This window comes from Canis aureus, chromosome 16 (assembly GCF_053574225.1).
Source record: "Canis aureus isolate CA01 chromosome 16, VMU_Caureus_v.1.0, whole genome shotgun sequence".
Classification (NCBI taxonomy): domain Eukaryota; kingdom Metazoa; phylum Chordata; class Mammalia; order Carnivora; family Canidae; genus Canis; species Canis aureus.
Window position 1 is genome coordinate 37620853 of NC_135626.1, and position 243793 is coordinate 37864645.

At 48.9% G+C, this 243793-nt stretch overlaps 10 protein-coding genes, 3 long non-coding RNA genes and 6 other non-coding genes across 41 annotated transcripts; 7 read left to right on the forward strand and 12 right to left on the reverse strand.

Moving 5' to 3' along the window:
- Window positions 1-2843: 2843 nt before the first annotated feature.
- EPOP (elongin BC and polycomb repressive complex 2 associated protein) lies at window positions 2844-28989 on the reverse strand. Of its 2 annotated transcripts, none has more exons than XM_077853011.1 (2): window positions 28946-28989; window positions 2844-6627 (listed from the first exon to the last, which is right to left on the reverse strand). In XM_077853011.1, the coding sequence occupies exon 2, from the start codon at window positions 5658-5660 to the stop codon at window positions 4521-4523; it is 1140 nt and encodes a 379-aa protein (XP_077709137.1). In that variant the 5' UTR covers window positions 5661-6627; window positions 28946-28989; the 3' UTR covers window positions 2844-4520. The 2 variants fall into 2 exon arrangements, with proteins under 2 accessions (XP_077709137.1, XP_077709136.1); XM_077853010.1 differs by lacking the exon at window positions 28946-28989 and adding an exon at window positions 8064-8185.
- On the forward strand, window positions 28228-54032 carry LOC144286494 (protein AF-17). 9 transcript variants are annotated; one of them, XM_077853001.1, is made up of 22 exons: window positions 28297-28634; window positions 29835-29914; window positions 30368-30422; window positions 30665-30774; window positions 31661-31764; window positions 31996-32089; window positions 34338-34496; window positions 35154-35252; window positions 37633-37858; window positions 38369-38983; window positions 39433-39620; window positions 39872-39980; window positions 41388-41454; window positions 41661-41806; window positions 42312-42509; window positions 42614-42702; window positions 43790-44139; window positions 44586-44676; window positions 45688-46038; window positions 51271-51327; window positions 51836-51955; window positions 53629-54032. In XM_077853001.1, the coding sequence occupies exons 1-22, from the start codon at window positions 28526-28528 to the stop codon at window positions 53806-53808; spliced, it is 3597 nt and encodes a 1198-aa protein (XP_077709127.1). In that variant the 5' UTR covers window positions 28297-28525; the 3' UTR covers window positions 53809-54032. The 9 variants fall into 9 exon arrangements, 8 of the variants coding, with proteins under 8 accessions (XP_077709132.1, XP_077709131.1, XP_077709130.1 ...); XM_077853002.1 differs by having other exon boundaries at window positions 28298-28634; window positions 34335-34496; window positions 37633-37771; XM_077852999.1 differs by having other exon boundaries at window positions 28299-28634; window positions 34335-34496.
- A 228-nt stretch (window positions 54033-54260) lies between these two features.
- Window positions 54261-66224, reverse strand: PCGF2 (polycomb group ring finger 2). 7 transcript variants are annotated; one of them, XM_077853019.1, is made up of 11 exons: window positions 60192-60318; window positions 59517-59668; window positions 58834-58930; window positions 58467-58522; window positions 58333-58383; window positions 58020-58128; window positions 57781-57835; window positions 57593-57691; window positions 56483-56563; window positions 55829-55937; window positions 54261-55678 (listed from the first exon to the last, which is right to left on the reverse strand). In XM_077853019.1, the coding sequence occupies exons 1-11, from the start codon at window positions 60245-60247 to the stop codon at window positions 55560-55562; spliced, it is 984 nt and encodes a 327-aa protein (XP_077709145.1). In that variant the 5' UTR covers window positions 60248-60318; the 3' UTR covers window positions 54261-55559. The 7 variants fall into 7 exon arrangements, with proteins under 7 accessions (XP_077709145.1, XP_077709143.1, XP_077709142.1 ...); XM_077853017.1 differs by lacking the exon at window positions 60192-60318 and adding an exon at window positions 66080-66224 and having other exon boundaries at window positions 54261-55937; XM_077853016.1 differs by lacking the exon at window positions 60192-60318 and adding an exon at window positions 65762-65854 and having other exon boundaries at window positions 54261-55937.
- LOC144286500 (uncharacterized) lies at window positions 56903-61202 on the forward strand. 2 transcript variants are annotated; one of them, XR_013354538.1, is made up of 3 exons: window positions 56909-58214; window positions 58765-60303; window positions 60805-61202. It is a non-coding gene; the product is annotated as an uncharacterized LOC144286500 (long non-coding RNA). The 2 variants fall into 2 exon arrangements; XR_013354537.1 differs by having other exon boundaries at window positions 56903-60303.
- A 3519-nt stretch (window positions 66225-69743) lies between the features above and the next one.
- TRNAN-GUU (transfer RNA asparagine (anticodon GUU)) lies at window positions 69744-69817 on the reverse strand. Its single transcript has one exon. It is a non-coding gene; the product is annotated as a tRNA-Asn (tRNA).
- Window positions 69818-70618: 801 nt separating this feature from the next.
- Window positions 70619-80647, forward strand: PSMB3 (proteasome 20S subunit beta 3). Its single transcript, XM_077853020.1, has 6 exons — window positions 70619-70778; window positions 71060-71244; window positions 74317-74424; window positions 77936-78113; window positions 79517-79611; window positions 80546-80647. The coding sequence occupies exons 1-6, from the start codon at window positions 70776-70778 to the stop codon at window positions 80592-80594; spliced, it is 618 nt and encodes a 205-aa protein (XP_077709146.1). The 5' UTR covers window positions 70619-70775; the 3' UTR covers window positions 80595-80647.
- A 1281-nt stretch (window positions 80648-81928) lies between these two features.
- PIP4K2B (phosphatidylinositol-5-phosphate 4-kinase type 2 beta) lies at window positions 81929-109765 on the reverse strand. 2 transcript variants are annotated; one of them, XM_077853008.1, is made up of 10 exons: window positions 109491-109765; window positions 99280-99377; window positions 95933-96029; window positions 93170-93322; window positions 92215-92361; window positions 91149-91187; window positions 90557-90670; window positions 87007-87265; window positions 86468-86571; window positions 81929-85949 (listed from the first exon to the last, which is right to left on the reverse strand). In XM_077853008.1, exons 1-10 carry the CDS (start codon window positions 109647-109649, stop codon window positions 85869-85871), a joined length of 1251 nt encoding a protein of 416 aa, XP_077709134.1. In that variant the 5' UTR covers window positions 109650-109765; the 3' UTR covers window positions 81929-85868. The 2 variants fall into 2 exon arrangements, with proteins under 2 accessions (XP_077709134.1, XP_077709135.1); XM_077853009.1 differs by lacking the exon at window positions 109491-109765 and adding an exon at window positions 107725-107744.
- A 120-nt stretch (window positions 109766-109885) lies between these two features.
- LOC144286502 (uncharacterized) lies at window positions 109886-111273 on the forward strand. The gene is made up of 2 exons (XR_013354539.1): window positions 109886-110633; window positions 111111-111273. It is a non-coding gene; the product is annotated as an uncharacterized LOC144286502 (long non-coding RNA).
- Window positions 110702-129447, reverse strand: CWC25 (CWC25 spliceosome associated protein). Of its 2 annotated transcripts, XM_077853023.1 has the most exons (11): window positions 129197-129447; window positions 127023-127108; window positions 126663-126835; window positions 121650-121886; window positions 119449-119518; window positions 118632-118759; window positions 117894-117957; window positions 117063-117259; window positions 116580-116678; window positions 113009-113170; window positions 110702-112282 (listed from the first exon to the last, which is right to left on the reverse strand). In XM_077853023.1, exons 3-11 carry the CDS (start codon window positions 126695-126697, stop codon window positions 112168-112170), a joined length of 1107 nt encoding a protein of 368 aa, XP_077709149.1. In that variant the 5' UTR covers window positions 126698-126835; window positions 127023-127108; window positions 129197-129447; the 3' UTR covers window positions 110702-112167. The 2 variants fall into 2 exon arrangements, with proteins under 2 accessions (XP_077709149.1, XP_077709147.1); XM_077853021.1 differs by lacking the exon at window positions 127023-127108 and having other exon boundaries at window positions 129197-129445.
- Window positions 129448-145301: 15854 nt separating this feature from the next.
- Window positions 145302-145373, reverse strand: TRNAC-GCA (transfer RNA cysteine (anticodon GCA)). Its single transcript has one exon. It is a non-coding gene; the product is annotated as a tRNA-Cys (tRNA).
- Window positions 145374-146083: 710 nt separating this feature from the next.
- On the reverse strand, window positions 146084-149443 carry SPMAP1 (sperm microtubule associated protein 1). Its single transcript, XM_077853027.1, has 3 exons — window positions 149132-149443; window positions 147237-147336; window positions 146084-146348 (listed from the first exon to the last, which is right to left on the reverse strand). Exons 1-3 carry the CDS (start codon window positions 149336-149338, stop codon window positions 146191-146193), a joined length of 465 nt encoding a protein of 154 aa, XP_077709153.1. The 5' UTR covers window positions 149339-149443; the 3' UTR covers window positions 146084-146190.
- A 3060-nt stretch (window positions 149444-152503) lies between these two features.
- On the reverse strand, window positions 152504-158635 carry RPL23 (ribosomal protein L23). The gene is made up of 5 exons (XM_077853028.1): window positions 158488-158635; window positions 157840-157923; window positions 157424-157552; window positions 152739-152852; window positions 152504-152634 (listed from the first exon to the last, which is right to left on the reverse strand). Exons 1-5 carry the CDS (start codon window positions 158498-158500, stop codon window positions 152552-152554), a joined length of 423 nt encoding a protein of 140 aa, XP_077709154.1. The 5' UTR covers window positions 158501-158635; the 3' UTR covers window positions 152504-152551.
- LOC144287322 (small nucleolar RNA SNORA21) lies at window positions 157674-157808 on the reverse strand. The gene has a single exon (XR_013355158.1). It is a non-coding gene; the product is annotated as a small nucleolar RNA SNORA21 (small nucleolar RNA).
- An 84-nt stretch (window positions 158636-158719) lies between the features above and the next one.
- Window positions 158720-210777, forward strand: LASP1 (LIM and SH3 protein 1). Of its 3 annotated transcripts, none has more exons than XM_077853025.1 (7): window positions 158720-158846; window positions 178430-178524; window positions 187726-187810; window positions 195361-195468; window positions 204017-204170; window positions 204565-204668; window positions 207835-210777. In XM_077853025.1, exons 1-7 carry the CDS (start codon window positions 158814-158816, stop codon window positions 208006-208008), a joined length of 753 nt encoding a protein of 250 aa, XP_077709151.1. In that variant the 5' UTR covers window positions 158720-158813; the 3' UTR covers window positions 208009-210777. The 3 variants fall into 3 exon arrangements, with proteins under 3 accessions (XP_077709151.1, XP_077709152.1, XP_077709150.1); XM_077853026.1 differs by having other exon boundaries at window positions 158840-158866; XM_077853024.1 differs by lacking the exon at window positions 158720-158846 and adding an exon at window positions 170828-171073.
- Window positions 164513-164584, reverse strand: TRNAC-GCA (transfer RNA cysteine (anticodon GCA)). The gene has a single exon. It is a non-coding gene; the product is annotated as a tRNA-Cys (tRNA).
- On the forward strand, window positions 168346-168417 carry TRNAC-GCA (transfer RNA cysteine (anticodon GCA)). The gene has a single exon. It is a non-coding gene; the product is annotated as a tRNA-Cys (tRNA).
- Window positions 170069-170140, reverse strand: TRNAC-GCA (transfer RNA cysteine (anticodon GCA)). The gene has a single exon. It is a non-coding gene; the product is annotated as a tRNA-Cys (tRNA).
- A 1354-nt stretch (window positions 210778-212131) lies between the features above and the next one.
- Window positions 212132-214891, forward strand: LOC144286506 (uncharacterized). The gene is made up of 2 exons (XR_013354540.1): window positions 212132-214038; window positions 214627-214891. It is a non-coding gene; the product is annotated as an uncharacterized LOC144286506 (long non-coding RNA).
- Window positions 214892-218701: 3810 nt separating this feature from the next.
- Window positions 218702-243282, reverse strand: FBXO47 (F-box protein 47). Of its 3 annotated transcripts, none has more exons than XM_077853031.1 (11): window positions 243205-243282; window positions 240152-240361; window positions 239585-239755; window positions 236894-236970; window positions 234740-234817; window positions 231438-231546; window positions 226128-226304; window positions 225040-225186; window positions 224225-224367; window positions 222804-222963; window positions 218702-222139 (listed from the first exon to the last, which is right to left on the reverse strand). In XM_077853031.1, exons 2-11 carry the CDS (start codon window positions 240333-240335, stop codon window positions 222027-222029), a joined length of 1359 nt encoding a protein of 452 aa, XP_077709157.1. In that variant the 5' UTR covers window positions 240336-240361; window positions 243205-243282; the 3' UTR covers window positions 218702-222026. The 3 variants fall into 3 exon arrangements, with proteins under 3 accessions (XP_077709157.1, XP_077709156.1, XP_077709158.1); XM_077853030.1 differs by lacking the exon at window positions 243205-243282 and adding an exon at window positions 242813-242997; XM_077853032.1 differs by lacking the exons at window positions 218702-222139; window positions 243205-243282 and adding exons at window positions 222217-222424; window positions 242813-242997.
- Between the last annotated feature and the right edge of the window lie 511 nt (window positions 243283-243793).

Genomic DNA, 243793 nt, shown 5'->3' on the forward strand with positions numbered 1-243793 from the left:
GTCAAAGGAGAGGACCCTGGTGAGAATTCAAGGAGCTGAGGCTTGAGGAGTAGAAAGGCAGAGCTGTCACCAGAATGTTGGCTGACTGGTGGGGGCGGGGGCTGATGTGGGCAGGGCGTAGAGACGCTGAGCTGAGTTTTCAATAGGAAAGTATGAGTTGCCAGCAACCACTTGGAGATACTGGGACCAAAGCTCAGAAGAGGGGCTAGGCTGGAGGGCAAGGAGGCAGGGACAGTCATTTCGATTCTTACCTACGCAAGTGCCAGATGACTTGAGAGGGAGGAAGAGATGAAGGGAATCACCTGGGGAGACATAGCAGCGAAGGGGAGACACCACCTGGACATCACGGAGCTCCTTGTATTTTAAAGCTTCCTGAAGTCAGAGGAAAAAGAGGGAGCAGAGAAGACAAAGCAGGGACTACTTTATTTTTATTTCTATTATTTTAAAGATTTTATTTATTCATTCATGAGAGACACAGAGAGCGGCAGAGGCACAGGCAGAGGGAGGAAAAGCAGGCTCAAGGCAGGGAGCCTGATGCAGGAATCGATCCTGGGACTCCACACCCTGGGCCAAAGGCAGGCACTAAACGGCTGAGCCACCCAGGGATCCCTTTATTTTTATTTCTTTTTAAGATTTTTATTTATTTATCTATGAGAGACACACACACAGAGAGAGGCAGAGACACAAGCAGAGAGTTCTCCATGCAGGGAACCTGACATGGGACTCAGTCCTCAGTCTCCAGGATCATGCCCTGGGCCGAAGGCAGTGCTAAACCACCAAGCCACCCAGGCTGCCCCAGAGCAGGGACTTCTTATGGGAGGAGAACTAACCGACCCTGGTGAATATCCAGCAGAAGTCATGGAGGAACACAAGGGTCAGGATGGCCCGGAGGCAACCCCTGGATGTGTGGTTGGGGGCTGTGGTGAGTGACTCTGGAAAAAGTCATGTCAGGGAGAAGTCAAGCTGCAAAGATTTAAGAGGCAAGAAGCAGAATATGTGGGGGCAGCTCCCAGGAGGAGGGAGGTATGGCAAGCAGAGCTAGACTAGAAAGAGGCGGGCAAGGCGCCTGGGGAACACAATTTAAGGAGTCCCTTCACTCTCAGGGTCCTGCAGGTGGTCTTGATGAGGAGGGGCAGACAACTGGCCCCAGAGCTGTTGGGGGGAGGGGCCACAGAAGAGAGACCATCTGAGACTGAAAGGAAAGAGAACACCCAGAAAGAGACCCAGGCAGAAGCCAAGGAAGACCCTCCACCTCCATATCCCACCAAACACATGGGGACCACTGGCAGAGCATCAGAGGATGCGAAGTTTGGGTGGAGAGAGGGAGAAGGAAGGACACACACCCAATGACAATCTAAGAACAGGGGCTGGGGACACTGAAGAGGCTCCAAAGGGAGGGCTCCAAAGGGAGGGCGCGGAAACAGGAAGGGAGGAAGGGAGACTCATGGGACCCTTCTGGGGAGACTGAGTTGCCCTCCTGGCTCAGTATTGTGGGGGGTGGAGTCCTAGCATCCTTGGGGTTAGCCTGGAAAAAGCAAGGAGTCCAAGTCTACTCTTTCTCCAAACTGCTCCAATTCAGGAAGACTTACGGCCCCACACCCAACCAACCCCACATACTGCAGCATGTGCTTCCTTCCCCCAGAAAATCTGGGCAAGTTTCCCCTTTCAGGAACTCCATTTCTGTAATGGGCTGAATGGCAATACCCCAAAAAGATCTCTGTATCCTAACTCCCCTCCCTCCGAAACCTATGAATGTGACCTTATTTGGAACAAGGGTCTTTCCAGATGTAACCAAATTACGACTGGCAAAATGAACTCATGCTGGATTATCTGGGTGGGCCCTAAATCCATAAGTGTCCTTATAAAAGACACAAGTAGAGGGAGGGAGGGAGGGAGGGAGGGAGGGCCACGTGTAGATGGAGGCAGATGGGAGTGATGTGGCCGCAACCCAAGGAACGCCTGGAGCCTCCAGGAGCTGGAAGAAGCAGGGAAGGGATTCTCCTCGATAGCCTTGGGAGAGAGCAGGGCCCTCCCAATAACTTAACTTTGGACCCCTGGCCTCCAGAAGCGTGAGAGGAAAGATTTCCCTTTGTTGGAAGGCACCAAGTTTGTGGTAAATTGTTACAGCAGCTGCAGGAAAACTAATACAGTTCCCCATTCTGCGGAATGACTAGAAAGCTTCTAGAGAGGCTTCTAGCCCTGAGTTTCTCCAAATTAAACCATTCAGCAAGGGAGGGGAGTTCCAGGTCTGGCCAAAAGGTGTGTTTTTTAATTCACCGCCTAGACTCCTTCCAGGCTAAGGTTTAATGTTGAATGCTTTCACCAAAGGAGGAAGGAGGGCAGACAAATTCACTGCATCACACCTCACTGTCAGGGAAGTAGAGTCCGCAAAGGGTATTCTAAGGACCCCCTTCCTCCTGCTCCCAGAGCGCGCACCATCCCGCCCAGGCTGGTGGAGAAAGGGCCAAAGCTGACCCCGGACCACATTAGTAAAAGCAGGGAGATTTTTAAAAACGGGAGCCTGCCTTTCAGAATTTCTCCTTATAGACAAGACCCCCTCTTCCCACCTCTCAGGTCGGCCTTCTTCCCCCGCCTTCCCCGATCTTGAGGGGCGTAAAATAAGCTGGATACCCCTGAACCCTGAAGCACAGGAGTGGGAGGCCCTCTCCCTGCCCTCCCCCTCCTCCCCACAACACAGCTGGAGGGGGGAGGGGAGGTCAGCCGGGTTCAGAAAGGCCAGATGTTGAGGAGAAAGAGAGCAAAGTCCAACCCACGCCCACCTACCCCACCCCCATCCTCACCCCCTTGGGGTGGGGGTGGGAAAAAAAATGAGAAGAGACAGCTTTTAAAACAAACAAAATTTTTGTGGCCCCAAACAGTTTTTCTCGGGAATCTGCTCTATGCAAACAATAACAACTTTTTACAAAGCATTTTCACAGAAAAGGAGACAAGTCCTTCCCCAGTATCGAACGTGGGAACTGTTCCTCCCTCACCCCGTTTTGGGGGGGGCAAGGGGGTGCTATTCACTAGTGTGGGCAGAAGGGTCACTGGGTCCCTCACTTGGCGGGCAGATCTGTCACCCCCAGGTTCCCCTCACACCTAAGGAGTCTCCCTAAGAGCTAACCTCCCCTGACCTCACCTGGGTGGAGGAGAGGGCCAGTTCAGCCCTCTCAAACTCTAGGGGGTCCTCCCAGCAGCAGCCGGGCGGGGTCCAGGCCTACCACTCCCCTCCCCCCCTGGAAAACAGCACCTCTGACCTCAAAACTAATCCCCTAGCCCTGCCCCCATCGGATCCATCAGGTCCCTGACAACTCCCGAAATGCCTGGAGTTAGGGAAGGAAGCTGCAGACAACTAGCCCAGCTCCCATTCAAACTCAAACTCCGCTCCTTCAGGCCCCGCGGGACCCTGGAGGTTAGGGCAAGAACTCCTCAATTTACCCCTTCTGTAAGGAGCAGCTGGCCTCACCTCTAGCCTTTGAGGGGGCTGAGTTTTGGGTGTCCAAAGACTGGACCCAGGCCTGCCCTCTACCTCCACCCTCTCTCAAGCATAAATCGGTGGAGAGGACCTCGAAAGGCAACTTGTTTGGTCTGATTTTATTGACTCTTCCACCTTCTATTACTTTCCCTGGGACCATCCCCGGCCCTTTCCCCAGGCAAGGTCTGCGCCTTTGGAGGGGAGGCGGTCCCCGGCCAGTCCCCTACAAACCAGAGAAGCAAACTGGGGGAGGGGGGCTGATGGATCCAGGAGGAGGACCTATTTTACCCATTGGACCTTTTAAACTGAAAGCAAACAGGAAAAATTAAAAGGGAGAAACTTCAAAAAGCGGACAAAAGGGGAAAGGCTGGTGGCTGAGACTGAAGACATCACCAATTAGGGGTCACCTGCCTTGGTCAGGGGGAGAGGGCTCGGGAAAAGAGGGAGGGAGTGATCTGCCCCTAGCTCAGGCTGTCCCCAGCTCCGGCTGTCCCCTCCCCCATGAAGGCTCTGGCGGGGCTCGGAGTGCAGGGGAAGGCCGGAGGGGAGTGAAGGGTTAAAGGCCTGGATGGTGGGGGTGGGGGATGCCCCCAGGGAGCTGCCAATCACCTCCCCACCCCCACGACGGCCCCCTCCACCCCAGGCTCGCCCACAGAAACAACCGGTTTGTCCATCACCAAGGTCTCTCTCCCTCTTTTTTTTCCTTGTCTTTGAGCGGTAGCCTCCTTTACTCCCCCTGGGGTGAAGGCCCTGCCCCCAGAGATCCGAGATGGAAGAGGGGAGGGATTGGAATCTATGTCATTAAGCCTTTTTCCGTTAAGCCTTCTCCTGACTGCAGCCCTTGGTTCGTCTCCAAAGGATGAGGGGGAGGGGGTGTCACCCCAAACACTTAGGTGCTTGAAGATCACTGTCACTTGAGGTCCCTCTGACCGCAGCCCATAAAACGTAAAGGAACAGGCAAAATGTGAGAAACGAGGCCCTATCCTGGGGCCCAAAGCTTGGCCGTGGCCCCAAATTTTCCCCGTTGGCAGAAGAGGTCTCAGGCTCAAAGTTCCTCCAGGTGGATCCCCCAGAATTTGAGGCCTGGGGGCTCAGGGACAGCAGGACCCCCTATCTGCCACCTCCACAGCGGGTGGGCAGGCGGGGGCTTAGCGTCTCCCTGCAGGCGAAGCGAGGATGCCGGCCCTAAGTCTCCGTCCTCCCCCACCACCAGGGCCGGGGGGCAGGGGAAGGAGTCGAGGAGGCTGAAGGTGCTCGAGGTGGGGAGCGTCGGTGCCGGGCGGCGGGGCTGTGCGCTGCGATGGGGGGGCGGCGGCCGTCGGCGTTTCTTGGCGGTTCCCCGGGCGGGCCCTTTCGCAGGCGGCCGCTCCGGGCCCCGGCGCAAACTCGGAGTGTCGAGGGCGAAGCCCTTCGCGTAACACCAAAGTTTCGACCGGCGGATCAGACGATCGAAATGTTCCTGGCGCAGATCGCCGGGCGCGGCCGGGGCTCCGCCGGCCGTCGGGGGGCTAGCGGCCGGTGCCTCCGGGGCGGCCTGCGGGGCGTTTCCATCGACTGCGGCCGTCTGGCCCGGCGCGGGCGGCTCCGGCGCGGCCCCGGGACCCGCGGGCTCGGGGGCGAGGCCCGCAGGTGGCGGCGGAGGCGGGGAACCGGGCTCCTGATGGGGGCTGGCGGCGGGGCCGGGCTGGGAGTCGAGACCCGAGGCTGGCCGAGGCGGAGCGGAGGCGGAGCTGGTCGGAGATTCCCGAGGGCGCCGGGGCGCCGGGCAGCGGCCGGGAGGTCCGCCGGAGCGAGAGCCCAAGTGCGGGAAACCGCCTCCGCCCTCTTCCTCCTCGCCGCGGCCCCGGCACACTGCGGCGTCGGCATCCTGACCGGCCGGGGAGTCCGGGTCGCTGGACCGCCCGGCGGGTCCCGCGAGGTGCTTCAGGCCATCCGGGGCCCAGCCGCCGGTGCACAGGGGGGCGCGAGGGCCCAGCAGCACCGGGCCCCGCGGCGCCAGCTCCCCAGGCCCCAGGTCCAGAGAGGACGCCCGAGGTTTGGCAAGGGCGCAGAAGGCAAGGGCACGCAGGCACAGCGGAGAGAACTCCTGGGTCCCCCGACGCGGCTTCCGGGGTGTCGGGGAGCAGGGCGACCCTCGCGGGGACGCCGGCACTGCGAGGCGGGGAGCGGGGCACAGAGTTTCCATGGAACCGCCCGGGGGGGTGCCCACTGCGGGGGCCCTGGTCCCAGCGGCGGTGTGCCCGGGCTGCCCGAAGAGCCCACGGGCGAGGGGAACATCGCCCCCCCTCGACGGGGAGGTCTCTGCTCACGGGCGCCCCCGGCCCGCAACCCCGGGCCGCGGAGCTCTGGCTCCCTCCTCGATCTCGTCACGCGGCCCTCCCGGCGGCCGGACTCCTGGGTCCCTGCGAGTCCCGGCGCGGTCGGCCGCCCTTCCTGCCGCCGCGTTCCCTGCGCAGCCCCGGCGGGAGCCCCTCTCGAGTAGACCAGGGCGCAGAGGCCGGGGAAACAAAGCGGCCGGCGGCCGCGGGAGGCGGGAAGGACCCCGGGCCCGGCACCCGGTGCCCGGGCCCAGGCGGCGGGGAGGGCGCCTTCCGCCCGCTCGGCTTCTTTCTTCCCCGCTGGCTCCCGGAGACCGCGTTATAGAGAACTGCCCCCTCGCTGCCCCAATACCAGCGCCGGGGCCGCGAGCCCGCCGCTGATTGGGCGCCGCTGCCTGTGACGTTGGCCTGGACCCCACCCCTCCGGCGGCACCGCCCCCGTCCCCATTCCGCACACAGACACACACACGTGGACCCGGCGCGGCGGCGGCTGGGAGGGAGGAGGAGAGGGAGCGTGTGCGGGTGGGATCGCGAGGGGCGAGACGCGCCGCCGCACGTGGCCCGGTGGCGTCCCGCCCTCTAGTCGTCGCGGAACGCGTCGCTTTTCGCTTAGCAGCCACGGTTTTCGCATCTGTAAAATGGGAATGTTCACATCTACCCTCTTGCGGGCTGCATGAATCAACATAGATGGATCGCGAACACTGAGTTGGGTGAAAAACTGAAGTGAGGCGATGGTTGTTTACAAGCTTTGCCAAGGCAGGGACTCCCGCGGGCAGAGAATGTCTCCTTCGTCTCTGTTCCGGAGCCCGAGAACAGCGCCTGGCACACACTGAGCTAAAAAAAAAAAAGAAAAAAGAAAGAAAAATGTTGAAAAAGGAGTTAGGCATTCAGTGTGTGCAAGATGAACAAAGGAAAAAAAATCAATTGGGGGGGGCGGTGAGTATGATTTCACCCAGGAAAGATGATAAATAGGCTTGTTTGCGTTTCTCTAATGCAGTTTCTAATGGCCCCTTGACCAAATTACCAGGGGCTGGTTTTCCGGCCCCTTCAAATACCAAGACGCTGCCCTCTGAAGCTGAGCTGCCAAAATGGGCCGAGGAGTCCAGAGTAGGGGACACCTAGACCCTCTTATCTCCAAGGAGAGTGAAGCAAAAAAAAAAAAAGTGAATTATCTCCCCTCCCAAATAAATCCTAATGATGAAGGACCACCTCTCCCCAACATGTACTATCCCCCTTAACTTTCTTTAGTTTCTGTATAGCTTACTATTATACGAAAGTCTGAACATATTTATTTTTATTGTCTGTTTCTCATTAGTCTGGAAATGAGCTGACAAGAACTTCATCTTAATCACTACTGCATCCCTACTGCCTTAAACAGTGCCCAGACTTAATAGGTGCTCAATAAATATTTGCAGTGAATGAACGAATCCCTGAAGTGTTTCTCTCTTGATAAAAATCAGGTTACTGGAATATGGCTGCTTCCCATCCCCAGAGATATAAAGAAATTGGTATGATAGCTTGGAGTAGGAATATGGAAGTTGGGGAGAGTGTCACAGAGGGAATATCTCCTTCTGGAGCCAGGGTAAGACTGGGTTTCTGTAAAGGGGCAAATGATGCAGCTTGCGTCCTGGGGCTCCTGGCAGTGACAACAGAAGAATCATTTTTCTGTCATCATCAAATAACATTTGGGAGGAAGGGGTTCCTTCTGCAGAGGCCACAGATAAAGGCCCTGAGGTGAAGCCAGGGTTTGAGGAACCGGAGGGTATGATGTTCTATTGCTCTAAAAACCCCCTAGAATCTTCGGTAGAAGCCTTCAGGGCAGTTGTCCTAGGGGATATCCTGGGATCTTGCCAGGTCTGCACTCCAGGATTCCTGAGTGCTCCAAAAGCCTTGGCTCCCCTCCCCACCTTCTGCAACCCCTCCCCCCATACACACACAGGAGGAAAATTCTGGAAGGATGATGATCTTCACAGCTGTCTCTTCTGGGGGACAATGCTGAAAACTCTTACCCTGAGACAGCAGTGACAGATTTCTTTTGCTTATGGGGCGGAAGGCATCTGCTTCAACCTCCCACTGTACTCCTTCAGCCTCCGCTGCTGAGATCCTGGGGAGGGAGTTTGGGCCCCACCTACAGGAACCTGGACTAGGAAACTCCTTTGATCCTCCCCTATAGTCTCACTCATATTTGCATTCCTGTGCCTAGTGTAGTGTTGACATAAGGAGAAAATGCTCAGGAAGTTCTTCAGTATGAATAAATGAATGAATCTTACCTAACCATGCAGATCAACGGCCTCCTCCTTCTCTCACTCCAAAAGCCTTCGGTCCTTCAGATCTGAGTTTAGGGGCTTTAGTTGGGATCATTACTGTTGGGAGTCCTTCCCTGGAGAAGGAATTCCTTCCACCTCCACTTCTCCTTCCTTGAATCAGGCACCCCCAGAATACAGCCCAGATGGGAATGCTGGGTTGTGGGCATGGAAGCACTTTACAAACAGCAGGGGTTGGTGTGAGTAACTCTAGCTGAAAGGACCTGAAGTCATCAAGCCTCCATTTTCAGAGGGCGTAGGCTGGGGGTGCCTGCTGTGCAACCCTGGGCAGGTCACTTACACACTCTGAGTCTCCGTGTCCCTCTCAGTAAAAAGGGGTAACAGTGCTCCTCACCAGTCAGGAGGGTGAGGTGAGCGGGCTGGCCGGGCTGTTGCAATTCCCATTGCCTACAGTAGAGGACACTCGACCCCATCCTTAGCTGGCAAGATGAGGAGGCAACACCCTTCTCAGGAGCCCTTCCCCACAGAGGAGAAAAAGAGGGACAAGGCTGGATGCTGGGTCCCATCTGACACCTCAGGAATAAGGGATAGGAAAGGGCCTGGAGAGAGTTGGAAGCCAGCCCTTCCCCCTCCGTGGCCCATCTGGGTCTCACCCGAAGGCCTGTGTTTAAGGATTTGGGAGCAGCTCAGTGGTCCTTTCCCTGGAAGGGCACAGCAGAGAAGGAGCCCCAGAGGTCCAGCCCAGTACAGTAACTTCTAGAGACTGCATTCCAGTCTCTGTCTAGGAACTTAATGTTATGTAATCCCCATAACAATTCTAGGAGATAGGCACTATTTTTTTTTAATTTTACATACCATATATAACCCATTTTAAGTATCCAAGTCAATGAATGTTATTAAACTTACAAGGTTACACAACTATCACCACAACCCAATTTTAGAACATTTCCTAAGAAATCCTTCATCTCCACTTACAGTAACTCCCCATTCCCACCCCCGGCCCCGGGTGACTAATCTACTTTCTGCCCATATAGATCTGTCTTTTCTGGACATTTCATAGAAATGGAATCACAACATATGTGGTCTTTGCGTCTGACTACTTCACAAAAGCATGTTTTGGAGGTTTACCCATACCGTAGCATGTACTAGCAGTCCGTTCTTTTTTATCACTGAGTAGTATTCCATAGTGTGGACACATCACATTTTGTGTAGCCAACCACATTTGGGTTGTTTCCACTTCTCAGTTATTACGAATAATACTGTTATGGACATTGGCATACAATTCTTCATGTGGACATATGTTTTCATGTTAAGAGAGGAATTGCCAGGTCATATGGTAAATTTATATTAACTTTTTAAGAAACTGCCAAACTGGGAAAAGTAGGGGTACCTGGATGGCTTAGTGGTTGAGTGTCTGCCTTTGGCTCAGGTCAGGACCCCAGGGTCCTGTGATCGAGTCCTGCATTAGCCTTCCCACAGGGAGCCTGCTTCTCCTTCAGCCTATGTCTCTGCCTCTCTCTGTGTATCTCTCATGAATAATTAATTAATTAATTAATTAATTAATTAAATAAAATCTTAAAAAAAAAAGTAAGGGCAGAGATTTTTAGGTGACTTTCACAAGTCACCTAAAATCACAGATTTTTAGGTCACTGCTAGCAGGTGTCAGAGCCACGACTCAAACCCAGGCAGCAGGGTCCCAAGACCATGCTCCCAATCTAAATCTACTCCATGGCAATGAATCTAAGAAAGAACCCATTCCTTGATGCACTGCAAGCTAGCCACCACCACTTTTGTACATCTCACTTCCAGAATTCTCTAAATTAGACTCTGTTCTCACCCAGCAGTGCTGCCTCCCCCTGTAACCACAAGCACACTTTGCTCTACCTTCTCTGGAAATTTGTAACCATGATTTTTTAAAAGATTTTTTTCTAAAGATTTTATTTATTTATTCATGAGAGACACAGAGAGAGAGGCAGAGACACAGGCAGAGAGAGAAACAGGCTCCATGCAGGGAGGCCGACATGGGACTCGATCCCGGGTCTCCAGAATCAGGCCCTGGGCTGAAGGCGGCGCTAAACAGCTGAGCCACCCAGGCTGCCCTGTAACCATGATTAATAGCTTAAGTTCTGGACTCAGATGGTCTGTTCATATTCCTGACTCATCATTTTACCAGCTGTGTAATTCAGGGGCAAGTTACTTAACCTCTGCTTTAGTTTCTTCATCTGTAAAATAGAAATAGCATCTTCCTTCAAGCAATTTAAAAAGTGCTTTATTATGGAAATTTTCAAACCCATACAAAATAAACAGAGGAGCATAATAAACTTCCATGTACCCAACATCCAGCTTCAACACTTATCAACTCAGCCAACCTTGTTTCATCCTTACCCCATCCACTTCCTACCCTACTCCCATTTTTAAAAATCAACTTTACTGGCGTATGATTTACATACAATAAACGTACATTTTAAGTGCCCAGTTCAAAGAGTTTTCTTTTTTCTTTTTTCAAAGAATTTTCATGAATGAATGTAAACACTACAATTAAGGTATAGAACATACCCCATATTGCCTTGAAGCAAATCTCAGATATCATACAATTTCATTCCTAAATATTTCAATTCACATTTCTACAACATAAGGACTCTTTGGAAGTAAACATAACCCCAATGCTATCAAATCTAAAAGGAACTAGAGGATAAAAAGAATTAATGCTCAACCTTTAATATCATCAAATAGCCAGCCAGTGTTCAAATTTCTAATTATTTTATAATATTTTTTTCTTTATAATTTGCCTTTTTTTTAAAGATTCTGTTTATTTATTCATGAGAGACACAGAGACACAGAGGCAGAGACACAGGCAGAGGGAGAAGCAGGCCCCATGCAAGGAGCCCGACGTGGGACTCAATCCCAGGTCTCCAGGATCAGGCCCTGGGCTGAAGGCGGCGCTAAACCTCTGAGCCATCGGGCTGCCCATAATTTGCCTTATTTGAATTAGAATCCAAAGAAGGATTTCAAGCGGCTGATGTTTCTCTTACTTCTAATTTAGAAATTCCTTCTTTAACTCTTTTTATTTTCTGCTTACAGTTTAGTCATTGAAGATATGAGGCTGTCATCTAGAATTCCCATGGTCTGGAATTTACTGATTGCATCCCCATTGCATCATTCAATCAAGCAACGTTTATTCAACAATATTTACTAAGCATCTACTATGTGCAGGATTGCCAAATGTAGCACAAAAAATAGAGAACACAGGCTAGAAAAATTATTTTTTAAAGACTTTATTTCTTTATTCATGAGAGACACAGAGACATAGGCGGAGGGAGAAGCAGGCTCCCTGTGGGGAACCTGATGTGGGACTAGATTGCAGGACCTCAGGATCATGACCTGAGCCAAAGGCAGATGCTCAACCACTGAACCACCCAGGTGCTCATAGAAAAATTATTTTCTCTCTGTAATTCAAATTTAACCAGACGTCCTGTGTGTCTATCATCTAGCAACCCTACCTGTGTGCCTATCTAGTGTTAGAGGCACAGCAGTGAGCAAGGCGGACAGCTCCTTGCCCTCAGAGAGTTTACATTCTAGTAAACTAGGGGAAGCCAGGGAATGTACAAACAGACAGTACTCCTCCTGGGGATTCTGTGAGGATTAAATAAGAAACCCTTAATTTTAATGCCTGGTCTATTAGAAGCCCTTGATAAATGCCAGTGTTCTTGGCAATAAACTAGCCTTTCTCCTTTCTGTTTCTTTCCTTTTCCCACCCCTGCTCCACATCAAACCTGAGAATTATCCCAGGCTTGCCCTCCTGCTGCTCTACTTCCTCCACATATCTTTTTTTTAAATTTTTTAATTACTCACACCCCAGAGAGAGAGGCAGAGACATAGGCAGAGGGAGAAGCAGGCTTCATGCACCGGGAGCCCGACGTGGGATTCGATCCTGGGTCTCCAGGAGCGCGCCCTGGGCCAAAAGCTGGTGCTAAACCGTTGGGCCACCCAGGGATCCCTTCCTCCATATATCTATAGGTACTTCATTCGTCTAGTCACTCCACAGTCACTGAGCACCCTCCACCCCTTGTAGCAAGCCCCAGGCCAGGCCGTGGGTACTCAGAGTTGATTGGGGACGCAGCTGGTTGGGGAGATGGACATTACAGGCTAATTTGAGAAGGAGCAACAGGAGGATGACCATGGTCCTTGGAACGGTCAAGTCAGAGTAACTATATGAAAGAGAAGTCTTTTCAGAGAAGGTGATCTCCCACGTAGGTTCTAAAGGATGAACAGGAATGCCAAAGGAAGCATGAGACAATAATTCCAACCCAGGAAACATTATGGGTAAGGAACAGAGGCAAGCAAGTGCCTGTCCCATGTGCTGCCAACTAGCAGCCATCAACATCTCTTTCTGTTAAGTAGAGGGGGCGCCCTGGCATCACTCCCGGCACATCCGCCTTCTGAGTCATCCCTTATCTTTCTCACACAGGCAACTCCATCAGCACGTCTCTCCCATTAAAGAGCCTGGTCTTCCCTTGACCCCATAGGCTCTAGCCCCCATCCCTCTGTCCTCCCCTTCACAGCCCAACTTCCCCCCAAGAGCTGTCTACACACTGTCTTCCGTTTCTCACTTCCCACTTGCTCCTCAACCCACTTCCATCTGCTTCCACCCCCACCCACCACCGAAATAGCTCTTGCTGAGGTCCCAGTGGCGTCCATCTCATCAAAACTGGCAAGCTCTTGCCAGTTCTCTCGTCTTGACCTCTCAACAACATCCACATGATTGGCCACTTCCTCTTTCTAGGAACCTTCTATAGTCCTTCACCTCCCGGGCACTGCTTTCCTGCTGTCCTGCCTCACTGGCTGCTCCTTCGAGGTATGGGCGCAGGCTCATTCTCCCCACCTCAGCTCAAACGTCAAGGCTCTGTCCAGAATTTCTCTCTTTTTTTCCTCTGGACCTTCTTCTGTGCCCACTCCACAATCAGCATCCATCCACCGGGGGGCTCAGCCAGACACCTCTCTTCTCAGCTCTGACCAAGACATTCCACTGCCCACCCAGCCTCTAGCTCAAGTGTCCCAAAAGCCCAGCAATATCAACCTGTCCCAGATCATCAGCAACCCGCCTCCACTGCTCCCCCACCCGGTTCCACTTCCAGGGAAACGTGTCCCAGTGTATGACTCTTCTATCTACCCACTTCCACAGCCAGAAACCCTGGGGTCATCCTGGCACCTCCAAGCCAATGCTTCACCAAGTCACATGGCCATGTCTGTTTCTGCCTACCTCTACTCCACCTACGCTGGCAGAACCCCCACATCTCACCATGCCCTCTACGTAGTCACCAGTTATCTTTCTAAGCCACAGATTGGATTGTGTTACCCCTTGCTCAAAACCTTTTAATAGCTTCCCACTGCTTTCCAGATGCAGAGTGAAATAATTGATTTGGCTCACAGGCAGGATTACCTGAGTCTGACAACCCTATCCACTGGTCCTCCTGGGAAGAGGGGATGAGTACCCTCACCTTCCACCTCCCACCTCCCTGTGCCATCGTCTATCCCTTCAGCCACCTAGACCTCCTCTAGTACCTAAAGCAACAAGCTCCCTCCACTCCTCCCCCCTTAGCACATACTGTTCCGTCCAACTGCAAACTTTCCCCCCCACCTGCCTTCACAGGTACCTGGCCAATATCTGCTCCCATTCAGAGCTTCACTAAATCATTTTTTCCTCAAAGAAAACCTTTCCCACTCCTCCAAACCCTGACCAGGTCAGCTTCCATCTTTATCCCCCCTCAAAACCTATGTATCTTCTTTCAAATCATTTTCACCCATTTGTCACTATTTATTCATTACTGTGATTAACATTATTCACCTCTCCCCTACCACGCTCTGTTTCACGTAGACAGGAAGCACATTAGACTTTGCCTTAGCTCAGTGTTTAACACATCCCTGGCTCTCAAATACATTTTAAAAATCTTTTTTATGCTTTTTAAAGATTTTATTTATTTACTTGACAGAGAGAGAGCGTGCAAGCAGGGGGAGTTGGCAGGCAGAGGGAGATGGAGAAGCAGGGTCTCCTCAGAGCAGGGAGCCCAGTGTGGGACTTAATCCCAGGACCCTGGGATCATGACCTGAGCCAAAGGCAGACACTTAACTGGCTGAGCCACTCAGGCACTCCTAAAAATCTTTTTAATTATGCACATCTGTAACCTAGAGAAAAGCAGAGAACAGTAAAATAAACTCTTATATACCCATTATCTAGATGGGCAATTATGTTAATAATTATTAACATTTTGCATATTTATCATGTTTGCTGAAATATTTTCAAGTGATTTAGAGTTTGCATGACTGTGCATCCCTAAATAGGAAGTTTTCTTAATATGATGTTATGATTTGGGAGCCAGTCAGTTGAGCGTCTGACTCTTGATGTCTACTTGGGTCATGATCTCGGGGTCTGAGATAGAGCCCTGCATCAGGCTCTGCTCTCAGCTTAGAATCTGCTTGAGACTTTCTCCCTCTCCCTCCCCCTTCTGCCCTTCCTTTTCTCCCTCTCCCTCTCTCTCCCCCTTCTGCACTTCCCCTGCTCTCTCTCTCAAATAAATTAAATATTTTTTAAAATACAATATTTTTACCACACCTTACAAAATTAACAATAATCCCTTAATATCATCCAATACCCAGACCATATTCAAATTTCTCAGACTATCCCCCCAAAATGTGTTTGCATTTTGCCTGTTCCAACTAGAATATAAATCAGGTCCACACATTGCAATTGGTTATGTCTCTTAAGTTTCATTTAAATCTAGAACAACTTCTTCCCCCATGCCATTGAGTTGTTGAATTGCTGAAGTATTTTAAGTAAATTACAGACATCATGTCCCACCTTCTAGATTTCTCTGATTGCTTCCTCGTGGTGTTGTTTATCCTGTATTTCCTACAAACTGGAAATTAGATCTATAGGCTTGATTAGATTCAGGTTGACTAGACTAGCAAAAATACCTCATGGGTAATGCTTCCTTCATATTGCGCTACATCTCCTCAATCCCTGAGTTCGAGCCTTTGTAATGGACCACTGACTGGTAGGTCCCATTGGTGAGAGCTGATTTCTTTATTGAGAAGGAGCATTTTCTTCCTTTAGGGCCAGCATTAGTAATCTGTGGGATGATATTTTGGAATGATCGTGGTTTTATATTTTTTATCCTTATTTTATTTATTTATCTATCTATCTATTTATTTATTTATTTTAAAGGTTTTTATTTATTTATTCATGAGAAACAGAGAGAGAGAGAGAGAGAGGCAGAGACACAGGCAGAGGGAGAAGCAGGCTTCATGCAGGGAGCCTGATGTGGGACTCAATCCCGGGTCTCCAGAATCAGGCCCCGGGCTGAAGGCGGTGCTAAACCGCTGAGCCACCCAGGCTGCCCCCCTTAAATTTTTTAAAAGTAAGCTCTATGCATAATGTGGAGGTCGAAGTCATGACCCCAAGATCAAGAGTCGCTTGCTCTACCAACCAGCCACTCATCCCATGCATGACTGTATTTTTAATAAATGAATGAAGTAGGTCAGTGTGGCTGAACAGTGATAAGGACGGAGGGCAGGAACTCAAAGGCCTGAATGCCTTGATAAGAAATTTGGATTTTGGGACTCCTGGGTGGCTCAGCAGTTTAGCACCTGCCTTCAGCCCAGAGCATGATCCTGGAATCCTGGGATCAAGTCCCACATCGGGCTCCTTGCATGGAGCCTGCTTCTACCTCTGCCTATGCCTCTCTCTCTCTCTCTCTCTCTCTCTGTGTCTCATGAATAAATAAATAAAATCTTTAAAAAATAAACTTGGATTTTAGAGGTGCTGGGTGGCTCAGTTGGTTAGGCATCCAACTCTTGATTTCGACTCAGGTTGTGATCTCAGCTTTGTGGAATTGAGCCCCCTGCTGGGCTCCAGGCTAGGAGCAGAGTCGGCCTGAAATTCTTTTTTTTTTTTTTTTTTTTTTTTTTTAAAGATTTTCTTTATTTATTCATGAGAGAGAGAGAGGCAGAGACACAGGCAAACAGAGAAGCAGGCTGCATGCAAGGAGCCTGATGTGGGACTTGAACCTGGAAATCCAGGATCACACCTTGAGCCAAGGCAGGCGCTCAACCGCTGAGCCACCCAGGTGTCCTTCTGCTTGTGATTCTTGAGGTAACTCTTGCTCTTGCTCTTCCTCTCCCCATAACCCCCATTCTTGCTCTCTGTAAATAAATAAATAAATAAATAAATAAATAAATAAATAAATAAATAAATAAAATCTTTCTTAAAAAAAGAAATTTGGGGGCAGCCCCGGTGGCGCATCGGTTTAGCGCCACCTGCAGCCTAGGGTGTGATCCTGGAGACCCTGGATCGAGTCCCACGTGGGGCCCTCTGCATGGTGCCTGCTTCTCTCTCTCTGCCTCTCTCTCTCTGTGTTTCTATGAGTAAATAAATATTTAAAAAAAAAAAAAGAAATTTGGATTTTATCCTGTAGGATTGGGAATTAAGGACCACTTTTAAGCAAAGGAAATCACATGATCAGACTTAGCAAGGGAAGGGGGTGGGGAAGCATGAAGGGACTAGGGAACAAGCATTTCCTGAATGCTCAGCCTGAACCCAACTCTGTGCTCTGTGTTTGGCATACTTGATCAAAATGAAACCTCCGCTGTGTTTAAAACAAAAATCCTATTTTGCAGATGAGGAAAGTGGAGGCATCACTTGCTGTCACTCACCCAAGAGATGATGAAGACCTGATGGAGTCAGTGACCACAAGCCTGGGCAGTTATTTGCGGGGAGAATTAGCAGTATTTGTAAGCAACTGGCCATGGGGAAGAGGGGAGGCTGACACTTCCTGTGCATCATGGATGGGATGCAGCAGGAGACAGAGCAGGTTGGAGGGGGAAGATAATGAGCTCAAGCTTCCAGCTGCCCAGATGTCTCCAAGCCACTCTCTTAGGAAATGTTGTTTATAACATGACAATGTCTATAATTTGGCTTCCGGCATGACTCGATAATTAGCTTAAGTTATCCTTCATTGGCATTTCATTCAAAGCAAGGACACTCTTCCATTCATTCTGATGAGACCTGTTTTCTGTGAGCCATACAAGGGTGAGTGTGAATCTAGAGCCATGCAGTCTCTCTTGGCTCAAGTGGGTCAGAAACTGAAGTTGGTGGATGTGCTGTCTGTTTTCTCAGCTAGTGTGTGTCTGTCTCCGGGGCTTAGGAGTGTGGGCGCCCCCTCAGATAGGGAGCTGCCTGAGAGTGGGGTTCTGGAACCTACACATTCAGTGCCCAGCAGAAGTGTACTCCAGAGATTGGTTCCAAGAGCCACGTGGAGGCACAGTGAGGAGGAAGATGGTTAAGAGAAGACAGCTGGGAGGCACCTGCTGAGATTGGCCATAGGGATGCTGAAGACTGAAAGAGGGCTGTGTTTAGGGAAACTTTGATTTAAGAGGTTTAGCAAGGCAGGTTTTAGGAGACTTGCTGGCTGATTCAGAGGAGGAGGGAGAGAAAGAGTTAAGAAGGACCCTCAGATTTCTTTCTCAGGAGAGAGAGGAGGCTATTAACTAAAGTAGGACAAGAGGAGGGATGAGGATGAGGAAATATCAATTCAGTCTTGAATTGACATTTCAAGGGACCAAATATAAGTGGGCGTGGTCTGAGGGGCCCCGGGGAAAGGTCTAGGACTGGAGAGTATCAGGACTAAGTTATGGGCACCCAGGGCAGGGTAGAAACTACAGGCATGGATACACTCTTCCAAGCAAAGTCATGTGGATCCAGAAGAGGACCCCTGTGGGATAGGCAGAGGCAAAGGATCCCAGCAAAGGGGCTGAGAAATATGAGAGGATGAGACGTGCAGGGTGGTCATGGGGATTCAATGCCATGGAGAAGTTAAGCTGGACCATGATCAAGAGCTGGCCTTAGTGATTCTGAAATGAACCAGCCAGGGGTCTGGGAAATTGATTCTGGCTTCTTAGGAAAAACAGAGAAATGGAAAGAATCTCCTGGAGTTGGAGCCCTGGGGGCCAAGAAGCAAAAAGCACAGCTGTCTCTCAGCAGGAATTGGATGCAGCACCCCCTGGGTACCACGGGCAAAGCCATCAAGAGGGAACCCCCACCAGCCTCTGTTCTGGTCACTTGCTGAAAATGAAGCCATCAGATTGGCGAAGCTTGGATGCCGGGCCTACATCTCAGTGTCCAGGGTGCGAAGACAGATGCTCAGAAATCCTTCCTTCAGTTCTTTCAGTAAATATTTATTGAGTACCAAGTATGTGTCAGGCACACTTCTAGGCCCTTGAAAACAGCAACCAAATCCAAAAAGATCCTTATCTTCATGGCACTTCCACTGGAGGGGAAACACTGACCACAAACAACAGACAGAAATATTAATAATGAGACGGTTAAGGACAAAGGAAAAGTATAAGGAAGGTTAGAAGTCGAGTAGAAAGGGCACAGGCTGCAGGTATAAGGCAGGAGCATGCCCACATGTACGGCTGGTGTGGCCACAGCACAGGAATGAGGAGAAGAGCAGAGATGGGGCCAGAGGGATTGGGAGGGTGGGTTCTACAGGACCTCACGGCCTGTAGGGAATTGGGCTTCCCTCTGAGTACATTGGGAATTCTCTGGATCCCAGGGCCAACGTAATCATCTTACAGCTTAATTGGACCACTCTGGCCACTGTGTAGGGAACAGATGTCAGGGCAAGGGTGGAGGCGGGGAGAGCAGTTAGGAGGCCACCACAGTAACCCAGGGGAGAGGACGATGGTGCAGATGGCGGGAAGTCATCAGATTATGTGTGCATCATGAAGGTGAGGCTGGCAGGATCTGCTGACAGAGCAGAGGTGGGAGCAAAATTCAGGTTTGGGGCCAGAACAGCTAGAGAGATCAAGCTGCCATCAGTGGAGATGGAGAAGGCCGTGGGAGAAGCAGTTTGCGCAGGTGAAGGTGAGGAAGTAATGGTAAATAGAGAGTTCTGTGGTACATCACCCAGTGGGACATTCCCCTGAAACAGGAACGGGGGCACTGAGCAGAAGACAACCTCCAGAAAATCCCCATGACAGGTGGTGACTGGTGACCACTGACAGAGCAATTTCAGCAGGGGTGAGTAGGGGCAGAGAGTCAACTGGAGCTGTGTAAAGCAGAGCAGGGGTGTGAGACAGAGAAACCAAGAGACAAGTGCAGAGAGGTGGCCTTTGGGATAGAGAAAGGCAGATACGGGAGAGGTAGATCAGGATAAAGAGACCCCACAAGAAGGAGGACAGATGTGACCCAGCAGAGGCTTCGCCCAGACATGCAGAGGTTCAAGCTCAAGGCGCTGAGGGTCAAGGAACAAAGAGAAGGATTCCAGAGACGTTTCAACAGAAGATGTGGCCGGGCCAATGTTGGAGAGCAGGAAGTGAGGTGTGACTCCAGGATTTTCAGTCCCAACTCTACCATCCATCCTGAAATGTCCACTTCTGATGGGCCTCCTCATCCTCACACCAGTAAGCCCTGGGGCCTCCCTGCCCCTGCTGTGACCAAGGTCAACTGCACCCAAAATGCTCAGCGCTCTGAGCACACGCTCATCACTGAACCCACATCCACACGGCTGCTTTCTCTGCTTCTGCCATGGGACACACTTGGGGAGCACAGCTTACTGGATGCCCCCCAGTCCCAAGGGGCTCTCTCTCCTGCTCTCCACCTGAGCCTCCATCCCAGTAATAGTTTTGCTTCCTGATTCAAAGAAAAGAAAATGCAGTGCAGAATAAGAGAAGCCAAACACAAAAGAGTACATCTCCTAAGATTCCATGCTTAGGAGGTTCTAGAACCAGCAAAATGAACCCACCATGATCCAGAGTGATAGTAATCACATCAGTATTTGCCTGGGGCTGAGGAATGCAATGGAATAGGAAGGAACCTTCTGGGGAGATGGAAATGTTCTATATCTTTATCAGGGTGGGGGCTACATGGCTGTAAATATTTGTCGAGTCATCACTTGTACAGTTAAGATGTGTGCATTTTATTACATGTGAATTATTCCATACAAAGTTGATTTAAGGAAATAGAGGATGATGGATGTTAACTAAGCTTATTGTGGTGATCATTTCACAATATATACTTATGTTGTACTCCTGAAAGTAATATGCAGTTAGCAATTATATCTCAATAAAACTGAGGAAATGTAGAGAAGTAAACAATTTTTAAAATATTTTATTTATTTATTCATGAGACACACACACACACAGAGGCGGAGACATAGGGAGAGGGAGAAGCAGGCTCCTATGGGGACCCTGATGTGGGATCCAATCCCCCGGGACCACGACCTGAGCCAAAGGTAGACGCTCAACTGCTGAGCCACCCAGGTGCCCCTACAAAATGTTTTTAAAGAGAAGATACGTGCTAACAAGCAGAAAAGTCGGACATTCACCAGTCCCATCCTTCACTTCCTCCCTGAAAGAGAGAGAGACAGAGCGCCCTCTGGTCCACCCAGCCTTGTGCAGGAGATTATCCCAGAAAACTGCCGGCCACACCTCCACGACCTGGCACTCTCTTCCCCTGCTGTCCTGTCTCCCACCAGTCCCTAGGAAGGTTGTCAAAACTCACACATCCTCCTCCTCCTTGTGCAATCTACTGCCACCCCGCTCCACCATGCTGGACCAGTTGTCCCGCTCTGAGACCCCTAACCTGCAGGCCACTCCCACCCTCCCTCCTCTCTCATTTCCATGACACTGTTTTCTCCTAAGTCCTTCTCCATCTCTGGACACTTCTCATGCTCTTTGCCTGGCTTCTCTCGCTCTACCCCTTCTTAAATGCCTCTGGCCTTGGCCTTCTGCTCTCTGCACCTGCACAGCCTCCCAGCGTGATCTCACCCGCACCAGGGCTTCAGTTACTGTCTAGTGCTGACAATGCTCAAAGATATCTCTGATATTTTTTCAGAGTATCAAGGATATGGCAGACGAGGTGGACAAAATATCACATATGCTTCAAAAGCATTATACAATTTTTAAAGTGACACATGTATCCAACCCTCTTCTGGGACAGTCCACTAAACCTCAAATTCAAGAAGCCCCAATCTGAATTCATCACTTCTCCCAATCCTGCTCCTTCTCTTCCTCCCTTTGTCAGGAGCCCTGCTATTTAAGACAGAAACCTGGCAGTCACGCTCCCACTCCACAGCTGCCAACTGTCCATCACCCCCTTCTCTCTAGTTCACCCTCTACACGCCCTGTCTCTTAGTCCCCATACTCCTGTATAGGTCCTCTTTCTTACTCCCAGAGATGGTCAAACATTCATCCATTCATTCACTCATTCATTCATTTGTTCATCTATTCATTCATTCATTCAGCAAATATTAGCTGAGCACCCATTACGTGCCAGATGCTGATCTAGGTACTGGGGATACAGGGGATACGTCAGCGAACACATCACACAAAAATCACTGCTCTATGGAAGTTACATCCTAGCACTTGCAATAATTTCAGAAGTCACTCTGTCTTCTACTTTCACCCTCAGACCTCCAACTCTGCTACACCCACTGGACTTTGCAACATGCACTTCTGCTTGGCACCTTCCACCACGGGATCTCTTGCTCCTGGGATCAAGTCTGGTCCACATGTGAAGTGCCCTGATCTCTCCCCTCCTGTCTGCTCTCATGTTTCCTTTCCTCCCACTACCAACCCACCTTCCACTCCTCCTTCACTGAACACTTGTCCCCCCAAACAGTGGTGCTCTCACGCTAGCAAGTACACTTGCTAGTATTCCGCCTTTAGCGCTTCCCTCACCTGGCTACCTAGCAAATTCCTGATCACCTTCAAGTCATAGCTCTGACCCTGTCTCTTCCAAAGAGCCTTGCCCAACTTCCTGAGGCAGCCACTGGAGCTCTTTCTCCAGGGCTCTCTGTGTAGAGTGGTCCAGCCCCCATTATAACACATCATACTGCACGGTGTGGCTTGCCTACCCACCAACCAGCCCCTCCTGTCCACCTTGAGCGCCTGCAGAGCTGCAACCTGCTTCGACCCTTTCTGCATCACCAAACTCTGGCCCATTATCTCACACATAGTCAACAAATGGTAGTGGATTAAATAAGCGACAGTGAATTAGTGTCACAGATAGGGAGAGATTTGGGGAGAAGGGGATATAGTAAGTTGTCAAGTGTTTCCAGAACAGCCCTCTTAATGATCATTTGGATCAACCCCACAGTTAAAAGCAGGGTTCAAATCCTGCTTCTGCACCCACTGGCTGTACTCTCTGTGCTCTGAGCTTGTTCCCTTCCCTGTAAAATAGGAACAAGAACAGAATCTATCTCAGTGGTGCTGCAAGGAGCACATGAGAAGTCTGGCACGGTGTCTGGCACATCAGCTCCATCAAAAGTGAGCTGTCACTGTCATCATCATAATCACCATAGGTGTCCATCCTTGTCTCCTTGCCCTCCCATCCCCCTAGTGCATTCTCCACTATCCCCTCCCAATCCATGCTTGAGCCACACCGCCAGTGCCTGGAATTTTCCAGGCTGAGATCACTGGGGACCTCCTCCTTGCAGAGCCCTTTCCTCTCTCAACCTCTCAATGGCATGTGACCCTGGCATCATTTCCTTCTTATTAAAAGTCCCTCTCCAACTTCCATGATGTGAACTCTCCAGCTTCTCTGGACAGGCTTCTGCCCTCTCACTCTGGGTCTCTCCAGCCCAGACTCTGCTGACCCAGACACAAAGTCGGCTGTCTAGTGAGCATCACCAACCCGTGTGCCGCAAGCCCCCAATGTCAGCGTGCCCAAAGCAGTTTCTTACCAGCTCCATCTCCCCTGCGCCCTCACTCCTGGGATCTATCAGTGAGTGGACAGATAAGCCCCATGCACCAAATCCCCAAGCTGCCCCTCTGGGAGTTATCTGCTTAGTCTTGCCCTGCCAAGCAGTCCCAATCCTGGTCTTAACATCCCACTTTTTGGACATCCTTATCCCTAGCCCTCCACTCATTCCTTCTGCTCTGCCGAAATCAAACCATCTTCTCTCAGCAGGGCCCTTATAATTCTCCTACCACTTGCTATTCAAGTGTGTTCTTTGGATCAACAACACAGCATCACCTGGGAGCTTGTTAAAAATGTTGGATCTCAGACCCCCACCTCAGACCTACTGACTCATAATCTGCATTTTAACAAGACCCCCCAGGGATTCCCATGCATTTTAAAGGTTGAGAATTGCTATCCTAACCAATCTCCCAACCTCTAGCCTCTCCCAACACTGACCAACCCCAAACTTGACAACCAACATTTGCACCTCTTAAAAGCCCTTAGTGACTCCCCACTGCCCTCAGGATTAAGTCCAAACCCCTTAGCAAAATATCCAAATTCCCCTTAATCTAGCGTTTGCCTTAAGGCTATTCCTCTAACCCTCCCTCCTGCTCTCCTGCCACATATACCACCTTGTCGCTGCCACAAGGCACAACTCTAGTACTTTGCTGGTTCCTACCTCTGTGCCTTTGAACGTGCTGTCCACCCTGCCTGGAATGCTCTTCTGTCTCTTATCTGCCTGTACCCACTTGGTCCCAGCTGAGACCTTCTCTGACTCCATAAACATAATTACTTCCCTCCTGCCCGTGTTAGCACTGTTCTGAGCACTAGCATGGCTCTTATATCCTTGAAGTTATTTCTCTATATGTCTGTCACTCCGACCATCCTGGATGCTGTGTCTCTCCTATGGCCAGCCCATCCAAGATGATTCAATGGAGTGTCTGCTAAAAGACTGAATAATACAACGTTTTCAACTTCTGTCGTGATGGCAACTGTAACAGGAGGAATGAAGATTAGACCTCAGGAGGAACTGGTGGAAAAGGGGAACACAGCAGGACAAATACACTATCCTTCTGTCATCTCTCAGCCTGGAAACTTCCCAGGAGCAAAGTCATCAACCACAAAATGTTAACTCCAAGGAGATTCTCAAGATCTGGTGACCCAACCAAATGCCAGAGAGGGCAAGTGCTTTGCCCAAGGTCACACAGCTGGCTAGGGGCAGGGCTGGGAGTAGATTCCAGATGGCTGCTTCACCCCATGAACCTCTTCCTTTCCTATCCATCTTAGCTCCCTAAAAGAAGTCCCTTGTGCCTAAAGTAATCAATGGGGACTGCCTGGGCTCACTCACAACTTTTAAAACCCCTGTTGGGATCTTGGCTGGCTGGAGTTGCCAAAGCCCTGACTATTGGAAGAGGACATCCGATTATCCCCATGTTCCAGATTGGCAAACTGAGGTAGCCAGGCTGTGTCACACTCCTAGCTAATGGCAGAGGCAGGATTTGACACTAAGTACTGTGCTGTTCTGTAGAAAGATCTGAAAGGCCAAAAGTCCCACCCGTGCAGAGTCACTATTTACAATAATCATGACGAGTGGCCCCCTAATGGCCGGGGAATCCCCTCAGTCCCATCAGTTCCTCTTTAAATCGAACTTCTTTCCCTCTTGCACAGGATGTCTGACTTAGGAAAGAACCTGTCCACCCGCCCTCGCACCCCAGCCCGGCCTACTGGAGAGACCACCGCAGGGACATAACCTTTGACGGGGAAATCACCCTTTCCTGTGCCTGGCACTTGACAGTGTCACTGTTCACACCACCCCTGGGGTTGGGACTACCGTCCGCATTCCGAGACGGGGCACTGGAGAGCGCAGCCAGCAAGAGGCTAGGCTGGGTCTTGAATCCAGGTCTTTCTGACCCTCGCGTTCCCTTTTCTCTTCGGGCACGCCAGGCTCTCCCACCCGGCAGGAAACCACCTGAAGCCTCTTACCGACTGGGTTACCTAGAGAAAGTGACTCAACCTCTCTGAACGCCCCCAAGGTCAGAAGCTTTGCTTTTGGGAGAGAAAGCGAGACGCAAAGGAAACGCAAAGCCGCGGGCGCCGGCGCAGTTCTTTCCCGGAGCCCGGGGCTTTCTAATCCGGAGGGCGCGCCCCCAGCCCCCGGGACCCGCGCAAGCAAGCGCCGGGCCGGCTAGCCGAAGCGAAACCTCAACACTCCTCAGCCTCCCCCGCTCGGTTCTGGGAACCAGCGAGCCAGGCTTCGTGGAAACGCGCGCGGCGGCAGCCGCCTCGGGCCCCGGGACCGCCCCGACCACAGCCCGCAGTCCCGGGCCGGGAGGTGCGGGGGCCGGCGCGGTCGGGCCCGAGCAGCAGCGCGACGCGCGCTTCCGCCCCGCTCGGCTCCGGCGGCGGCCGCGGCGGCCCCACAATCCCCTTCTGGCTCCGGGGACGGGCGGGGCGGGGCGGGGCGGGGCGGGCCGAGCGGGCGGAAATAATTTTCTGTTTGGTCCTCTCTGCCCCAGTCCCTTAGCCGCGGGACGCGCGAGTCGGGCAGGGATGCCGGAGGCGGGAAGCGGGAGCGGGAACGCGCTGCCCCGGAACGCTTAGAGGGGCGGGCGGAGAGGGGGAGAGCAGGGATTGAGCGCCTACTGTGTGCCTCAGTGCTTTCCCCAAGGATTTTCGTTAGATCTTCACTCTGGCACTTGCCAGAGGGAGTTAACGACCCATTTAAGAGGGACGAGCTGAGCCTGAGAGGTGAAGTCACTCGCCCAAAACTGCACAGCCGAGATCAGCGTGACACCCCAGATCGGTGCTCAGTTACGCCAGATAGAGCAAGGCGAACTTGAACCACTTGTTGGCTGACTCCTGCTCTTTCTCTCTTCGGTGTGGATTGAAGCACAGAGTAGGTTCTCAGGAAAACAGTGGAAGACCGGGAATAAGAGCTTTACAGCGCAGCCCTCGGAGCACCCGCCACGAATCCAGCCCAACCCGCGCGGCACCGGGTTTTCCCAGACCTCGGAAGGGAACATTCGCGATGAGTGGACATACCAGTTAAACACAGTCATTTGACCAACACGTGGTGGCGAAGCCCCAGCCCCAGCCCCAGCCCCAGCGGAGGACAGGCTGGGTTCAAGTCCCTGCTCTGCCGCTTTCAGGCTGTGTGACTTTGGGCAAGTCACTTCATCCGCTAGAACCTCAGCTAATCTATTTATAAAATGGGATATTAACCCCGGTCCCAAAGGGTTATGGGAAGGATTAAACGAAACAGTGTTCTTAATACACTTAGTAAACGTGCAAGTATCCTCGCGCGTTCACCTCTCAATCTTCGGGGGTGCACCCCCACGGGATGAGAACCAGAGACAAAGCCTCCGCCGCCCCAGACTCCACGTTGCCCAACCCTGGATGCAGGGACCAATGGGCCTTCGAGTGACCCTCGTCCGGCGAAACCTGAACTTCGGCCACTTCGGCCGCGGTCGGTCCCGAAAGCAAATATTCAAATATTCCGAAACCGGTGCATGGCTGGAGCTGACATTGTTGCGTTCAATTTTCTGGAAGTTTTATCCTTGTTAGGAAAAGTAATTCGTTAGAAACTCCTAAGTGAGACTTCTCGTCTGTTTCTTAACTTTTCGTATGAGCGAAGTTCACAAAGCAGACCAAGATACGGGCACTCGGCAGTCCTCGCAGGGATCCCGGTCCTCGGGCCAGCCCCGACAATCCCTTAGCTCTCGGCCCCCTCCCCCAGGCACGGAAGCAGCAGAGACGGGCCTCCTCCCCGCCGCGCCCGTTTAGACAGAGCTTCGCCGTCCTGGCAGCCCTCCGGGATTCTCTGGTCCCTGCAGGAGTGAGGGGAGGTGGAGGGCTGCTGCCCAGAGCTCAGCTTCCCCGACCTCCCCAAACGCCAGTGTCGCCGGGATTAGGGAGTAAATCCCTGACGCCAAACACCAGGTCAAGGACAAGTTCTCCCCCGGCCTACTCCCCCCCCACCCCCTTGGGCGGAGATTCACCCCCCCCCCTTCCCGGATGAAAGGTACTAAATAGACGCGAAGGGAGGGGTGGCGGCGGGTCCCGGCCCCTTGATGTTCCGGTTGAACAGGTGCTGGTGAAAAGGAGGCGGTGCCGGCGGAAGAGTCGGCCAGGGGGGCAGTGCGCCGAAGGGGGGGCAGCCCCCTCCACCCTCAAGTCCCCCTGCCTGTCTTCCCCTCTCCTCTCCCTCTGCCCCTCCCCCGCAGGAAGCGTTCCGGGCGCGAGTCTTTGAAGTGTCGGTGAAGCCCGTAGGGCTGCCTTCTCCCCGCCGCCACCCCACCTCCCGCTGAGGGAGTGTGACCTTTGGTCCCTGAGGGCGTCCGCCCCCTCCTTTAGGAAGTAGCGGGGGAGGGGGGTCAGCTTGCGTTCCCCTGGCCCACGCCGGTCTTGGGATAAAGCCATCGGGCTGACTCCCCTCACTTCTTCCAAGACCCAGTTTCAGGGGCTTAATCCTTTGCGGGTGCTGTGTGTAGGTTTACGTGAGGTGTTTGTGTGTGCGCCTAGAGGTCAAGTGTAACCTTGCTGTCTGCGGGCACTTCCGCAATCGTGGGTCTCTAACTGGCGTGGGTCTGTAAGCGTGCCTGCGGGGCCGAACCTGGGGTTTGCGGCTCTGGGAGAGTCAAGTGGTGTGGCTGGATGAGGCTAGGGGTGGGTTTGTGGGTCTGGGGTGCCTCGGTGTGCCTCCGAGGGGTCCGAGTTCCTGTACGCGCGCGTCTGAGTCTGTAAGCTGGATCGGAAGCTCCCTGAGGGCAGGAATCCATACCTGTTTTGTACACTGCTCTATCCCAGCGGCTGCACATAGTAACCATTCAATAAATATTTGTGAAATGAACAAACATCTGCATGTGAGTGTCTACCCTCCAGAGGGGCCTCCGAGGAAAGAGCCCACGAACGGCCACCCAAAGAGCCCCCCCTAGACGCGGAAAGGCGAGCGACCCACGTAGCTCCCGTTCGTTCCTGCGCCCCTTCCTCTGATCTCCACCTCTGAGTTTCCTTGGAGTTAAAGAGCAGAGACGAAGACCTGGGCTGAGGGGGATGGAGAATCGGGGAACTGGGGCCGAGATGGAAGGGCAAGGCGGAGGGAGAGCTCAGGAGCAACAACCAAGAGCCACCGAAAGAAAAAGAAAGAGAGAAAATACGCGCGGAGCGAGCGAGCGAAAAGCTCCCTACCAAGCCAGGCTTTGTTCCCTGAACCTAAGACTTTACCCGGCGGCGGGCGGCGGGCGGGCCGGGAGCGAGCGAGCGGAGGCGCGCGGCCATGGCTGCCGCGGCCGGGCAGGGGGGCCGGGGGGGCGGCGCGTGAGCGGGCGGCGCGGGGCGGGCGCGGGGCGGGCGGGCGCCCGCGATGTGCCACTCGGCGCCTCCCCCGCCGGGCCCGGGCTGTGCGGCGGCCGGGCGGCCCTGGTAGCTGGGCGCGCGGCGCGGAGGGGGCGAGCCCGGCGCGCGGGTCTCATTGTTGGGGGGGGGGGCCCGTCGGGGCATGAGGGCGAGAGCACGGCGGGGGGGGCGGCCAGACAGAGCGAGCGAGGAGGAGGAGGAGGAGGACGCCGAGGAGGAGGAAGGAGGAGGCAAAGAAAAGAAGCGGCGGCGGCGGAGGAGGAGGAGGAGGGAGCGAGGAGGCGCGCGGCCCCCCGCTCCCTCCCTCCCCCCCTGACCCCCGACCCCCGCCGGCCGGCCCCCCGCCCCAGCCCCGGAGGGAGCTCATGGGAGTATGAAGGAGATGGTAGGAGGCTGCTGCGTATGTTCGGACGAGAGGGGCTGGGCCGAGAACCCGCTGGTCTACTGTGATGGGCACGCGTGCAGCGTGGCTGTCCACCAAGGTACGGGGGTGGCCCGCGGGAGGCGGCGGGACCCCGGGGGCGGCGCGCGCGGGGAGCCCCGGGCCGCGCCCTCTGGAGACCTCCCGGGGCTCGGGCGCCCCTCCCCCACCCCACCTGAAGGGAAGGGAGGCGTCAGGGGGCTCCCCCCGCCCGGTCCTGGAGGACCGGGTCAGGCATTGTTTTCTTGCCTATTGTTCCAGTCCCGCGCCCCCCACCCCAAGTTGGGGGAGTTTGGGGACAGACTAGGGGGCAGTGAGTGCACTCTCCGCGCCCCACACCGCCTGTGTCGGGGCTGCTGGGGGAATGTTTACCTGCGAGGTGTCCCCTCCCGCCCGGTTATTTTGGTCCCGGCTCGGAGAGGGAGAGGTCAAGGGGGGGTCATCCCCCCCTCCCGCTTCCGGATACTGGGAGGAGCGGAATTGGGAAGGGAGGAGAGAAGGGTCCCAGGGGAGAGGGGACTCCTAAAATCCTCCGGGAAGAGCTTCGCATAGGAGAGAGGTTGTGCAGGGGGCCGGGAATCGAGAAGAGGGAGGTTTGGAGTTTCCCCCAACAGCACATGGTTCGGGAGTTAACTCCTTGAGGAGTCTTGCCGAGGGCGCAGGCTGGCATCTCCCGCCTGTCTGGCACAGCCAGCTGCCCCCCCTCTTCCTGGGACAACCCTTAATGCTGTTGCTGTCCGGGCTTCCCTGCGCTCTCATATCGGTTACCTGTACTGCACCTGCGTTCGGCCTTGACTTTTGACCTGTACCTATTATAGTTAGAGGCTTAAGATGAGGTCCCTGGACCCCCTCCTTCCCCACCTCTTCCCTTACTGGCCCTTTAAGAAATGCCCCCCCCCCCCATAACAACAAAACGTGTTTGACTATAGTAAATGTTCTCCCTCTCTCGTTTTCTCTATTCCTGAGGATGAGGACTGTTCCCAGGCCAGAGTTGGGAAACAGGTCCAGAAAGAGCATGGGGTGGGGGTGAGAGGTCTTCTAGAAGTTTAAGGTCAAGGACTCAGACTTCTTAGAATGCTTGGTTGTGTGGTTGAAGTCTGGCCATGTGCTGTTAGGCATTCTTTGTGGTCCTGCTGTCTCATGAGCCACTCCAGATAAGGGAGCAGCCCCTCTCCCTTAAAGTCCTCTGCCCCCCGGTTGCTCTGGGAAAAGCCACTGCTGACAGATTTACTTGGTGATTCTTTCTCCCCCCTCTTCCCAGCTTGCTATGGCATCGTCCAGGTGCCAACGGGACCCTGGTTCTGCCGGAAATGTGAATCTCAGGAGCGAGCAGCCAGGGTGGTGAGTTTGTTTGAGACTCCCTCCCTGCTCCTGTACACCTGAGCATCTCCTCCCAGTTCAACTAGAGGACTCAGAGGCTGAGGCTAGGGTGGGACTGTCACACAGGACTTCCTGTTTCCTGTCATCTATCACCAACCCATCTCTCCCTCAGCTTATCCTTCACTCTGCCTCACCTCTGGCACTGGGCCTTTTATTTTGTTTGTTAGTTATGTGAACTTTTTGTTATGGAAAGTTGCCAACACATACAGAAGCCGAAAGGGTACTATGATGAATCTCATGTCCCCATCACTCGTGTCCTACAGTTATCACTCATGGCCAATCCTGTTTCTTCCATACCCCCATCCATTCCCCAGACAGCTTATTTCATCAAGGGGCCCTTTGAATGTGTTCAGGAAGGGCCCAGCTCAGCAGATCCCCCACCCCAAATCCCTGTGCCCCCCCTTGCATTGGCAGAGGTGTGAGCTGTGCCCACACAAAGACGGGGCATTGAAGAGGACTGATAATGGAGGTGAGGGGGGCCCTGAGCCCCAGAGCTCATCTGTGGAGGTCAGCAAAGCTCCCTGAGCAGGGTCTGGGAAGGCAGGAGTGGATGACATTGGGATGGGCAGGGTGGGGATGGAGGCTGGGTTTCCCTTCCCTGGCTGGCACTGGATTCTGATGGGAAGGGTATGGTGGGGGTAGGGGGTTGTGCAGTGTGGGGTAGTGAGAGGCCAGGTCTCAGGCTCTGAGGCCAGCTTCCCACTGCCCCAGGCTGGGCCCATGTGGTGTGCGCCCTCTACATCCCAGAGGTACAGTTTGCCAATGTGCTCACCATGGAGCCCATCGTGCTGCAGTATGTGCCTCATGATCGCTTCAACAAGGTCAGTAGCCCTGCCCCATACCAGCCCTGCCCACACCACCCATCCCAGCCATCCATCCTTGGGTCCCTCCAGCTCTCTCTTCATCCAGTGTAATCTGATTCTATGCAGCCAAAGGGGAACTGAGGAGGTGGCTAGGCCCCTTCCATCAACAGACACGCACTTGTGCTCTGGAACTTATGGAAACTAGTACTGCCAAGGGGTAGACTTCAGCGGGGGGTTCGCTTATTCATCCGCTGAACACGTTTTCCTGAATGCCTACTATGGGCCAAACCTGGGCCAAGGCACCAGGCACACAGCGTTACATATCAAAACAGATGTGTTCTCCGTGTGGGAAGACTGTAGCTAGCAATAAGCAGGCAAATAAAATACATGCAGTTTGTGGTAAGTGGTATGAAAAGAAACAAGGTACTAAAATAAAGAACACCTCACGGGGGGCTTACGATAGATAAGTGGTCAAGGAAAGAGATATGTAGACTGAGGCCCACCTTGAGAGGATGGGGTTCCAGATCCAGGCAGAAGGAACTTAGATGAGCAAAGGCCCAGAGGTGGGGATAAGCTCACTGGAAGCAAAGCAACAGTCCCCGCCCTGACAGGGCTCACCATCCAGGGACTGCTATCCAATTCAGTAGCTACCAGCTACATGTGGCTATGTAAATTAATTTAAATAAAGTACAGCTTAAAGTTCAATTCCTCAGTCATGCTAGCCACATTTCAGGCATTCAGTAGCCTGTGTGGTTTATAGCTACTATATTGGACAATTTCCATCATCACAGAAACTTTGATTAGATGGCACTGATGTGGGATCATGGGGAGAGGAGAGAGTTGAGAAGGCCAAGGGATCCCTCAGGTAGAAGGGAGGAGAGGACAATTGTACTGTGTCCCACAGACGTGCTACATCTGTGAGGAGCAGGGCCGGGAGAGCAAGGCGGCCTCGGGAGCCTGCATGACCTGTAACCGCCACGGATGTCGGCAAGCTTTCCATGTCACCTGGTGAGACCCCCTGCCTGTCCCACACCCCCTTCAGGGTTCTTGAGAATCCCTGGCCAGCTGTACCGACCCCCTCCGAGGTTTGCCACAGACAGCTATCTCTTTGGTAGTGATGGCAGTGGTTTCCGTGGATGGTCTTGGCCTCACCCTAGCTATGGTCCAGGGCGGGTGGGAAGAAGGGGGCTGGTCTGGTTTGTGGCCATTGCCCTTCTCAGAATGACCTCCTTTGGTTAGTGCCCAAATGGCAGGCCTGCTGTGTGAGGAGGAAGTGCTAGAGGTGGACAACGTCAAGTACTGTGGCTACTGCAAATACCACTTCAGCAAAATGGTGAGTCTTGTCTGCCAGGGTGTGAGTGGGTCAGTCAGCCATGCCTTAGAGGGTATGGGCTGTTGACCAGGCTGGTGCCTGGTGCTGGGAGACAGAGATGGAAGGAGCCCAGTCCCTGCTCTGAGGAGCTTTGCCACTGGATAAGGAATAGGTTGAAGTACAGCCCAAGGGAGGTGAATGAGGGCCAAAGCCAGCAGTCCATCCCAGGAGACAGAGCTCAGACACCTGCCTGTCAGAGTGTGGGAGAGTTTTCAAGGAATAAGCAGCATTGAAGCTGAGTGGAAGTGGAAGCAATAAGAGCCAACATTTGTGGGGGTTTACTGTGCTCCAGCTTCTGAAACTCTTTACGTGTGTTATTTTATGTGGTCCTCCCCACAACCCTAAGAACTAGGTGTACTGTATTTTCCATTTTATACAAATAAACTAAGACCCACCGAGGTCGTGTAACTTATTCCACTACAGCTGGCATGTGGGGTTCAGAACACACAATTTGCTTTGAAAGCTCCTCGAGGACCTGCCAAGCAAAGACAGGTGCTGGGACTGTCTAGGTGAAGGGACTGGCATGGGCCAGGTCCTGAGATGAAAAAGAGAATGTAGGAACAGAACAGGGAGCTTGGTGAGAATGAGGCAGGAGATGAGCAGAGTGCTCAGGCAGGGCCAGAGCAGGGCCAGCTTCTGCCCTAGGCTTCTGGGGCCCAAGGAGAGGCTGGTGGAGGGGTTCTGTTCCCTGGTTGTGGAGAGACCTGCATGCTCCAGAAACTGTGAGGTGTCCTAGAGAGGGAGGCTGCAGCCTGCCTGGGAATGCAGCTTGGACCTCACCCCCAGGCCACAGGCTTGTGAGCAGGAGGGTAACATGATCAGATTTGTTTTTTAGGAAGATTACCCTGGCAGCCAATGTGAAGCTGGATCCAAAGGGCTGAGGCTAGCGGCTGGGAGACAGCTGCGAGGGGGGGGGCGGGAGCTGGAGGGATAAAGCTGGACTCTAGAACCATTTCTAGGTAGACAGGCCTACATGTGGGGGTGGCCGAGTGAGGGTGGGACAGAGGAGTCAGGCTGTCAGTGCTTGGGCACCTGGGAATGCTGTGAACGGGGTGTGGTGGGCTTCTTCTGTAGGATTGGCACATGTCCTACACTGCCCTGGATAGTTCCATATGTGCCTGTCACCTTGGTGTAATTATTAATAGTTCCCCCTTTTGTTTTCAAAAGTGTCCTGGTTTGAATCATAAATTATATAGTCACCTTGGTTTCAGGGTTTGTTGACAACTTAGGACAAGGTAGAGAGCTCAGTGCAGCAGATAGGAGGTGCCAAGTGGGGATGTTCAGATTAGGTGGCTATCAGCCCCACAGGCAGGGTAGTGGCAGTCCCAAGGATAGAAGGCAAGGCTGGAATCCTCAGGTGCCCACCAGGGTACACTGGGTCAGGGTGTGAGGGGGACTGTGAAGGGGGGAGTCTAGTGCTTGGCAAGGTAGGAGCAGTACCCACCACTGGGGAGGAAGTGGCTTGGAAAGGGCTAAGATTTGGCAATTAGTCCTTCGATTTGGCAATTGGGAGGTAGTGGGTGACCTGCTGGTGTGGGACATGTGAAACGGTCAGATAGGGGGAAGTTATCAGCAGTGAAGGGAAGGAGGGGGCAGGCCCTGGCTAGGAGGAGATGCAGAACGAGGATCATTTGGGTTTTTGCTGTTGTGCATGTTTACTTCCCCCTTTTTAAGGGCATCAACTCCATTGGGACAGAAGGATCTGCTGTGTTTGATGGAGGGGGAGGGCCAGGATCAAGAGACAGAAGGCTGATGGCTGGAATGAAGTTATCTGGAGGGGCGCATGGAGTGGAGTGCAGGGGAAGCAGGGATTGCCTGAGAGGGCCCCCACCTCGCCTGTACCCCAGCAAAAGAGGCAGAACTGGACTGCTTGGGCTGCCTGACATGGGCCAAGAGGTGCCATGGAAAGATGTAGGTGGATAAGAAGAGACTTGTCCTACCTCCAGTGGTACATTGCTGGGGCCAAGATGCCTCTAGCTCTGCTGGGCCTCAGTTACTGAATCTGTGCATTAGATAAGCCAGCTGGGAAAGCTCTAGGATTTAAGGCTAGAGAATGCCTTCTGCTGAGTGGAGCATCACTGAAGACACAAGGTCCTTTGAGTGACAAGCAGGGTGGGAGGGACTGGCCCCACCAGGATCATTTCAGGAATCTTTTCCTAACCTAGTGAAAGGAGGATTTGGCTGTTCCTCTCTCTTCTTTCCCCAGAAGACATCCCGGCATACCAGTGGGGGAGGCGGAGGAGCAGGGGGAGGAGGAAGCACAGGGGGCGGTGGCAGTGGTTTTATTGCTGGCAGGAGAAGCCGGTCAGCCTCTCCATCCACCCAGCAAGAGAAGCACCCTTCTCACCATGAAAGAGGCCAGAAGAAGGTAAATGTCTCCTCTCTTTCCTTGTCCCCCCCCCACGCACACGCACACGCACACACACACATAAGTCTTTCAAGAAGCCACCACAAGGTGCCCAGGAGGCCTTGGGGCCTGCCCCCTCTTCCTCAGAGTCCACTAAGGGCCAGCAGGGGCTGAGGAAGTGACACATGGGGGTTATGGAGGGTAACATGAGGGCCTGGCTTCTCTGGAGCTGTCTTTGTGGTTCCTTCGTGTCTTCCCTGTGACATGACCATGTTTCCAAAGCCCTCAACACTTGGCCATGCACGTTTGTAGACCCCTCCACAGTCTAGCCATGTGTCAGCCAGGTTGTCTCTGTCCCCTTGCACTGTACATCACAGCGTGCCTGGTTCCCATCTCAGTTGCACACACAGCTCCATGTCCCAGGTGGGTACCCTTGCAGGTGTGTGCTCATGTGTGTGGTACTGTGTCTCTGGTGTGAAAATGGGACAGGCTATCTTTAATAAGCAGGGAAGATGAGGGGGAGGGGCCGTTGGCTCCCAAAGCAACCTGCCTGAGCCATTCTTGTCCAGCCTGAGTCTCCCAGTCTGTCCAAGAGAGGGCTACTGCCTGCATGCACATGCCATGCAGTAGCCCAGACAGTCCCCCACAACCCATATCTGGTTACTTCTCCCTCCCCAGAGTCGAAAGGACAAAGAACGCCTTAAACAGAAGCACAAGAAGCGGCCTGAGTCACCCCCCAGCATCCTCACCCCGCCTGTGGTCCCCACTGCTGACAAGGTACTGCTGCCCACACCAGTGTGGGGGGAGGGAGTGGCTGAGGTAGGAAGGGAGAGGCTCAGAGTGAGCCAGGGACTCTGGGCACCCCCAGCAGCTTCAAGTTAATGCCAATATTCTCTACTCCACACTTCTCCACCTCCCCATTCTACCCTATGCTCCTCAGCCCCACCAGTCACTGACCTACCAGGCTGGTTGGGGTGCAGTAGGGGTGTTGCCCTGCCTGCTGGCTGCCAGATGTTTACATCTGCCTCTGTCCAGACAGAGAGCCTCAGTACTGGCTCTTGTCTGCGGGTACTGTACTCAGGCTGATTCTACAAATTCTGGGACCCACTTCCCCAGAGATAGAGAGGACCTCTTGGCTTTCACCCCTCCCCCAATCAGGGCACTGCCCAAAGCCCATTTCCCAGCCAAAATCCCATGGTGGCAGGGGGCAGACCCATGGACAGTACCCTGAAACCCCCCACTCATCCCACCCTTCCCAGGCTTGGTATGTCAGGCCTGTCTCCAGAAATGGGCAACATCTGGAGGAGCAACCAGCAGGCCCTACCCGAGGCTAGGGAATCGCTAATCCAAGCCAGAGCAGCCCCTTCCTTCCCCTCCTTCCAGCCCACACCCCCACACCCCACTATGGAAGGAGCACAGGGGCCTGGAGAAACCACTTCTTCCTGTCGCCATTACTACCCCGTTCACCTCCACCCGCCTTAGGAGGTTGGCAGAGCTCTGGGCATCTTAGTAGGAGGATCAGGCATCAGGTTTCCAGGGTGATGTTATGGTAACTGTCCCAGTAAACCTGTCCCCACCTGCTTCCCAGGGCTCACCTGGAAAAGCTTGTCATTCATGCCCTCTGACCTTTCCCTGGGGCCTGCAGGCAGGTGGAAACAGGGCCAGAGATAATGGGAATTCCCAGAGGCCAGGTGTCCTCTTGGACCTCTGGGAGCCTTCTGCCCATCCCCCCTCTGCCCACCCCAGCATTTCAGCTACCCCGCCCCCTTGCCCCTCTCCTCCCTTGCTCAGAACCACATCTGGCTCCCTTCAGAACTCCAGCTGTTGAAAAGAACAAAGAGGAAGACAGAGACAGGACTCCTCCCAGAGAAGGGCAGTGCAGGGTGGCTCTCCTCCCCCTGACCCATCCTTCCTCTAGCATTTGTTCTCTTACTGAATACCTGGTCTCCACCCGGAGGAAAAGCACCAACCCTGGCAGGAATACAAAGCCTTAACTCACTTACTCACTCACTCACCACATGCCAGGGTCCCTTCTAGAACAGGAGGGTAGAAGGGGTCTGTGGGGATTAGCTCTTTTAATCCTCAAAATAATCCAGTGAATTAGTTATTTTATTAACCCTAATAAGTGAGAAGCCGGGGCACAGAGAGGGTAAGTAATTTACCTTAAAAGCACACAGCCAGCAAGTGGTGGAGTCAAGATCTGAGTGCAGGCAGTCTGGCTTAAAGGCCCATGCTCTTGCCCACCACAGGACAATCTCTGCAGTATATTCATAGCAGCTACCAGCATCAGAGTTGTCAACATTACTGACCCCACACTATGTATGTATCTGGCTCTATGCTCCTCGTGACATTCCAAAGAGGCCTAGTTGGCCGTGGAAGGACACTGCAGCTCAGCAAGGTTGAGAAGCTGCACAACAGAACAAAGCAGATGGCAGAGCCCACCAGGCTCACAGCCTGCTCTGCCTGACTCCAGGGCCCGTGCTCCTCCAGCCACTACCCTGCTGCCCTCTAGGGGGTTGCCAGAGGCCTCAGACATGGGACTGGATATTGCAGTACTGTGTGGCAACTGTTGGCATGGCTGATGTGAGGACACAGTGTTCAGGAACTAGAGGACAGAGTGACCGGGCCCACCTCAGGGATCTAGGTGGCCTCGTGGACTTCCAAGCTGGATTTGGAAGGATGAGAGGTTTCCCAGGCAGAAGCTTGGCACTGCAATCTCAGGTTGTCTAGGAAGGGCACAGAGTGACCAGGGGAGGAGGTGTTAGTCAGGTGGCTGCCCCCACCCAGGGAGGGGTGGTGACTGGCAGGCTCAAGGGCAGGGCCAGGGCAGCGGTTTCTCTCCGTGGCACATGTCCCAGCCAGCACAAGTCCAGCCTTCTGCGACCCACTAAGCCTTTCTTAAATGGATGAGTGAACAGATGGGCACATCTGTATAGGCCCAGGGACTGTTTTCACTCTCTTCTGCCTCAGGTGGAGGACAGACAGATTCTCCTCTCCTGCCATCCACTTCCCTGATCTGCCCTCCCCACCTACAAGTCCTTCCCAAACCAAACTAGGGCTCTTCTGGTAGAGCCAGGGCCCTGTGTCCTCCTGCCCCTTGGCCGGGTCCGGCGAGCCCAGGCAGCTGGCCTTGAGCCTTCCCCTCTTCTCCTCTCAGGTCCCCTCCTCAGCTTCTTCCTCCTCCCACCATGAGGCCAGCACTCAGGAGACCTCTGAGAGCAGCAGGGACTCCAAGGGGAAAAAGTCTTCCAGCCATAGCCTGAGTCACAAGGGGAAGAAACTGAGCAGTGGGAAAGGTGTGAGCAGTTTCACCTCCGCCTCCTCCTCCTCCTCTTCCTCCTCCTCCTCTTCCTCCTCCTCTGGGGGGCCCTTCCAGCCTGCAGGTGAGTGTGGGCATCATGGAAGAAGCTGGGGGCGGGACAGCCTTCGGCTCAGAGCTTCTCTAGCAAGGGCCTCTGCACACTGGTTTGCATCTCATTTGCTTCTTAAATTGGTTAAAGATGGGGGCTCCTCACCAAGTTACTCCTCTAAAATCCCTCCCCTCAGCCCCCTCCCTCTCAGGCCCCATCCCTCTACTGCCATAGCTGTATTCATTATCCCCTGCACTTGGACCATGAGGTGCCATTTTTAAAGTACCAACACTAATGATCTCTCCAGTAATCTCTACAGTCCAGTGAGGTCAGTTGAGCAGGAGTTCTTCCCCTTTATTGCATGTGGGGAAGCTGGAGCGGGGTGGCAGAGGACACTCATCCCAAGACATAGAGACAGTGCCAAAGCTGGGATAGGAACTCAGGCTTCCCCAGCCCCCTGACCAGAGCTCTCTCCAGCTAGTGCCATTGGGAGTGGGAGGTAGGGTGGGGGGGCGGCTGTAATGCAGTTTTCCCTCTGTGCAGTCTCGTCCCTGCAGAGCTCCCCTGACTTCTCGGCATTCCCCAAGCTGGAGCAGCCAGAGGAGGACAAGTACTCCAAGCCTGCAGCCCCCACCCCTTCGGCCCCCCCCTCTCCCTCAGCCCCTGAGCCCCCAAAGGCAGACCTCTTTGAGCAGAAGGTGGTCTTCTCTGGCTTTGGGCCCATCATGCGCTTCTCCACCACCACCTCCAGCTCGGCCCGGGCCCGGGCCCCGTCCCCTGGAGACTATAAGTCTCCCCACGTTTCGGGGTCTGGGGCCTCAGCAGGCACCCACAAGCGGATGCCCACACTGAGTGCTGCCCCTGCGCCTGCTGAGGAGACCCCTGAGACAGGCCTGAAGGAGAAGAAGCACAAAGCTAGCAAGAGGAGCCGACATGGACCGGGTCGTCCTAAGGGCAGCCGGAACAAGGAGGGGGCTGGGGGCGTCACCATTCCCTCCTTGCCCAGTGCCCAGCTGGCTGGCTTTACTGCCACTGCTGCCTCACCCTTCTCCGGAGGTTCCCTGGTCAGCTCTGGCCTGGGTGGTCTGGCCTCCCGCACCTTTGGGCCTTCAGGGAGCCTTCCCAGCCTGAGCCTGGAGTCCCCCCTGCTGGGGGCAGGTTAGTGACCCTTGGGCATCCAGGGCCCAGCCAGTCTAGTGAGGGAACAGAGGCATAAGCATGCAGTCAGAGGGCAATGTGATAGAAACTGCTCCAAAGACAGAGATAAAGGATGGAAGAGCCAATCACCTGTAAGACACTCCCCTATAGCCATTTTCTGCAGAGTTGTAGTGGGAGAGATTGGAGTCAACTGCCAATGGGACTTAACCTATTCAAAAACCCTGGAATCCCGCTGGTCTTGGCAGGACAGTCTAATAAGCAGGCATGTCAAGCAGATGTCACATAGGCAAGAAGTGACATTTTTGCAGCAAGAGGGTCAGACTGATGTATGTGGCCAGATCCAAGGGAGTATCCTCCCTGGGGAGGGGCTGCCCCAGCCATCTGACTGAGGACGGGCCTGGGGGAGCAGTGACAGTAAGCTTCCCTCTGTGTCCTTCTTGTGCCTGTAGGCATCTACACCAGTAATAAGGACCCCATCTCCCATGGTGGCAGTGGCGGAATGCTGCGCGCTGTCTGCAGCACCCCTCTCTCCTCCAGCCTGCTGGGGCCCCCAGGGACCTCGGCCCTGCCCCGCCTCAGCCGCTCCCCATTCACCAGCACCCTCCCTTCCTCCTCTGCTTCTATCTCCACCACTCAGGTGAGGCCTTACCCCTGCACTCCTCCATCCCTGGGCAGGTGGGGGACAGGCTGCCCAGGATGCCAACTCTCCAGGGGAGAGATTGAGAGATGGGGCTTGATGGCCACCAGAATATCTCCCTCTCCTGGGTCCTCTCCTCCCCAGCACACCTGATCCCCCTCTCCCTCCCTATACACACACATACATACACACACAGTTGTGCCCTAGATCCAAGAATAACCATGGGCTGGGCTATACCTCCTTTCCCTCAGGTGTTTTCTCTGGCTGGCTCTACCTTTAGCCTCCCTTCTACCCACATCTTTGGAACCCCCATGGGTGCCGTTAACCCCCTCCTCACCCAAGCTGAGAGCAGCCACACAGGTATGTGTTTCTGACTCCATTCCCCTGTCTTCCCAAGAACCTGAGGGGCACTCATCACTTGCATGTCACCCCAGAAGGATAGGAGGGCTTTCTGGCTGCCCCCTCCCTCTGGCCATTGCCTGCCCTGAAAAAAAAATCACACACAACAAACCAGAGTATGCGTTCACGTTAAGAACAAAACCAAAACAAAACCGTGGACGGTGGGAGCAGGACCGGCCAGAATGTCTACTGCTCCATCCCACAGAAGAAAGAGGCTTAATGATTTGCTCAAAACAGTTGAAGTAGAGAAAGGCAGAGCCAGAGCTCAAATTCTGGTCCTGACACCAAGCCCAGTTTTCTGGTCACTGCAGCATAGTTCCCAGCTGGCCTCTTATTCCCCGGGATGGGGCCTCCAGAGAGTCCACTAGCTTGGCAGCTGCGCTCCGGTTATTTCGGAGTTAAGGGTTCGGAAGATCGCAAGCGCCCCTCCCCCTCCCTGGAGAGTCCACCGAGCCCCAGAGAGCTCATTGGTGCTGTGACACCACCTGCCTGGCTAGGGGGCGGGGCTCACCTCCCGCCCGCCCGTTCAGGTAAACCTTCTTAAAGGGGCCGAATCCGATCCCAGAATTAATGGCCTGATAGCGCAGGGTGACTACGTTTTCCAAGACCAAAATTGGCATTCTGTGGCCCAGCAAAAGGTTTTGCACTCTAACCTGTGAGTTTATGATGTGAAAAATTGCACAAGACTTATTAGAATAGTGGCAGTTATTAGGACTTGTTGCAGGACAGCTGACACTTCACATTTATTACCTTATTTTTAATCCTCCTAACAGTCATTTCAGAGAGAATAGGGTTTTTTTTTTTTTTTTTAAAGATTTTATTTATTCATGAGAGACACAGAGAAAGAGAGGCAGAGACACAGGCAGAGAGAGAAGCAGGCTCCATGCAGGGACCCGATGCAGGACTCGATCCCAGGACTCCAGGATCACGCCCTGCTGAGCCTAAGGCAGACATTCAACTGCTGAGCCACCCAGGCGTCCCACTGAGATTAGTTTCCATTTCAAGGTCATGTAGGAAGTGTCAGGTCCAAGTTCAACCCAGGACTGTCTAGGCCCTGAATTTCTAGAACCCCGAATCCACCAGGAAAGAACTTGGGAGGTGGTTCTGAAAGAAGCTAGGCAGCGGCCGCCTCTCGGCCTAAAGAAAGGAGAAGAGACCAGATCCATAACTGCCTCCCACGGGGCGAGGTTTCCAAGACCGGGCTCCCAGAGCCTTACCAGCTAGAACTGCCAGCCTGGGGTTGGGGGAGATCCTGGGGGCAAGGAGTCTGCGGTAAAGTCCCAGATCCCTCACCCACTTCCCAGGCGGGGACCGTGAGGCCGATGGCACCCCTCCCCCGCTGATCCCTGCTCCCCTTCTCCTTCCAAGAGCCAGACCTGGAGGACTGCAGCTTCCGGTGTCGGGGGACCTCCCCCCAGGAGAGTCTGTCTTCCATGTGAGGGAGGGGGCGGCGGCTTGGGGGAGGGGCTGGGAGCGGGGCTGGAGGGACACTAGGGGGAGGAGGGGACGGCTGCGGGGCGCCAGGAGAGGGTGGGATCCGAGAAGGGGCGACTGGGACCCCTGAGGGGGGAGGGGGGAGGTAGGGAGACAGGAGTGGGGCCGTGAGGTTAGCCTGAGCCCGGTTCTCTCTTCTGACCCCAGGTCCCCCATCAGCAGCCTTCCGGCACTCTTTGACCAGACAGCGTCTGCACCCTGCGGGGGCGGCCAGTTAGACCCAGCGGCCCCCGGAACGACGAACATGGAGCAGCTGTTGGAGAAGCAGGGCGACGGCGAGGCCGGTGTCAACAGTGAGGAGGGGTGGAGCCGGGCGGGGAGACCTGCCCTAGGACCCCCAGGCTCGGTCACCTTTCTCTGCGAGGTCCCCAAACTTTTTTAAGGTTCCGTCCCTGGGCCCCGCTCCAGCCTTAACTGTGGGCTACCCCGAGCCTTACCTTTAACCTTCGCTAGGCCCGACTCCTGGACCCGCCACCTGTGCTCCCCGCCTTCGGCCCCCGCGGCCTCCTGGCCCTTACCTTACTCTGCTCCAACTTCCTCCCACCTCGACGCTCTCGGTCACACCTCGACCCCGAGCCTCAGGCCCCGCCTCTAGTCCTCACACCTCTGGCTCCCCCGGGTCCCGCCTCCCCGGAGCTCACCTGAGTCTCTTGCTGCCTGGCGCCTTCTCTTCTAGGTCTCAGACTGATTTCCTCCGCCAGGCCCCGCCCTCCAGGCCCCGCCCCGGGCCTCTCGCCCCGCCTCCGCCCCGCCTCTCCCGGCCCGCGGGGCTCAGGCGCTCTCGCCCTCTCCTTGCAGTCGTGGAGATGCTGAAGGCGCTGCACGCGCTGCAGAAGGAAAACCAGCGGCTTCAGGAGCAGATCCTGAGCCTGACGGCCAAGAAGGAGCGGCTGCAGATTCTCAATGTGCAGCTGTCTGTGCCCTTTCCCGCCCTGCCTGCCGCCCTGCCTGCCGCCAACGGCCCAGTCCCTGGGCCCTATGGCCTGCCTCCCCAAGGTAAGGGGACTCCCACCCTGTCCGGGAGTGGGAGCCTCGGCCGGGCGGCGCGACAAGGGCCCCGACTGCAGCCCTTGACCTCCTTTCCTACTCCCCTCCCTCAGCCGGCAGCAGCGATTCCTTAAGCACCAGCAAGAGCCCCCCAGGGAAGAACAGCCTTGGCCTGGACAACTCTCTGTCCACGTCTTCCGAGGTGGGCGCCGCGGGGGGAGGCAAGGAGGGGGTGGGGGGAGCAAGAGGGGAAGCGCCAGGCCTCCACGCTGCAGCTACTGGAGGCCTGGCAGTGAAGTGACTGGCTGAGCAATTGGTTGACCGATCCATTCCTTCCTTCCTTAAATGATAATTATAGGTGCCTACTTAATGCTGGGCACTGGCTCAACAATCAGTGAGCAAAACGGCCTGGGCCCCGCCTCTGAAGATAGACTAGCGATCCAAGAAAATAATCATTACAAACCAGGAAAAGTGCAAAAATGGGAATAATTTGAGGGCTGTGAGGCAGAATGGGGGTGGGATTCTTCTGGAGCTAGGAGGTGGTTAGGGAAGGCTTCTTTGAGACTATTTGGAAAGGGTTCATTACAGCAACTGGCACAAATAATCCTCCTGTGCTTGGCGGTCAATGTGAGGAGGAACAATCTATTGTTAGGTTGTGGTTACTAGTGAAATCAAACAAATGGGGTGCTTGTGTACCTGAGCAACAATGATCATAGCAATAATGAATATTAATTGCACACTTGCCCTCTGAAATCATGTCCTATGCTGAGATTTTCAAAGCACTGTTTTTTAGACTTTATGGAATAGGTGTTACTATTGCCCCCACGTTATGAGTGAGTAAGACAGAGAAGCCAGTGAACTGTGGACACAGAATTTGAACCTGAGCCTTTCCCTCCAGCTGCCATTCTCCAGCCTGCAGTTACTTAGCCTGCCTAAGAATCAATGGCTTCACCCGTATATGGGAATAATTAGATAATTCAGGGCAAGCAGTGAACCCTGGGGCTGGGGTCTAGTTCACTAGATGTCCACCGCCAACCTCACTGTTCCTGATTAACAAGGATTGCAAGGGGCACTGGGCCCCCAGGATGTGATCTGTAAATATTTGTGAAGACTGTTGGGATCTTTAGCCTTTATCTCTGGGCCATGCCCCTTCCCCCTGGGTGGCTCTGCCTGGGTGAGGTGGGGGTGGCTGTGCTCTGTGAGAATGCTGGTGGGTGCTGGGCCGGGGGCCAGAAAGATCATGCTGGCCCCCTGCCCCTCTGACCCCTCCCTTCCCCCTCCCTCCCCAGGACCCACACTCAGGCTGCCCCAGCCGCAGCAGCTCGTCGCTGTCCTTCCACAGCACGCCCCCACCGCTGCCCCTGCTCCAGCAGAGCCCTGCTACTCTGCCCCTGGCCCTGCCTGGGGCCCCGGCCCCGCTCCCGCCCCAGCCACAGAACGGGCTGGGCCGGGCACCGGGGGCAGCGGGGCTGGGGGCCATGCCCATGGCTGAGGGGCTGTTGGGGGGGCTGGCGGGCAGCGGGGCCCTGCCCCTCAATGGGCTCCTGGGGGGGTTGAATGGGGCTGCCGCCCCCAACCCTGCGGGCTTGAGCCAGGCTGGCGGGGCCCCCACGCTGCAGCTGCCAGGTTGTCTTAACAGGTGAGGGAGAGCTCAGCCTGGGGAAGGGAATGGGGAGGCTGGTTTGGGGAGGGACTCCCCCCCCAAACACCCATAGTTCCCACCCCCAAAAGGAAGAACATTCTTCAGTCTTACAGGGTATAGAATCTAGTCACTTCTTGGCCCCAAGTATTCCCTAGATGGTAGATGTGAGTGTCCTCTGGATGGTAGCTCTCCAGGGACAAAATCATCAGTTTCCTTCTTGCATCCCCAATCTTGATTTCCCGTCCGGAAAAATTCTTCTGTCCAACTTGTCTCCCTCCCAGTGGTCTCTGAGCTCACACTGTTTCTCTGTAGTCCTTTAACACCGCACACCCCTGCCTTTCTCCACCTGGGTCTGAGGGAGTCTGGGAACTTGGAGGGCCTGGGTGGGAGAGGAGTGTCGCCCCGCCCCTTCCCATGGTCTGTGTTTTGTCCCCCTGCCTCAGCCTGACAGAGCAGCAGAGACATCTCCTGCAGCAGCAAGAGCAGCAGCTCCAGCAGCTCCAGCAGCTCCTGGCCTCCCCACAGCTGACCCCGGTAATGCCCTCCCTGCCCAGGCAGCTCCCGCGTTGCAGGGTGAAGGTGGGGGTTCACCGTGTCAGGGCTGGGCCAGGCTGGCACCGCAGGGATTGGGAGGGAAGGTGGAAGGAGGAGGGCAGCCCCAGGCTGGGCCCCTGTGGGGCATGTAGGGACAAAAGGGATAAGGGTCGCTTTCCGGCCCTGGGCATAGCAGAAGGGATGCTCTAGTGATCCCGCATCACATCCTAGGGGAAAGGTCTGTTGGGGGGTGAGTTCCCAGTGACCGGAGCATTTCCAGTCCCAGTCCCAAGGATCTTCAGTGGGAGCTGCAGGGTCTGTGGCTGAGCAGGTGGTCACCCTCTCAACCAGAGCAGCCCCTTTTACGTCTGTGTTGTATGTCGGGTTCTTCGAAGGTTTCCTTTGGAGAAAAGTTCTTTTTAAAAAGGAGGGAACTGAAAAACCAGAAAACAGAACCATTTTCCTATAAAGAAACATTAAAAACCCAAGAAACCAATTCAGCTGGTTACCTGTAGGGGCCAGAAGGGAACAGGGGTTGCAGCAAGATTCCTTAAAGGTAAACCTGGATATCGTTTTGGTTTTTAGAACACTGAAAACGCCTTGCCTACTCAAAGCAAAAATAAATCTTGAAAGAAACCAAACAAAAAGAGGAGGAGTTGAATACTATTGACCTAGTCTAGTTGTTTCTCAACTTGGGGTCATCCCACCCCTGGGGGCATTTGTGGTTGTCATAGCGACTGAGGAATCGCTTCAGCCAGGGGGTGGAGCCAGGGATGTCAAACATCCTCCAGCACTAGGCCTGTAATGCCTGTCTACCGACACTGATGGCAGCAACCACTTTCTTATCCAGATGGGGAGACTGAGGCCCCGAGCAGGGAGTTAGAGACAGGACCTTGACTGTCCCCAGGTCTCCTTCCTCAGGGCTCCAGTGAGATGGGACGGGGCCTGGGCCAAGTAGGGCAAGCTGGCTCCGGGGACCACTGGCCCATGAGCATTCTGGCCCCTTTGCAGGAACACCAGACTGTTGTCTACCAGATGATCCAGCAGATCCAGCAGAAGCGGGAGCTGCAGCGGCTACAGATGGCTGGGGGCTCCCAGCTGCCCATGGCCAGCCTGCTGGCGGGAAGCTCCACCCCGCTGCTGTCTGCGGGCACCCCTGGCCTGCTGCCTGCGGCCTCCGCCCCCCCACTGCTGCCTGCCGGGGCCCTGGTAGCTCCCTCGCTCGGCAACAACACGAGTCTCATGGCCGCGGCGGCAGCAGCCGCAGCAGTAGCAGCAGCAGGCGGACCTCCAGTCCTCACGGCCCAGACCAACCCCTTCCTCAGCCTGGCGGGGGCGGATGGCAGTGGCCCCAAAGGCGGGGTGAGTAGGGGGCACAGGGCTGTCCTGTCTGCCTTCTCCGGGAGGGGCAGAGGTGGAGCATCAGAAGGAGGAAGGAAGTGACCCCCTAGGTCAGCCAGGCACCCTGCTGCAGGCCCCAGGGCCTCTGTTGGATCTGCCAGGGAGAAACTGAGCACAGGCTAGTAGCAAAAGGACCAGTTGGAAAATGATGTTCCTCTGGAAGACCAATTAGAAAAGTCTGTTTGCTCTCTGAGTGGACCAATTAGAAAAAGATGATGCTCTGGGTGGGCCTTTCTCCAAAGGCTCCATCTCTCCCTCCTTCCTCTGAGGGCATATTGTCAGAGCCCAGGGTGCTGCCAGCCTTGGCAGGCACATGCCCGCTTAGATGGGTGCGCTTGTGCAGGGCAGCCTGCCCTCCCCTTCCCCCTATGAACCACAAACACAGGCCTTAGCCAAGAGCCCAGGGCAGGGGCTTCAGCTGGGCTCCCTCACCGGACCCTACAATAGCATCCTTCCCCTGGCAGCTGTTCTCAACTGGGTGTTAGAACCAGACACCTCCTAAACCCCCAGCCTCCCTTCCTCTCTTTCCAGACCGCTGACAAAGGAACCTCAGCCAACCAGGAAAAAGGCTAAATCCACCCAGCCCCTCCTGATCCCCAGATGAAGGGGGCAGATCTTGGCCTGAGGGTCCTAGCCTGGAGCAGGCACCTGCATCCAGACCCTGGAGAGCCCCAGCCCAGATCCTGTGCTGAGGCCTGGGGAGTGCAGGGTGCACCTGGTGCCGAGGACTGAGCCAGAGAAGGGTGCCCCTTCCACTGGGCCCCCCTCCCTCCGCACTGTCCCCTTTGTGAGGGGCTCAGAGGGAGGACAGGCTCCCAGCCCACCTAGGAGCCCCCACTCTCAGTAATGCTTTGAGGTCCTCCAAGAGCAAAGTGGGCTATGGCATAAGTGGGGGGTTGGTTGGACCCTCCACAGAAAATGGATCAGCACTTGAGTGGGGAGAAGTAGGGGGACAGGCTTGGGCCTGTTCGTGCGCGGAAATCTCTTAGGAAAGAAGGGGTGGCCCTGCTTTACCTGCAGTTTCTTCCTAGCTTGGGCAGATGGCAGAAGAGATCCCTGGGACTGTGTCTCCCTGGTACCCCTCCCCCGCCCCCCCAACAACGGTTACAAGCTGAGCTTGTAAAAGCCCACAGACTAGGGAGCTGAGGAAGGGGCAGCAGGGCCTCAGATTTAGCCTGAGCCTCCCCACCTGTCGAGAGCCCCCAGGTGACTGGCTGGGGGAGCGCAGGGGGAGGAGGCCCAGCCCCCTGGGGCCCTGCCCCTTGTTTGCACTATTGGATTTAGGAGTGCGGAGGGTGGGAAGATGGAGCTGCCTGACTCAGAGAGCGTGTGTGCTTGTGTGTCCGTGTGTGTGTGTGTGTGTGTGTGTGTGTGTGTGTCTGTCTGTCTGTCTGACTGACTCCCCCTGGGCCTGGGGCCGCCGAGGGCAGGGATAGGAGCAGTGCTCAGATGAGGCAGCACCAGAAGGGGGCTCCCAACTTTTGTTTGCACCCTCCCCACCTCACCAACTTTGGTCCCTTTCTGGGGCGTGAATGGTTAACAAAAACCAGAACAGTACTCCACTATTGGAGAGTAATGGGGGCTGGGGGCTTTGAATCAGGGTAATATCCTGCCTTCCCTCCCCCAGACCCCACTTGGCCTCACTGCCCCCTTCAGAGCTCTCATTCCCCCACTGATAGCTGGTCCTGCCTCACTGGCACAGGGGGAGTCCCAAGGATCTGGGGGATGGGGCAGGGGTGGGGGGTAAAGTGCCACGTCCTTCAGCAGAGAAAACCTCCTTCCCAGGATTAGCCAGCTTGCTTCCCTGGCACCCTATTCCCGCCCCGACCAACCATGGGAGCCAGGAGCCTTCACTTGAGCTGACCTGACAGCCATCCCTTCCCCCACCAGCTATTTCCCCAGGGTGGAGGGGGCAGTTCTCACCTAAAAGAGCCCCCACCTGCTCAGAGCCTTTGGTGGCAAAGGCCGAGGGGCCAGTAGGGCAGCCAGGAGAGTGGTGGGGGGAAGCCTGTGTCTCTGTTTCAGTTGCACTGGGGTTGGAGCCAGGAGAAGGCGTTTCCAGCTTTCCCTGATGCTCATGTCTCGTCAGTCTTTGCATGTGTGGATTTTTTGTGTGTGTTTCTGTTTGGGTTTTTGTTATTGTTGGTTTTTTTTTTTAAATAAAGAAAAGAAGATGTGTATATTTTTGGCAACGACAGAAACGTAGTGCAGATATATTTTTGCCTGTGCTGCTCAACTGGTTTTTTTCTGATACTGAAAATAATATTAATATTCCTGTTGATAAGACTTTGTAAGATGTTAGGGAGCTGATAAAGGAGGGGGTGGGTGGGAATCCTTCAGAGGCAATTTCTTAGGCACTTGCAAGGGCTTGGGGGTGGGGGGAAGGCAGTTGTGATGACCTCAGAAATACTCACTTTTTATTAAGGCTAAATATCAATTAGAAAGAAATGATAGGATTCAGCATTTTATTCATCTTCATCTATTAAGCTCTCTAATTCCCTGCCCCCAAACCACTGAAAATAACCTTCAGAGATTCTTAGAAGAGTTGCTCATTCACACTCACACCCACTAGGAGCTGAAGTCAACTTCTGTTCTGGATGCTGAGGGAAGCCAGTCCACTCCAAGGTTGCTGTGGCAGAGAGCGAGGGGTCCCTAGGATTTAGTGCACTGGAACCAAGACCTCCCCCTCCCTCCCAGCACCCGAGAGCCTGGGGTTCTCATCTCCAAGAGCCTATGTTTTTTTCAGCTTTCCCCAGGCTGGGGTGCAGCAGCAGGTAGGTTAGGTTAGATTAGAAGGGACCCAGGCTGGGTATGAATCGCTGCTGTCCCTCTATTTCTGCCAGGGGGCAGGGCGTGAGAGAAGTAGTGCATTTCCTTCTTCAGAGGGAGCTTTATAATAGGAAAGTTCTAGAGATCTGGATCCCAATGCAGGGGAATGGCTATTACTGACCTCACCCTCCTTTCCCATCCCCTGTTCCTTTTTTTTCAAGGACGAATTTGGATGGGGAATGGGAAAAAATACAGATTTGTAGGTCTCTCTGCCTAGCAGAGAGAAAGGATGTGGTTTGCAGGACGGAAATTGAGTCTGAAAATGCATGAGAGGAGCTTCGTGTGTAAGCACGCTCAGCGTGGAGGTGTGAGGGGTGTGCATGCAGAACCCCTGTCTGGCTTTGAGGTCACGACTGGTGCATGAATATCAGAGCTGGAAGGGACTTGTCTTTAGGGGTGGTTGGAAACCGGTTCCTTGCTTCACAGGTGATAGCTCCAAGCCTAGGAGGGGCAGGGGCTCGGGGCAGAGCCAGGACCAGCCCTCAGGACCCTGGCCTCCTGGTCCTGGGCTCTCTCGCCCCCCACTGCACCACCTCCATGTGGCTGTCTGTCTGTCCCTGTGGGGGGGGGGGGGGCTGGGCTTGGCCCTGGGGTGGGAGGGTGTCTATGTAGCACTGATAGTCTTAGCTCAGAGCTGATGGATCCTCTCCGTAGACAATGACACTTTAAAGATTGCTTTTTTTTTTTTTTTTTAAGTTTTTTCCTATTTGTGTGTGTCTTTCCCCTCAGGCTCCTGGGTCTCCCACTGCCTCCTGGTGCTCTAACCTTGAGGCTGAGAGCTCCCCACCCATGCCTATACTGAGTTCCAGGGAAGGGCCTGGACGAGTGAGGGGATACAGAGCCAGGGGTGAGCTCTGAGAAAGGGTAACCTCCAAATTTTCCTTTCATCCAAACTGGAAATGCAGACAACTTTTCAAAGGCACAGGCTCCCTTGGCCAACTTCCAGCATCTTCTTGGTGTGTGCAGTGGGCCAAAGTTAGGAGTAGGCAGCTTGCTCCCAATTGTCCTTTATCTCAATTTATTTTTCCCCAGGGAGAGGTGCCTAGAGGGATTAAGGTGACTTTGGTGGGGAATTTGGAGGAAGTGGGGCAAAATACCCTGGCTCCCTCCAGTCACATCAATCCAGATTCAAAGTGTTCTAGCTTCCAACCACTTTGACTTGATCTACTGAAAAGTTGGGGACTGAGGGGTGCCTTCATTGCCCTTTGTTCACTTCCTCCAGCCCAACTTGGGACTCAGGTGGCAGGACTGGAGACCCAAATCCTGACTCCCAGCCCTGTTCCCTCCTAGCCATCCCAGCCTGTCTCAATGTAGCAGACCCTTCCTAGGGGAGCAGGGAGGGGAAGCCAGAGTTTGCAAACCCAGGGGCTCCTTTTACATTCTTTCTAGAACCTCCTTTATATCCTCAGCCCAAAAGGCAATGCCCCCCTCCTTTCACTTCCAAGCCTGGAATTGTGCATAACCCGGATCTTGTATCTTTGTATAACGGATGTTATTTGTACGAAGGGCAGTTCGTAAACAGCACTTGTTCTTTTAATAAAAGAATGTTTTACAAAAAAAAAAAAATCCAAAGACCCCTGCTTTGTCTGGCTTTACTGAAGGGGAAGGGAGGGGAGTGCCAACTGTGGGAGCCTGGGGAGGGGCTGCGGCTGGTGGTCTGTCGTATTTCTAGAAGCACTCGTAATAGTTCACAGAGCGGTAAGCGCAAGCCCCCCAGGTTCCTGAGGAAGACTCCGATACCTGTGCCCGGCGGGAATCCGTTCGCAACGCGAGCCCCCGGGCGAGGACGTGGAGCCGCCGGCTCCCGGGAGGTCCCCGCCCACACGCGGCGGCGAGGCTACGGGAGCGCGGCCCGGACGGCCCCCGCGCAGCCCTCCCCCTCCCCGGGGCCGGCCACCGCGCAGGCCCGGCCCCCACCGCGCGGAGCCCCGGGGCGTCTTCCGGGCCGCGGCAGGCTGGGCCGGCCCGTTGGGCGGGAGCGGGCGGTGACCCGGGCGCGGGGCGGAGCCGGCGGGGCGCGGCGCGGCGGCGGGGACCGGCATGAGTGGCGTGGGGGCGGCCGTGCGGCCTGCGGCCTGGGTGAGCACCTCGGCCCCGCGCCCCAGCCCCGTCCGTCCCCCGCTGAGCGCCCCCGAGTCCCGCCTCGCCCGCTGCCGCGCAGCCCTCCCTCGCCGCGCCGGGCGGGATGCAGCCAGCACCTCCCAGCAACTCCACTTCCTGTCTGTGACCCTCTTTTTCTTACCCTCTGCTTTCTCCTACGCCCCGAATCCCTGGCGTCTCTTCCCTCCCAGATGACTTCCCTCTGGAATTCCAACGCTTTCCACTGATTTTTTTTTTCCCTCCGCTTCCAAACCGCCTGGCTAGTCACGCCTGCATACCTTTCAGAGGCTGAGCCAGAGGCGCGACCTCTCCTCCTGGCTGGTAAGTACCCCTTTCCCCTTCCCTTCCCCCAAGTCCCCCCGGCCCAGAGACCCCCAAAGGTAGAGACCAGAGAAGAAACGAGAAACGGTCAGCTCTGCTTCCCCACTCCAACCTCAGAATGCCCTGCCTCTATCCAGCTCCCTTCCCCGATGGCTCAGGGGAGGTAGAGTGACCAGGGGGCACAGGGCAGGGAGCCAGGCTTCCCGGCTGGGATTGGCAGTGCCTGACAAACACAGCCCCAGGCTGCCAGGATCCTGGACTCCCACCTGGGGAAAGCAGCTGGGCACCCCAGAAACTAGAATGCCTGCATGGGCTTGAAATCTCTTCCCTGTCTGGAGCTCAGGGTCCTGTCCTGGGGGAATGTCTTTGTGGAGTGGCATCAAATCAGCCTCCTGCAGAGGAAGCCTGCCATAAGCCAGAGCCACAGGGAACCTGGACAAGTCCATAGGCTGGAAGTTGCTTCCAGGACATGGGCTGACCCCAAACCCTTCGTCTTCCCTTGCCACAGAGCCGATGGTTCCCTAAAACCCCAGCCAAGTCTGTGGTGGCCCTGAAAGCGCCCATCAAGGTGGAGTTGGTAGCTGGGAAAACCTACAGATGGTGTGTGTGTGGGCGCAGCAAGAAGCAGGTGAGAGACCCCTACCCGCCTCTCATTACCATAGGGCACCTCTGGTTGCCGAGACCTTCCTCTTTTCCCACACATACCTGAAGTACAGGGGAGGTTGGGGGCGAAAGCCTGCCCTCAAGCCAATGCCACCCACATCCCTGAACTCCCTTTTTTCTGTATCCACCATTTGAGATGAGGCCAGAGAGACAGAGAGACTCAGCCCCACAGCCAGGTGGCTGGAGCCCAGGGTTCTGGCCTCTACCCGTGTGCCCCCCTTGGAGCCCCGGCCTGGACTCTGCTCTGAGCCCTGAGAAGCTGGGTTGTCTTTCTCCCTTCTTCTGTCCCTCCTTCTAGGAAGCATCTGAGCCAAAGGTTCCCAGGCCTTAGACCCCAGCATTGGAAGACTGCAGGCTCTCCGGTTCCAAGTGCCCCTCGCCTGCGTCTTCTCCTACAGACCCTCCCTTTCTCAGCTGACGTGGCTTCCCTGGTTGCCCCGCACTGCCTGCTCCCACCTCCCTCTCTCTCCCGCCCCAGGAGCCTTCTTTCCAGCAGGAACCTGACCCATACACTTGGCCTCCAGGGCCCCTTTCCTTCCTGAGCTGGGCTCTCAACTGTGTGCCTCTAAGTGGTGTGGGTGTGGTGTGGTGTCAGCGCCCTGGGTCCCAAGTCCTACTTTGCCACTGACTTGACTTTGGAGCATGTCCTCACAAGGGGAGAGCAGTGCTGGGGGAACGCCAGGCATGTGGCTGGCGCAGGCTGGCACTCTGCCTCCCTGCCTTTTGCCCTCTGGGACAGGTTGCTGTGTTTTATTTGTATACTTCCCTCAGGTCGCCTCCTCCCCTCCCCTCTCCTGACCTCAGGGTCCAGAGGCCTTGCTTGGCTCAGCTCTGCTGCTAACTAGCAAGTCAAGGCAGGCCTGTTTTCATTACCCTGTCTCTGCCTGAACAGCTTCTGGGAAGGATGGGAAATATATGCCTGCACCAGGCAACCGGTTCACCCTTCCTCCCTGTGACATCCACTCCCTATAACATGCCCACTTATTTCCTGGGGCCAAACCAAAGCGATAGCCCAGTCTCAGAGCACTGTGATGCGTGCAGGCTCTCTCCCACGCAGAGGTCTTACCCTGAGAATATGTGGAAGGAAGTAAATTTCATGAGCCACCGGAGACTCAGATACATAAAAAAAAAAAAAATCTATTCACGTAATTCATTGCTGATACTGAAAGTCCCATTTCACCTTGAAAATTCTGCCCTTGGGATCCCTGGGTGGCGCAGCGGTTTGGCGCCTGCCTTTGGCCCAGGGCATGATCCTGGAGACCCGGGATCGAATCCCACGTCGGGCTCCCGGTGCATGGAGCCTGCTTCTCCCTCTGCCTGTGTCTCTGCCTCTCTCTCTCTCTCTCTCTGCGTGACTATCATAAAAAAAAAAAAAGAAAATTCTGCCCTTGTATCCTGGTCTTCTGGGTCCCCGAGATGAATGCTGTAGACTCCTTACTGAACACTCTCTGCCAGCAAAGTGTGTAAGAACCACTATTTATTTCTTTTACTTGGGACAGCTCTCCTCTCTCTCACACTGCAGATGAGAGTAAACTAGGGGATCCAGGCAGTTTCCCTCAGGAGCCTGAGCCCTATTCTAGACCTGTCCTACCTCAGAAGGTGGGGTTGGGCCTCTAACTTCTCTCTTTCTCTCACCAGCCCTTCTGTGATGGCTCCCACTTCTTCCAACGCACTGGCCTCTCCCCACTCAAGTTCAAGGCCCAGGAGACCCGAGTAATGGCCCTCTGTACCTGCAAGGCCACCCAGAAGCCTCCGTACTGCGATGGTACCCACAGAAGTGAGCGGGTGCAGAAGGCAGAACTGGGCTCCCCGCTCTGAGAGGCTGGCTGCTGCCCAGCCCCAAGCCTCTGACAGGTACCCCATTTGTGGGGAAGGAGATGGGAGTGCTGAGCCCAAGAAGGGTCCACCCAGGGATCCCAGTACACACTGCTGGCTTCTGAAGGGCTTGCTCCCAATACCTGAGGAGTCTCGGGCAGCCAGGAACATGCCCCCAGTTTCACTGCCTGTCAGTGAAGATGGCATTAAACACTTTGCCCACCCCAGCGTGGTGCTCTTGTGGTCATTGGTGTGAGGCACATGGTGTCCCACCGCTCTGGATCTTAACCTGGGGTGGGGCACCTGACTGGCCACAGGGAAGGGGCAGTTCACATTCATTCCACATGGGGCCTCCCAAGGCTGACTGAGCCCAGAGACAAGAGACACAAGGAGGAGGCCAAAGGACCCGCCCACCCTTTCCCTGTCCCCTATCCCCCAAAGAACTACAGGTTCCGGAGAGTATGCAGCATTTATTACAAAGCCAGGAGATACAAATGTCCCAGGGCAGAAGGAGGGTACAGTCACCTCAGACACAAGACAAGGTGCAAACACAGACAAACCTGATGGGGGGGGCGGGGTCCTGACCCCAAACACCTAGGTTCCAAGGGAGTCTTGCCTCCTCACCTCCTCCCCAAGCTGATCCTATGTACATTGGAGGAAAAACAAGTGTGCAGGGATCTGCTGGGGTCTGCCCTTCAGGGGGCAGTCCACTGACCTCTCAGGATGGAGCCAAGGTCAGAGCTTACAGGTTTCCATCTTGTGCTTTTAGTCTGTCCTGACTTAGCCTCAGCTGGGGGCAGGGAGGGGACTGCAGGGCTGATGGCCTTTGGCACAATCTGGGGTCTGTGCTTGTCTGAGATGAACCCCCCTCCACCTCTCCACTGCACCCCAGGCCCCCAGGAGTGCTAGCCTTGCCAGTCAGGGCTCCCAGCTGGGGGCAGGGGCAGGACCCGGTGAAGCGGTTCACATTGCTAAAGCCACAGTGGAATTTCAAGGGCTGAGGCCTCCCGTGGCCTGAATCTTCTCCTCCACAAGATAAATGATGCAAAGGCCACACACATGGGGCCGGGGGGGGGGGGGGGGCCGGGCAGAACTATCTATTCTTTGCACAAAGTTTCCACTGCAAGAGGAGGAGGTAAGGGAGATGCCATCTCTACCACCCACTCGCTCCTCAGAACCAGGGGATAAACTGCATTTGTAAAAGGCACTGTCTTAGCGATTCTCTGGACATTCAACAATGGGGGGTGGGGGTAGGGGCACCAGTGGAGGCAGGACAGCAGCCAAGACGGGGGGAAGAGAGGGGAGGCCCCACACGCAGCCAGCTGGAGTTATGTCTAAAGCTCTGGGGACTGGGAGTGCTCCCTGAACACCCCATCTGCCTTGGGGAACAGGAGGAGGATGGAGCAGAGCTTTACTGAGCCTCAGGTGGCCCCTCTAGCCCACCTCCAGGCACCCCCAAAATGAGAGCAGGGCAAATGACACAAGACCCCCTAAAAATGAACATTCCACCCCCCACACATACACACACACATAAAGTTTGTTTCCTGTGGCATTTAAATTAATCTGGTTGGTCCATAGAAAATAAGTATGTATATTTGGTTTTTCCTATGTACATATATATATAGATTTATTTATAAAACCCGCCCCCCACCCCTAAGGCGGGAGGAGCTGGGGAAAGTCAGAGGTGGAAAGGGGGCCCAGAAAAAGTGGAGGATGGAGAGGCATGGCTGGAGAAGGACAGAGAGGGTCTCTCCTCAAGTTAAGGGGGGCACAGGAGCTCCGTTGACAGTCATCTTGCGCCCCCTGCTGGTGGAAGATGGTGTCTGCAGGCAGTTCGAGGTACCCCCGTTCGCAGCTGCGGTGGCCCCACCGGCTGTGGCAGGGGGAGTGGGGGAGGTAGGGTGGGTGGCCGGGGGCCCATGGGAGCTGGGGGAGCCATGGCAGGGGGTGGCTGGGCTGGGCAGGGAGGAGGAGGTGGCTGGCAGGGTGGCAGGGCTGGGAGCCTTGTCGCTGACGGACTCACACTCGGATGCCCCGCTGGTGTTGGTACCCTCTGAGGGGGTGGGTGCTGTAGGCAAGGTGAGCCGCTTGCAGGCTGGCTGGACCCGATACTTGAGGGGAAGAGGCCCATTCTGCAGGGAGAGGGGGCAGAGAGAGGCAGGGAAGGGGAGGGGGTCAGGGGAAAGAGGCTGGTCAGGCAGCGAGCTGACGTTCACCCCACAGTGCCCCAACGGAAGAAAGGGGTCCAGGCCTTGGAGATGAGGGGATAGGCAAAGCCAAGGGACCAAGCAAGGCCAGAGATACAGGAGCACACAAAGCCCCAGAGAGGCAAAAAGAACACGCAAGGCCACAGGCTGGAGAGGAGAGGGAGGTTGAAAAGCAGGGAGCAACATTTGCTCCTCTGTAGCCACCCGACCCTACTTTCTGACCCAAATTGGGGCATGTCATCTGCCAAAGGATCCTTTTATACTTCAGAGTGTGGCAGGTCATCATCAAAGGATGGCTTGGAGGCTGGTGTGGTGTGGCAGGCCACCCTGGACACACCCAGCTCTCGGGACAAGGCACAAACTGTGATTACTGGTCACTGTGTGGTCTCTGTGGCCACAGACCGATGCCAGACCCTGCAGGGTTCCCCTCCCGGCCCTGCCCTTGCCCTGCGCCATCCTGCCCAGCTCACCCGCCGCCAGGGATAGATGTAGGCGATATCCATGAGGGTGTAGTATTCCTTCAGTGGCTCATCCTCATACAGAACCTCCACCTAGAGGAGGACACGGAGGACACTTTGACCCTGGTCAGGTTCAAGGCTCCAGCCATTTGGCAATGAGGCTCTAAGCCAGGGGTAGTAGACGGGACACTGGGGAGGAGGGGTTAGCAGGTGTTCCCTTAGATACTCTGGGGTTTCATGGTGGGTTTGACTTCGCTACCAGACTTGACCCAACAGAATTCCCAACCACCAGATGGGAAAGGATCTGGAGAAAGTCTCCAGATTGTTAACAACCCCTGCCTGCTGCCATCCACACAGTTGTCTGGGTCCCCTTTTATCTCGGGCAGAGATAATGGGGGCAAAGAAAAACCCTGCTGAGAAAGATCTCACATAGAAAGGTGGCTCTCACCCAGGCTGCAGTGGAATGACCCAAGGAGCTTTAAAAGAAATACCAATGCTTGGATCTCACCAGAGATTCTGATTTAATTGGTATGACATAAGTTGAGTTTTAAATAAAGCTCCCCACTTGATTCTGACCTGCAGCAAAGTTTGGGATCCACTGTCCTAGAGCCTTGATACCCAAAGTGTGGTATTTAGACTAGTAGTACTGGCAGCACCTGGGAGCTTGCTAGAACTGCAGAATCTACTGAATCAGAATCTACTCTTAGAGATCTTAGAGATCACTGACACATTCACATTCGCATTATCAAGATCTTAGAGAATCACTGACACATTCGCATTTGAGAAGCACTGGCCAAGAGCGCCATTGGAAGTCTAGACCGGCCTTCCTTCAGCCAGCTGCCCCAGACAAGACCTTATATTTTTGCACCTGTACCTCTGCCACAGTTCTGAACGTGCAAGCATGCATGTGTGTGCACAGACATGCACACACACTACTCGTCATCTTGGTCCCAGCACCCTGGAACACTGGCTTCAACAGATAATGACTGCCCCACCCTAATCTTGGTTTCAATTACTCTTCTCTTCGAGCTCAATCACACAGCCAGTTCAGAACAGTGGCTGGGATGCACAGATTGTCAGACATGCACAGACACTCAAGTTTCTGAAGGCCCAGGGACTCACCTTGTACTTGCTGGGCACATCCATCTTGTTGCGAAGAAACTTGGCGAGATGCATGACAGTCATGGCTGCTGGGCATTGCAGGAATCGCACCCCTGTCTGCTGGGGAAGAGGCACCCAAGGGCTGGGGTCCGTTCCAGGCACTCTCTCCCAGCCCACGTCCCACTCCTAAGCAGGCCCCTAGCACTCACCTTCTCCTTGTCCCCATCCCCATTCTCCAGAGGACCCTTCTTTTCCTCCCGGTCCCTGGGGGAAGGACAAAGAATGAAGCTAGGGAGACCCTGGAACCGGCAGCATCCCCTAATCCCCTAATGCATACATCCAGAAGGCCCTCCCAAGGGTCCTTTCTCTTCCTAGGGGGAGGGGTCAGGGTGGGAGAAAGGGGCGACCCACCCTAGAACCCCAGAAGACCAGCGTGGGTCACACTTGCCTGACACCTTCGTAGAACTCGATGGAGAGGCTGACGATCTCGTTGTCGCTCAGAGCCCCCTTCTCCTGCTCCAGGACCTCGCCGCGGTCCTCATTGGAGCCATTGGGGACTGCAGAAGAAGAGAGCTCTGAGGGGGTGGCCTAAGACGGCGAAAGGAGCCCGTCCAAGGACCCCGGGACCTCAGCGTTCATCGGGGTGAGTCCAGCCATCCTCTAGGCTGGGACGGTGGTGTGGCAGTCTGTGCAAGAGGGACAGCCCACGTGCTGGCGGCAGCACCACACGCTCCCGCGAACGGACACGTGCACACACTCACCTTCAGTCAGGGGGTACGCTGCGTAGAAGTCCCGCCGCCGTTTCATCTCATCTGGAAGAGGGAGGCAGGGTGAGGATGGGAGCACCAGGCAGGGAAGTGGGGGGCAGCAGGGCAGACAAAGGGTGTGCAGATACCTTTAAAAAGCCCAGGGACCAGTTTATAGACGATGTCTTGGAGGGTCTTGTCAGATCTGGAAAAAACGTACGGAGTCCTGTGGGTGACCACTTCACCCTCCTCTCCCCAGCCAGGAATCCCTACTCCCACCTCCCTTCCTTGATCCAGGGCCCAGCTATCAGGGTCCCTGGAGGTGTGGTCTTTACCCCTCTGGCATTTCGCAGCCTAGACAAGCTGGATATAGAACAAGGGGAGGGGCAGGGCCCTGGGTTGATGCCCTGTGCTTCTCCCCTCTGCCACCTTGGCTGTCGGAAGCAGGGACGCCTGAGGACAGAGGGCAGCAGCCCCAGAGGATCGGCGTGGCAGGAGGGACAGCGCCAGGCCCACCTGATGCTCAGCAGCGGTCTGGTTTTATGGACCTGCACGTCACACATGGGGCAGTACTTGTTGGTCTCCAGGTAGCGCACGATGCAGGTTTTGCAGACTTAGGGGTGTGGAGAAAGAAAGCGGAGTCAGAGCCCCCTTTGTAATCCAGGACCAACGCTCACTGCTCACATTCAGGTATCCCCTCCTCTCCAGCTTGTCCCCACAGCTCAGCCCACTCAGAGGCTCAACGTGGTCCTATTTTGCATAGATGACAATCGCCCCTTGTCTATCCTCAGAGGACAGAGTGTGGGTGTGTTTGTGTCAGACCAGTGTTGTGTCCCAAGCGGGTGAGCCCCAAGTCTGACAGAGTACAGAACAAGAGCCAGCCTGTCGGGACACCTCCCAGGGTCCCTGACCCCTTGCCACCAAGCCCAGAGTGCACGCGAGGGGCACCTGCATCTTCCAAGACTGCCAGTGCAGGGGACCCATGAGGGTTCAGGTGAAAGCTTCTGAAACAAACCTCTGGGCTGAACCCTCGAGGCTCCCCACCCCAGTAGTCTTCCTGAGACCAGGGACCACCACCAGACATGTGGACACGTGCACTCTTCAGGGCAGGAGCTCATGCTCTGCCCTCCCAAGGCCATGCCCCTCCGACCCGGGCAGAGACCGCCCACCCTGAGAGGCAGCCCCTCCACCCAACTCACAGGAATGCAAGCACTCCACGATGGTAGTAGCATCAATGAAGTACCCCCCGCAGAGGGCACACATGAGGTGAGGATTCAGCTCCGTGATTTTGATCCGGGTGGTCCGGTGCATGATGCCGGGGTGGGGGACAGGGGGCCTGGGGAGCGTCACCCTGAGAAATGAGAGTGGAATCAGACATCCAGAGACCAGACAGCCCTTCCCACAGTCCCCTCCTCACCACCCGACATCTGGCCCCAAGCCCAAAACCCTTGCTTTCTGCCTCCCAGGCTAGACTGGCTACGCGACTGGGACTGGCTCCTCCTGGTCCCTGTGTGTTCCCTGGACTGGGGAGCTGTGGAGAGTCCTACGACCTTGGGCAATGAGGTCAGGCTCCATCTCAAAAGCAGGAGCAGTCTGAAGTGAGAACAACTCTCCAGAGGATATAGGGAGGCAGGAAAAATGGAAGAGAATAGTTTTTAAAAATGTCCCTGATGTTCCCCAACCCCATATTCTCTCATGTGAGTGCTAGGAACTGAGGAAACATAGATTCTCCCTCTACCTGGATATGAGCCACCCCCCAACTGCCGCCTGGGTCTCTCTGCTCCATCCTCCTCTCCTTCCATCCCAACACTTCTTCTTCCAGGAAGCCCTGAAAACACCATAGGCATGGACCACCCTAAGACTAGAAGGAGCACCTCATCGCTTGTCTTCCTAGCTCAGCATCCAGCCTGGCCCTGGGTCTGGTGCTCATATGCCCACAGTGGGGACCATGTAGCTCCAGCCTGACCCCGGCCCTGGGCCCTGAAGGTAATGGCAGAGAGCCTGGGCAAAAAAAAAACAAACACTACCACCCCTTCCAAAGGAATGCGGCCACCGTTCCCGGGTGGACAGCACACTGCACAAGTCCCCCTGGATCCCAGGACCTCCGTCTCATGCAAATCCACGAATTCCCCTATGTGGGCACATCTCCACAGACTGTCCAGTGACAGACCGCAGGCTCTCGGGGATGCCTGCCAAAGCGGGGCAAGAAAGTTCTCTGAGCAGCAGCCCCGAGCACACAGCCAGGCCTTGGCAGGGTCCAGACAGGTCAGTCAGAGCTGAACTCTGGATTGGCTGAGATGCTTAACTTCTTGATCTAGAAATCAAACCCGCACCTACAGAAGGCCCCTCCCTCCTTCCTCTTTTCCAGCTAAAAGTCCAAGGGGTGGGGCTCGGGAAGGTGGCCAAACCCCCAAAGACGCCTTCACAACACACACCCTCCTCTCCTTTCCAGAAAGATTTCTAAAGCCACCACATTGGGTTTTCTAGGACCAGAAATTCGCAGCCAGGATCAACAGTTTCTATAGAGACCCCAGGATGAGTTTGGCCAGGACCCAAACAGCCAACAGAGGCTGGCCAGAGACCGAAAGAGATGGAGAGACGCACAAAGGCCACATGTGGGTGAGACAGCAAGTCTGCAGGGCAGACGGAGGGGAAACGGGCAAGCCCAGGGAGCCAGTGGACACGCAGCAACCGGGCAGCAGCGATCTGGCTTCGGGAAGGAGGGGTGCCTGTCTCTCAGAGGGCAGCCCCAGGGCCAGGCCCTCTCTACAAGGGTTCCCCCTTAAAAATGATTCAGACTCGCTGGCTACTCCACTGTTTGGTTGTTTCCATAGTAACCCTGGCCCTGGCAAGATGCCCAAATATTATTACAACCATCCAGAGAGAGCAAACTCCCAGTGCCTGTCTCGCTGAGTGTGTGTGTAATATCCATCGGATGTGTACGTGATGTCTGGGCCTCCAAAGGCACTTTGTGTGACGGCCTTCCTACGTGTATCTGGGTCCAGATGAATCTACATGTGCACGCACAGAGAGAAACAACACATGGTGGCTGATGCTGGGTGTCCAAGTTGCCACGGATGCATCTTGCACCCCCGTCTCTCTCACACTCTCTCTCTCACACACACATACACACACATGTATATACACACAAACATGCAGGCGCCTCCCCCTGCCTTAGTCACCCCATTCACACATTGGCTGTGTTTTCAAAACAGACATTTTCTCTTAAGAATTCCCATCCAGTTCCTGTCCGGCAGACTGCAGCCTCAACACAAGGGAGTTCCTAGACAAGTGGCCATGACCTTTACCCTCTCACTTCCCTTAGCATAGGTGAGAATTCTGACCATGACTACCCGTCCCACACCAACTCCTTTCTAGACGCAGGGGTAGAGGGAGCCCTGTGGTGTTTACAGAATGAAATATTCCTCCTCCAGTGTAAGAACAGGCCCCCTCACTGTGCTCCCTGCTCCCCCCACCCTATCCCCAGGGGCCTCAGACTGCTACCTCTGGGGCTGGGGGCGGGGAGAAGCACTGATTGGCTCTGCACCTGATTGCCATGGTTACCTGCAGGGCCCTGCCAGCAGGTGCCAAGAACAACTGTAAACAGGAGCCCAGTTCCCCCCTGGCGCACCTCCCAACCCAAGGCCTCAGGGCCCCACACCTGACACCCAATTCCTCCCCCGTTGCAGCTAGTGGGTGTATTGTGGGAAGGAGAGGGAAGAGGGGTGATGGTGGCTGGACCTCCAGCTGTCATCACTCTAGGGAAGACATTGGGAAATGGGAAACAGCCTGAGGGAGAAAGAAACAAAATCCACAGAGGCCATGGGCCATTTGGAAGTGGCTTCTGTGGGGCTCTGGGGGCTTTAACAGGTCAATTCCAATGATAGCAACACAGGGACGTGAGCACTGCCCCCCACCTCAGCGGCAGCCAACTCCTTCAACACTTTTTATCCTCAAACCACTGTCTTTACAAGAACACGATCTCTGGGCAGCCCATGTTCCTGGCCCCTGGGGATCCAGGTCTCTGCTACAGTGGCAGCAAAGGACCTCGGGTGAGCACCCAGCACCCAAGCCCAGTTCCTCCTGGCCTTTCAAGCCACATTTGTCTTTCCCCTTCCTCAAAGTCCCTACTAATTACAGCCCCCCCACCCACCCCCCCTCTGTTCTAGCCAGTCTTTTGCTGGAAGCTCCCTGCCATTTAGGCCTCTCCCACTGCCAGGTTTTGTTGTTTGTTTTTTTCCATTTTCCTCTGCAGGATAGCCTGTCTCTGATAACCCAGAGGTCTCTGCTCCTTCAGATGCTCTGAGATAGCATTCTCTGCTCTGCCTTTCCTTCACATGAAATTAGCTCACTCCCCCACTAGAGCATCATCAGGTCTTGGGAAAAGTCACTCAAGGTCACATCCCAACACCTACAATAACAGAAGTAGTAGAAGGGATCTTATAAGCCTCTTCTCCAGGGGCACTTGGGTGGCTCAGTCGGTGGAACATCTTATTCTCAGGTCATGATCTTGGGGTGGTGAGATCAGAGTTCCACGTTGGGCTCCCTGCTCAGCTTGGAGTCAAATTGAGATGCATTCTTCCTTTCCCTCTACCCCTTCCCCTCACCCCTGCTCTCTCTCTTTCTAAAATAATAAATAAATCAGGGGATCCCTGGGTGGCTCAGCGGTTTAGCGCCTGCCTTTGGCCCAGGGCGCGATCCTGGAGTCCCGGGATCGAGTCCCGCGTCGGGCTCCCGGCATGGAGCCTGCTTCTCCCTCCTCCTGTGTCTCTGTCTCTGTCTCTGTCTCTCTCTCTCTCTCATGAATAAATAAATAAATAAATAAATAAATCATAAAAAAGAGGGGTGCCTAAGTGGACTTCATGAATTAAGCTTCTGACTTTGACTCAGATCATGACCTCAGGGGTCCTGGGATTCAGCCCTGCATAGGGCTTTCTGCTCAGCAGTGTCTGCTTGTCCCTCTCCCTTCTGCCCCTCCCCCTGCTCATGCTCTCTTTCAAATAAATAAAATCAGAAAGAAAGAAAAAGAAAGAAAGAAAGAAAGAAAGAAAGAAAGAAAGAAAGAAAGAAAGAAAGAAAAAAAGAATCTTGTCCAATCTTTTCATTTTCCAGGTGAAGAAAGGTGGCTAAGATCACCCACTAACACAGTGGCAGTCCTAGGACTAGAAACTGCCTGACTCCCATTCCAGTGCTCTTGACACACTGGCACACAGGCTGGGCTCCCCATTCATTTAAGAAATCAGTAAGCCTGGCCTGACTCCATCCAGGTAGGTAGGAGGTAGAAGGACTCCAGGTTCCCTAGAAGACCACTCAGTGAGCCTTCTGGGAGGGGTCAGAGTCTGGCACAAACATGACCTTCAGCATACATTCTCACTTTGAAGCAGGAAGAGGGGCAGGGAAGAATCACCTCATCCCACTTCCATGGAACAGGTAGGAAAACTGAGGCTCCATGGAAGTACAGTGAGCCAGAACCTACTGGATCCGCTTCTCTTCGAGGTGTCATGGGTCCAACTGAACAAGCTCTGCGTGTATTTGTGTGTGGAGGGGGAGTACTGGGGCCTGCCCTGGGACAACGTCAACCTCTCAGTGTTCCCTGATCCTTGGACCTGGAACCTGCTTCTCCTGCCAGCAGCATCGAGACATCCTCTCATCTCCTGAAACTGGGCTTATTGCCCCTCACAGCTTCCTAAGACCAAACAAAGACAAAACCCCAAAATATGCACACAGAGCTACACACTGCCGAATACACACATATGCACACAAAGCCAGACACACCCCCTCCATTTCTCTCACACAAGGCCAGACACTACACACACACACACACATCCCAGGCCAGACACACCCCATCACACACACAGCCAGACCAGAGCCCAGGCCCACACTTGCCAGATGCACAAGCTACCCCCACCCACCCCAGAAGCACACAGTCTGACATGCCTGCCTGAAACCAGAGCTGCAAATACCCACTAACCATTTATGCATCCCTGGTCCACCCAGGGTAAATTATAACATAAGTCTTCCAGCAACAAAGGCAGTGCAGCTCCCAACCTCCACTCTGGAGGCCAGAGGCTGCAGGAGGTAGGGTGGGCATCTGACCTGCACAAAGATGCAGCCTCTTCCTGTTCAGGCTCTCTCCATTCCCATGGCAACAGCTCCATCAACCAAGATCTCTCCAGCAAGGCCAGGGGCAGTAGAGAGCACCCCCCACCTTGCTGCCCACCCCCAAAGACTTCCACTTGAACCCCCCTCAGACTACACAGGGTCCGCATCCTGGGTCCAGGCCTCACCTGGGGTCTGTTTCTGGCCTCATTCCTCCAAAGACAGCTCTAAGACCTCAATCCCCAACTCCAAACCAGGGAACCCCAGGGAAAACCTCCTAGCCCAAAAGCTGCAACAGAGCTGGCTTTATGCTCCAAGCAGGAACACCTCGGAACAGAGTGAAGACGGGAGGAAGAGAAATTAGAGTTTCAGGAACATATACAAACTGCAAGAGGTCCAGGGAAGGAGGCATCAGAATAGCGGGAGACAACCCGGAGACAAACCCTCTGCCTCCCCGGGAGCGACGGGGAGCCCAGGAGAGACTGAGGCATAGATCTATGTATGGGGAGAGGGATTTCTCCAAGAGACAAAGACCGGGGAGACGCGCGGGGTAACACTTCCACAATATTTACAGGCAAATGCACCACCCCCAGGCCTCTTCCTTCCCCACCTCAAGCCATCCGGAGCAATTCTGGGCAGATGGGGGCAGTGGGGGAGGGGGAGAGGCAAGCCGGGGCCCACCGTGGAGGCAGGAGGGGCAGCGGCGTCCGCGGGCCAGAGGTCCCACCCCATCCGAGGCCGGGGCAGGGAGGGGGCGGCCCGGGGCTCCAGGGAGGAGGGGGCCCGCCGGGCAGACCCCTCCCGCCTCCGCCGGCGACGAGAAATATCGCGATAACTCTCCCCCCATCTCCATCCTGCTCACTCCTCCGGGGCTTCCCCCCGAGCCCGGGTCAGAGGATCGGGGACCCAGTTACCCGGCGGCCGCTCCTACCTTCCCTAGAGTCAAACTTTCGGCGGGGCCCAAGGAGGGGTGTTCCGGGGAAAGAGGCTCCGCCGGGGTGGCTCGGGGAGGGGGCGGGGCGCCCAGTCCCGGGCCAGGGGGGGAAAGGGACCCGCTGGGGGGGTGCCCGGAAGGCCGGAGACCCCGGGCGAGGAGGAGCGCCCTCCCCCGGCCCCGCGGCGATCGAAAAGCCCTGTCGCCCGGCCCCCGGCCTCAAGTCCTGGCGCGTCTACGACGCCCCGGTGCCCACGGAAGGAGCGGAGCGCGCCCCCTCCCCAAACCCGAGGGGGCGGTAGGGCAGGGCCAGGGGCCGCCCGGCTCGCGGGGCCGGCCGGGGGGGCAGAGACCCGGCGCGGCGCGGAGCCCGCAGCCCCCGCGGCGGCCTCGGACCCTCCCCCTCGCTACCTTGGGAGCAGGTCTGCGAGGGGGCTGCGGCACAAAGAGGTGGTGGTCGAGGGAGACGCCAAATCGCTACAAGGGGGAATCCGCTTCGGCCATCTTGGAAGGGAGGAAAGGGAAAAGGGGAGAGAAAAGGGAGAAAGAAAGGCGGACGGGGCGAGCCAGGATAGGGGCTGGCGGGGTGGGGCGGGGACGCGAGGAGCAGGCCCGGCTCAGAGTCTCCCCCTCCCACAGGGGTGTGTAAAGAGGGATGGACCGGCCCCCCGGCCCCGTTCCGGTGGCGGGGTGGGAGGAGGGAAGCACAGGGAGTCCGCCTCCACTTACCTGGGCTCGGGGTCCGGTGGGTCTCGGGGAAGGGGGGATGGGAGGGAGGGAGGGAAGGGAGGGGAGGGGGGCCGCAGCCGGGTCGCTCGCTCCGGCGGCGGGAGGGGAGAAACCTACGGTAAGAAAGGAGTTTGTGAAAGCGGCTTGGGGTGGGAGGGAGAGAGGGGAGGGGAGGGGACGAAGGGGGGAGGGGAGGGACTGGGGCTGGGGGGGTACAAAATGGCTTTTTTCCTCCAGACAAGAGTAGGTCCCGCCCACTACTCACCCACGTGACCTCATTCCTTTAGGGTGTTTGCGGAGAGGGGAAGAGGAGGAGGGGGAGAGGCTAACGCGGCTGCCCCCACACCGGGTGCGGGGCCCCCTAAACTGGGACGCGACCTCACTCTTCCCAAACTGCCCGTGAGCCTGGAAGGTGCATCCTCTTCTCTGTTAACCTTCTCTGTTAACCTCCGTTAACCCTTCCTGCCTCTCCCCAAAATGTGTGTGAGTGTGCCCCCCACCCCCTGACCCTGCGATCCCCGCCCCTAAGCTGGGGCGCCTGGAAAATGAAGACTAGGCTGAAATGAGGCTCGTTCTGCAGTCCTGCCCGCCTCGGCCCGGGCCGATGGGCGCTGGGCTGGCGCAGCGGACGCGACGCCTCCGGCCACCCGTCCAGGGTATATTCATTCACTCCTAGTGACACTCCCTTAAAATTAATAACTGCAACCGTGGGAGAGAGCGTGTCCTTGCCACCCCCCCCCTCCCCCGGCCCCTCTCGGCGGCCGGATCACCGGCTCTAAAAGGCAGTCCCCCCGGGACCCAGCTGGGGCGCCTCGGGGGAAAGGCCAGCGGGGGAAGGCTGGGGGTGGGGGTCGGTCTGCCGGAGTGGAGGCTGGTGTCCCCCGCGTGCTCGCGCGGATAAGAATGGAATACAACTTGGGCCGGGAGACAAGCTGAAGACGGGGACTCGGGCTCCGGGTCCGGGACACAATAACCCGGTCCGACTGGACTAGAACACCGGGCGCTGGGGCTCGAAAGTGGGCCCGCGCTTTTACTCCTGCCTTGCGCTGCTTCCCGCATTTTTCTCCGGGGCGCCGATCGCGCTCGCAGCTCTGCACGGCTGGTGCGCCTCCCTCGGCCGGGCGGCGGGAGGAGCCGGGCGAGCGCAAAGGCGGCTGGTGCCAGTCCGCCTCCGACCGCCGCTCCCAGCTCCTCCCAGCGCTCGGGCTCCCGTCGCCAGTGGCTCCCGCCGGGAGGGGAAAACGCCGAGGGAGGCTTGGAAAGGCGGGGAGGAGCGGCCGAGGCTGGCGCCGGGGAAGCCAATCGATACTACGTTACGGCGACGACCCGGGCCCTGCCTCGTTAGGACGGTCGATTCGCTTATTCGTTATTCAAGATTTATTAGAGATGGTCGCTGGGTCTGTCCCTCCAGAGAGCTCGATTATCCGGCCAGACGGGCCATTAAGCGCATTGGCGGTGGGTGGCTCGGGTTAGGAAATTAGGAGACGAATCCGCAAGCTTCGGAGTGCCCGCCGCCTGCTCTTCTCTCCGCGCTCGCAGCTCAGGCCCACCCGAGCTGGGCCCCCCGGACTGAAGGCTTTCACCCTTTGGCCAGCGACCGGGAGACCTGTGGACACTGGCCGCCCAGTGACCCCAGCTTCAGCCTTCAGCCCACACCGGCCGAATGGGGGCGGGGAGGAAGAGCCTGGGCGGGAGAGATTTCCTCCCAGAGAGGGGGGGTCTGAGAACCCGCGGGAGAAGGTCCGGGGGAGGACCCGGTCACCTATTCCCCTGTACTTGCACGCGGAGACTGGGATTTCCCCGCCCTTCTTGGAAAGGGGGCTCTTGGGGTGGACACACCCACTGTTCCTAGGGCAAGTGTGTCGCCAGCCTCCCGAACTCTGCCAGGGAAGACTTGTGCATCCTCTACTGTCCCCTAATTGCCCTGTGGGGCTGGAGCGCAGCAGGGACTCCTTGTCTGTCACTCCAGCTAGAAGATCTGGGGGCAAGGCAAACTGTAGGGGCTTCCTGAAGATCTCCATCACACACAATCCACTTGGGACCTAGGGGTTATGTATGTATGTATGTACGTGGGGGGTGGGGGAGGTGGTCTCAGTTACTAGGAAGAGGGCTGATAAGTCCCTGCTTCGTTCCTTTATCCAGGAGCATTGCAGCAAGGGGGCCCACCGAGCTGTTGGGGCATCCATTCACGTGTCCCTCAGTTATTAAGTGCCAGTCACTAGCAAATTATGAGACACAGAGATGAAGACCCCACTACCACTAAAACTTCATTTTAATCATTTCCATCCTGAGCCACCTGTCTCCACATCCCTGACCTTTCCTGAATTATCAGGAGAGCCTTCGGAGACCCAACCTTTCATCTGAAGTTCTTTGGTTTCCCCGGGGGAAAAAAAAAAAAAAAAGCACTTGTCATATACGAAGTCAAATACTTTGCCAGGCAGCAGAGACCTAAAGCTGATGAGCCACATTTTTGCCCACAAGGAGCTCACAGGCCAGTGGTACTACATAGCCTGTCCTGTTAGCTTCCATGACACTAGGTATCCCTCTGGTTTGTCCCCACCAGTCCTGTGAGCACCTGGTAAGGGGGAGGGGGGCAGCTGGGAAAGGTTTTCAGAAGAGGCGTCCTTTGAGTCCAAACTCGAAGAGAAGCCAGACATTGAAGGGAACTGCCTGAGAGTCCTTTGCTTAGCTCCTGGTCCTGGGATGTGCCTCTGGCTGCCATTAGATGTCAATGCTTCCCCTGCGTTCTGTGCTAGTCATCATCTCACAGGGTCCTCTAGCTGACAACTTCTCATCAGAAGAATCACTGTGTCTGTCACAGACTAGAAGCTTCCAGAGGGCAGGAATCCAGGATATGTAATCAATTTCTGGCATATGCCAAGAGCTACTGGGAAGATAAGATCCCTTTGAAGATGATGACAATGGTAGCACAGGGCAGCTCCTCTAGTAATTTTATGACTGTTTTTACCTGTCCTTCACTCTTCTCTCCCCAAGACAATGTCCTTTGTCAGTTTCTGTTTCTCCAACGGCTGCCCCACTTCTCTGTGTGTCTAGTTTTGTTGTCATTTTTCTTTTTCAAAAGCTTCTATTAACTGCCTCTGATTTCCCTCCATTTTCTTGGAGCCTTCCTTCCACTCACCGCGCCTATTTCTCTGTGGTGTCTCTGTGGTGTCCCTTTTCCGTCTGGGTATATCTCAGCTATGTCCTCGCTTTCTCACCTTTCGCTTCATCCCACAGTTTCTCCCTGCCTTTGTCTCCGGCGCTACTTTCCTCCCTTCCAAACGTAGTATTTCCAGACTGTCACATCGATTCAGGCAGACAATGGAAAAGTGTCCCACCTCCACTGCAAATTCATTCTTAATCCTATGAAAAATGCAACCTGAAACGTATTGCACAGTGAGACCAAAACCTCTGTCTTTGCCTTTCCTACAATCCAGCCTGGGGGTGGAGTGGGAGGTAGGCAGTGGTTGGAAAGTGCTGGAGAAAATTATCCCATCAAAAAAAAAAAAAAAAATCTCTGAACAACAAGGAATTTCCAATCACTGATGCTCTGATTTGTTACAGAGAAAGTCTCTATGCCATTTCAAAACGAAATTTGGCATTTTAGAGGTGGAGAGGATGCGCTTAGGTTTTCCTTTTAATAGGAAGGGAGAAAAAACAACTGCGTCCCTGGGTGGGCTCGAACCACCAACCTTTCGGTTAACAGCCGAACGCGCTAACCGATTGCGCCACAGAGACTGCGACAACTGCTGGCGTGGCTGCGAGCGGAGTCAATGGGAGCGGGCCTGCGACGGCGCGGGAATCCAACCGAAACCCTGCGCTCGGGCGAAAGAAGTCAGACCCCGGAGAGGAAGGGAAGGGTCCCGATCGAAGGAGCGGAGGAGGGGGGACCTTCACGTCTCTCCTCCGTTGGTTCTGGGAGGGGTAGTCGCCGGCTTCCTCTAGGGCGCTCTTAGAGGAAGACAAGACGACTCTGGTCTTTTTTTTTTTTTTTTTTTTTTTTTTTAGGGTGACCTGAGTCTTGGGGATACATGAAGTCGACCTGCTGAGAGTCCCAAAAAGCATAATAACCTTTGCAGCTGAACCCCTGTAGCCCCGCAGTACACCCGTGACGCCCTCCCCCTGCTCCACCCTAACCCTAACCCTGCTCGGGACATTCAATATTTACGGAATGGGCACCTCTTAAGCACCAGGCATCGTTCTAGGCCAGTGGACGTCCAGAGCCCAGCAAAGTACCTGGCACGTAAGAGATGTATTTCTGCAGTGAATAAATGAAACAAGCTAGCGTGAGTAATACGTCCACGCACACGCCGCGTTCATAGGCAACACCCTGGCTCCTCAGCTAGGACCGCGGACGCTTCAGGCTTCCCCAGCCCACGTGCTCACAGGTCCCCGCCCCGGGCCGCTGGCGTCCGGAGTCCCGGTCCGCCGCGATCCCAGCTTGCAACGCGGCTCCAGGCTCTTCCGCACTCACAGTGACTTTTCACTTTCCGCTTTCGCGTTCTCGGCGTTGGCTTCTCAACCAAACTCCGGCACCGATGACTGACGCAGAGCCTCAGCCAATGGGAAGTCAAAGTGTCCCGGAAGGGTCGGCCTTCCGGCTAATACGGGGAGGGCAGCAGGAGTGGCTGCGCGGTGAGGGCTGTAGCCGGTAGAGTGGGCTTGCGGCGATTGGGGGTCCCTCGGCACCGCAGCCATGGTGAGATGGGGAGCGAGCAGAGGGACGCGGGGTAGGGGTGAACGACGCGGGGGGCCTGGGGGGCGTGGGAGGCGGAGAGGGCTCGGTGGTCGTCGGGAGTTCGAAGGTAAGCGGACCACGGTGAGGACCAAGGGGCCGAAGGCGGCTCCCCGCAGTTGCACAGCGTTCGTGTCAGAGCTGGAGCTCGGGGTGTCCGGGCGCCTCTGGGCCAGGGGCCGCGCCGGGGGCTCTGGCCGCACTTGGCCCCTGGCGCTGAGCCCCCCTCGCTCTGTCTGCCGCAGTCTATTATGTCCTATAATGGAGGGGCCGTCATGGCCATGAAGGGGAAGAACTGCGTGGCCATCGCTGCCGACAGGCGCTTCGGGATCCAGGCCCAGATGGTGACCACGGACTTCCAGAAGATCTTTCCCATGGGTGATCGGCTGTACATAGGCCTGGCCGGGCTCGCCACGGATGTCCAGACTGTGTAAGTGTCGGGGTCCCCGCCCACGCGCGGGCCTCTTCCTGGACTAGCCTTGCCTAGCGTCCTGAGTGGCCCAGGTATCAGTCATGTACCAGACCGCACCAGTGGATCAGAGACTTCGCCGGACACCGTAAACCTTGCAGAATTGTGTCCTAACCAGCTTGCACCAGCATTTACTCAGTGCCAGACTCTGCGCAGAGCACCTTACATGCATGGACTCATTTAATCCTCTTAACTACATTACCCTGTTGCTGTCCCATTGGCAGATGAGGAAACTGAGAGTCTTAGAGCTTTTTGCCCAAGAGGAAAGCTAATGGATGTCATCCAGAATCCCAGTGCAGGGCTCTTTCAGTCCTGTGGGCAGTCCCTCAATAACTTTAGGTTTAGTTGGGAAACGCATACAGAAAGATAACTAACCCCAGCATACACCGGACGCATATTACCTGCTAGATGTGTCATCTAGTGAATAGAGGCTGTGTGATTTGAAAGGAGGGGGAATCTGGGAGATGAAATAGGTAGCTCTTGTGTTGGTCCAGGTATGAGGGTTATTGTCCTGACAGGGTGGTAGTGGTGGGAAAGGAAAGGACGGTGTTTCTGAGAGTTGTTGCTGACCAGCCCTAGTGGCTGCCTGAATATTGTGAGAGTACAGAGTCATTCATTGAGAGTGGAGCTTGTGTCTTTTTTTATCTATTACTAGCATCTAGATTAGTACATGGCATGTAAGTAATCCAGAAATGTTTTAGAGAACAAAATATAGAAATGATCTCTGAAAGTATAGTCTTTAATCCAGAAATGTTTTAAAGATGATTTGTGTTTTGAGCATGTTGACTGAAATATGGAAATTGGGAGGACTAGTTTTAGGGAAAGGTGATGACTGATTTTGACACTAATTTGAAAGGGACAAGCCAAGCCAAGTAGGAAACAACCTTCAAGCAGTTGGGATCTTGAAATTATGTATCTCAGGACTGGTGAGGCTCTGGTGATCATTTAACCCTGTGGGAACAGATTTTGGAGAGACAAATATGTAGAGGAGAAAAATTAGCTGCTGTTTGAGAGCTTAACTAACTGTATATTTGGCAATGGGCGAAGAAGAGAGGCCAAAGGGAAAGAATCAGGATAGGGTTTGAAGAGGGAAGATGTAGTTGCAGGTGGCAGGTCCTGCAGGAAGCTGGTGGCCTGAAGAACAGCAGTTCTTTTTTTTTTTTTTTCCATTTAAGATTTTTTTTTTAAAATATTTTATTTATTTATTCTTGATAGACATAGAGAGAGAGTGGCAGAGACATAGGCAGAGGGAGAAGCTGGCTCCATGCCTGGAGCCCGATGTGGGACTCAATCCTGGGACTCCAGGATCATGCCCTGGGTCAAAGGCAGGCGCTAAACTGCTGAGCCACCCAGGGATCCCTTCTTTTAAGATTTTATTTATTCGTGAGAGACAGAGAGACAGAGACACAGGTAGAGGGAGAAGCAGGCTCCATGCAGGGAGCCCACATGGGACTGGACCCTGGGACTCCGGGATCACACCCTGAGCTGAAGGCAGATGCTCAACCACTGAGCCACCCAGGCGTCTCAAGAACAACAATTCTTGTACTTAGTTCTTAGGAAACCAAGACAGTGGTTCACTAATGTGGGTGAAAGTTTGTCAGAGAATTCTTTCTCATTCCCCTTGAAGCTCCTCAGTCTCAAGAACACAGGACTTAGAAATTCTTCCTAGATTCCAGCCAGATCCTGGTGGAATCAAGGTGACAGCTTTGAGTTCCCATCCCTCTAAAGGCCCCCATCAGCCTTTCTCTCCCCAGTCACGGGCATTCCCCTCACACCATTTCCTTCCTTTTCTTCGGGAAGCTTTCTCACCAAGTTTGTGTGTTTGTGGGCAGTAACTTGTAATTTTGCTAGGCATCAGGTTCTTCACCTGTAAGGAAGCTCATGTTTTGTCTAAGGCTTTGTTCCATTTCCTTTGACTCACCATTTTGCTTCTGGCAGTTCTGGCATTGGTCAGCCCTCTGCAGGGGCCTATCCTGGGCTCTGAATTGTGGCACTGGAGAAGGTGTGGCTTTTTTGCCTTTTTTTTTTTTTTTTTTTTTTAAGATTTTATTTATTTATTCATGAGAGACAGAGAGAGTCAGAGAGAGACACAGGCAGAGGGAGAAGCGGCTCCATGCGGGGAGCCCGATGTAGGACCCGATCCCAGGACTCCAGGATCAGGCCCCAGGCTGAAGCCAGGCACTAAACCGCTGAGCCACCCAGGGATCCCCCACCTTTTTGCTTATGCACCTCCCAGGCCATTAGTACAGCAGCTGCTGCTTAATGCACAGAAGACTGTGGTCTTCCAAGCACCTGATCGTCCCCCCATACATTGCCTCACTGCCTAGTGATTTGTTGTGTTCCTGTCTTACAGATGGTAAAATTAAGTGGGAGGACGAAGGCTTAGGTCAACTCTTACAATCCATTGCTCTTTCCTTTCTTTCATTTTGGTTTTGGTTTTGTTTTGTTTTGTTTTGTTTTTGGTCCACTGCTCTTTTGACTGTCATTTCCCATCTGTGTGTCTGCAGGTAGACTCTTGCCAAGAGTGTAGAGGAGCTGTGTATTTTATGGTATATAAATTGTCCCTCAAGAAAGAGAGGCAAAGGGGATGCCTAGGTGGCTCAGTGGTTGGGCGTCTGCCTTTGGCTCAGGTCGTGATCCTGGGGTCCTGGGATCAAATTCCGCATGGGCTCCCCATGGGGAGCCTGCTTCTGTCTCTGCCTCTCTCTGTGTGTCTCATGAATAAATAAATAAAAATTTTAAAATTTTAAAAAAGAAAGGCAAAATCTGTTCCTTACTTCCCCTCACCTCAGCAAAAGGTATGGGAAGAGAGGTATTACAGAATGGTATGTTTACAGGTGGTAAATGTTGGATAATCTGAAACATGGACGTGAGGCTGGACTTCCGGTGAGAAAAATCACTGGGAGGGAAAGAGAAGAGTCTTGTCAGGGGGAGGCGATTGTGTGTCTCCCTACATACATCCTGACCTCCAGGGGGTGGACACCAGGGGACCATTCACTTGTGACTTACTACCTGACTTTTCTTTTGTCACAGTGCCCAGCGTCTCAAGTTCCGGCTAAACCTGTATGAGCTGAAGGAAGGCCGGCAGATCAAGCCCTACACACTCATGAGCATGGTGGCCAACCTCTTGTATGAGAAACGGTGAGCGGAGTGTAGCCTGGGACTTGGGGAATGCAGAAACCTTGGGCCGAGTAGGCACGTGGTATGGAGAGATGCCTGGGAAGGTTCCTCTGCCTCCCGTTTCTTGTTTGCAGGGTGATAACCTTACTTTTTGGGTCTGTTTTCCGTGGGCCTTTCTGATAACCAAATAGGACAGGAACAGTTACTTCAGAAGAAGACAAGGAATGCAAATAGCAGACAAACTTGTTTCCAGGCAACAGAATTAACCCTTCCAGAGAGTGCCCTGGAGTCTCCCAGCCAGGAGCCATCCTGACTCCAGAGCTAATTCTGTTGGCACTAGATTCTCGGGACCTAGGAATGGAGTTTTCTTTGAAGACTTCATGATGAGGAAAGTAAAGGCCTAGGCACAGAATCCAGTGCAGAAGCAGAAATTAAAGAAGAGCCCCACGGGGACTTTTCCACTCATCTCTGGGCTACACTGGGTGGCAGAAAGACAAGTGGGATTCTTTTGTTTTCTTTTTTCTTTTTAAACTTTTTATTTTAAGATAATTTCAAACTTTGTGGAAAAGTTACAGAAGTACTCTTTAGCTCTTACAACTAAGTCTTTGCCATTTCCATACGTGGAGCAATACTGTTGCCTTTTTAGTATACAATCTAAAAACCTATAAAACGATTGCGTATTTCTAGGTGTGGTAATATCTATCCTCAGATGTGTATTGTCTGCCATGTATGGTAACCATGTTTATCAAAATCCTGAATTGACAAAGGCCTAAATGATTTTTAAAACTGATTTATAGAGGGGGACAATGTCTTATACAGTCCTAAAGATAACTCACATTTAGGTATATTTGTAATGGCTCATATTGTTGTTTTTAAGTAAATTCTACATAAATCCATCATAGAGCTTGAGTTCACAACCAGGGTAGTGAATTCAGGCCCCACATTGGGTGCACAGATTACTTTAAATAAAAAAGTAAACTTAAGGGATCCCTGGGTGGCGCAGCGGTTTGGCGCCTGCCTTTGGCCCAGGGCACGATCCTGGAGACCCGGGATCGAGTCCCACGTCGGGCTCCCAGTGCATGGAGCCTGCTTCTCCCTCTGCCTGTGTCTCTGCCTCTCTCTCTCTCTCTCTCTGTGTGACTATCATAAATAAATAAAAATTTATTTGAAAAAAAAAGTAAACTTAAAAAAGAAACCCACAAATGGAGTCACATGCTCTACCAACTTAGCTACTTTGTTTATTGAAAATAAGAAAAACGCAGAACATTGAGGCTGACCTGGAAAATTCTAGGTTCTTAGCTAGCCAGGAGCTTTCTCTATAAGCCCAGCTGAAGTCAGTGACTTTCCAGCAGGATAGGCTAGTGCTGTGATTTGCAAATTTGAGCAATGTGCAAAGCCTTTTTCAAAGAAAAAACTTCCCGTGGTCCCAGAGAATCCATCCAAGTACCTCTCTTTGTGAGACATTGTCCGTAAAAGTTATTACATTCGGGTGGAACCTTGGTCAGTGTGACTTGATGTCTAAATGCTGACCCTGAACTGTGTTTTGTATTTAGTTTTAAGATTGTCACTTGAAGGGGCACCTGGGTGGCTCAGTGGTTGAGCGTCTGCCTTTGGCTCAGGTCAAGTCCTGCATCAGGCTCCCCTCTGCTTATGTCTCTGTGTGTCTCATGAATAAATGCAATCTTAAGAAAAAAAAAAAAAAAGTCGCCCAAATAATCTAGAATATTCTTATATGTATTTACAGTTTATTGTAAACTAAATACAGGATTTCAATTTTTTAAAAAGATTTTATTTATTTTAGATAGAGCATGAATAAGGGAGAAGGGCAGAGAGAAAGAAGCAGACTCCCCACTGACCAGGGAGCCCAATGTGGGACTCGATCGCAGGACCCTGGGATGACAACCTGAGCTGAAGGCAGACGCTCAACCACTGAGCCATCCAGGTGCCCCTGGATTTTAAATTTCTTAAATAAGTTGATACCCAGGCATCTGTTCAAGAAACAAGGGTTCAAAGCACACTATCTCAACCCCTTCATGTTACAATTAACTAGGTTTTTGTCTTTAGAATTTTCTTTTGTAGAGCTGTAATTGAAGGTCATACTCTTAGATATTACTGAGAACTGGTATAAGACATGGATAAGTAAAGACAAAACATCTTAGTTACTGTTTCTATTGAGACTAGTGGTCATTAGTTTCTGAGTATTTTTTTTTTTAATTTTTTTTAGTTTCTGAGTATTTTATAGAGAGATTCCAGAGATTAATTCTTCTCGAAGCTCAGGATCTAGAACAAGGTTTTGGGTTTTTGTTTTTGTTTTTGTTTTAGATTTTATTTATTCATGAGCAATACCCAGAGGCTGAGACACAGGCAGAGGGAGAAGCAGGCTCCCCATCAGGAGCTCAACGCGGGACTTGATGCAGGACTTGATCCTAGGATCAGGATCACACCCTGAGCCAAAGGCGGACACTCAACTACTGAGCCATCTAACCGTCCCCTAGAACAAGTAACTGATAATCTCCTATTTCCTTGTAGGCACAGGCAGACAAGGAAATAACCCAACTCGATGAGTGTCCTTTGCCTTGCCTGCCAGGAGACTCACAACAAAACTTTGGATTCGGTCTGTGTGTCTCTGTTTTCATGGTTTCATTTTATTTTTCAGTGTTTTTCTTATGAACTGCTTCAAAGCTGCTTGCTAAAGGAGTAGAGGTATAGATGTATGAATAGAGAATTGAATGGTGGTAGGACTTTGGTGAGGATAAGGAAGATGAGAAGAAATCGGAATTCCCCAAAAAAAGAATGTGGAAGAGAGGGTCAGACGTGAGGAGGATATGAAGGCAAGTGTCAGGGAAAAGAAGTCTTAGAGCATTTTCAGATGTCAGGAGGTGGGGAAGGGTGAACCAAAGCTGGCTGTATGGGGAGGCACCTGGCTAGCTCAGTTGGTAGAGCAGGTGACTTTTTTTTTTTAAGATTTTATTTATTTATTCGTGAGAGACACAGAGAGAGGGGGCAGTGACACAGGCAGAGGGAGAAGCAGGCTCCATGCAGGGAGCTGATGTGGGACTCGACCCCGGGACTCCAGGATCACGCCCTGAGCCGAAGGCAGACACTCAACTGCTGAGCCACCCAGGCATCCCACAGCAGGTGACTCTTAATCTTAGGGTCTTTGAGTTCAAGCCCCATGTTGGGTCTATAGAGTTAAAAACAAAACAAAACAGGGCAGCCTGGGTGGCTCAGCAGTTTAGCACCGCCTTCAGGTTGGGGCGTGATCCTGGAGTCCCACATCGACTCCGTGCATGGAGCCTGCTTCTCCCTCTGCCTGTGTCTCTGCCTTTCTCTGTCTCTCTGTCTCTCATAAATAAATAAATAAAATCTTTAAAAAATAAATAAATAAAAGCTGGCGTCGGGAAAGTGGATCTTCCCAGATAGGTCCTCTGTGTTCCTCCCCGGGTCTGAGCTGGGGCCTTGTCTGAGTAGGCCTGAGCAGGAAAGCAAAGGTTCTTGAGCTGTGGCTTCTCTCTGCTCCTGGCCCTCACAGGTTTGGCCCCTACTACACAGAGCCAGTCATCGCTGGGTTGGACCCAAAGACCTTTAAGCCCTTCATCTGCTCTCTAGACCTCATCGGCTGCCCCATGGTGACTGATGACTTTGTGGTCAGTGGCACCTGCTCCGAACAAATGTATGGGATGTGCGAGTCCCTCTGGGAGCCCAACATGGTAAGTTGGTGGCATGGAGTAGGGCTAGGCTCGGAGCTGTCCACCCCTTGGCCATCAGTGTTTGTGTGGCATGTAATAAGAGGAGACACGGGAGAGAGCAAGAGCTGCTGGGCCTTGTGAGGGTGTCCAGAAACCCCATCTGCCAGGGCTTGATGCAGGCCAGCTCCAGGGGAGAGCATCTTTTGTTAGGAGACCCCATTCAGATATTTGCTGCAACAAAAGATAGTTTCTGACCTTGGGTTTACGGAGTTCTCGCATCCATTCATCAAATAGATGTTTAACAGGTGTAGGGTTAGAGGAAGCTCAACAGAATGGGCTCCAGAGTCAGGTTGTCTGGGTTGGAAACCTGGACCCACCTGTCACTTAGTTCTGTTAGGGGGAGTGGTGTGAGGGGAGACATGAAGACTGGAATGGTGCCTGATAGTGAGGGCTGGCTCTCGTGCCAGCGCTGCCGGGCCCTGGGGACCAGGGAGTCTGTCTTCACGGGTTTACTGCAAGCTAATGAAGCAAGACAGACACCCGAATTGGTGTTAAAATGCAGTTTGCCAGGAATCGGGGAAGCGAAAAGGGCCTGGCTTGCAGAAGAAACAGCCTGTGGGAAGTTACTGGAGGGGCCAGGTGTGTTCAGTGATGGAGAACTTGCTGTGGCTGCTGCAGTGTGGGCCAAATGTGGGGTGAGATGATGGTGGAGAGCAAGAGTGGGCTGAGACTTCAGAAGGCCTTGAATGCCGTGCCAGAGAGCTTGAACTTCTTCCTAGCGCTTGATATCAAAGGCAATCAGGATCCAGAGCCTGCAGGTAGATGCCGTAGGCTTCGTAGGCTTCGTGGTCACCTGTAGGAGGCACTGAGTGAGACCTGAACAAAGGTTGTTGGGAGAGGGAGTCGGAGGTTGGGGGCAGCCAGAGTCCAGAGGATTTGGTCACCTCAAACAGTTGAGAGTGGTGAGATAATGCAGATATCGGAGTTTTCTAGCCAAGCTAACCAAGATGGAGGATGTGGAAGGAACAGGTTTGTGAGGGGTGTGGGTTCGTGGACAGGTTCTGACATTCCTGTGATACCCAGGAGGAGAGCCCATAGACAACTCGTAAAGCACATGGAAGTTGAACAGGGATTCTCCTTATTTTACAGAAGAGATTGAGCTTAGTGAAGGGACATGTGATTTGCCCCGGTCACTGCTGGTTAGTGGAGGAAGTTCAGGGCTTGAATTCTCCTTCACTTTCCCTTACATTCCCTGCTTTCTTTGGAGGAGCTCATGGGGCTTCCCACATCCAGGGAACCATCCCTCACTTCAGGCACAGGGATAGGCAGAGTGGGGGTACCTTGAGCCTATAAAAAGAGAATTAAGGGGTCAAACCCAGTTAGGGTCCAAGGCTCTGAGTCTGAGGCTTTTGCTCTGTTGGCAGGACCCAGAACACCTGTTTGAAACCATCTCACAAGCCATGCTGAATGCTGTGGATCGGGATGCGGTGTCAGGCATGGGAGTCATTGTCCACATCATGTGAGTATGAGTTGGGAGAAGTCTAGAAGCTTTGCAGACACCTTCTTCTCCTCTCCCCAACAAACACCCGATCTTCCCACCTCCCTGATCAGGTGTGAGGAAGGAAAGGCAGTTGTGGCAGGCTTGGGATAGAAATCTGTGCCTCTCCAAGGGTGGCAACAGGGAGCCTCTCCTGGGTCCCCTGGCCTCTGTCAGGTGAGGCTCCATGACCCTGAGTTCCTCCCCGCTTGCTCACAGTGGACATTTCTTTCCTAAGTGTCCCCAAGGTCTCAGGGACCTGTGTTGGGATGAGCCACAGCAGAACTCCTGCAGATTGATCAGAACTCTAAGGGACTCCCTCCTCGCCCAGCTCCTGCCTCCGGGTGACATTCTGAGGCACATCTGGATGATGTCCTGAGCTCTGGGAATGGATTTTCCAGCCCCAGCCAGCTTCTTCCCCGCCATTCCCTTTCCCCCTAAGTAATTCTGGAGCTGTCACCAGGATCCTGGTTGGATGAAATAGAGGTCCTCCCGATAGCTTTCCTTGGGTGCATCCCAAAGTAAGCATTTGGACCCTTTTGTTACAGGATAGCTTGCTTAATTATCATGAAAAGCAGACTGAGGCTGATAGAGAATTTACCACTCAGGTCCTTTATATTCTTGGGGACGAAACACCACACACCTCCTTGTTCTCTGGGCCTGGGGGAGCCCCTGCCCTTCTCTGAGGGCTGCACTGCCAGGCCCGGAATCACTTGGACTCCTGATGGTTCCAGCTGTGGACATCCTTCACTAGGCTCCCCATTTTTGCCTTTCTCCCCTTCCTCATCCCAGGCCAGGCAGACAAGCTAATGCTAATGTAACACGAGCAAGACACTTCCACCAAGAGTTGGCAGCACAGCTCTTTGTTTTGCAGTCTAGAATGGTACAGATGTTTTGTGACTTTCTCCCTCTGCAGTGAGAAGGACAAAATCACCACCAGGACACTGAAGGCCCGCATGGACTAACCCTCCGTTCCCAGAGACTACTTTTTTTTTTTTAATAAATCGTTTTTCTTTCATTTCTGTTTCTTTGTGTTTGGGTCTTTTACCAGGGATCTTTGTCTCCATCTGGGCAGTTAAAAGGAGCTACCCAGGGTATACCTTGGTTTTCTTCTTGACTGGTGGCTTTCCCTAGTGGTAAGCCAGTGGGGATGACACTTACAAGTCACTTCCTGAGTGCCTGCTGTGTGCTAGGCCCGCACAAAGTGCTTTACACATTCTAGAGTTTAATCACCGCGGTGACTTAAGGCAGTTAACTTGCTCAGGGCCACTTTAATAAGTGGTAGAGCAAAGATGGAAACTCCTATTCCATTTGACCTCAAAGCCTAGAATACTTTTTCACTCCGTTCTACTGGAAAACTCTTAAATCTTTCATTGTTTCAGGTAGAAATTGGGCCAGGTAGCCACAAGTAATAACTTGGGGATTAGCGTTTCTTAACCTTAGCTGCACATTAGTCACACAGCCACTCTGATTCCATCCCTCAAGATTGTGACTTAACTGGCTTTTAAAGGTCTGTCCTTCCTAAAAGCTTCTCAAATGATTCCTGCTTGCAACCTGTGGCAGTGGCTCCCAAACTTGTGCCTCCATCAGAATCACCTGGAGGGCCCGCTAAAACCATTTCTGATTTGGACCTATAGCGGGACCTGGACACTTTTGATTCCCAGCTGCTACTGCTATTGCTGGTGGAGGACCACACTGGGAGGACCCCTAGATTTTTAAGCTAAGAGTCTACATGGAGAACATGAGCTACACAGAAGTGACCTGTTCAAAGACAGCCATGTAGCTGGTCAAGGGAGAGCTGGGACAGGTGTATGTGTGTGGCTCCTAGCCAGTGTTGGTTTTACACAGCTGGAAGTGAGAGGTGAGCAATCTGTCCATTTCTCAATGTGCACAGTGAGGTCACAATACCTGACCAGCTTGGTGCCTGTGCCCTTAATCCCTGCTTATTAGCCAGGTCTGAAAGTAGGTGGCCACAGTCCCAGCCTATACCCTTTCTCCAGACTCAAGTCATACATGGATTTTGTCCAAGCAACTTTTGAAGCTGGGACCCAAACCTTTTAATTTTTTTTTTTTAATTTATTTATGATAGTCACAGAGAGAGAGAGAGGCAGAGACACAGGCAGAGGGAGAAGCAGGCTCCATGCACCGGGAGCCCGATGTGGGATTCGATCCCGGGTCTCCAGGATCGCGCCCTGGGCCAAAGGCAGGCGCCAAACCGCTGCGCCACCCAGGGATCCCCCAAACCTTTTAATTCTGAAAAAAAGGGTTGTTTCCAAAGGACTCACACGTGACAGGTGTGTACACAAAGCTTTTTGAGTTTTATTTGTTCCTTGGGTTGGAGATTCATCTTAACGTGCATGCATTTTAAAACAGTAATCAGGGTCTCGAACTGTTCGAGCAGACATGAGACAAGCACAAGGGGTTGAAAATTCCTATTTAAAAAAATGGAGGTCGCAGTGAGAAACTGAGAAGTCACGTACATCTGATGGGTGCTAGTGTATCCCGCCCCCCAAGAGGTGAATCTAAGCTTCATTCACATTTTTTGATGACAATGATCTGACCTGATGCTTGGATGTGCCGAGCAGTTCTGGCCTCCCCCTAAAGGCTGCTGGTTCACAACTCATGAAATAGCTCTGAGCAGGGGAAGGGGCTCCTCTGAAGTTTCCTCCTCAGCCTCCCAAGGATCTCAGGACAACCCAGTGGGGGCAGCTGAATCTCGTCTTTCCTTTGGAGGCACTCTTCATAGGTGGCACATCTCAGCGGAAAGGTGGGCCATGTCCCTGCCCCCTGCAGATGGCTGGTAGATTTGGGGGGCAAATAGGTTTTCCCTAGGATTCCTGTGCTCAGGCCGGACCCTCCCTCTATTTCTGCCAGAAAGAAGTGAGGTCCCTAGACTTGGGGGAACCACAGCTCTAAAGCCCGAGCTGTAAGGTTCCTCTTGGCCCCTAACACTTGAGTAGCTCAAATGCTAGGGAGTGCTGAAGTTTTTTTCTCTCCCAACAAGAATTGGTAAAAAGACAACTGGGGGAGTGGGACTGGCTGCTGAGCAAAGTCCCGGGTCTTTGGTCCACCTCCCCAGGGCAGATTCTTAGGGCAGAAGTCTGTTGTCCCCAGTCCTGAGCACTACGGGAGGGGGGGGGGGGGACACACCTGTCTGAGGCCTAAAGCACAGGCAGGAGAAACAGGAAGGAGGAGGGGAGGAAGAGCTGCCTGTGGTGGGAACTTAGAGGGAGCCACTGAGCACAGCCACAGACCAGTAACCCCTGAGCTAGAGAAGGAGAGATGGAGCACTGCTTCAGTCTGCTCCTGGAACTGCTGGCTTCTGCCCGGGACCCCCAAACTGCAGGGCACAGGGAAGGAGCTTGCACTGGGAGACAAAGACTCTGGTGCGTGAAAAGGAACGAGGGCCAGAGGCCTTCATCTAGTGATCTAGGCAGACTTTCCAGAAAAGCCTCGCTCTGGTTGGGAGGCCTGGGAGGCTGGTGTCTCAGCCACAAACTTTGAGGACGGGAGAAGCTGTGGCTGGCTAGGCGGTCAGGGCAGGGATGGGGGTGGATGGAGAGGAATCTTGCTCTTCTCTCCATTCAGGCTTCACCCCATCAGTCATGTCCTATTCCTACACCCCTGTTCTTGGGAGACCCCAAATTATTCTGGGGTGCTTGCTGGGAGACCGCTGGAGCTTTTCTGCAAGGCTCCAGAGAGGAGGGCTGAGGGTAGTGCCCTTGGACACCTTCTAGGGCCCCCACAGAGGGAACAGTGGGGCTCAGGAAAGGAGTAGGGGCACACAAAAGCTTGGGGGTCAGTTCCCTTTCTCCACATTCAGACCACAAACCAAATATACCTGCGTCATTCCAAAAAAGAGAAAGAAAACTGACAGAAACCAAGATAAATAGCTCTTGAACATTTGAATGGCAAAGGAATTAGAGAGCCAAACCCAAGGTTTTGAAGAAGCACAGAGAATGACCTTTAAAAAAAAAAATCTAAAATCCACCCAACCACAGCTCAAATGTTTCGGCCCAAACAATACTGTCAGAAAAACAAAGAGCATTTGAAACAGAATGCTACTCTCAAAATGTAAACAATAAAAAAAAAAAAAAAAAAAAAAACCCACAAAAACTCAATGTTAAAGAAGTTAGATACCTGGTAGCTCATCTTTAACTGATGGATTGTGTTACGTTACACTTTTCATACACATGATGGCAACATGATCAGTGGACCAAACGCAGGAAGCCGGTGGGAGCCCAAGGCTGTGGCAGCCATGGAAGGACAGCCTGCCAAGTTCTGAAGATGTTGGGCCTCTCGAGGGGCAGATCCAAATTTTCATTCTTGATTAGGAGGTGGGGAAATCAAGTCCAAACATTACTCCTACATAATCCCTTCCTACATCAGATTTGTTTTCTCCATGAGCCACTTGGTGTCACGTTCTTCCTCAAATCACCTGGTGGTCTTGCTGCTGATGTTCAGAGCTACCTACGGCCCCTTCTTGGGGCCAGGGTGGTGGTTTGACCTGCTTGCCTCTTCCAGAACAGTGCCAGTAAGCCCCTGTGGAGTCCAAAAATGTTGCCTCCATTCCTCCCTGACCTTAAAAGCTGTGGGGAGGGCACGGAAACAGTGCTGGTTCCTGCTCCGGAAGCTGAGCTTGGCCAGGTTTGGAGGGAGCCACAGGAAAGCAATCCATTCAGTCAGTGTTTCCACAGACTTTCTTCGCATCTGTGGGGTTATCTACAAGTTTTGCCATATCTCATCCCAAATCCCCAGTTCCTGGTGAGGGGGTGAGAAGATGCAGGAATGTACCTCCCCCAACACAGGGCTGTTTCTCTCCTAGCCAGACCAAGCTGCTCTGATGGCATCAAGAATGACACGTGGCTCAGTTCTAAGACCTGGGTAGCTCAGCAGGTGGGTGGAGACCCAGAAGGAAGCTGCAGGATGCCACTCCTGAGGAAGCCCGGGGATGGCAGATCTGCTAAAAGTTGACACCCAGGCATCAAGGAAAATAGTCCCAAAGCTGGCGCCAGGTCGATCCCCGTATCAGGCCTCCAAATGCGATTTCCTGGGTCTCATCAAGTAACTCTGAAGCAACGTCAGGCATGGGTGCCACCTTCCAAGGTGGGGGGTGGGCTCCCTGCTGGCCAAGACCATCCGAGGGACAGACCACAGGCACAGGGCATCAGATTATCTACATGGCAGCCCTGGCACTTGAGGTATCTCTGCAAGGAACACCCCAGGCACGTGGAGATGTGCCCCAGCTAAAAGCTCAACTACAAGGGAGGGCGCCTGGGCCAAGATTAGAAGGAAGTGAACAGATGGAGGGCACAAGACCTCATTTGATACTCATCAGCTTCTGGGGGTCCTGCTATAAGTAAAGAGGCTCCCTCGTTCCTCTTGACCCAATGAGAGGCAGGCATTATAGACAGGACATCGGAACGCCAGGAGCCAGGGGCCTGGGTGACGTTCGCGGGGTTCTGTGAGAACCAGCTGTCCGAGAGCCCAGCCGTTACCCCCACCCCTAACCATCCCATGAGGATGAACTCACGCCCCTGGGAGATCTCTCCTGATCCAAGGTGCCTGATGTTGATCTGGAACGTTCCTTCAGGAGGACAGCATTTACATGGAGGAATCCGGTAACATTTCACTTGGATCCGAGGCGAAAGGTGGAGGAAGTTGTGCACAAAACTCCATAAAATTAAAAAGTTAATCCAGACATGATCAAATGCAGCAGGGGTGAGGTGTCTGACCTCTTCTTCTCTGGCATCAGAGCACTTGGACCGTTGGCCAGGTCCATGGGGTGCCTCTTTAACTAAAGGGAACCCAGAGTAGAGCAGGGATGGGGAGAGTGATGGGGTGATGACATACGTCATTATAAATAGCAAACCTGGAGCAATGAGATTTCAGAAACAAAACCCACATAAACCCACAAAGTCATCTCTAGCCCCAAGGTACTGTAAAAGGTTACAAGGGAACAAAAAGGAAACCCCTTTTCAACCTGGGTCAAATGGGGGGAAAATCAAAGGTGAGCGGAAGGTGAGGCACACCCTGTGAGTCCGAGAGAGCTCACGCAGCATCTCTCCTGCCCCCCAGCTAGTCTTTCCCTCACAGGCGGCCAGCTCCTCACCAAAGCCCTCCCCTCCCCCGACTCTGACTCTGCTTCCCACCCTCCCCTCCAGCCCAAATCTACCCTCTCCCTTTTCCGACCCGACCCCACATCCGGCTCTCTGGCTCTGGCTGAAGGTAGAAAGTAACTACGTCAGGATGTTGGACATGAACTCGTTGAAGCGTTTGGAGTACTGCTCAGGGTTCACAGTCGAAATCTCGGCCCCTGCCTGTAACACACAGAGGCTGACTCAGGTGGAGCTCATGGCCCCAAATGGGAGGCTACTGGAAGGATCCAGTGGGAGGGGCGGCGGGGGGTGGGGGGCGGATTCAGCAGCCTCTGGCTCGGCCTGAGAGCCTAACGCTATGTCCAGACGGCAGTTCCCACTCAGAGTTACCCTGGCCTTGCTCCTCTGACTCACAACCCTAAGCCTGCACCCACTGAAGGAGGGGCAAGGTTGTGGGGAAGTGGTGGAGAGACTCGGGATCTTGGGGCCAGGTTCCTGTTTGGACAGAGGAGCTTCAAGTCCATGGGGAAGAGGTTCTTGGGGGAGCAGAGTGGGCACGTACAAAGCTATTAGTGCCCAGCCAGAAGGGAAAAGCCACAAAAGCTTTTTTGCCGGCCTGAGAACCAGGGAATATCAACTAGGCAAACCACCTGACAGGGAGAGCAGTAGGGCGCCTGGGTGGGTCTGGGGGGGCGGGGTGTCTCGGAGCAGGGGGCCTGGAGGCAGCAGGAAGGACTTACCCCATGTTTCACTGTCTTGGCAGCATGGGCAGCTTTCTTCTTCGCATCATATGGCGTGAGGATGTCGATGATGGCCATGAAATAGACTTCCTTCTTGGGGGCACCTAGAGCAGGGAAGGAAGGAGAGGTGGCAGGGAGAACAGCAGAAAGCAGGGGCTCCGGAACTCTGCAGACCGGAGAACCAGAGCCACCCCTAGTGCTCTGGACCTGAGGAAAGGAATCCTAATGGGGCCCTTTTCACAAGTCTTCAGTGCTCTTCTCTTCTTGTTGACAGTCTGTATAAGGTTTCAGAACCGTGAAGGAGGGCAGAAGCAAGCCTCAGACATCCAGGATAAGCAGAGGTGAAGGAAAGCCTGACAGAGAAGGACCCTGGAGGCCCCAGAAGCCACAGTTCCTGGAGGTGGTTTGGTAGGAGAGCCCGGAGGCAGGAAAAGGCCAAAGTCAGCAGTGAATGAAGTGGGGGGTCCAGATCCCAGCGGTATCTACACAATAGGCCATGGGAGCAGGGCTGGGCGGGGCAGGTGTGGCCTCCCACTTACTTTCATGGCTTTTCATGGCATAGACATCAACGGAGGGGTCGAACTCCCCAGGGCCAAAGAAGCGGGGGAAGCTGAGGAGGTTGCCCGGGCTGTCGGGAGGCGTGCCGTAGGAGCAGAGCAGGTTGCCACCCAGTCCGTCGTTCTCGCACTCCTCATCCTCAGCCCGCTCCTCCACCTCCATCTCCTCTTGCTCTGCCCGGTCCACATCGTGGATGCCCACCAGCAGGCTGTAGTCCATGATCTTCAGCTGGGCCAGGAACTAGCAAAGGTGGGGAAGGAGAGATGGAAGGAAGAGGTTACACAGGGCATCCGGGGAGCATCTGGCAAGGGGAGAAAAGGCACTCCCTTTGAGTCCATTCTCTACTTTGGAAACAGGTGAGAACAAGCCATCAGAATCTCTGCCTTCAGTGAGCTCTGAGTCCAGCAGGGAGGACAGCCATTCCCCGAGGGCAAGGAGCCTCAGGAACCAGGGCCAGTGGGGAGAGGGGCCTCCCTGGGGAGAGGAGTTGAGAAGGATGGCAGAAGCTGTGGGAGGAAAGGCAGAAGGAACACCGAGGAAGAGAAATGACCCATTGGGTCTGGGATCAAAAGAGGCTGACACCACAGGCCGGTTTCCTTCAGACCATGAACCTTCCCCGTCAGGAGCCCTATATCTAGTTGAGTAGTCTGGGGCCAGGAATTTTTTTAAATTATTAAATACTAAGAATAGAATAGAATAGAATAGAATAGAATAGAATAGAATAGAAATAGATAATGCCAGAGTTTGTAATATGAAATAGATGGACAGTATTTCAGTTGTGTGCGTGTATGTGTGTGTGCTGGGTTGTGAAGTAAATGTACCTCTGAGACTCACAAGTGCGGTTTGAAACACCATGTGACTCAGCTTCTTCACCAGTCAAGAGTGAGAACAGGGAGATAAAGAAAAGGGACATCCCATAAGAGCCAAGCGACAATTGAACCTCTTTCCAAAGGTCAGAAGAGGCTATGGCACAGGGGGAGATGGCAAGGGGGAGAAGGCACGGGCTGCAGAGTTCACATCTACAGGAGTGTTGTGAGCAAGACGGCATCTCAGGTCTCTTGATCTAGAATTCCATGTCTTGAAAAATGAAAGTGTGGGGCTGATACGGATGGAACCGGCCAGCTGGAAATCCAGCTCAGTGAATACTGAGGCCACAGTCATGGTCCAAATCCTGTTAGGTAGCTGGCCACCGCCAATAGGCATGAGCCAGGACCCTGCCAGTCACCAGGAAACTGTCTGACTGAGCGCTGTGACCAGAGCGGCCTTACACAGACTCTTGGGCTGCTAAAAACATAAGAAGCCCTGATGATAGATCAGGTGCATCTCCTCTATAGAGAAAGGCGGGGGCACCATGCCAAGCACCCCCAGACGAGAGCCCTTCTCAAGGTCCAAGGAGAGGGGGCCGAGGTCACCAAAGAGAGTACATGTCCCACACCCACTCCTATCGACCTGAGAACATTTGGAAAGCAACAGGCAAGTGAAAACAAACAAAATGTGTAAACTGCCTTAAATTCCTCTCAGAAAGAGAGGAGGGAGAAAGGGAAGAAAGGGAGGAGAAAGACTTTGGACAAACTTAGAGGCAGAATAAAGCCATAGACATAGCAGGCAGGGATGAAAAAAAAGCTTCCCAGGAACTAAAGCCATTTGCAAAACCCATGTGCATAGCAGCACACAGTGAATCAATCCAAGTGCAATGGTTAATGTTAGGTGCCCAGACATTTGGTCAGATATTATTCTGCATGCATCCTGAGGGTATTTGTACATGATATTAACATGTGAATTGGCAAATTGAGTAAAGCAGATTGGGCCTGATGTGGGCCTCATCTAATCAGTTGAAGGCTTGAGTGGAACAAAAAGGGTGACCCTTCTTTTAAAAAAAATATTTTATTTATTTATTCATTAGAAACAGAGAGAGAGAGAGAGAGAGAGAATGAGAGAGAGAGAGGCAGAGACACAGGCAGAGGGAGAAGCAGGCTCCATGCACGGAGCCCGATGTGGGACTTGATCCCGGGTCTCCAGGATCATGCCCTTGGCCCAAAGCAGGCGCTAAACTGCTGAGCCACCCAGGGATCCCCAAGGGTGACCTTTCTGTGAGTAAAAGGGAATTCCTCCTGCCTGAGTGCCTCTGAACAGGAACATCAATTTTTCCTGCTTTCAGACATGGTCTAAACCATTGGCCCTGCCCTGGTCTTGAGACCACACTGGCCTCCAGACTGAATCTATACCATCTGTTCTCCTGGGTCTCCAGTGTATCAACTATGGCTCTAGGAATTGCCAGCCTCCATAACTGTGAGATTCAATTCCTTATAATAAACACTTGCCTGTCTACTTAACTACCTATTGGTCTAACCATCCATGTCTCAGCACCATCTATTGGTTCTGTTTCTCTGGAAAATCTTAACTATTATACCAGCCCTTTGGCCCTTTGATGCATGAACAGGTAAACAAGGTGGAGTGTAAATGTACAATGGAATATTATTCAGCCTTACAAGGGAAGGCCATTCTGACATATGCTAAACATGCATGAACCTCAAAGACATTATGACAAGTGAAAAAAGCCTGACACAGAAGACAAATACTGTACGATTCCACTTATATAAAAAGTATTTAGAATAGTCAGATTCACAGGGACACAAAGTAGCATGGTGGCTGCCAGAGGCTAGGGAGAAGAGGAATGGGGAATTATTGTTGAATGGGGACAGAGCTTCAGTTTGAAAAGATGAAAAATTCTGGAGATGGATGGTGGTGATGGTTGTACAACAGTGTGGATGTACTTAATGCCACTGCACTGTTCACTTCCAAATGGTTAAGATAGTAAACTTTATGCATCTTTTACCCTAATAAAAAAAATAAGAAAACACTTCTAACAGTGTGTAGGATTTAGTTTCAACGAACAGGTTCCCAATTTATTAAAATAGGAGACGCTCAGTTATCAAGTGGTCCAGGTGACAAATTCACTATTTAGCACTTGTCCTCCCCAGAAGAACTTCTCCGCAGGAAGTCCTATTCTAAAAGAAGGCTGCTGGGTAAGTGAAGAATCCGAGCCACAGAATGGCCTGGTTGTGGATCTTAACAGCTGGCTTCCCGTTGCTCTGATGGCCGACCCCCCTTCCACTATGGGGATACCTCCAGAAAGGAAGGTTAGGGGCTTTAGAAAAAGGTGTTGAAACAGATTAGCGAAAAGATAAAGGAAAGCATTCCAACTTGTGCTACAAAGATTCTACTGGCATAAATGTGTTCCCCTGATGGGATACTCATCTGCACCTATACCATTCAAATCACCAGCCTTCCTTTCCAAGAATGTGAAATGTTGTGAATTAAAATTTTCTTTTAAGATTTTATTTTTAAGTAATCTCTACAACCAATGTGGGGCTTGAATTCACAACCCCAAGATCAAGAGTCACATGCTCCTCCAACTGAGCCTACCAGGTGCCCCATGAATTCAATTTTTCTTAAGGTTAAAGAGGCTCCTGCTCTGAGGACAAGAGGGGGGCCTCCTCAACCAAGGTGAAAATAAGGGTTACTAAGTACCTCTACGTCCCGTTTCAGTTTTTCCAGGAAGTTCTTTTTACTCTCCTCTCCCACATGCAGCTTCTGCCCTTCATTGAGGAAGTCATTGTCTTTGAATGTTGGCAAGTCCTTGGCCTGGGAGAGTAACAGCACTGTTAGGCTGGGTGACCTAATACACTCACCCCAAGAGGTGATGGTACAAAAAGGGGAAGGGTCCTTAGAGCACAGATGGTCAACCTGTCAAATCAATAGGTTCAGCACAGGAGGCTATAGTCTCAGGCCTCAAGTAGGCAGGGATGGCAAATATGTGGCATATGTCACACAATGAGCCTGGACCACCTCGGGGCTCAGGCAGCCACTCCGCGAGTCAAGCTGGACTATGAGACAGAAATCACCAGCTCTGTGGGACTGTGGACAACCCAGCAAGGTTGGAGAGCAAGGCCTAGGCCAGAGATGAGGACAGACGGGTGCCCAGTGACACAGCACTGACAGACTGCATGTCTGGGAACCAGGCCAGGGGCTGTGGTGGAGGAAGGGACAGGATGGCCGACAGAAGGTGTTTCTGATTCCAAGCGACCCATTCCACACTTGATCGGTACAGGTCCCAGCATACCTTCTCCTTGTCGCTCGCTTCTCTGGCAACAGTAGAGCCCTGAAAGGATAAGAGCCATCAGGAGAGGTCCAGCTGAGGCAAAGTCCGTTGAGCAGGGAAACATGCACCCGTCTTTGGGGAGAGGCAGCAGGTGAACGGAAGGAGGCTGGTTAGAATCCTAGAGGGGCCAGGAGGCAGCAATTTGTTCAACATCCTCTTTCACAGACCACTGTCAGAACTGAGTAGACATGAGGCCTGCGCTCAGCAAACAGGACTGTACTAAGACATAGTCCCTGCCCTCAGGGGACTTTCCTTCCAACAGAGAAGACAGGCATTAAGAAGTAGTTACACGATTCATTAATCCATCAATGACATGGGTGCTAGGTGGTACAAGGGAGGACCACACTCTGCAAGCAGGTCGCACAGGGTGGTCTAGGCTGGGGCGGGGCAACGGTCCAGGCTTGCTTCCTGCAGGAAGTGACATCTGAGCCGAGGAAGAAGTAATCAGGTTGAGAAAGGCAGAGATGAACAAAAGAGCAAGGAGGGCAGAGGCTGGGCGGCCATGAGAGGCACTGGGGAGGAGCAGACCACAGGCCCCGCAGGAATGGAAGAGACGCGCTGTGGCTGTGGCAGGGAGAGAGACAGAGGTGTGAGGTAACGAAGCACGAAGGCAGCTTTCAGAACAGCGGAGCACTACAGCTCACAGACACAAGCGTGTCCCTTTCTGTGTCTAGAGACGTGTTTGTGCTGCTAGTCCACAGTGCCCTCACAGATGCCAGGGTGAGGGTGTCAGCACGCCCATCCCCAGACTGACCCTCAGTGTGCACGTCCTACTGACGGGAGCTGAAGAACATCAACTGTGATGTAAATATGGTGCATTAAATAACCTCTTGTCATTGTCACTTGGACTTCAAACAGCTTCTGACCCAAAGGAATTAGACACATCAACTCCAGAGTTCCCATTCTGTACCAAAACCTATGCTCCGGAGGCTTTCCCGTTCTGTGCAAGGTGGAGCCTCGGCCCCTCCAAGCCTTGGGGGCGGGGGGTGGATGGCAGCCCCAGAGCTGGAAACGCCAAGCCCTTTACCTTGAGGTCATATTTGCGGTGTACAGTGAGCCGGTGGCTGAACACATTCCTGGTGACCACCATGTAGGTCTCGACACCGTCCACGGTCAAGCGGTACATGCCCAGAAACTGCGGCAGAAGGGTGTTGCCATGACACTCCACGATGAACTAGAGCAGAGGGAGGAAGGTCGGCGGCTGAGGGACAATGAAGACACCGGGATGGACAGGGCTCTCCCCAGGCCTCCAGACCAGTCGTCTTTCAGATGGGTCCCAGGAGGTCCCAGGGGGTTCCTTGGACTTAAACAGACCACGCCATTCCCACCCCCAGCAGGTTTGGCAGAGGCCTTCTGGCTTCATGTTACTGGGACTCTGCTGAGACTTCTGTCTGAAATAGGCTTCTGCCACCGGAGAGTCACTGAGGTAGGCTAGGCCAGGGGCATATGGGGGAGATGGAGGCGGAACTGTGGTCTGGGAAAGAGCAAGGGCCTCCTGCCAGGAGCTCTCAGCCATGCTGTGCCCCAGGGGTTCCAATGGAGCCCCAGAGATCAGCAGTCCCATTCAGTACATTCCAGGTACTCCGGGGAGAGGGCAGCTTTCCCCTAGTTCTCTCCAGGGCAGCTTCCTGACGAGTGGAGAGTCGAGATGGAAAGGAAGCTACCCTGCAAGCCCACAGGACCTCATTTAGAAGAAATGTGGCAGGTGCCAGAGTGGGAAACTTCCCGACTCTGACAAGAAACAGCTGTTCAATGGGGACTGAGTGGATAACATGCCTTCATTTCTCCTTTTTCCCTTTTTACAAGCAAGCATTTCAGTTCAGCACATGGCCCAAGGGAGAGCCAGGCAGGGCCAAGCGCTTGGGTCTCGGGAGGTGGGGACCACCATGAGGGGACTGACCTCTCCCCAGGAAGCTGCCCAGGGGCTCTCTCCTCCCCCTTGCCACCTGTCCTCTACCGCCCAGGCTCGGGACTCACCATACCTGGTGGTATTTCTTTAAGATGTTGTGCATCTCAGCCACATCCTCACTTGACACAGTCTTGATGACAAAGCGTCGGTCGTAGGTGGTGAGGAAACGTGTGCCACACCGGCCCTGGCTGTCACTGTTGATAGGGGCGCTGCGCGTTACTGAGTTCTGAGGGACCAAGACAAAAGCAGGCTGGTCTCGGGAGAAGAACAAGGACTCTGATCTTTACTTGGGCCAGACTGCTCTAAGGCCAACAATGCTGAGACAGGCAGGAACTTACCCACCCCTGGTCTCATGGGAAGTTTGCTTCTCTCCCAAAAGTCCTCCTGAAGAGTGGTAAAGTTGTTCCAGACCACCTGCTCCTAATCCCCGACTGGATGGGCAGAGGGCTGGCTGTGAAACATCTTTCATTCTGACCCCTGGAACTCCCCTGTCAACTAAATCTCTGCTTCAGGCTGGGCCCTAACCCTGACGCCCACAGGTAACCTGACCTTGGGTGAGCCACTTCACCTTTCCACTCCTGAATTTCCTGACCTGGAACACAAGGAGGCAGTCCAGGATGATTTTCCCAGTTTCCTGGGGTGACAAAGACAAAGCTTAGGAAATATTTAAGCAGGCCAGCATAGAGCAGCAATGGGCAGCCACCTCTCTTCCCTGTACATACATGCTGGAGAACCCTTCCCGAAGCAGGCAGGTGTTCCTGGCCTCTCTGCCCAGCACCTCTCCCTGAGCACCTCAAACTCCTGCTTGTCTGTGCAGAGCTATGAGGCAGTTCTGGGGAGCTTTTCTGGCTCTGACACTGCTCCTCCTTGAGGCCCCATTCCCATTAGGATCAGAGAGCAGTAGAAGCCTCTGAGAGGGTGGAGGGGGAGGTGTGAGTCAAGCAAAGGGATGTGTTCACAAAGCAGATGCCGGGAGAGGACCTTTGAAAGGCGAGGCAGAGAGAGAGGCCCCAGCTGTCCCTATTCCCAAGCAGACACATATAGGGATCTGCTCACAGAAATGCCTCCTCTCCAAGCCCTCTCATCAGCTCTCACCTAGGAGTCCACATTCTGCCTTCACCCAGTGCCTCCTCACAAGACCCTGGGGGCAAGAGGGAGTACCACTTCTTTTTTTTTTTTTTCCACTTCTTTTTTTAAAGATCATTTATTCATGAGAAACACACACAGAGAGAGTCAGAGACACAGGCAGAGGGAGAAGCAGGCTCCATACAGGGAGCCCAATGTGGGACTCGATCTGGGACTCCAGGATCATGCCCTGGGCCGAAGGCAGGCGCTCAACCGCTGAGCCACCCAGGCTGCCCAGAGTGCCACCTTCAAGGGAAGACTCAAGTCTGAGGTAGTGAGGCACTCTCTAAATTAAAAGGACACCCCCAAAATAGGGTGTCCCCAACCCAGAAATGTTGAGTAGGGTACTCAGCCAAGGGCCTCACTCTCCTACTTCTGGTAAGATGTGCAGGTGCCCAGCCTCATGGGGAAGCATGCTTCCATCCCTGCCTAGTTTCCAGGCTGCGTGCTTGGATACTCTACACGGTTAGAGTCCCCTCCCTGAGCACCACACACCCCATCTCCCTCAGTCGTGAGCACAGTCACTTGCCCACAAGGTTCGCAGAGAAAAAATGCAGACATGGAAAGGATGTGGTTAGAGCACCAAGGGGAAGGGAAGGAGCCGCAGCAGAAGGAAGATGTCTCGGCAACCTGGGGTTTCAACAGTGGCAAGAGTTTTCAGAAAACCTCCAGCTCCAATCAGGTCATGATTTAGCTCAGGGTTTGGTGCTGACAGAAGGGGCCGGAAGCTCTTCCCAGTACCTTAGACACAGCTGTTCTTGAGTTTTCCGTCCCTGGCATCTCCACCCCTGCCTCCCCATGCCCTCCTCTTGGGAAATGGCATCTCTGCAGGTGGTCCTCCGAGTGGAGGGGAGCAGGGAGGGGCCTCACTGAAGTGCATTCTGCTCCTCAGGAACTACTCCCCGAAAGGCTTGCTGGGATCCGGCCAGCCAGCCGTGAGGCATTACAGTATTTTAAAAGATTTGGACATCCATTTTAAATTTCACTAGGAAATGCACTCCTTTTCTTCTCTCCAGACAACCACAAATCAGCTGTATTTCTTATTGCTAGCAAAGTGAAGTGGAAAATTCTCCCACAGTCATTGGCAGATTGTCTGCCAGGGGCAGAAGGTTGGAGGCAGGTGTGAGGTGGAGCAGGAACAGAAACCACTGAGTAGGAGTCAGACTGTACCATCCCTGATACTGGGACCTGGCATTGTCAGGCCCAGGAGGAACAGTCGCCAGCCACGCCTGCCCCACTCCCACAGCAGGCCAGGATGCATGTAGGAGGCGGCCTGCGTACCTGGCAAGGTTACATCACCCTGGAAGTCTTCCTTTTCTACTCTGTCTTATCTGTTTTAAGAGGCCTCATCACCCGCTGGCAACAATTCTCTCTCTTAAGCCAAACTATGGAGGAGAAGGGTTCTTGGGCCTAGACTGGGAATGTCAGACTGAGATGAAGCTGCTTCTGCAGCCCCTGTCCCTCCTGCTGCTCTCTCCCCCACAAGAGGAGCATGAGCCTGCCAGGCAGCTTCAGAAGCACTTCTAGGGTTTTGACCCCTCCAGGAGCCTGCAAGCACCCAGATAGAGACCAACAGGCTGGAACAGGACAACACAGGAAGGCATAGCACAAGGACAGTAGACAAGTCTTTCCTCAAATTGTCCCGTGGCCTCCTGACCCCACTCCACTCTCTGACCCCTCTGACTTTGAAAAAAAAGCCCATAGCCAGTACCTGGTAATCCTGATCATCAATCCCAAACCTCTCTCGGAGATTCCGGAACACCATCGGGCAGTACTCCTTAAACTTAAAGCGGCTGGGGAGGTTCTCCCTAGGGCAAAGCAGAGAAATGTCTTTGTGAGCCTCTCTTGTCCATCTAATTCTTACATCAGAACTTCTCTGGGGAAAAAAAAAAAAAAAAGAACTTCTCTGGGTTTGGTCCACAGGTCACCGGGATCTGAACAATCTGCAGCACTCAGGATGTAGGTTTCTAGGCCCCAGAAATTCTGGAGATGAGTCTGGAAATCTGCACTTTTAACAGACAATCCTGGTGATTCTGAGCATGTAAAAGTTTTTAAACTTCACATCCATGTGTTCATTTTGTAAAAACTAGTTGAGCTGTATACTTAAAATTTGTGGACTTTTTCTGAGTGTATGGTCTCTTTTGACAAAATTTACATTAAAGGGGAAAAACCCTCACCTGCCGAGAAGTGTGACAGAGTGCAGGTCCACTGCTTAAGAGCTATACTTGCTACATGCGAGTGGCTGCATGTGAACAGCTGCTGTGAGGTGGATGGCAGTCTGGCCACTAAAAGGAGTGGCCTTTCTTGACCCAGGGACCCTTTCTTCTGAGGATGCTTCTATCAACACGTTCTAAAGATGGTAACATCCAGGAAGCCCTACACTGGGCTTCCCTTGGGATGGAAGATGAGGGTGCTTTGGGTTGAAGAGGTCCTCAGTCAATTGACTAGGATCCCATTTTTTCAGGAAGCCTCATCTGTGGACTGCTGGCACCATCTCCACCCTGCCCACCTGTTAGTCAATAATCCCAGGAGGGGAGAGAATCGCCTTGAAGGGATGCCTTCTCTGAATCCTCCACATTTACAATGTCCCCTTTCTTGGGAACTCCCTTTGAGAAATACGACTCCCTGACTATACTCCAGGATGACATACTTTGAGGAAATAAACAGCAGTGGCTTCTCATGAAGGCAGGGGCCTGCTCTGCCTCATGTGCCCTTCTTTTAGTAAACCGTACCGTAGTCCAATAATTAGCACATCAACAGTTGCTAAAAGGACAAAGGGATAAAGAAAGATAAATGAAGAGATTGGACGCTCTGCTTTAGGCCAAGATGTCAAGGTGGTAGAACTTCACCAGAGGCCACAGACCCTGAAATAGGCAACAGTGCAATGTCTTCTTCCAGAGCCCTGAGCCCTGGGACAGACCCACCTCCTTTCCTGACTCAGGGCCAAGGACTGCCTCTCCTTTCTTAGAAGGTATAATATTGTGATACAGTAAGAAATATATATTTAGCCTTCATTCCTGTTTTAGGCACAGAGCAACTAAGCCCTTGGAATTTCTGAAGTCATAAGAGCAATAAACATGTCTTTTTTTATTCATAACAAACCCCTTTCAACATTTCAACAAGCCCTGTTACATTCTAGTAATGCTTGTTTCTCAGACTTTCAACCACATCTGAGTTTATGTTAAAAAGGTGACTTTTGGAGGAGGGGGTGCTTGGGTGGCTCAGTCAGTTAAGCATCTGCCTCTTCATCTCAGCTCAGGTCTTCATCTCAGGTTGTGAGTTCAAGCCCTGCATTGGGCTCTACACTGGATGTGGAGCCAACTTCATTATTATTTTTTCTAAGATTTTATTTATTCATGAGAGACACAGAGAGAGAGAGAGAGGCAGAGACATAAGTAGAGAGAGAAGCAGGCTCCGTGTGGGACTGATGGAGGAACTCGATCCTGGTACTCCAGAATCACACCCTGGGCCGAAGGCAGGTGCTCAACCGCTGAGCCACCCGGGCATCCTATGGAGCCTATTTTAAAAAAAAGAGAGAGAGAAAAAAAAAAGTGATTTTTGGAGAGCCGCATGGTAACTTCTGGGAAGACCTGAGGGCTGGGTGCTGGTTGCCAGGGGAACCAGCCAGCAGGGAGGGGTAAAGGGCTGGGGGGTAGAGCCAATCGCCACACTTGCTAATGATTTTATCAATCACGCTTTGCAATGAAGGCAGGGCTCAGGAGCTCCAGGCTGGTCAACATGTCTAGGTATGGGGAGGGTGGTGTACCTAGAGAGGGTCCGGGAGGTCCATGCCCCTCCTCATACACGTTGCCCCATGCATCTCTTCCATCTGGTTGTTCCTAAGCTGTATCCTTTATAATAAACCCGTAATTGAGTAAATAAAATGTTTTACCACATTCTGTGAGCCGCTTTAGCAAACTCACTGAATCCAGGGGGTAAGAGTCATGGGAATGTGGGACCCACAGCAAGTTAGTCATTAACACAGGTGACAACCTAGACTTCTAACTGGGATCTGAAGGCAGGAGGGCAGTTTTGTGGGGCTGAACCTGAGGGACCTGATGCTAAGTTCAGGTAGATAGTATCAGAGCTGAACTGAATTGGCAGGACACCCTGCTGGTATCCTTCAGAATTGCTTGATTCCGAAAACCCAGTGAAGTAAAATGTGGTGGCAGTGTGAGAACAGAGCAGAAACAGGAGTCTTTCTTCTATACAGGTAGCCACTTAGCTCTGAAGACAGATGGCTTCTAGAATAAGATGTTGATATTACTATGGCAGACAGAGGACACTAAGGGATATTTTCAAACCAAGCTTCCCCTCTAGGCTAACAGTCTGGCAACAGTGGGGTGACAGAGCCCAGCTGGAGGGGTGCCAGGGACCGTGGGACAATAGAAAGTGGTGCCAGGATGCAAGCGCAGAAAGAAGGGTGTGGGCAGCAAGAGCTCCTCCAGATGACCCAAGATGGGCTGAAAAAGTACGGCCTCCCAAGGGCTTAGAGCAGGCCCCACCCTGCATTAGGTGAGATAGCTGCTCCAACCTGGAGATGCCCTTCAGACATCGTCCCAGAAGCCACAAGGAACAAAAGTGGGAGGAATTACTTTGGATGGCACCCCTGGGCACCATGCTCAGCCTGTGGCTCACACACCCATCGGGAGAGAGAAGAGCTTGGCTGTATCCTGGGCCAGGAAAATGTCTGGCAGCTTCTTGCCACAGACAAAGATCAAGATAGGGCCACTGTTGTCAGCCTCACAGTAGATACCACAGCTCGTGAGCAGCTCACTGCTACCTAATCTGGCCCCAGATGAATCACCCTGGCCCGGACCACATGCCCTGAGGGACCCTGGAGGTAGGCGGATACAGGAGATGACAGAATGACACAAACAGGAGAGGCACATAATGAATGCATTTTCCCAGCCAGTTTGTCAGCACTGAGATCCAGGTGTCGCTGTCACACCCTGCCAGGTGCTGGCTTGGCACTGCCATGTGCAAGTTTTCAGAAGTTCTCTGCCTTGAGGGAAAGGACTACCCACAAAACCTGAGCCCACTCAGGAGGCCACTTACTTATTGAAGAGATGATTGTCCACCTTGATCTTGCTGTATGCTTTGAAGTCATCCGGCATTAGCATGACAGGGACAGGGACATTGCTCAGCTCATTGATCTGCAAAGCAAGGGAAAAGCAACGTTCTCAGCCAGGAGGCCACCTGCCTCAGAGACACAATATGCCACAACGTGAATGCCACCATCTTACCAAAAACATGTCCATGGATTCCCTCCTTGCCTTTATTTCTGCTCTTCTTTTCAAATAAGTTCCTAACCCATCTCCACCTATTGAAATTCTCCCCACCTGCTAAGTTCCAGCTCAAAAGGCACCTATTCCATGAAGCTTTCCATGATTCTCCAGACCATAAATGTTCTTCTTCATTCTGGAATTCCTGTGCTTGTATCCATCCTTTGGCCATAACACAGTCTCCCTCATATCATGGTTAATGCTTATAAACCTCGCAAGCTTGCTAGACTATAAGTGAGGCAAGATTGTATTACTGATCTTTTTAAGCAAAGGTCATCTAACTGATCTCTGGAGGTTCCTTCAGGGTTGGCCCGGTGATTTGCTTATGGCAGGTACAATATAAATATTTGTTAAATGTAGCAATAAGTGGATCAATGAATAAACATTACACAACCTATGTGGGTACTGAGGCCTTTTAACATCTTTATACAAATTGTGGGTCACTCAAGATGTCAGGATGGGGTAGGAAAAAAAGCTGGATGAGTTTGTGTGGGTATGTAACTCATCTCCAAAGTAAAGGATCAAATTTAAAGTGAGAAGAAGAGGTAGACATCTGGCCACTGGCTCACTCTTACTCTCCTGATTAAAACAGGGCCAGTTCCTAAAGCCATGTCCTGCATTATGCTGAACTGAAGGAGATGGGGTAGGATGCCTTGCACCCACTGCAAGCAAACCTTCCCATTGGCTTTCATCCCTCTTAAGGGAGCTGGAGGCTGACAGGGAGCTGGCTTCCCATTGGCACAGAGCTCAGAGAGTATACCCTGCCCTTCCCTGTCCCCAGCTTAGCCAATTAGTGGTCTAATTAGCCACAGATGTCCTCTCCCCTCACAGCAGAGTATTTGACATTTGACCCTCAACCCAGTTGCCACTAATGCATTCAGGATTTACAGAGGAAACCTTAGGTCTGCCTTAATGGATGGGGGGGAGGGGATGCACAGCCTTAGGTCTGCCAGAAACTTTCCTTGCAAATCCTATTATCTCAATGAGGCCCATGTGGCAGTGAGGGGATAACCAAGAGTCATTAGGAGCACAAATAGGGGAAACAGCATTTAATTTGCTGCCCCTTTCATGCTCCAAACCTTTTTTATTTAGAAATGTCAGAGGACGGAAGATGTTCAAATTAATGCAGTATCTGGGCTGGGGAACCCTACTTTTCTAGCAGTGGTGAAAAACCTAATTTGCTCCTGGGGAAATGAAGGAAGGCACAGGCATGTGTATATATGGGGAGGTGGCAGAAACTGGCAGTGGGGCAGAGACTCAATAAACTCCTGGCCCAAAGTGATGAGCACAGACACAAGAGTATATCCTGTATGAGTCTATTTACATGAAATTCTAGAACAGGCATCTACAGTGAGAGAAATCCAGTAAGAGGCTGCCTCGGTTGGCTAGGGGCAGCTGACTATAAAGGGACATAAGAGATTTGATTCTGGGGTGACAGAAGTGTTCTACGTATTGTTTGGGGTGATAATTACATGACCATATATACATCTATCGAAATTCATCAAACCAGACACTGAAAATTCTCAGCACCCAGGTCTATGGTACCTACCACACTGGCTTACCAGCCACGTGAAAAAAAAAAAACCACACCAATTCCCATTCCAGGAGGTGCTCACGAGGGAACCTGACTGTGAAGTGTGTGCCTACAGAGGAAACCATTCCACTTCCTTGTTTTCCTGCCAACAGAAACAATTCATGGTAGCTGTCCCACTTCCTTTTTCCTGGCATGTATTGCTTGCTTGGCTTGGACAGTTGAAGAAGTTAAGAAGTTCATGGCTCTTGTGTAATCCCACCTTTTCTATTTTCTAGTTCATCTTCCACACTGGCTCAAAGAGCATGATTTTATACAGAATGTTCTAGAATGTACTACTCATTGATTCTGGGTTAGTCTAAAATCTAGATTTGGTGTGAAGGCCAGGGCTTGATGCGAGAACTAGAAAAGACTGAAGCCCTTTCCTGAGAGCCAGCCACGGTGGATTTTTCTAACGGCAGCTATTCAAGAATGCTCTATTCGTTAATTCTCTGTAACTTTTGATTCCACCTACTTCAGAAGGTCGTAAATTAGTCAGTTTTTAGTTCTCCCTTCATCTCAATTCTTGACTACACAACCCAATGGCAGGAGATTTCTGAGATAATTTTTGGTGAACAATCCATATATATGAACTAGGTAGGCCCACCCTTCATTTCCACTGGGCCCATGCAGATGATTCACTCTAGGGATTAGCTGTACTATTTTTTAGTTGTGCTAAATTCTACCACCCCAGAGAGTTCTAGCCAATTTCAATTGAACAAGCACTTAATAAGATACCTACTACATGCTTCACTTCATGTCAGGGAGGAGGGGGCACACTGCACACTGTGCACACAAAAAGGAGGCGGCTTATTCTCTTATCTGGGAGATGAGACAGACTCATGGCACAGAGAAACTAAAAATCAAGTAGTATACAATGAGTGCGAACACGGGGAAATGACAGCAAGAACAGCTGAGGGTGAGGTTAATATGGTCACAAAGACTCCTGGCCCTCACACATCAGGCTAGAAACTGAGCACCTAATGCCTCTCCTGGTTTTGCCAAGAGCACCTGACACTGGAAGACTACAAGATCATGTTATACCCCCACTGAAGATCTTCCATGGCTCCTCATCAATCCCAGGGTAAAGTTTCACCTTCTTAGCCTGGCACTTAAGGCCTTTCCTGACCTGGCTCAGACTCTGATCTGACAAACTCCTTTTCAGTTAACTTCTACAAATGTATTGAGGGCCTTACTATATATGCCAGGACTGTGCCAGAGCTGGGGATACAACAATGAGAAGGTGGGCTTTGTCCAGCTGGGAAAACAGACAACAAAGAATACAATGTGATGAGTGCTGCAGAGTTATGAATAAAGGGAGGGGGGAAAAACAGGTGAAGAAATCGGTGCTGCCTGGGGATAGACTCCCAAGAGCTGTTTGCTAGAGGAAGCTGTAGAGAAATAAATACATGTGAGAAAGGCCTAGGACAGTAGTTCTCAAAAAAAAAAAAAAAAAAGAGAGAGAGAGAGAGAGGGAGAGGATAGGGTAGGGGGTAGGGGTAAGGGAATCCCCAGGTAGTGGAAAGAGTCAGACCCAAGACTCAAGAGCTTAAGTACGGTGTGTGGCGGTAGACTGGCAGGTGGCAGGGTAGGATAGAAGTTCTAAGGAGTGCATGGAAAGAACATAGGAAGATAGGGGAATGGCCTAGCCTATGATTAATATTAATAAATAACAGCTGCTTCTTTTTAATGAATACCTAGAAGTGGTTGGGGCTTTATGTTATATATTATATATCATAGGCAATGTTATATATTATATATCATAGGTATCACATAGATATCACATATTCTGTGCTATTATTTCTATTTTTTTAAAGATTTATTTATTTATTTTTATTTATGATAGACACAGAGAGAGAGAGAGGGGGCAGAGACACAGGCAGAGGGAGAAGCAGGCTCCACGCAGGAAGCCCAATATGGGACTCGATCCCGGGACTCCAGGATCACGCCCTGGGCTGAAGGTGGCGCTAAACTGCTGAACCACCTGGGCTGCCCTGTGCTATTATTTCTAATACTTAATTGCCACACTAATTGTTATTAATCTGATTTTGCAAAAGAAGTTCAAGAAACCTTCCTCAAGGTCACACAGACAGGATGTGCAGAGTCAGGATTTGCTCCCAGGTCTGTCTGGTGCCCACACCTTGGCTCTGTATACAGTGCTGTGTGAGCCTTCTTCTGGATAGCTAACTTGACTGAGGCAGTGTTCCCCATTCCTTGCTTCTCTCCTAATAATCTGCAAGGAAAGTGTTTCTGCTCATCTTACAGAAAAGTAAAATGAAGCTCCAAAGCTCTTAGTAAGGGGCAGAGCTTGGATTTAAACTTAGATTTGTCCACTATAAAAATCTAGACTTGACTATGCAGGAAATGGGAAGTATTCTTGGGTTCAAGTCTGGGAATTCACATGATAAAACGGGTGATACAGAAAGGTATCCTGGAATCAAAATCAAGCAGGGATTGGAAAAGGTAAAAATAAGCAGTAAGGCCATTTATAGGGCCACTTTAGTAGTTCAGGTGATAGACTATGGCAGCAAGAAGAGAAGAAAGGATAAAGCTAATAGAATCATCCAAGATCTGGCTAAATGACACTTCCTCTATGAGAGCTACCCTGTCTTCCCCAGGTTGAATTAGATGCTCACTCCTCTGTGCATCTTTATATCCCAAATGGCACATTCATTTTGGGCAATGTTTGCTTACATGTTTGATTCTTCCACAAGGCTGTGAAGCCCTAGAAGGAAGAAAATATGGTATCCATGTTTATGCACAACAACTGGCACAGAGTAGCTGCACAATACATGCTGGCTAGGGGGATGGATGGCTAGAAAAAGGGGACTGAAGTATGGCTAACTCCAGGATAAAGAGAAAAGAGACAGCAAAGCTGTTGTGACCATACCAAAGACTCGGTCTGGAGGGTGGGAATGAAGGTTAAAGTTGGCTATGGAGTCTATGGCCAGACTGTAAAGAGTCTTTTTTTTTTTTTTAAAGATGTGTTTATTTATTTATTCATGAGAGACACAGAAAGAGAAAGAGAGAGAGGCAGAGACACAGGCAGAGGAAGAAGCAGGCTCCATGCAGGGAGCCTGATGCAGGACTCCATCCCAGGACTCGATCCCGGGACTCCAGGATCACACCTTGAGCCAAAGGCAGCCTCTCAACCGCTGAGTCACCCAGGCGTCCCTATAAAGAATCTTAAATAGCAGAGAGAGAAGAGTAAACTTTATGTAGTAGACAAAGGAAAGTAACTAAAAGTTCTGAAGCATGAAAGGTCATGACTTCTTGAATGTTTCAGGAAGATGTGTCTGTCCTCTATTATCTAGCATAATCCTGGGCCGACCCCTCTCACCTTCAGCATAAGCACACTTGTGGAATGCATATTCATTCAAGTATCATGCTAAGTACAACATATTAGGATGGTAAATCTGCTGTATCTCACAACATGTAAGTGATTTTTGGATTATCCACATGATTAACTCCAGGAGCCATCAGCATAAATAATAAGGAGGCTAAACGAGTTGAGTAAGAAATTCAGGAGCAGACAATTCACTCTACACTGATCCTACTGAGATGAAAATTCAGTCACTAGTTCCAGTCTGTTGAACTTCTGAGTCCAGAAGCCTCTACTTCCCTATGTGACCTTCATAGGAATTGTTACGCAGGAGGGGTGGGCAGGGCATGCAGGTTTCCTGACTTGTCCTGTGATTTTGTGGGGGGCTCAGCAATAAGCTGGCTACAGCAGACAATCATGTTCACCTGCCACCATCAGAAAATATGATATATTGAAAAACCCTAAGACCAAGGAAGTCCAGGCAACACCTCAAGCTAGAGAGGGAAGTGGGCAAGAACAGAGCCACAGGTGCCAACAAATTCACTCCTAGGTTTATTCCTCCTTTTTCACACCCTGGTTTTTCTTCTCTTCCTGTTCTCCATGAGGTGGAAAGGTCTGGTGAAGGGCAAATTTGTCCAAAGGTCTCACCAGAGCAGGAATATTTACCAAAGATTTTCAAAGTAGCAGAGCAAGAGAAAAAGGCAGGTAAAAGAAGTTCTAGGTCTGCATTAAGCAAAGAAAATGCATGGACAGAATGGGGGTGGAGTGTGGGAGAGAATGGAGACTTAAGAATGAATCTGTTCCTTACACCACAAGCAGAAATTAATTCAAAATGGATTACAGAGACTGAGACGCCTGAGTGGCTCAGCGGTTGAGCGTCAGCCTTCAGCTCAGGGCCTGATCCCAGGATCCAGGATCGAGTCGCACATCAGGCTCCTTGTGAGGAGTCTGTTTCTCTGACTCTGCCTGTGTCTCTGTCTCTCTCTCTGTATCTCTCATGAATAAATAAATAAAAAATTTTTTAAAAAATGGATTACAGACCTAAATGTAAGAGCTAAAACTATGAGAGTTTTTCTTAGAATATTGGAGTAAATTTTCATGACCTTGGGTGAGGGAAAGCCTTCTTAGATATGCACCAAAAGTGCAAGCAAAGAAAATACATAAATGGACTTTATCAAAATTAAAAAACCTGAGCTTCAAAAGGTACCATCAAGAAAGTATAAAAGAAAAAAAAAAAGAAAAAAAGAAAGTATAAAAGATAATCCAAAGAACAGGAGAAGATACTTGCAAATCATATATCTAATAAGGGACTTGTACCTAAACTATACAAAGAACTCTTATAACTCTAGGGGCACCTGGGTGGCTCAGTCAGTTAAGCTTCTGCTTTCTCATGATCTCAGGGTCCTGGGATCAAGCCCCACATCTGGCTCCCTGCTCAGCATTTCCTTCTCCCTCTGCCCTTCACTGCCTCCCCCCACCCCAACTAGTGCTGGAGTTCTATAAAAACAAACAAACAAACAAAAAACCCTCTTAATAACTCAACAATGAAAAGATAACCCAATTTAAAACTGGGCAAAAATGTTTTTTAAAAATGGACAAAGGAGGGCAGCCTGGGTGGCTCAGTGGTTTAGCGCCGCCTTTAGCCCAGGGGCTGATCCTGGAGACATGGGATCCAGTCCCTCACTGGGCTCCCTGCATGGGGCCTGCTTCTCCCTCTGCCTGTGTCTCTGCCTCTCTCTGTGTGTCTCTCATGAATAAATAAATAAAATCTTAAAAAAAAAAATGGACAAAGGATCTTAACAGACGTTTCTCTGAGGAAAATATACAAATGGCCAATAAGCACATGAAAAGATACTCAACACCATTAGTTATCAAGGAAATATAAATCATAATTACAATGAGGTAACGCTTTGCACCCACCAATGTGGCTATAATAAAAAAGATGATTACAAGTGTTGCGGATGTGCAGAGAAGTGCAAGGATGAGAACCTGGACCCACACACACACACACTCTGCTAGTGGAAATGTACAATGATGCAGTCACTTTAAAGAACAGTCTAGCAGGTTCCAATATAGTTGAATACAGTTACCACCAATTGCTCCTATTCCTTGTGACCATCTGAGTGACGTTTCATGAATACCTGGTTTCTAAAACCAGCAGGTTATCAAGCCAGGTCTGCCTCCTCTTGCAGGTCTCCATGACCCTCTGGTCTCCATGCCCCTCTCCAGGGAAATCTCTTCTCTAATTCCAGAGCCTCTACACTGTATTTCATCCACTAAAACACTAGTGTTCTCTCTTTACTAGTTCTTCCCTGACAGAGCTAAAGTCTTCTTCTTTTTTTAAGTTTTATTTAAGTAAACTCTACACCCAACATGGGGCAAAAACTTGCGACCAAGAGCCATGTGCTCCACTGACTAAGCCAGCCAGGCACCCTAGATCCTGTTTCCTATACTCTCTCTCCACAAAGTCCACGGGCTGCAACTCTTGTCCAAGAGAGGAGCTCCTGTGACAACACCAAGCTCAAAAACCTCTCTTTTTCCACCTGGAAGTAAATCAACCACATCAGGAAAGAGTGACTTTTGCTCTCGATAAAGATATATATCCATCCTTCATATCTCATTCACCATCGGCCATAGACTATCATGCCCTAAATACCTAAAAGGGGGAGGAACTAAAGAATCAAAGAAATGTGACATCTGAAACCTCAGATTGCAAAAAGTGGCAAAAGTGGGCTTCTGAAGGAAGGTAACTTCTCAGAAAGGCTAGCAATCCACCAAGAACTATGTGGTCTTGACTCCCTGGAGAACCACAAGATTTTATACCACTCTTCTTCTGGGGAGATGCCTCCATTTCCCAGATGGAAATCCTAGAGTTCTAGACCTTACCTCAGGTCCAGAAACACTAAATGCTAGGGACCAGGTGGCCTGCACAACTTGCCCTGTCCAGGGAGCTGCGTCAGTGCCTTTCCCCTGAGGCGCCCACTCATTATGCCCAGAACCTTGGGTCTTGCTTAAAGTCAATGCCTTTCCAGCTAGCCCTCCAACTTTCCTTCAAGTTGGCAAAGAAAGAGGGTGACTTTCTAGTCCAAGAAAGTAAGACTCACAGATGCCTATCCATCTACCATTCAGAGGCCCCCATCTAGGCAGACTCACTGCTTGCGTATCAGAACACCCAACATCACACACACTCCCATGAGCTGGCATGCACAGGCACACACACCTGAGTGTACATTTTGAGTTCCCTAACAAGACCATAATCCCCACCTATCCCGGCACTGGGCTGAGAAACAGAATAAGGACCAGAAGGCACAAAAAGCGAGACCTACCATTCAAGCACTACTGCTGAATAACAGTCCGTGGTGCCGGACAATGAGCTGCATCTTTTGCTGTGGCCATGGGTGAGCTAATTCTCCACCTGGGGTCTCCATTTCTTCGTGTATAAAATAAGGGACCCAAGGTAGGTAGGTGTACTATTCCAATGTAGGAGCTGTTAAGAGCCTCCACCAGTTCTTATACAGACAGGATGCTTTCTAGTGAGAAACAGGCTGTAGAACAAAATCAAGGATTGACTTCCAGGCAGGGACACAAGGTCCACATTTTGATGACCCAGTTTCCCTTGCAATGTTGTCAGATGACCCCTGAAGCAGCAGAAAGCAGGAGAAACAAAGTCTGCTGGACTACTGGCCCAAAACAGCTTCTAGGGGTCTGGACATTAAACCAGTACTACTCCCTACTCTGGCCAGGACTCTCACCAGAGTGAGGTTACTGAAAACAAGTAACCTGCCCAAGACCAAAACACCAATAGCGACCTCACCCGCATACATATGCACTTTTCTGTATTAGATGCAAAGATCTAAAACTCTGGCTCAGACTAAGGTTCATCCGCCTCCAGCCAAAGGCTCCTCTACCAAAGCAAAGCAAAAAGTCTCGCTGGCCTCAGGTCCCTCTGTCAGCATTTGATCTTGTGGGCAATTTCAAGTGCTCTGAAAAGTCAGGGTGCCTAAAGAACTGAAATTAACAGGAAACCCAAGCTATTAGCTCCATCTTCCTCATTCCAAACCTGTAGTTGGTGAAGTTAGGTGTTTCAGGTCCTTTTATTTCCTCTGCTCATTCCTGGCGTTGGGACTCACAGTGCAAATGGTCAGAAGGCAAGGAGCGAGTGGTTGGAAAAGAAAAAAGACCCTCAACAAACAGGGCACAAACAAAGTCCTCGAAGCTCAAGCGCTAATGCTGGGCTCCAACTTCCTAATGGGACATTCTCAAGCACCCTAAGGGTCCAGGGATCACCCTCTCATCCTAACTTCTGCCCATTACCACAGCTTTCATGATCATACAACAGAAGGCTCAATAAAAGAGAAGTCAACGTCTTTGACATGAATACGACAGGAGAATGCAGGAAGCCACATTATTTCTACTGCGGATAGTCTTCCTTATAATCAGGCCTCACCTTCTCTCAAATGGTTACATTCTCTCTTCTCCCTAACCTAGGAAGACCCCGGTAAAGAGTCGGTGGTTCAAGGAAGCCTGTGTTTCTCCAGTTAATATATCTTGTTCAAGAAGAAAAAAAGGAAACCCAGGGAGGATTTCTACAGTCAGGGGTAAGGTCTGGAGGATGGGAAACTTTAAGCAGCCGCACCAACCAAATAACCAGAAACAGAGGAACATTCAGGCAGGCCGATGCCACCTGCCCTGTCAACTGGACAGTGAGCTGGCCGCCAGTTAAAGAACAAGGGGGTAAAACACATGCAACACACAGGGTGAGCGGATGAAAGCGGCTCCGCCGCACCCAGGCCTTCCCCCTGCGCTCCAGGGACTGCCCGTAGCGAGCAAGCCAGACGCAGGAAGCTGGAGCTGCTGGAAGGAAGGGAGGGGGCGACGGCATACCACCGTCGGAGACACCAGGCCTCGCGTGGCGCGCGGGGAGTGCACACCCGGCCGGGACGGTGTGCAAGGGCGGGGTGGGCGTGCAAGCGGCTGGGCGAGGGGCTGCGGGCGTCCCCGTCAGGGCCCGCGGGGCGACGGCCGGGCCTGCGGGGGGCGTGGGAGCGCGCGGGGCCGCGCTCGGAGGGGCGCGCGCGGGGGAGCTGGTTACCGTGTGGTTCACCCCCCACATCAGGACGCTGAGGATCGGCTCGCTGGCCCGGAATAGCTTCACTTTCTGGCACACGAAATGCTTCTTCTTGGTCTTGGTCTTGCTGGCGCTGAGCGGCGCCACCGCCACCGCCGTGGTGCTGGTGCAGTTGGACGACATGCCCGGGGCGGCGGCGGCGGCGGCGGCGGCGGTGGCGGCGAAAGGGGGGGCGGCCGAGACGGCGCACAAGCCAGCGGCCCCAGGCCTCCCCGGGACCGATCCCCACCCCCGCTCCCTCACCGCGCCATGGTCGCGCCCGTCCCGTTACCTCCCCACCCCGCCCCGGTGGTTTCGTCCGCCCCGCGCCCCGCCCCCACGCCCCGCCCCGCCCCGCCCCCGGGCGCTGCCGCCACCGCCCCGCCGTCACTAGGCTCGCTTCTCCCCGCCCGAGTGGTAGCGCCCGCCCCGGGGAGGCAGCGGCCGCCCCGCCCGGCCCTCCTCCCCGGGCCTGACAGAAACCAGGCTGGCCTGGAGACGCCTCAGAGCCCCGCACCGCAACGGGGAGGGGAGAAGGGCTGGGGCTAGGGTCGCTGTCTACCGCGGGAGAGTCCCCCTGTCCGGGTTCCCCTCCCCGCCCGCCAAAGCCCAGGCTTGGCTCTTTCCCTCAACCTGACGTGCCAAGATGGCGGCGGCGCCACAGCTCCGTAGGGGAGGAGGGGCGGGAATGCGAGGAGGGTGGGACGTACCATCCCACCCCGGGGGAGAGAGGCGGAACACAGCAGGGGGAAAAGGAAGTCCAGCCGGGAGAGCCAAGGAACGCCCCCTCGCTCCACCCGTGCGTGGATCTTCCCACTCCCCAGGACCGGGCGCGCACTCCAGCCGCAGGTCACGCCCCTTTCCCCCGGGGCCAATGACAGCCGCGGGCCGGGAGCCCTGGGATTTATGAATGGGTCCCGCACCCACCCACCGGCCGCTCGGCCCCCTCCCTCCAAAGCGTCGAGTTCAGAGACCGGCGGCACCTTCAGACACCTATTCTACAGCAGAGCATCGTAATCGTCTTATTCTCTGGTTCACTTCATGACATCTTTTGAGTAAACTGCCCACGCTTTGTTACATAATTCCTCTCGGACGAAGGATCTCCATACATGCCACACAAATTACGGGGTCAGTATTGTTCTGTACAGGAATTGTTTGTAAATTCGGTACTCAGCGCATGGTTGCTCTTTAAACACTTACAAAAATAAATGTAGCCTTTATTACCAAGTAATAAAATAAAAGACATAATTAGCATAGAGAAGCAGGATGAGGTGATTAAATGAATAACAAGTGTATGTTACTTTCTTTCTCTCTCTTCTTAAAACTGGGTTTTAAGTATTCCAGTGCCTGGCATCCTGAGTGCGCAAAAATATAAATCCAAATTCGTTTTAAGCAGAATTAGGGATTAGCAGAACAAGGAACTAACCCGGCTAATGTGTGGGTCAAGAAGGCCTAGGAGTTCATGGGTCAAATGAGGCTTCTGGTAAAACAGTAAAGGGAAAGGCGTAAAATTAGGAGACTGGTCCCACAAGTTTTAGGTCTTTGTTTTTGTTTTGGTTTGTTTTTTTTTTTTTAATTTTTTTTTTTTTTTTTTTATTATGATAGTCTCACAGAGAGAGAGGCAGAGACACAGGTAGAGGGAGAAGCAGGCTCCATGCACCAGGAGCCCGACGTGGGATTCGATCCCGGGTCTCCAGGATCGCGCCCTGGGCCAAAGGCAGGCGCCAAACCGCTGCGCCACCCAGGGATCCCGTTTTGGTTTGTTTTTTATACCTGACTAAAAAAATAGTAGCAAACTCCTGAAAATCTAGAATTAGAATAAGATTGTTACATGATAAAAAGGAAGCCATGAAATAAACCGCTTCCATTTTAAGAGCCAGGGTGGGAGCACACAAGTAATTTGGTCCTGACTCCTAAATCATTTGACTTCACCACTGCACTGCCCACATGGGAGACTGTAAGAAGGGTTAAAAGGATAGATACCCTGGATCCTATCTACAAACCCAAGCTTCTCCTAAACTAGCCAGACCCAGAGGGGAAAAATAGTTGATCTGCCTTACTGTAATTACTCAGTAACAAGATACAATATGGTTCCATGATATAGGTAAAGTCACTTACCAAACAAGATGTTCTCACGAAGCTAACTTTTTAAAAAGCATGTAAAAATCATACATTTATATACACATACACACTACACTTTTACAGTTCAAAAGATAGTCCAAATAGTTCAACAGCTCATTTAGTGCTTTTTTGTATTGTTTCCTTGTCCAGATTATTTGTCACCCCCCTTGTCTCTGCCCTAAGCTGATATACATTATCTACTAAATCAAGTAGATGTCCATTTATCCCACTAAGCACAATCTATCTGGCCAACTCCAGAGAGAGGCTTCTGAAAGGTACGGTCTACACCGAGGCACACAGTTGCCCACCTGTTAAAACCTACTTGGCACTCAGCAAAAGTTACTGAGGGTCCCATAAAGCGAGTCACACTGGTTCTCAAAGGAAGGAAGCTGTTTCAGGAATCACTGGAGGAGAGTCACTTTGAACAGTGGTGGTTTGCCAACTATGGAAGAAGTCACTTGAACTCTTATAAAGAGAATTTTTAAGGGATCAGCAGCCTCCCTGGAAAATTCAGGAAAACCAGCAGGAGAGGGAATAATTTTCATCTTTTCATAAAGTTCTTCTCCAGAGCTATTGAGGTTCTCTGTAGAGAGTAGATGTTCCGTTTCACCCGATCTTCCAGAGAGGAAGTAGATGCGCTCTCCAGCTTCATGCGGCTAGGAAGAGAAGATAGGAGAATAATAGGAGTAACAAATACTTGTCAACTGGTCAACTATCTGGCAGAATTAGAAGAAACAGGTTGCCATAAAACAGATCTAGAAACCCAAGCTCTTTTAAACCCATGTAGGTAATTTTTGAGTGGATTCCCATCTGGAACTCAATTTTACTTTATTTTTTTAAAGATTTTTATCTATTTATTCATGAGAGACACACACACACACAGAGAGAGAGAGAGAGAGAGAGAGAGGGGCAGAGACACAGGCAGAGAGAAGCAGGCTCCATGCAGGGAGCCCGATGTGGGACTCAATCCCGGGACTCCAGGATCACACCCTGGGCCAAAGGCATACAGCTCAACCGCTAACCTACCCAGGCATCCCGGGAACTCAATTTTTAAAGCAATATCCATCAGGGAAAAGTTATCTGTTTTGGAAAGCAAGTAAAGCTTCATTGGAAAAAGGCCTCTGGAGCCATGAGTTATTTAAATAAAAATCAAGGAGATTCAATGAAAATAACACTTCACTGCTCCTCCCTTCAAATGAGAAATATCCCAATGTCTGGCTAGATGCTGGGAGTAATAACAAAGGTTAGCTTGGAGGCTGATGTCCCAGTTCTCACCGCACAGACACAGAAAACACCAGGACACAATGAATGGATCAGCTGCCTAGCTGCCTCCTTGGGTCCACAGCCATGAAAGCTGTTAGGCAGCAAGAAGATGCACTCACTGAATAAATTTCCCATCTCGGGAGTCCAGCTTCTCCAGCCTCTGCTCCCATTCATCATCCTTAGCATGCCTCTTGAGGATGTTCAGCCTCTCTTCCTCCCGCCACTTGGCATTTTCCATCATCTCTTGACGTTTCCGCTCTAGTTCCTCTGATGAGAGCTTTCTGTTGAACACAAAAACCATCATATCAGGGCTGCTTCTCTCCCAGCAAAAAAATAAACACTATAGGGAGAACAGAAATCAGGTAGGACCCAGGTTCTCCATTCACCCAGCTCTTTCTATGGAAATGCCCAACCCAGAGCCACACTCGGCATGAGGTTCCTTCCTTCCTACTATCTTGGGCAGGTGGTTTCATCCAAATCCCAAACATTTGTAGTGAAGGATTTCATACTCTCAATAATATCTGGAGTGATTATTCTAAACATTAAATTCAAAATATTCCAATTGTTTGTTCACTGACTTATTTAAGAACACAGGACTAAGTTAGCCATGTGACTGTGGACCTCTACCATCCCCTCGCTGGAAATGCTTGGAAATTCATGGACATAGCCCAGGAGTATACCACTTTAGGAATAAGCTAGAAGCCAGATGTCTGAAGAATTCAGGTCAATTCAAGTTAACCTCAGAGAGTAATAGGTAGGTCTTCTTTCCTGGCACTCACTGCAAATGAAGTCAGAGCAAGAAGAGGAGGTAACGAACCAGTTCAATCACCATTTAACAAGGTTAGAAATCCAAATCCATTGTTTCTCAAATGGGTGTGATATACCCATGTAAAATATCACCCTTTAAGAGGAAAATAATTGGGGCACCTGGGTGGCTCAGTTAAACGTCTGCCTTTGGCTCAGATTATGATCCCAGGATCCTGGTCCATGGCCCTGCTCAGTGGGGAGCCTGCTTCTCTCTCTCCCTCTGCAACCCCCCCACCCCCCACTGCTCATGCTCTCACTCCCTCTCAAATAAATAAAATCTTAAAAAAAAAAAAAAGAGGAAAAATAATTGGTGGAGTCTCATAAGGGAGTGGAGCCCACTTTTGAGACAGAAACTTAAAACACTAAAACTTGACATTTAGTTGTCTATAGTGAAATGACAATGATCCATTTCAAAACTCCCACTAAATAAAATATACAAAACCACAAAGAGAATGGGAGAGGAGAGGACATTGGGTAAGAGATGTCTAAAAACTGTTGGAAGATGGAAGTGGATGAAGGAGTTGTAACTAGTTTTCACAGACTAAAGAAAACTCAATCCTGTGAAGTGCCAGACACTAATCAGAAGCAAAATCCAGGGAAGGCTCAGAGACTGCAGGCACCAAGTGGAGGATGGTGGTAGAGCTATAAACAAAGGGAATGATTTAAAGTCTGTATGAGAAGCAATTAAGACACCCCAAGTCCTCATGCCTAAGTTGGGGAAGCCAGTGACTGTTCTTCCAAACATCAACAGGAGACCATCCAAAAGAGACCGTTTTGGTAGTTTCTGAAGAACTAAGCCAGACAAGAACTCAGAAGTTTCAGGTGCATCAGGCATAGTAAAGAAAGCTGGCAGGGCCACCAGGGGTGAAAATAATGTCTCCCAAGATGTCAGCAGCCTGTTAGAGCCATCAGTCAGGCAACCAGAGGGTTTTTTCCTTCTATAGAAAATTTTTTTGGGGGGCAACCCTGGTGGCTCAACAGTTTAGCACCGCCTTCAGCCAGGGCGGGATTCTGGAGACCCGGAATTGAGTCCCATGTCAGGCTCCCTGCATGGAGCCTGCTTCTCCCTCTGCCTCTGCCTCTCTCTCTCTCTGTGTGTGTCTCTCATGAATAAATAAATAAAATCTTTTTTTTTTAATTTTTTTAAAGTTTACAATTAAAAATCTCACTCAGAGATAATGAATATATTACATTGATGAAAAGAGAAAGATGTTTATTTATTTATTTTTATTTTTTTATTTTTTTTAGAGAAAGATTTTTAAAATGGAACAATCAGAATGTAAAAGAGCTCTTGGAAATTAGGGAGGGGGTGCCTGGGTGGCTCAGTCCATTAAGTGCCTGATTCTTGGTTTTGACTCAGATCACAACCTCAGGGTCAAGGGATCAGCTTCAGGGGCTCTGCACTCAGAGCTCAGTGGGGAGTCTGCTTGAGATGCTCTCCCTATGACCCTTCCCTCACTCTTTCTCTAAAATAAGTAAATCTTTCTAAAATACATCTCTCTCTAAAATAAGTAAAATCTTTTTTAAAAATTATAAAAGTGCTATGTTGCCTATAAGAAATTTTGAAATTTCGAAAGCAATGAAAAATATTTAATTAAATAGGAATCCCACAAGACCCCCAAGAAATTTTACAAGAAAAAATAGTCTTGGGATGCCTTGGTGGCTCAGTGGTTGAGTGTCTGCCTTCGGCTCAGGGCATGATCCCGGAGTTCCAGGATCAAGACCCGTATTGGGCTCCCTGCATGGAGCCGGCTTCTCCCTCTGCCTCTGTCTCTGCCTCTCTTTCTGTGTTTCTCTAAATAAATAAATCTTAAAAAGAAAAAAGAAAAAAAAAAAAAAAAGAAAGAAAAAAGAAAAAGTCATCCCATAAAAATAGGTTTTTTTCCAAATTTTTAAAAAACATTTTATTTATTTATTTAAAGTGGGTTTTGTTTTGTTTTGTTTTGTTTTTTATTCATGAGAGACAGAGAGAGAGAGAGAAAGAGAGAGAGGCAGAGACACAGGCAGAGGGAGAAGCAGGCTCCATGCAGGAAGCCTGATGTGGGATTCAATCCTGGGACTCCAGAATCACACCCTGAGCCAAAGGCAGGTGCTAAACGCTGAGCCACCCAGGGATCCAAACATTTTATTTATTTATTTATGAGAGACACACAGAGAGAGGCAGAGAAAAAGGCAGAGGGAGAAGCAGGCTCCATGTAGGGAGACCGATGTGGGACTCAATTCCAGGTCCCCAGGATCATGCCCTGAGCCAAAGGCTAATGCTCAACCACTAAGCCACCCAGTCATCCCTGTTTTGTTTTGAATTTCATTTATTTATTCTGAGAGAGAGTAAGAGATATACAAGCGGGGAGAGGAGCAAAGGGAGAGAGAGAGAAAAATCTCAAGCAGACTCCACACTGAGCATGGAGCCCTAGGTGGGGCTCAATCTCATAACTGTGAGACCATGACCTGAGCCAAAATTAAGAGTCAGATGCTTAACGAACTGAGCCACTAAGGTACCTCAAAAGTCTCTTTAAATTGAGCATCTTACTACAAAAGAGAAGCTTTATCTTTATAGCTGTTAAGAAAGTCGTTTTAGGGGCACCTGGGTCACTCAGTCGGTTAAGCGTCTGCCTTTGGCTCAGGTCATGGGGTCCTGGGATCCAGCCTCGTATTGGGCTCCCTGCTCAGTGGGGATCCTGCTTCTCCCATTCCCTCTGCCTGATGCTCTCCCTGCTTGTGTTCTCTCTCTCTGTCAAATATATAAATTAAAAAAAAAAAAAAAAAAAAAAAGGCTGGTTTGGCAAGGAAAGGTGAGGTAGATTTTCCACTTGCCCCGGTTTGAGCCACTCCTGGACTTAAGCCTGCAGAGTCTGCAGTTCACCTCTGGGGCTCCTGACTCACCTGGTGTATCCGGGAGCGTGCCGCCTTTGGTAGACCTCTTTTCTGGGCGATGGGCTCTTAGTTCGGCCTCTCTCTCTCCTGTTTACCTTAGAGTTGTGCCTGTGACAGACACACAGAGGGCAGAGAGGAGAAAAGCCTTTTTAATACAGGGGCTTTTATCATGTCCCTCAGATAACTGGAGAAAAGCTAACAGTCTTAGAATTATAATCCAGATTGAAGAGAACAGAGGGCAGAAGTGGAAGAAAAACAAACACATAAAGATTTATAAGATTTGATATTGAACTCCCTCCAAAGATTCCACATATCTAAATATGTAGTTCTAGGAGCCTGAGCTTTACATTGAGGTGGGGAGGGGACAATATATAAAGGAAATAAAGCAAAGACATTTAGAAAAATTAACAAACAGACATCAGTAAAAGCAAGTATCTGCTGTAACCAGCCCCCGCATTTACAGGCCATTTCCCAGTGAATTCCCACACTCACGGTTTGCTTGGCCTCGGGGACCGTGACCTTCTGCCTGGGTCCCGGGACCCTGCTTCCCTGGTGCTCTTCTTGTTGGCATGTCTGGGGGGTGAGTGGGAGGAGCTTCTGGACCTGGAATGATTCCTCAACCCGTGCATTCCCTTTTGCTTGGCCATTAAAGAACTCTGTACTCCCTGGCTATGACAGGGGTCCCTGATCTGCAGCATCAAGGAAAAGAAAAAAAGGTATTCACAGGAAAATCTGCAGCTCAGGAGAAAAGGCAGCAATACAAGGAAATGACATAAGCACTGAGGTTAAGAAGCCAACTAGGCGTACCGATCCTATCACACAGCTACCACAGAGAACCACTCAAAGTTAGCAGCCAAGTTCTCTGCAGAATCCCCTAAGAGAACGGACGCCACCAGCCACCTGCACTCTGCTGACTCTTCAGCACAGCCTGGGCAGCACCAAGAGACAAGGGGAGACAAGGAGAACAAGGCCTAAGGTTAAACCTACTAAGGAAAAAAGGAATCCAGAGGGATGTCCATCTGTCAAAAGTCATCGACCTGGAAGCTTAAAATGCCTGCATTCCATGTAAATTATCTGCAGAGGACCAGACAGAATGGCAACAGGCCCCACTGCTGGGTTAGGCTCTGCGCTCAGAGGGCTCTCAGCCCGGTCAGAGACTACGGGATAAGGAACAGGCCAGCTCCCCAGAAGCCCCCACCCTGGCTGCCCAAACTTCCCTTCCCTTATGTCTGATTGGCTGCTAGAAATGCTCTCTGTCCAAAAACGCTCTTGAGTTAACACGTTCTATAGCCCACAGTCACTCCGAGAAGCTCACATCCTTACCTGTAAGCCATATCCAGAGGCTTTGGACAACACAGAGGAAGAATCTGCCAACTTCTTTTGAGATCTAAGGGATTAAGACAGTCATTGAAAAAGGTAACGCATAAAGGTCCAGGGTAAGTCTCTTGTGCTGAAATGTGCTTCCTGCTTCAAACGTGACCTTTCCCACTTCCATGATCACTCAGGAGCGTGGCTCTCTATTTGGACTCTCTCTGCTGGAAGACGCACCAGCACAGTCATGTTTTTCCTGTGAAAACCCGTGGGCCTAGCTTTTCAGCCTCAGTGCCTGAACACGTTCTCCTCCTCACCTCGTGCTGCTATTCCAGGGACTGAGAGTGAGTCAGCAGTGACAATGCTCACTGCTCCCACAGAGAAGACACACAGAATGGGCCCAGATGGGCCCATTAATGCACTTTAAAAAAAAAAAAAAAAAAAAAAAAGGCCTACATAAAATCCACTTCCACTTTGGAGGAGTCACGAGCAGAGATGAAAGTCACATCTAGGATGTCTGCACCAAGACCTGCAAGGCTATGGTCAGCTCTGTCCAGAGCAATGCCAAGACCTCCAAAGAACTCTAGTGTTAGATGGCAAGTTTTGTGGACATGGTGAGCCCACATATGAGTGCTCACCATTGCAACCTCAGTGCCTGGCAGTTCCCAGCATAGAGCGGGGCATCCATGACTATCTGGAGAATGAATGAGTCAATGAGTCAATGAAGGAGGCCCGCCTCCACACACTCACCTCCCCCGACCGCGCTCATCCTCGCTACTGCAACCATCACTACTTGAGCTTCTGTGCTTATGTTTCTTGTGCTTCTTTTTCTTTTCCTTCTTTTTCTTCTTCTCCTTTTTTTCCAGGCTCATTTGCAACTAGAAAACAGCCAGAACACAGCCATATAGGATCACTGAGATCCTGTCAGTCCCTCGGAAGGGCCTGGTTTATACACAAACTACCTGACTGTGCCTCTGGGTCTACAGGGGTCCAAGATGCCATCAGAGCTTCCCTGTCAACAAGAGGGGCAAGTCTTAACCCCGGCAGTACACAGACACCCCCTAGACTACTGAACAGAATCTCTGGTGGCTGGGGCTAGGAACTGGTATTTTAAACCATCCCTAGAACTAATGCCTAGGAATTTCCAACTGTCAAAAGAACGCCAACTCCCCTGAAAGCAATCGGGGACTGCAAGATCAATTTTACATTTCCCTTACCAACTAATCCAAAACACAATCGCATGACTTGTCACGTGAATGATAAATGGGCCCTAGAGGCTTGATAACACCTGATCTCCTGAACACACTGTATGATCAGGACTTCACAGGCACATCCCATACTCCTTCTTTTCTAAAACAAATGACATCATATGGTGCTTTTCCAACCAAACAACATAAGAGGAAATCAAGCTTAATTAAGCTTGACAAGGAAGATTGCATAAAATCACCAGGAGAAGGTCTCTTAAAGTCAAAATTTAAAAGCCATTCTGTTTTCCCTCTCATAAGAGGGAATGGAGAGAAGTTCTCATGTAAAGTAGTTACAAGACCCTCTTTGATGCATTGCTTACCAATTCTTTGATTTTCTTCATTTTTACAGGATTATTCAACACTTCTCTTTTTTTCTCCTCCTCTTTCTTCCTAAAATAAAAGAAAAAAGAGGAAATTATAAAAAAGTCCTACTCTCATTTATTGCTACTAAGGGTAAACTGGTCAGCCTTCATGGAAAACAACTGGACAACACTTATCACAGCGTGCACACTCTTTAATCATATAAATTCTTCCATAAGAATTTGTTACTGTAAGGATATAATCAAGGAAGGTCCCTACAAAGCTGTCCATATTATAACAATTAAAATTTGGAAACAAGTTAGGGACCCAGTAAGAAAGCATATAAATTACGGTATATTCACACAATACAGACACACACAAAAAAATATTCTAAAAGCACAGTTAGTGATACAGAAAGATGTTTGCTATATATAACTAGGTTTAAAAAAAGTTTATAAAATAATATATATATAAACACATCAATGTTTAGAGCAGCATTATTTGCAATAGCCAAAAGGTGAAAATAACCCAAATGTCCATTGACAGATGAAGAGACAAACAGAATGTATATAATGGAGTATTATTTAGCCTTAAAAAAGAAGGAGGGGTGCCTGGGTGGCTCGATCCGTTGCACTCATTTTTAGCTTGGGTCAAGTCTCAGGGTGGTGGTACTGAGCCCCTCACTCAGCTCCCCACTCAGCAGGGAGTCTGCTTGAGGTTTTCTCTCCCTCTCTGTCCCTGTCCCTGCATGTGTGCACTCTCTCTCTAAAATAAGTAAATATAAGTCTTTAAAAAACAAAAAAAGGAAAGAAATTCTGATACATGCTACAACATGAACCATGAAGACATTCTGCTGAGTTAAATAAGCCACAAAAGGATAATTATTCTGTAATTTCACTTATGTGAGGTTCCTAGAGTTGTCAAACTCATGAACACAGAACCTGGAATGGTGGTTCCCCGGGGCTGGGGGAGGGGGAAACATGGATTTCATGTTTCATGGTTAAAGAATTTCAGTTTTGCAAGGTGAAAAACTCCCAAAGATGGGTGGTGCTGAGACACCTGGGTGGCTCAGCAGTTGAGCATCTGCCTTCAGCCCAGGGCACAGTCCCAGGGTTCCAGGATTGAGTCCTGCATCAGGCTTCCTGCAGGGAGTCTGCTTCTCCCTCTGCCTATGCCTCTGCCTCTCTCTGTGTATCTCTCATGAATAAATAAATATAATCTTAAAAAAAAAAAAAAGATGGGTGGTGCTAATGGTTGCATAACACGGTGAATGTACACAGAACTGTACACTTAAAAGTGGTTAAGACTGTAAATTTTGTTATGTTTTATCTTACCATGACTAAGGTAATTAAGAAGCTGACAAAAGGAGGAGAAATATTTGCATATATATATATACACACACACACACACACACACACACAGTACCTTTATATACGGCTATGCAATGTCTTTATTATGTAAATAACCTTAAAATTGTTTTCAAAATTAAAAATATGACAAATGTTTTCGATGTTCAATTTTATATACCTGAAATAAAATGCTACAAATTATTATTTTTTTTTAATTTATTTATGATAGTCACAGAGAGAGAGAGAGAGAGAGAGAGAGGCAGAGACACAGGCAGAGGGAGAAGCAGGCTCCATGCACCAGGAGCCTGATGTGGGATTCGATCCCGGGTCTCCAGGATCGCGCCCTGGGTCAAAGGCAGGCGCCAAACCGCTGCGCCACCCAGGGATCCCAAAATGCTACAAATTAAACCAAAAAAATTAGTATACACAGCATGAGTTGGCACTCAAAATGCAACTCTACTTTGATATAGTATATATTAGGGTTTCAAGGAAGATTCTAAGGTTTCTTTTTAAAAGGTTCTGCTGTACAAAAAAAAGAGGGGTTGGGGGAGGCAGAAGGACTGCTCACTGACCTATCCCACTCTATACATATCCTCACATTTCCAAGAAGCTGCCAGCCTTTCTCACCTTGCTTTTAACTCTTATTTTTGTTCAAGGGTCAAAGGCAAATGAATAATCTGGTCTGGTCTGGTCCACTTGCCATAGTCCTATCACATGGCCTAGATAAGACACACTTGATGGATCCTCCTTCCCAACATCAGGGAGCCCAAATGGAAACAAATCCTTTTACAGGGCAGACAAAAGCCAAGAGGAAACCAGCTATGAAAAAACAACAACAACAACAACAACCCTTCCCACCCTGTTATCAGTACCTGATGATGAAGAGTGGGTCCTCCCGGATTTTGCTGGCCATGTCAAGAAGGGAATTAGCACCGGAAGGAGCAAAAATAGAGCCTGGGAGTAGTCCTGTTTCCGAAGAACAGCCTGCCTCCTTCTCCTCCATCTTCTCAAAAACATACTTGTCAATGGGACGCCCCAGCAAGTACTCATCACGGTTTACCATCCCACCAGGACCCTGATACATCCAATCCAATTTTTCTTCTTTTTTCCTAGTTCGAGACAAAAAATACAATCAAAGGAAATGTAGATTCTTGAAGACCTGCACATACAACCTGAACACAAGGTAGAGGACTCCAGCTGGTCAGAGCAAGACTCATTCTCCAGGCATCTAGCAGGGGCTAAACACTGGGCTCCACGTGGCACGCAAGAAGAAATGATGCTTGTCGGCATGGGGCTCATCATTCAGTGAAGACATCGTTTCCACACACTTAAGCCATTTATGTGGAAAGAGTATCTCTCAACCTGGGGCAGGACATTTGCTCAGGGCTTCTTAAGCCTCCTTTACAAAGCCTTTATATTATGCTTTCATTTTGAGGATAATATGAAACAATAGATTCTGGGTCATCTCATTATCAAGAACAATTTCAATGACCACATATGCAGTTGTGTGAAGTGTGTTTTGGTGTGTATGGTCACATGTGCACAAGCATGCACTAATTCTACACTTGAGAAGATAAGGAGAAAAGATCAGAGATAACCAAATAAGTAAATTATGCTTTCAAGCCAAAAGAGAGGGGCCAAGTATGTCCAATATTTGCCAAACAAATACTGCCCGGTGGTTCTGAGAGAAAAAAGTGGTGGGAAAATGGAACCCTCACACAACAGACAGTAAAGGCATGCTGAATTCACAAGTGCATGTGTTAAAGCAGCCAACATATCATTCACACTGAAAGCAGCAAAGTAGTTTCATCAAAACAGCATCAACTGTAACATCAAATTCAACACTTTTTGAATATGCTTTTTTAACATTTGTGTATATATTTTTGCTTAAGATTATATAACAATTAAGGACATCTGGGTGGTTTAGCGGTTTGGCGCCTGCCTTCAGCCCAGGGTGTGATCCTGGAGCCCCGGGATCAAGGCCCACATCAGGCTCCCTGCATGGAGCCTGCTTCTCCCTCTGCCTGTGTCTCTGCTCCGCCGCCCCCCCCAGCCGTGTGTGTCTCTTATGAATAAATACATAAAATCTTTTAAAAAAATTTTTTTAAAGATTATATAACAATTATGAACATAAAGAATATCTTCCTAAGTTATGTCTTTGGACACTCTTAATAAGATTTTAGGGAACGCCTGGGTGGCTCAGTAAGTTAAGCATCTGCCTTCAGCTCAGGTCATGATCCCAGGGACCCTAGGTTTGAGCCTCAGGGGCTCTCTGCTCAGTGGGGAGTCTGTTTCTCCCTCTCCCTCTGCCTGCTACTCCCCCTACTTGTACACATACACATTCTGTCAAATAAATAACTAAAATCTTTAAAAAACAGAATATTTTATTTTTTAAAGATTTCATTTATTTATTCATGAGAGACATACAGAGAGAGAGAGAAAGAGGCAGAGACACAGGCAAAGGGAGAAGCCCACTCCCTACAAGGAGCCCAATGTGGGACTCGATCCCAGGTCTCCAGGATCAGGCCCTGGGCCAAAGGTGGCACTAAACCGCTGAGCCACCCAAGCTGCCCAAAATAAGAATATTTTAAAACAGGGGCGCCTGGGTGGCTCAGTCAAATGTCTGACTCTTGATTTCAGTTCAGGTCCTGATCTCAGGGCCTGACATCAGGCTCCACGCTCAGCATGGAGTTTGCTTGAGATTCTCCCTTTCCCTTGCCCTCTGTCCCTCCCACTCATGCCATCTCTCTCTCTAAAATAAATAAAGTCTTAAAAAAAATAAAATGATCTATAGATTTTTGTTATGGCTATAACCAGGTTCTCAATTGAGGCTGCCCATTAGGATCCCATCTTTAAAATCTTCTAAGAACAGGGGATCCCTGGGTGGCTCAGCGGTTTAGTGCCTGCCTTTGGCCCAGGGCGTGGTCCTGGAGTCCCGGGATCGAGACCCACACTGGGCTCCCTGCATGGAGCCTGCTTCTCCCTCTGCCTGTGTCTCTGCCTCTCTCTCTCTCTCTCTCTGTCTCTCATGAATAAATAAATAAAATCTTAAAAAGGGCAACCCAGGTGGCTCAGTGGTTTAGCGCCACCTTCAGCCCAGGGTGTGATCCTGAAGACCCGGGATCGAGGCCCACGTTGGGCTCCTTGCATGGAGCCTGCTCCTCCCTCTGCCTGTGTGTGTGTCTCTCTCTCTCTCTCTCTCTCTTTTTTTTTTTTTTTTTAAGATTTTACTCATTTTATTTATTCATGAGAGACACAGAGAGAGAGAGGCAGAGACACAGGCAGAGGGAGAAGCAGGCCCCATGCAGGGAGCCCAATATGGGACTTGAGCCTGATGTGGGACTTGATCCCGGGTCTCCAGGATCAGTCCCCAGGCTGAAGGCGGCGCTAAACCGCTGAGCCACCCGGGCTGCCCTCTGCCTGTGTCTCTGCCTCTCTCTCTGTGTGTGTCTCTCGTGATATATAAATAAAATCTTAAAAAAAAAAAAATCTTTAAAAAAAAGCCTGTTTTAAAAAAATAAAATAAAATAAAATCTTCCAAGAACACTCTAAGTGAAAAGATTGAGAAACACTGGTATAGACCACTTTATAGAACACATAATTTCCTAGCATTATCAGTAAACCCTATAGCAACACTATTGCAAAAGAAAGATTTGGACATCCAGGATATATGTGGATTAAGGTTTCTAATTGTTCAGAGAGATGCATTACAAACACAGGAAAGATTATTTGACCCATGGAAGTTAATCACTACATAGTAAAAAGTTCTTACTGGCATTTTATAGGATAAATTAAAACCATGCCACTGTGCAAACAGCTATACAAAGCCATGAGACAAGCAAATGATTAAATACATTTGCAAGTAAAGACCAAAAAAAAGGACATACATGCTAACATTTGTGTTTTATAAAGTTGGAGGATATATGAGGGGGAAATCAATCAATCAATCAACTTCCTCCTATTCACAACAGATAAGCAGGCATGAGGATCAGCCATGGATAAACATTTAGCTCCCTGCTCTGGAGCTGTTCAACTATACTCCCACCTCATTAACTAGATTCTGCAAAGCCCAAATTTCTGATACATTAGGTATATGATGTGTAATACTTTGCTGAATAAGAATTTCAAAGGGTGCTTTGTACCTGGCTGGCTCAGTCAGAAGAGCATGTGACTCTTGATCTTGGGGTCTGTGAGTTTGACCCCCATGTTGGGTGTAGAGATTATATTAAAATAAAATCTTTAAAAAATTTTTTTTCCAAAATAATCTTTTACTTTTGGTTAGTGGGAAAGCAAATTCCTGACTAATGAGTACTGAATCTAAAATTGGTATCTGTTTTAAAATCAAGGGTTCACAAAATCTAAAGTTTCCCATAGGGGATCCCTGGGTGGCGCAGCGGTTTAGCGCCTGCCTTTGGCCCAGGGCGCGATCCTGGAGACCCGGGATCAAATCCCAAGTCAGGCTCCCGGTGCATAGAGCCTGCTTCTCCCTCTTCCTGTGTCTCTGCCTCTCTCTCTCTCTCACTGTGTGCCTATCATAAATAAATAAAATAAAATAAAAATAAATAAATAAATAAATAAAGTTTCCCATAGAACCATGTGTGTGCACCTTATAAGCTGCTCAGGAATTAATCTGAATGTGTGAAATGTATTTACACAAAATTATAATGTAGGTGCCTGGCTAGAGAAAGCAATTCCTGATCTTAGAGTTGTGAGTTTGAGTCCCACGATGGAGCAGAGTTTACTTTAAAAAAAAGAAAGAAAAAAACCCCCACGTTTTAAAAACTGTAAAGTAAATAATTTACATAAACTATATAAAGTAAAATAACTTAATGTATGTCTATGGATAAAAAACCATAAAAGTTCATTCCCTTATCTCATTTGATGTATTATGGTCATAAATAAATTTTATTCTACTTAAAAATTCTAAAACGTTATTTTAAAACATTCCAAGTTTCGCACTTGAGTCAGAATGGCCTTCTTCCCAATCCAATATCCTGAAAGAATATGATTGTCACCATGCCTAAGTTCCATAACGGCATTTCCATGTAGAAGTTTGACACAGACACACAACACTGCAAGTCACAGATCCTCTTGTCATGAAGTATTAAGGAAAAGCCCTAGATATCCAATGGGGAGAGTATGCCATACACCACTCCAGGGACTTGCTCACAAGGACATGAACAGGAGAATGACAGTACAGATTACTCGATTTTAGTCTATGGGCTGTTTTCACTAAACTTAAGAATACACTGTACATTTTATGCCTTTTATTTTTCTCAGAATACATTTGCTCCTGCCTCATTTTATGAGATGGATACATTAACGAGTATCTGCTACTCCTATCCTATATTATATACGAGGAAATTAAAGCCGGGTGAAACTGAGTGGGACTGTCCACAGTCACAACTTTTACTGACAGACGCCACCCACTTGCTTCCATGAGACCTCACTGCCACTGAAAATGAGTCTGCAGTACATAAACAAACAAAAGGAGGACTGAGGCTGAGACACACACTGAGAAGCAGGGGAGAGGCATGGCATGCTTATTTGTCGATCACCTACCATGAGCTAGGCCTACCCTAAGCCCTTTCTTTACATATTATCTCATCTGATCCTCCCCACACCTTGAGAATTGGGTACTCTCACTCCCCCAGTTCTAGAGGTAACTGAGGCCCCCCCCACCAACTAGCTCCCAGCTACACCGTTAAGCTAGGACACACAAAGCCAGCCTTAGAGCCTGGGTCAGACTGACTCCAAAACCCATGCTCTTAGCCAGCAGTTCTATAGCAAAAGGATGATGCAGTGGCAGGCCAGCCTCATGGTGCCCTATGTACCAGGACAGCCACAGACCCACTGCCCCGCTGCGGCCTCAGCTTCTTACTCACTTGACAGCCCCGACATCCTCAGCATAGCGCTGCATCTCTTCCCGGGCCCTCTCCTCCCGCAGCTCCCGCTGTAGCTCCTCGATCTTCTTCCGCTCAGCCTCATGCTTCTGCTCAGCCTTCCACACCTTTTCCACATTGCGGAGGGTCTGTGGGTGCCAGCTCTTCTTCAGATTCTGTGAATGAAAGGAGGGAGAAAACAATGCAGGGGGTGAGGGTGGGCCCCCCTCCCCATATTCCATTTGTGCCAAAGCAGACATCTAAGGGCAAGATGTCCTTCATAATGGCAAGAATGGCACCCAATTATTTCTTGCACGTATGGGGGTTTTGTTCAAGTACATAAAGCTTCAGGATAGAACATGCCTTTTCTGGATTCCTTTGAACACTTTTAGCTTGAAATGCTTATGGATCAGACTTCACGAATGAGCAGAGGGGTGGGAAGGTAAACTCTGAAAGGCAAGAGAACTCAAATGTGTTTAGCAGGGGACAATCGTTTTTATGAACACAATCTTCTTCTCCTTGAGTCCAGTTAACCAGCCTTAACCTTGCATAGTTTATGACCCCACCAAATACCTCTTTCAGTCTTCCTTCCTGGGAATCTCCCCTTAGTTCTGATCTCTCCTTCACGCTGCACCACTGAAGTACCTCAAAAATGCTTCCCCTCTCCCTCCTCCCCACAAGCCACTGCTTTATTTCAGCTTCCAACCAGGGAAGGGGGGAAGAAGTGATCTCTAATGACAATTACAATTTAGCCTAGTGATGCAGGAAGCAAGGAGGAGCAGGGTAGATTTCCAGAGGGAAGAGCACACACAACTGCAGGCTCAGTGGGGAGAAAGAACATAGCACAAATGATTCCATGTGGCTAAAGATAGCATGCAAGGAAAAAAAAAAGATAGCATGTAAGATAATGATGAGGGTCCAAGACAACTAAGAAAGGAAAAGAATAAGGGCCTTTGAAACCGTGTTAAAGGTGTGGGCTTTCTCCTGTAAACAAGAAGAAACACTAAACAGTAATATGCAGGTGACGGGCATGACTACCTATTGCGTTTTTTTTTTTTTAAGATTTTACTTATTTATTCATGAGAGACACACAGAGAGAGAGGCAGAGACACAGGCAGAGAGAAAAGCAGGCTCCATGCAGGAAGCCTGATGTGGGACTCGATCTCAGGACTCCAGGATCACACCTGGGCAGGTGCTTAACTGCTAAGCCACCCAGGCGTCCCCTAGTTATTGTGTTTAGAATGAACTGGAGAGAGCAGAGATTGAGGACCAGGAGACCAGTTAAGAGGCCTAATGAGAAAACCTACACAAGGTACCTGCCATGTAGAAGGTATTCAGTTAATGACGGCTCTTTTCTTTCCTTTCTCTTTTCCGCCTTGTCCTTCTTTTCCCTTCATCGTGTCAGTCCCCTACCCACTCAGTCCCCTACCCCGACCCCATCCCTGCCCTATCCTACTGGTCTTTCTCTCCCTCCTTCAATATGGGTGATTTTGCCCCCTAGGGTAAATGTCCAGAGACAATTTTGGTTGTCCCAATCAGAGGAGAAGAGTGCTACTGGCATCCAATGGCTGGAGGCCAAGGATGCTACTAAACATCCTACAATGCATAGGACCACCACCCACCCAACCACACACAAGGCAAAACAAAGAAGTATCCAACCCAAAATGTCAATAGTGCCAAGGCTGAGAAACCTGAATTACAGCTTTCCTGTCTCTTAATGCAGTTACCTGAAGAATACACTACATTACATGAATCTTGGAGTCTTGGAAAGCATTCTAATCAACAACCCCTGACAAACTCTAATATAGATACTGGATAGGTGGCTAATTTGATCTATTTGCTGATTCAATCAGGGACACTTTAAACAGGTTAGCATCTTTCCGATCTTGCACCATGCTCCTGTGGGTCCTCTGCCCTACGGAGGGCTTCAGCACACTACAAATGAACTATACAGTTCAAGAGAAATTGCCACATGACTTATACTAAGTGCTATAAATTAAGAAGAAAACTGTCACTACAAATCAGAATGCAGCATTGAAGGAGAAGTGGAGACAGAAAAGTGGACATGTAGAAGAGTTCTTCAGGTTTGAAATAGAAATGGCTCAAGGGCTTAGAGAATGGGGCAGCACGACACTCCCACTACAGCCCAAAACAAGGCTCAACTCCCAGCTGAGGAAGAGAGAAGGGTCCCAAGATGCACAAAATAAAGCCTGCTCGACTCGGTATCTGTCTCCTTTCCGAGGCATGGTTCCAGCACCACCACCCCCTCCTGGCCCTTCCCAGAATTTCCAGGCGTAAGGCCCCCCCCTCCAACAAACACACAAACATCAGCCGGCACCGTTGGCGACACGCTTCGCACACCTTCCCAAGTCTCCGCCCGGTCCCTCCATGGCCACAGAGACCGGTGCCTTCTCCAAGGCTACGGCTCCCTTCTCTCGAAAGCCGTGGTCACCCACTCCCACACCCTCCAATTTCCGTCCCCAGCCCCCGGTCAATCTCCGGCTCCGTCCTCCCCCGCCCAGGCCTAGCTCACTTACCAGATCTCCGCCCCCCATGACGGCGGCGAAGTTTCCTCTCTCGCCGCGAACCTGGAGGGCTCAGGCGGAATCAAGAGGAAACGTAGAGAAAGAGATCAGCTGCGACCTCCCCGGATTTCGGAGGCCACCGGCTGCCACTTTTACTGCCCGACCTAGAGCCCACTTCCGGGAGGGCGTCCTATTACTGCGTCGGCGTCGCGCGACGATGACGTTGAATAGTCTGTCGCGCAGCGCGAGGGTAGCGCCACGGGCAGTCTCGTGGTTTGGGGCCCAGATCTCGCGGCGCTCGCGGTCCCGTTTTGGACTCCTCTGCTGGAGCCTCACCCGGTTTCGGGAAAGCTGCGTTGAGACCGCGCCGGTCCACTTACAGGGGGCTCCGCCCCGCCGTCCGTTGCCATGGCAGCGTGCCAGGACGTTCACCCCGCCCCCCACAGGCTGCACCCCGCTTCTCCTCGCGAGGCTCGGCTACTGTTTTAGCTGGTTCGCCTCCCCCGGCACGCACGCCCACACACCGGCCGTGTAGAAACGCTTCCCACACCTGCACTCCTCCCCGACCTCCGCGCAGGGTCAACTCCCTGAGTCCCGGCCTGGTTTACCGAGTGAGGTGGAAAGCATCCAGCGGAGATTGCATCAGCTCCCCTGCACCAGACTTTGATTATTTTTTTATTGGGTGAGATCTCTACCCAAAACGTAGGGCTCGAATTCAGGACCCTGAGATCAAGAGCCAAGCTCTACTGTCTGAGCCAGCCAGGCCCCAGGTCACCAGCCTTTTAGATGCGCTCAATTGACCCTTTAAGAAAACAAAACAAACGAAAACAACCACGTCTTTCCCCCCAGCTGTTTCACTCTGTCTTATTAACCAAACTTTAAATGGGCTGCCTCCACTCAGGAGACAAGGTGCCTCCCTTTCATCTTCTGCTTAACCTCAACCCTCCACTTAACTATTTTTCCCCCATAATCTTCAGTAATCCCCCCGCCCCGATTTAAGTCAAAAGCCACATTGCATCCCCATTTGACCTCCCCTAGCCTTGAAAGGTATTGAGGACAACGCTCCCCTCTTTGAAACACTTTGCCCATGACTTGTCTGCACCACTCTCTAGGGTTTTGTTTTATTCCCTACTCCCTTCTCAGGGAACATTTTGTTTCTACTTCATTTTGCCTCTTCATCTTGCTCTAGGTTCCGGCTTGAGTATTCTCACACTGAATGCTCTCCCTGAGTGATCTCATCTACTCACAGGGCTTCACTTACGATCTGTATATTGATGGATCCCAAATTCATTATGTCCAGTCCTATTTCTCCTTCAAGCTCCAGGGTTTTAAACCTGGCTGTTAGACATTTCCAGTTGGAAACTGAACTCCTTATCTAACCTATCCCCATTACCCCAGTCTGGCTCTTTTCTCTCATTACCACCACTTCTCCATCTGGACATCATTCAAGACCTTTCCCTCACCTCCAACATCCAATCAGTTCACAAGATCCTCACTGCTAAGTATCTCTCACATCTGTCCACCTCTCTATCACATTCACCACCAGCCTAAGGCCCCATCATCCCTCCTCTGAGAGAAGTCTTATTTCCCTACTTTCAGTTGTATCCTTACCCATCTATACTCTCCTTTATAGGGATCCCTGGGTGGCACAGCGGTTTAGCGCCTGCCTTTGGCCCAGGGCGCGATCCTGGAGATCCGGGATTGAATCCCACGTTAGGCTCCCGGTGCATGGAGCCTGCTTCTCCCTCTGCCTATATTTCTGCCTCTCTCTCTATGTGACTATCATAAATTAAAAAAAAAAAAAAAAAGAATACTCTCCTTTATAGCTAAGAGTGATCTCTCTAAAGTGCAAAGCTGATGTATCCATCCCCATGCTCTGAAACCTTTAATAATTCCCCATTATCCATACTATAAAGACCACACTTTATTTTTTTTAAAGATTTTATTTATTTATTCATGAGAGACACACAGAGAAAGGCAGAGACACAGGCAGAGAGAGGAGAAGCAGGCTCCATGCAGGGAGCCAGATGTGGGACTTGATCCCAGGTCTCCAGGATCATGCCCTGAGCCAAAGGCAAGACGCTCAACCACTGAGCCACCCAGGCATCCCAAAGACCACACTTTAAACGTATCTAGGCCCTTCATGACCTGACTCATCTTACCTCTCCAGCCTCATAAGACTTCCTACCCCTTATTCGCTCTCCTTTTATTTCCCTGGCCAAGCACTCTTAACATTTTTTAAATAGGTAATACATTTTAAATATATTTTAAAAGATGCAAACGACAATAAAGTAAAAAAAAGTCTCCCACTATCCTTATATCCTCCTCAGAGCTCTTTTATCTCATGTTCCTTTACAATTATATATTGAATATTTATATTTGAGTCTTTGATCCATTTAAAATTTATTTTTGCACAGGAAACAACAAATGTTGGAGGGGATGCGGAGAAAAGGGAACCCTCTTACACTGTTGGTGGGAATGTGAACTGGTGCAGCCACTCTGGAAAACTGTGTGGAGGTTCCTCAAAGAGTTAAGAATAGACCTGCCCTACGACCCAGCAATTGCACTGTTGGGGATTTACCCCAAAGATACAGATGCAGTGAAACGCCGGGACACCTGCACCCTGATGTTTATAGCAGCAATGGCCACAATAGCCAAACTGTGGAAGGAGCCTCAGTGTCCAACGAAAGATGAATGGATAAAGAAGATGTGGTTTATGTATACAATGGAATATTACTCAGCTATTAGAAATGACAAATACCCACCATTTGCTTCAACGTGGATGGAACTGGAGGGTATTATGCTGAGTGAAGTAAGTCAGTCGGAGAAGGACAAACATTATATGTTCTCATTCATTTGGGGAATATAAATAATAGTGAAAGGGAATATAAGGGAAGGGAGAAGAAATGTGTGGGAAATATCAGAAAGGGAGACATAACGTAAAGACTCCTAACTCTGGGAAACGAACTAGGGGTGGTAGAAGGGGAGGAGGGCGGGGGGTGGGAGTGAATGGGTGACGGGCACTGGGGGTTATTCTGTATGTTAGTAAATTGAACACCAATAAAAAATAAATTAAAAAAAATGAATTTATTTTTGCATATTGTCTTTCCAGTTGGCTACACATTTGCCTCAACATTTTACAGAATAATCTTATATTCCCCCCACTGTTGTAAAATATCCCTTTATTATATAGTATATTCCCATTTTTTAAATATTTATTTATTTATTTATTTATTTATTTATTTTTATATTCCCATTTCTATCTGAGTTTGTTTCTGGACTCTCCATTTCACTTCATTAGTCCATCTATTCATATGCTGTTACCAAACTGACCTCATTATTATAACTTCCTTTTAATGACTGGTAAACTACTTCTTCCTCGCTGCTCTTTTATTTTCTAGAATTTCCTGGCCTCCTTACACTTTTGTTTTTCCAAGTGACTTTCTTTTTTTTTAATTTTTTTAAAAGATTTTATTTATTTATTCATGATAGAGAGAGAGAGAGGCAGAGACACAGGCAGAGGGAGAAGCAGGCTCCATGCAGGTAGCTCAATGTGGGACTCGATCCTGGGACTCCAGGATCATGCCCTGGGCTGAAGGCAGGTGCTAAACAGCTGAGCCACTCAGGGATCCTCTCCAAGTGACTTTCAACGTCAACTTGTCCATTCCAGAAATAGTCCTTTTTGTGGGTTTTTTTTTTTTGAAGGATAGATCATATTTTTAGGTTAATTTGGAGAATTATGTTACAGCACTTATCACTGTTTTATAAATTGCCTGTATACTTGTCTGTATCTAAATGAGTTCCATAGTGCTAGAGACTTTAGTTCACCTTCGTGTCCCTTATGCCTGGCACCGATTCTGGTGCAGGATAGTTGCTCAACACCTGTGGATAAATGAATGAGTGAATGGATTACTGAGTTCTTAAAGGCCACGTGTCCTGGAGTCAAAGTTGACCAAGATATTTCTTTAGGGTATGATCTCATAGAAATAATAGTAATCATTAATGTTATTAATAATTAACAATAATAATGGGATAAGGATGCCTAAGTGGCTCAGTCGTTCAGCATCTGATCCCAGGATCCAGGATGGAGTCCCACATCAGGATCCCTGTAGGGAGCCTGCTTCTCTCTCTGCCTCTCTCTGTGTGTGTCTCTCCGGAGACACATAAAATCTTTTTAAAATAAATAAATAAAATCTTTAAATAAATAAATAAGATTATATATTTGAAAACCAATGGCTTTGATTTGAGTTTGAATCTTAAGTCTGCTGTGTGTATTACTGTGACTTTGGACAAGTTATATAGCCTCTCTGGAGGGGTTTTCCCCATCTGTAAAATAACTCTACTACCACTTACTGTGAAAAGTTGTCGTATGACATGAAATAGCATTTGTAAAGCATTTCAGGATCTAGTCCTACATTGGGCTTCCTGCATGGAGCCTGCTTCTCCCTCTGCCTGTGTCTCTGCCTCTCTCTCTAGGCCCTTCATGACCTGACACATCTTAAATCTCCAGCCTTGTAAGACTTCCTACCCCTTATTCACTCATCTTTTAAAAAGATATCTCTCTCATCTTTAAAAATAAAAAAATGATCATTCTACCTACTGTGTTACTATTACCCACAATAATTTCTTTTCTAGGACTCCATCTGATTGACACCAAAGGTTAGGAGGACAAGGATGATTCTAAAAGTCAACAGTGCCATAGTTTTGTGGTGGGAAATATTTGAAAACAGGACAGAGCTGTATTTGGAGGAAAGAGAACTAGAAATAATCAATTTCATCTCACCAGTGTTTTTCAAACTGTGACCTGGGGATTACCCATAATGGATTGCCCTGAGAGTTTTATTAAATCCTAGAGAATTCTGGGCCCTACGCCTGACCACTCAATCAGACTTCCCAGAGGGTGGAATTCCCGGATTCTAACAAGTTGCTCCTGTGATTCAAATACACAGTAGAATTTGAAAACCTCTTTAGAATAAAGTTAGCTTTCAAAGAAAAAAAATAAAGTAGTGTTGTCTTAAGCCAGGAAGTGTGAAGGTTGTTCACAAACACTGTAATACAGAGCTGTTTCCCCAGTGAGGAGAGAAAAAAGGAATGAATCACCATTGCTGACTTGTGTTGTCTTTTCATCCAGCTATACAGCATTCATTCATCCATTCGATAGATGTCAGACACTGAATAAATGGTATTGTAGCCATAGTTTGCAAACTAATTAATGCTCTTCCCGAGGTAAAGTTAAGTCTTTGCTACTCCCCAGCTATTCCAAAGACAGATGCTCCAACTTATGTTTCCCTGGGGCTTGTAGCAACTAGCCATGTCAAGTAACCATAAATAGTCCCACAGCTGTTGAGCCCAGTGAACAAGGATAGGCTCTAATCAAATGGTTTGGTTAGGCGTGGATCTTTGCAGAAAGTGATGGGAGAGAGAGCTTTGGAGGTAGGTTAAGCCAAAACATCATCGAAGTCAGGAAGTCTTCTCTCTTTTTTTTTTCTTCCTTTCCTTTCCTTTCCTTTCCTTTCCTTTCCTTTCCTTTCCTTTCCTTTCCTTTCCTTTCCTTTCCTTTCCTTTCCCTTTCTTTCTTTCTCTCTCTCTTTCTCTCTTTCTCTCTCTCTCTTTCTCTCTTTCTTTCTCTCCTTCCTTCCTTCCTTCCTTCCTTCCTTCTTTCTCCCCTTCCTTCCTTCCTTCCTTCCTTCCTTCCTTCCTTCCTTCCTCGCTTTTCTTCTTTCTTCATCCATCAGCACCTTAAGGGAGAAAGATTATAGGCTAGTTAGCACTATATTATACACAGAAGCTACAAAGATGGAAACTGTTTCTGCCCTCAAAGCGCTCGTGGTATGAAAGAGGTAAACACTTAGCATCACTATGGTATAACTCAGGCTATAATTGAGAAATGTACAAAGTAATGTACACATTAACACAGAGAAATAATTTTTTGCACAAGCAGCAAAGTGTAATGAGCTCTGGAGTCAAAATACACTTGGGCTGGGATCCTGGAATGCCACATTGCAAGTCAGAAAAACCTTTCTGAGCCTCAGTTTCCCCAATGCTAAAACAATCATTTTATTAGTACCTAACCTACTCCATAAGGTTGTTGTGTGGCTTCAATGAAGCAATGCCCTGCTAACCCACTTCAGTCATTCAAGTACCACTGTCATAAGTCTGTCATATTCATATAGCAATGATACTTATTTAATACATTTACTTATATTGATTCACTTTTTTAAAAAGTCTCCAACATTTTATTATGAAAATTTTCAAACATTCAACATAGTGAAAGAACTTGACATGGAACACCTATAAACACACCACCTAGATTCTACAATGAACATTTTAGTATATTTACTATACTTGCTTTATCACATTCCTCCTATGTATGTATATATATGCATACCCATATGTATTCCCTTCTCCATCCATTAAGCCATCTGTTTTTCAGTGCATTTCAAAATAAATAATGGACAATAATATACTTCCTCCTAAATACTTCAGCATGCATATCATTTGTTGTTGCTGTTGTTGTACACATGAGAGCACACAAATGCATAGGCAGAGAGAGAGGGAGAGAGAAGAATCTTAAGTAGTCTCCCTGCTCAGCAGGGATCCCAGTGCTGGGCTCAATCTCATAACTCTGAGATTATGACCTGATCTGAAATCAAGAGTCGGACGCTTAACTGACTGAGCCACCCAGGCACCCCTCAGCTTGTATGTCATTAACTAGAGTCCATATTTGTTTATAGTATTTTTCATTTTATGTTAAAGTTACATAAAATGAGATGTATAAATCTAAAATAACCATTCACTAGTTCTGACAGATGCACACACTACTGTAACCCAAACAGCTATCAAGAAATGGAACATTAGCTTTGCTCAGTGACAGTATCATAGCCAATGAAGTTTATCCAAGGCACAATTATTGCTAATTGAAAGAAATGGGGGGAAAAAAAAGAAAGAAATGGAACGTTACTGGGATACCTGGGTAGCTCATTCAATTGAGCTTCCGACTCTTGAATTTGGCTTGGATTGTGATCTCAAGGTTGTGAGATCAAGCCCCACCATGATCTGCAGGGAGCCTGCTTGAGATTCTCTCTCTCTCTCTCTCTCTCTCTCTCTCAAATAAATACATAAATATTTTTAAAAAATAAGAAGAAGAAAAAATGGAACACTACCATTATCCCAGTAAGATTCCTTCATCCCCTTCCTGGCTAATTTCTGTCCCATCCCCAGCCTAGAGACAACCAGTCTTGGATTTTTTTTTTTTACCATAGATTAGTTTTGCCTGTTCTAGAATTTCATATAACTGGAATAGTACGACATACACTCTTTTCTGTAAGATTTTTATCAGCATAATGTTTGTGGGATTCATCCATCTTGCATGGGTAATCCATTCCTTGTCATGGGTGAGTAGTATTTATTTGTATGAATAAACCACAGATTTAAAAAATCATTTTCCTATTGGTGAGCCCTAGTCTGTTTTTGGTTTTCCCTATTATGAAGAAAGTCTCTATGAACATTTCTATGTGGGTCTTGTTGTAAGCATGTGTTTTCATTTATCCTGAGTAAAATCCTAGGAATGGAACTGCTGGGCCAGAAGGTCAGTATAGTTTCATACAAACTGCCAGGTCTTTTCCCAAAATGGCATACCATTTTACATTCCCCCAATTAAGAGTTAGTGTTTGGTGTGCTTCTAGTCAATCTGATCCATGTGTGGTGTAACAATGTGATCTCAATTTGCATTTCTCTGATGATTAACAATGTCAAATATTTTTTATGGGTTTATCTGCCATTTGTATCTCTTCCTTTATGAAATGTCTCTTCAAATAAATCTTTCTTTCTTTCTTTCTTTCTTTCTTTCTTTCTTTCTTTCTTTCTTTCTTTCGACTGGCTGCTTGGAGTTTATTTTTCACTTCGTGCAAGGCACAGGTTCCAGGGTGTATGGAAGACATGTGTGGTTTGGATAGTAGAGTGAAGTTCTCTCAACCTCCTTTTGGTGTTTTGCTATAAAAGAACCCAGCTGCTTCTGCTTGCTTCAGCCTGTAGTCTACAGGGAAGGAAGGGCCTCTGATGAGGCTAGTGCCTCCTGAAGCTTTGTGGTGGCCACTCAGGCCTAGAGCCTGCTATTGGCTTTGCCAGACTGGCTGCCAGGCTGTTTCATCATGGCTTCCAGAGTCAAGTCACAGGTGATCCTGTCACTGGAAGCCTGGGGAGATTCCCTGCTGGGGGAGAGCTTGTGGCCAGAGGCTGCTAACACCTGCCTGCATCTCCCTCACCTGGCCCCCAGAAAGGGGGAATTCCAACATGGTAGCTGTGGATGGGAGAGTGGACTTCCTAAAAAAGAAGCTTGACCACCAGTGCCCCAGGTGGGCTTTGGGGAGACAAAGGTGGTGAGGAATGGCTTCCCTAGGATGCTCTGCACTTATGCAGGACCCGTTACTGGTAGTAGAACCCCGGCAGCATGGGTAACAGTCTTGAGGGATGGCTGCCTTGCTATGGCTTGTGGGCTGGTGGAAATGTCTGTGGGGAGCCCTCCAGGAACTCAGTGCACGATCCCAGGTGGTGGGGACCCTAGGCCACAGAGCCCATCTGCAGGGGAGACACGGAAAAGCTCCATGACCTCTGTGCATGGGGCCTTTACTCCATTTCCTCATTGGGCTGTTTATAGTCTTTTTACTTTTGAGTTGCAAGAGTTCTTTATATATTCTGAATACCAGTTCTCTATCAGATCTGTATTTTGCAAATCATTTCTCCTAGTGTGTGGCTTGCCTGTTCTTAACAGGGTCTTTTGACAAACAGACTTGCTAAAGCCTAATTCATTAATATTTCCTTCCCTTTTTGTATCCTCTTGTTGGAGAAAAAATTACACATAATACTAGTTAAAGATCAAAGATAAGGAAGACTTTCTTTAAGGGGGGGACTACTGCAGTAAATACCAGTGGGACCTTGCAGCGGGGGAGAGAGATGGATCTCAGCTCTGAGTACAGCATTTATAGCCAAGCAGCAGGGAGGAGGCGGGACTGGGGTCAGGTGAGGGGTAGATGGAAAATTACTCAAAGGAAACATTATGGGCCAAGGGGTATTTCTGGCTAAACTGACTTTACATGATTGTTACTGATGGCAGGCAGGCCAGGATGATCAGACTTTGCCTCCAGGGCGGTGGGGGATGAGGAACTGAATCAGATACTGAGGGTGATCAGATACGGAAAATGTGGGATTCTGACCCTGGCTAAACTGACTTAGCAAGGTTCTTGCTAGAATTGGACAAGGTAGCTCTCAGCCTTAGCACAATCTTTCTGGAAACCTCTGCTCCGTGAGAGCCCAATGGAGGAAGAAGCGAATGCACTGAAGTGTAAAAGAGGAGGCAGAGGTCCAGTAAACTGCTAGCTTACACACCCATGGAGCCAGAGTAGCAGAAATAAGGAAAGCCAGAGGCCAGGGAGGCTGATATCAATTATTGAACTGCAGGCCTACTTTCTAGAGCTTGAGTCAATGGATCTAGATCATCCATTGCCATCTGATCTCAGTGACCACCTTTGAGAAATCTGCCTTGCTCATACCAAAACAATCCCTTTTCTGCTCACTTCCATAGCACATACCCTAAAATTGAAACCAGAACAGTCCCTTTTGGTCCTTTGCCCTGGACCTGTGACTTTCGGGACTAATTGTTTTCATTTGTGGCTGAATATAACACATATACAATAAATCATCTCTTCTGCTGTCTTCACTGAAAAAAAAATGGACAACGCAAACAGGAAATCAGAAGTCCTAAAGTTAGGGCCCAGTTGAAAAAGAGCTCAGAAAAGCCTGTCCAACGTTTGATCATGGAGAGAATATCTTGGTCACACACTAAGAAACCTTTGCCATCCTTCAAGACAGAAAGCCATTTTTCTATGTTTTCCTTTAACAGCTTGTCTATGATCCTTCTTGAGTTTTTCTGAGACAATCATTTAAGTATTGGACAGGGCAAGGTCATTAAAAAAGGGGAAATCTATCTGTACAAATGTGTGTAGCCCGGTGTCACAGGCATCAATACTCACAAAACTCTTCTCCAGGCCATATACACCCAGAAAGAGGCTATCATGCCGATCAAAATGCTTAGGAAACAATGAGGAGGCTACAGAGCATTATCGTCACTGATTCACTGATTTGCATTTTCTGCATCTGGGGCATTAGCCCATAGCATTTGGCTGATTCCCCAGTTACTAAGAAGTGAGTCTTCCTGTATTCTAAATAGTCTTAAATAGTACACACTTCGGATGTCACTGAAATCATAGTCTACTGCAGGCTTACCTGTAGTTATCTGCTGTGTGATGAAAAGTTTTACTCCTGCTTTAATAAAGCCAAACCATGTTCACTGTCACAATACTCACCTTAAAAGGTGGCCTTTTATTTTATTTATTTATGATAGTCACACAGAGAGAGAGAGAGAGAGAGAGGCAGAGACATAGGCAGAAGGAGAAGCAGGCTCCATGCACCGGGAGCCCGACGTGGGATTCGATCCCGGGTCTCCAGGATCGCGCCCTGGGCCAAAGGCAGGCGCCAAACCGCTGCGCCACCCAGGGATCCCAAAAGGTGGCCTTTTAATTACTAGGGTAAGAAGGTGGAGGTGGGTAGGTGTGTTGAAAGCAACCTCAAATATTATCAAGGCATGTGTCTGTCAAAACAGAGACACCATAAAAGGCGCAAGAAACTGAAGATAACTTTCATTTGACCAAATGTGTATATTGGTAGAATTATGTTTACTGTGTCACTAACAACTGCCATCCTTTTTTTTTTTTCTAAGTTTACTTATTTATTATTTGAGAGAGAAAAAGAGAGAAAGTGTTAGGGAGAGACTGAGTGAGAGGATCTCCAGCAGACTTCCCAATGAGCCGATACTGGGCTTTATCTCATGACCTGACATCATGACCTGAGCTGAAATCAAGAGTCAGATGCTTAATTTAACTGACTGAGCCACCCAGGTGCCCCAGACAACTGCCATCCTATATGGAGCATCCAGTGTGTGTCTAACATGTAGTAGGCTATCTGTTATTTCAACTACTACGGAATGAGTGAATGAATATAAGAATGCAAGAAAATTCTTTCCTGGCTACTGTACAAAGAGAGCAAGCATGCCAAAGTGCTTGCTCCTAAGAAATTTCAACCCAAGAGATAAGCCACAAGTATATACATTTGAAAATTTATATATAAATAATTCTCATAGAGCAACAAGTTTCTATGGATCATATGTATTTATCTCCACTCCCTCCCAAAACTCTTAAAGTGTTTAACTCTTAAAGGACTGGAAAGGAAAACTGGAGAGGGAACAGAAGAACCATGTCACACATTTTTCAAAGATGGAAAGGAAGGGTGGGAGTAACAGCAAAGCAGAGGAAGCTGAAACCCAAGTGTTAGCTGAGGCAGTGGTTCTCAATCTTTTTTTTTTTTAAAGATTTTTTTTTAAAGATTTATTTATATATTTGAGAGAGAGGGAATGAGAGCTAGCAAGCACACACACCAACAGGAAGAGGGGCAGTGGGAGAAGGAGAGAGAGAATCTTAAGCAGATTCCTCACTGAGCACAGAACCCAACTTGGGGCTCGACCCAAGGACCCTGAAGATCATGATCTGAGCAGAAATACCTGTAGAGGTTTTTTTTTTTTTTTTTTTTTTTTTAATTCATTCAACAGAGCACAAGAAGGGAAGTGGCATGCAGAGGCAGATGAAGGTGGAGAAGCAGGCCCCCCACTGTGCAGGGAGCCTGACACAGGGTTTATTCCCCGGATCAAGACCTGAGTTGAAGGCAGATGCTTAACCAACTGAGCCACCCAGGTGCCCCCCACCCCCCAGAGAGATTTTTAAACTATTGCTGCTTAATGGAACCTAGGCCTACAGATTTATTTCTCTCCCAGGTGACATCAATGTGTGCCCAAGATTGGGAACCACTGGGGATCCCTGGGTGGCGCAGCGGTTTAGCGCCACCTTCAGCCCAGGGCCTGATCCTGGAGACCTGGGATCGAGTCCCATGTCAGGCTCCCTGCATGGAGCCTGCTTCTGTCTCTGCCTCTCTCTCTCTCTGTGTCTCTCATTAATAAATAAATAAAATCTTAAAAAGAAAGGTTTTTTAAAAAATTTATTCATGAGACACACAGAGAGGAAGGCAGAGACGTAGGCAGAGGGAGAAGCAGGCTCCCTACTGGGAGCCCAATGCAGGACTTGATCCCAAGACCCTGGGATCACTCCCTGAGCTGAAGGCAGATGCTCAACCACTGAGCCTTCCAGGTACCCCAGATCTCAGAATTCTATGGAGAAACTAAATAGCTTGAGGAGTCAGGGAGAATGTTGACCCACATTTGGAAGTTCCCAAATGAAAAGGCTGGCTCACTGTTGGAGAACCCACAAAGAAATCCACCAATCAACAAGCCCTACCCAAGAACAGAGCTTCCAATGACCTTTAACCTATTGGAGGGCCAGTTGTTTGGCGAATGCCCTCAACACTAGCGTCTAAAAACAAAGGAAACAGCAGCAAAAAGAAGGGGAAAAGGCAATCCTTGGAGAAGAACACTTCAGAAACCACCATAATTTTAAAGAAACAAGAGGAAAAAATAGTATCACTAAAACTAGAATAGGATGTCATGACAAAAAAAAAAAAATGCAGTTGGGGCACATGAGAAAACTGAAACTCAAAAGCCAACAACAAAAAAAAAAGGGATCCCTGGGTGACGCAGCGGTTTAGCGCCTGCCTTTGGCCCAGGGTGTGATCCTGGAGACCCGGGATCGAATCCCACATTGGGCTCCGGGTGCATGGAGCCTGCTTCTCCCTCTGCCTGTGTCTCTGCCTCTCTCTCTCTCTCTCTCTCTGTGACTATCATAAATAAATAAAAATTTAAAAATAAAAAAAATTTTTAAAAAGTTGAAATATAGCACCAGGAAATCTCCTAGAAAGTACAACAAAAAGACAAATGAACAGGAGACAAGAACAGATAAGTCCTCCCATTAGCAAATGATGAAGAAGAAATTATCAGACATAATAAGGCTTAAGGTAGGATATGAATCTCTAGATTGAAAGAGATCACGGAATAGATCATGGAAAAACCAGAACATCAAGAACAGAGAGCCTAAGATTTTACAGAGAGAAACAGGTCACATATGGGAATAAGGACATTGAACTTACCAAGAGAAGCTAGAAGACAAGGATTTTCAAAGTTCTGAAAGCAAACTCCTCAGCAAAAATTATGTTCTCAAAGTATCTCTCAAGTGTTCAGACAAAATTTATTTTCGGGTATGCCCGAACTCAAGCATCTTACCTGGCATATATATTTTTTTCCCTCAGGAAGCTGCTCAGGGTTATTCTCCACCATATAAAGAAGGAAACTAGAAAAAGGAAGGCGTTGCTCAGGGAACTGAGAATCCCACACAGAGGACAGGGAAGGCGAATTCCCCAGGCACCAGGTGGGTGACATGTCTAAACAGTCTGCCTGAAAGCAGAGGGATGGAGGGTGTCAGGAAGACTGTCTTGAAAAAAATTAATTTGATAGGTTTGGACCAAGTGAATAATTGTACTGTGAGGCTGTTGAAGGCTCTAATAGAAAGAAAAACATGCAAATGAAAAAATGAGGGATGCCTGGGTAGCTCAGAGGTTTGGTGCCTGCCTTTGGATCACGATGTGATCCTGGAGTCCTGGGATGGAGTCCCACATCAGGTTCTCTGCAAAGAGCCTGCTTCTCTCTCTGCCTCTCTCTCTCTCTCTCTCTCTCTCATGAATAAATAAATAAAATATTTAAAAAAGATAAAATGAGGGATCCCTGGGTGGCGCAGCGGTTTAGCGCCTGCCTTTGGCCCAGGGCGCGATCCTGGAGACCCGGGATCGGGTCCCACGTCGGGCTCCCGGTGCATGGAGCCTGCTTCTCCCTCTTCCTGTGTCTCTGCCTCTCTCTCTCTCTGTGTGTGACTATCATAAATAAATAAATAAATAATAAATAAATAAATAAAAATTAAAAAAAGAAAAAATGAGATAATTATCTTCAAGAGAAAAAAAGTTTTCAAGAAATCAGTGGTAGGAAGGGGTGGGGGCTGGGGTAACTGGGTGATAAATTGTATGTAATTGAATTAATTTTTTAAAAGATTTTATTTATTTAGAGACACACACAGAGAGACAGAGACACAGGCAGAGGGAGAAGCAGGCTCCCTACGGGGAGCCCAATATGGGATTCAATCCGAGGACCCTAGGATCATGCCCTGAGCTGAAGGCAGAGGCTCAACCACTGAGCCACCCAGGAGCCCCTAATTGAATTTAAATTAAAAAAAAAAAAAAAAAAGAAATCAATGCTGTTTGTAGTATATATAGACTCAATATTAAATAGTATTGACATGATCATGATAATGTGAACATAAGTGATTTAATACAAAATTTTGACCTAATTTCAGCAAATGAGAAGTCAAGGGGTGTGAGAGGGCAAATCCCCGACAGCTAGAACTGGAAATTTTTGCGCCCAAACACCCCTCCAATTCTCAGGGAGTACCTCACATGGTCAAACTCGGTGAAGCAACACTACCTTCTCCCACTCCTGGCGGAAAACTACACACACACACGCACATCAGAACACAACTCGGCCAATCAACTGCTTCCACCTGGCCATGTAAAAGGGGAGGAATTGTCCTGGGAATGCAGGTGCAGCTAGAACAGTACCCACAACTTAGTGATGAGTGCCCTGAGTGGGTGGCTCCCACAGTGGACACTTCCTGAGATGAGACCTGAGCTGGATTTCCCTCCTCTGCCCTTCTTCTTAGTTAACCGCTTTGTGAGTTAGGTTCTCCAATCTTCTTCAATTCTGCGAGTCCCCACCATACCTCCTTTCCTGCTTTTAGTGGGCAGAGTGGATATCTGTTCCATTCCAAGAACTCTGACTAGCAGAATACATGGGTAAGAGGAAAGTGCCCCTAACCTTCGAGAGAGGGATTTGCACAGTGTTGGAAATGTGTTAATAAGCTTTTCAGATCAGACAGAAATGTTCCTTCCAATTGTAGGAAAGATTCGGTTAGAAGTTAGTCTAGAAAAGGTGTGTAGGTATTTTTAAAAGGTATGTCTTCCTGGAGCTACCAACAAATGTCTCCCTCTGACAGCTGTGTATGAATATTTCAAGTTCCAGCAGACACGAAATTCCCTGGGGTCAGAGGCCCTGTTTCATGTATTATTATTTTTTAAAGATTTTATTTATTTGAGAGAGAGAGAGAGAGAGAGAGAATGAGCAGGGAGAGGAGTAGATGCCGAGGGAGAAGCAGGCAGCCTGAGCAGGGAGCCTGATGCAGGTCTCAGTCCCAGGAACTTGAGATCGTGACCTGAACACAAGGCAGACGCTTAACCAACTGAACCACCCAGGCGACCCATTTCATGTTTTAATTCACAGCTGCTTTGCATGTACTATACTAAGCTCTCAAAAATACATGTTGTATGAACCTCTTTATCTGTTCTCTCATACATCAGATTGCTAAACTTGTGTTCACAGCTCTCACACCTAATTTTAAAGATTTATTTTATTTTAGAAAGAAAGATAGAGTGGGGGAAGGGGCAGAGGGAGAGGGAGAGAGAATCACAAGCAGATTCCACACTGAGCAGAGCCTGATGCAAGGCTCCATCTCACAACCCTGAGATCATCACCAGAGGGGAAAACCAAGAGTCAGACACTTGTGAGGCCTGGGTGGCTCAGTGGTTGAGCATCTGCCTTTGGCTCAGGGTGTGAACCTGGGATCCGGGATCAAGTCCCATATCAAGCTCCCTGCATGGAGCTTGCTTCTCTCTCAGCCTATGTCTCTGCCTCTCTCTTGCTGTGTCTCTCATGAATAAAGAAATAAAAGTCTTAAAAAAAAAAAAGAATCAGACACTTAATTGACAGATCCACCCAGACATCCCTCTCACACCTAATTTTAGATTTAGAATCTCCTTAGGGCCTTTGTTTTAATTGAAGCCCAATGGGATCCTCTGGCAGTCTCAGCCAAGTGTCATTTGGAATGTAGGGGGAACTAGGATCATTTCAGTACACAGATGAGTCAAGCGATCCTTATCCTCTCTAGTAATCCTGGCTGGGAGTTAGGAAGTACAGTGCATTTACTTGCTTCCATTTAGTGGAAGTAAAGAAAAGGGAAGAGGAAGGGGGCACCCGGATTTGAACCGGGGACCTCTTGATCTGCAGTCAAATGCTCTACCCCTGAGCTATACCCCCATGACCTAGTGTCCTTCTCTTCCTTGTCCACTTATGGTGACTCAGTGCCATCAGATTCCACCCACACTCAAGGTCTGGCAAGCTTTGTGTTCTAAAGCTCCACCTTCTTTTGTATCCATCATCTGCTTTGGCTTTTCTCTTGGCCACCAATAAACTGGGTGGGGACACTTGAAAAATGAAAAACGACATCCTGGAAACTAGCTGAAAAGGAAATTGACAGCACATCAGCAGACAAAGTGTCCACGAGCACTGTGCCAGAATTACCATGTCAGAATCTAGAGGCTAAAAAGCAGTCCCACATATCCCCTTGCTCACCCCCGGACTCTTGATGCACTGAGGGTGGAAAGGAGAAGGAAGATGTCAGTTATGTTGGATGGGATGACTCTCAGGAAAATCACAGGCAACCAATCACTATCTCTTTGGACGAACTGCCTGTCCATTCTTGATGGGAAAATGGTAGCCAGCTTCTAGCCTGGGGCTCTGCTTGCTGCCTGGGGCAGAGCTTTGTGTAGGGTGAGGTGTTCTCCTTCTGCCGTGAGCAGGGGAGATCTGAGGCCTCTGTTCAAGCCTCACACTCCAGGGCATGGTGTACAAGGGCACAGGCCTGACAACACTCTCTCTCCTCCCACCTCCTCGTCGGGCTAGAGGAGCTCAGGGTGGGGAAACCAGTCTGCCCCCTCCCAACCTCAGCAAAGAAACAGCAAGCACACTTGCAGGCACAAATTAACATAATCGTTTATATAAAAATAGCATTAAAAAGTTCATCTAAACATCTGTCTTCTATTCAGGTCCAGGAGTAGGAAAGGTAAAGATGTTGTTAGAAGAGGGGGAACTGGGTGACCTCTCCAAAGACCGACGGGCGCTGGCGGAGGGCTGGGGTGTTTCGGCGGTAGCCAAATCGGCCATTGAACCCCCTGATCATCCTCAGTTCTGCATTGTAGTAATCATGCCCGGTCACCTGCTGGAAGGAATGCCCTTTGGGGCAAAGAGAGAGGCCTCAGCCTGCATTCAGCTCCATCTTGCTCCCCACCCCTGCCCCCTGCTCCCACAGGGCTGGTAGAGAATGTGCTCCCCATGTCCCAGCTGAACCCTCAATCCTCAAATGTCTCAAGCCTCTTGATTAAAAGCCAAGGGTTGATGAAGTCAAGGAGAGAGATAGCTTTCTAGAAACCAAACCACATACCAGGAGTAGCACACAGGAGGAATGTGAATGGTATGTGCTAAGACAGGAGGGGCCAGAAACTTCTGGGCTTGGCTACAATTGCCTGGCTCCCAGGAAGACTGAAAAACATTTCCCCCTTCCTTTTGACCCACATAGAGAAAATGGATGAGCTCGATTTCGCCCACTGGTGCCAAGGGTCACAAGACTAGAGTGTGGCCAAAGGGTGAAGGGGTTGTGGGGTGGGAGGGCTCACGCCATCAGAAAAACATCTCCCAACCTTTCCTTTCCTGTTGTGAAATTGGGCCTGCGAAAGGAGGACACAGCCTGTTCAGGGAGCAGGGAGGAGAACATGGGCTCTAGAGTCGGAAAGAGGGGAATTCCAATCTCAAGCTAAGCTCTCCTTGGCCGGTCACCTCACCTCCCTACACTTCACTTTGCCCAGCTTAGCACAGGGGTAGTGTGAAGGCAAAAACCACCTGACCTACAGAGGTGCTTAGTCACTGAACAAGAGCATGGTGACACCATCTGCTCATGTATGAGAAGAAAAGCTGGTGATGCAGTTCCAGGGCTTCTGACCCCCGAACCCTTATCCCCTGGAAACCAGGGCTCTCTGGGGCCTGATTCCTCTCTCTAAACTGGGGAATGCACACCACTCTTCCAGGTGGGTTCACACTGAGGCTGCAAAGCCAGGTGGCACTTGCCTGCCCCTGCCCAATTTCTCCTGTTCAGGTATCTCTGTCCTTGCCCGAAGATGTGGAAATAGTCCACTATCCAGCCGTCTCTTCCTGTGCCACCGTGATCCTGAGAGTCAGAGAGAGAACACAGAAGACTGTCAGCAACCATGCTGAGGGGTACACAGGTAAAGTCCCTTTGGGCTAGTTGTGGGGGGAGAGAGACAAGGTCACAGCCAGGGGTCACCAGGCAGGACAGATGAAATATAAATATACATGTGGACCTATTGTCTCTCAGGGAGAGGCAGTATAGGTGGATAGTTAAAGGCTCAGTGTCTGCTGCCAGACTGGTTACAATTCCAGCTGTCACTAACAAGCTGTGACCCTGGGCCAATGACACAGCTTTTCTGGACCTCAGCTTTCTTATCAGTGAAAGGAGGACTGTAGGATTTAAGAGAGATAGTTCAAATAAAGGGCCTAACATAGTAAACCTCCTTCTTCTTCTTCTTCTTCTTCTTCTTCTTCTTCTTCTTCTTCTTCTTCTTCTTTTTTTTGGCTTAAGATTTTAATTATTAGAGAGAGAGAGAGAGAGAAAGAGAGAGAGAGAGAGAATGAGCAGGGGGAGGGGGAGCAGAGGAGGGAGAAGTAGACTCCCTATTGAGCAGGGAGCCCAAGGCAGGGCTGGATCCCAGGGCCCTGGGATCACGACCTGAGCCAATCCCAGGATACCTGGGCTCATCCTAGGACCCCGCAATCACCACCTGAGCTGAAGGCAGATGCTTAACTAACTGAGCCACCCTAGCGCCCCTATTCACAGGGCTAGCTCAGTCCACAGACCATGCCACTCTTGATCTTGGGGTTGTGAGCTCAAGCACCACCTTAGGCAGCAGTTTACTTAAAAACAAAACACCCCCCATTATCTTTATATAAATGAAAATCATACCTACTACAAACGGTTGTGATGATTAAATCCTTATAAAATGAAACACAGATAGTTTTGAAAGTGTGCGCACCATATTCTTTTCAAGCTTTTAAATACTCAAGTTTTTCTCTTTTTTTCCTCCCAAGCTCTGGATCCTTCTGTTGTAAACATCACGCAGGTAGATAGCCAGTACACACTCCAGTATGGCACACACTGATGTGTCCATACACACACAGTGCACACCCAGGCACATGTACACACACACACAAACACGGAGACCACAAATAAGCCCCAAGATTTGTTCGCAGAATTACCCGCACCAACACCACCTCTCCCCTCCCCATACCACTGTGACATATGCACACAAATATTGGAGACTTGAAAAGGCCTCCCATATTTGTTGGGGGTGTTGAAAGAAGTTGGCACCATCAGCAAATAGCGTCAGGATCTCGGATCCACGAGGGCAAAGGCCCGGGGCGGGGCGGGGGAGAGAAGTGAGGTCCGAGGAGGTTTTGGAAATTGTTTCCCACCTCCTCACGGGTAGGCCCACCGAGCGAGCCCCTCTGTAACCGTGACATCACCAAAGGAGGGCGCCCCGCCTGGCGGCTCGAGGCATCGCTTTGTCTCTTTCGCTGAAGTCACAAGGATTCTCGCACTCGGAGAATCAGTGGCGTGAGATCACCCCAAAGTGTGGGTCTGTGACGTCAAAAAGGACAATGAAACCGATCGGTCTGCCGGAGGCGGGCTTCACCACGGTTCTCTCAGGCTTGCAGAAACCCCAGATGAGTTCGTTCTCAAATTCAGGGGTGGAGAGCGATTCCTTGAGCTCAGGGAGCTCGATACCTGTCACCTGGCCCCGCCAGTTCCGGGGTTTCGTGGAGAAAGCCGGGGGTGGGGGGAGGGGGGGAGTGGGGAGGCCGGGATTTCGGAAGTCGGCCCCGCCCCCGGGGTCAGGCTCTGCGGGGACAGCCAGTGGGGACGTCCCGGGTGCTCCTCTAATAACCTGCTCAGTCTTCCGCAGAACGGGCGGAACCACGTGGCTCTGGAAGTACCGGCGGGCGTGGCAGTCCTGCTGAGCGTTGTAGGGCGGAATCGCCGACCAGAGCTTGGGCCTCACGCGCTCGGAGGCGCGGGACATGGTGCTCACGGCCACGCCATCCAAAATGAAGCTCTTCTCCAGCCGCAGAGGACACTCGCACAAGTGCGACATCCCAACCACCGCAGCCTCCGAGGGCCTTTCTGGCGGGAGTGCAGCGCCCTAGCTCGGGGCCCCCCTGCGCATTAGTAGCATTGTTACGTGGGGTGGTGTCAAAGACTCCTGCGACACAAACCCTATTGTCCCATCCAACAGGGTAGGCTCTTAGGGCTGTGGCGTAAGTTGCCCGCAAGGCTCTTTGAGGTGAAGGATGACTAAGAGGAGATCATGCAAGAGGAATTGGAGATTGGAGGGGTGTTGTGGAATTGGGGCGGTGTGAACGCAGTCGGGCATCGCCCCGCCCCCACCCTCCGTCTTGCCATATACATTTCCTAAACTCGGTTCCGTTGAAAAGCTCGTTCCCGGAATGGATCAGAAAGAGTTCAGATACCACCTACTTCCAAATCTCATTTTACGTAACTGGAATTTGAAGCTCAGAAACATTGGGATATTCCCTAAATCCATTTAGTGGCAGATCCAGAACCAGAATTCAGGACTCCTGACTTCCACTAAGTTCACTTAAAGCAGTTCTACTTACCTAATTATTTTCATCAGCTAGCATTTCTCCTTGTAAAAAAAAAAAAAAAAAAAAAAAAAAAAAAAAAAAAAAAAAAAAATTAAAAACAAAAACAAAACAACAAAAAAAACCCCAAAACAAACAGGTGTGCCTGGGTGACTCAGTAGGTTGTCTGCCTTCAGCTCAAGTTATGATCCTGGGGTCCTGGATCTAGCCCCACAGCAGGCTTCCTGCTGAGCAAGGGAACCAGCTTCTCCCTTGGTACTGCCCCCCTCCCCATGCTAATAAAATCTTTTAAAAACCCCAAAAGCAAAAAGTCCCAGCAGGTTGACACAGTACCATATTTTTTCCTCTAATTTTATGTGTATATGACTAGCTACAGCAAACCATGAAGTGATTATTTTTCTTAAAACACTCAAGAAAGAATTTGAGAGAGATAGCAAGAGACCACAAGTGGGGAAAAGCAGCAGGCTCTCCACAAGCAGGGAGCTGGACATGGGGGTTGATCCCAGGACCCTGGGACCATGAACCGAACTGAAGGCAGAAACCCAACCAAGCCACCCAGGAACCCCAATTTTTACTTATTTCCAAAATTTTCCTCTTTAATAATAAACCCTTACATAGATGCTTTACACATCAAAGTGCTTTATTCAAACTGCTTCTCTATAAGGTGCTGTTATTTTACACTAGACAACAGGATTAGGGAAATCTCTTATATTCACTATTATATAAACGCACATGTATTAATTGGAAAAAGGTTGCTTTATATCTATACAAAAAACCACATTCTGGCAATTCAATACTCAACATATTTAATGTCTCTGACAAGTAAATTCCTTTTTTCTTTTTAAAAAGATTTTATTTATTCATGAGAAACAGAGAGAGAGGCAGAGAGGCAGAGGGAGAAGCAGGCTCCATGCAGGAAGCCCGACGTGGGACTCATCCCAGGAATCGGGGATCACGCCCCCAGCCAAAGGCAGGAGCTCAACCACTGAGCCACTCCGGCGTACCACTGACCAGTAAATTCCTAAGAAATCTGGAATCATAGGAAATGAAGTCTATAGTTTGAGTTCGTTCTATTAAAATTTGCAAAAAACCTGGAGAACATGGAAGCAGGAAAGTGAGAAATTTCATATAGAGCTCACACAAAGGGATAAAAAGGATTAATTTTAAGTGGAGGACCTGGGGGCTTCATATCACATTAGACTTCAAATTCACCAGGCTGGAGGATAGGGTAGGAAAACAGGTCTGTTTTAAAAGACTTCCAGATTTAATTTTTTATTTATTTATTTATGACAGTCACACACAGAGAGAGAGAGAGGCAGAGACACAGGCAGAGGGAGAAGCAGGCTCCATGCACCGGGAGCCCGACGTGGGATTCGATCCTGGGTCTCCAGGACTGCGCCCTGGGCCAAAGGCAGGCGCCAAACCGCTGCGCCACCCAGGGATCCCCAGATTTAATATTCCTAAAGCCAAGATAGGTCTAGTCTAGACAGCCTTGGTTCTCAATCTTGGCTGCATCTTGGAATCTCCTAGGGATCTTAAGTACTGATGCCTGGATCCTACCTCCAAATCTGACCTAATTGGTCTGGGATATTGTATGGCCTGGACACATTTCTTAACTCTTCTTGTTGAGAACCACTGATTAGGTCTTACCAAATATGTGCTAGGACCTACACATACTCTAAGCTTCAGCCTTACAGAGAACACCTAAGGCGGAGTATACTCAGATACTAGATATATGAACATCTTAGTCTAAAAAGCCTATTCCTACATCTTTAGGCCAATTGACCCAAACCTGCCAAGTGCTTATTTTTTCTCTCAGGCTCTGAATGTCACATAAATCATGGTTTAGAAAAAGTTGCAATGTCCGATGCTTTCATGCTTAATTTGCCAAGGTTTATGCCCATTATGCTGGTTAATTACATCACTTTTTATTCATGAACTAGGGTTTGGCAGGTACATTATACAGCTATCTTGTCAAAACGTTGACAGCAAAAAACATGCAGATATTTTTAGTAACTTAATTACCTTCCACAAGAGCAAATTTATATGGCAATCATGTTAGACTTTACAACTATAGTCCTTTATGTGCTGGCTTACCCAAAGAAAACTCTAACTCCCAAGTATGCATATATAGACATGCACCTGATCCTTCCTCACATCACTCCCTGAACTCCCCATCTGTGTCCACAATCCAATCATTCACTTTATCTCAAATTAAGAGCAGTGGAGTTGGGCAGCCCCGGTGGCGTGGTGGTTTAATACCGCCTGCAGACTGGAGTGTGATCCTGGAGACCCGGGATCAAGTCCCACATCGGGCTTCCTGCGTGGAGCCTGCTTCTCCCTCTGCCTGTCTCTATGAATAAATAAAATCTTAAAAAAAAAAGGGCAGTGCAATTACCTGGGGTGACCTCTCATTAAACAGTATTTACTATCTGCAATTTACTTTAAGGACTCCAAACAAACAAAAAAAAACACTAAATTTTATAGCAGAAACTGAATAGTCCAAAAGTGTCTGTAAAGTCACAAAGTGCAAGTACTACACTGAGTAGCTTCATTTTACAAAAAGAAGCAAGGGTTAGGGGGTGTTCAAGAAGAAGGACATGTAAAAAAAAAAAAGAAGAAGAAGAATGACATGTAGAAAACAGGAAGGCAAACACTGAGAACAAATAATTTTTATTTTTTTTTAAAACAAATACACCAAAGAATCATGCAATGCTGCCAGCATTGGAAGCAATCCTGGGCCACAAGTCTGCACACTCCTTTGCGACTGGTCCTGTAATAGCAGAACCTACATAAAAAAAGAACGAAGTGACAGATAAGCTCAGATAGACCCTAAGGTTAATAAGTCAACTGCTCTCAAAGACCTAGGCAACACTTTGATTTCTTTCTTACCTTTCATTTCACCTTTATTATTTACTATGACCCCCGCATTATCCTCAAAATAGAGAAACACACCATCTTTTCTCCGGTATGATTTTCGTTGTCGAATCACCACTGCTGGATGTACTAAGAGGAAAAACAGGAGAGCAGTCATTAACTTGTCAAGTCCCAGAGCCACCACAAGAAAGTAGTTCACATCTCACTTAGTTCTCCAACATTTCCCACTTGGACAGAATATATACTCATGATTCGCTTTTCATTTCTCAAAGCAAGTGTGGGATACTGCAAATACCAATCAACCCTTAAGGACTTAAGGAAAGACCTTATTCCAAGTCAAAACTGCCTGCATCTCTTGCAAGTATAAATCTGTACTCTTTTAGAAAGATTAGCAACACATTAGCAGGAAACTTGCTGAGCACCTCAATACTTGTTCCCACTTCAGGAACAGGTGGATACTGTTACAATCTTCGTATCACAAAATGGGACCCCCTTTTGGACGGAGTAAGCAGAGGTCAAGCTATTAACTCATTAGGCAACATTCCATCCCAGTATGTATTAAAACCTCCAGGAAAGTACATACCTTGATCTAAAAACTACTGCTTTCAAGGGTTAGGACTGAGTACGTACAGTGTTAGATTTTACAAATAGAAGTTCATTCACACAAATTTAACCAAAGAAGCCCTGTAATTTCTAGTGTGCATATATACACAGATACTCCTTGAATCCTAGCAATACATCCAGGATCTTGACCACACTCTACTCTATTTCAAATGCCTAATTGCCCGGCAAATGTGTGTTTGTTTGTTTGTTTTTGTTTTTTTTTTAATAGAGCAAAAACTTAGGGGTTGCCTGGGTGGCTCAGTCAATTAGTCATCTGCCTTGGGCTCAGGTCATCATGCTGGGGTCCTGGGATCAAGTCCCATGTCAGGCTCCATCCCCCCTCCCCTCACTCATGCCCTCTAATAAACAACAACAAAAATTTACACCTATCTGTAATTTTTCACATATAGGACCTATCATCTGTGAAGCAAGAAAAAAACAGGTTACAGGAACGCCATGGTCCCATTTAAGAAGTTTACAAGCTAATTTTCTGCAAATAAGTCAGAAAGAAAGGATGGGGCACCTGGGTGGTTCGGTTGATTAAGCATCTACTTTGTAATCAGGTCCTGATCTCAGGGTCCTGGGATTGAGCCCTCCATCAAGCTCCCTGCTCAGTGGAGAGACTTTCTCCCTCTGCCCTTCCTTCTGCTCATGCTGTCTCTCAAATAAATAAATACAATCTTTTTTTTTTTTTTAAAAGACTGTATTTATTTATTCATGAGAGAGACAGAGAGGTAGAGACATAGGCAAAGGGAGAAGCAGGCTCCTCTCACAGGGAGCTTGATGTGGGACTTGATTCCAGGACCCCAGGATCATGACCAGAGCCAAAGGCAGATAACCAACCACTGAGCCACCCAGGTGCCCCAAATAAATACAATCTTTAAAATAAAGAGAAAGGACATACAACAAAATATTATGTGATCATCTCTTGGAAGTCTGAAAGTTGGATAACTGAAATTTAACTTCCACTTCCTATGTACTTAACTGTGTTTAACTTTTTGAGGAACTGTTTTCCAAGGTCTTAAGTAACTTAAAAAAACCTACCTGCACTAAAGTAAACACTCGCCCAAACCTTCACCTACTGCACGGAAGTACTGAAGACAGGGACGTCCTGGGATCAAGTCCCACATCAGGCTCCTCACAGGGAGCCTGCTTCTCCCACTGCCTATGTTTCTGCCTCTGTGTCTCCCATGAATAAATAAAATAGTGAGAAAAAAAAAGAAAGCACTGAAGACAGACATCACCTGCATGCAAACCTTGACTGTCACTAGCTTAGAGACTTTTGAAGAAGTTACTTATCTTCTGAGGTTCAAGTTTTCCTCTTGTAAAATAGGGATAATAGTTACATTTCCACATTCAAGATCAGACACTGCAAATACAGGACACGGATCCTGTCTATCCTTTTTTTTTTTTTTTTAAAGTATTTAAAGATCTTTTTTTTTTTTTTTTTTTAAATTTTTTATTTATTTATGATAGTCACAGAGAGAGAGAGAGAGAGAGAGAGGCAGAGACACAGGCAGAGGGAGAAGCAGGCTCCATGCACCGGGAGCCCGACGTGGGATTCGATCCCGGGTCTCCAGGATCACGCCCTGGGCCAAAGGCAGGCGCCAAACCGCTGCGCCACCCAGGGATCCCGGATCCTGTCTATCCTTGAGGCTAATACTTTCACTATACATAAAATTAGCCCCTGATAAGGTTTTTTCTTTCTAAAATCTCTATACTCAATGTGGGGCTCGAACCCCTAAACTCAAGATTAAGTTGTATTCTCCATTGACTGAGCCAGCCAGAATCCCCTACCTCTGGATTAGGTTAACATGAAATACACATTGAAAGATAACTAGTATTTACTGAGACCCTCCTCTATTGGACTCTCATTCATCTACTCATAGCCACACACAAATCCAGGACTCTGGACCTCCAGAACTGCCCCTTTCCACACTTCTGTTACATGGAAGGCCAAGGTGAAGGGATCTATTCATTTAGCAGAAACAAGGACCAGGGGCGCCTGGGTGGCTCAGGTGGTTAAGCATCTGCCTTCGGCTCAGGTCATGATCCCAGGATCCTGGGATCAAGCCCCGCATCAGCTCCCTGCTCAGAGGGGAGTCTGCTTCTCCCTCTCCCTCTGCCCACCCCCCACCACCTTGTTCATGCTTGCTCTGTCACTCTCTCAAATAAATAAATAAAATCTTAAAAAAAAAAAAAAAAAGAAAGAAACAAGGACCAGTAAGATTAACAGTGTTGGCAATTCACGATTTTTAAAGCCATTTAAGTGTCCTCTGGTCTGTCCCATAACAATCTGATTGAGACCAACAACACATCCCGCTGCCATCTCATCAGTGACAATGGACTGCTCTGCCCTTCTCTGACAGCTTCCCAGGCCACAGAGCAGACCCAGCAAGTGTTCTAAAAGGAAAGCCTGTCCAGTTGTATGCAGATCCCAATCTACACACTGATTAATCAATAATCACAACTCCAAGCCCTCAAGTGGGTATTCAAGGTGAGCAAAGACTTCAGACCCAAAGGCTAAGAAAGCAGGGGGTGGGAGGGCTGCTTGTATAGGCCTAAAAGGAATAACTGCAGTATGTGGTCACAACCCATCGTATTCGTACTGTACATCAAGAGATGGCCAGGACTTCTCAAAAAAGCAAGATGTCCCAGGGCAGAGATAGACTAAGCAGGTACAAGAGCAAAGTTCAGGAGCTGAAGTTAAGTGCATGGAGTATCATGAGCTCTAAAGCCAGACAGAACATTATTACATTACAAGTCAGAAGTGCTCTGAAACCCTCTCCCACCCAACTCCTACTCCTAGGGGAATTAAGCAATGAGCAGTTCCCTATTATAGTTTCTACCAGAAGAAATTTAGAAGCAACTATGCTAAACCTTTGACAAGTCACAATTTTGAGTAAATCTCATCTATATAGGGCAGCCCGGGTGGCTCAGCGGTTTAGCACCGCCTTCAGCCCAGGGCGTGATCCTGGAGTCCCACGTTGGGCTCCAGGCATGGAGCCTGCCTCTCTCTCTCTGTGGGTCTCTCATGAATGAATGAATGAATGAGTAAATAAATAAATAAAATACTAAAAAAAAATCTCATCTATATAAAGAACCTGTCCTAAAGCAGGACGCATGTTATTCTCTACTTACAAATTGTCAGGTCATAGGCCAAATGCTCTACATTCTCAGCTTATTACCCGAATCTCATAACCACTTGAGAAACTATGCAAATATTATTCTCCTTCAAATCAGTTGTTCCAGAAAAAGGAAACTTGCCTGACACCTCATCCAACTCTAAACGTCTACCAAATAATCAATAAAAAATACATTAACTAGGGGGCCTGGCTGGCTCAGTCAGTAGTGTGTGGGACTCTTAATCTTCGGATTGTGAGTTCGAGCCCCATGTTGACTATACAGATTACTTAAAAAACATTTACTAGGGGAATCCCTGGGTGGCTCAGCGGTTTGGCACCTGCCTTTGGCCCTGGGCGCGATCCTGGAGTCCCGGGATCGAGTCCCGCATCAGGCTCCTAGCATGGAGCCTGCTTCTCCCTCTGCCTGTGTCTCTGCCGCTCTCTCTCTCTTCTATCATGAATAAATAAATAAAATATTTTTTAAAAATTTTTACTAAATACCACCATATTCATTTATAGCCAACCAATGAGCAATGAACCATGCTACACCGAATGAGCCATCCAGGTGCCCCATGATTTACATTTTTAAAAGATGGGCCCAGACTTCAATGTGTCAAAAATATTTAAGGAGTTAAGAGGGCAAGAACAAATAGAACAATGGGGTGCCTGGCTGTCTCAGCCAGTATAGTGTGTGACTCGATTTCAGGGTAGGAAGTTCAAGCCCCTCACTGGGCAGAGATTACTTAAAAACAACAACAACAAAAAAAACCAAATACAGCAAGACCAGGTAGCGGAGAGTAGTCTCTAAGACAGCAGGGGCAGAACGTCAATTCCAGGTATTTATCTCGCACTGCCTCTCAAAGAAAATCAAGGTTTAAGAAACCTTTAGAATGGTAAAATTATTCCATTTTCCAATAAAGGGAAAAGTCCTTCACCTGTCCACCAAGCAACGAGGATTCAGTGTCTACTCACCCTTCTTCCTGAGCTCTGGTTTGCCTTTCTTCACTGTGGCCATCACCATGTCCCCCACACCAGCAGCAGGAAGTCTGTTCAATCGTCCCTTAATCCCCTTCACAGAGATAATATACAGATTTTTGGCTCCTAGAGAGTGTAAACAAAAGTAATTGTTCTTTGGCCAGTATAATGCTTCTCCTGCACTTCCAAAGCCTATCCCTCTGCTCACACTCCCAAGTGAGTTCCCACGCCCAACCAAGGTGGTACACCTTGTCACACCACCGATTGAAGCAAAACAACACAATATGCTGCTGCTTCACCCAAAAGCAGTGTTTTTACTCTACCCTTTCTTGACGGCTCAGTGGGTCATCAGTCAAGGCCCACCGAGTGCTTTTAAAAGGGGGAGTTTGGCACAGTGCAGCTGAAGGTCTCACCTGTGTTGTCAGCACAATTGATGACGGCTCCTACCGGAAGGCCCAGGGAAATCCGGAATTTTGCACCGGAGGACCCACCACGTCCTGCGGGTAGAAGAAAAACAGCATAGGGGTCACTGTCTACTCATGGTTCGGAGTTCCCCTCCCACTCTCAAGAAATAAATTCATTTGCACATGCTTTGGGCAACGGTATACTCAATTGCCTCTCTCCGGGACTACGCCTACCCCTCCCCATAGCAAACAGCCAATTCCTATTACCGCCCCTACGTTATGATGAAGGGGCCTGAGCTTCTCAATCCTCGCTCCAACTTTTGCACCACGTAGCTCTCCCCGAAGGCAGCAGTCGTCCACTCTGGGGCCTAAACCATCCCACTTCAATAGCATTACTGGAGGAGCGCCAGGCGCAGGGGGAGGACCCCGCGGGGTTTGGCCTAAAGTCCTGTCCGGATCCTGCCACCTCAACTCTCCAGCCACCCACCCACCCCCCGCCGCTTTCGGGGGCCGTTCCAGGGCTCTCACGGTGCCCTCCTCTCCCTCTCCGCCCCGGAGGAGAGCAAAGTGCCTCAGCTGCCCATGGCCGCCGCCCGGGCGAGGCCAGCAGCCACCTCGCGACAGATGGCGAAGGATACCCAAGACTCAAAACCTCACCTCGCTTCGACATCTTGAACACCGGAAAAGGACAGAAAGGAAGGAAGACCAAAGGACTCTGGGATATGAACTTTGATGCCCCGCCCAGTATCGTCACGTGGCCCGGAGTTTGCTCAATCCGCCTCTTCTCTCCGGCCCCGGGCGCTGGCCTATTACGTAATAAACCCTGCGCCTCGGCGTGCGTTCGGGTTGCGAAGAGAAGGGCGTGCGTGTAGAGGGCCGCTGGAGGCAATGCCTCTCGGAGCGTCCTCTCGACGAGCTCCGAGGTAGTTGGGGATGCAGAAACATTGGTTAATTTACCCAGAAACCTCTTCGGAGCACGTACTATGTGTCCGGAACTTCGCTGGTGGACACTCGAGGTTCGGGAATGATTAAAAGGGTCTGTGCTGTGTAGGGGCCCCCGGGGACACAGGGAATGGGGGACCGAGCTAGAAAGAGCTCCAAATGGTGTCGTTAGGATGTGGTATTGAAAAAAAAGAAAAAAAAATTGTGTTGAAAGAGAGATTGCGAATAAAAATCAACAACCCTCGTCCCCCAAAAAGGATGTGGTATTGAGAAGGGCCACTAGCACTATGTATAATCCCACATATGTGTGTTTGGTCCCATACCCATTTGTATCTTAATTAATTAATTAATTATATTTATTTTAAAGATTTTATTTATTCATGAGAGACACGAAGAGAGAGGCAGAGAAACAGGCAGAGGGAGAAGCAGGCTCCCCGCAGGGAGCCTGATGTGGGACTGGATCCCGGGATCCTGGGATCATGTCCTGAGCCAAAGGCAGACACTCAGCCGCTGAGCCACCCAGGCGCACCGCCATTTGTATTTTAGATAACTTTGGCTTATTATCCCTTTCACAGCTTCAACTTCCCCCTTTTCTGGCTTTCCTTTTGTCAATACATTCATGCAAATATTTATTGAGCACCTGGTTTATGCCAGGTACTGTCATACTTCGGACTACCTCAGGGAAAAAAGCCAGATCGACATTATTGCCTTTGAGGAGCTTACGTTCTGCTAGGGTGGCAGTGATACCCGGTATTAGACGCTAAACAATAGATACACTAACTGCAGTGTATAGTATGTAAGACGATAATGTGTACTTTGGAAAAGTAAAAGAACAAGGTAAGAGGAATCAGGAAGTGGGAATAGGGGCACATTGCAATATGAAACAATATGGTCAGTGTAGGCTCCATGGACAAAGTTGATATTAGAGCAAAGACTTTAGGTGAGGGAGTTGGCAATACCAATGTCTGGAAAGAACAGTGGAGATAGACATCAGCCAATGAGCGGCCCCAAGGCTGAAGTGTGCCTGAGCAATAAGAGGACCAGCAAGGAAGCCAGATGTGTCTGGACAGAGTAAGTGAAGGGAAGAGTAGTAAGAGAGAAGGTCAGAAATAATGGAATGAGATTGTGTATGCCTCTATGGACTTTGGCATTTGTGGACTGAAATGGAGAACCATTGCCCCACTGTAAGCAGTGAGGGGACATGATCTGACTAATATATCAGGAGAATCACGCTAACTGAGGGTAGACTGGGAGAGGACGAAAGCTCTTGCAATAACCAGGAAAGAAATGATGGTGATTTGGACTACAGTGGTAGCAGTAGAGGTAACGTGATGTGGTCAGATTCTGGATGTGTTTTGGACGTAGAGCCAATAAAATGTAGGGTGTGTAAGAAAAGAAGGAGTCAAAATGTCTCCAAGGCTTTAAGTCTGACCAAGTTGAAGTCAACTGGGATAGGGAAAACTACGGAAGAAACAGGTTTGGGGTTAAGAATAGGACTTCAGGGATGCCTGAGTGGCTCAGTGGTTGAGCATCTGCCTTTTGCTTTGGGTGTGATCCTGGAGTCCTGGATCAAGTCCCACATCAGGCTCCCTGTGGGGAACCTGCTTCTTCCTCTGCCCGTGTCTCTGCCTCTTTATGTGTCTCTCATGAATAAATAGATGAAAATCTTGAAAAAAAGAATAGGACTTCAATTTTGGATAACCAAACAAGATTCAGATAACAAGTTGGACATATTAACCCGGAGTTCTGAAGAGGAGGAGCTATAAATTTGGAAGTTGTCAGAATATAGGTATATATTTGACCCTTGAACAATTCTGGGATTAGGAGCATGGACCCCTCTGTACATACAAAAATCCATGTATTTCATGTATAACTTTTGACTCCCCTAACTTAATTATTAGTAGACTACTTTGACCAGAAGCCTTACCAATAACATAGTCAATTAACATATGTTATATGTATCAATATTGTATTTTTACAATATAAATAAAATCGAGAAAAAAATGTTACCAAGAAAATCAAAAGGAGGGACGCCTGGGTGGCTCAGTGGTTTAGCTCCTCCCTTCAGCTCAGGGCATGATCCTGGAGTTCTGGACTCCCTGCATGGAACCTGCTTCTCCCTCTGCCTATGTCTCTGCCTCTCTGTGTCTCTCATGAATAAATAAATAAAATCTTTAAAAAATCAAAAGGAAGAAAAAAATACATTTATAGTACTGCACTGCATTTAAAAAAAATGGGACTGCAGTTCAAACCTATGTTGTTTGAGGATTAAGCACATTTCAAACCATAATGGTGGATGATATCATAAGGTAGGGGTATCTGGCTGACTCAGGGGGGTCCTAATCTCAGGGGTGTGGATTTGAGCTCAACAGTGAGTGTAAAGATTAATTAAAAATAAAAAAATATAAGAAGAAATAAGGGTAAATAAAGACCATGATCTAAGCTCTGGGGCACTTCAACAGTAGAGAAGTCTGTAAATCTGTTCATTTATAAATCTCTCTTAACACTCTTAAAATGCCTTCATTTGGTCCTGCCAACTTCTCTAGCTACCTTTTTTTTTTTTTTTTGCTCTCCTTCACTTCCATGTGTTTCTCTATGATTTCTTTACCAAATTTGTCTCTCAATGAACAGAACACCTATCCATCCAGGTGTCCCATCTGAGACTCTTGCCCGAGTTCTTTTCAGTTTGTCTTCTGAATGTCTGTAACGGGGTGCCTGGCTGGCTCACTGGGTAGAGCTGTGACTCTTGATGTCAGCGTTGTGCATTTCAGGCCCATGATGGGCATGGAGATTACTTTAAAAATAAAAAATCGGGCAGCCTGGGTGGCTCAGCGGTTTAGCGCTGCCTTTGGCCCAGGGCATGATCCTGGACATCCGGGATCAAGTCCCACGTCTGGCTCCCTGCATGGAGCCTGCTTCTGTCTCTGCCTTTCTGTGTGTGTGTGTGTGTGTGTGTGTGTGTGTGTGTGTGTGTCTCATGAATAAATAAATAAAATATTTTTTAAAAATCAGTAGTTGAGCATCTGTCTTTGGCTCAGGTCCTGATCCCACATCGGGCTCCCCACAGGGAGCTTGCTTCTCCCTCTACCTGTCTGCCTCTCTCTCTGTGTCTCTCTTGTATAAACAAAATATTTAAAAAATAATAAAAAATCTCAAACAAAATCTGTTATATCTATCCACTTCTCTCCATCTCCTCTAGTACTACTCTGGTCCATGTCTTAACCTAAGCTACTTCTGAAGCTTCCTAGCATACCTCCTGACCTCTGTTTCTCCCCCTCCACCCACTCACTTTTCATATAATGGCCAGGAATGATTTTTCAGAAATACAATTACAAAGTCATCCTCCTGAAAATCCTCCAGTGGTTTCTAGCACTCTTAGAATCAAAGTTAAAATCTGTATCATGGCCTACTAGGCCCTGATCTGGCATTGCCCTACCTCATTAACTGTATCTTACACCATGCTTGCTCTTGTTTTGACGAGTTGGCTTTTTAGTCTCGGAAACTGCCCATGCTCCTAAATACCCTTAGGCCTCTCACATGTTTGGAACTCTCTACCCTGCCTTCCCTCATCATGTATATCATGCCTATAATTTTTCAGATTTTTGGCTTAAATATCTTGTCACCCATGGTTTTCATGATGCTGCTAATAAAAGAAGTTACTATTTATGCAATGTTACTGAGTCCTAGTCATTGAGTTAAGCATTTACTGGAACGTGACTTCTTGGATCCGCCCAACAACCCTGTGATGTAGGTATTCTTATTCTCACTTACCAATGAGAAAACCAAGACATACAAAGGTAAAGTCCAGGAAGACAGTTCATGAAAGGCGGAGCTGGAATGTCCCCCCAAATCTGGCTCATTTCAAGACACATTCCCTTAACCACTATGTTGGCTATATTTCCTCCTGTATTTCCCTTTGTGATCAAGCCCACCCTGATAGCTTCAATCATTGTCTATATGCTAATTGCTCCCCCATCTATATCTGCAAGCCCAGACATTTCTGCTTAGCTCTCACCAATATACGGAAATGATGATTGGGATACCTCTACTGCAGAGGGACTTCAAACCTGGCATGTCCAAAACAAAAATCATCCTTTTCCCAGGAAATCTGCTCTTCTTCCTGTATTAGTTTTTTTCTTCTTTTTATTTTATTTTTTTAAATTTTTTTTATTTATTTATTTATGATAGTCACAGAGAGAGAGAGAGAGAGAGAGAGAGAGAGAGAGAGAGAGGCAGAGACACAGGCAGAGGGAGAAGCAGGCTCCATGCACCCACCAGGAGCCTGATGTGGGACTCGATCCCGGGTCTCCAGGATCACACCCTGGGCCAAAGGCAGGCGCCAAACCGCTGCGCCACCCAGGGATCCCCTTTTTATTTTTTAAAGTAAACTCTATGCCAAACATGGGGCTCAAGCTCATAACCCTAAGATCAGTGGTTGCATTCTCTACCCACTGAGCCAGCCAGGCTTCCCTGTATTTGTCTTAGCTGGTGCTACTACCAGTGTCTGACCATAACACTTTATTGCTTAAAACACCGAGCTGGCTCTCCAGGGCTTATAGAATAAAGTCCAAGCTCTTAGCACAGTATTGGAGTCTCTTTCTGAAATGGCTTACCTTCTCTCTGGCCTCATCTCTGATCACCTCGCCTCTTACACTTCATTCTCCAGCAACACCAAACTGCTTAGAATTTCAGGACTCTTGCTTTATCCTTATGTTCTTCAAAATTTGTGCTCAAATGTCATACCTTTCCTGTGCCATTTCACAACCAAAGCATGCTCTCCCCTGAGCCCTCTCTTTACTAAGAGTAGTGGTTCTCAAGTGTTTGTCTGAAGACCTCTTAACATTCTTAGATTGTTGAGGACCCCAAAGAGTTTTTGTTTATATAGGTTATGTCTATCGACATTGACCAGATTAGACATTAAAATTGTGAGATGTTTAAGTATTTGTTAATTCACCTAAGATAATAAGTCTACGCTTATTAAAAATACATAACATCTTAAAATGAAAAATACATCTTTCCAAACAAAAATTATTCATTTATTTAAAAGATTTTATTTATTTATTCATGAGAGACAGAGAGAGAGAGAGAGAGAGAGGCATAGACACAGGCAGAGGGAGAAGCAGGCTCCCTGCAGGGAGCCTGATGCGGGACTCAATCCCAGACCCCGAGATCACACCCTGAGCCTAAGGCAGATGCTCAACTGCTGAGCCACCCAGGCGTCCCCAAACAAAAATAATTTAATGAGAAGAGTGACTTTGCTTTACATCCTTTTGGGGATCCCTTTAATGTCTGGGTTAAAGGAAGACAGCTGGATTTTCATGCTCCCATACAAAATTTGTTATGATATCACACATGGTAGCTTCTGGAAAGCTCTACTGAATACTCAAGAAACAGGTAAATAATGTAGTATTGTAAAACTAACTTTCTCTTGCTAGAAAGTGTCTCCGAGACACCCGGGAATCTTCAGACCATTGTTTGGGAACCACTGACCTGCATAAAAGGGCCCTGCAATGGTTAGGGACATCATTACCTCATACACTAATTCCTTTGTTTGCATGTTGACTCAGGTATTAGAACATGAAATCCTCAGTGCTGTGGTTCATTACTTTCTGTGTGTGTTCCAGAACACTGGGCGAAATGGACAGGATGACTATTTCCTTAGTATTATCTCTCTCTCTCTCTCTCTCTCTCTTTTTTTTTAATCATCTTGAGGGTGCTAAGGCTTAAAAGTGAATATAGCAGGGGGCACCCGGATTTGAACCGGGGACCTCTTGATCTGCAGTCAAATGCTCTACCCCTGAGCTATACCCCCTCTGCTGGCTGGAGAGGGATTATATCCTAATTGTAGTGTTCACTGACCAGACCTTTCTGGTGATTAATAATGGTTTGGTACCTGTGATCGATTCTTTGAGGTTTCCTGGGGGTGATACAAAGAACCAAGAGAAGATTGCAGAGGTGATCTGGACCCAGTGGTGGGAGAGGAATGCAAAGTCAGCTCTGACCCAGGCTTGAAGGTCCTGTGGGAGGGGTGTGGATAGGATTCCTTCTTTCCAACAACTACAGGCTTTTCTACCTCTAGCTTCTGGGAATTAACTGTTCTGTGCATTACCATCTTCCCTGCTTGCAACCTGAGCTGCACTGAATCCCCAGCCCAGTGCTTTGTGCAAGAGAGGAAGTGCTTCCCTTGTCCTTCTTCAGACCCTCTCCGCTCCTGTACCAGACGAGCTTCTATTGTCTCCGTTCTCAGCATCTTCAGTCACTTTCTCTGGCTTCTTCAAACATCATCAGGTTTCCCCAAGATCAGAAAGAAAGCCTTTCGGTTGCTTTGTACAGCTGCAGTCGCCTGCGCATTTCTTCTTTCTCACTACCAATTTATAAGAAAGGCAGTGACTTCATTTCTTTCATTATCCACTACCTGTCTCTGCAGTTCTGCTACTCTGCATTTGCCTTCTCGACTGTCACTAATTTCTTCCCCTGGAGTATGTATCTTGTTTCTCCAACTAGACTGTAAGTTCTTTGAGGGCAGGGATCACTTTACATTCCTCCTTGGATTCCCCCACAGTAGTTGGCACAGTGCCTGGTTCACTACACGCCCTAGTTTGTACTTGATAGCCAAACCACAATCCTGATTAAACTCAACTATTACATTACACCACGCTAGCACTCAAGCAGCTGAATGTTGTCGGAGAAGAACTCACAAGTTCTGTGTCACTTCATCAGTCTCAAGCAGGCTAGTGTTCCCTGCCTAGTATTCCTACACCACTGGCTGACTAGCTAGGTTCACTTTCTCAGTCTCCAAAATGTTTATTCCACACACTTTCTCCTGTCTTAAACCTTCCATATCTTATCTTTCCTCACTCTCTTAGCTGAAAAGCTGGCCTCTTCCTTTTTTGAGAAAATTAGAATCTGTCAGAAGCAGTGGTATGCTGGTAAATGGCTAACAGCTGGCTTAAGAGGACCTGATTTATAGCATTTGCTAATTCCCATGGTGCAAATATCCCACCCGCCAATTTCAAGCTACCCAAATGAAATCAACTGGCTTTTTAAATTCCTGAAAATTCAATCATCAGCTCTCACAAGCGGTATGAGCCAAGTCTAGCACACTTCTAGGGTTGACCACCTCCTTCATCAACTACCCACTGTACACCGACAACTCCAGAATTACATTTCCAACCCAGACCCCTCCCTGATCCCTAGAATTAACAGGATCTTCAACTGCACTCTTAACATCTCCTCTTCAACATTTATGGGGCAGCACCCCTCTCTTAACATATTGACCCATATTAGAATGTGAAGTCCATGAGGATAGGAGGCTATCCTGTTTTACTTTGGGTAAGAGTTTTTAAGATAAATTTAATTTTTTTCCCTCTAACATACTCCGTTCCCAGTGTTCTTTATCTCAGGAAACCACATAACCATTCACCAAGAGAGTGAATATAAAAAAGAAGAGTCACTCTTGATTTATCTCTTTCTCTCCTCTTCCTCAAGCCATCCAATATACAGGAATCATGGAGCTCCTCTGTCATGATCAATCTGGATACCTATACCCCTCTCCAGCTCTGCTGTTCTCACTGTAGGACGTTAAATAATGGCCTTCTAGGTATCTCCATGTCCCAATCCTCTTGTGAATATGTTAGCTTATAAAATAAAAGGGACTTTGCAGGTATGGTTCAGTTAAGAATCTTGAATTTAGGAGATTATTTTGGATTATGTAGATAAACTCAATTTAATCACAAGGGTCCTTATAAGAGAGAAGCAGGAGGATTAGAGTCAGAGACTGAGAGAAGATGTGAGGATGGATGCAGAGATCAGAGGGTAAGAAGATACACTACCCTGGCTTTGAAGATAGAGGAAGGGGCCATAAGCCAAGAAATGCAGGTGGCCTCTGAGAACTACAAAAAAACAAACAACAACAACAAAAAAAAACCAAAAAACAAAACAAAAAACAAAAACAAAGAAACCAATTCTCTCCTAAAGCCTCCAAAAGAATACAGGCATGTCAACACGTTGAGTTTAGTCCAGTGAATTTGATTTGCAATTCTGACCTCCAGGAGTGTAAGATACTTTTGTGTTGTTTTAAGGAAATAAGTTCATGGTGGTTTGTTACAGCAGCAATAGGAAATAAGTACACTGTTGTAGTGTAAGACACCACCACCATCTCTCACCTGCACTACTGCAATAGCATCCTAATCTGTCTCTGTGTCCACCTTTTCCTTTTCCTTTATTGTGGCAAGAACACTTAACGTGAGATCTACCCTCTTTATAGATTTTTAAAGATTTTATTTATTTATTTATTTATTTATTTATTTATTTATTTATTTAATTTATTTATTTATGAGAACGAGTGAACATTGAGCCTGATGTGGGGCTCCATCTCACCACTGTGAGATCATGACTTGAGCAGAAACAAAACTAAGAGTCAGATGCTCAACCAATTGAGCCACCCAGACATACAGATTTTTAAGTGTACAGTACAATATTGCTAACTATAGGCACACTATTGTATAACAGATCTCTAGAAATTATTTATCTTGTATACCTGAAACTTTATAGCCACTGGCTAGCAATTCCCCATGTGTCTCTTTCCTCATCCCTGGCAGCCATTCTATTCTCTGTTTCTATGAGTTTGACTGTTTTAGATACCTCATATAAGTGGAATTATTCAGTGTTTGTCCTTCTATGATTGGCTTATTTCACTTAGCATAATGTCCTATGTTGTCAAATATTGCAAAATTTCCTGCCTTTTTTTTTTAAGGCCGAATAATATCCCATTTTATGTATTCTCTATGCCAATTCTTGAGTCCCACAGTAGTGTGGGTGATGATTTCAAATCCCCGCTAAAAACCGTCCAATGGCTGGCTTTTCATCCATTTGAAATAAAATCCAAACTCCTTACCTTGGATTACAAGGCCCTCTATGGCCCAGGCTACCTGTGCAGCTCTTTTGAATTGCTCTCCCCTTGTCCACCTGTCCAGCCACTCTGGCTCTAGGGATTTGCAGTAGTCATTTCTGCTACCTAGCATTCCTGCCCTCCCAGATAACCAAACTGTTTCTTATATGTCTTTCAGATCTTAACTTTCTAGTTTGTTGTTTGTGTTCACTAGATTTTAAACTCGTTGTAAGAACAGAAAGTGTGTTTGGCACCTAAAGTAGAGAAGTTGCTCCATAAAAGGGGAGAGCCACCCCTAGAGAGTATACTCCTGGAACATCTCCTAGGGGTATCTTGTTAGCTGGTGTTTGTATCTTTTTTAGAGAGACCAGGCAAAAGGATTCCCCACCCAGTTTTGCAAAAGGTTGTTTTCTGACTTCTTTGGGTAAAGAGATGGGTTGGATTGTTGATAAAGAATTGAGCCCATTTTGAAAAGGCAGATTGGTATCTGAGTTCACACATTTTCAAAATGCCATGTCTTCAACTGTATTTTAATTTTGTTCCTCCTTACTAGAAAATTCAGTATCACCTAGCAAGAAGAAACTTGTTTTTTTTTTTTAAGAAACTAACTTTGAACAAATAATTTTCAGGATGAAAAATTTAGGATTGCAGTAAAGAGAATTTACCAGGCTTTCACCAGCAGAGGGGGTATAGCTCAGTGGTAGAGCATTTGACTGCAGATCAAGAGGTCCCCGGTTCAAATCCGGGTGCCCCCTTGGTTGCCTTTACTGTTTTTCGCAGTTGTTCAGGTATAACTCGGACTTCTGTAGGTTCTGAATCCGAAACTCTTTGGAATCCCAATCTTTCACTTGTCTGATTTCCCCCAGCAGGTACTTGTTCCTTATACCTGAGAAGCAAAGAGCAAAGCCCCAGAGGTTGAATGGTGATTACTCTGCCCACTCAGTATATATACCCCAACTCAGTGGCAAGAAGCCCACTTGTATGTAAAAAGAAGGCACCAAACTATTTTCATCTCTGAGACTGAGATCTATTGGTTTAATATTATTTATATTTCTCTTTGGGCAATATTATTGCGCTGAGTTCATACTCTGAGAAGACTGTGAGAACACAATCCAAGTTCAGAAGGCATATCTACATGGTTGCGAAGTTTAAGACCCAGCACACAGAGAGAAGATATGTCAAAAGTGAAGGGCTTTCTCCTTCTTTATGTTAGCTCAAAGGGAGGGCTTTGTTTTTTGTTTTTTTTTTTTAAAGGGAGGGCTTTGGTTGGATAAAACTACAGGTGGTAAGTTTGAGGCCTGGTGTCCAGAAACGGGGTGAAAACCTGGCTATTTCTTGGGACTGGGCTTTTCACCCGACAGTGGCTCTGCTCAATCTCAATATCTATCTAGACTTTGAATGCCTCTCACATTTATGAAAGCTATGGGGAAAAATGCACTGGAGTATTCCCCAGGGGCTCCGAAGAATGACACAACCAGATTCCCGGTTTAAAATATCACAGCTGCCCCCTGACCCAGGCAGCATGTCTCTCCCTTTCTCCTTTATTTTTCCTTTTTTTGGGCAAAATCTAGTCGAGGGGGTTGCCTTTGCTGATTTAACACAATGTTTCCCTGTGGCCCAACAGTGATAATTGTCAGTCAGGAAGCCAATAGATATCTGCCCTACCTTCAGGTTGTGAAACTCAATTGTCCCCTATTACTAGTTCAGCAGTTCTCAAAGTGTGGAACCCTGACCAGCAGCAGCAGCACCCGCACCCAGGAACTGGTTACAAATGCAAATTCTTGAAGTTCCACTCCCGGTCTACAAAATCAGAAACTGGGGGTGTCTTAACAAGCTCTTTTGGTAATTCTGATTCACGCTCAAGTTTGAGAGTCGGGTCATCAGTATATATCAGTTTGCATCCGGATGTAACTTTATTTTTATAAATTAAAATGAGCCTATGGGTGTGCTTTCATCCTGCCTGCGTCATGAGCAATAGGGAAGGGTGAATATAGCAGGTCCATGACATTGTTAATAAAGAAAGTTGAAGTCGGGGAAAGGTGTTTGTGGGTTTCCTTATCTTGACCATCCACCTCCCTCATCGGAAATGGAAAGCCAAATTGGGGGGTGGGTGGGTAATCTTGTTCCCCGATCCCAGCGTGAGGCTGCTTGGCATCGGCCACAGAAACCCTGACGCTTCTGGCGCGGATAATAGGGACACGCAGCTTCTGTACTTGGATTTGTGCGTGCACCCGGTCCTTCTCCTGCTGGGTTCAAAGCAAAACCGAAAGCTTTCTGCTAAGGTTGGAAAACGCGGAAGGCATTTAAAAAAATCCTACTTTCTGTTTTCTCTTAACCTAGAATCCAATGTTCAATAGTTAATCCAAGTTGTTAAATGCTCGTCACAGCGTGGAGGAAAAACCACGAAGGGGGCACCCGGATTTGAACCAGGGACCTCTTGATCTGCAGTCAAATGCTCTACCACTGAGCTATACCCCCACGCCGCTGTTGCGCCTGGACATGGCTCTTTTGGGTACTAAGACATTACTACACTAAGAGTAGGGAATAAGGAGAAAGGAATGAAGGAAGAAAGGGGGCCAAGCGGAAAGCAGATGGTGTCCGGACCCGGAGAACCCTGGGACAGCGACAGGACAGAGGTCGGGGAGGGAAGAACTAGCCGGGGCTACAAGGCGCAGCGTCCAGGCTGTACCGGTTCCGCCCTACAAATGTGGGAAAGGATGTGGGGGGAAGGGAGGCGAACTAAGGGGCGGGGCAGGGGCTTCCCGTTCCGTCCGCAGGTTCACGCCAGGTACCGACGGGCACAAAGGAAAGTCCCCGAATCTGGTGAATCCGATCGGGCGTTCAGGAGGGTTCTAGCCCCACCCTCGAGGTGCGAGGGCTTTGCCCGTCTCCCGCAGCCCGGGCGCCCCAGATGTGCAGCCAGACCGGCTCCGCGCCGCCTCCAGCGCCGAGGGGTCCCTGGCCTCCGGGCGCGTTTCTCCCCGCACCTTCTGCTGGAGGGCGCCCGCGCACGGGGGACCCTCTGGACGCACCTAGGCGCGCGCCCCCTGCCCAGCCGCCCTCCCCGGAATCCGCCCCCGCGCAGCCCCACGTCGCCCGGGAAGCGCGCCGCCCGCGCGCGCCCCTGCCCGCGCCCGCGGCGCGTCCCCGCCCCGGTGCAGCCCCTCCTCCCCGCTGTGTTTATTAGGGGAAGGAGGGCGGAGGCGGAGGCCAGTTCCCTAGCTCCAGCCGCCGTCGCCGCTGCCTGTGTAGTTGCAGCAGCGGCCGCCTCCCGCCAGCTCGCTCCGGGGAAAGAGAACGCGCGCGAGCTCGGGCGTCCCCGCCCCAGCCCTTCCCGGAGCCATGAATCCCAACTGCGCCCGGTGCGGCAAGATCGTGTACCCCACGGAGAAGGTGAACTGTCTGGATAAGGTGAGCTCCGGGATCGGGAGGCGCGTCCTCGCAACCCCCGAGCAATGCTCCGGATTAGGGGAGGAGAGAAGGGCCGGGTCTGTGCCGCCTCAACCCCGCGATCCCGGGAGGAGGGAGGGAGGGCGGTGTCATGGGGTGTGGGGACGGACCCCAGTCCGGAGACGGGGGATGTGCGGCGCGGCAGGGAGTCCACGCTTGGCGGTAGCCACTACTGGAGAATAGTGGGCTCTGAGCCCTGGGGCTGGGAGGACGGAAGAGGAGTGGGGAGGCCAGGCCCCGGGTGGGGGGTGGGGGAAGGTTAGGGGTGCAGTCCCGCCCCCTAGGGCCGAGAGAGTGAGAGGAGACGGCCGCTCCCTCTCCCCGCCGAGCTGAGCGCCAAGTAGGCGGAAGCGCCGGGCGCTGGGGGAGGGGGAGGGGGAGGGGGCGGCGGGGGGGCGGGGCAGAGGTTGGGGGGCCCAGCGCTGGCCGCAAATGGCCGGACTTCGTGGCCTGGAGACCTGGGGGCTGGGGCTATCAGCCGCGAGTGTTGCATCTGATGAATTGGGCTTCGGATAAGGACCCAAGCCCCACCTTTTTTTGGACGACCTGTACCCCCCTCGGTGGTTCAGGGCTTAAGGGACTAGGAGATATCCTCCATCGCTTCCCAGCCCCCACCTTAAATTAGAAGCCAACTCCCGGGGCTAGGCCGCCCAGCCAGAACGGGGCGGGGTCGGGTGCTGGAGTAGGGTGGGTGGGGGGTGCTTTGCAGAGATCTCTTGAAATTGTGCGCAGAGCCTGAGACTGGCCTGTAGAACAAAGAGCTAACTTTTCAAAGCAGGTTTCCCCAATGGAGGGTGGGGTTGGCTGAGTTCTGGGGAAGCCAAGAAGGGAAGGTGGCCTTCTGGAAATTCACGGTCCCCCGGGGGCCTTTACTCGTCGTCTCCCCCCCACCCCCCCCATCCATGCTGGACTTGTTCATCTGGTTGCTATTATACTTTTGGAGGGGGTTGAAGAGTAGAACTGGGTGTTTCCAGCAGTTTGGGGTAGGATAGGTCTTTTAAGCTCCCTAAGATCCTAAGGCGATGCCTCCCCTCTGCATCTCCTCCCCACTCTGGAAGAGAGGGCTCTGTGGTTTTGTCTCCTTCCAAAGCTGACTCCAAATCCAAATATCCCTTCTGACCTGTCTGAACTGGCAGAGGTTGGGGGGGCATGGAATGGAAGAGTAGTGAGTGCAGGGCCCTGGGGCGAACTTCATTGCACACCTGGAGCCAGGTTTTGTTTGGGAAAGGATAGTTCATTGGATACTTTTTGTCTCTTCCCTCCCCCTTGTTGTTGAAGCTTCCTCAGCGATCTTTAGCCTGTCTATGAGTCAGGGCCACGGGTGTCGTTCCCAGGTCCAGAAATACATTTGAACTTGCTTTTGGAGTCAGGAGGTATATGGGGCTGCTGCTGTTCCATCGTCTCTCCTGGGCTTGGCTGGGCAGGAGGACAGGAGGGCCATATTGTGGGCCCAAGCAATGGGGGTGCTGACCTTCCCAAAGACCGTGCCAATTTCTGGCAGGCAGGACTTGAACTTGAAGGCACTGGCTGAAGAACTCACTGTCCTTGCGCACTGGGATTTTGGCCTTTCCTTGATGGGAGGGATTTTGTCTTCTGCATCTTACGTTCCATATGCCCCCCACCCCACCCTCTTATTCTCCATAGTCATGAACTGGGAAGAGGCTGTGGGCTCTTTCACCCATATAAGGCAGAAACAATATATGGTGGAGGGATTGCTAGGCCTGGAGTTGGGAGACTTGGCCCTGGTTCCAGGTCTGCTCCCACCAGCTTTATGAATGGCTGTAGGCCTCAGTAGTCACCATCTGTCAGATGGGTATGAATGATATGATTTCCTTGGAGGCAGGGCAGTGTGCTGAAGTGCCTGGAAGGGGATGTGGTATAGGCTGTGTCCTCCCTATCTTTCTGGGATACTTGGTCCAGCCCCACACCCAGCTCCCACGTAAGGTCTTTTGGTGCTGTGTGGCAGAGGTGAGGGGGTAGGGATCCTGCAAGGTGCCTTCTCCAGCGGTTCTCTTGCCCTAACTGGAAGAGGACATTCAGGTGGGGTTGCCCTGGGAAGTGGGTGTTGGTTAGTCTTCCCTCTTTTTAGAGCTCTCCTTACAGGAAATGTCCCTGGGGACACCTCCCCCACTCTTGCACTGAGCTGGAGGCCTAGAATATTCAGGTATCAGACCTGTTCCTCCAAACCCTCTACAGGCAATAAAGACAAGCACCTGGACTAGGGACCTCGTGCCCAAAGGACTGAAACCTGGGAGGAAGAACATACAGTCTTATAGGTGTGGTTGCTAACCAACTTCCCAAGGCCTCCCATTTACTATAGGAGAGAGTCAAATTAGATTCATTTCACTATGATTTCCCTATGGTACATAGCTCACGATGTGACCCAGAGCACAAACTACGTCCTTGCTGTTAGCTTTTTCTTCTCCCTGAGCCTTATCCCCCAAGGGCTTAGGTGGGTAGAGGCCATGTCACTTCTGATAGCCACCCTGCCCCCCACCTGCCCCCAGTACCCAGTGTGCTGTGCATGCTGAATAAATATGTATTGCTGATGATGGCGTTCGAGGAAGGAGGTTGAAATGTGCTTCCCCAGAGGACTTCTGGGCTTAGAGTTGGGGGAGAAATGGGGTGACCTCATTCGCTCATTCATTGGACAAATATTTATTGAGCACTTGCTTTGTGCCAGGCTCCCTGAATGGCTGCTGCAGGGCTTTTGGGGAGGAAGGGAGTCTGTGTCTCAAAACATCCTCCTCTACATTTTGAGAAGGGTGAAGTTTTGTCCCCGACCCTGTTGGGAAGTGACCCTGTTGGGAAATGACCCTGTTGGGAAGCATTTGCATCTGGGGATCTGTACTGCAAGAGTGCTGTCCCCTGGTTTACTTCCCCAGGCCCCAGAAAACAGGTGGAGACTTTGTGGAAGGCTAGAGGGTTGGCAGGCTGCTAGTTCCCCCTGGAACGCCTCGTTGGTAGGGCTCTCGGTCTCTGGTGGTCTGAGCCACCCCCACAGGGGGTAACAAGGCCGAAGGCAGCTGGGCAAGACACCATGTAGCCTCAATGTCCCACTTTCCCAGCTGAAGCTGAGAATACCCAACAATCACTTTGTGATCATCCATTCACAGTAGCTACTCCTTCCTGCTACGTGCCAGGTTCCGTCTTCACAAAACAGATGTGATTGCTCCTGTAGATGATAAGCCCAGAAATGGAGGCTCAGACAGATCATGTGGCTCATTCCCTGCTCAGCCAGAGCTGAAATCCTAATCTAAAGTTCTTTATGCTCAGCGCTTGTGTTTGTTGTGTTTGCAAAAGGTACTTTTATCGACACTGTCTCACAGTGTCTATAGCAGTCCACTCCTTCCTGACTCTGGCCTGAGGAATGTTCTGGGCCTGGGCTCCTGTGTGTAGCTGGGGCGCTAGGAATAACCATCTTCCCCTGGAAAATTGGGGAGGTGCACCCAAGGCCTGTTCCTTTTAGCCAGCATCCCAGGTGGCCAACTGAACTAGGATGGTGACCCAGCCCTGCCAGGGGATGGCCTGGGTACAGCTGGTGTTGTTCCTGGAGGGGGGGGGGGGAGACACTGTAACCCTTGGCAACAGGGAGGGAGGAAAGGGCCTCATACTCCAACCCTGAGTCATGGCCACCCCAGGCAGCCTGGGTTCAGAGGGCAGGGTGCCTGGCTGCAGGCACAGTGACCTGGAGATCACTGCATCCCCCTCCCCCAGAACTGTGAGCAGCCACTTCCCCCACTTACACAGTGATCTCAGAGAGAGAGAGAGAGAGAGGCTGGCCCAAGGCCTTGACCAAGTGTGGGGGATCTTGCTTCTGCCCCGCTCAGCTTCCATTTGGGCTTCTGTGGAGTGGGTTTTCAGTAGAATGGGTTGCAGCTTTGGAGATGCACCTGAAGAGTGCTGAGGGCACCATTGGAACCTGGAAATGGACAGAGGTTTCTAACTGGCCCCAGAGGCTGGTTTTTGTGATTAGGGAAGCAGTGGACTTCTAGGGCAGCAGGAAGGATTAGAGTGGCACACCCAGAGGTGTACTTTGCTCCCCTGAGACTAGAGTCTCAGGAATGCATCTCCGCAAGTCTTACCTGGGGCCTCCAGGAAAGGTGGCTGAGGGAGAGAGTGGGGGGGGATGACACTCTTACTCTGGGATAGGGCGTATGGGGCAGAGGAGGGAAGCAGACAGGTCACTGGGGTTGTACTGATTTATTTCCCCATGCCCTTCGCCAGACGTGTTTGAAATAGGGATGGGATTTCCTTGATCTTGGGATCCCCTTGGTGTCCCCAGCTCAGGCTTGGCTCACAGGGGCTGTTGGGTGACTTACCACCTTCTGCTCTCCCCATCTACTCCCCCTGCCCACCCTTGTCCAAAGAGACACAGTAGCGGGAGCTACCAGATTTTCTTTAACCTTGGAGCCCTCCTCTAGAGGGAGGAGGGAAGTGACGGGATCTGTGCTGGGCTTGGAGCCTGCATCTGGGTCATCTCATCCCTCCCACGCCCCCACCCCACACCTCTGTGAGACCACTTTGCAGGGCATGGAACCTGAGTTCAGTAGACACGCTGAAGGCAATCAGGCCACTCTCATTTTCATTATCCTGCTCCTGAGCCCCTGTAAGGGAGCAAGGCACTACTGCCTGGGCCTCTAACGTGCTTAGCTGAGAGCATGGTGTCTCTGGGGGTGAGGGGGGGAAGAACTACTGATGGAAATGGGTACCATCCCCTGCTAGGGGTTCCCCTTCCTCCAAAAGGCAGCTAGGAGGTTTCTGTGGTGCTCCTGTACCCCCAGCCTGGCCAGCATGCTCTGCCCCCCTTCCTGAGGGTGGGGACCTCCAGGGTGGGGACTAGGCCATCTGCTAGGATTGAGCTGCCTCCCTCTTGCCCTGTGTCTCCCCCACGTCAATCAGGAGGCAGCTTTGGAGGTCCCCAGTCCTAGGACAGTGCATATTCCTGCATATGTGTGTGTGAAAGTGGGTCATGGTCCGGATTCCAGAGAATGTTTTTCCTGGCAGGCCCCTGAGGGGGTGGGGGGGAGGCCAGGAGGCCCAGGCAGGGGCCTGTGCAGCTAGGCAGGCAGAGGCCAGCAGACTGGGTGGTGACAGGGCTGGGGCACTCTGCCAGCACCTCCCAGGCATTGGGGGAGTGAGAGGGGCTGTCACTTCTGGGTGCTGATGGGGGCCAGGGCCTACCCTGTTCTGGTTTCCCAGCCAGGTTGTGTGTGCCGGGGTTTTGTACTGGGAGGAGTCTGGGCTGGGCTCTGGGATAGGCCCAGGTTGGGGTGAGGGCCAAGCTTACACTAACCATCCCTTTGCTCCCAGACTTCAGCTGGCCTTCTTCCCAAAAGTGTGGTTCTCCTATCACTTCCTTTACTATTCCACCTTTGGCAAGTCTACTTGGTAGGGAAAGGACTCTGTTGGAAGGTAGTTACCCCCAAATTATCCTCTGGTCTCTGGTTGAAGTGGGCCAGGGTTGAAGAGGTGATGTCCCAGTCCCTCAGCTTCCCTTTTTTTCTGTCCCCTCCTCCCAAGCGTCTCAGAAGCGCCCCTTGGCTGGGCAACACGTTTTGAAAAGCACTGACTCTGGGGAATTCCTTAACAGATGGCCGACAAGCAGCTCTGTGCTGGGCACCTTCGGAAGTCTCCCTGGGCCCTTCCCTGGCTTCTGGCCTCCTTCTTTGAGGGGTCGGGAATGTCTTCCTCTGATCAATGGAAATGGGGCAGATAGGCCAGCCAGGCTACCACACAGCCCAGATTCGGGGGTCCTGGAGGCTGGCCTCACAGGGCTGTGTCTATCTCATTTACATGGGTTGGCCTGAGCATCAGCATTTCTCAGGATGGGGGCACTTCTATGGCCTCGGGCCCCCTTCCCTCCTGGTCTTTGTTTTTTAAAGATTTTATTTATTCATGAGAGACACACAGAGAGAGAGAGGCAGAGACACGGTCAGAGGGAGAAGCAGGCTCCATGCAGGGAGCCCGACGTAGGACTCCATCCCGGGACTCCAGGACCACGCCCTGGGCTGAAGGCAGGCGCTCAACCACTGAGCCACCCAGGGATCCACCCTCCTGGTCTTTGACTCTGTTCCCTGGTTTGGTCCCTGGGTTTTGCTGAAATCTTATCTGTCACTCATTGGCACACCCGATGTAGCTGTGGTTGGGCCACCCCACCTGCTCCCCAGCATATGCAAACCTCCACCATGAGCCACTGAGCTCCCTGGGCTGGGTTTGTACCTGTCTCAGTGCTCGGCACCTAACAGTCAAGTCCTCGGAGGGGCCAAGTGCTGTGCTGAGTGCTTTACAGGTGATTTCTCATTTAATCTTCACTGTTAAGATTTTATTTATTTATTCATGAGAGACACACAGAGAGGCAGAGACGAAGGAAGAGGGAGAAGCAGGTTCTCCACTGGGAGCCCGATGTGGGGCTTGATCCCAGAACCCCGGGATCTTGGGGTCTAAGTCTCCAATGTGGAGCCCCAGCGTGAGCCAAAGGCAGACGCTCAACCACTGAGCCACCCGGTTGCCCTGTTTTTCTTATTTTCATTCTACAGACCTGGAAATGGCTCAGAGGCATAGGCCCTGACCAAGGTCACAAGCTGGTCAGGGTGGAGCTGGGATGTCCACTGTGGGGCGTGTTCACCTCCAAGCAAGGCTCTGTAGTGCCTCAGAGGGAGAGCAGTTGGGGCGTGCTGTCCCACAGTTGTCTGGCTGGGCTGAGAGAAGGGTGAGGAAGGGTAGGAAGGGTCTGGGTATGGTGACTAGAGCTTGGGACACCCACCTCCCACTCCAGGTTCCCCAGGAAGTGGTTGGTGAGAGCTGGAACGGTCCCGGGGCCTCATGGGTATCGTCGGTGTCATGGGTGTCTCAGGGCGCTGGAGCGGGAGCAAGGAGTGCCAAGGTGGCTGGGGCCCTCTTCTTCTCTACTCCCTGTCAAAGCTGAGGAGCTACTCTTCCAATGGCTTCTTAGCAACCCTGGTGCGGCTTTGCATAAGCAATGAGGCTTCTCCAGCTTGCGTGTGTGTGTGTGTGTGTGTGTGTGTGTGTGTGTGTGTGTGTGTGCATAGGGCAGCACAGTGGTCTTGGGGAGGTGGGGCCCGCCTTCTGGGGGCAGCTTGTCCCTGCTGTATCTGGCCTCTTCCTCACTCCCTCTTAGCTCACACAGCTGGCCCGTGGCAAGTGGGGGCAGGAAGGGGAGAGTCAGCAGGTGCCGGAACCACTGAGATGGCCCCAGCTCACCCAGAGTGATTCCATGTTCCAGTCCCTGGGACCGAGTGCCCCTCCCTGAAGTCCTGGTTCTGATGGCTGTCCTCCCTCTGCTTCTGTCCCTAGTTCTGGCACAAAGCATGCTTCCACTGCGAGACCTGCAAGATGACACTCAACATGAAAAACTACAAGGGCTATGAGAAGATCCCCTACTGCAATGCGTGAGTCCTGCCTCCCTCCCTCCCTTCCCCCTTTCTCCTGTTCCCCGAGGCTGCCCAGCACTCCTGCACCCTACCTGATAAGCACTCGTCATGCTTAGTCCTCACCTCAGCAGAATGAAGTAAGGGCTGCTGATATGCCCATTTTACAGGGAGGGAAACTGAGGCTGGGGAAGGGACTGGATTTGCCCCAGATGATGTGGCCGTGAGAGGCTAGTTCAAATCCAGGCAAGCAGGTGAACCCAGTGACATTCTGGTCTCTGCGAAGCAGGCCTGACCCTTCCATTGCACCCCGCCGTGCGAGAGGGGCCTAGCCTGGTCCTTCAGGGGACTGTCCTCTGGCCTATTGTGAGAATTGTCAGTTTTGCCTTCCCTTGGTTTTGCCTCCCCTCATCTCTCTCTGTTACCCGCCCCCTGCCAGAGGTTCTGGGTACTAGGCTCTGGGGGCTTCCGGCTCTAGCACTTCCCGGTGTTGATCCCTTGAGAACTGGGGGCAATGTTCAGGGGGTGCCCAGCCTGGGGGCAGATCTCTTCCCTCCCTGCCTGGTGAAGGAGGCTGTGGATTCCAGTGGAGTTGGCTGGGGCTCTGTTTCTTTTACACTGGGACCTGCAGCCTATCCTGCTGTGAGGAGAGAGGGAGAGGTGGGGAACTCACTCCATCCAGGACACCCCCCTCCGGTCCCATGCAGTTCCAGAGAGCACACCACCTTCCACCTGCATGTTGACCTCATATGTAGCAAGTTGACTTCATCTGTAGCAAGTGTAAACCCAGTGTGGGGGAGGGGACACACACACACAACCTCCTGGCACCCTGCCCCCTCCCCCCTCCCGCTCTCCTAGGTGAGGGCTTCAGAAGGTCAAGTCACTAAGCAGTGGCAAAATCAATATTCAAAGAATCCAGCATCTGACTTGAGTCTAGGCTTTTTCTCAGTCAGGAGGCTCTCCGAAGCTGAAGTTTGCCAAGGAGGGCAGCGCTGGGACTTCGCTAAAAAGGATGGGGGGCTTAAACCCCTTTGAAAGGCAGTCTCTCCTTTACGGCACCCCCAGTGCCCTCTTAACACCACAGTGTCATCTCCCTGGGATTTGAACCTTCATTAGGCACCTACTGCCTGCCAGCTGCTATGTGCCAACCGGTGCCAGGTGCTGGGAAAGGAGATTTCTGACACAAATCTCAAGCCCAAGAAGCAGCTTGGATATTGTCCCTTCTGTGAGGGACTGGGGCACCAGAAGGGTGCCCCCGGGTAGAAGGAGGGTCACAGCTCTGTCCTGGCTCCTCCTTCAGCTGCCTCTGCTCTTCTATTAGCTTCCACTGATCCTCTTCCCCCTACCAACCCCTCCCAACCCCCCCAAGGGAAATGGGACATTCTTAGGATTCTTAAAGGCTCACACAAGCCCTGATTCTCTGCCACTTCCTCCCTCCTCCCTCCGCTGAGGAGTGGGGTGGGGTTCAGTAGAGCCCAGAGGCTGGGGCAGCTTAACCCCTTCAGGACTGGACCACTCAAAGCTAGATTCTGGGCTCTGAGGCTCCTCTGGGGGCAGCTGCTGAGCCTCTGCCTCTCTAGGCAGAAGCGTGGCCTAGCCCAGAGCCTGGTGGGTGGGCACAGACTGATGCTTACTCACGTCTTTTCCTAAGACTCTAGTAGCCTAGAATTCAGTGAGCATTGGGAGTTGGTGAAAGAAGTCAGAGGTTTGTCCTTGTTTTCTCTGCGTTTTTTCAGCCTGGTGCCAGAGTCCCAGCTTAGCTCTTCTAACTTCTTCTGGAGAGGCTGCAGCAAGCAGGGGGGCTGGGGGACTCCTGCAGGTGTTGGGGTCTCCAGGAGAGGCAGGAGATGAAGCACCGCTTCCGGGATGTTGCTTCCAAACTGCCCAGGCAGAGGTTCCTGGCTCCCTCACCCCCACCCTGGCCATAGGAGCAGGTTGGCCCTTCTCTGTTTCCCCAGCCTTTACAGCCCTAGCCTCTGCCCAGTTGACCTTTGGCTCAGCTGGGATGTTATCTAGGGAGGACTCTGAATCTAGGGAGACCTCCGGTGGGTGTGTGGCCCAGCAGGGCCTCACTTCAGCTGGGAGTGAGCAGAGTAGCACTTTGCCCCAGGCATTCACATTCCCTCAGTGAGGGCGACTGCATCGCTGTAGAGCAGCTAGTCTGGGCCAGCAAACCTGACATAGCGAGTCCAGAATAAGCCAGATGTAGTGGGCCTGGCTTGCGAGCAGTACCCTCTGGACTTGTCTGAGCTTCAGTTTCTCCAGTTACAAATTCCTACCCAGGGGTGCTGGCCCCTAGACCAAAGAGTATGAGCACCTGCCATGTGCCATGTGCACTGGGCTGATGTCCCCTCCTCATTCCCTCCTGTGTCTTTTCTCCTCTGGCCCCATCTTCCAGTGACATTCAGGTTCCTGAGTCGTGGGGCTTCCCAGGGTGTAGCTTTGCCCCCACTCCCATCCTGGCCTCGCTTTGTAGACCTCAGGCCTGGCTTCCTTCCTTCTCAGCAGTACCTCCTGCTCAAGACTCAGAGGGACCAGTAATCTCTCCTGGCCCTTTGCTAGGAAGTTGGACCCACTTGGTGAGTGAGTGTGTGAGTTTGGCGTGCAGGGAGGCTTCTATGTTGTGCCTATTTCTGGCCAGTCTCTGAGCCAGGATCTTGCAAGGGGGTGGTCAAGAGAGAAGAAGGCTGTCTGTCATTCCCTGGTAGCTTCTCAAGACTGAGATTTTAATATTTTCTAGAAAGTGACTGTAAGCAGCAAAAAGGCCTCTTCAGTTTCTCTCCTTGCACCAGACTTGTTTTGGGCTTAGCCAACAGAGAGAACACAGGCTAGAGCTCACAGCCAGCCTGCTGGGCCATCATGGACCCCCACAGACATGCCCTTAAATGCATACCTGGTGCGTATCCAGACACACACACTTATTTGGGTGTGGGGCCGGGAAGAAATGCCAAGTCAGACTGAAAAGGCTGCGTTTGTGTTCACATTCCCCAGGCACAGCCATCCAGGCATTGCTGTGGCAAGGTAGAGGTGCCACTTTTGCACCATGGCTGGTGGTGCAAGAACCACTGTCAATCAAGTTCTTTGGTGAAATTTCTAGATAAGTGGAGTGAGTCTGCTCCCTCTGTTAGAGGAATATTTATACCCTCCATTTTTTGTTTTGTAAACTACCTTTTCCGAAAGTGTGGCTGATGTGCTATGGGCTAGCACGCACAAACCTGCCCCTTTGTCTCCATGCAAATAGTCTAGGAGTGTGGAGGTCAGGGGTGGGATGGGGGTGGGGAGAATGTGGCCTTTTCCTCTCTCTTCGGGGCCATGAGTTAATGTAGCCTGCACACCTGAGGCAGAGATTCAGACTAGGGGAACCAGCTTTTGGGGCTGTCAAGTGTGGGGGTGGACATGGACAAGGCAGGCCAGGGAAGAAAGGGGGCACACTCAGAAGCACCCTCCCCCTCTTCACCGCCTACAGACTTCCCTCCATCCTTCAGTTTCCTTGAGCTAGGTGGTGAAGGGCTAATGAGGATGGAGATGGCTCTGGAGAATAAGGGACTGTCATCCTGCTCCTTCCCTCGGGTCTCAGAGTGTGTGAGGCCTGTGCTGGTGAGGTTGGGTGCTCAAAGTGTCCCTGGATTCATTGGTGGGTAGATCCAGGACTGGGGCCTGGGGCTTTGCTGCTTCCCTCTTCCCTGCCTCTGATGGGGAGAAAATGGGATCTGATGTCCCAAGGAGTGGGTGTAGCACCAGGAGTGGGAGTGAGAGGATGTGATGCGAGTTGGGGAGGGAGGAGGCAGGCTCAATGGGGCATCCACATGGCCAGATGCAGCACTCCCCTTCCCCCCGGGCCACCACTCTCATCCCCAAAGTCTTACCCTCAGAGATGTTGGGGCCTCAAGGAAACTCAGAGACCACTTTGTTTCTTGATGCCTCCATTTTATTTTATTTATTTTATTTTTTTAAAGATTTTTTTTGGGATCCCTGGGTGGCACAGCGGTTTAGCGCCTGCCTTTGGCCCAGGGCGCAATCCTGGAGACCCGGGATCGAATCCCACGTCAGGCTCCTGGTGCATGGAGCCTGCTTCTCCCTCTGCCTGTGTCTCTGCCTCTCTTTCTTTCTCTCTCTGTGACTATCATAAATAATAATAAAAAAATTAAAAAAAAAATAAAGATTTTTTTTAAGGATTATATTTATTTATTCACGAGAGACACACAGAGAGGCAGAGACACAGGCAGAGGGAGAAGCAGGCTCCATGCAGGAAGCCCGATGCGGCACTCGATCCCAGGACCCTGGGATCATGACCTGAGCCTAAGGCAGACGCTCAACTGTTGAGCCACCCAGGCGTCCCTGATGCCCCCATTTTATTTTATTTTATTTTTTTTTGGTTTGATGCCCCCATTTTAGAGATGAGGAAACTGAGGCCCAGTTTGCATGCCTTACCCAACTTGGCAGAATCATTTTTCTTGGTGTACTGCCATTGGGGACAGCTACCAGCTTTGATTTTTCATCTGGTCTCTGATACCTGAGGGCTGGTAAATTCTTCATGTCTGGCCTTGATCTTTCTGGCTGCTCATTTTTTTCGACTGGTCAAACAGTGCTTCCTTGTTGTCTCCTATCCCCACCATTTCAGCCCCTCAGGCCTGGGGGACTGGGGAGAAACTGGGTTAGAAAGTAGCCCTCCCCGCTGGCCCGTGGGCAGCCTTCCCAGCAGGGGAATCGGCCGCTCCTTCCAGAGGCAGGATGCAGGGGCTATTTTTTTTTTTTTCTTTTGGTAAAACCAAAGGCTCCTTGTTGCTTTTGTTGATGTATTTTTGTTCCTCCCTGAACAAAAAGCTGTAGTTTTTGAAGGGGTCCAAGGCTGAAAGGGGCAAGGTTGCTTGTAGAAAGGGAGAGCCGGGCTTTCTGGTCTATTCTAGCTTGGCCTCTGGAATGCAGCTAAGGGCAGGAGCGGGAGTGGGGCCGTGCCCTCTAAGCTGTCCCTGTCTCCAGTGTGCCTGAAGCCTGAGCCTGGCAGCGTCTCTGCATCCCACCTGTCCTCATAGTCCTGATCAGGAAGGTGACTCAGAGGTCCTCAGGGAAAGCCCCTGAGAGGCGGAGGACCCTCCTCCTGCATCCATGTGGGTCGTTGGCTGGACTCTCGAGATACCTGCTTTAGAAAAGTTTTAAGGAGTAGGTGGCTTCGGCCTGTCTGCCTGCCTTCTGACCTCCAGAGGGTCTCTCATGATGACCAAGCTGGGGGAACTGGTGGGGTTTGAAAGATAAAGTACTTCATTCTCCACCCGCCCTGCCAAGCACATCTTTCCCCAGAGCTCTGAGAGCTGGGGGTGGACTGGGGTCCATCTGAGAGAGATGTCAGCCTGCCCCTAGATGCCTGGGCACTGGTGGGGAGGGGCGAGTGCACGGGGCAAGGTCTTTGTCCTTGACACTGAGCATCAGCTTCTTTATCTGTAAAACAGACACAGTGATAATACCTGCCTTTTCTAACCCAAAGCCTTGTAGCAGATTTCACGAGAGAATGTGCACAGGATACAGTCTATCCAGAAGTCACTTGGTGTTCCTCTAGGTTCTCCCAGAGGCCCAGGCTGCTGCCAGCCACTGCCTGATTGCCCTGCTGATCCCTGATCTTGCCCTCATGGATGCTAGATCCCTTTCCCGGCAGCCCCCTACCCCCACCCCTCCCCAGGCTTCCTGCCCTAGTGGACTTGGACAGTCTGCATGTCTCCCTCTCCCCCAGAGCAGCTGATACCGCAGTCAAAGGTGGGGAAGGGCGTCAGGAGAGGGCCCACTGCCTGGAATGATAACAAGGGGCTGGTGCAGCCCGGCCACCAGAAAGGACAAAGAACAACCATGCTTTGCACCCAGCTCCAGGTAGGGTTGGGACACCCAATTCTTCCCACCCTGGCTCCCTGCTCCCTCACCATGGTCTGGCCTGTTGGTGGGGCTGGGGTGCCAGCAGGGTCACTAGCTGGGGTGATGACCCCCCATCTGCCTCAGCGCCCACATGGGCAAACACACACACATCTGTTCGCCGACCGGAATCTGAGGGTGATGGGTGGGGAGAGCTTCAGTCTGAGGAGAGAGGGAGGCAGAAGGTGGAATTCCCAGCAGCTTCTCCGGAAGGAGGTCAAATCAGTTGCAGCCCTCTTGGAAGGCAGTCATGCTGGTGGGGGAAGGGCACAGCACCGACATTTGGGGTCCTCCCCCCGAAACACAGTGTCTCCTGTCGTCCTCACTGCCACGGTCTCCAAGGATCCTGCATCCGTAGTCTCCTGGTTTGGCCCTCATGGGCTCCTCTGCAGCTGAGGACACCCTTGCCGTGGGCGCCTCCCCCACCCCCACAGACTCTGTGTCTGCTGCTCCTGCCTGGAGCTGAGGATGGGGTTGCTATGGGAACCTGAAGCGCAGTGAGCAAGGGAAGGGAAGGGAAGGCGGGGAAGGCACGGTTGTCTCGCCAGGGCTGGGGGCTGTGGGGAGGGGATGGGTTTGACCGAGCAGGGGGAATAGATATCTGCCTGCCTTCCTCCGGCCCACGGTTGGGTCTAGGAGGTGGGGTAAGAGACTGGAGGTTCTGGAGCCCCACTATAATCTAGTTAATCTGATGCAGGATTAAAATCTTCCCTACTTCCCCCCCTTCCTGCCAGATTAAGCTGCATGCGCATCTAGGTTCAGCTCCCCTTCCCTTCTGATGGGATTGGCGTTTTGGCCACGGGGTGCTTAGATCTGGGGTGGGGGGTGGTGGTCATGATGGTTCCAAAGAGAAGGTGAAACACCTGGCAGTATCATCAAGAGACACTTGCTGCCTGTTGGGGTGGATCTCCCGATACCCTTCTGGTGCAGTGGCAGAGATGCGTGAATGTGGCCTGGAACGCGTGCTGTCGGGTGTGGACCTGCTGGCCGTAGGCGTCTAGGAGACACGCATGGTTGCAGAGGGCCCATCTCTGTATTCACTGCGTGTGAGGAACACGGCGGCATGTGTACACCGTAGGAGCCTCAGAGAACTGCAGAGTGGAGGGTGCACGGCAGGTGCCTGCGTCTGGCTGTCCTTGGACCACCGGAGCTGGCACTCCATTTTCACCTTGTACATTCAGGCACATGGGAAAGCCCAGGTTTGCAGACTGGCTCCAGAGCATGCGTGTTTGCTGAGCCCACCGGCCACCCTTCCCCACCAAGTGCTAAGCAATGCCATCGTGGAACAGACCCTTCAAGTCCTGGGCCAGAGCTGCCTGGGGTGGGGGTGGGGGTGTCTTCCCTTCCTTCCTCTGGTGTCAGGACCTTACCTCCCTCCTCTGCCACATGAGTCTCTACTTACAGGATGCTCTTCTCACCTCCATGACACCTTCAGAAGGACTCTGATTTGGTGGGAGGGTCATCTCTGAAGCCTTCCCTCCCGCGACCTTAGCCATTTCTGCTAAAGATCTTACTTGGATGCCTCCTGCTATTCTCTTTCTGGTATCTGGGAACAGACTCCCAATGACCCTCCCTTTTTCTGGAACTGCTAAGGAATTTTGAATGGAGCACCTCACCTGTGGGTGGCCCTAGCTTCCTGCAGCTGGGCCAAGCCTGGGGCCTGGATCCATAGCCCTAGCCCCTCATTCATCCATGGGCCATTTCTGTTGCCAGCTGCAGGCACCTGTGTTTATTTTTCTGTCCTCTCCCTCTGCTGGGATTGCTGAAGGCCTGAGCTGATGTGGGAGGGAGGACCCAGGAGAGGCAGTGGAGGCTGGGAGTGGGGTACAGCCGGAATCACCTCAGTCCAGGACAGTGAAACTAGCCCAGGAGGAAAAAAATTTTGCTAACATCACCCAGGGGGTCAGTGGCAGGGCCAGAGCCCAGCGCTGTGTGCATTCTAGTCACCCTCCCCTCCCTAGCCACCTTGGTTTAGTTCTGCAAATCCTAAGTCTTCCCCTTCACAAGTGGTGGCCTGGAGGGAAGTCCTGTGTTCACAGGTACCTCTGGCTCAGCGTGTTGCCAGCAAGAACCTTCCAGCTTTGGTGAGCGCACAGTAGGAGGGCAGTTCATTTCTGGCTCTAGGGCGTATCAGCCAGCCGGGGTGGAACATACCTAGAAGAAGGCTGAGGACCTTCTTCTGTGAATTGGAAATCCGCAGGTGATCATGGTTGTGGTGAGGTATGGTCACCCAGGCCTGCAAATGACCAGACGGCCAGACCTCAGCTCCTGCTCAGAGAAGCTGCTCACCAGTCTATGAACTATTTGGAACTTGTGTGGACCCGCAACCGTGTTACATAGCAGCACATACCCACAAACCAGTGACTCAAGGCTGCCTGTCAGTAGCTGGTTTGCTGAGGGACTTGCTCATGCCCCAGTGGACATAGGAGACTCGAGTTCTAGTCTTGGCCTAGAACAGTGCAGTGCCTTGTGTGACATTCATTTATCCAACAAACATCTGTTGAACACCAGCTACTGTTCTAAGGAGTTTGGGATAAAATAGTGGACAAAAGAGACCAGAAACCTCTCACCTCAGGGAGAAGTAGAGAGAGGACAAGAAACCAGTGTGATAAATAAGTTAATTATGAAAACGGTGAAGTGCTAAGGGCCTGGCACCAGCACACCATTTCCTCCTCTGGGAAGTGAGGGGGCACTCACTTGCCCCCTCAGGTGAGGTCCTTGAGGCCCCCTTGTGATCCTGGAGGTCCCTGCAGGCTTGGCGTTGAGGGCTGCCCTGGCTCCTGGTACCTCCAAGCCAGCGCTCTTTCTGGGGAACAGGCTTCCGGTCTGTCCTGTGTCTGGAGACTAGAGGGTTTGGTACAGGATGCTGGGCCCTAGGGAGATTGGGTGCAAATTTAGATGCTACCAGTTACTGGCCCTGTGCCTTGGCCACATTGTTCAACTTGTCCAAGCCTCAGTTCTCCCTTCTGTCAGAGCAGGAAAAGAGGGAGTTTGTGGGGATTTGATGAACTAAGGCACCAGGCGAACATCAGCCTTTCTTATAGTGTTATCTGTCACTCGGGGGCCTCAAGCTGATTTTCTGACATCATGCTAATGTGTCCCCACCTTTCAGTTGAGTTAGACCTTGTCAGCCTCTTGAAACACCACTCCGGATGTGTGCATTTTCTCTCACCACCTCCTCCAGGAAGTCCCCCTGGATATGCATGTCCCATTCCCCTTTACTACTACTTTTTTTTTTTAAGTTTTTATTTTAATCACATGGTGTTCATCAGAGGTTCCTGCCCCTTCCCCAGAGTGACCTCACTCTTTATTTCCTTCCTGCAGACACTACCCCAAGCAGTCCTTCACCATGGTGGCTGACACCCCGGAAAACCTCCGCCTCAAGCAACAGAGCGAGCTCCAGAGTCAGGTGAGGGGGCGGGGTGGCACTGTGGCCTGGCAGGGAGGGAGGCCTGTTGTAACCTCTGCATTTGGCAAGGGTTCCTTCCTCCTGTGGTTACTCAGCAAGCCCAAGGTGCTGAAATCCTGGCACTTGCCTTGTCTCCCTGCCCCCACACCCCTGCGCCTGGTTACTTCATATTTCCTGATTTTTATCAAAGAAGTGGAGGAAGGCATGCTCCCTCCTCCTTCTGCCTTGGAGAGATATGGATATCTGATTCTGCTCCAGGAATTCTCATGGGGCTTCTAAAGCCTACCTCCTCCAGGAGGGCCTCCCTGTCTCCTACTCTCTACTCATGCCCTCCCTCAAAGGACAGGACTCACCTCTCCAGGCTCGTGCCAATCTGAGGTCAGCCCACCCTTTATGGCCATGTCTCCGAACCTCCTCCACCCTTCAGAGGGCAGGCTGTGGAGGGGGCCTTGCCCTGGGGCCTGTCCCACCTTTGTCTCCTAGGGCTTGGTTTTTTTTGAGCACCTGCTTTGTGGGGAGTGATGCCTGCCACTGTCGCAGGGGAGAAGATGGCCTCTTGCCCCAGGAAGGACCTGGTCTTTAGTGAACAGCGAGGAATAAGCAAAGAATCCAGAGCCTTGGGACCTGAACAGGTCCCTCTGCCTGGAGTTGTGGGTGGGCTTCTGGGACCATCCTGGCCCAGATAGGTGGTGGGGGATGGGGGTGGGTTGAGGCTCTGGCAAAGACCCCCCACCCAACCAAGGAACTTAGCCAAGTGGACAGGGTGCCCAAGGCCGGGAACATGTTGCAGAGGAGCCACCTGGGTCACAGAGGGGGATCTCTCCTAATCCCTCCAGAGTGGGATTCCTGCTGTCTGATGTTAACATGACCTCTTGGGGTCCCTGTCTCCCAGGAGGTCATGGGAAGGAGAACCAGCCCTGTGCTCTCGAGGGCTTTATGTGCATTCTCTCATTGACTCTTCCTGGCAGCTGTTTTTCCCCTGGCGCAGATGAGGAAGCAGGCCCAGAGACATGAGGGGACTTGCTAAGACCATATGGGTAGTAGGGGTAGAATGATATGAACTGCTGTGGTATCAAGCGCCTCATGCCCTGGGTACCTCGTGAGCCTGTGCAGTTGGCAGCGTCAGTACCACTGTAGGGCTGAGGGAAGGGATACTGCTGACCTTGAAGGCTGGCTTGGCTAATTCTGAGACTTCTGTTCTTTCTAATTTTCTACCCAGCTCCCTAAGGAGAACTTATCTCTACCTTGATAATAAACACAGTAGTTCCTGGTACTAGTGAGAACTTTGATAGCTTAGCAAGCACTTTTAGTTACTTGGCCTCATTCATCCTTGACCCTACTCCAAGGTGGGTGTCAGAGGAGGGACTGACGCTTTGCCTGTTGACACGCACAGTAAGTGAATTTTCACATGAAGTTTCCACTCCCAAGTACAATGACCTTGACCGTGTTACAGTCCCGGCCTGACGTTCAGGCGTGACTGAACTGCGTGACCTCCTGTGTGTCCCACAGCAGCCAGAGGAGCAAGTAGGAGAAGCTGTTTTCTGTCGGCCGCAGGTTACATCTGCCAACCCGGATGCTGACCTGCTTTCCGTGGAACCTGTAGTAAGGGGGAGCCGATATGGAGTCCTGACCTCTGCTGGCTGAGGAGGCCAGGGTGGTCCAGGAGGCAGGAAGAGGGACTGAGGCAGCCTGGGGCCTCGGGCTGGTCTGCACAGTGAAGATTTCGGTCAGACCCTAGCCAACAGCTGATGAGTGTCTGGGACTCCCAATCCTGGTCCCAGGGGGCCAGAGGTGGAGGGGGCTCCCAGGGGTGTGCAGGCCACAGGATCCAGGACGACCTATACTCACCCCCACAGCTTGAGGGGGGCAGTCAGAACCCTGAGTGCTGGGGGCCCCACCAGAGGGACCTGGAAGAAGAGGTGTGGGGAGGGGACCTCTCAGGTCTTTGAAAAGGTGCAGGTCCCACAGGTGCGAGAGTGTGTGCATACTCAGGCAGAGGCAAGGGCAGGCCTGCACATGAGCGCGCGCGCGCACACACACACACACACACACACACACACACACACCCCTATTCTCAGGAGGAGAAATTCAAACCCTGTTAATTTCCTTAGCCTTTGGCAGCACCACAGAAGCGTGGTTGTAGCTCTTTTTGCAGGTGGAACTAGGTCCCCCAGGGGTGGGGTCTGTAGGAGGAAGCACCGGGCTCGGGCTCGGGCTCGGGCTCGGGCTCGGGCTCGGGCTTGGGCTCAGGCTCCTGAGTTCCCCTGCTCCACCTTCGCTCCATCCCCCCAGGACCTGGCCTCTGTGCTGCTTGCCTCCCGGCTTCCTGGGCCCCCCTGTCTTTCAGGAAGGCTGAGGAAATGGCGAGAATGGCAATCATTCTCCATTAGGTCCTCACTGAGGGCCAGGCCCTGACTGCATATAATCCTTGCAACTACCTGATGAAGCAGGGATTTTTTAATTCCCATTCTGCAGATGGAAACACAGATTTAGATAGGCCATGCCACTGGCCCAGAGCCCAGTGACAGAGGCAGATTTCAAGCTCTTTGCTCCTGCCAGTTCCGTAGCCTGATGTGGCTGGCACCCAGCTTTACTCTCAGCCCACAGGATGCACGGTTACCGATGGGGGGAGAGGAAGAGAAAGACAGGTCGGGGGCAGGAGGAGAGAGAGAGAGATTGAGAGAACTAGAATGCGGATTCCTAGGCTCCACACAGGGGTTTCTGGTTGGCAAGTCTGGGCCATGCCCAGGAATCTGCATTTTGGCTGTCCTGGTGATTCTCATGAGCCTTAGGGACTTACTTTGAGAGACTTCGAGCCGGGGCTGAGGGAGCAGGCAGGGAGCTGGGTGGAACTGACCTGAGCTCGCCTTGCTTCTGCTCTGAGTGGAGTCAGGGCTCTGTGCCAAGGACACAGCCCTAACCTGCAGCTGGGCTCCTGGGGCTGGGGGCTAGGGTAAGGAGGGCGGAGGCCAGGGCCCTGTCTTCTTTGCAAGCCTGGGTCTGTCTTCCCTCTGCCTTGCCCCCAGCTCTGTGTTCTGTGCCTGGCTCCTGTCCTCTCAGAGGACATTTTTCCTCCCCGGGAAAGTGGGGACAGCAAACCCCCTGTCGCCTGGAGGCTGGGGGCTGGGCTGATGCGCTGAGGTTTGGAAGGGCTGAGTGGGCCCGGCCGGGGGTAGTGACAGGTTCTGGTTCCTGTGGCTGCTGTGGGGGGCAGGGCTGGCTAGAGCAGTATGTGGCTGGCGGGAAGGGAAGTGGGAGCCTCCTCTGCCTACCCGGCCCCACCCCACCAGGGTGTCACTTGGTCTCTTTCCAGAACCCCTTCCTGGCCTCATGGGTGTCTCAGCCCCCCTCAGTCTCTGGAAGCTGCCAGTGCTATTTCAACTTTATTTGTTTTCCTGTCTCTAGGTTGGTTCCCAAAGTGGTACTTTGGGTGTCTGGGACACCTGGAGCCTCCTCTGCGGGGGAGGTAACCACAGAACTGACCAGAAATGACCCTCTGGGTGGTCCTGCCCAGGCCTGGCTGAGGCAGGGAACTGGAGGTTGGGGCCCAGCTGTACTCTCCTCGCAAGGCAGCTCCCCTTCCCCTGCCGGACCCAGGCTGAGTAGAGGCAACATCGTTGGGGGGAGTCTCAGCTGGGAATGTCTGTGTGGCCCCCGAAACCCAGGCAGAAGTGCAAGGAGAATGCCTCTTTCATTCTTTCCCCTATTGTCACACTCTATGGCACTGTGCAATCCCAGACTCAGGACAGCATGATCTGTCCCAGCACTGCAGGCGACATACTTGTGTCACTCCGACCTGCCGGCTGAAGGTCAGATCCTGGGTCTGCCACCACTAGCTGTGTGACTTTGGGCAAGATATTATACCTTCCTGAGCCTCAGTGGCTTCATCTGTAAAATGGGGATTACCTTTCTCCAAAGGTGGTCGTGAGGGGATAGTATGTATTATGTAGAATATATGACATTATGTGTTATGGGGAATATTAGTATATCTTAGGCATTAAGAACAGTTCCTGGCATAGAGTCAGCGCTCAATAAACGTTCACTCTTAACTATTCTGGAAAGGAGAGGAAATGGAGCCTGGGCACAATGGAGCTGCAGAATAGACTCTGACCTTTTGATAATTGCTTCCAGCACTGACTTTTTTCATTCGTTCTCCTCCCCATCTCTAATTTTATTTTATTTTATTTTTAATATTTTATTTATTGATTTGAGAGAGAGAGAGAGCTCATGCACACGAGCGGGAGCAGAGGGAGAAGCAGGCTCCCCAGAACAGGGAGCCAGAGGCAGGACTCCATCCCAGGACCCCTGGGATTGTGACCTGAACGAAGGCAGATGCTTAACCGACTGAGCCACCCAGGAGCCCCTGTGTCTGTCTAATTCTAAAGCTGATTTCTTTTTTGTTTAGAAGGGGCTAAGTTACATAGTATGCAGGCCCAGCACAGAGAAGGCACATAGGAAGTGGAAATTATTGGTATTGTATTTTTTTTTTTAAAACGATTTTTGTTTTTGTTTTGTTTTGTTTCATACTGGTTTATTTAGGAGAAAAGCCTTTTTTTTTTTTTTTTTAAAGTCATGATCTTTCCTTAGGTTAGGTCAGCAAAGCAGTTACTTTCTAAATTCTAAATTACACTTTCTAAATAGTCTGTTCTGATATTTTGTGTCTATTCAGTCCACTCATCATTCACACTGCAAACATTTATTTGTACCTACTTTGCTGGGGTAAGTAATGAACAAGATAGTCCCAGGGAGCTATTAATACAGGTGCATAGAGAAAGTAGAGTCTCACAGGCAGTGTCTGTGGGGTGGGAGGAGCCTCGGGCATCAGACTGGGCCCTGCCTTGGGAATTTTCAGGATGAGAGGCCCAGGTGTGGAATCATCCACCCACAGTGCAGAGTTGCATCCTGCCCTTATGAGCAACTGGGTTGAATGACCTTGGGCAGAGTCCACCCCACATTACTGGCTCTCTACCTTTTACTTCTGCCACCCACTCCAGCACCAAAAGGCCTCTCAGAGACTCTCACCTTGATTCTTCATAGTGAAGGCTGGCAGGTACTTAAAAATGATCACAAACTCTAGAGCTGGGTGGGTTTTTTTGTTTTAAAGATTTTATTTATTTATTTAACAGAGAGAGAGAGAGCACAAGCAGGGGGAGCAGCAGTGGAAAGGGAGAAGCAGGCTCTCTGCCAAGCAGGGAGCCCGATGCAGGACTGATCCCAGGACCCTGAGATCATGACCTAGGCCATAGGCAGACTGACTTAACCGACTGAGTCACACAACCACTGCTAGGTGGGTTTTTAGAGAGCAACTGGACAGCCCCCCACTCAGGGATCCAGAGAGGGGGACTGACTTGCCTAGTGGCACACAGCACAAAGGTGCTGAGCCCCGAGCTCCCTCCATCCTTTCTGTCTCCATTCCACCCCGGCTCCGCCCTATCTGGCTGCCTGTGCCAGGAGTGAAATGAATTCTCCGTCCCCAGTCCCCAGCAGCGGGGGAGAGGCAGTTCCTGAGCCTGGGAACTAGCTGATGTCATTGTCGGGTCGCCATGGCAATTATTGCCCTGGATTAGGGGCCTGACCCTTGCAAGGCCAGGAAGTGGAGGAAAGAGTGGGGGTCTGGCACTTGTTCAGCACTTTAATGTTGACAAAACATTTCCACACTTGCCCTTATCAGGAGGTGGTGAGCCCTTCCTTAACTTCACGATGCTCCAGGATGCATTTGCTGTGTTTGAGCCACCGTCTTTTGGCTGCACCATTGACTGGAATGGGTGGTACTATCCCCATTAGACAGATTGGGAATGGAGGCTCGAGAGGTTGTCATTTGCCTACGATTGCTTGGCAGGTGGGAGGCTGAGCACATGTTAGAACCAGGTCCCTCTGGCTCTTTGCCCAGCTTGGCGATGGGAAGTGCCCCCTCCCCATGTTTTAACTGATTCCTGTGACGACCCTTTTACAGATGAGGGATCAAGGCCAGAGCCCCTGGATTTGGAGCTTCTGCACCTGGAGCTACATTTTTCTGACTCTAATGCCTTTCTTTCCTGAAGAGTCTCCCTGCCTCCAGTACTGCTGTTCCAGGGCTTCCTGGAAGAGCTGATGCTGGGAGGGTTGCAGGGAATCAGTCCTCATATTTACTGCCTTAACTTCTAGTCTGATGGGTTATACATCCAGGCCTTTGTTTTCAGTCTGGATCAGAATAAAGGAGCTTCAAGAAAAGAAAAGAAAAGAAAACAAAAGAGCTTCTGAAACCTTTTAGGATATAGAACCCCATGGGTGGGTAGGTAAGCAGGGCTCTAGAGGGTGAACCAGGACCTCTGACCCTGGAGCAGTGCACAGAGGAACAGACAGGCGTGGCCGCGGATGCACACATTCATGTTGTCAGTTAGGTCAGGGCGCAGCTCAGCTCAGCCCTGTGGCCAGGTGACTCCCGACTCCATGCCTGAGAGCTGCCTGGGTGGGTGTCCCATCCTGGAAGCTCCCAAGGCCCTGGGCTTCATGTCCTGGGCTGACCTGCCTCCAGAATAGTGCGGCCCCCTGGAGGAAGTCCAGGCAGCTGGTGGGATTGGAACAGCTGGTTGCAGAGGAGGACGGTGAAGTCTCTGGAAGCCAGGGAACAGTTGTCTGTCCCATGGGCATTTCCAGCCTCCATTCTGTTCTTTAAAACTCCCAAGGGGAGAACAGGATATTTTTCATATTTCAATTCCATTAGTGTTCGGGAAGTCCTTTCTTATGTCTGACTGGCATTCCTCTGGCACTTGAGTTTTTGTGGATTTCTTAGAAGAGGAAGGCAGTGGTGGAGTTGTAAGCGTTCTTCCCTGGAGATCGGAACCTTGTCCTGAAGTCCTGTCCGTGTCCCACCATTTCACCCCCTCATGTGGCATTGACCTCAGAAGCGGGCCTGGCAGGCTCCAGGAAGCCATCGGGCCTGTCAAAGGCTCATTGATGGAGTCCTTCCGAGTGGCTGTCTCACCGCCCTCCTTTCTGGGTGCCAGCTTTGTCCCTTGGCACAGCCTTCACTCAGCTGGTCGCTTAAAAACTCTTCCAGGCTCTTGGTTGGTAGGGCCACATCCTGGCTAGGGTGAGGCCTGGGGCGGTCTTTGGGAGCTCTGGAAAGAACCTTCTTCCTCTCGCTTTCAGGCAGGATAGGCCGGCAGTGAGGGGTCAGGAGTCAGGCAGATGAATGTTTGCACCCTGATGGCTCTGGAGGTGTGTGGCCAAGCTCTGTGACCTTGGCAGTGGACTTCGCCTCTCTCTGGCTCAGTTTCTTTATCTGTAGAATGGAGCTAATACTAGAATACAGTAAGACTTAAATGAGATGATTCATGTAACGCACTTGGACTCAGCATGCACTGAATACGTCTTAATGGGTTATTGTGGGTGGCCTACCGTTTTTTGGCCAAGGCTCCCGCTCTGAGTTCGGGGCTGGGCGGTGGATGCCATTGCGGGGGGATTTCCTTCCTCCCAGCTGCTTGCTGCCTCAGAGGCGGCCACAGGCCGAGGCCCTCTCTGCTGGCCCTGTCTCCACTCTAACCCGTCTCCCCTGCTCGGCCCTCCAGGTGCGCTACAAGGAGGAGTTTGAGAAGAACAAGGGCAAAGGCTTCAGCGTGGTGGCAGACACACCCGAACTCCAGAGAATCAAGAAGACCCAGGACCAGATCAGTAACGTACGCTCCCCTGCCCGCCACGGTGCCCACGCTGACCCGCCGCCCTCCCTCCTCGCCCCCTCCCTGCCGGCCTGGCAGGCGTGAGAGAGGCCGGTTCTCCGCTGCCCCTGCTCTTCTGGGCGTGCCTGGGTGGCAGCTGTTTGAGCAGAGGGAAGAAAAGGTCTGGGATTCCCAGAAGCTTTTTTTTCTGTGTACCCTCATATTTCTCTGCTTTACCCTGGCATTTCTACCATGAAAGCACTATTTTTTTTTATGCAGTGGTGGGGGAGGGTGTACAGGGAGGGCCTATGTGCTAATCACTCCCCAGCCTCTCTGAAGTTTTTCTGTTGTTTCCCCCCCGGCTATGGTGGGTGTCAGGGTCCAGGCTGTTTTGTCTAAGCACAAAAGTCATAACTGGGTGGCAGGAGTAGGGTGGGGCCAGCTCCCACCCCCTCCCCGCTCCTGTCTGTCTCTGGGTGCTGATATTGCAGTATTTCCGCCCTCCCTCGGCCTCCACCCCCACCTCGGCTTGCTCTTCCTTCCTGTGTAAAAACCCCAGCCGGCTTTGCTGGCTGGCCCCATACCCTCTGGTCTGGCCTTCCTGGGCTGGGGATGGTCAGCAGTGTCTGCCTATGGCAGCCCTGGATATAGAGTGGGCAGTAGATTGATGGGACCATGGCACCTGTGGCTGGGGATAGGAATTGGTTTCCTGCTTGGCAGAGCCACGGACTAGCAGCCCATGTGTATCTGGGTTCGTGGGGAAGCTCTGGGGGGTTTTGGGCATGTGGGGGTGGAGACTTGCTGTGAGCCACAAGCACAGAGCATGGGCTGCAGACCCGTGACCCAGAGTCCTGGGGTACAGAGTTGCAGCATGTGGCCAGCCAGCCTCTACTGGGAGGTCCTACAAATGGAAGCCTGGGCGAACGATTGCCTTTATGTCTAGAACAGAAGGGAGTTGGCAAGTTGGCCAATGTCACTGAGGGCCTGGGTTTCAGGTGGTCCACCTGGCACCCATCCCCAGGATCCACATCCCTCCCCATTCCTCCTCCCCGGCCTGAGGTGTGGGGGTGGGGAGAGTGGGGGTGGGGGTGGGGTGCTGTGCTCCACAGTGGCTCAGGTGGGTTTCAGAGTCTAGGCCAGGAGAACCATGCTCAGGACCCTGGCTTTTAAACTTTGCAACCTACGATATGAAGTACATTTCACTTTAGTGACCCTCCAAACAGGCGTGCTTATTTATTTAGAGAGAAAACCAAATCAAAGCTTTCATGAAAGAGCCCTTACTACTTGGAGAGCCTTTAGATATTTTCCATTCTATTTTATTTTGTAAAGATGCCTATTGCAGACTTAACTAAATGGGTAGCTAAGTGGGTTTTGCAACAAGACTGTTAACCTATAGTTTGAAATTTGTGGCTTGAGGAAATGGGAGCGCTTCCCTTGGGCTAGGAGGACTCTAATTCACCCTCCTCAACACACACACACACACACACACACACACACACACACACACACACAAATAAAGCCTGTTTCAGTTGCTTCTTTAGAAGCCAGGGTCTGGCCTCATACCCTAGAGCTTCCCTGCCTAAGCTGCCCAGACCCTCAGAAGGGTAAAGAGGGTTAAAGACCTCTGTCTCTTCTAGCTCTCCACATGGCAAGTGTGAGGGAGGGGGAAGCCTTGGGCAATGGGGAAAACCTGGAGTGGCTCACAGAGCTGGAATCTTGACTCTAGTCTCGGGGCCTTTCATTGTGAGGACACATGCTCTCATCTACAACCCCAACACCCCAGCACATTCATTCATTGCTTCCAGTCTGTGGGTTTTAGAGGCAGAAGACAAGCAAGCCCAGTCATCCCTGTCTCCCTTTCTGGAAGGCTTCCAGAATATTCCATACCCAGTTATTGGAGGTGTTACTGAGGTGCTCTGGTAACAACTCACTGTGGCCAAGACATCTACACCTAAGGAGATAACCATCTTATCATTAATCACTGGGCTGCAATTAGCTGATTGTCCTCGGCTCTGAGGTGGAGGAGGTAACTTGAACCTGACCAGGTTTTGCTTTTGCAGCTTTAGCTAGGACATCTGAGGTGGACCGCAAAGCTGGAAGACTCCCGTGTCAGGCTCCCTGCATGGAGCCTGCTTCTCCCTCTGCCTGTGTCTCTGCCTCTCTCTCTCTCTCTTTCATTTTTAAAAATCTTAAAAAAAAAAAAAAGATTATTTATTTATTCATGAGAGACACCGAGAGAGAGAGAGACACAGGCAGAGGGAGAAGCAGGCTCCCTCTGGGGAGCCTGATGCAGGACTTGGTCCCAGGACCTGCGGGATCACGACCTGAGCCAAAGGCAGATACTCCACCACTGAGCCACCCAGGTGCCCCAAGATTTTATTAGAGAGAGAGAGAGAGAGAGAGAGTGCACGCACACCCACGAGTAGAGAGGGGCAGAAAGAATCTGAAGCCGACTCTGCACTGAGTTTGGAGCCAGATGCAGGGCTTGATCTCACAACCCTGAGATCATGACCTGAGCTGAAACCAAGTCAGACTCTTAACCGACTGAGCCAGCCAGATGCCCCAATGTGGGAAGATTTTTTGAAAATGCAGGCTCACAGGCAGGCTCTGCATAGGTTGCCTGATTGAGCATCTCTGGGAGTGGGGCCCAGGAACCAGCATTTTATTTCAATTAAATTTTTAAAAAATATTTATTTATTTATTTATTTATTTATTTATTTATTTGAGAGAGACGGCAGTGAGAAGGGCAGGAGAGGGAGAGAATCCCAAGCAGACTCCTTACTGAGTGGGGAGCCCGACCTGAAGCTCCATCCCATGACTCTGAGATCATGACCTGCGCCGAAATCAAGGAACCAGTATTGTAAACACATTTGCTGGGTTTCTGTGGTGCTCAGTGAAGTTTGAGAACCATTACTTAAAAGCCTGAAAAAGCTACACCCAGCCCTAAGTCAGAGAGTGCCAGACCTGGCCACATCCCCAGACTCTAAGGGAACCTGAAACCATGCTTAGAGTCATTGTTAAGGTGTCCCAACCTCCAGAAGAGTTTTGGCAAAAATAGTGTTTAGAGAGCCACACCTTTTGGTTTGCATCCAGAATAGTGTCCTAGATGTAGTTTGTCCCTCACCTCTGCGGTCAGTACCCAAAGACTCCTAGCTATTTCCAGAGAGGTCAGACCATCTGGCATAGAGATGGGATTTGCCTCCCCGGAGGAATATACTCCAGATTAGAGGATTTACAAGCAAGAACATTTTGAAAAAGTATCTGGTCTCCCCAGGTGGTGTTTAAAGGCTTTGGATGTGTGCAGTCTATGATTCCTCAGATCAATGTTGTCAATATAATTATCATTCCTGTAAAGGCAGACCTGCCTGCTTTCCACATTGTGGCTAAAGAAGAGGCAGGGAGTAAAGCTTTGGTTGAAAAGTTGGGCCATTAATTGTCTGGTACTGAGAATGTGTGAAAATTTTTGAGGTGGGGTGCTCGTAAGTTATGCTTCTGAGGTGACTGTGTCTTCGTTAAAGGCATGGAAAGGGTTGAGAGGCCAGGGCCTCACATTCTGGAATGTAGTGTATCCTTCTGGACTCCTGGCCTTTGGTCATGAGCTCTAATGGCTGTAATGCACTAGGACATTTTCATGACCGAGACCCTTTTATGGGAACCCCTGCCTCCCAGTAGAGAAGCTCTGCTTTTGTTTACCCACATATCTGCTTATATATTGATTTTCTATCTACAATTCTGTGTTTTCTGTGAAATGTAACACCCAGTAACACACACAGTGAACACCTGCGTGCATACTCACCGTGCAAGTCAAGAAACATTACCGAACTCCTCTTCCCCCCTGCCCAAACTCCCTTTTAAAATAGAGTTTTTAAAGTGCTAAAAACCTTACTCTCATGCAGCGAGTACCTATCATATATTTCACTGAATTCTGTGGGAGGATAGGACAGGCAGATGTGAGGCCTAGCAAGTGAAAGAAAGTGCTGGATACAATTAGACACAGAACTGGTTAGTGCCCTGCCATTATCAGCAGAACTGGGTAATGTTCTACAGGACCATAAAGCCATAAACTTTGGGAATGACTATCTTTGCCACAGGCAGAAATGCAAAGCATTTCTAACAGCGAAAAATAATTAGCAGCACATATTCTGTAAGCTTCCGTCTTTAGAGGCTGGGCCTAATTGGTAGTAAATAGTAAAGTCAAACAAAAATTCTATGTCCAGGGTCAAGTGACCTGGAGACAGGCTTGTGGAATAGCCCTAGTGTAGTTTTTGAAAACATCTGCTGTGTTTTTCTTTTTCTAATTTTATTTTTATTTATTTTTTTTTTTCTTTTTCTAATTTTAATATGCAACTATGCATTCCTAAGCACCATAGTTTTGTTTTCCATGACTTTGAACATATACTAGTTATTCTTGTTGTGTCTTACTTCCTTTGGTCAACAGTGGGTTTAAAATTCATCTACATATTTGCGTGTAGCTATAGTCATTCTTCTTCATTGCTGTATATAGTATTCAACTTGATGCTTATACCACATTTTATTTATTCTGGTGTTGGACATTAGATTGCTTCCACACGCTGTGGATGTTCCCATACATATTCCCTGGTGTATGTGTGGAGTGGAATTTGCTGGGTCTTAGAGTTTATGATCCTTCCACCTTACCAGATAATACTGATCTATTTTTCAAGTGGTTGTACTGACTTAACTTCCTGCCAGCAGTGATGAGTTTCCATTGCTCTACATTCTTAGCCTTACTCACTTTAGCCATTTTTAAAAATATATTTTATTTATTTATTCATGAGAGACACAGTGAGAGAGGCAGACATAGGCAGAGGGAGAAACAGGCTCCCTGTGGGAAGCCCGATACAGGACTCAATCCCGGGACCCTGGGATCATGACTTGAGCCATGCTCAAGCACTGAACCACCCAGCTGCCCTCACTTTAGCCATTTTGATTGGGCGTAGTGGTATCTTATTGTTTTGTTTTGTTTTTTAAGATTTTATTTATTTATTCATGAGAGACAGAGAGGTAGAGACACAGGCAGAGGGAGAAGCAGGCTCCATGCAGGGAGCCCGACTTGGGGCTTGATCCCGGGTCTCCGGGATCATGCCCTGAGCTAAAGGCGGCACTAAACCTCTGAGCCACCCAAGCTGCCCTGGGGTTTTAATTTGTACTTCTCTGATGACTAATGAAGGTGAACACAGGTTTACATTTGTTTTATAAACAAAATATCGTTAGTCTGTAATAGGGAGCAGTATTGCATGGTAGCTGAGAAGTAAGGATGTGATATTAGAGCTGGATTCTGATATCCCACCACTTACCCACTCTGAGCATTGGTTTCCCCATCTATAAGAAAAATGGGGTTGATAGTGACACGTAGTTGAGGGCTGGTGGAGAAAAGGAAATGAGTCATCTGTGTAAGGGCACAAAACAGGCCCTCAAAAAGTGGGAGACATTGTTATAAAAAATAGCCCCTGCTCAGTGAGTGGATGATTCCATTCAGAGCCCACGTTCCCTTGCTGACCATGATGTAGAATCATGTGGCGGCATCGTGCAGTGTCAGGCCTTTGTTTTCCGCCATAATCAGGAGGCCAGGGGTTCAGAAAACAGAACATTGGCTAGCAGAGAAAAGGAGTTTCTTGATTTAGCTTTGGGATGGACCCTCCGCTAGTCATCCCGGAGTCCTGGCTAGCAGGGGCATGCGCCTCTCCACCTGCGCGCTCTTGCATCTTCTGGGCATAGGACGGGGTTCAGGGGACCCATGACAGTTCTTAAGCTGAGGCCATACTGACACCTCTGGGCTTCTGGTGACCCCTAGCAGGGCTCTTGGGAGATCAAACTGCTGACCGTGGAGCAGGGACCAGCCAGACCCCAGAGTCTGGAAAATGTTTCTTTCCCTTTCAAATATGCTAGCTAGCTAGTTATTTATTTATTTATTTATTTATTTATTTATTTATAGATTTTATTTATTTATTAGAGAGTTATAAGCACGTGTTATAAGCAGGGGGAGTGGCAGAGAGAGAGAGAAGCAGGCCCCTGCTCAGCAGGGACCCCAATGTGGGGCTAGATCCCAGAACCCCAGGATCATGACCTGAGCCCCAAGGCAGGCACTTCAACCGACCGAGCCCCCCAGGTGCCCTCCTAGCTTCCCTTTAGTGTACCTATTTGCTTCTCACACCATTCAGCCAGTCGGCAAAGAAAAACACAATTTTCTCATATTGCCGTGGAAGGGAGGAAGAGGAAATGGAGTGTAGTGGCATCTTATCCCAGTTGGCTCGGACAGAGGGGCTGTACCCCACTTTTTTCAGCCCCCTTATCCCTACCGTACTGCCTCTCCTCTCAAAGTTAGGGTGACCTTATCGTCATCATCCCTGTTGCGAGTGAGAGGCGCTACTCAGATTTCTTCCACAACAGAAGTCATGAAGTGGGACGAGTGGCGGACTTGGGTGTCTGGTCACCATGCTCCGCACCTGCCCCCAGAAAAGGGCCCATCTAGCTGTGACTCTGTCCCTGTGTCACCAGCCTCAGCCCTTACCCAGTAATGAAAGCTCTATCTTGGGAAGTCATTTAACTTCTGAGCACATTTTCCTCTGTAAAGTGGGAATTAAAGTGTACCTGTCCAGCTTCTTTATGAGGGGGTGATTATCACCCGGGCCGAGGGAGATAATGTGCAAAGGGCCTTTATGCACTCAGTGTGAATGACGGAGCAAATGTGAAGGTTATTAATATTAACAGTAACAGGTGGTGTGTACCTTGGTGGGGGTGGGGTTCTCTTGTGTTCCGGCTGCCACGACTCCAGCCATCTGACGCAGCTGGCCCTAATTTTATAAATATTTACTCCTGTGTAATGACTTTGTAAGGAACAAGATTGATTCTCCCAGCCACTCGTGGAAACACACGTGTCCATACCTGCTTTCAGCTTGTGAGAGAGTCCAGTTTGGTTCCTAGACCTGGTCTGGAGCCTCAAGACCTCCTGGGAACAGATGGTACCAGGCCCTTGTTTACAGAGCAAGAAACTGAGGCCCAAAGGGGTGGAGACTCTCCCAGGATCACATGAGTTAGCAAAAAACTGATGATCTTCCGGGGATGAGGCAGGGGTGGGGAAAGGACTGAATTTCTAGGACACTGATGGGGGACACTAGGCATTGGGTCCTTGGTATGAAAAAGGAGCTGGGACTGACATATCCTCTCCCCAGGGCTCACCATCACCCTCCACACCCTGAGAAGGGGGCTGTCACACAGGGAAGCCGGGCCCCCAGCTGTAGGGACGCCTGCACGCACCCCCCCCACCCCGCTTCTACACATGCACTTCCCCTCCCCTGCTCACTGACTCCCCGGTTTAGGCCTCTTTTCTTTCACAGAAAGTAAACACAGGAAGCTGACCTTTCTAACCCCTAGGACAAAAGTCGGAAGGGCAGTTGCCTTGTGAGCCTAATGACCTCAGGAGGGGTGGCCCCTCTTTGTCGCTCCCCCATCACCAGTGGACTAGGATCACTGAGGGAGTGAAGCTCGGGGACACTCGCCTTTTGCTCTGTCTTAGGAATTTGAGAGCAGGCCCCTGGCCTTGTGTCTGAAAACTTCCCTCTTGAGTGCCCTTCCAAGCAGGAGTTAGGGGAATCCGTGGGTTTCCAGGCTGGCCAGGCCTAGCTGCCTCCCCGTGAGGGATGCACTCAGCCCATTTCACCACAGGGGTGTGGGTCCCTGCTGGGGCATGAGAGGAAAGGGCTGGTCCTGCCCAGCCCCTAAGTGAGGCTTCGCTGCTGCCCTGCCTGTCTTCCCAGCCCAGGCTGTGGTGAGTGTCATTTAGCCAGTAGAAGCAATGGGGTGTTCTAAATGGCCGCGCCTGCAGACCTTTAGCCCAGCTATTAAGTGTGAGCCCCGCCTGGCCAAATGTTAACTCTTGCTCTCCTTGCAAAGTGAATGCCAAGGAGTGGGAGAGAAGGCAGCAGAGAAAGTAGGAAGAGATGGCCAAAAGGCACTGCCCTGGCCTGGGACAGCTCCCATCAGGCCTTGAGGCACAGAATCACTGGTTCCTTCTGCTCCAGATAACAGGGCAGGCTGTGCTCTTCTCCCTTCCTTGACAAAGAGGGAGGATCCTGCATTTGTGGTCCCACAGCGTGGGGTCCTCAGTAGAGCTCTGTGAGGTCAGGTCCACAGAAGCAGAATTGCCTAATGATTAAGAGAATCTGCATGATCTTGAGCAACTCACTTAGCTTGTCAGTGCCTTCGTGTCCTTCTTATCTGTTCAGTGGGGAACCCCTCATCGTTGCTGACAAGCCTGTGACGTAAAACACCTAGTGCAATGCCTGACACCCAGCAGGTACTCCGTGAACAGGTGTTTTTGTCATCCTCCAGCAAGGCCTGAGGTCGACACCGATGTTCCATTTTACAGAGGTGGAAACTGAAGCCCAGCAAGGTTAAGTAGCATCTCCAAGAAGCTCCGACAAGAATCTGGTTCTCTCTGCCTGTGGCCCTCGGCGAGTCTCCTCTCCTGGGAGCTAGTAAATGGCAACAGGAAGGGAGATTTGGTCCATCTGCTAGAAGTCCTTCACCCAGTACCTTTCTGCCGCTGCAGATAAAATACCACGAGGAGTTCGAGAAGAGCCGTATGGGCCCCAGCGGGGGCGAGGGCGTGGAACCTGAGCGCCGAGATTCGCAGGACAGCAGCAGCTACCGGCGGCCCCAGGAGCAGCAGCAGCCGCCCCACCACATCCCAGCCAGCGCGCCAGGTGAGCCTGAGGCCTGTGGCAGCAGAGGGCCCGAGACCAGGCCAGCCGTGGGCTGGGGAGGATGCTGGAGGGGATCCCCATGTCCATGCACACCTGTACCTGTGCTCACACAAAGTCTCAGGCCCCGTCCCAGCAGGGCCATGGGCACCAGGGGCAGGGTCTGTGCTGGGTCCCGGTGTGTTGCCAGAGATCCAACCCCCCCCACCCCCCCGTTAGAGTACACGACACCAGATGTGCACACACACACAGATGAGCCTTTGAGAAGTGGGGGCTGAGCAAGGTTGTGGGGGTGGAAATGCATGATGGGGGCTTCGCAGGGGAAGAAGGGGGCTCCGGGAGGGATTGGGTTTGGCAAGATGGTTTCTGAATCCCGTCTCCCCCCTCCATCATCCAGTTTACCAGCAGCCCCAGCAGCAGCAGGTGGCACAGTCCTATGGTGGCTACAAGGAGCCCGCGGCCCCAGTCTCCATACCACGCAGCGCCCCAGGCGGGGGTGGGGTGAGTAGCTCTGGCCAGAGGGAAAGAGCCTGGAGCTGGGAGGTCAGGGGTTGAGGGAGGGGGTGGGGTCAGAAGCCTGAGGAGGCCAGAGGTAGCTGGGCCCAGAGACATAGCTCCTAGATTCTCCTTAGAAATCCACCCAGGAGTCCTGGCTTCCCCTGACCCTTGACCCCAGCTCCTGTTGTCCACTGCAGGTGATAGGGATCACAGCCTTTGAGCAGGGGATGTGTGGTTAGTGGACAGAGCCCTGGGTTGGGATTGGGGCCCAATGTTCCAGCTCTGGGTGTATCTTGGGTACCTTTCCAGCTCCCCAGGAGCACAAGAAGCACCTTTCTGTCCAGGGCCTTCCAAACCTTGGCACCACTCCCCAGTCTTCATGAGGGTGACTCCCCCCAACACGTCCTTCAGATCTCAGCTTGCCCCTGCCTCTGAAGGGTTCTCCCAAACCACCCCCCCAATTGTCAAGTAGGTCTCCCCTGACATCTTTATTACTCCACCCTGCTGGTTTTCTTCAGAGCACTATTCCCAACTCAAAACTGTTCTGTCTGTGAACTTCAGTTGCATCCCCTGCTGGATTTGAAGCTCTGTGCAGGCAGGCAGTGTCCTTTTGGTTCAGCTACTCTGAGCCAGGCACAGAGTGGGCACTCACTGACATTGCCAAGTTAGTGATGAGCACAGTGGGACAGGTGTCAGGATCAGGCTTACCAGTCCTTAGAGCTGAGGTCCTCCAATGAAGGGCATTCTGAGCCACCCATACTGAGCTCCTGGCTGAGCTTGGCTCTTCTGTGCTTGGTTCCTGGGAATTCAAAGTAGCTCATGTAGGAGCAGGAGAGACATGCTTAGAGAAGTAAAATAGCCCGAGATACAGGCCTTCCTGGAGCCTCATGCTCTGGACACAGGGCAGTAAACAAGGGAGTGGCCATGCTGTGTGAGGTGCTGGGCAGGACGGAGAAGTCATCTGTAGGATAAGATTCTAGATAGGCCAGCCAGTCCTTCAAATACTTGCTAAACCTGTCTTGGACATGAGGGATTTGTCTCTGAATAAAAGACCACCATCCTGCAATCCTGGAGCTTATATTTCAGTCAGGGAGACAAAAAGGCAAAAAGTAAGTAGGTATATAATATAAGGTCGGATAGAGGCACATGCTGTGAAGAAAAATATGGCAGGGCAATGTGAGGGAAAGCAGCAAAGTCCTCAACAAGATGAAAGAGTGAGTGGTTGAGGAAGAACAGCAACTGCAAAGGTCCTGGGGTCAGCAGGAAGGCCAAAATGGTTAGGAGGGAGGAGGGTAGGAGATAATGTCAGATCATGCAGGGACTTGTAGGCCACAGGAATGCCTTTGTGATTGCCGAGCTATGCAGAGTGACAGGTTCTGATTTATGTTTTTTTTAATTTTTATTTTGTATTTATTTTTTTTAAGATTATTTATTTATTTATTCATAGAGACACAGAATGAGAGAGAGAGAGGCAGAGACACAGGCAGAGGGAGAAGCAGGCACCATGCAGGGAGCCCAACGTGGGACTCGATCCAGGGTCTCCAGGATCATACCCTAGGCTGCAGGCGGCGCTAAACCACTGAGCCACCTGGGCTGCCCGATTTATGTTTTTTTAAAGGGTCACTCTGGGGTGCCTGGGTGGCCCAGTCGGTTAGCGTCTGCCTTGGGCTCATGATTCATGATCCTGGGGTCCTGGGATTGAATCCCACATTGGGCTCCCTGCTCAGTGGGAAGTCTGCTTCTCCTTTATCTCTGTCCTTCCCCTCTGCTTGTGCCTGTTCTCTCTCTTTCTCTCTCTCTTGCATAATAAATAAAAAGAGTGAAAAATAAAGGATCACTCTGACGGCTGTGTGAGAAGAGGCAACAGAAGGTTGAGGGTGGAAGCAGGGAGATGAGGGAGGAGGCTGTCGTAGGATGGAGGCGTAGCTGGTGGCAATTCAGCCTAAGAGATAGAGGCAGAGTTGGTGATAAGAGACCAAGGTCACTTTGTGGGGGGTGGGGGGGGTGACCTCTTATGCCACACACAGCCTTTGCGGCTGATGGATCTGGCTTCTGCTGCTTGAAAGAAAGTTTGCAATTTGGTACTGGGGTGCCAGGCTAGCTCAGTCAATAGAGCATGTGACTCCTGATCTCAGGGTCTACATTAGGTGTAGAGATTACTGAAAAAATAAAATCTTGGGATCCCTGGGTGGCGCAGCGGTTTGGCGCCTGCCTTTGGCCCAGGGCGCGATCCTGGGGACCTGGGATCAAGTCCCACATCGGGCTCCCGGTGCATGGAGCCTGCTTCTCCCTCTGCCTGTGTCTCTGCCTCTCTCTCTCTCACTGTGTGCCTATAAAATAAAATACTTTAAAAAAAAATAAAAAATAAAATAAAATCTTAAAAAATAAATAGAAGGAAAAAAAATTGGTGTTCAAGAGCGTGGGACACCTCTGAATGCTTAAAAGCCAGGGAGTGACATGATCAGGTTTGCAGTTTGGAAAGATCCCCCTGAGATGACAGCGGATGAACAGATCAGAGGCCAGAAACAGAAGGGCTGAGCAGGGGTCCTAGTGGAGTGGGACTGTGGGTGTACACCTGGGAGGTCCAGAGGGGCTCCTCCAGTCCCGGGTCAGTCTGCATTCAGGTCCCAGGGCCCGGGCTGGGGAGACCACAGAGGCTGAGCTGACCCTCCAGAGACAAGTCCATGTAAAGGGCGGTGAGGACGTTCGAATCGGGCCCTCGTCTAAGACCACAGGAGGACTGCAGGTGCTTCGCTGGCCGTTTCCTAGGCCGGGGCTTCAGCGGACGATTTTGGCTGAGGTTTGAGGGTGGAATCTCTTGTGTCACCTGGAGATGTTTCTCCCCAGAATAGGTCTTGAAAACACTACCGAGCCCTGTAGTCATTGGGCCTGCTGCATTCCTGTCGCGAGAGGTGGGGCAGAGCTGTGGCCGTTTCAGGCCCCGTCCTGGGCCTGGCCCTTAGTAGACGCCAGATAGTTGTGGAAAGGGTGGTGGGTCTCAGGTAGCGAGGCGCAGAGGAGAGAAAATTCGTGGCAGAGCCTGTCTGTCTCCCGGCCCCTGGTTCGGCCCCTGGGCCCCTGGTTCGTGACCCATCCAGGCTCTGTCCCATCCTGTGGGGGCAGAAGGAAGGGCCGGGCCAGGCCCCTGATTGTGTCCCCCACCCTGCAGAAGCGGTACCGCGCCGTGTACGACTACAGCGCCGCCGATGAGGATGAAGTCTCCTTCCAGGACGGGGACACCATCGTCAACGTGCAGCAGATCGACGATGGCTGGATGTACGGGACCGTGGAGCGCACGGGCGACACGGGGATGCTGCCGGCCAACTACGTGGAGGCCATCTGAGCGCCTGGCCCGGCCGCCCTGCCCCATCCGTCTTCAGTGCATTCCACGGCATCGCATCTGTCCTGGGCGTCACCTGTCCCCCCTTCAGTGTCTCTGTTTGTTTGTTTTGTTTTGTTTTAATCTGCGACAGCTTGTTTATTCCCACCCTCCTCCAGCTTTTGCCAACCGAAGCCTTGTTCTGCCACTTTCGCAGGCTCTTCCTCTGGCAGGTTTTCCCTTTGACCAACTTCTTGGTTTTCTCTCTGGATGGAAAAGGTGTGGACCTCTCCGGGGGAGGCTGAGGCACAGGGAGTGGGTCTGGAATTGGAGACCCATGGCTTCTCTCTTTTCTGCCCCCCTCCGACCTCCCTGCCCTCCTCACACACCCCAACTTTCCAGGACTCCTGGGGGAGGGGCTCCATACATTCCCAGAGTGGGACCCCACCACCCTTGCCCCTGGGAAGGGCTTGGCCTCTACTTCTCAAAGACAGGGCTGCTGCGCCCCCCCCCCCCCCCCCCCCAGTCTCTAGGACCACAGAGGAGGGTAGGTTCCCGCTCTGGGATCCACTCGCCCCTCCTCATTCGTGTTCCTTCTCTCACTGTGATTTTGCTCTCGTGCCCACACACACGGCCGTGTGGGCAAGGGGCTCCCCAGGAAGCACGGCTTGGGTCAAGTGCTCACCTTTCTTACTCTTAGGGACAGTTGCAGGAAGGAGGGGAACAGGGTGTTCTCTCCCACAGCCCTTTTCATTCCTCCACCCCCAGTCTCCTGGCCCCTGAGCTCTGGGTTAGGTAGGCCCCTCCCCACCCCACTCCCCGTGGGAAGATGTCTCAGGCCTCCCACGGGCACCCCTCCTCGGCCCAGGGCCATGTGGACTGGAACTGTGCGAAGCCACAGGGCTTTGTGTCTCCAGGACTCCGCATGTGGAGGAAGGGGCGCGTCTGTGTCTGGCGGGCTAGCTGAGCAAGCAGTCGGGGTCCGGGCCGCCGGGAGCCCCTGGGCTTCTGCGAGAGTTCACAGAGCCGCCTCCCTGCCATGGCTTCCTCAGAACCCACAGTGGGGGAGGGCCCTGGGGGAGACACGTGCCTCGTGGTTTCTGTGGAGTGAAGATTCCTCCTTTCCTTCAATTGCCAAACAGCAGAAGCCCGCCCACCCCCTTCCCCTTCCAGAGTGCTGGCCAGAGGTAAGGGGGGTGGTCGTGGGGTTGGCGAGGCTGATGTTGGGGCCTACAGTTCGCTGGGGTCGGTGGGGCAGGCTTCGTGGCTCTAGGCCTCTTTCCCCCCATCTCTGTGTCCTGGGCTGCAGACCACCCTGTGTCACCCGCAGTGTGGGTGCCTCACTGCCCTTTCCCACCATCTCCCCGCTAACCTAACGCCCCCTTGAAGCAGAGGGAGAAGGTCCCAGGCCTACAAAACTGGAAGCACAGACCCCGGGATGAGGAAGGGAAAGATGGTGCTATTTCCAAGTCCCTTCTCTCGTTCGCTGGTGGCTGTGACGACCCTTGCTTGGCTTTATTCATCTCTGGGCTCTCTCAGCATCCCTCTGGGCTTCCCCCTCCTGTCTTTGCCTCAGCCTCGACATCTTTGCCTCCTTGTCCCATTGGGGGAGGGAGGACCCTGCAGGCAGTTGCGGCAATCAGGTCTTCACTGCTTGGGAGTCAACCTTGGAATATTTACCCCAAATCAGAAGGTTGAAGAAACGACTGTGGGGGGAGAACTCTCCCTGGCCCATCTCTCTTCTCTGGCCCCGACCTAGGCGAAGGCAGGTGGAGGGGCTTTATGTTGGACAATTTGGGAGCTGAAGGAGGCAGAGAAGGAGCAATCTGGGGAGCTTTGAGAAGGGGGCACCTGGCCATTACTTTTCCTCTTGATCTCAAAGCACAATTTGGATTTGGGAACCAAGGTCAGAGACCTGTCCTGTTGCAAGACCTGTGGTTGGGAGCCCGGTTAGGCGGGAGGAGAGCCTGGAGGAGCAAGAAGCAGCCTGTCTTCCCTTAGTTTAATTTTTCTTCCAAAACAAGGCAGGCCAGCCACTGGAATCTTGCTGCCGGCCACTCTGCTCCTCCCGGCCTAAAAATAGGGGACCTTTTTGTACACACCCCCAGAGAGAAGGACTGCCACACTGGTGCTGAGGGACTCAGAGGCTGCTAGGAGTCCTTGCTCCTTTCCAGAACCATCCATCCCTAAAAGAGCACAGAACTGAGGGCTGGGCCAAGTCCCAGGTCTTTTCTTACAGTTCACAAAGGTCTTTGGCCAATCTAATCCCAGGAAAGCAGATACATCAAAGCTAGAATGTGACTATAACTTTAGTGGACCAACCAATAAGAAAATACAAGAAGCCCAATAGTGAGAAAAGTGAATTTGTCACACTGCTTCCTATTCCTCATGTCCCTCCAGGGAAAACTATTGCTTAATTTCTGCCTTTTTCCTCTCACATATGCACTTTTGGGCCTTTTTATTTTTTATTTTTTAAGTAGCTGGAAAAAAAAAATACCACCCCACAAACCTGTATTTAAAAAGAAACAAATGACCATGTGAAATTTGCCTCTGTCCAAACATTTCATCCGTGTGTGTGTGCGTGTGTGTGTGTGTGTGTGTGTGTGTGTGTGAAGCCGTCCGTTCATCTTTTTATATGGGGTGGTTGTCTTTTCTTGGTCTGTTTGGTCCTCTCCCTCGTGGGCTTGTGCTTGGGATCAACTCTTTCTGGCCTGTTAATGATTCTCGACATTTGACTTGGACCACAAGTGAATCTTTCTCCTGGTGACTCAAATAATAAAAGTATAATTTTTACCTGCGGACTTGGTTTTCTCTCTGGCTCTGAAGTGCTGCTGTGTGTGCTGTGCATGTGCGCCATTACCCTGTGCCCCACTCCCCTGGGAGTCCTGCTGCCCCCCCCTTGAGGAGATGATGCCCCGTTGGAGAGCTGTCCGCCTGAATGGAGCAGCGGTCTGCTCTGCGATGGGGACTTGGCACCTACTTCCTTCTCGTGGAGAATTCTTCCTGCCAGTCTGCTCCTGGCTACAGTTTGAGGCCACCTTGGTGACATTTCCAGAAGCTTCCCTGATCTCCTTTGTCTCCCTCGTCCTGTCTGACTTCCTTAGTTTGACCCACCACTGTCTCTCCACGAGCCAGTGCACTCACGGGGCAGGTAATGGGTCTAAGTCCTCTCAATCTCCAGTGCCTGCCCTGGGCCAGGCTCATAGCTGTGAAACAAATATTTGTTGCACTAATGCATGAGCTCAGCCCAGGGATAGGAGCAGGTTTAGCCCTCTGCCACTGCCTGGGACGCGGGAAGAGCTTGGTGCTGTGTGAGGAATGAAATGACAGGGAAAGTCTGGGTGGGGTAAGACATGGGATGAAGCCATCTTATGGGGGGGGGGCATCTGGCAACCTAACCCACTCAGAAGCTGAATAACTACCACCATGTCCATCCCACTGGTGGGGTTCTGAAACCCGGGGAGGGCGTGGTTTGGTGGAAGTTGCACAGCCAGGGGCAGGGCCGGAGGTCTTAGGACCCCCAGTGCAATGCTCACAACAGCCTCAGGCCATGCCACCTTGCCCCGTGGGCCCTGCACCCATGCCCTTTGCACCTCTCATCTCTGTATCCACCTCCTGCTCTGTCCTTTGCTCCAGGTGCCCTGGGTCTGACCTCCCACCAGAGGGCCAGATGGCCTCTCCCTCTTCTGCGGGACTGGGAAGGGGACAGTGGTAGAGGAATCTGGAGCCGCCCCTCCCAGGATGGTGCTGCCAGTCAGCCTCCTGTCCAGGTGCTTTGCAGGGGGGGCATTTCCCACTTGGGGCTCAGGATGAAGGCATCCTCTGGCTTCAGGGGAGCAGCGGTGGAGGTGGAAGGGCCCTCTCTGAGCCTTGGTAATAGGGAGAAAGAAAGATGCAAGGGCTGCAGGGCTGCAGGGAGTGGTGCAGGGAGCATCGGAGGCCCCGGGTGGGATAATTAAAGACAGTGCCGACACCCACTCCCTCTCGAGCGGACTGAGCAGGCCGCCTAATATTTTCCCAGCAGAAGGGAATGAGTTGGCAAATCTTGCCTCCTGTTGGCCTGCCCCCTCTGTCTGCCGAGCAGCAGCCCTCCCTCCCTCCCTCCCTCCCTGGAGGCTTCATTCACCAGAGCGATTGGAGGGGGCAGTCAGCTTGGGAGGGAATCCTTGCCTCCACTCCACTCCCTGGTCACAGAAAGCTCTGGGCCCTACCTCCTGGGCACAAGCCAACAGGAGGGTTTCCAGACCCCCTTCTAGAAGCCGCCTCTAGCATGTGGAAGGGGGTCACTTATGCCCTCGCCCCCACACCCCCACCTGCTGGGCTTTCAAAAGAACTGTTTAGAGTCAAGGATATTCCCTCATTTTACAGAGAATAAGTAAAACATAAAAAGGCATAAAAACAACACAAGACATAATTGAGTACCCACCACCTAGATTAAAAAAATAAAACATTAATTCTCCATACCTCCCAGAAGGCCTCTCTTGAATTTGCACATCTAGACACTCTCACTGCACAGGAATGGGGTCCTGGGAGTTGGATGGTATGCTCTTCGGGTAGAACACTGTCCTGAGCTCCCTGAGGAGGACAAAGATTGTGGTGATGACCACAAAGAGCCTCGGAATAGCTGGAGGAGAGAACTCCGGGGCTCACAGTGTACGCGGAGTGATCTGAGCAGGGCAGGCAGGGCCGAGGGGGCATTTCAGGCTAACAAGGTGGGCCAGTCAGGGGGACAGGAGAAAAATATGGACTCCTGGGGCACCTGGGTGGCTCAGTGGTTGAGCATCTGCCTTTGCCTCAGGTCGTGATCCTGGGGTCCTGGGATAGAGTCCCCTATCAGACTCCCCGCAGGGAGCCTGCTTCTCCCTCTGCGTAAATCTCTGCTTCTCTCTCTGTGTCTCTCATGAATAAATAAATAACATCTTAAAAAGGGGAGGGGGGCAGCCCAGGTGGCTCAGCGGTTTAGCGCCACTTTTGGCCCAGGGTGTGATCCTGGAGACCCGGGATCGAGTCCCACGTCGGGCTCCCTGCATGGAGCCTGCTTCTCCCTCTGCCTGTGTCTCTGCCTCTCTCTCTCTCTCTCTGTGTCTCTCATAAATAAATAAAATCTTTTTTTTTTTTTTTAAGGACTATGGACTCCAGAGTGTGTAAGCCTGGTTGCCTAGGTTAAATCTTGGTCTCCCCCCTTCCAATGAAACATCAGGCAAATTCCTGACCATCTCGGAGCCTCATCTATAAACGGCTTGCAGGGAGGCTGAAACTATGGCCAGTGTGCAGCACCTGGCACAGCACAGGAATCGCCCGAGTGTTAGCTCCCACCCCAGGGGTGCCACCTGAGACTCAGAAGAGACCTCCGTCTATGTCCCTCCATAGCGTGACCCTTACCACTTGCCCATGGCTCACCCAACTCCCAGCCATTATTTTGCTGAGATCATTTGCCAGGGATGTGTTAGAGGAAAAAGGCAGAGAAGGAAGGCAGTCAGGAGGCTTCATTCCTAAGGGATCCGGATAGAGATCAGATCTCCTCCTACGTCCCTATCATGCAGACTCCATTTAGATACAAAGAGGTGGGATTGGGTTCCTGGGGAGAAATTGAGCCTCTTCGCTACTGCCGGGTCTAAATCGAGCAGTGCCTTGGTTACCCCGCTCCCGGGCCTTGTGATTGGTTGGCTGGGGGGCGGCGAGGGGGGCGGCCAGTAGCTGCTGATGGAGCTGCAGCATCTTAGTCTCAGGCCTGGGAGGGGGAAGGGAGCGCAGTGGAGGGAGGAGGGAGCCATTTCTCTCCACTGGCTGCAACCTCCCAGCTCCCAGCTCCCGTCTGCCCGGAATCCAGAGGCCTCCTCAGCCCAGGACTCCATAATGCTGGATATTTTCATCCTGATGTTCTTTGCCATCATAGGCCTGGTCATTCTGTCCTACATTATCTATCTGCTCTAGTGGCCTGCAGCTGCGCCGGGAGCCCTCAGAACAGCTCAGGGGGAAAGGATGAAGCTGACTGGCCGAGCATCCTGCTTTGCTGACGCACCGGTGGATTTTTGCTTCTGGTCATTATTTCGGGTATTGATTCCAAAACAAAATTGAAAGAGATCTCGTTATCCTATTTTTTTTTTCTTCCTCAGATGCATTGATAGAGCCTTTCTCAGACCACTCTGAAAAGAATAAGAGATGCCAACCTCTTTCTTTGAGACCTAATTTAAAATAACGATTTTTTAAAATGAAAAAATAAAACCCCCAATGCGAAGGATTTTTAGATAGGACAGGTCGGGAGTGGTGTGCTTGGGGGGGTGGGACTATGATTTCCTAGTTTTTTTCTTCAAGTGAGGTGCTCCGGCTCCAAGTTATCTTTTTTTCCCCTCTCTCTCTTGGTAATTAAAGGTAAAACACATCTTTATATGTCAACAGAGTGGTTTGCAATTACGCTTCCTTGGTTGCATTAATTAGTGACTCATTTTCACTTGAAGATGAAGTGGCTAATGAAATGTACTTGGGGGTGGGGTCTGGGGGAGACGTGTCCATTCTTTCCCAGCTGTGGGGTTTGGTGGCCGAGAGAGAGGAACTACTTCATTTGTTAATCCATAGCCAATACTGGGCTGCTGATAGCGTCACCCTATTTCCATCTGAGTCTTGTTTCTGGGTTTCCCACAGCTCCCGGTCTCCAGTCCAGCCAGAGGCCTCTTATCAGCAGCAACAGTCCTGCTGCCCAGCAGACCTCTTCCAGAGCCTTCCGGATATGGCTAACCACCATCGAGCAAGGGGCTTTCTGAGCTCCAAGGCAGAGGCCCTCATCTGGGACCTCAGGAATTCGTGGGCATGGCTGGCAGATTCTGTGTGTTCTAACTGTAGATAGAGGGTGTTGAGGCACAGAGCTGAAATGTAGACTCATTAAACTTACCATGGAGAACTGCTCAAATATTCATTCTTGACAGCCTTTCTTTAGGTGTAAATGCAACATATGATGCTAGAACATGTTCTTTCCTTTCCGTTTCACACATAGGGGGCCCCTTGTAGGTTCAAGAGCTCATCGTCTATCTTCATCTATGAAGCGGTCACTTTATCACTGTCTTTGCAGACTGCACCGTGTGAGCTTGTGTGGTATCCCTTGTCTCACTCTCCAGCCAGAAGGAACTTGTCGTTTGAATTTTTAAGATTTATCATAGTTTCTTCCACTCCATACCACTTGTGCCCCAGCTTCTCGTTTCAAGAGAGAAATTGTTACATAATCCTCATTGTTGTGACTAGCTGAATTATAAATTATAGAAATAGGGTAGCTATACCTCATCTCACTTGTTATTTGGGGAAAAATCTCTCTCTTACTCCCAAATAAGTGTTTTTTTTTTATATATTGTCAAATGTTCCTTGTCTGGAAAAAAAGCTTTCAATATATATATATATATATATATATATATATATATATAATTTTTTTTTTTTTTGTCCAATTAGGGTTGAAGAAACCATATATTTTAGAGTCCAGAGTAGATTGGGCTCCAAATCTGTAATACCCAGTCCTTTGAAAAGTCCATCATCATTGTTCTACATTTGATTTTCCTTTCTAGCTTAAAAATAAACCGGGAGAAAGATTAACTTAATAGTTTTTATTTATAATACTGTATTCAATTTCTATGTCTTAAAAGGAAGTGAAATTGAGGCACTACAATATATGATCCAATTAAAATGGAAAACTTGCGTTTTAAAATTCTGGCCAAGAAAAAACACTGCTCTAGAAGCATTGTCTTGGCAATAAATGAATGACCTTCAATAAGTCATTTAGCCTTCAGGGCTTCTGTTTATTCTGACAGATGAAAGGATTGGATTAAAAAATTGCTATTTATTTATTATGTTACTTATTAAATTTTAACTTAATTTTAATTTTAAAGTTCCCTTTTTCATTTTAAAATTCTACAATTCTAGGATGCATTATTTTTGGAAACCACACCTTTAAGGGCAGAATTCCTTCTTTTTTTTTTTTTTTTAAGATTTTATTTATTCATTCATGAGAGACACAGAGAGGCAGAGACAGAGGGAGAAGCAGGCTCCTCGCAGGGAGCCCGATGTGGGACTCGATCCCGGGACTCCAGGATCACGCCCTGAGCCGAAGGCAGACGCTCAACCACTGAGCCACCCAGGCGTACCTTCTTTTTTTTTTTAAGATTTTATTTATTTATTCATAAGAGACACACAGAGGCAGAGACACAGGCAGAGGGAGAAGCAGGCTCCCTGTGGGGAACCCGATACAGGACTTGATCCCAGGACTCTGGGATCACGCCCTGAGCCACTGGTAGATGCTCAACTACTGAGCCGCCCAGGCGTCCCAGAGAACAGAATTCCTATGGAATAAACTTTTAAAATAGTTTATCAGTAGTTCGCTTTTCTGCTCTCTCCACATGACATTTTATAATGAAAACTCAACTGCAAAACTCTTTTGTTGGCACTACCAACCACACTGTGAGGAGAAAATGACAATATTTATTTACTCCAAATATGTGGCAGTGACAATTTGCCTAAGCCATTTAGGAAATATTAACATGTGCAGTCCTACGTGGTGGTAACATAAAGGTGATCTGACATGCTAAAGTCGAGAAGCATGGCTCTGAACATTAATACATTCAGGGATGATCTTTGGTTATCTGGGGAGTCCTTGACTTGACATGACATTTTCCACTAAAACATTCTTCTGACTCTTTAGCTAACTTTGTGTTTCAAACTAAATTTTTTTCTACTTCAAGGCAAGTGTCAGTGTTTTGGAGGGGTCCGAGTGACACAGTTCATTAGAGTGATATGACTCTTCAAGATTTAGTCTCTAATCAAGTTTGCTCTGAAGTCTTTTATGAGGTCAAGGCTCTTTAGCCTGTATTCATGCATAGTTGAAACCACTAAGCATTTCAATGAAAACAAGCAGCCAGTTTCAGTTATACCCCATTGACACATATCACTGGTATTGGGTGCAATGTAAGGACAGAAAGAGTGTCCATATTACTTATGAAATGTTATGGTTTTAAAAAAATAAGTGGCTATATTTTGGAAAAAAATCTTAGGACTTTGTGCCTATATCTGTGTTATAATATGCCAGTTGATAATAGAGTTTTATGGTGTTCATCATTTTGATATTTTTTAATTTCACATTTAAACTATTTGTATATTGGTATATATTGGCATCCTAATATGTAATAAAACACTGAAAAAAGTTACATCTGTAAAAGGAAGTTTTGTATAAATTTTATAAATTTGTCATGAGGCAATCCTGTCCTATAGAATGGGTATTGTACTTGGCCCACATCAATGCAGTCAAAACATCTCTAAATAATTGTAGATTACTTAGAAAAAATTAATATTTTTTATTACACTAATTTCTGCTTTCTTGACAAAAAATAGGGATTTGTATGAGAAAGTGATGTATTTTATTTCAGGAGAAAGAGGATATATTTTGAGAAACAGTTAAATAATGGAAAGATAAATGTTACTAAGTTTTGAACCACCTAAGACTCATTGTTCTGGGTATACAGAATCAAATCTAAACTTTTTGAGTTTGCAACTTGGCATGACATGATTTATTGAATTTCAAAAAATTTATTTGCTTTGAAGGGCTTAAATTGGCCTTATTCAGACTTCAGATCCCTTAAAAATATCATTTTAATTTTAAATTACTCAAGAAAAGGGAATTTCCCTTAATAAAAGACAAGCTTAGTGAAGTGAAAATTGTCTTTGTAGATTACATGCTTTGGCTTTATCACACTACAGATATTTGCTAAACCTAGAATGACCTCTTCTTCTTCTTCTTCTTCTTTTTTTTTTTTTAAGATTTTATTTATTTATGAGAGAGAGAAAGGCAGAGACACAAGCAGGCTCCACACAAAGAGCCTGATGTGGGACTCAATCCCCCAACCCCAGGATCATGCCCTGGGCCAAAGACAGACGCTCAACCGCTGAGCTACCGAGGCATCCCTAGAATGACCTCTTCTAAGTTAGTTTTGCTTCCATCCATTTTAAACAAAAATAAAAACAAAGTCATATATAAAAGAAGAAACAGAAAAAGCCATTGACACAACTTCCATTATAAACTCAAACATGCTAAGTCAAGTACATTTAGACTTATGTAAGAAGTTCTTTGTTCTTAGAAAAACAGATCTTGTAGTTATGGGAAATTGCAGGTAATCCACAATACTTAATTTCATATTTTGGTTTCTGAAACTAATGTTAAACTACAATAACTGTAGTATTTGGAACATTAATTGTTGGGAATTTGGTCTCTGAATTAAATAGAATAGTACAGATTACTGTTCTACTTTAGATTATTGTTCAGTTTGTGAATTGTTGCCATGAAATGAAATTATTTGACTAAAGTGATTTATGTACTGTAATACTAAGCATAAATAGACATAGATATAGCTAATTGCAATATTATATTAAGATGTTTTGTGTTTTGATCATGGTAGAGCTATAACTAACAGCTTAAATAAAAATAAGTTCCTCCATAAAAAATAAAGAAATTATACTCAATGATTTGCATAATGACAAACTCTATACAAGTTAGAATGTTTCCAATTTAAGTTTTATTTTATTAATATTAATAAATAGCAAATAAAGTTTAGCAAATATTTAGGTTATCAAAGACATTTTACCATAAATACAATATTTAAAAAATAACAATGCATATTTTTCAGTTTTGTACACATTTATAAGAAAGCCTTTCAAGGGCTAACCTAAAAATTTTTTAAAGTCTCTGGTTACTTGAGGAAATTTCTGGAGTTATATTTGCTTTCTTGTTGGAAAAACAATGTGTTCTTCGTACTTCGGCACTTTTTTTTTTTTTTTTTTAATCTAGAGAAGACTATCCAATACAGCTGTCTTTCAGGTCATCTTTCCTATCTTAGTGATGTTTCAATAAACCAAGGAGCATATGTTCATAACCTGATTTCTTACAGGTTTCACTGCTACCTGCTAGTGGAATTGAAAAGAAATCTGTAATCATATAACTGAGTACTATTCACTTAAAGAGATTAACTCTTAAGTAATAATCACACAAAGAGGTAAAGGTTTGTTTTTTATTACCATAAGATGGTTCTTCCAGTTCCATCTTTTCCTGCACACCTCATGTTTGCTCTAATCCTACTTAAGGTAGATGACTATCCTGGCAATAAAATCTTTGTTCGTAACAGAAGAACTGGAAGCATGAACTAAGTCATCAGAGGATGGGACAAGTGTGAAATAAGGTGTCTATTGTTCATGCTGTGGAGAGCAACCCAATAAGCAACTACTTGAACTTCCTGAGTGATTAAACCGCTTCCCAAACACAGCAATTTACTGCCTGCATTGTGAATACAATAAAGAAGTTGAGGGATCAGAAGGCCATCAGAAGAAATTACTCAAAAAAGTGTTAAGGATAGATGTTCCATGGTTTCTTAAGGTGCAGAGTATTTATCATAAGATATAAGCTTTAAATGAGTTTATAAGAAGTGTCCTTAGTTTATTAGTATGGTATTGTGTGTTTAGAATCAATAGTAAAGATAATGATGTATCATGGGGCTTGCTTTTTAGTAGAAGTAAAAATCAGCCTCAAATGAAAGTCAAAGGAGATGAGGGAATCACTATCAAAAGGAAAAAAAGAACTAGAAGGCCAGGTCAATCTTCTAACTTAGGAAAAGAATAGGATAAATTATTAGACCTGTTAGCAGCTCATGTTGTTCTGTTATGACTGTTCTAAAGTTAGTTAGAAATGGACAATCTCCTAGCATTTTTTAGGCTATGCATTTTTACCGATACTCCTTTTTTGATGGCACCGTGTCTATACTGTCCCTTAAACATTGATACCAGTGATAACCATATGTACTTTTGCAAGCTAATCTCCCACTTTAACATTTGATGTCACACTTTATTCCTGATGACAAATGCGTTTGGCAAACAAACAAACAAAAAAACACTGAGCTGCTAAATTGAGGAAATTGCAAGTTTGGTTGCAATTTTATTTTTATCTATTAATAACCAAATGAGGAACTTGTCAGTTTACTTTTTATTGGTAGCAAGACAACTTCATTTTCTGTTGCATCCAAAGAATGAACTCGATTTTTTTATGTTCCAACTTTTGGGGCAGAGTGAGATAATAATCTCACAATTAGCCAGGATAATACAATATGTTTGAAAAATTTTATAGCAGCAGTCATGTCAATTCAAGTGTATAACGAGATTCAAAATTTTGTAAATGTGCTGAAAATAATCACTGTGGGGACTTCGATAATTCAAGGAAACTTCACAAGGCCAGATTTCTTTCTCTAAGAGAATGAGACTTAACATCTATTGAGTAAAATACTAAAAATATTCACTGTTAATATTAAAGTTTTTACTATCCCTCCTCAAATAATTTAATGGGCATATTTTGCTAACTTGGAATCACCAGTGTTTTGATAAATAAGTGGGTTAGGCTTTTCAGAGCATGTATAGGAAAAAGAGTGAGAGAGGGGGAAGAAAAGGCTAAAAGCAAGGTATTACTTCGTATTTTGGTATCTGCCAATTTTTAATCTTTATAATTTAATGGTGAGTGAATTATTAAAATGAGAGGAAGAAAATGAAGCTAAGATAAAAGCAAGAACTCTGTTTCTACACGAATATACAAATACTGAACTCTAGAGAAAAAATTCCTGCCACTGATGGAATTATAGCTGGATGATCCATCAGGAAAAAGTAGTTAATTTCTGACATTCCAAAAATGAAGGTAAGTGTTTATGCTACTGAAATATAGTAAAATCTTATCACAATTTCTATTTTCTCCAAAATGTTCACTCTTCCTCAATCCTACTAAATCTCTGAGCCCCTCTTACCAAATACCTGAGAATTTTCCATAATTTACACCCCATTTTTGTGAGTAGTTTCTATATTTTCTAGTGTTCCTTTCCTTCCTCAGCTACAGAGTTAAGTCAAGGGCTTAGGAAAAGAAAGCCAGACTCTGAGAAGTCCAGGGGGAAGGAGTATGTCTTTAACAGAAATAAAATGATCAAACCCAAGGAGAAGAAAATGGGAGATCCAGGAGGGCCCCGGCATGATTTCAGCCCTGTTACACTATTAGTTTCAATTTTAATAGTAAAAGCAGTGGGTAAATGCTAGTAAGACTGAAATAGTCCTGGAGCTTCCTGGAATCCATTTACTTGAGTGAAAACTCCACCCTCTCAGGGCTGCTCTAGCCAATGCATGCTGCTTCCAGTTTCCTTCAAGTTCCACTCTTTAGACAGGGAGGAAAGCTTTAGGAAGAAGTGCAAATTATTTGTAAAGATTGTTCTGGCAGCAGAACAGGTACTTTATTTTATATTTTCCCTTATTTGCAACATTTTACTCTAATCTCCAGGAAGGCATAAAAGATGATTTAATTGTATTAAGACAACGTATACTTTCCTCTATTTATAGACTTTTGTCTTAAAGAGGAAAATGTATATGTGTGTATATGTATATATACATATACACACACACACATATATATGTATGAATATGTATAGATCCACTTCCTTTGGTTTTTGGTTTTTGATTAGTTCATGCAAAACATGAACAAAATATAATGTTTTTGTAATCATATGCCAAAAAGGTGGTAAAAGATGTGATTTATATCTGTACATTCCAAAACATCATATTGCAGATCCTCACAAAACATTCTAGATTATGTCTACAGAACCTCAGCAAAGAGAACAGATATAAACCATTTAGTGAATTTGAGTCAGCTCTACCTAGAAAACAATTTTCCCTTGCTTCAAACATCCACACATACAGGTTAGCCCCAGATTCTCGGACACTAATGCTGTATTGAGTTGGGTGTGAGGTTTACCAAAATCTGGAGAGGCACAGCTTGTTTTCCCGAGAAATCTCAATACACTCTTGGATTTGCCTGTAATTTTTATGTTAGTAATAGGGCAAGCAGTTGCTTCTAAAATTCTGTACAGCTTTTGAGTTCTTAGGTCACTTAGGTGATAAAAAGTCCCATGGCTGCTGTTCTTTGAGGGTGGAAAAGTAGCACTCTTGGAATTGTTAGTTCAGTGAGGTATTCTCTCAATGCAAGGCTTTTTGAGTATTTAGGTAGAAAGAGTATTCATGGTCAAATACAAGACTTCCTTATGGAAGTTAGCCTGAGCATGCACAAGATGGAACAGATTCAAGAAGCTTCTGTCATCTTCGTCACGGTCTCCTGTATGCCCCACACAGGAATGGACAGTAGGGAAAAGGAAATGACAGTTAAATTTTTAAATACATGATTTATTTGGAACAAGATGTTCCAATTTTCCCTAATAATATGTAACAGAAGACTTCTTAGTGATCTTTACTAAGTCAGATGTTAACACTGAAATCAGGGAATCAGATAAGAGCTCTATATAAGAAGTCAGCAGAAAAGGATGCTGGTCCATGCTTTACTGCCTCTAACTCCATGACCCTGGGCAAGTCAAATAATTTCTCTTCACCTTAGTTTTCTCATCTGTAAAACAGGGTTAATTATCATGTTGGCTACCTAATAAAACTATACAATAATATATGTTGCAACAAAACAACATAGGGCATTATTATGATGTTTATGATAGATGGTAAGTGAGCAAGTGAGCATTTTGCTGTGCAAAACTGAAACTCGTTCCTTTCAGAGCAGACTCTTTAGGTTTTCCATTAAAATCCATATGAGATATAAAAAGGAGCAAAACCAAGAGCTAAATATATCTTGTGGAAAAACAAACAAACAAAGGTCTGCTTCTTCTATTCTTGGTTTGGAAATAAAAGTCTCCATGGAATTAGCTCTGTTTTCAGTGGAGACCAGGATGCATTTTAGTCACACCTGTGCACCGTCTACACGCATTCTCACTCACCGGACATAACTGACTGCAGCATTTCCATTATAACACATGCAAACGCATTTGCCACACTCTGTAGGAAGTTATTTCTTTCCACTGGAGTGCTAAAGACTTTACAGACTTTTTGCATCATTTTAACTGCCCAATCCATGCAGTAGAGTTCTTTCTCACATACCTGATTTAGATAACGAAAAGAGTTACGGTAAGTCTTCATGTGAAGAAAACTGTAGAATTTGAAAATGGTACTGACAATGATGCTTTATGACTTTACATAAGTTATTACACATGACATCATATTGAGTTTATAAGTGGGAAATGCTTTTACATCTAATTCTCCTTTGCTTTCAAATGGTACAATTTTAGTGGCAAAAAATATGATGTAAATAAAAGCTTTGTTCAAGATTATCATAGCACATTATTTATTAATGTAAGAACTAATATCGCAAATATTAAACACATCAAAAATAAGATTTCTGCTCATTTATTCACTTGGTTAATATTTACTGAGCAGATGCTAAAAGCTAGAGATACAGTGGTTAAGCCATAAAGACAGGGCCTCTATTTTCCAGAAATTCAATAAGGGTGACAAACAGGCAATTTTATTTTATTTTATTTTATTTTATTTTTTGCAATTTTATTATTTACATATTTTATTTATGTATTTATGTATGTATGTATGTATGTATGTATGTATTTATGATAGACACAGAGAGAGAGAGAGGCAGAGACACAGGAGGAGGGAGAAGCAGGCTCCATGCCGGGAGCCCGACGCGGAACTCAGTCCCGGGACTCCAGGATCACGCCCTGGGCCAAAGGCAGGCGCTAAACCACTGAGCCACCCAGGAATCCCTATTTACATATTTTAAACATTTTATTTATTTATTTAAGAGAGAAAGAGAAACCATGAGCAGAGGGGAAGGGCAGAGGGAGAAGCAGACTCCCTGGTGAGCAGGGAGCCCGACGTGGGACTCAGTCCCAGGACTCTGGTATCATGATCCAAGCCCAAGGCAGACGCCCAAACCAACTGAGCCACCCAAGTGCCCCAACAAACAGGCAATTTTAATAGGCAAGAGAACTATGGTGACTCCACCATGAAAGCTGCAGGGAATATTTACCTATTATTTAAAAGATAAAAATTTTTTTAATTTTTAAAAAAATTTATTTATGTATGATAGTCACAGAGAGAGAGAGGCAGAGACACAGGCAGAGGGAGAAGCAGGCTCCATGTGGGGAGCCCGACATGGGACCTGATCTCAGGTCTCCAGGATCAGGCCCTGGACAGAAGGCAGCGCTAAACTGCTGAGCCACCCAGGCTGCCCTTAAATACTGATTCTTTCAAAATGTTTTGAACATATTTCTGTTCCTTCAGGGCAGCTCCTTGGTAAGCCAACTATCATGGTAAACAATTTGCTAGAGAAAAATTTGTTCTTACTTACCAAAGCCAAAAAGACAATGAGCTTTGCCAGTTCAATGGCCCGTCCATTCACAGCTTTACTAGCCATGAAAGTGAAACAGATGTTGTTCCCACTTAGGATTAGGAGACGTGCATTATTCTCTAGAAGCCATTCACGGGGAACCACTTTTATTAGAGGAAGAACAGTTATTTGGTGAGAAATTATATAATAGTTCTAGTAAACATCATTAAATACATGCAATATTATATCGCCTTATTGGAAATACTAGTGCCAAGGAAAAAGCTCAGAAAAAGTGCTTTAGTTTTGCAATTACAGCATTCAACCAGAGACAGAGATTACTGCCAAGTTATGGTGGCTTTTACAAATGTCCTAGTAATATAGTCAAAGCATTCCTCCTACACATAGATCAAAAGGCAAGATGGTCTAATTCTGTATAAGGAAAGAAATCTTATAAAATTTAGAATCTAAAAGATTCTGCAAGAATTTAAGAAAAAATTGTTTTCCTTCTCCTGTGCCAACAGGAGAGGGCTTTCTTCTTATGCAACCTAGGAGGTTGTTTGTGAGAATTTGCAAAATGGGAATAATAAAGGTAATTTAATTATGAAACTTTCAAATAATAATAGTAATAAACATACATATTAATTGGCAACTGGAGGAAAGGAAGTTGACTATATGCATTCTCTTCAGATATAATGCCAAACTCTTTAAATATTTTAGAACATTTAGTGATTTTGAATAGGCAATTCATTTGTTACCTGTAGCTTTATCCTTACAATTTTATAACTGTCTTCTAAGAATACATTTCAACTACTCTATGTGTTAAATATGTATTTTACCTGATAGTTCATCTACAAGACTGATAACATCATCTGCTGTCCACTCTTTGGTGCCTGTGTCATACAGTAATTTAATAGCATCAGCCAAATCTTTCAGACTGGATTCATCCGTAGGTCCTTCTATCATTTTCTGCCAAACCACCTGTCCTGGATAATTGAAACAAAAACTAGGCTATGACAGAATAGTTGGCTTTGTGATAAAGACTTCATGGAAAGGAAATTGAATTGCATTATGGAATCCCATTGCTTATATATGCTACTTTCATAGTGAAAAGTCAATTCTGCTAACAGTATAAATGTGAATGTCTCTGACTGCTGTGATGAAGTTTAGCAACAATAGCTACACGAAGTAAAGAAAACATAGTTTCACCAAGCAGAACAGCACTTCTAGTTCAAAGATAATGCTACTCCTGTAACAAAAATGATAATAAACAATTAATATAATCTTACTAAAATCAGATGAAATCTGATAACCTCCCCAAAAGAGACCACACTGTATTTGAGTATCTTCCAAACATTAATATGAAAATACAGTAATCCAGTCAAGTTTTGAATATTTGCCTATGACCAATTCTCTTTGTGAATTACACACAATAAAATTTAATCCCAGATCGGTTTCCTGCTGATACTTTAAACTGGTAACCTCCTAACGTAGTCAACATAAACCAAAGAACTGCACACTAATATTAACAATAATCTAAGTAAAACTTAATTAGAAAGACAAAAAATGCAAATAATCATATTATGCATCCAAAATTAAGTAAATGTCAATTTCAACTACTACTGTGCTTTACAGACACTGTGATTCCCTTCTAGCAGCAAACATAATCTCGAGGTGAGGTAATGTTTACAAATGAAAGATAGTGATCTTTAGGTATACCAGAGATGATGGGAATATATTTGGTAATGGCCTGTAGTCTTGAAGCTTAAGCTATGCATAAGCTAAAGTTGTGTACATCTATGAAATCATGAAACATAGTTCAGTCATAAGGAATGAGGAAAGTGAGCAGGTACAAAAAGATATGCTTTCTAAAATAGAAGTAATTAACCAGTTTTGTAACATACATCCCCCCAAAATGTATGCTCACCATCTTGAGGAGATACTGGTCCGAAGATGATATACAATAATCTTGCCTGATTCACCATTGGCCATGGTTTTAATATACGTGTCAACCAAAAAGCAGAATCACTTTGATGTGTCCAGTGATCAAGCAGGACGTTCCTACAGAACAGTCTGATCCTTAATTCCAGTTTTCGGGCACTTCCTATGAAGACAAAATAATTATATAAACCATTCTTCCTAGAAAGGCTGATATGGGGATGCCTGGGTGGCTCAGTGTTTGAGCGTCTGTCTTTGGCTCAGTTCATGATCCCAGGGTCCTGGGATGGAATCCCACATTGGGCTCCCCACAGGGCGCCTGCTTCTCCCTCTGCCTATGTCTCTGCCTCTCTCTCTCTGTGTCTCTCATGAATAAATAAAATCTTAAAAAAAAAGAAAGGCTTATATGCATATTGGATATGCACGTGGATATGGTCAGTGATAGATGTCTGTAATATACTTTGTACTATAAGTGTTATTTCATTTTCCTCTGTAATAATTTTAGATTATGAAGGGACTCTTTTTTAAAGAATTCTATTGAGGGACACCTGGGTGGCTCAGTGGTTGAACGTCTGCCTTTGGCTCAGGGTGTGTTCCCAGGTTCTTAGGATTGAGCCCACATGGGGCTCCCCCACAGGGAGCCTGCTTCTTCCTCTGCCTATGTCTCTCCCTCTCTCTGTATCTTTCACGAATAAATAAATAAAATATTTTAAAAATAAAGAATTCTATTGAGATAGACACATCATACAATTCAGTGGTTTTAGTATATTCACAGAGATGTACACCCAGTACCAAGTCAATTTTAGAATATTTTCATCACTTCAAAAAGAAATCCTGTTCTTTTAGCTATCACCCCCAACCCTCCATTCTTTACCACCCCTAGCCTTAACCAATAATCTACCCTCTATCTCTAAAGATTTCCTTTTTCTGGACATTCATATGAATGAAATCATATAGTATGTAGTCTTTTGTGACTGGCTTCTTTCACTTAGCATGTTTTCAAGTTCCACCCATGTTATGGCATCTATCAGTACTTCCTTCATTTTTATGGCCAAATAATATTCCGTTGCATAGATATACCTCATTTTGCTTATCCATTCACCCACTGATGGACATTTTGGTTGTATCCACCTGTTGGGCATTATAAATAATGCTGTTCTTAACATTTGTGTACCAATTTCTGTGTGGACATATGTTTTAATTTCTCTGTGGATATACCTAGGAGTGGAGTTTTGGGGTCATACAGTAACTCTTTACTCATTTGAGGAACTCAGGCTGCTCTCCAAAGTGGCTGTACCATCTTACATTCTGACCAGCAATGTATGAAGGTTCCAATTTCTCCATATTCTCACCAACATTTGTTGTTCTCTGACTTTTTGATTCTAGCCATCCTACTGGGAATGAAGTGGTATCTTGTGGTTGTGTTATTAAACAGACTTATTAAAATACATATAATTTACATACCAAATAATATACCCATTTAAAGTATATAATTCAATAGTTTATAATCTATATTATTGGGGTACCTGGTTGGTTCAGTTGGAAGATGCAACTCTTGATGTTGGAGTTATGGGTTCATACCCCATGTTAGGTGTAGAGATTACTTAAATAAACAAACTTTTTTTAAAATATTTATTTATTTATGATAGACATAGAAAGAGAGAGAGAGGCAGAGACACAGGAGGAGGGAGAAGCAGGCTCCATGCCGAGAGCCCGACGTGGGACTCGATCCCGGGACTCCAGGATCGCGCCCCAGGCCAAAGGCAGGCGCCAAACTGCTGAGCCACCCAGGGATCCCCTTAAATAAACAAACTTTTAAAAATATATTATCTTATTAATTTTTTAATTATAGAAAAATGTATTTCTATATCTTTATATACATATAAGTAATATATAACATAATGTTTGCCATCTTAACCATTTTTAAAGTATAAAATACAATGGCATCACTTACATTCACAATGCTGTTCCACCTCACAACTTTTATTTCTAAAACTCTTTATTACCCCAAGAGAAACTCTATAATCATTAAGCAATAACTTCCTATTTCCCTCTGCCCCCAGTTCCTAATAACCTCAAATCTGCTGTTTTTATGAATTTGCTTGTTTAAGGTACTTCATTTAAGTGGAATCACAATATTTGTCCTTTTGTGTCTGACTTATTTCACTTATCATGTTTTCCAAGTTCATCCATTTTAGCATGTATCAAAACTTCACTCCTTTTTATGGCTGAAAAATATTCCATTGTATGGATACACCATATTTTGTTTATCCATTCATCTGTTGATGAATATTTGGGTTGTTTCCAATTTTGGCTTTTGCGAATAACACTGTGGTGAACATTAGCATATAAGTATCTTTCCAAGTCCCAGCTCTCAATTCCCTTAGGAATACCTAGGAGTGGAATTATTTGGCAATGTGATAATAATATGTTTAGCTTTTTGAGAAACAATCAAGTTGTTTTCCATAGTGGTGGCATTGTTTTACATCTTTATACCACTTATGTTCTACTTACTTGTAGGTAAGACAAGAGTAAATAGAAAGTCCACCAGTAATCTAAGGTCATATGCAATAAGTACCCCCTGAGGTAGTAAGCCGAGTAACACAGACGTTTAGAGGACAGAGATTACTGAAGGCCTGAGGATCAGGAAAGGGTTTACAGAGGAAGTCAGGCAAATTGGGTCTTAAAAGATGGTATTTTAGGGGATAAAAAAAGAGAGAGAGATGAATAAAAGATATGAATAGAAATGTTTAAGAGATGTGTGAGATACAGTGAGGAGAGTGATAAAGACTACTCTTATGTCAAACAGATACAGAGAACAGTAGGGAATAAATTTGAAAAAGTGGGTTGGGGGCTGGCTCAGCGGTTAACCATCTGCCTTCGGCTCAGGGCGTGATCCTGGAGTCCCAGGATTGAATCCCACATCAAGCTCCTTGCATGGAGCCTAGTTCTGTCTCTGCCTCTGTCTCTCTCTGTGTCTCTCATGAATAAATAAATAAAGTCTTAAAAAAAAAAAAAGTAGGTTGGGATTAGAATGTGAAGGCCAGTATAAACATTTGGATTTTATTTTGAAGACATCAGGAAGCCAATAAATTTTTTTGATCCAGAGAGGGACATGATAAATTAATTTTGTTATTGTTTCATTGGGCTTCTAATCTGCCTTTTGATCTATAATTTGATTTCATAATGAAATAGCTCAAGCTGTCAGAAAAGCAGAGATACTACAACAAATACTGTGTACCAATCACTTAGCTTTGTCAAAGCTTTACTTTTTGCTATATTTGCTTCAGATTTTAAAAAATAAATAAAACATAGGTACAGTTACAGCTTCTTGTATATCATTCCCAATCCTCTTCCCCTTTAACCTCAGAGGTAATCAGCATCTTGAATTTGGGTTTTGACTTTCTTGTACTAGTCAGTATTCTCCAGAAAAATAGAACACACACACACACACACACACACACAGAAAAAAATTTATTTTGAAGAATTAGCTCACAAGACTGTAGAGATTTGGCAGTCCAAAATCTGCAGGGTATGCTGGCACACTAGAGACCAGAGAAGAGTTTTAGTTCAAGTACAAAGGCAGTCTGCTGGTAGAATTTTTCTTGCTTGGGAGGTCAGTTTTTTTCTACTAAGTCCTTCAAGTGATTGATGAGACCTACTCATGTTATGGAGGGTAATCTTTATTCAAAGTCTACTGATTTATTTATTTATTATTATTTTTAAAGATTTTATTTATTTATTTGACAGAGAGAGAGAGAACAAGCAGGGGAGTGGCAGGCAGAGGGAGAGGGAGAAGCAGGGAGCCTGATGCACAGCTCATTACAAGGCTGGATCCCAGGATGAGGGGATCATGACCTGAGCTAAAGGCAGATGCTTAACTGACTGAGCCACCACGCATCTGGTCTACTGGTTTAAATGTTAATCTCATCTAAGAAATAATGTAGAGAAACATCTAGAATAATGTTTGACCAAATATTTGGGTACTGTGGCCCAGCCAAGTTAAACTTAACATCACATCTCCCAACTATGGTCTTATATTTTTTAATATATGTATGTTACCATAAAAAATACATAGAGTTATTTTGCATGTTTTTAATTTGTATATAAATAGTATCATATTGAAAATATCCTTTGGTTATCTTTTTCAATTTATATATATATTTTTAAGATTTTATTTATTTATTCATGAGAGACACAGAGAGAAAGAGGCAGAGACACCCACAGGCAGAGGGAGAAGCAGGCTCCATGCAGGGAGCCTGATGTGGAACTCGATCCCGAGTCTCCAGGATCATGCCCTGGGATAAAGGCAGTGCTAAACCGCTGAGCCACCCGGGCTACCCTCAACTTACATTTTGAGATTTATCCATATTACTACATGTGGCTTTGGTTCACTCATTTTAACTACTAATGGTTTTCACTGTATGGATACTTAATTAATTTATCCATTCTCCTGATGATGGGCATTTAGATTGTAGGCAGTTTTTTTTTTTTTAAAGATTTTATTTATATATTCATGAGAGACACACAGAGAGAGGCAGAGACACAGGCAGAGGGAGAAGCAGGCGCCATGCAGAGAGCCCGACATGGGACTTGATCCCGGGTCTCCAGGATCACGTCCCTGGCTGAAGGCAGTGCTAAACCGCTGAGCCACCCGGGCTGCCCCTGTAGGCAGTTTTTCATGGTTACATGCTGTAATGCTCATTCTTTTTAAAAATTTTTAAAATATTTTATTTATATGAGAGACACAGAAAGAGAGGCAGAGACACAGGCAGAGGGAGAAGCAGGCTCTCCTCAGGGAGCCCAGTGTGGGACTCAATCCAAGGACCCCAGGATTATGCCCTGAGCCTAAGGCAGGGGCTCAATCACTGAGCCACCCACGTGCCCCTCCATCCAGTCTTAAACAATAAAATATTATTAATACAGTTGAGCCCTCCGAATACTTCTTTCTCTAATCATATGCCATGTTTGCCTCAAAATCTAATTCAGTATTTATCATCCCCTTATATTTCTTTTTTTTAAATATTTTACTTATTTATTCATGAGAGTGAGAGAGAGAGAGAGAGAGAGAGAGAGAGAGGCAGAGCAAGAAGCAGGCTCCATGCAGGGAGCCCGACGTGGGATGCGATCCCAGGTCTCCAGGATCGCGCCCTAGGCCAAAGACAGGCACCAAACCCCTGAGCCACCCAGGGATCCCCCATGGTTGACTTTTAAATATACTTTTGAGCTCTGCTTTTTTTTTTTCTATTTTAATATCTGTATAATATTACCTGTGAGCTATAGTTTTTTTTTTTTTTACCTGGTTTGCTGCAGACAGCGGTCTGCATCTTGCGGGAGAGATTAGTCAGTTCACATAAGAAGTTATATACACGATGGCACTCAAGTTCATCCCAACCTGCTGTTAAGGTCTGAGAATAGTAAAATAAAGGAAACATTGCAGATGTTCAGATCATCAAATCAAAATGTAAGTCACTACTAGCTTATGAGCATAACTGCTGTAGCACATGATCGAAGTAACATACAATTTTTATCCACGATGGAATGTTAAAATTAAAATTAAAAAGAAAATTTACATAAAGAAATCCTAGAAATGCTCCAAGATCCACTTTTTTTTTTTTTTTTTTGGTTGTAAAGGGAGTATTATTTCAGAGAACTTTCAAATGGTATTGAATCTTGAACTCTGGCAGTATGGGTAAAATAACAAAGGCCAAAATCCTAGGACACACATTAGAGATCTGATTCACAACCATACGGTGGTTTAGTTTTAGACTATAATAAAATCCCTTTGTCTTCTTCTGGTTAATCATTTATGATATTGCTTACAAATGACAGTGATCTCATTTTAATGTGACAATTATGAGCATTTATTATTAACATTTTGATGTGAACAAGCAAAAAATTTTTATTAGGACAAAGTTTAATAATTGTCTTTGAGCCAACCAGACTGTACAGTTAAACATATATGAAAAGGAAATTCAGGGCAGCCCCGGTGGCTCAGCGATTTAGCGCCACCTTCAACTCAGGGTGTATTCCTGGAAGCCCTGGGATCGAGTCCCACATTGGGCTCCCTGCATGGAGCCTGCTTCTCACTCTTCCTGTGTCTCTGCCTTTCTCTCTCTCTCTCTCTCTCTCTCTCTGCGTCTCTCATGAATGAATAAATAAAATCTTAAAAAAAAAAAAGGAAAGGAAATTCAAATGGCTCACCACTATTAGATTTTGAAAAAGGTTGACTAATGATTTAAATTTTTCTTAAAGTAGGGATGCCTGGGTGGCTCAGCAGTTGAGTGTCTGCCTTCGGCTCAGGGAGTAATCCTGGAGTTCCAGGATGGAGTCCCATATCGGGCTCCCTGCATGGAGCCTGCTTCCCCCTCTGCCTGTGTCTCTGCCTCTCTCTCTCTCTGTCTCTCATGAATAAATAAATATTTTTTTAAAATAATAAAATAATAAGTTTCTCTTAAAGCAGTTGAACTGGATTTTAGTTGTTTATTTATTTATTTACTTATATTTTATTCATGAGAGACACACAGAGAGAGACAGAAAGAGAAGCAGGATCCCTACATGGAGCCTGATGTGGGACTTGATCCCAAAATCCCAGGATCATGACCTGAGCCAAAGGCAGATGTTCAACCATTGAGCCACCCAGGTGCCCTGGATTTTAGTAGTTTAAAAATTAATCTCTTTCTCTGTGGAAGGACATAGAAGAAACTGCTAACAATGGTTACTTCTGTTGAAAGGAACTTGGTGGACCAGCAACAGGCCTTGATGGTAGACTTAATTTTCACTTTATACAACTTTGTACCTTTTGAATTTTATATAAATATATGTTTATATTACGTCTCTACCCACCTCCCATCCCCCAAAAGCAAAAGTCTATCTTAGAAAAGGGATGGTAGGAGGGCGTAGGCTACCAGAATCTGGGCTTGCAGATGGTGGCTGGCAAGCTGGGATACAGAGCAAGACTGTTGTAAACCTTGCAAGGTTGTGTAAGTTTTAAATAAGTTATTACAGTTGATCCTTGAACAAGACAGGGGATGGAGTGCTGACACCCCTGCACAGTAAAAAATATGCATATAGCTTTTGGCTTGCCTAAAACTTAACTATTTAATATCTACCGCTGACCGCAAGTCTTACCAATAACATAGTCAATTGACATACATTTTGTATGATATGTGTATTGTCTACCGTATTCTTACAACAAAGTGAAAGAAAATAAAATGTTATTAAGAAAATCCTAAAACAGGGATGCCTGAGTGGCTCCATGGTTGAGCCTATGCTTTCGGCTCAGGATGTGATCCTGGGGTCCTGGGATCGAGTCCCACATCGGGCTCCGTGCTAGAAGCCTGCTTCTCTCTCTGCCTATCTCTCTGTGTCTCTCATGAATAAATAAATAAAATCTTAAAAAAGAAAAGAAAATTATAAAACAAAGAAATCATAAGGGAGAAGTAATATATTTACAGTACTGTATTTATTAAAAAAAATCTGTATATAAGTAGACCTGGACAGTTCAAATCCATGTTGTTCAAGGGTAAACTGTACATTTAAACTACTTAGAATATAATAGATTAATAATATATCATTAATATTGAATAACATTAAATAATAGTATTATCTTATTATCTTCTTTTTTTTTAAGATTTTATTTATTTATTCATGAGAGACAGAGAGTGAGAGAGGCAAAGACACAGGCAGAGGGAGAAGCAGGCTCCATGCAGGGAACCTGATGCGGGACTCGATCCTGGGATTCGGGGATCACGCCCTGGGCCAAAGGCAGGCACCAAACCGTTGAGCCATCCAGGCGTCCTATCTTCTTTGTTTATAATAAAAGATTAGTCAAAAACTTTAAAAAAATCATGTAGTTGATTTCTTATTTTATCAGCTTAATTGAGATAAAATTGACATATAACATTGTCTAAGTTAAAGTGTACAATGTAGTGATTTTATATATGTATATATTGCAAAATAATTACCACAATAAGGTTAGTTAACACACACACCTACCATCTCCCAAAGCTACACTTTTTTTTCACTTCTAAAATCATATTTTATTTATTTATATATATATATTTTAAGATTTTATTTATTTATTCATGAGAGACACAGAGAGACAGAGAGAGAGAGAGAGGCAGAGACATAGGCAGAGGGAGAAGCAGGCTCCATGCAGGGAGCCCGATGTAGGACTCGATCCCAGGACTCCAGGATCACACCCTGGGCTGAAGGCAGGCACTAAACTGCTGAGCCACCCAGGGATCCCTAAAATCATATTTTAAATAACTAGCTCAAAACTAAAAAATTATTATACACACATGCACCACCCACAAGACTTCTAGTCTTTACAATTGGCTGGAAAGTTCAAGGATATTCCTGTAGAGCAAATAAATGTTAAATGTTCTTCCCCTCAAGAAATTCAAGAAAAAAAAATCTGAGGTGGCAGACACATTATTAGACTAACACTTCCTCAAATCTTTATAATTTTATCTTGTTCTCTTTTAGATTACTATTATTTTTATTAACTTACAGAAAGGTAGACTACATACTCTACTTGTTAACACTTCAAAAAACATTTTTTCTTCTTTCACTAAAAAAAAAAAAAAAAAAATGTACCTGTAAAAACATGCCATAACATGGTAATCCTAAACACTGAATAGGAGCTGCACAGCCATTGAATTTAAAACAGGAAACCTGTAAAGAAAACAAGAATTAATTCCTCTTTTTTTTTTTTTTTTTTAAAGATTTATTTATTTGATAAAGAGAAAGAGAGTGAGCAAGAGAGGACAAGCAGGGGGAGCATCAGGCAGAGGGAGACAAAAGCAGGCTCTACTTGGAGCAGGGAACCCTATGGGTGGGGGCTCATTCCCAGGACCCCAGGATCATGACCTGAGTTCAAAGCAGACATTTAACTGACTGAGCCATCCAGCCACCCCTAGTTCCTCTTTTCCAATCGAACCATACAATTATTGGACATTCAAATTTAATGTAAATATGCAGGAATTTTTCAATATTAATTGAAAATAATTAAAATGCAAAATAACTAATAAGCATTGTATCACGTAGGTGAGATCACAAAAGAAGTATAAAACAGTGTCTCTGTCTTCAAGGAGTTCATAATTAATTTAGAAGAATTTAGAAGAATAAAATATATGCACATGAAATTATTTTGATAATTCAGGTTAGAATATACATAAATGTTAAAATGACCGAATATACACTATATCAGACACTGTGAAAGCAGAAACAAGATAAATTTGGGAATGATCAAAAGACCTTCTGAAGCATGTGAAAAAAGCATTGTCTCAAAGTAGGATTCAAATACAATGAATGGAAAAGATAAGTGAGGGAAACAAAATAAGGACAAAATTGTATAGAAGCTTTATGTGGAAAAAAAAAAAAAAAGAAGCTTTATGTGGGACATGCTTAACTAGGCTCAATGTAGTAGGAAGCAAGGCGGCATTGTCAGGAAGAGCCCTAAAAATACCAGCTATGGACTTTGGACCTTATCTTGCCAAAACTGAGTAGCCACTGAAAGATTTTTAAGTAAGAAAATAACTCTATGAAAGGAATGCTTTAGGAAGAATAACCTTGATTCAGCATATAGAATGTCTTGGGAAGTGAAGAAATAGATGGCAGAAAGATCTGAGAAGCTGCTGTAATAATATAGACCTGAACTCAGTGCAAATACTGACATGAAACAAAGCTAATGCATCAGAAACAGTTCACATGCTATTGAGTGTAGAACTGAACTATTAGTGTTGGATGTATGTTTGAGTTTGTATAGTGAAACTCAAAAGCTTATACAGAGATTATGCCTAAAAACACAGATACACATTTCTAAGTCATAAATTATCATAAAATTTTTGTTATTTTATTTTTTAAATGTTTTAAAGATTTATTTATTTGAGAGAGAGAGAGAGTGCACATGTAGGTGTGTGAGGGGAGAGGGAGAGAGAATCTTAGGCAGACTTCCTGTTTAGCACAGAGCCTGATACAGGGCTCAATCCCATGACCCTGAGATCATGATCTGAGCCAAAACTGAAAGTCGGATGTTTAACCAACTAAGCCACCCAGACGCCTCCAAAATTTTTGTCATTTTAAAATTAAAAATATGTTTCCTAAAAAAAAAAATATATATATATATATATATATATATATATATATATATATGTTTCCTATGTTTTTGTACATTTAAACAGTAAGTTAACATTCAGAAATTATTTTATTTTATTTATTTATTTTAAAGATTTTATTTATTTATTCATGAGAGACAGAGAGAGAGAGAGAGAGAGAGAGAGGCACAGACACAGGCAGAGAGAGAAGCAGGCGCCATGCAGGGAGCCCGACGTGGGACTCGATCCCAGGTCTCCAGGATCACACTCTGGGCTGAAGGTGGCACTAAACTGCTGAGCCACCTGGGCTGCCCCAGAAATTATTTCATTTTAATAAGATATCTAAATCACTACTTTAAAACAGCCTCAGGATTCTCATGTAAGGTAAAAAACACTTTTATTCTCTGATAAATCTAATAAACTTGAATGATATTCTTAGCTATATGTAAAAATTGTTTATAATAAGTAAAAGACTACTATATTTTGCTGTTTTATAATCTCTAGGTACTTGGTATAATATTAGATTATCATCAATTTTTACTAGGTTTTTCATGAAAATCTACTAATTAAAGATGGATCTGAAATGAGTGTAAGATATAAGAAATATCTTTACTAGAAATCAAGATTGTGAACCAATTAAGAAGTATGATCTTACTTCTGCAAGTATCTTGTGAATGTACTTTAGTCTTTCCTTTGTGGGTAGCAGCAATGTACATCTTTTAAATAGCAGACCTGAGAAAGTAAAGAGAACACATGAAAAAAATGACAACAATATAATTAATGTACTTAGAGTATTTGTAAAGCACAGCATAACATTTCCTTGAAAGTCAAGTATAGTAAATGACAGTGGACTGTGAACTGATATGGTTCTGAAGAGGAAGACTGGAAGCAAGGGCACCAATTATTTACAATATATGGTGTTTACCAAGTAATGTGATATCCACTAAGTGGCGTAAAATATTACAAAAACTATGAAATTATATTAAAAGACAAATATAGAAAATATTTAGATTTAAAAATATATAATAACAGATACAAAAAATACACTAGTGGAACTTTATTCTATAGAAAACAGATTCCAATTATTTCTTGAAATTAACCGCATGTTCATGAAGCAAAATGCCTTAAGAGTTACTACTGTAGAACATGGGGAAAAAAATGAGAAAAGAGATTTTATATTCTTTTCTCCATATAAAAAATTTTAAATCATAAGTACTTAAAATACAGAGGTTAGAAGTTATTTTTGCTCACAGAAAGTATCCAGTTTGGATGAAATATCCATTTCTTCTTCAATGATATCCTTTTATGGGGCATGCATGTTAAGAATGTATAGAATTTTGTGTTCAGATATTTTAAAAAAGAAGAAAAAACTCTTCAATTTCCCAGTGAGACATGTAACTTGAACTACAGAGACAGAAGTGTATGATTTGTTTCTTCTAACTTTATGTGTTCTGTTTTCCTAAAATGGCAATATGTTGTTAACATTCCTATAAGGGCAATGTTTTCCTTACACTAAAAATAAGATATATAGTAGGAAAATAAATACCTGAATATCATGAATTTCTCCATTTTTATGTTTTCTACATTTACTTTTTTCAACATATATGATAGCTACTTTATATAATTCTGTAGAATCTATGGGAATCCAATTTATTTTTAGAAGTTGCTATGTTTGGGCAACACATGACCAGAATTGAGTTTGAAATATAAACCTTCCTTATTTTTGTACATAAAAAGACATTTTCAGTGTTTGGTTTTTAAGCTGAGTTCTTTTCCTTTCATGTTTTGGCATCCAGTCCCATGGCATATCATAGCTGGGGAAGTGTAAGCTATAATTGTATGCTGGTTGCTTTTTCTAATGTAAAACTCCTATTTTTAAGGGTTGCAATTTACCATAAAAACCAATACTGGCTGACTTATTTATTTTTTTAACACAGGTGCTCTGCTATACCCTTTAGAGATCAACTTTTAAAATTTCTTCCCACTAAAATAGAGTCAGATGTAATGTTCTTTTCACACTAGCCATCTGCTCTGATTTGTATGAAGAAGCAAATTAAAATTTATAATCTTCAGAGCACAGAATTCTGAAAACGTTATTTTAATGTCTGAAAACAAGAATGGATCAGATAGCAATGGCAACATGAAAAATTGGTAAGTACATCAAACATTTACCTAAAGAATCAGTCATAAACCAGGTGTCTGCACCAAAATTAAATGGAGGGTTGAAATTATTACATGAATAAAACTGTTCTTAAAACCTGGCTATTAAGATCGATACATATTTGTATTTTCCACTGAATTTTCCAAATAATTATTTTAATTTTTTTGTTCTTTAGGTGATTGAGTCTTGGTCAGAGAGAAGAAAAATTATTTCAGATCAAAACCAAAAAATAAGCTCTTTTACCGTACCACTTGTTCTGCAATTAAGGATGTTTGAAAAAAGATGTTTAAATGACAAGTAGCAAAAAGTCATTGCTATACTCTGTTACAGCCTTTCTAAGTCTACTCACAAATACTGAAACCAATAATGTAATCAGATTACATATCTTTCATTTAATCTTATTAAATACACTTATCAAATACACTTTTATGTATTTACACATGTATATAGTCTTATTTTATTGTCTTAAAGCTAGGCATCCTTGGGCTACTAAAAGGTAATAAACACTTAACTATTACACTTCTATTTAAAATTTGAAAACATCACCTTAATTTTTGGTTTTATTGCCATGCTTTGGTTAATTATTAGGTAGTTTCATAATTAAACTGGTGTCACCAGTCAAGTCAAAATTAGAATTTTACTTCAGCACTCTGAGGAAGGGAGAATAAAATCAATAAATCAAGGGAAGAGATTACATGGAATTTCCTTTGATAAGATTAATTTATTATAGCATAATGATTTATTAGTAAATGTGTGGAGTACTTAAGAAAACACATCATTTCTGATAAGAGAATAAGTGATCTTCCACAATAAGGTATTTACGTTTCTTTTCTAATTTTAAGGACTAGATTATGGTGAAAGAGAAAAGTTCAGAAAAAAAACTCATTAGATCTACAGGAAGTAAAGCATAGAAAACACACTGGCAAGCCACCTAGACAATAAGCAAAGGTGACATTGTAGGTACATGAAATCACAAGAACTGATACTTTACATTAAAGTACATTCTCTCATCTTTAAAGATAAGTATAAGGGACTATTATGGGAAGAGTAAAAAACATCATAGAAATAGGCACATTGTAAGAAATATCCCCTTTCTCACAGGCCTTAACAGAATTGTTTAATAAAATCCCCTTAACTCAGTGTAGTTCTTTACTTGTTACAATTCTCATTACATAAATTACCTACCTAGAGATCTGTAATATTCCAGTATGATAGAGTCTTGTCTCTTGCTAGGCAGCTCAAGGTTATGAAAATCCTGTAGTAAAAGTCTTTTGCTTCCTGATGAGGTTGAGATATAATTAATAATGTGCTGGCTGACTGTTTTGGACACCATACTTAGCATGCTGATATCTTTCACTACCAAAAAAAAATACATATACATATATAAAAAATAACTTAATTACAAGAATGTCATTATCAGTACAATCTATTAATTCATGTTAGCTCATTAATAATAATACTACATAATAAAATACATAAAAAACTGGGGAGAAGTAGGGAAAATTGGAAATATTCAGGGATGTAATAGTCAAGTTATCATATTGTTATAATTAGAGGCATGCTTTAAAGAGTTTGAGTGTCATACTTTCTTCATTGTACCCCTTACCTAACAATGACAAAACTTTAGAAAATAAACATAATGTAAATATCATTAACATTCTAGCATTCTAGTTTGTCTAAGATGACAAATTAGTTCTTGGGGAAAAAAAAAATCGAGGGTCTATATAGTTACTCACAGTCCCCAGACCTCACCTGACAAATATCTTAAGATTATTTGGAATATTTCCAATGGCAAGGCTTTAAAATTTCCAAGCGTTGATAAAGGCTGAGAATCTGAGCCAAGGGTGTTGGAAAAATAGCTGGTGGATCGACGATTACTGCGTCTATATTTCTGGTTGGGAATCAAAGTGAAACCAGTATTTATTCTAGACGCCATTCTTTTTCTTATCTCATGAATTTACCCTGGTTAGAAAAATAAAACACAAGAGACAAAGAAGAAAGGAAATTATAGCAATAAAGAGCTGTTTTTTAAAATCAAGAAGTTGATACTTTGATGGTCTATCTATTCACAAAAAAAATTTTAAGTGATCTCTACCCCCATTGTGGGGCTCAAACTCACACCTCAAGATCAAGAGTCATATGCTCTACTGAATCAACCAGGAGCCCCTCTATTTACAAAACTTATAATGTCCAATTTATGGAGTTTCCACCAGTAAGAGTGTATTTATTCACTTCACATGATATGAAATGTTTAAAAGTCTTTCCCCTCTTAGCTAAATATTCTACAAAAAAGAATTTTAGCAGAATAAGAAACATGGGGGGGGGGAATCCCTGGGTGGCGCAGTGGTTTAGCGCCTGCCTTTGGCCCAGGGCATGATCCTGGAGACCAGGGATCGAGTCCCACGTCAGGCTCCCCGTGCATGGAGCCTGCTTCTCCCTCTGCCTGTGTCTCTGCCTCTCTCTCTCACTGTGTGCCTATCATAAATAAATTTTAAAAAAATTAAAAAAAAAAGAATAAGAAACATGTATTTGGATGAGAGATAGTCTAAGAAAATATTCAAAATCTTTAAAAAGTAAAAGATTTGACACAAAAAAACAATGTAACAAATTCAAAACGTTCGATATCTGTCAATTAATATGTTGCTTTTACAATCTTTATATTCTAAACAAAACAAAACAATCTTCATATTCTAGAAAAAAATCAAAATATCAATGTAGCTTTAAAAATTTGTAGTAAAGTTTTTCTATTTCTTTAAAACTGACATTTTCTTTGTTGGAAACAGTAAAAATAAAGAGATAAGTAGAAATTCTAAGTTTGGAGTTTTTAAAATTTACTAGCTCTAATAGATTAAGAAGGGTGCATTACCATTACCAATTATGTGTTATATAACACAAATAAACAGTGAAATTAAAGTCTTGTAAAATTAATAAGAATAGAATAAATAAATGAACAATGATTTTCCTTCTAATTCCAATTTGGTTAATACTAGTTACTTATAAGTCTGAGGAAGGACCTATACAATTTGACTTCAAAATGAACACTTCTTAGAACTTATCGAAATCACTGATAATTTACTTACCCCCCAAAAAAGTTCTTAAAAAAATATTCATAGTACCCAGTGACTTTGTGTCACTATTGCTGCAATTCAGAAAACATTGCCTTTTGTTTATATATAAGTATATGTACATATACCTAACTACAACTCCAGTCCAGGCCTCCCTGTTTCTGAAGTAACAACTAAGACGTTTCATCAAAGCGTTACAAATATATCTGACCCAAATCCACTTTCTCCTTTTGTCACAAAATTGCTAAAATCACAATGTTACTTAACGTATCTAAAAAGTTACAGTCCAATTTAAAAATCAGTTATCCATCGGAAAACATGGCCAAGAAACTTGGCTCTTAGTGAAAAACATATATAAATATATATTCTAACAAAAAAGGATCATTGTTCATGCCCTGCTTTTGTAATCTGCTTTTTTCCCCATTGTAATTGTAAGTAAAAATAATTCCTTTCCATGCCAATCTACTTCTACAAGCATATCTATTTTAAAGGCTGCATGTAAATACACCAAATGGAAGAATGTTAATTTATTTAATCCACGAGGTTGTTTTTAACTTTTCACAGTACGCACTTTATAAAGCGTTTTCACTGTAACAGAATTATAAATCGGGCCTAGGATCTGTCCTGGTTCTGAGGAGCGTGTCAAGTGGGGACGTGGGTGGGACCTGCGGGCTCTTCAGAGACCCACTGACACCTGGGGACCCAGGGGACTGCAGTTGTGTCAACCACTGAGTGTATATATTGAAACCTCTCGGGATTAAAACGCAATGGGCCCATTCTTTTAACACTAAAGTCTCCTCTTAACAATTCCTTATTTTCCTCACTCAGACCTGGACGCTTTTGGTGCTGGGGGTGTGGGGGTGGGGTGGGGGGGGATGCAGGCTTTTCTGAAAACCCTGAAGGTGTAAACCCAAACTATTTCCGGTTCTCTCCTCCCCCAAGAGAATGAGAATCACTGACCAAAATAATATTAATAAATAAAAATTTTCGATGCCTCCGTTCCACCCCACTCTGAAAGGCTTTGAGGGCCTTCTTGGCTGAACTTTGCCCCTCCTTCAGAGAAAACCGTCCAATAGCAATTCACCCGCGATTTCTATTTTGTTTTAATCTAAGAAACAAAACAAAACAAAACAAAAAAGCAAACAAAAAACCCTTAGAGACCCACCACATCTGCTTGGATACTGGCCCCAAACCCCTCTAGAGAGAGGTAAACTAGGGAGGCCACAAAGCAGAAACTTGGCCCATAGAAGAATCAAACCACATGATGATGAGGTTTTTATCCCCTCAGTCCATGAAAAGGTGAAATTATCTCAGGAAAGTACTGGGGAGAAAAAAAAACTCTTTTTACCACAGATTTTGACAGTTTTCCGGCTAAGGAATCACAGGCAAATGGGATTTAGTTGTTCTGCCCCACCATCCTCAAATTTCTTAATGTTTAAAAAAGAAAACTCTTTCCTCAAGTTTTTCCCGCCGGGTAGAGGGCGGACCCAGCTCCGGTCGGCTCCGGAGCCGCGTTCCCGCCTCCCAGGCGCCCCCGTGGCCTCAAGAATATTTTAGAATCCTCCCAGGAGCCCCAGCGGGAAGGAAGCCCCGCCCCCTCATGAATAGCAAGAACCCAGGCTCCCATAGTGCCCTCCTCCCTCAGGAATATTTTAGAAAACCCCCTCCGGAACCCCCGGAGGCAGGAGGCCCCGCCTCCTCATGAATAGTAAAAGCCCGGCGCCCATAGTGCCCACCTACCTCATGAATAATTAACGAGGACAAGGTCCTCGGAGCCCAAGCCGAGGCTAAAGCGACTCTTTGCTCTAAGCTCCAGACAGGAAGGGGTGGAGCCGTTAGAGTCTAGGGGGAGGGGAGGGTGCAAAGGAAGGGAGCCCCAGCCTGGCGCGCCACGCATCAGCTCCAAACCACTTCCTTTCCCTTCAGCCTAGTTTTGAGCCCATTTTTTTGTTTGTTTGTTTCCCTTGCCCCCATCGCAGTAGGGTAAGTTACAAGAGCTTTCATCAAAACTTCTGTTGGAAGAAACCTCCAAACATTCCTTTTTAAACCTCTCTTGGGTGCCTAGATTCAGACAAGGATACGTGGATACGTGCCTCCAGCCTCCCAAGGTGGAGTCCAAGACAGAACTTACTAGCTTGACCTTCTTCCCTTGAAAATGAAGTTCTCTCTCTCTCTCTCTCTCTTTTTTTTAAGATTTTATTTATTCACGAGACACACACACACACACACAGAGGCAGAGACTGAAGGAGGTTCCACGCAGGAAGCCTGATGTGAGATTCGATCCCAGGACTCAGGCATCATGTCCTGAGCCAAAGGCAGACACAACCGC

Excerpts from the sequence above, each read along its gene's own strand:
- FBXO47 (XM_077853031.1), bottom strand. The coding sequence starts at position 240,335 with ATGGCGTCTAGAATAAATACTGGTTTCACTTTGATTCCCAACCAGAAA. Across the intron at positions 226,305-231,437 it reads CGCTGTCTGCAGCAAACCAG|GAAGTGCCCGAAAACTGGAA; the intron begins GTAAAAAAAAAA and ends TTGTCTTCATAG. Across the intron at positions 222,964-224,224 it reads TCATTGTCTTTTTGGCTTTG|GTATGTGAGAAAGAACTCTA; the intron begins GTAAGTAAGAAC and ends TATCTAAATCAG.
- LASP1 (XM_077853024.1), top strand. The coding sequence starts at position 171,005 with ATGAATCCCAACTGCGCCCGGTGCGGCAAGATCGTGTACCCCACGGAG. Across the intron at positions 204,171-204,564 it reads CATCCCAGCCAGCGCGCCAG|TTTACCAGCAGCCCCAGCAG; the intron begins GTGAGCCTGAGG and ends TCCATCATCCAG. Across the intron at positions 204,669-207,834 it reads GCGCCCCAGGCGGGGGTGGG|AAGCGGTACCGCGCCGTGTA; the intron begins GTGAGTAGCTCT and ends CCCACCCTGCAG.
- EPOP (XM_077853011.1), bottom strand. The coding sequence starts at position 5,660 with ATGGAAACTCTGTGCCCCGCTCCCCGCCTCGCAGTGCCGGCGTCCCCG.
- RPL23 (XM_077853028.1), bottom strand. Across the intron at positions 152,853-157,423 it reads ACCAGAGCTCAGGAAGAAGG|TACATCCAGCAGTGGTGATT; the intron begins GTGAGTAGACAC and ends TTTTCCTCTTAG. Across the intron at positions 152,635-152,738 it reads TAATAAAGGTGAAATGAAAG|GTTCTGCTATTACAGGACCA; the intron begins GTAAGAAAGAAA and ends TTTTTTATGTAG.
- PCGF2 (XM_077853012.1), bottom strand. The coding sequence starts at position 60,247 with ATGAGCACCAGACCCAGGGCCAGGCTGGATGCTGAGCTAGGAAGACAA. Across the intron at positions 58,523-58,833 it reads AGACCGCTGCTGAGCATCAG|ATCTGACAAGACCCTCCAAG; the intron begins GTGGGCCTGGCG and ends CGTTTTTTCCAG. Across the intron at positions 57,692-57,780 it reads GGGATGGGGACAAGGAGAAG|CAGACAGGGGTGCGATTCCT; the intron begins GTGAGTGCTAGG and ends CCTCTTCCCCAG.
- PSMB3 (XM_077853020.1), top strand. Across the intron at positions 71,245-74,316 it reads GCCACGGATGTCCAGACTGT|TGCCCAGCGTCTCAAGTTCC; the intron begins GTAAGTGTCGGG and ends CTTTTGTCACAG. Across the intron at positions 79,612-80,545 it reads GGAGTCATTGTCCACATCAT|TGAGAAGGACAAAATCACCA; the intron begins GTGAGTATGAGT and ends CTCCCTCTGCAG.
- CWC25 (XM_077853021.1), bottom strand. Across the intron at positions 118,760-119,448 it reads TGAAGAAAATCAAAGAATTG|TTGCAAATGAGCCTGGAAAA; the intron begins GTAAGCAATGCA and ends GCTGTTTTCTAG. Across the intron at positions 113,171-116,579 it reads CACGCTCCCGGATACACCAG|AAAGCTCTCATCAGAGGAAC; the intron begins GTGAGTCAGGAG and ends TGTGTTCAACAG.
- SPMAP1 (XM_077853027.1), bottom strand. The coding sequence starts at position 149,338 with ATGTCGCACTTGTGCGAGTGTCCTCTGCGGCTGGAGAAGAGCTTCATT. Across the intron at positions 147,337-149,131 it reads TTCTGCGGAAGACTGAGCAG|GATCACGGTGGCACAGGAAG; the intron begins GTTATTAGAGGA and ends TCTGACTCTCAG. Across the intron at positions 146,349-147,236 it reads GAGAAATTGGGCAGGGGCAG|GGCATTCCTTCCAGCAGGTG; the intron begins GCAAGTGCCACC and ends TTTGCCCCAAAG.
- PIP4K2B (XM_077853008.1), bottom strand. The coding sequence starts at position 109,649 with ATGTCGTCCAACTGCACCAGCACCACGGCGGTGGCGGTGGCGCCGCTC. Across the intron at positions 87,266-90,556 it reads AACTGAAACGGGACGTAGAG|TTCCTGGCCCAGCTGAAGAT; the intron begins GTACTTAGTAAC and ends CACCTTTGCTAG. Across the intron at positions 85,950-86,467 it reads CCAAGACAGTGAAACATGGG|GCAGGGGCCGAGATTTCGAC; the intron begins GTAAGTCCTTCC and ends TGTGTGTTACAG.
- LOC144286494 (XM_077852999.1), top strand. The coding sequence starts at position 28,526 with ATGAAGGAGATGGTAGGAGGCTGCTGCGTATGTTCGGACGAGAGGGGC. Across the intron at positions 42,510-42,613 it reads CTATGGCCTGCCTCCCCAAG|CCGGCAGCAGCGATTCCTTA; the intron begins GTAAGGGGACTC and ends CCCCTCCCTCAG. Across the intron at positions 46,039-51,270 it reads GCAGTGGCCCCAAAGGCGGG|TCACGCCTGCATACCTTTCA; the intron begins GTGAGTAGGGGG and ends CCGCCTGGCTAG.